General features: G+C 33.8%; 37 protein-coding genes, 4 long non-coding RNA genes and 1 other non-coding gene across 63 annotated transcripts; 17 read left to right on the top strand and 25 right to left on the bottom strand.

The window, feature by feature from the left end:
• Positions 1 to 6,060: 6,060 nt before the first annotated feature.
• LOC103489115 (uncharacterized protein At5g01610-like) lies at positions 6,061 to 7,213 on the bottom strand. Its single transcript, XM_008448165.3, has 3 exons — positions 6,963 to 7,213; positions 6,803 to 6,857; positions 6,061 to 6,607 (listed from the first exon to the last, which is right to left on the bottom strand). Exons 1-3 carry the CDS (start codon positions 7,047 to 7,049, stop codon positions 6,228 to 6,230), a joined length of 522 nt encoding a protein of 173 aa, XP_008446387.1. The 5' UTR covers positions 7,050 to 7,213; the 3' UTR covers positions 6,061 to 6,227.
• A 1,888-nt stretch (positions 7,214 to 9,101) lies between these two features.
• Positions 9,102 to 12,676, top strand: LOC103488795 (uncharacterized). 3 transcript variants are annotated; one of them, XM_008447729.3, is made up of 4 exons: positions 9,102 to 9,531; positions 9,682 to 9,792; positions 10,111 to 10,402; positions 10,567 to 12,676. In XM_008447729.3, the coding sequence occupies exons 3-4, from the start codon at positions 10,154 to 10,156 to the stop codon at positions 12,487 to 12,489; spliced, it is 2,172 nt and encodes a 723-aa protein (XP_008445951.1). In that variant the 5' UTR covers positions 9,102 to 9,531; positions 9,682 to 9,792; positions 10,111 to 10,153; the 3' UTR covers positions 12,490 to 12,676. The 3 variants fall into 3 exon arrangements, with proteins under 3 accessions (XP_008445951.1, XP_008446190.1, XP_008446272.1); XM_008447968.3 differs by lacking the exons at positions 9,102 to 9,531; positions 9,682 to 9,792 and adding an exon at positions 9,836 to 10,029; XM_008448050.3 differs by lacking the exons at positions 9,102 to 9,531; positions 9,682 to 9,792 and having other exon boundaries at positions 10,266 to 10,413.
• A 154-nt stretch (positions 12,677 to 12,830) lies between these two features.
• Positions 12,831 to 16,102, bottom strand: LOC103489198 (flavin-containing monooxygenase FMO GS-OX-like 9). Its single transcript, XM_051080257.1, has 7 exons — positions 15,356 to 16,102; positions 15,179 to 15,249; positions 14,657 to 14,818; positions 14,448 to 14,530; positions 14,175 to 14,310; positions 13,499 to 13,672; positions 12,831 to 13,388 (listed from the first exon to the last, which is right to left on the bottom strand). The coding sequence occupies exons 1-7, from the start codon at positions 16,002 to 16,004 to the stop codon at positions 13,182 to 13,184; spliced, it is 1,482 nt and encodes a 493-aa protein (XP_050936214.1). The 5' UTR covers positions 16,005 to 16,102; the 3' UTR covers positions 12,831 to 13,181.
• Positions 16,103 to 19,405: 3,303 nt separating this feature from the next.
• LOC103489380 (uncharacterized) lies at positions 19,406 to 23,030 on the top strand. Of its 4 annotated transcripts, XM_051080255.1 has the most exons (4): positions 19,717 to 20,165; positions 20,258 to 20,347; positions 20,420 to 20,470; positions 21,112 to 23,030. In XM_051080255.1, the coding sequence occupies exon 4, from the start codon at positions 21,139 to 21,141 to the stop codon at positions 22,996 to 22,998; it is 1,860 nt and encodes a 619-aa protein (XP_050936212.1). In that variant the 5' UTR covers positions 19,717 to 20,165; positions 20,258 to 20,347; positions 20,420 to 20,470; positions 21,112 to 21,138; the 3' UTR covers positions 22,999 to 23,030. The 4 variants fall into 4 exon arrangements, with proteins under 4 accessions (XP_008446947.2, XP_008446785.2, XP_050936212.1 ...); XM_051080256.1 differs by lacking the exon at positions 20,420 to 20,470; XM_008448725.2 differs by lacking the exons at positions 19,717 to 20,165; positions 20,258 to 20,347; positions 20,420 to 20,470 and adding an exon at positions 19,406 to 19,615.
• Positions 23,031 to 23,700: 670 nt separating this feature from the next.
• LOC103489611 (F-box/LRR-repeat protein At2g43260-like) lies at positions 23,701 to 26,027 on the top strand. Its single transcript, XM_008448868.3, has 2 exons — positions 23,701 to 24,396; positions 24,639 to 26,027. Exon 2 carries the CDS (start codon positions 24,640 to 24,642, stop codon positions 25,771 to 25,773), a length of 1,134 nt encoding a protein of 377 aa, XP_008447090.2. The 5' UTR covers positions 23,701 to 24,396; position 24,639; the 3' UTR covers positions 25,774 to 26,027.
• A 1,549-nt stretch (positions 26,028 to 27,576) lies between these two features.
• Positions 27,577 to 32,681, bottom strand: LOC103489677 (heparanase-like protein 1). 4 transcript variants are annotated; one of them, XM_008449093.3, is made up of 11 exons: positions 32,382 to 32,681; positions 31,905 to 32,050; positions 31,121 to 31,379; positions 30,992 to 31,028; positions 30,725 to 30,908; positions 29,939 to 30,087; positions 29,626 to 29,859; positions 28,927 to 29,116; positions 28,692 to 28,817; positions 28,472 to 28,571; positions 27,577 to 28,029 (listed from the first exon to the last, which is right to left on the bottom strand). In XM_008449093.3, the coding sequence occupies exons 3-11, from the start codon at positions 31,328 to 31,330 to the stop codon at positions 27,649 to 27,651; spliced, it is 1,611 nt and encodes a 536-aa protein (XP_008447315.2). In that variant the 5' UTR covers positions 31,331 to 31,379; positions 31,905 to 32,050; positions 32,382 to 32,681; the 3' UTR covers positions 27,577 to 27,648. The 4 variants fall into 4 exon arrangements, with proteins under 4 accessions (XP_008447315.2, XP_008447359.2, XP_008447434.2 ...); XM_008449137.3 differs by having other exon boundaries at positions 31,905 to 31,977; XM_008449212.3 differs by lacking the exon at positions 31,905 to 32,050.
• A 1,987-nt stretch (positions 32,682 to 34,668) lies between these two features.
• On the top strand, positions 34,669 to 36,858 carry LOC103490088 (remorin). The gene is made up of 6 exons (XM_008449556.3): positions 34,669 to 35,053; positions 35,286 to 35,380; positions 35,538 to 35,810; positions 35,895 to 36,042; positions 36,218 to 36,299; positions 36,380 to 36,858. The coding sequence occupies exons 1-6, from the start codon at positions 35,028 to 35,030 to the stop codon at positions 36,578 to 36,580; spliced, it is 825 nt and encodes a 274-aa protein (XP_008447778.2). The 5' UTR covers positions 34,669 to 35,027; the 3' UTR covers positions 36,581 to 36,858.
• Positions 35,816 to 39,713, bottom strand: LOC127144359 (uncharacterized). Its single transcript, XR_007816019.1, has 2 exons — positions 39,564 to 39,713; positions 35,816 to 37,896 (listed from the first exon to the last, which is right to left on the bottom strand). It is a non-coding gene; the product is annotated as an uncharacterized LOC127144359 (long non-coding RNA).
• An 18-nt stretch (positions 39,714 to 39,731) lies between these two features.
• Positions 39,732 to 43,521, top strand: LOC103489941 (transcription factor PIF7-like). Of its 3 annotated transcripts, none has more exons than XM_051080253.1 (6): positions 39,732 to 39,937; positions 40,580 to 41,090; positions 41,902 to 42,000; positions 42,169 to 42,234; positions 42,746 to 42,772; positions 43,210 to 43,521. In XM_051080253.1, the coding sequence occupies exons 1-6, from the start codon at positions 39,732 to 39,734 to the stop codon at positions 43,321 to 43,323; spliced, it is 1,023 nt and encodes a 340-aa protein (XP_050936210.1). In that variant the 3' UTR covers positions 43,324 to 43,521. The 3 variants fall into 3 exon arrangements, with proteins under 3 accessions (XP_050936210.1, XP_008447543.2, XP_008447613.2); XM_008449321.3 differs by having other exon boundaries at positions 42,746 to 43,129; XM_008449391.3 differs by lacking the exon at positions 39,732 to 39,937 and adding an exon at positions 40,023 to 40,172 and having other exon boundaries at positions 42,746 to 43,129.
• Positions 43,522 to 46,068: 2,547 nt separating this feature from the next.
• On the bottom strand, positions 46,069 to 48,562 carry LOC103490217 (SNAP25 homologous protein SNAP33). Its single transcript, XM_008449750.3, has 8 exons — positions 48,468 to 48,562; positions 48,311 to 48,373; positions 48,138 to 48,198; positions 47,250 to 47,788; positions 46,991 to 47,084; positions 46,748 to 46,872; positions 46,446 to 46,543; positions 46,069 to 46,334 (listed from the first exon to the last, which is right to left on the bottom strand). Exons 4-8 carry the CDS (start codon positions 47,709 to 47,711, stop codon positions 46,235 to 46,237), a joined length of 879 nt encoding a protein of 292 aa, XP_008447972.1. The 5' UTR covers positions 47,712 to 47,788; positions 48,138 to 48,198; positions 48,311 to 48,373; positions 48,468 to 48,562; the 3' UTR covers positions 46,069 to 46,234.
• Positions 48,563 to 49,175: 613 nt separating this feature from the next.
• Positions 49,176 to 50,251, bottom strand: LOC107990764 (uncharacterized). The gene is made up of 2 exons (XR_001762531.2): positions 50,079 to 50,251; positions 49,176 to 49,672 (listed from the first exon to the last, which is right to left on the bottom strand). It is a non-coding gene; the product is annotated as an uncharacterized LOC107990764 (long non-coding RNA).
• A 98-nt stretch (positions 50,252 to 50,349) lies between these two features.
• On the bottom strand, positions 50,350 to 52,104 carry LOC103490428 (uncharacterized). Its single transcript, XR_001762518.2, has 3 exons — positions 51,131 to 52,104; positions 50,710 to 50,777; positions 50,350 to 50,414 (listed from the first exon to the last, which is right to left on the bottom strand). It is a non-coding gene; the product is annotated as an uncharacterized LOC103490428 (long non-coding RNA).
• A 4,426-nt stretch (positions 52,105 to 56,530) lies between these two features.
• On the bottom strand, positions 56,531 to 61,297 carry LOC103490348 (uncharacterized). The gene is made up of 8 exons (XM_008449870.3): positions 61,077 to 61,297; positions 60,549 to 60,682; positions 60,194 to 60,253; positions 59,860 to 59,962; positions 58,387 to 58,960; positions 57,647 to 57,779; positions 57,288 to 57,455; positions 56,531 to 57,205 (listed from the first exon to the last, which is right to left on the bottom strand). The coding sequence occupies exons 2-8, from the start codon at positions 60,624 to 60,626 to the stop codon at positions 57,149 to 57,151; spliced, it is 1,173 nt and encodes a 390-aa protein (XP_008448092.1). The 5' UTR covers positions 60,627 to 60,682; positions 61,077 to 61,297; the 3' UTR covers positions 56,531 to 57,148.
• A 2,255-nt stretch (positions 61,298 to 63,552) lies between these two features.
• LOC103490559 (zinc finger protein ZAT4-like) lies at positions 63,553 to 66,064 on the bottom strand. Its single transcript, XM_008450147.3, has one exon. The coding sequence runs from the start codon at positions 65,186 to 65,188 to the stop codon at positions 63,671 to 63,673; it is 1,518 nt and encodes a 505-aa protein (XP_008448369.1). The 5' UTR covers positions 65,189 to 66,064; the 3' UTR covers positions 63,553 to 63,670.
• A 5,200-nt stretch (positions 66,065 to 71,264) lies between these two features.
• Positions 71,265 to 77,645, bottom strand: LOC103490623 (diacylglycerol kinase 1). Of its 3 annotated transcripts, none has more exons than XM_051080251.1 (9): positions 77,376 to 77,645; positions 76,752 to 76,859; positions 75,434 to 76,603; positions 74,639 to 75,005; positions 74,357 to 74,433; positions 73,257 to 73,376; positions 72,849 to 73,013; positions 72,089 to 72,229; positions 71,265 to 71,636 (listed from the first exon to the last, which is right to left on the bottom strand). In XM_051080251.1, the coding sequence occupies exons 3-9, from the start codon at positions 76,601 to 76,603 to the stop codon at positions 71,487 to 71,489; spliced, it is 2,190 nt and encodes a 729-aa protein (XP_050936208.1). In that variant the 5' UTR covers positions 76,752 to 76,859; positions 77,376 to 77,645; the 3' UTR covers positions 71,265 to 71,486. The 3 variants fall into 3 exon arrangements, with proteins under 3 accessions (XP_050936208.1, XP_050936209.1, XP_050936207.1); XM_051080252.1 differs by having other exon boundaries at positions 75,434 to 76,233; positions 76,317 to 76,859; positions 77,376 to 77,644; XM_051080250.1 differs by having other exon boundaries at positions 75,434 to 76,859.
• Positions 77,646 to 79,983: 2,338 nt separating this feature from the next.
• LOC103490979 (uncharacterized) lies at positions 79,984 to 90,455 on the bottom strand. 2 transcript variants are annotated; one of them, XM_051080249.1, is made up of 10 exons: positions 90,294 to 90,455; positions 88,111 to 88,171; positions 87,766 to 88,013; positions 85,096 to 87,629; positions 84,852 to 84,976; positions 82,035 to 83,867; positions 81,513 to 81,561; positions 81,146 to 81,390; positions 80,920 to 81,027; positions 79,984 to 80,796 (listed from the first exon to the last, which is right to left on the bottom strand). In XM_051080249.1, the coding sequence occupies exons 3-10, from the start codon at positions 87,956 to 87,958 to the stop codon at positions 80,562 to 80,564; spliced, it is 5,322 nt and encodes a 1,773-aa protein (XP_050936206.1). In that variant the 5' UTR covers positions 87,959 to 88,013; positions 88,111 to 88,171; positions 90,294 to 90,455; the 3' UTR covers positions 79,984 to 80,561. The 2 variants fall into 2 exon arrangements, with proteins under 2 accessions (XP_050936206.1, XP_008449086.1); XM_008450864.3 differs by lacking the exon at positions 88,111 to 88,171 and having other exon boundaries at positions 90,292 to 90,450.
• A 1,898-nt stretch (positions 90,456 to 92,353) lies between these two features.
• LOC103490845 (protein LEO1 homolog) lies at positions 92,354 to 98,120 on the top strand. 2 transcript variants are annotated; one of them, XM_008450674.3, is made up of 12 exons: positions 92,354 to 92,641; positions 92,874 to 93,211; positions 93,777 to 93,894; positions 94,000 to 94,203; positions 94,636 to 94,812; positions 95,119 to 95,250; positions 95,849 to 96,028; positions 96,113 to 96,244; positions 96,374 to 96,478; positions 96,557 to 96,793; positions 97,131 to 97,290; positions 97,852 to 98,120. In XM_008450674.3, the coding sequence occupies exons 1-11, from the start codon at positions 92,528 to 92,530 to the stop codon at positions 97,263 to 97,265; spliced, it is 1,872 nt and encodes a 623-aa protein (XP_008448896.2). In that variant the 5' UTR covers positions 92,354 to 92,527; the 3' UTR covers positions 97,266 to 97,290; positions 97,852 to 98,120. The 2 variants fall into 2 exon arrangements, with proteins under 2 accessions (XP_008448896.2, XP_008448818.2); XM_008450596.3 differs by having other exon boundaries at positions 97,843 to 98,120.
• A 1,303-nt stretch (positions 98,121 to 99,423) lies between these two features.
• Positions 99,424 to 103,056, top strand: LOC103490763 (chaperone protein ClpB1). Its single transcript, XM_008450477.3, has 6 exons — positions 99,424 to 99,661; positions 99,800 to 100,964; positions 101,059 to 101,863; positions 101,955 to 102,234; positions 102,320 to 102,517; positions 102,614 to 103,056. Exons 2-6 carry the CDS (start codon positions 99,815 to 99,817, stop codon positions 102,905 to 102,907), a joined length of 2,727 nt encoding a protein of 908 aa, XP_008448699.1. The 5' UTR covers positions 99,424 to 99,661; positions 99,800 to 99,814; the 3' UTR covers positions 102,908 to 103,056.
• Positions 103,057 to 103,530: 474 nt separating this feature from the next.
• LOC103490687 (protein CANDIDATE G-PROTEIN COUPLED RECEPTOR 2-like) lies at positions 103,531 to 106,770 on the top strand. 2 transcript variants are annotated; one of them, XM_008450355.3, is made up of 6 exons: positions 103,531 to 104,047; positions 105,104 to 105,295; positions 105,759 to 105,918; positions 106,015 to 106,117; positions 106,226 to 106,307; positions 106,586 to 106,770. In XM_008450355.3, the coding sequence occupies exons 1-6, from the start codon at positions 103,751 to 103,753 to the stop codon at positions 106,661 to 106,663; spliced, it is 912 nt and encodes a 303-aa protein (XP_008448577.2). In that variant the 5' UTR covers positions 103,531 to 103,750; the 3' UTR covers positions 106,664 to 106,770. The 2 variants fall into 2 exon arrangements, with proteins under 2 accessions (XP_008448577.2, XP_050936205.1); XM_051080248.1 differs by having other exon boundaries at positions 103,564 to 104,047; positions 106,589 to 106,770.
• Positions 106,771 to 107,535: 765 nt separating this feature from the next.
• On the bottom strand, positions 107,536 to 109,493 carry LOC103491111 (H/ACA ribonucleoprotein complex subunit 4). The gene has a single exon (XM_008450970.3). It carries the CDS (start codon positions 109,390 to 109,392, stop codon positions 107,689 to 107,691), a length of 1,704 nt encoding a protein of 567 aa, XP_008449192.2. The 5' UTR covers positions 109,393 to 109,493; the 3' UTR covers positions 107,536 to 107,688.
• Positions 109,494 to 110,424: 931 nt separating this feature from the next.
• Positions 110,425 to 135,839, bottom strand: LOC103491185 (DExH-box ATP-dependent RNA helicase DExH14). Its single transcript, XM_017043872.2, has 49 exons — positions 135,543 to 135,839; positions 134,985 to 135,046; positions 134,738 to 134,903; positions 133,987 to 134,434; positions 133,827 to 133,892; positions 133,407 to 133,511; positions 133,006 to 133,308; positions 132,208 to 132,324; positions 132,062 to 132,121; positions 131,649 to 131,720; positions 131,445 to 131,561; positions 131,197 to 131,358; positions 130,914 to 130,979; positions 130,649 to 130,801; positions 130,473 to 130,556; positions 128,950 to 129,024; positions 128,724 to 128,855; positions 128,586 to 128,651; positions 126,787 to 126,852; positions 126,581 to 126,703; positions 125,622 to 125,771; positions 124,448 to 124,660; positions 124,059 to 124,214; positions 123,757 to 123,981; positions 123,567 to 123,668; positions 123,393 to 123,473; positions 123,194 to 123,274; positions 122,077 to 122,277; positions 121,865 to 121,981; positions 121,638 to 121,760; positions 121,027 to 121,116; positions 120,799 to 120,924; positions 120,370 to 120,432; positions 119,506 to 119,594; positions 118,849 to 118,939; positions 117,644 to 117,793; positions 117,248 to 117,439; positions 117,062 to 117,127; positions 116,699 to 116,854; positions 116,474 to 116,617; positions 115,592 to 115,659; positions 115,330 to 115,495; positions 115,173 to 115,235; positions 114,577 to 114,672; positions 114,293 to 114,460; positions 112,824 to 112,994; positions 111,710 to 111,859; positions 111,391 to 111,522; positions 110,425 to 110,929 (listed from the first exon to the last, which is right to left on the bottom strand). The coding sequence occupies exons 1-49, from the start codon at positions 135,647 to 135,649 to the stop codon at positions 110,843 to 110,845; spliced, it is 6,267 nt and encodes a 2,088-aa protein (XP_016899361.2). The 5' UTR covers positions 135,650 to 135,839; the 3' UTR covers positions 110,425 to 110,842.
• A 1,903-nt stretch (positions 135,840 to 137,742) lies between these two features.
• LOC103491323 (PLASMODESMATA CALLOSE-BINDING PROTEIN 3-like) lies at positions 137,743 to 141,831 on the top strand. The gene is made up of 4 exons (XM_008451327.3): positions 137,743 to 137,978; positions 138,678 to 138,917; positions 139,014 to 139,047; positions 141,339 to 141,831. The coding sequence occupies exons 1-4, from the start codon at positions 137,924 to 137,926 to the stop codon at positions 141,649 to 141,651; spliced, it is 642 nt and encodes a 213-aa protein (XP_008449549.2). The 5' UTR covers positions 137,743 to 137,923; the 3' UTR covers positions 141,652 to 141,831.
• A 2,494-nt stretch (positions 141,832 to 144,325) lies between these two features.
• LOC103491456 (uncharacterized) lies at positions 144,326 to 152,517 on the top strand. The gene is made up of 10 exons (XM_008451449.3): positions 144,326 to 144,471; positions 144,686 to 144,764; positions 145,748 to 145,833; positions 146,321 to 146,628; positions 148,148 to 148,318; positions 148,484 to 148,991; positions 150,437 to 150,667; positions 150,748 to 150,872; positions 151,319 to 151,668; positions 151,861 to 152,517. The coding sequence occupies exons 2-10, from the start codon at positions 144,759 to 144,761 to the stop codon at positions 152,113 to 152,115; spliced, it is 2,040 nt and encodes a 679-aa protein (XP_008449671.2). The 5' UTR covers positions 144,326 to 144,471; positions 144,686 to 144,758; the 3' UTR covers positions 152,116 to 152,517.
• A 1,627-nt stretch (positions 152,518 to 154,144) lies between these two features.
• On the top strand, positions 154,145 to 157,449 carry LOC103491541 (ATP synthase subunit gamma, mitochondrial). Its single transcript, XM_008451565.3, has 9 exons — positions 154,145 to 154,387; positions 154,798 to 154,841; positions 154,989 to 155,141; positions 155,367 to 155,480; positions 155,552 to 155,679; positions 156,023 to 156,145; positions 156,248 to 156,367; positions 156,972 to 157,093; positions 157,210 to 157,449. The coding sequence occupies exons 1-9, from the start codon at positions 154,293 to 154,295 to the stop codon at positions 157,277 to 157,279; spliced, it is 969 nt and encodes a 322-aa protein (XP_008449787.1). The 5' UTR covers positions 154,145 to 154,292; the 3' UTR covers positions 157,280 to 157,449.
• A 778-nt stretch (positions 157,450 to 158,227) lies between these two features.
• On the top strand, positions 158,228 to 160,572 carry LOC103491621 (uncharacterized). Its single transcript, XM_008451687.3, has 3 exons — positions 158,228 to 159,187; positions 159,421 to 159,851; positions 159,971 to 160,572. The coding sequence occupies exons 1-3, from the start codon at positions 158,497 to 158,499 to the stop codon at positions 160,292 to 160,294; spliced, it is 1,446 nt and encodes a 481-aa protein (XP_008449909.2). The 5' UTR covers positions 158,228 to 158,496; the 3' UTR covers positions 160,295 to 160,572.
• Positions 160,573 to 161,190: 618 nt separating this feature from the next.
• Positions 161,191 to 163,367, bottom strand: LOC103491687 (glycine-rich RNA-binding protein 3, mitochondrial-like). The gene is made up of 5 exons (XM_051080247.1): positions 162,877 to 163,367; positions 162,093 to 162,235; positions 161,934 to 162,004; positions 161,627 to 161,733; positions 161,191 to 161,532 (listed from the first exon to the last, which is right to left on the bottom strand). The coding sequence occupies exons 1-5, from the start codon at positions 162,985 to 162,987 to the stop codon at positions 161,428 to 161,430; spliced, it is 537 nt and encodes a 178-aa protein (XP_050936204.1). The 5' UTR covers positions 162,988 to 163,367; the 3' UTR covers positions 161,191 to 161,427.
• A 212-nt stretch (positions 163,368 to 163,579) lies between these two features.
• Positions 163,580 to 165,516, bottom strand: LOC103491813 (glycine-rich RNA-binding protein 3, mitochondrial-like). 2 transcript variants are annotated; one of them, XM_008451947.3, is made up of 5 exons: positions 165,295 to 165,516; positions 164,520 to 164,655; positions 164,362 to 164,430; positions 164,038 to 164,144; positions 163,580 to 163,929 (listed from the first exon to the last, which is right to left on the bottom strand). In XM_008451947.3, exons 2-5 carry the CDS (start codon positions 164,644 to 164,646, stop codon positions 163,759 to 163,761), a joined length of 474 nt encoding a protein of 157 aa, XP_008450169.2. In that variant the 5' UTR covers positions 164,647 to 164,655; positions 165,295 to 165,516; the 3' UTR covers positions 163,580 to 163,758. The 2 variants fall into 2 exon arrangements, with proteins under 2 accessions (XP_008450169.2, XP_008450224.2); XM_008452002.3 differs by having other exon boundaries at positions 164,520 to 164,724; positions 165,295 to 165,380.
• Positions 165,517 to 168,243: 2,727 nt separating this feature from the next.
• On the top strand, positions 168,244 to 171,043 carry LOC103491934 (exocyst complex component EXO70E2). The gene is given in 3 exon segments (XM_017044059.2): positions 168,244 to 168,473; positions 168,892 to 169,433; positions 169,435 to 171,043. Coding segments are annotated over 2 exon segments (1,917 nt in total). The 5' UTR covers positions 168,244 to 168,473; the 3' UTR covers positions 170,810 to 171,043.
• A 931-nt stretch (positions 171,044 to 171,974) lies between these two features.
• Positions 171,975 to 173,743, bottom strand: LOC103492136 (presenilin-like protein At2g29900). 2 transcript variants are annotated; one of them, XM_051080246.1, is made up of 3 exons: positions 173,637 to 173,743; positions 173,171 to 173,481; positions 171,975 to 172,783 (listed from the first exon to the last, which is right to left on the bottom strand). In XM_051080246.1, exons 2-3 carry the CDS (start codon positions 173,382 to 173,384, stop codon positions 172,071 to 172,073), a joined length of 927 nt encoding a protein of 308 aa, XP_050936203.1. In that variant the 5' UTR covers positions 173,385 to 173,481; positions 173,637 to 173,743; the 3' UTR covers positions 171,975 to 172,070. The 2 variants fall into 2 exon arrangements, with proteins under 2 accessions (XP_050936203.1, XP_050936202.1); XM_051080245.1 differs by having other exon boundaries at positions 171,975 to 173,481; positions 173,637 to 173,742.
• A 576-nt stretch (positions 173,744 to 174,319) lies between these two features.
• Positions 174,320 to 180,262, bottom strand: LOC103492213 (glycerophosphodiester phosphodiesterase GDPD6). The gene is made up of 8 exons (XM_008452533.3): positions 179,974 to 180,262; positions 178,489 to 178,670; positions 177,526 to 177,709; positions 177,315 to 177,389; positions 176,427 to 176,536; positions 175,886 to 176,104; positions 175,288 to 175,443; positions 174,320 to 174,848 (listed from the first exon to the last, which is right to left on the bottom strand). Exons 1-8 carry the CDS (start codon positions 179,999 to 180,001, stop codon positions 174,594 to 174,596), a joined length of 1,209 nt encoding a protein of 402 aa, XP_008450755.2. The 5' UTR covers positions 180,002 to 180,262; the 3' UTR covers positions 174,320 to 174,593.
• A 1,972-nt stretch (positions 180,263 to 182,234) lies between these two features.
• On the bottom strand, positions 182,235 to 184,704 carry LOC103492304 (ninja-family protein 6-like). Its single transcript, XM_008452727.3, has 3 exons — positions 183,547 to 184,704; positions 182,439 to 182,841; positions 182,235 to 182,316 (listed from the first exon to the last, which is right to left on the bottom strand). Exons 1-3 carry the CDS (start codon positions 184,082 to 184,084, stop codon positions 182,307 to 182,309), a joined length of 951 nt encoding a protein of 316 aa, XP_008450949.2. The 5' UTR covers positions 184,085 to 184,704; the 3' UTR covers positions 182,235 to 182,306.
• Positions 184,705 to 191,006: 6,302 nt separating this feature from the next.
• Positions 191,007 to 193,293, bottom strand: LOC103492520 (mitochondrial import receptor subunit TOM5 homolog). The gene is made up of 2 exons (XM_008452949.3): positions 193,020 to 193,293; positions 191,007 to 191,324 (listed from the first exon to the last, which is right to left on the bottom strand). Exons 1-2 carry the CDS (start codon positions 193,149 to 193,151, stop codon positions 191,247 to 191,249), a joined length of 210 nt encoding a protein of 69 aa, XP_008451171.1. The 5' UTR covers positions 193,152 to 193,293; the 3' UTR covers positions 191,007 to 191,246.
• A 411-nt stretch (positions 193,294 to 193,704) lies between these two features.
• LOC103492437 (uncharacterized) lies at positions 193,705 to 194,777 on the top strand. The gene is made up of 2 exons (XM_008452852.3): positions 193,705 to 194,071; positions 194,152 to 194,777. The coding sequence occupies exons 1-2, from the start codon at positions 193,910 to 193,912 to the stop codon at positions 194,581 to 194,583; spliced, it is 594 nt and encodes a 197-aa protein (XP_008451074.1). The 5' UTR covers positions 193,705 to 193,909; the 3' UTR covers positions 194,584 to 194,777.
• Positions 194,778 to 195,337: 560 nt separating this feature from the next.
• Positions 195,338 to 197,557, top strand: LOC103492624 (uncharacterized; the record flags this gene model as incomplete). The annotated part of the gene is made up of 2 exons (XM_051080244.1): positions 195,338 to 195,740; positions 197,280 to 197,557. A coding segment is annotated over one exon (399 nt), but the record flags the coding sequence as incomplete, so codon positions are not given.
• Positions 197,558 to 198,768: 1,211 nt separating this feature from the next.
• Positions 198,769 to 199,311, top strand: LOC103488791 (transcription factor TCP5). The gene has a single exon (XM_008447690.1). It carries the CDS (start codon positions 198,769 to 198,771, stop codon positions 199,309 to 199,311), a length of 543 nt encoding a protein of 180 aa, XP_008445912.1.
• A 335-nt stretch (positions 199,312 to 199,646) lies between these two features.
• Positions 199,647 to 199,718, bottom strand: TRNAT-CGU (transfer RNA threonine (anticodon CGU)). Its single transcript has one exon. It is a non-coding gene; the product is annotated as a tRNA-Thr (tRNA).
• A 686-nt stretch (positions 199,719 to 200,404) lies between these two features.
• Positions 200,405 to 206,061, bottom strand: LOC103492749 (protein LONGIFOLIA 1-like). The gene is made up of 5 exons (XM_008453291.3): positions 204,815 to 206,061; positions 203,992 to 204,050; positions 201,781 to 203,856; positions 201,557 to 201,677; positions 200,405 to 201,417 (listed from the first exon to the last, which is right to left on the bottom strand). Exons 1-5 carry the CDS (start codon positions 204,957 to 204,959, stop codon positions 200,615 to 200,617), a joined length of 3,204 nt encoding a protein of 1,067 aa, XP_008451513.1. The 5' UTR covers positions 204,960 to 206,061; the 3' UTR covers positions 200,405 to 200,614.
• Positions 206,062 to 211,641: 5,580 nt separating this feature from the next.
• LOC103492827 (uncharacterized) lies at positions 211,642 to 216,387 on the bottom strand. Of its 2 annotated transcripts, none has more exons than XM_008453538.3 (7): positions 215,818 to 216,387; positions 214,324 to 215,486; positions 214,161 to 214,242; positions 213,930 to 213,996; positions 212,458 to 212,625; positions 212,293 to 212,353; positions 211,642 to 212,052 (listed from the first exon to the last, which is right to left on the bottom strand). In XM_008453538.3, the coding sequence occupies exons 2-7, from the start codon at positions 215,372 to 215,374 to the stop codon at positions 211,856 to 211,858; spliced, it is 1,626 nt and encodes a 541-aa protein (XP_008451760.1). In that variant the 5' UTR covers positions 215,375 to 215,486; positions 215,818 to 216,387; the 3' UTR covers positions 211,642 to 211,855. The 2 variants fall into 2 exon arrangements, with proteins under 2 accessions (XP_008451760.1, XP_050936200.1); XM_051080243.1 differs by having other exon boundaries at positions 216,164 to 216,387.
• A 1,091-nt stretch (positions 216,388 to 217,478) lies between these two features.
• LOC103493003 (uncharacterized) lies at positions 217,479 to 219,343 on the bottom strand. 3 transcript variants are annotated; one of them, XR_538381.3, is made up of 3 exons: positions 218,937 to 219,343; positions 217,936 to 218,058; positions 217,479 to 217,821 (listed from the first exon to the last, which is right to left on the bottom strand). It is a non-coding gene; the product is annotated as an uncharacterized LOC103493003 (long non-coding RNA). The 3 variants fall into 3 exon arrangements; XR_538385.3 differs by having other exon boundaries at positions 217,936 to 218,039; XR_007816014.1 differs by having other exon boundaries at positions 217,936 to 217,973; positions 218,937 to 219,341.
• A 418-nt stretch (positions 219,344 to 219,761) lies between these two features.
• LOC103493123 (RHOMBOID-like protein 12, mitochondrial) lies at positions 219,762 to 224,747 on the bottom strand. Of its 2 annotated transcripts, XM_008453795.3 has the most exons (8): positions 224,043 to 224,742; positions 223,025 to 223,145; positions 222,130 to 222,249; positions 221,142 to 221,252; positions 220,628 to 220,672; positions 220,245 to 220,349; positions 220,125 to 220,166; positions 219,762 to 219,995 (listed from the first exon to the last, which is right to left on the bottom strand). In XM_008453795.3, exons 1-8 carry the CDS (start codon positions 224,417 to 224,419, stop codon positions 219,906 to 219,908), a joined length of 1,011 nt encoding a protein of 336 aa, XP_008452017.2. In that variant the 5' UTR covers positions 224,420 to 224,742; the 3' UTR covers positions 219,762 to 219,905. The 2 variants fall into 2 exon arrangements, with proteins under 2 accessions (XP_008452017.2, XP_050936199.1); XM_051080242.1 differs by lacking the exon at positions 222,130 to 222,249 and having other exon boundaries at positions 224,043 to 224,747.
• Positions 224,748 to 226,086: 1,339 nt separating this feature from the next.
• Positions 226,087 to 230,926, bottom strand: LOC103493207 (ABC transporter B family member 25). The gene is made up of 17 exons (XM_008453913.3): positions 230,540 to 230,926; positions 229,909 to 229,980; positions 229,757 to 229,792; positions 229,598 to 229,672; positions 229,352 to 229,476; positions 229,007 to 229,106; positions 228,730 to 228,901; positions 228,520 to 228,638; positions 228,312 to 228,422; positions 228,065 to 228,209; positions 227,852 to 227,984; positions 227,535 to 227,610; positions 227,389 to 227,454; positions 227,161 to 227,268; positions 226,931 to 227,038; positions 226,653 to 226,850; positions 226,087 to 226,564 (listed from the first exon to the last, which is right to left on the bottom strand). Exons 1-17 carry the CDS (start codon positions 230,582 to 230,584, stop codon positions 226,364 to 226,366), a joined length of 1,890 nt encoding a protein of 629 aa, XP_008452135.2. The 5' UTR covers positions 230,585 to 230,926; the 3' UTR covers positions 226,087 to 226,363.
• Positions 230,927 to 237,969: 7,043 nt separating this feature from the next.
• LOC103493286 (cytochrome P450 78A5-like) lies at positions 237,970 to 240,406 on the top strand. The gene is made up of 2 exons (XM_008454007.3): positions 237,970 to 239,004; positions 239,470 to 240,406. Exons 1-2 carry the CDS (start codon positions 238,039 to 238,041, stop codon positions 240,100 to 240,102), a joined length of 1,599 nt encoding a protein of 532 aa, XP_008452229.2. The 5' UTR covers positions 237,970 to 238,038; the 3' UTR covers positions 240,103 to 240,406.
• Positions 240,407 to 244,739: the final 4,333 nt, after the last annotated feature.

Below are 244,739 nucleotides of genomic sequence, written 5' to 3'. Positions count from 1 at the left end.
TTTTTTAACCTATAAATAAAACACGGGTCTTCTTTTCTTTAACTAAAATTGGTCTACTTTTTCAAATAATTGGGTGAAATTGGTCTATATTTCTATTTTTGTACCATTGCGTACATTTCATATCATTTTTCATTCTTTGATTAATCCTATGATGGTTTTTATTAAAGAAACAACCACTATGGGATTGAAATTGAGATGAACCCATCCATTGCATCTATACATATATAATATCCATTTCATACGCCTCAATATATTTTTCGTATTGACATATAATTAGTTAATATTTAATCTTTTAAATTCGACTGCTTATTAATTATATTTAAAAGTTTAAATATCAAATAAACATAAAAAAAACCTATGGTTGAGCAAATAGATCGAAAAACTAAGCCAATTTATCAAATCGAAGTCGGTTGGAGAATGAGAGGTGTTTGTTTGGTAAAGTTTTAAATTGAAAAATTTTTAAAAATATTTCATAAATTTAAATCAATCGATCTACCGACCGACATTTATTCTTTAATGGTAGAGATCGATTTAAAAATTTATTAAATTAAATATAATCGACTAAATGACGAAAGAAAAAGAACCACATAAAATATAAAAATGAAATTTGTAAATTTGGAAGTTATGAAATATGAAGCAATAATTGAAAGTTAATTTTGGTGGGATGTATGGAAGCCGAAAGGTGTCGCGATTTCCAATTAGAGTCTCGAAAGTCGTTTTTTATCATTAAATCCAAATATTATAATGCGTTTCATAAATTAAATTCACCATAAATCTTTCTAACCACAACATCTTTTCTTTCTATTTTTTATTTTTATTTTTTCGAAAAATTTATGAAACTCAAAATGTTGGAGAAGTTAATAATAATAGCAACAATGGAAAATATACAAATTAGAGTATGAGAAACCAAAATTCAAATAACCATTATTATTTTGTGAAATAAAAAAGTGACTGTATTTAAATATAACTAAATAAATTAAAATATTTACATTAATTTTTTAATAGGAAAAAAAAAAGGAAAGTAAACTTGCAAATAAAAGAAAAAGGAAAGGAAGAGAGTGTGTGTGTGTGTGTGTGTTGGTACTTTTGAGAAGGAAGAGAGAGGGGGTTTGTGTAGTGTTAAGCTTTGCCAGCTTTTCCCACTGCCTCCCTATGACATTTTCTAATCTCTCCTTTCACCTTCTGAGTTGGGCCCCACACTCACCATTTCTTCTTCTTTTTTATCTTTTTTTTTTTGGCTTTATTGGGTCCCACTTAAAATTAAATAAATAAAAGAAAAGAAAAGGAAAGGAAAGGAAAGGAGAGATCTCTCTCTCTCTCTCTCTCTCTCCATCTCACCCCATGCCCATGCATTCCCTTTCCCAGCAATCAATATTAATTCTTACCTTTTATCATTCCTCCAATATCCATCCTTCAATCATATGCTTTTTTTATTTTTAATTCTTTTTTAGTTATATGGTAACAATTCCAAAAATTATAACATGTATATCTAAATTACATCCACAAATCAAACCAATTCAAATTCACACATAAAATTATAGAGTTTTTATTAAATTATACTAGAATCAAAATGGGGTTAGGGATTTTTATTTAAAAATTATTTGGGGTATTATATGGTTAATATATATATATAGAGAGAGTTTAAATTTAACTTTTACCATTTATTTTTTAAGAAAGTATATTTTAAATTAATGAAAAATGATAGAAAAGTAATTACCCCTTTAGAGAGAGAGTTGGATTTAACTAAGAAATCAAGTAGGTGATGTAATGATCTTTTTAGATTAAATATACAAAATGAAACTATAACATTTAAAGTTCACGGGACTAAATATTTTTATATTTATAAAAACAGAAGACTTATAATTATAAGGAACATTTTCAAAAATATAGAAATAACAGTAAAATTCATTAAACTATTTATAGTTTTTTTTATATTTTATAAATAATTTTTTTACTATTTATAATTATTATTATTTTATGATTATTAAATGTATTAAGAATGGGTCGAAAATCAAACTTTCGATATATATACTATTCTTTAGAAAGAGTGTTTCTTTTGGAAGTCAAAATTAGAATATGTCAACATAATTCCTAGTATTTATTTTTTTTCTTTTAAATGAATGAAAATGGTGGTCAACAAATTTAGGTTAATCCAATAAATAGAAGGTTCTATGAAATCGAAAGATGATGACATTAAATCTATCAATAAATTGAAATTCAAAGTTATAGTAATACCAAATACTTTTCCCATTTCTTAAAAGTGTCCAATATATACTTTGTTTGGTTACTTCCAAACATACTAAATTTGAATAATATCAATATATATATATATATATATATATATATATATATATATATCACAATCTACTAAACAAATTGTATTTTTACTCTCTTTTAAAATTCATAAATGATTTTATTTTTACTCTTTTTTAAAAACAAAAAAAAAATTATTAAAAGAAAAAATTCATTACATTTGATTTTTTTTTTCATGAACGTAAATATTGTGTTAAAATTTATAATTTTTACATTTTTTTCTTGACTAAATTGCAATATTGACTTTTTTTAAAAAAAAGAGAGAGAGGAGAAATAGAATACAATACCAATACGATAGTAGATAAAAATGTATTTATAAAAATATAGGCTCCGGTCTATTCATTTTGATTAAGAAATGCATATTGCAACAACAGATGAGAAATCGAACATCTAACATCGAGGTTAATAGTGCAGTGATAAATATTTTAACAAATTGAGATAAAAAAATTCAAAATTCTCAATTTCTTGATTAAAAATATATGAGTTATAGCTTAATAATAATAATAAAAAAATGATCGTTGTTAAATAGAGATTAACCTAAAAATAAAATGTTAATTATATGGTTGTTACAACCACAATCACAAGGGATACCAACAAACCCTAGATTCATTATTTCACATGCCATGGATGGCCTATAATTTTGACTTTAAGTCAAATTATAAGCTTTGACTTTGCTCTAAAAAAAAGAAGAAGTCCTATTTGCAATTATATATTTATTTCTGCTATTACATTTTCTAAGATCATTAAATCAATTAATTGATTGGGAATAACTTAATAAAGTATGACACAAAGTATAGCCTTTTGATTATTAAACCAATGCATGCAATTTAGCCCATAATGTTCATCAATTTCCTTTGCCTTTCTTTTAATTTACATACAATAATCAATAAAATCTTCACATAGTTGACTTTATTCACCCCCCCCCCCCCACTTTATAATCATCAAAATCTAGTAAAACTATTTTACCCAAAATTTACCCATATGGATTTGTTTTGGTAATAATTGATTTCTGATCCAATTACTTTATTAGAAAGCATTATTTCTCAACAATATCATGAATTCCCTTTTTGTAGCAAAAAGAAGAATAGAGGAAAAAGAGACCCAAAAAGAAATAGATACATTGAAAATATTCTCTTCTTCCCCCCCTTGAAATATTAATCATAACTATATATAATGAAGCATACATATATGCTTCTTTTTTAAATCTTAATTAATGAAATTGGACAGTTCAATATTATTCTCTAAAGTATTAGTTTTTTTTTTCGCTCTATTAATAATATGCTTACGAGATTGTTCAATTTTAGTCTATATTTTTAATAAATTTTAAATTTAGTCTCCAATGTCAATTTTTGTGTGTTAATTTTAACTATTTACTATAAGTTTAGAAAATACATTCACATATTGTATTTCCTCGAAGGAAAATTATTAGGATTTTAAACTAATTTTGGAAAAAATTAACTGCAATAGTGATAAAAATTAAAATTGGGCTAAAATAGGACGAACATTTAATTATTATGTGAAGACTCTAACGGTTCAAATCGCAATTCCATATAATGTTGAATTGAAAAAATAATAATTTATTAATCATGTCAATGATAACGTAACTAATTCTATAGTAAAAATAAATTTAACGCAACGATAACCTATTTCTATCCATTACGTAAACTACCTTGAACATTTTTTTGAAATATATTTTTTAAACAATGGCTAATTATTCTTTGGTTAAAACCAAAAAAAAAGTAAAGAAAAATATAGATGATAAAATAAAAAAGGAAAAGAAAATGGAAGTGGTGGGTTTTTGATTAAGTGTTTCACTTTAGGGTGTTGGTGTGTTTATGAAATTTGCATGTGATGTCTGTTCTTGAAAAAGGGTTATGATTGCTGAAGCTGCTGCTGCTGCTGCTTCCCATTCTACTTCTTCTTCACCCAATCAATCAATCCCTATTTTCCCACATCATTACAAGCCCTAACTCCTCATTTAACCTTTCAAAAAGCTTTCATTTTTCAGAAGCAACTCATTTAACCCTAACTCGAGTTTATTAAAAATGATTCGGAAACACTAAAAAAGTATTATAGACCGCTTAAATTATAAAAAGTTTATAATTTTACATTTAAACTCCTCACCTTAATTAGAATTTTCGAGTTTTATTCTATAAAGAAATATCAAACCTTCTTAATTCACGTAAATTCACGATCGAGATTATATTAAATTAATTAATAAAAGATAGTAGAAATTAAAGTTAGGAAAAAAAAAGAAGTACTCTTCAGAGCTCAAAGCATATTTATCATCTTTAAAACACACACTCACATGACTTAAAAAGAAAGAATATAATTTGTAACTTTTGTTTAAAAGAAATTAAAGATTAGATCATTGGTTTTTTTTTTTTTTTTTTTAAAATTTTGGAGATTTGTGATCTAATTAGTATTATTATATAATAAGAGACAGAAGTCAAGTGATACGTAGTTGGATTAGTCTAATCACTTTCCAACGACTTTACTAATCACTTTGTTTACATTAGAGTTTCCATTAATTTAATTGATTTCATTAGTCAAGATTCTTCATTTATACACTTTGTAAATCCATGTGAGCCTTTGTAGTCACATTTATTTATTTTAGTTCTTCTAAAAAAAATTAAGCTTTACTTAAACCATTGTCATAGAAAATCAAAACTAAGATCAACTTACAATTATTAAATATATTTACTTAAAATCTTAATTGTACTTCGTAAACAAAATTACAAATTGTGCTATTTTAATATTGAGAGATGTTCAACGATAGTCATTAGTGGATTTAGTATAGATTAAGGAGCTCGCCTTTCTCAACTTTATTGTCTTTATATAATATATATAAATAAAACTATTTAATTTTTAATGTACCTGACTCTTTATGTCAGCTTTCCTTCCAACTTAAGATCGAATGTAATTTAATTTCCAATTTTTTTTTTTGGATCTATCATTGGCAATGATATTAGTTAATTTAGTTACCGTTGAACTAAGTGCCCATTGGCTAAATAAATATTTATATAATCAAGAAATTGCTTAAGATTTTTATCTTAGGTAAAATGAAACTTTTTAACAATATAGATAAAAACTTTAGAGTGTTTTCAATTTTGGTCTCTATACTTTCAAATGTCAAATTTTAGTCTTTGAACTTTCAATAAATCTTAAATTTTGTTCCTAATGCTAATTTATTCTAAATTTTTTCATCACTATCATTTTCCCTAACATATTTACATTTATGTTTCTTTGTATGTAAATTATTGTGATTATTTAATAAATTTTAATAAAAATTAACTTCGAAAGACTAAATTTAAGATTTACTAAAAGTACGACAACTACAATCAAACATTGGAAGGTATAAGAACTAAAATCGAACAAATTCAAGTAACCTAACTTTATTTGTGAATTAAAAACATATTAGGTAGGGCTTCAACCTCTCCATGCATGATGGTGAGGTAGTCAATAGATGAACCTTCAACATCCACCATATGCTAAAGATATATATATATATATATATAAACAATAATAAAGAGAGAGAAATCCTAATTAATGTCATGTGAAAAAGAGGAAAAGGAATTGAGTAAAGAATGGGCTTTTAAAGTTAGGTGGTTTCATGACTTAATGGATTAGTTATTGCATATAGGGCCATATTTTCCAATCAATTTTACCCACAAATATTCAATCTTCTAAGTGCCCCCCCCTCCTACTTATATATTTCCATTGTATTCATATCAAAGTTTACATTAATTTCCAAATGAAGAGTTCTTCAATATAAATAAATTTGTTTGTTTGTTTTTTTTTTTTTGTAAATTAATTGCATAATTTATAGTGATGGTGAGTATGTGATACAAAATCATTCATGGGCCTTTGTGGAGGACCGAGGCCCACAATCGTAAGCCCAAAAAATGATTACCTTAGAAATCGTCAACTCTAAGAGCTTGACGAGGCATTTCATATGCGTCTTTGAGTCGCGATTTCTTGATTCCGGCCACAAACCAAACCTTCTCCGACTTATAACTCTCGACGGAGACGGTGGTGACTTTGGTCCACACCATGATTTTGGTCTTCATTCCTTCAATGGAACTCAATTTCCCTTTCGACAGCTTCGCCTTTACGCGAGTAGCGTATCTTACGATTGACGAGTCCTTGAAGCTTACCTCGCACGCCGACGCCAAATGCACCACCAGTTTCCCTTTCGACTCATCCAATTCGTAGCAGATTATGTTCTTTGGGAATAATCCCGCCGGAAGATTGTGCTCTCGGAGTAGCTCTGGCAGTGATTTCTGCGGCTTCCCTTCTCGTCGGTATCGCCATTGGAAGCAAAAAGGTTCGGAATGTGTTTTTTCCATTTCGTTAGTAATTTACAAATCACTAGATAAGTAGCAGATTTAACATTCAATCATCAATTATTTTCAAAATCTTAAACTGATCAATTAAATCAAATTTAATATCATATTTCATCTATCCACTCTATCAAAACTTCAAGTACCTTTGATCTTGTCAAGTACCATTTTTGCCTTGTCCTCTATAGTATTGGAGAATGACTGAAATCAAATCATAATAATGTAACAATTTAAGCTATAAAATATAGAAACAGATTAACTACAACAACTTCTATGTTTTGAAGGAAATAAATAGATATTACATACTGAGAGTTGAGCAGTGATGGTGGTGATCTCTTGCTTTGCTTTCTTTGATATCCAAAAACTCCCAACTTTTGCCATTGTCATCTCCATTATTGTTATTTTTCTCTGTAAGCTTTAATTAATTCCCCAATGAAAAAGAACTCCCTTCCTTCCCATATATGTTATTGGAGCCTTGTCACTCTCTTCCAACTAATAAAGTATCCATCTATGCTTCTAAATCCTATGTTAATAATTGTATCAGTATTGATGTTTTGTCCATGATCTGTTCTTGATCTTTATATATGAAGTGGAGAGTGATGGAGGTGGTTTGATGCTTCAAGAACAAATATTCAAATGGGAATGAATTATAATGCAAGAAACGATAAATGAGTCTGATGTCTCCACTTCATCTAATATAACACTGTGCCCTACTTTTCATCATTTCTCACCAATGATTTCATAAACATTGTCATTAATATAAATATATATAGTCTTTAATTAATAATCACATCTAAACCAGTCTTCACCATCTCTATTTTCACTTGAAATACTCACAAAAGAAGAACACCAATTCTTCTCCCTTATCTTTTTCAACTATATTGATTCTAAAAGTTTCTCAAACAAAGGATAATTTAACCATTTTAACCGTGATTACCGATCTAGACACAAGGTGAATAGGAGAGGTCCACAATTCTCAAAAGGAAGAAATTGGGAGAAAGTGTTCGAAGTTCACATGATGATGATGAAGTTTCTTAGTATCAGAAATGGAGGGACCAATAATTATTGTCCTTTCTTATTTCAATAACTATATCTTTGGGACCTTAGTCGGGGGTTGCATTGTCGTTTTTGTAGCCTCAATATGAAGTTTTTAAATAACCATCTTCAATTGTCTTCTTTCATATTTAACACCTTTTCTTTTATTAAACTTTTGATTTGATAAACAAAATATTAACTTCGAAAGCATTCTATATTGTTAGCGCCCCCAAATAATCAAGAAATTCAAGAAACTTACAACTTCCAGAGGTGCTTTGTGTTTCAAAAAGTTGGTATTTATGGCTTAGCATTCACAAATTCATAAAAATCTACGAAAATATTTATTTACATCATATAAAATTCAAATAACTTCTATAATGTATTTAATTTTGCATTATCTTAAAATAATTCAAAAGCATCTGAATAAGGAGTGAAGTTGTTTGATCGTGTAGAGTCTATTGTAGATTTCACGATGTTTGAACCGATTAAAACAAAAAGTTACAATGTTTTATTCTTTTTAACTTTTTATACGTTTCAACATTACAATTATATATAAAAAAAAAAAATTGGGGAATTGAGAATACAAATATGAAATTTAAAAAAAAAAAAAAAAAAAAACAAAAGGAATCCAGGATCTCAATTCCAAAATGATTGCTGTAAGCCCAATACAACCAAACCTTAACAGGCCGAGTATTTTTGGGCTTCACCAACTTGGGCTTAACTTTGTTGTGGAGTTTCAATTTTCATTTTTTCTGAATTTTAACCTTTACTTAAATACTTTTAATTTATTTACTTGAGATATACTATATAATATATTTGTATTGAGAATTGATGATCATTTTATTTTTTGGCCTTTGAAAATGAAGTCTATTTTCTCCCTATTTCTGTACAAAACACTAATGACCAAAAATAAAAAGGGAGTATATCGGTAATTTATAAGATTACAAAAGAAAACAATCCACTAGAACCATTCTTGTTTTGAAATTAAAAGAAAAGTACCAACAAAAGACCAGCAATAAAATTAAATTAACATAATTAATTGTTGTATATCTGTTTAAAGATTGTTTTTAATGCCAAATGATGACATTTTATTACTATTATTAATTTTAATTTTAATATTTTAATGATGTAATAAAAATATTGGTTTAATTTTTAATTTTTAATCTTTTGTTTTTTAGACGATGGATGTATTATGTCAATAATCGTCGAGCCAAACTCGATTTTAAATATATAGATAGAGAATTGGGAGTGTTTGCAATGAGTTATGATATTGAATAGAGAAATAAAGAAAAGATGATAAAGGGTTTAGTTTATAGGTAGAAGCTTTGTTTGAAGTAATAAAAAAATCCAAAAAAGTGGACATTAAATCGGAGAGAAGGAAAGAAAAAGACAATATAAATGGTAACAAACACTCTCCGTGTCCCTTCCAATGGAAGTTTTGTTCGTCTTTTTTCAATTCCTTTGTACTCTCTCTCTAAATCTTCCTAGAAAAAATGGCCCATTTACCCATCACCCTTCTTCTCTATCACTACCAGATCCAATTTTCTTATTCTTTTTTTCCCTTTTTTATCTGATTTCCTTTTCCATCTAATTCTTCTTCACCCATTCCCCACCACTTTCCCCTGATTTCTCCTTCATGGGTCGTCTCTTTTTCTTCGTTTACCAGGCGATTCTTTCAGCTTTCTCTCTCAGATTGCTTTGTTTTCTATATTTCCTTGAATTTCCTAGGTGGGTTCTCTCGATTGAGCTCTGAGAGCTCTTCCCCTTTTCTCTAGAGTGGATTTCAATTCTGGAAATCTTCTTCTCCGGCTGTGGCTCTGAGTGCCCAGATTTTGACATGGTTGACCTCCTTTCTTCCCATTTCTTATGAAATATCTTAGCAACTTTGTGTGTTGAACTTGTTCTACTGTAGTCTTTGTCGTGTTCTGTATTTAAGTGCAAGTTGTTTAGGGAGGAGTTTTCATTTGTTCTTTGGTCTTTTTGTATTCAGGTTCTTCAAGTTTTTAAGGTCATCGAGATGAATTTCATGCTATTAAATGGAGTTAACAGTGTCACTTCAATGTGAAATCTTGTTACCATTTTTGGGAGAAACTCTGCCAAGGTAGATTTTAAACTGATTAACTGTACTAGTCCCTTTTGTGGATTCGATCCTTATGCAGACTCTTTAACTTTTGTATATGATTCTTCTCGATAATATTATGCCTTAGAAAATGTTATCATTGACTGTATATGCCAAAAGTATATTGTTGGAATTTGAAATTATAAATGGTTTTGGTTGATACTTAGAAAGTTTTAGCTGGAGTTGATCAAACTTAAGTATGCAGTTGAGATGTACTCAGTAAGTTAATCACGTAATTCTGTTAAATTTTATCATGACTCTACTTGTACCAATCAATTCTTGCTGTCCTTTTGTCCTCAGGTCCTAATCTGTCAGAATATCCGGTAAAGCTTTTGTGTTATTTATGGAACTTCTTGGTATTGGAGCAAATATGCAGGGTTCTGGCAACTATCCAAATTTTTACTTCAGTAGGGATCTAAAAGGAGTTGTTGGTGGATGTATATGGCCTCAAATTAGTGAGGATAAAATGCTGAACGGTGGACGTAACACCAAAAGTTTCTTATCACCATTGTCAGCTGGTCTGTATGTTGAATGTGGCCGAGAAGCACTAAAGCAGATAATGCTTAAGCAAGAAGCGATTTTTAGGGATCAGGTATATCCTTGGTATGCAATTTATCTTTTGGCCTGGGATCATGTACTATTATTAGCGAATCCTACTATGTATTTGCAATTGTTTGCTTCTTTAGAAATCTGATATTCTTAATATTCGTAGTTCTGAGCTTATAAATTTATCTGAAATATTAACAATCTGTTCAGATTTATGAACTCCATCGCCTTTACAAAAGACAGAGGGAGTTTATAGCTGAGATGAAGAGGGAATCACGTAAGCATGATATGTGCATCACGACAACTCAGTCTGATTTTTATAAGTCTCGGGTCTCTGCATTGTGTGCTCAGGATGCACGTAACTTCTCTGTATACAGTCAATTATTTATTTCGGGTGAAAAAACGACCTCATTACTTTCAAGTTTAGGGAAGAACACTCAAACAGGTTCTGACTCCCCTCTGAATGGAATCAGTTCAAAGAATCCTTATTATTCAGAATCTAAGAGTAAGATTTTGAGCAAAGGGATGTTTGATCTTGAACTTCCAACTGACAGCAATTACTTGAATAGCCAAGATGAATTGACAAATGTGCCTGAGATGTCAAGCTGTCATCTCAAGAGAATGCCTGAGGTCGTTCATATTAGTGATAGACAATCCAAGTATGATTCATTATTAGAGAAAACCAAGGTTTCGGTTGATTTAAATGATCCTCCTAACTCTGTGGAAGAATCGGCCTGTAGATCCATTGATTCAGTGAATGCTTCTGGCCACAGGGAGATCCTTTTCCATGATTTATATGGCAAAGCCAATTCAAAGTTGTTTGGTTTCTCACAGCAAGATAGCAATGGAAGAAAGAATGGACTCTCTACCAAGGGCTATTCTGAACCAATTAGCTTTTATGACAGAAGCCAAAGATATCAACCCGACAAAGAAATTGCAAATTCAAGTCTGTCATCATCCACTACATCTTTGACAAAATCTGCACAAGGCCCCATAGGACACCATATTTTAGATTCTGAGAGTTCCAAAACGTTGATAGAAAATGCAATGCTTGCTAAAGTTGATCTCTGTTGTGTTAAGAACTTGAGGCCTAGCTTTGGGTCTGATAGTGTCAGCCCCGTTGAAGGAAGTTTCTGTAACAGCTCCAAGTCCGAGATTGTGAAAGAAGAAACTCGCCCATTCTTCAAGGCTTCTGCAAATTGGATGGAAGGTCAAATTGATCTCAACGTATGCATAAATGAAGAGTTTTTGGCAACACCTTGTTGCTCCACTGAAATGAAACTGGAGGTACCCGTGAGTCCAGGAAAGGAAAAACACTCTTCAACTGCAGGAGAGTTTGGTGATAACCAATTGGAGTCACATTTTCTAGAGTCGGTTGAAATCGAAGATGACGGAAAATCGTTGGAGGACCTCAGTACGATTGCAGCTGAAGCTTTGGTTTCTATTTCATCATCTGTGGCTCAAAATTGTCATAAAATCACCAGTTGTTCGTCTGTTCAACCTTCATTTGAATCTTTATGCTGGCTTGCTGAAATAGTTTCTTCAATGGGAGCTGATCCAAAGAAGGCTGAATTAGCCTTGAAATGCAAGGATACTGACTCAGTGGAGCTTTTGGCAGATTTCATGGATGAATTTGAGGTCATGACATTGAAGTTGAAAGAAATAGAAGAGAAAGGGTGTTCCTTGACAGCAAGTAACCATCAAGAGGAAGCAGTAAAAAACGTTTCTTCACCTTCATGTCAACCAGGGAAGGTGCGTGCAAGGCGGGGACAGCGCAAAAATTTCCAGACAGAAATTCTTCCAAGTCTTGCAACTTTGTCGAGGTATGAGGTTACAGAAGATATTCAGACGATTGGAGGCCTGATGGAAGTTGCAAGTTCTCATTCGATCGCTGATGTAACGAAACCTACAAGTAGAGGTAGAATGACAGGGACGAGAGGGAAGAGACGGTTGTGTGATTCATCTTCAAAAACTACAGAGACTGTTATAAGGTCAAGCATGGATCGAGTAAGCAGTGACAATGAACGAGATAACAAAGAAAGAAAGGTAATAGTTTGGGGAAATATTACTCGGCGACGGAGAGGGCAGAGATATCCAGCTCGTAATAGAAAAATTATCTTAGCACAAGTATAGTATAGTTGGACTTGTCTTGAGAAATAATTATATGTTCTGTAAATTTTGCCGAGTTCTGTTCTACCCTCCATTTTGAGTCGATTGTTTGTTCCATTTAATACAAAATTAAAGAAGGAAGCCACCATTCACCATGTACATTTAGACCATACTTTTGTTAAATAAAGTCATCTCATGCTGGTTTAGTTAATGAGTCATGGATTACAGCCAACTTATCTGGTCTCTTACAAATTAATTTCCTTTGCCTTTGAAGAAAACATACACCATGGAAACTGATCTGAGTTTATGTCATAGGCTTCATGGTTTGTTTAGACCGGAAAAAACACTTTCTTACACTTAAACACTTAAAAAAGTCAATTCAAGCACATTTTTTCAATTTGTTAAATGCGTGGATAAGTTCAAATATTACAAAACTGAATTCTTCATGGTCTAATAAATTGGAAAAAAATTCTTAAAGTAGCTTGAACATCAAAATTTATAACTAGACAAAAACCTTGATGGTATAACAAATACTAACAACAATGAACGAATAATTTTGGAACACTACAAATTGAACAAGAAAAAATGGAATACATAAACTTGGTGAAATGATGTTTGATGCCTCTTTCTTTTAATATTGTTTCTGTACTCTACATGTGGAATTTTACTTGGCCACCCAAAAAGGCTGAGAAAGAAGGAACTGATTCTTGAAGCTTTTACATGTGGTCCAAAGGAAAAACTTGAGCTCCAAGTTGAGTGAAATGAGGGCTTTGATAGGCTTCTTGAAGATCCTCATCATCATCCATCAAATCTCGAAACGTTTCGAGATTGTTTGAGGAATTTATAATAGCTGTTACACACAGTTTTTTCCTCCATTCCTCCAAATGTGGAAATCCGACGTTATCACCATATCTGTCACAATACTACAACATAAAGAAATTGGGTCAGGTTGAAGAATCTTTGACAAAATATAATTCGAAGTTAAATGATTAGTACTTTCAATCGATCGCGATTGTTGCAAAAACACGAGTACCTCAAATTCAGCTAAATCATGGGTGTTATGCTTTGGGATGCCAGCAATATCTTTTGAGTGATAAAACTGTTTGATGGATTGCATCATATCATCATATGATGGCAATGTCCTTTTCCCAGACAGCAGTTGAGCTATCCATATTGCTTGTGATTCAAAGAAAGGGAAACCTATGAGCTGCACACAACAATCCTATATAATTACTTCAACTTTCTTTTTTATTTTATTAAGGGTTCTACATCTCAATATTCCATTCTTCTACCCTACCAAACATTACATAATTGTATAGAAAGAAACATATGCAATAATACTTGCTAACAATCATTGCATATGTTGGAATATTTATACCTAACAAAGTCTATCAATAATGCTCAACTACTTTAAACTGTTTTGAGTAATTAATTATCCAATAAAAATAACAACAAAAAAACTATATTCACATCATATGGAAACTAAAATATTTTATAAGGTATCATTAAGGGTATATTAATCTTTTGCCTTTATATTATGCATAGATTTCATCTCTAAATTGAGAAGTAATCTACTGTTTCTTTTGGGTAAAAAATGTCCCTAGCTCATTTCTTAAAATGAACGCGTAGTATTTGTATTATCAATCTCGAATTCATAGATTTGATTCCTTCACCTTTACATATTGTTCAAGAAAATATGTGATGCTTACCTTCCGTGGAATGCCTATAAATGAAAGTGAGGGAGCCAAGGAAGGGGGAAATGTATGCTCGTACAAAGGCCCCACTCGATCATCATCCACAACAACTATTCCTTTCGTGTCAAGAAATGGAAACGCGTATGAATACCTACAAAACGAAATGACAATAATCTATATACCTCTTATCTACTGAGCTACATAAATTAATATATAACATTTTCTTTTCCCTTAAAAGTAATGTAAAATGATATTAAAAATAGGAAGGTTAATTAAATAATTACCCACCCAGTGCAATATAAAATAGTATCAGCAACTATAGAAGATCCATCAACAAACACCACTCTCCCATCTTCTTCAAGAGATTCAATCTGCAAGCAAACTCAAAAATCAGAGAGTAACTTAATTTAAGTTAATTAATTATGCATTAACTAAGTTTATAAACAATAAAAGCAACAAAAGAATGAAATCAATTATATAGTAATACATATAACCACCTGTGGTTGAAGGTGCAAGTTTTGATACTTTTGAATGACTTTGGATAAACCTTGAGTAACAGTGTCTAAGGATTTTGTGCTCAAATGTATTTCCTTTGCCACTTCTATTAGATCTAGCGATATGTCTTGCCCACTTTGAGAGTTTCCCACCACCACCACTACCTGTTTGTTTAATCACAACACAAAACATCAGTAAGACTTCGAGGCAATCAGTAAGACGTTCGAACACCCACAGTATGTTGTTTAACTCGGGGTCGATTAAGCTTCAAACAATCAAGAGAGAAGTTTTCAAGAAGTATTTTTTTCAACATAATGTTAGAAAATCAATACAAACTGACCCTATAATTAATTTAAGTTTAAAATACTAATATAAGTTTTAGTTTTGGTCTCTATACTTTCCAATATTCATTTTAGTATCTAGAAAAGTTACTAAATCGAACATTTTTAGAGTAAATGAATGAATTAAACCAAAAGTATACGACGATGAAATAGAAAACCATAATATAATAGACTTAATTTTACCTCATTGCAAAATGGATCGGGAACCCTATAAACATGACTGTGAATTTGCTTTCTCTTCCATTTGTCCATTCCTTTAAAATTCCAAACAACAACAAAACAAATTAATAAGTTAGATAAATTATATATATGAAAAGAAAATGAACTAATTAATACATATATATAGAAAAATATATATACCTTTAATGGTAGGCAATCTAGGATGAGAATAATGTCCATTAGCAACAACAACAGCATCAAAAACTTCTTCAATCAGATCTTCATCATCATCATCCCCATTAATCTTCTTATGCTTACACTTACAATCTCTACTTCTAACAACCCATTGAATATCACCAACAACAATATTATTTTTATTCTTATGATCGATAATACCCACATATTCAACTCTAGTATTAAACCTTATAAGTTGATTCAAATCAAAACAACGACAAAAATCCTTCAAATACAAAAACAACTCATAATGGCCAGGAAATCTCCTAGAATCATGCGCAAATTTCTTAGCAACAAAGGGAAAATCAGAGAAACCCATGATTTCTCTTGGAGAAGCAATCCTTAAAGAAGAATAAATGCTGCTATGAACATTGAGGAATTTGGATCTTCCTAAAGGATGTTCATTTTGTACATTTGGATCGTATAACCATTGGCCACCCACGTCGTCGTTTTGCTCGAAAACGATTACTTTGTGGCCTTCTTTTCTTAGCTCTCTGGCTGCTACCAAGCCTGAAGCTCCAGCTCCAATTACACAAACCTTCTTTATGTTTGTACTGTTCACGAATAGTTGATGATCATCAACTTTTACACCATTCTTTACTCTCTCTGAAACCATTGCTTATGGTAATAGGGAGAGAGAGAGAGAGAGAGAGAGAGAGAGAGAGAGAGAGAGAGAGAGAGATATAGTGTAATAATATTATATGTGAGAGTTTTTCTTGGTAGGGAGAGATTGTGAGAGAGATAGTTGGGGTTTTATAGTGGAAATTTGGCCATGTGGGCAACCTCTTTTTTCTTTTGTAACAAAAATATTAATTAAGAGATGTAATATCTAATTATTTAAATATGTTGTTTTGAAAGTTGTAATAATAATTCGAGGATTTTTTATATGTTAGATAACAAATCAAGATTAAATTACATACTAAATTGTTAAAAAAAATTTAATTATACGAAAAGATTAAATTAGCATATGTATAACGAGAATAAAGTTATGATATATCGATACTATATTATATTGTGGTCGAAGAGAGTTGAATCCAAAGAAAAAGGCAATAATGGTTGGGAATGGGGATGGTTTGCTAGGAAGGAGACACACACATGACCCTTCAACAATCATGAAATTTTTAGTTTAATTTCGTTTTCGTCAAGTGCTTCCCTACACTTTTCAAAACTCCCATATATAACTTTAAAGACTCACCATAGCTTTAAGTTATATTAATGAACCGAACATTCGATAACAACCAATATATATCACCCTATATAAAATAATGAAAAACTATAAAAGTAGATCGTTAGATCGATTTAATTAGTATCTGTTTAACATTGAAACAACACTTGATTAATTACAAAAGAACCCTAGATTTTGGTGCAAATGTTGGAGGTGAAATTAGAAAGGAAGAAGAAGAAGAAGGGTGGGGATTACGTAGAGATTGGGTAGCAATCAATGAGCAGCAGCAATGCATGGGAACATATATAATGCATAAACCCATCATTATTTCTTTTACCGATCAAACCCTATTTCTAGATTTCCTCATTTTGCTTTGTTTTTTCCTGCTTTTTATATGATGTGTGTATAGATATAGACTCTGTGGTGGGAGGTATAAACTAATTATAAGGACGACGGGATGAAATATCCAACCTTCGATATTTGGTATTTAGTTGAAATATAGGTTTTTTTTTTAACCGCAACAACCACCGGTTTTTATATGAAATATTATACCTTCTCAAAAAGAAATATATTCTATGAAACACTTTAACAATTAGGTGAAAAAAAATACATGCATAATAAATATAATAATAAACGTAAATATCAACCATTCGAACATTAAGTAAAAAAATATAAGATAATTAAAGGTAAATGATTCGAACACTACCCTAATGCAACCAAATCCATCTTCTCATTTTTGATTCTATATATTTATAATTTACTATATGTTTGTATTATAATTTGATTGAAATAAATAATGAATCCATTAATTGTATTTGATAAGATAAAACAGAAGTTAAAAATTTTATGAATATGATTATTACTTTTTGGTAATTATAGATATAAAAAAGTGTAGTAGTAATTAAAGAAATATAGAATAAGTAAGAGTAAGGAGTGAATTATGAATTACGTACCCAAAAGAGTTATTTCCCATTTCAAAGGAAAGCTATGTATTATTTATGCAAAATTAACTTACAAGACAGCTCATTGTAATTCTAAAGTATCATAATAAACCCTAATCCCACCTTTTCTTTTTTCTTTTTTACACATGAAGTTCTTCCATTACTTTGAAACCCTAGTTTAGGTTTTTATTTTATATATACCTAAAAGGTTAGAAGTTAACTCATTCTAACTCTAAATATATATATATATATATACAAAAGAATAAAATCCTTTACTTTACTGTATATTAATATGTAAAGAAAGAAATAATCAAAAGAAAAGTTATATATAAAATAAATAAATTAAAAGGCAGCTAGTTGTGGTTAATGGTGGGTGAAAAAGAAAAAAAAAAAAAAAAGAATTTGGTTGTAATTTGGTTGTTGGGAAAAGAAAAACGAACATATTTGATCCCTTCAAAGCAAAAGACAAATTTGGATTCAATTTTCTTCTCTTTACGTTTAATTCACATAACATATCTATATATATATATATATATATATATATAGAAATTCAGAGAAATTAATGATGATGATAATAATAATATTTGATATAATTGAACAAGAAATTAAAAAGCCAATTAAAATGAAGAAGGAAGGATTTATTAAATATATATATATACATATGTATATATGTATATATATATATACATATATATATACATATGTACATATATATATACATATATACATATATATATACATATGTACATATATATATACATATATATATATATATATTGCCAATCATTCTGATCACTTTGGCTTCAAATCACTTCTTTACAAATTTTCCTTCACAACTTTTATGATTCTTGCTTTTGACCTTCCAGATTGTGTCTCAACTAAAAAGTACTTTTTCTTTAGACATAAATTCTAAATATTAGTATAGTACTAATATAAATGAAGAATATTAATTCATTTCAATGTTTTTACACATAATTTTTATACAAAATCTAAGTTTACGTTGACCTTATGATGGATGGTGAGTTCAATGTTTGGTATTATTTTTAATGAAAAGTTGGAAATAAGTTAGGTACATTTATATAGATTTATGTGAAAATTCCCTTCCGAAAAGAAAAAAAAAAATGGACAATTTATAATTTACGATGTCTAGGGTTTGATAGTAGGGGGACTTACGAGTCGTAGGTTCGACTATACAATTTACCATTAATGGTAGAGTCGAACATGACATATTGACACTATACAAAAGACATAGAAAGACATTCTGCTTATGTGATATAATTAGGGATTTAGTTTCGTCATATTCGACGATCTCAAAATATGGTAACTAATTGTAAAACTTTGTAAGACAACAAATGAGATTGATTCTCGTTGTTTATAGAATTACTTCTGATTAAATTTGTTGGATTTACGCTTATTATTAACTAAATAACTTTGGCATAAATATTAGGGATAGTTGCAAATATAGCAATTATATTCAAAATAATTAAATATATAACAACATTCTAAAATAATTGCAAATATAACAAAATTTGTCAAAATCTATCAATGATAGGAGTCTATCATTGATAGACCATGTAGCAAATGTTGGTCTATCACTGATAAACCATAAGAGTCAATCATCGATAGACTTTACTATATTTACAATTTTTTTAAAAAACATGGCTACATACGTAATAATTATTCTAAAAATCCGTGCATATTCTAATTACCCTAAATATTATTTGAATTCCCAATTAGGCTTTTGGTGAAATTTTGTTGTATCAAATTTGGGCCCATTAAGGGATATGGGTTTGGATCATTGTTGGCCTCACTCGACTCAATAAACTCCATCAATGGTGTTTGTTAAGAGGTTCCCACATATTTATATTTTTTTACTTTATTCACACGTGGGTTAGATATATTCGAATTTATGACTTTAACCTTTCTTTTCTACAAAAAGATAAAACTCTATATATTAATCTCTATCGACGTGCTTCAAGATGATGATATCAAAATACATCAAATTTCACTTTCTTTTATATCATCAATCCCTCCCATTTATTTTTCATTGATAGAATATTTTTGATTATGTGTATACCATTGTAGTTCATTGATTAAGAGATCATAATCTATACTGAAAAGGTAAATATTCGATATACTTTTCGAATACTCGAACAATCTTTTTATAAAAAAAACATTATTAATCTTTTGTAGGTAGTATCGTATAATTCCCCTGCTCCCCAAAGTTTCAAGTCTATGAATATGAAACTTAGATGATTAGTATACAATTATCATACTCATTTGGTTAGTTAATTAAATCCATCATCTTGATTAATCTCACCCCATTTTCCCACCAAAAACTCGTTTTTTTTCTTTTCTTGCAAACGAACTGTTTGCGGAAATGACTGGGGAGTTTATGAAACCAAAAAATAAGTTGAAAAGAAAAATGGTGGTTTAATTTCAATGGGGTTCTCGTTTGTCAAGCCCGATTGGTTGTAACATATGCTCTAAATTGGAAGAGGGAGATTGTTTTGCTGCAACAAACGCGGCTTCTTATAACTTTTCAGCTCTTTTCGTCAGAACCCCAAATCTTTTCCCTCATCTCTCTGCAGCAAGAAAATTAGAAGGACCCTTTTTTGGGTCTTCTCTTTTTTCTTTGCTTTTTCCCTTCTTGATCACCGCCTAAAATTAGGTAACTTCCTCTTTTTCTGATTGTTTTGCTTTTGTTTTTGCATTATATGAATTGGGTCCGCTCCCTTTTATTTAGCTTTTGGTATAATGCAGGATTGTGATCGGAAAAGAAATGAAAGTTTTCTAGACAAGTTTATTGGGTTTTCTGTGTTTTGAACATAAGTAGTATCAAGTTACAGATGGGTATTTCTCTGTTCTGTTTGGTATATTGATTTTTAAGGAGAAATCAATAGTTTGATGAGTTCTTTTTTTCAGGTTATTGTGTTCTTTTTTTTCTTCCCTAAATGTGCCTTTCTGGAGTAAGAGGTATTAGCAAAATGACATTGATTTCATTGGATATTCTAGCGGTGTCTATGTAGATGGAGAAATCGTTGAGCAGAGAGCTCCCTTTTGTGCGATGAGAAGCAAGTTTTATATTCTCAAAAATATAATAATAATGCTATGATCATGGTTGTCATTGTCTGTGTGAATTGTTTTCTTTGGCTCTTTCTCGTAGTTAAGATAAGAACGTCATTTATAACATATGATCATAGTTGCGATTGTTTGTTTTTGTCATTTTTTTTTGCTCTTTCTTGCAGATGAGAATAATTGGTCTTTGCTCTCCCCCGTGGATAATTAAAGACCAATTCATATAATACTACAGGAATTATATGATCATGCCTGTGAATTTTCTTCTCGTTCAAAACTGATACATATTTTCAAAAATGTATATTTTAATGAATGTGTTCTTGTCATATCCTTGTCCTAGATTTTTAAGAAATGGCGTGTCGTTGTGGCTGTCTCGTGTTGTACTTGTGCTTCTTAGATTATGATTGTGATTTTTTCTTGGATTTTTATTCACTCTCTTGTTGTTCAGAAATACAAATCGAAATGCTTAAACTTTCTTCTATCTTTTAATCCAACAATTATCATATTCTCTTTATCTGAGTAATTCTAATCTCCCGCAGGGTTCTGTTCAATAATTTTTCCGTTTAATGGCCGACGAGAATAGTGACATACCACTTGCTATGGAGGAGGTTAGTGAGGCTGAAGTTAGCCAAGAGGAGAGCTTTGATATCCCTGTCGTTGCAGTTGCCAATATAAGTGAGCCTGAAGATATCACTGAGGAAAGCATTGATATAATTGACATCATTGATATCCCTGCCACTATAGAGGTAAATGAGCCCGAAAGTTGCAAGGTAGAAGTTATTGTGGACACTGATAGTAATACCCCAAAGATCAGACCAAAGGTTCTCTCTCGCTATCTTCGACCCCACACTGGTTCCTGCCACGATTTTTGCAAATATGGTTCAGAACACGCTCTTGAAGGGAAGCCTGCAAGTCCAGTCTCGAGAAAAGCTAAGTTAGTTGGAGGCAATAGCCAGGATTTGAGGAGGACTATAGTTTCTTTGGCGAAACAAAACAAAGAATCAAACAGTCCGAAGTCCTCCCAAGAGTATAACCCCATCAATATTACCGACTTGAAGGAAGATATAATATCTTCCCCTGAGATTGTTACTCCTCCAAAGAGGCTTTTACCTTCCACCAAGGAAGTACAGGCTGCAGCAGTGCATTATAGTCGGACGAAACTTAATTTGTCTTCATCAAAGGTGTCTTCTTTTGCAGGACAAGGCAGTTCACGAACCAAAAGAAATAAAGAAATTCGAAAAGGAAAGAGAAAAGATGGAGATGGAAGTTTAAGCAGTTCAAATAGTACAAGTAGAAGCCTAGAGATGAATATCTCCGCAGAGGAGGATATAACAGCCTTGGTGCCAGAAGTAGGTTCTAGGACTCCAAAAACTCGTGTCAAGCGAGTTGCAATTGCAGATAAGAAAAGCATTGGGAGGAATGGCTTAAAGAGCCAAATCCATCATATAAAATGTAAACCCGATCCATCTAACAATGAAGATGTGGAGGAGAAAACTTTATACATGATTGAACCGTCTTCCAAGAATGAAACAGAGGGAATGTCTCAGAGTAGTGTTCATACAACCGAGTCATCTCAACCACAATCTTCATCAACAACAGACAACAACTTGAAGCATGAACAAGAGGCAGTTGCGAACTCCATAGTGCCACCAATGTCAGAGAAAAAGAATGTCGTGAAACGTGCTAGAAATGGTACCAGTCCTAAAATTTTATCTACATCTCCAACAGTTTTCAAAGGTATTAGACCTAAGAGATTTGGTATGGTGCAAAGGTCTGAGACTCGATCAGCTCCTTCATCACCATTGTCATCTAGGTCCCAATCTGAACCCATCCATGTTGAGCACCGTGGCTCTACCTCAGGAAATGGCGTGAAAAAAATTGAGAATTCAAAGGTGGACCACAGGCTTAAGACCAGAAGGATGACTCTAACCGATTCAGAAAATGGAGATTGCCAGTCTAGAAAGCTTAAGTTTAGGAAGGGCAGGATGGTTGAACTTCAACCTGAAACCAGTACGCCAAGGAGGCTCAAATTTCGGCGTGTACGTTTACTTGGTGAGGCTGAAAGTCCTAAAGGTGATTCAAGGAAGAGAAACATCAAGGGTAAAGAGGGGAACCAGAATGGGAAGGAAGTGAAGGAAGGTGAGAATAGTTCTTTAAGACAGCAAGATAAGGATTTAAAGAAAAAGAGAAGCTTTAGGGATGGTAAATTGGTTTCTAGTAGATTCAAATCTGAGAGAGTTGTCCTTAGGCATCAGGATTCAAAAGGAAAGAAAGAAGTCCTAAATCTGTTTAATAATGTCATTGAAGAGACAGCAAGCAAGCTTGCAAAAACCAGAAAAAGTAAGGTGAAGGCTTTGGTTGGTGCCTTTGAAACTGTAATATCTCTTCAAGATACCAAACCTACTGCAACAACAAGTGTTGCATGATATAAGTTTGTGTGTGACATACTTGTAATATATACCTTGTATGTAGATAACAATCTGAAAAAGGAAATATAAAAAAAAAAAAAAAATATATATATATATATATATATATATATATATAAAAAGCTTCAAATATGACATTTGAGTTAAGTAAAAAAAAAAAAAAGCTTTGATCGAAATGCTATGGCCTATGTGGAGAATGGTTGGGTTATTTCAATAAAAGCTTTTGGGAAGATTGGTTTTTCTTTTTCTTGTGTGATGAGGTTCTTTGTTTATTGGGTCTGTTTTGTAGGATCCCTTTATGTATCATTTAGTGTATTTGTAATTCAAGGAATTCCAGTCTTGTGCTGTTTTTCTTCCCTAATAATGTGTTCTCATGCTAATGATTTAAAAAAATCGAATGCTAACCAACTGATCATCGGTCAATCACAAGTAATCTTTTCAAAATCAATTTTATTTCATGCCCAATTTTATCCTTATAAAATATAGTGATTTTGACAAAAGAAAACATGTTTTTACTCCGATTCTAAGAAGTCCTAATTATGAAAACACTTTCTTCAATATTTCGTAGCGAAGAAAAGGAATGTACAAAAATATTTACGTCAATGTAAATCGGTATATAACTATAACAAATAAATCATAAAAGTAAATGAATTTTCCGTCGTATACTTTATCGGTGAATGAGAAAAGTAATAATAAGTTTAATTCTTCTTTCCAAGTTCATATTTTGGTTGATTTAGATTTGTCTATTTGTTTTCCAATGACGAAGAAGATGGAGAAGAAGCGAAAAAGCAATAACATAATGAATTCAAAGTTTCCACTTCCACCCGATAACATAATCTTCTCCCAAATAGTGTGTAAAGCTTGGAAAACTTGCTTTCCAAGTTTTAAGTTGGAGTCCAACCCTTTTGATTGCTCAAAGTTCCTGTAATCTTCTTCAATGTGTGGACTTGGATCCTAAACATTTTATGAGTAAGCATATGAGAGGAGAAGTACGGTATCAGAGATACGTTTATGGATTTTGATTTAGTCCTAAGACAAAACAGTTCAAAGTTATAGCAAGGCACTCGTTCAGAAATGGTGAGGTATATTAGTAGAGATTTTAGCCTTTGGAACAAGTCAAGAGGATCAGAATCATGATCAGATTTTTGAGGTTTCTCAAAAAATATATAAATGGTTGAGAAGTCAGCAAATTTTTAGGAAGCTAAATCGAGAAGCTAAGTATGTATTAGCTTTTACGCTTCACTTTTCAAAGTGATTTTTGGTAGATTAATAATAATTTTGTTTGTATGATTTTCCATAATCACTTTTTACTATTGCAACCGCAATCCCGAACGAGCCTGACGCCGACGCCGTAGACTGCATTGATTTATCTACCTTCGCTCTTGTTGTTAACTATTGGTATGCTTCTAATCTCCATTTCAATCAAAATCATTCCTTACGGCAAATTGGGATTGGGGCGTGATATTTGTTTGGTTTTTCCGATTCCTTTTTGATTTGTTGTTTCTGTTTGAGCCTTTGATCTCTCTTTTATCCTTAGCTGTAAATTTATATGAATTTATCAGAGAATGAGACAACAAGTAATCCAGTTTCATTCTCTTTCCATTGATTATATTTGTATATTTGTATATTTGTTTTCCAAGGATGAAGAAGATGGGGAATAACATAATAGATTCAGAGCTTCCATCCGATATTCTTCTCCAAATATTGTTGTTGCTTCAACCATTTTCCAAATTATTCACTTGCAGGCTAGTGAGTAAAAATTGGAACAAATGCATTTCAAGTTTTAAGTTTGATTCCAACCTTTTCATTACCCAAATTTCTCGTTGTCGTAGACGTAGTCGTAATCGCCTTCACTGTGTGGATTTGAATCCTAACCGTTCGGAAGGGGTAAATCTTGTTGGGTCATTTAAGTTGCATCCTTCATGGTCCCCCTCCTCTACTGGAATTGTCAATATTTGTAATGGACTTCTTTGTATCTTGAATGGCAAACGTGTTGCAATACTAAATCCTATGACAAATGAGTACATGGAGCTTCCGAGTAGGACCGAATATCAGTCGTCCGTCTATGGACTTGGTTATAGTCCTAAGACAAAGCAGTACAAAGTAGCAAGACATTCGTTCAAAAATGATGAGTTGTTTGTAGAGATTTTAGCATTTGGCACAAGTTTGGCGGATCAAGATGGGAATCAGAATGAGGTTCAAAGTCAGTGGAGACACGTAGTTAGCATAAGTACAACCTATAAAATGCATCGCCATGGTACTTACTTTAATGGAGCCATCTATTGGGTTGGAGAAGGAGAGAGGTCTGATTCATCGGCCAAAAATGTGTATGTGTTGCGGCGTTTGAATGTAACAAATGAGAAATTTGAAGAACTTTGGCTTCCTGAAATTGGATCTATTTGGAAACATACTTCTTATTGTGGAGTGTTTAATGGAAAATTGTATCTAAGTCATTACGTGACGGCGGATTCTATGTACCATGTGTTGATGATGAATGGAAAAGGCTTGTGGGAGACACCATTTTTTATTAGCATACCAAGGTTTTACAAAGGTTCGACACGTCTTGAGTCCAATCACTTTCAACTAATCAAACCTTGGAAGAAGGGAAAGATTTTGTGTCTTTTCTACTCGTTTCTTTTAGTCTTGTTTGATACCAAGAGTGGGAAGTTGGAGAAACTGGATTATGTCGAGGAGGAAGTTAAGAAATCTTTTCGCATTTGTCATATGGACTCCATCCATTTTGGTTCTCTCCCCAACATTTTGGCAGGGAAGTAGGATGTTGCTGCTGCTGCTGCTGCTCCATGCACTCTTGCATCCATCCCCACTTCTTTCTTTCTTGATTTTTTCATCTTTCAATTAATTTTGTTCTTCCTATTGATGCACATGATTACTTTTGTTAATTATATGTTGGTTTGGACAGTCTTTTATCTCCAAATGGTCCATCCAGGAAGGAATGGGATGTGGTGTATGAATGGTGATGGTGAGAAATTTGTTGCTCTCTGATCTGAAGAAGTTTCTTTGTGTGATTAGATATTTAATCACAAACAATACATGTCAATTTTTCGTCCATAATTTAAACTGAAAAAAAATGGTTTCGCATTTAATATTCTGCTTAACCATTTTTGGGACTCGTTCTCATTCAATCACCTACCAACTAAATCTTCTAAAGTCAATTTTATTAAAATGCATTGATTTTATTTCATGCTGAAGCCATTTCTGCTTATGAAGGAATCCATTGATAACATAATGGTCTGATTCAAATTTTGTAAGGGTTGTTAGATACTCTCTCGGGAAGTAGTTAAGCAGGTGATCGACATCAAAAAAAATCTCATACTTTAGTTTTGATCGGTGACTTCACCGTGGAGGAAGGTTTTATTTTTTTCCTCCTAATCTAGAGTCTCCATACTCGAATGGTTTATCTTTTCATCTAGGTCGGTTGTTCGATTAGTGTTTTATTTATGTCTCTTTGTATTCATTTTGTTAAAACAAAGGTTTTTTGAAGAATAATAAAAAAGATATTTTCCTACAAACAATTTTATTATAAATATTTTGTCGATTTTACCGTATGGATCTTAAAAGATATGTTAGTAATTTTGGCAAAAGAAAAAGTAATTTTGACCCCATAAAATTTAATTCAAACACATAGTTAAAATGTTTGACTTTATCTTCGACTTTCGTCTTATTCTGTCTTCACCTGCCGTTGCAATCATTTGAGCCGCCATCGTAGACTCCAGTTCGAAAATCAAAAGATTTGAGATTTGCTGCATATGTTTGAGTTTTTTAAACTCTCAGGGGGCGTTTGGGGGAAGGGTTGGATTACGGGGGTTAGGGTTATGTAACCCTAGTTTTAACTCCTTAACCCTTCCTCAACCCTTCTTCAAATTTTCCTCAATCCTTCTTCAACTTTTCCTCAATCCTTCTTCAACACTTCTTAACCCTTCTTCAACTTTTCCTTAACTCTTCTTCAACTCTTCCTTAATCCTACCCACATAACCCTTCTCCCAAACACATCTTATCACAACATTATCATAACACTTCTTTCATAACCCTTCCCCCAAACACATCTTATCATAACACTTCCTCCATAACCCTTCCCCCAAACACATCTTATTATAATCCTAGGTTTATCTTAACACTAGATTTATCATAATCCTAACCCCCCATAACCCTACCCTTCCCCCAAACGGCCCCTCAATTTTTAGCTTTATAGAAGTTATTTTGATGGATTATATGTATATATTTTGTTTTTCAAAGATTGAGAAGTAGTGGGAGAGCAAGAACATAATAAATTCAAATTTTCCACCCAGTTGAAACGCCCTTTTTCCAATTAATCCACTTGGACTACGTATGTTTACAATAACCAAGAGCGGACAGGCTAAAATAACGTACATACAGTATTATTGAGTTAAGTTCATTTTAGTTACTAAAACATATATATCACTAAACTGTTACTAAGACATGTACATTAAAATAGACTTTGCTATATTTGGATCTTTTCAAAATGTTACCATGCTTTATCAAATTAAAGTGTTATGGATTACTATACCCTTACGAATAATTTTTGCTCAACAACAAAAGTTTTCCAAAAGGACGTATCCCCTCCCTCGTTGAGGAGAGGTGAGACCTTTATTACTACTGTTTGTAAACAGATCATTTGCAAGTTGGAGCTTCAAAATTTGGGAACACTATAAAAGCAATGGACAAAGGAGCTATAACTATAGGAGATTTCACATCATTAAGAACAGGGTTTAGTGGAGGAATGTTTCCATCTTCAGTCAGTTCTAATGGGATATCATTTAGAACCATGGTTTGGCTTTGAAGGAAACCATCTTTTGGAGTCAGGTGGTATTCTTCTCTTGATATGGACAAATCTGATGCCTTGTTTCCAACCCAACTTACTGTTTTCTTAATACCTTGCATGAAAGAGCTCCCTTTGTGAATCCTCATCGGCTTTATAGTTAAGCTGTTCCGAGCACTGACTTCAAAACGTGTTTGATTACTTAAATTAATAAACAATGCAGTCACACCAGCCTGCAACAAGTTCACTTCAACTGTCACAACAACTTATATTGAAAGTGAAGGTAAACAAAAAAGAATTTTAACCATAGAGATACAAGAACAAGAAAGGAAAACAACAATGAATTCAATTGTATCCATCCTAAGATGTAATGTATTTTGCTAGAACATATAAACTCAATGATGACCATTGGGACAGGCATTTGAACCATGTTTCATAAGGATTATAGAAATTTGGAGTAAAAAGGGATGCTATAGGGATTAGGAAAATTAGCCATTACATAATTTAGGCATGTCTTTACATGTATGAGCTCACAATATAAACGAGTGGCAAATTTCAAAGATAAGATAAGCAGCATGCATGTATGATATATCATACATTGCAAAAATTTCCATAGCTTGTCTCTAGTTATGATTCATAATAACTTGGTAGATAGAAAAAGTATTGAAGTCTTACCCTTTCTTTTGAGCAATGAGCATAATAGCGTAAAAAGGGAGAAGCATCACTATTGACATCAAGAACACCTGTTCCCATAAGCCGGTGCCATAGAAGTGCACTATTCATAAAAGAAAAAGATTTCAGGATCTGATGGAGCTGAAAATGAAAGTAAAAGAACCGACAGAATCCTTCCATCACTTTCCAAGACAAGAAAGAATTTTAATTTCTATATTCTTGCCTGTAGAAATCTGGATTTGGCACAAATGTGCCGGTGTTTAGAAGACCATAATTTCCACCAATTAGTGTTTGTCTGCAGTAGACCTTTGTTCTGTACTTGGCTGCCATACCCAGCTGATCTAGGTACCTAAGTGATGCATCAAACACAAGAAACAAAGAAAACATAGCTTTGAGACACTTCATTTTCCAGGAACATGAAACCACAAATTGGAAAAACTAGTTACACCAAAAATTACCAAAAACTGTTGACAAATGTGTTAGATACATTACGGCCACCACTGTTGTATGCCCCACCAGATTCCCCAATCCATGCAGAAGCCCACGGACCATATGTTTGGATGGTTTGATCAACTTTGCTGAATGTTTCTGATACTCTGCTAAGGTATTGGGGATCAAGTATCTTTTTCACTAGATTGGGATCAATGCCTAGATTCCAGAGAATAAGATATAAAATAAAGAAATTTAGAAGACAAGGAAAGTCAGTGGCAAGTGTTTATGATCCCCTTGTGAAAAGGTTGAAGGATTACGTAAACATGAAAATGAAGCCTACATATACTTAGCAAGAATGTTCAATATATTGTTGTTCTCCAATTGTCCATTTATTGATTGAAAATCAGGCCAACAGTAACTAGAGTAATCTACAAGGACATGCTCATCCTCGCACTGGGAATTGCTAAGTTTTATGAGTTCAGAAGGTATGCCGTGCACAGGTTTCAGGTTTTGAAAAAGCTTTAGCAAAGATCTGTACCTTTCCAACCGACAACACGGAGATCAATATTATAAAATATTATTACTATCCTTTCAAATCCTCTTTCAAAGGAGCCGGCCGTCCTTTACCATAAGATGTATTAGGGGAAAAAAGAAAAAGAAAAAGAAAAAGAAAAAGAAAAAAGGAAGTAAAACCAGAACTAGAAGTTGGTTCTATATTAGCACACCTGGACCCAAGTTATATATATGATGGGTGATGACATCAACCACATTTGATCCTGTAACCTGGAGAAGTTTTGCATACCAATCCTGCTCATAAAATCCTCCAGGTGCTATAAGTGACGGTTTTGAGTTGGAATCTTGGTACAGCTCATTGATGATGCTTTTGAGTCGGATCAGGTCTTTTCCATACTGTACAGCACCAACACTAGCAGCAACACCACTTCCACTCAATTCATTACCTGCAACGGCAAAAAGTCGTGGACTTAGTTCTGGGTAACAAGCTTGATGAAAACAGTGCACACAGTTTATGGTACATACCAAATTCCCACGACTCGATCACATATCCCTTAGTAATGGTGTACTTCATAAAATCACGAGCATTACTGGAGTCCCAATCTCCTCCCCACTGAGTTCTACCAATCTTGTGCCTCCCATAAAGGGCATTCAAGCCAAATGTCACAATGGCTCTGAAATCATAAGAAATTAGAGAAGAACGAGATGCAAAAGCACATAATCAAACGTTCAACTGTTTGCTGAAATATGAAGGTTATTCTACTTTCTTGTCTAGAGAAAGTTCTATGAAGTGTGTACCAGACTGCAAGAATACAATGCTTGCGGGGATGTGCCATGTTAGCGTATTAGTTGAAGAGAGAAAACAGTTGAAATGATTATATATCAATCAAACAACACCAAGTGCATCCATAACCAGCATGCTCGTGACAGGAAAAAAATTGAGATTTTTAAATGAAACTTTAGGAAAACTGAATCAACTAAAATTTCCCTACTATGCAGTATTAGAAAAGTATCAATTTTCTAATTAATAAGAATGCCATTTTACCTTCTTCAAAAAATGAATCCAATTTACTTATATAAGCCTTAAGAAAATAAGTCCTTTATGCATAAGATTCCTCATTTCCTTGTGAATAACACCATCTGAATCAATTATAATACTATATATGTATTCTTTAAACATATGCATAAGTTTCCCTCGAGTAGATACACATTGTGAAGGACATTTAACTTTTGATCAAATCAAGGACAAGGACATTTAAGTTTTAAGAGAGCTGGTAAAGATTATAGGGATGCAAAATGAACAAACCTTACCCTGTCCTGGAGAATAAATGGTTTAGCTCATCCCACCGATTCATGTGTAAACATCCCTTTGAGAAACCAAATAACCCCGAGCTTATCTTCTGAAATGGACGGCAGGGGGTTTTCAAGTTTCCGACATCATACAATACTTGGTCTTGTAAAGAGCCACCAATTCTGATCCTTAAATTATGGAAAGCTATTTCCAAAAGGACAAGAACATCAATATTATTTGGAGCAAGAAATGATCAATAGCGTCCACATGAAAAGATCAGAACAAACCTTGAATTGCCTTGGAAAGAAGAGGATGAGATAGGTTCTGCATAAGAAAATTGATATGCCATTTATATAAAATTGAGATCTAACAAATAAACCAATTAAACTAAGGCAATTCGCATCGACAAGCAATACCAAATTAATGACGGATGAGTACCCCCATGGACATTGGTTGTAATCACACTTATCATGAGGCCACCAATCCAAGGTAGCACAGATGAAATTATAGTCTGTTTCTGCAACTTTCTCATTAGCATTGATTATAATTCTGGCATGTTCTATGTCTTGAGCCCAGATAGCAGGTAGAGAAACTACTAAGAGAAGCAAGAAGAATCTGACATCCATCGCTTGGGCAATCGATACGGTCTCTCACCAGCTCAACAAAACATACCGACTGACAAGAATCAAGAACAGATGTAATCATTTAAACTTTGAAAGATTAGCACAACAAAAGGACTTAAACCACAGAACAATCCTGTGGCGTTGCAGATCTGGAAATGAGTAAAAACTTTGGGAAAAAAGAAACGCTATCAAGAAATTGAGAGAACCATTTTGACCAAACGGGAACACTGATTGAAGATTACTTTCAGCTAAGATATAAGGAGGATTAACAAAACAACAATTGAAAAGCATAAAACAGACTCAAAAGGCTTGATCCGGGTACAACTTGAAACTCAAGAAATTATATGTTTATCCACAATGTCGATGCTTTTAACAATACAGTATTCTAATACCCTTCCTCTTTTCCACAACACCAGAAATTTCCAACACGATAAGTAAACCAGCAATGCTCTTCGTATTTGCTACAGGATACATACAAGAATCAAAAGTGATTTCATGCTCACATTTTTAGATCTTTTTTAACAAAAACCATTGTGAAAAAAAAGGAAAAAAAAAAAAAAAAAAAAGCTAACCCAACCTCAAATTCGAGAAATTTCGTCAATGAAACACGAAAATGAAGTGGAGATGGCCTCTGAAGCAATTGCCACAACCTGAAGTCAAGAATTTTTAGCTAAACCACCAGACTTTCCAATTCCTATCTTGGACTTTAGGCCACTCCAACAACTAGGAAAACCAAGTTGCACGTCATGGGTAAGCCTTTGATACACCCACCCGGGTTAATATTTCAACATAAATAAGCAGAAGCATCAAACTAATCATGAATTCAGAAGGGTATGTGTGCTAAATGCCAAAAACTAAAAAAATGGGCATCTTTTAGTCAAAAACAAGTCACAGTTTACAACTAATGATAAAATACAAAGAAGATATAGTGATAAAATAGTAAATATAATATAAGTATATAACATCAGGGTAGTTGAGATATCAGAATGTTTGATGAAATGGGTTAGAAGAAAAGTTTGCATTCAAAAGTATATGTAAAGGGAAAGGCCTTCACCAAAATCCCTGTGCTCTGAGAAGAATAGTTTCTGATTCTTATGGAAAAATACCCATTTGGGATCTTCTTCACATGATCTTCAAAAGTGTTGACGATGGCTTTTCTCTTCAGTTTTAGCAATGAAGAAGCTTCATAGCTTACTGATATGGATAAAATGAGATTTTGGTAAGAGAATACAATCGGTGGGTGGTGGGTGTTTTGTCATTTCATCCCAATCCGTGAATATCCTTCAAAAAGAAATACCCACCGAAAGAAAAATAAAGTTTCATCATTCATATAACTACAAATAAAACAAGAGATTTCCATTTCCTACCATATTTTTTTTTTCACTTTCCACTGCTCCATAACTGAATCCCAATATAACATATAGTTAAGGAATATTGTTATCATTATCCCTACCCTTTTTGAACATATAATACTCGATAGCGACTAACAAATCTGTAATTATGTCACTCATTATACTGTATTGAAAGAAAAAAAACATCTTTTTTATCGTTACAAAATTCGTTATCCATGCTCTGCAATTCTTTAACTTTCATTTTTATTTTTAGTTAAATAGAATTGGGTTGTTCTTCAAACTCTTAAAAATTATCGCTTTTGTTGATTTGATCTTCAACACAAAAATTTCAGGGTATAAAGATATGAACTTTAAACATATTTAATCAATAGTGCATCTCAATCAAATCATGTTCACATTATCTATAAATTATCCTTTTCTTTTTCTTATAAACTATTCATAAAAAAAATAATAATAAGAGATGCAATTATCAAAGGTTGATTGTCTCCAAAAAAACATTTTTCTTGATTAGTTGTAATTCTAAAAGAGGGTAGTGACAAAGGAAGGACAGTGAAGTTGGGGTTTTTCCATTTTTGAGAAAAAGAATGTGAAGAAGTGTATTAAATAGTTAGAAGAAGCTCTTAAAATGAGTATTGGATTTATCCCCAAAAAAAGAAATGAAAGAGTTGAGTGTTAGATAGATATAGAATATTACTTTTAATTTTCTATTTCCCCTTTTGGTTGTGTCAAATGTAGTTTTAAAAAGCTTAATTAATTCTCAAACTTTATAATATATTCATAAGTATACATCAAAGGTTGGTTTTAAATTATTTAAATTAGAAAAAAAAATAGCAATCATACTCCAATTATTATCTTACCACAACCAATGCACCAATCACTAGCTAATTCAAATGTTACCTTTACTATTACAACATGTGCATGAATCATATTAACAAATCTACTCCATCGTAGTATTCATCTGCCAAACATCATTTTTTTCAACTCCGTCGTCATACTCATTTAAAGATAACGTTTGAAATTAAAAGAAAAAGAAATTCGAAATCTCTTTTTGGAAATTCATTCTACGCATGACCTTGAGACATTGCTAGATGTCTATTGTTCATGTAATAAGAAGTTATTGCAACCTTATATGTACATATCATGGAATCTTAAAAGTGTAACGTGTCAAGAGTAGTATTTTATCACATTATTGTCTTTATCCAATGAAATTTTGCTCATCAAAGTTTAGTCTATGTTAATGGGATTTGACTTTAATTTTTATAGTTAAGACTTCAAGTTGTCTGTTTTTTAATTTCATAAGAATTATTTGAGAACTACTTAATTTTTTAATGATTTTCATCTTATAATCATTATTCATTTCTATTTTAATTTATAGTCTATGCAAAAAAAAAAAAAGTTTTTAAAAACATTCCCTATTTGGTTCTCAAAACTTTGATCGAAAACATATATCAAGTAATAGTTATTTCCATTGCCTCGTGGGTATGAGACAACATAGAATATAACTATTCAAGTGCGTCCTATTATCAACAGTAATCATGAATTGATCTAATGATAAATAAAGAGTGTGAGCCCGATAAAGGGCTAAAAGATTGTGAGTTTAATTTATGGTGACCGCGTAGTGAAGATTTAATATTCCACGGACATCCAAATATTTAAAGGATCAAGTGAGTTGTCTTGTGAGATTAGCCGAAGCACGCGTTAGTTAACTCGAACACTTGCTAACCAAAGAAAAAAGACTTCGACATTTTTTTCTTAACTGAACTTTCATCGAGAAACATAAAAGAATAAACAAAAGCTAAAAGAATATAGAAGAGGATACCTCAACTATCAGGAGTCTCAAATCCAAAAGAATGAAAATTACTTTTCTTGAAAATCCTCGACACCATTCCCTCTATGAGGAACAAGGAATAATTACAAGTTTAGCTTTAGAAAGAGGATATTCTTTCAATCTCTAATGTCTTCTTTCCCAAACTTGGCTGACTGCTTTTGAGGTTATGAAACAAAGAACTTCAAAAAGATGGCTTTTAGCCTTTTTGTTTTTGCCCAGATGGGTTTTCAAGGGAGAATGATTGGCATGTTCAAAACAGCCACTTACTTCTCAATTAAGGCTCATTATCAAATTACTAGTTGTGTTTGTGTATGGGGAAGATGAAGAAGAAGACAATCCCTTGCTTCATAATGGAGTTGTGTGCAAACAAGGCATTTCCTTTGCTTCACAACTTCCCTGTGTAAAGATAGAGATACATATAAACTTCAGAAACTGTTTCAGAAATTTGAAAGATATCAAAATCAAACACTGTTCATTGTGAAATCCTGTTCAGAAAATTATAAGCTAGAGATTTAAGCATATGGAAACTTTGACTAGTCAAAGAAGGTATAGTTTCTCTCTCTATCCCTATAGCGCACTTTGAACATTTGATGTTTCTTCATCAGTTTTTCATCTAGTTCATCATTTACAGCTCAAAAAGTTTTAAAAGGTAAAAGTGACATGACGACTATCATTGAAACAGAAAAAGTAATCAAATCAGATCAAGAGTCATGAAGCTTAGGTTCTGTCATCTTTTATTTGAATATTGAAAGTAATATGATCATTGACTGCTTTGTAGAGTGAGTTTTTCTGATTCAGGACAACAAAAAAGGGATCCCACCATCAAACCTAGAGACGGAATTCCACAGAAAAAAACAAGATCTTTCAAAGAGGGTACTGATATGATATTTTCCCTGCACCAAATTTAATCATTTGACCAACATAATTAAAAGCTTCCTCATAAAACTACTGCTATAACTATCAAGCATTTTCAGTTTTCATCCATGTGGTTGTAGTGCAAAAAAACTTATTACTCCCCTCAATTTTCCAGATAAAAAAGAGTCTAAGAAGTTACAATGGTATTTTTCAAACCAAATGAATGAGGATTATGATTCAAAGAATATAGAGTTTGCAACTGCAGTTGCATCAGCTGCATTTGCAATTCGCTCTAAAGAAGAAACAGATTTACAATATCAGAAAAAGAAGAGAGAAAGCATGGAAGCCTCAATAACAAAGGTTAAAAGTAGAAAAGATGACACAGCTGCATTTGCTCCCAGAATAACAAGACCATTATCTAAAAAGGAAACACAAACAACCAATCCTGGTAAATTTAAATAAAGCTTAGAAATTTCTTATAACAACTTCTCACAAAAAAATTTCATGTTCATGTTCATGTTCATTACACTAGGTCAATCTTCAATAAAGAGGCCAATGGAGCAGGAAAAGAGGGAATCAGTGACTGGAATTCCTAAACCTCCGGCACCGCCGAGACGAAGCCTCATACCAAGTAGAGCAGATGTGTGGGAGAGAAATAAGATGGAGAGGATTAGTAAAAGGTATATACTAAATACCAAGTGCTTTATCAGTTTAATATTCTGTTTGCTGCTGCATCCATCAATCTTCATAAGTTGACCTCAGTTGCAAGTTCTCAAGTTCATGACGCTCTTGCACTAGATTTCTCACCTAAAATTTTCTTATCTAGCTCTTATCTATGAGAATCTCATATTTCAGGTATCTGAAGATAAAAGCTTCAATTCTTGCCTGGGAAAATGAGAAAAAAATGCATGCGAAACTTCATATGGAAAAGAAAAAGGTATGGCCACACTTTCCCACACCTTTTCCTCTGTATTATAAACATTTTAAGGTCTATTGAAAAAAATTATGTTAATGAAGGATGAATTGGAGCGCAAAAAGGCGCTGTTCCAGCAATATTACCATGAAAACATTGCACGAATTGACCAGATTGCGGGGGGAGCAAGGGCACACCTGGAAGAGAAGAGAAAAAGGGAAGAGAAAAAAGCAAGAGAAACAGCCAACAGAATCAGATCAACTGGACGACTTCCTGTGACGTGTTTCTGCTTCCAGTATCACTAAGAAAGATTTGGTCTTGCGAACACAGAAACATGAAATCATGCAACTTCTATTTACTTACATTTCATCTAACCAGTTCTAATCCAAAATCACTCTCAAGTCATTGTGCTGTGGTGTAAACTGTATCGTATGCTTCTTTCTTTGTGGCCACAAACACTCGAAGAATGATATATCTCATTGCATGTACATAGATAAGCACAGCTTTAATCTTAAACACTTCAGACAATAATCATGCATAAAATAATTGAAGAAAAAATATACAAGTACAAGGTTTTTACATATTTGTTATTTCTGCCTTTCTCCATTTATATCCTCTCTGTGTTACAGATCCTAACACAATTCACCCTTTCTAAGATGGGTCTAGCTTCAACAGCGGTAGATGAAAATCTATCTCATTTTGATTACAACTTGCACTTTTTCCTTCATTTGAACTACTGTATTGAAAGAATGGGGAGTCTCATTTTATTAAATTTTCTTCCCCATGCTTCCAAATGTTCGTACTTCACTCAAGTTTACAAAAATCTTAATGGCCTTTAACAAAGTTCATTGGCGTTGATAATTCTAATTTGAGCCAAAGGAAAGATGCATGGATCATGATATGAGATCCTGGTTTGAATTTTCCCACCAGTTACATATAAGTCTAAATTCTATTCATCCACAAGTGCAAACAATTATGCTCTAGGATTTATAATGCATTTAACTGTTGATCCAACAGTACTAAAGAAGTCGAATATGAAAAATCCTAGGAGAACGGAAATTAATACAGGATTTTTAGAATTCACTTGTTTGTTTTTAAAAGTTACAGCAAGTTTATGATTTCTAGTTGTAAGTTATATGTGATGAATCATGGAAAGAATAATTGAAACAACAAAACTTGTGAAATTCCAGCTAAAAATCATAAAAGATAGCTATGAGCAGTCAAATTTTAGAAAGGAAAGCAGCAGATGATCAGGCAGAGTAGAATGATATCACAAAATATTTCAAAAATTTAAAAGAAAAATGCTTCTTAGGACATGTTACTTTCCTTTCCCCAAGTAATTCTAAATATTTACAACCAAATTCCAAGATTCTTCCATGGTGAAAATAAATCAGAATCTGAGAAGAATAACACATGGTGAGGCTTTGTAATGGGTGGACAAACCTGTCTGTTAGGACAAAGAAACCATACTGTAAATTGCAACAGAGGGACCCCAACTACAAGGCCAGCTTCAGTGAAATAGACATTAAACTATGTTTGTCTAACCCGTCATTGTTTCAGTAACAAATTTCACAATCTGCCACCTTTTTTACCAACTGAAGGGTAATCCATGACGTCACATCTGATTTTTCCATGAATTGATCAGCAAAAGTGAATCTCCATACTTAGAAGTTAGAGAAAATCTAGTGGTTATATCTTAAATTATCATTTTTTAAATTTCTAACTAAAACAAATAAGCATGAAACTACTCCACATAAACTCTTAAAAATGTTTTGAAGCCAAAACTGAGTATCACACAAGATAAATGGGTATATTTCATTTTTGGTGAATATGCAAATATGTGTATAGGATACACCGAATTTGATTGGGGTTTGTTATATTAACTCAAAGCTCCCATCTAATCTATCATTTATGCTTCAAGGAATATTTCACTTATAAATATAGAATACATGTTCTATGGTTTTGAAAATTCTTCAACAACTCTAAACGCATAAATGCTAATACCTTAATGCATTCAGTGATATCACATGTTTGTATCCATATAATTTCCGCTGTTGGAAGATTTAACAATCTCCTATTGATGGCTGTTTAGGCATTATATGTTTCACAGGAGTGCAGCTCCAGCCGTTAAAGAAAGACTCGATAGAGAAAAAATGATGACAATGACAACTTCTAAACTAAATTGGAAGAGAATAGAACATGTGGTGTCAAGTTATAGCCTTTAGTCTATTTATTCACCTAACTCAATTAAGTGTTCCCACCCTGCTTTGCATTAGAATATGTAGATTCATTTCACATACAAAAATTCATCAAAGGATTGCCTACATTGCGACGCTAGGAGAGAACCAAAGAAACCATTCTCCAATAAGTACGAAAGAATGGGGAATAACAAGGAACTTAAAATGATTGTTCTTAATCATTCCTTTTAAAGGGTACCATGCAGAATAAATCATAAAGAAAGTTTATTGCCAAAATTCAAGTGATCCAAAATGATGTTAGAAAAATGATTAAATGAATCGTGTTTTTTTTTTTTTTGTTATTTGTTTTCAACTTCTCCTTTTTGAACAGAGGAATAAAAAGATTATCCTATATTCCTATGTATCTACACAATATAAACAGAGAACATAATGATTGTTCAATGACTTAGAAAAGGACAAGTTTTGGTTGAAGCCTTTCATTTCACTGGAGTCTAGATGAATGGGATGCAATTGATTATTTCTACAAAGAAAAATGAAAGCTTCAATTTTGACATAAACATGGTCCCTTTATCAATCAGGTTTATGGTTCCATTGAACTTGAGGGGTTGATAAATCAAATAGCCTTTGGACCCTCATGAAAGACTTGCATGGCTACCATTGGATAAGTACAAAACTGACAATTGTATTATTAAATATATAATGTGGACATGATTTGAAGGAGTTTGTACGACTCCTACTATTGTGATAATGATTTGAAGTAAATTCCTATGCTATCCAATTAATTCCACTTCCTATACTCACACCCACCATAAATGAAAACTTCTCTTTCCACCATTCTATTCATCTACCCACTTTATGAATCATAAACTACCTTATTACAGATTGCAATATGTTTGTTTCAAGTTAAAAATTAGAAACAGATGCATAGATTTACTTAAATTCATCTCCTCCATGTAATGGTATTCTTTTGAAGAGGCTCCTTCACTTTTTTTTTTTTTTTTTTTTTTTGAACACAGGTAGTGAGTTTGACTAGTGGGTAATGAAGGAAAAAGAGAAAAGCTTAACAAAATAAAAAAGAAAGAAATATTACCACAACTCAGCAATGAGGTGTCTCAGGTTTCTGGCTGCTGCCACAAATAAAAGAGTTGTTGTAAAATCTCCAGTTCAGTGGCTAATATTAACACAAGAAAGGGACCAGGTGACAAGGGTATAACAGACTGTCCAAAATTGAACCCTAAATCTCCTGTTCCATTTGTTTATGTGTTGCTTGAGAGGGGAGAGAGAGACAGACAGAGAGAGAGAGAGAGCCTATATGAGTCATTGTGTAGTTCCAAAATGGAATCTGAGCCACGAAAGACAAGAGCAAGTCGAAGAAGAGGAAGAAAAGAGATCTTTTCACGTGCCTGCTGAGAAGAATCAACACAGTACCACCACTAAACCTCTTGTCCCATTCTACCAGCAAATGTAAAATATCACTTTTGTTTCTACAAATTTCAATTCCTTCATGGAAAGCTTTGAATAATTTCTGACGCAAAATATGGAGGAACAAAAATAATGCTCTGGCTGGCTTTATCAAATTTCCTTTTGTTGATTGTTACTTCTTCATGACAGCTTCTTCTGCTTTGCCTTAATATTCATCCTTTTGCAAACAAAAAGTTGTTTTTTTCCTCTCCCCCTCTGAAGTTCTTTTCCTTTTTATGTACGGTTCTTATCCATTTCAACCCCTATTCTCTGATGCCAAGGACATTCTTGTTCTTTTTGTCAGTTTTTCCTTTTTAAATTCAGGCTCAAAATACTGCCTTTCTAATAATTTCTTTTCCCTTTACTTATTACTGAATAATTTTGCTGAACAAAACCCAATTCCCTTTTCCTTTTCCTTTTTTTGTTGAAAGGTTAGAAAATCCTTTCCCATATTAAAAATCCATGACAGTCGTATTATTTTAACTTAAAAACATATCTTAAGCACACCCATTTGGTATTTCTTACTTACTCTCTTCTTGAACGTTCATACAAGTTATTGTCTTTTTTCTTCATTTAAATCACTATCTACACAAACCCAAGTTACAAAGCTGGATTTTTTTTTTATATTATTTGTGTCTTATTCAGGGCAAAGCAAGGAATTACAGAACTAACATGGCAAAATGGGCAACTCGCTCTGCATGGGATTGATGGGCTACAGCCGACAATCCCACCAAAGCCCACATGGAACCGAGCCAATGACACGTTGGAGTCCGTAGTCAATCAAGCTAAACTCCAAACTCAAGGCCCAGACTTGATCCAGCAAGGCGAGCCAGTGGTCCATACTGGCCGCACCCTCGCACCCTCTGGCGCGAATGGGAAATGGGTTGAGAGGGGGAACCAAGAACCGTCGGCGAGAAAAAGAACACGATCAACTTCCGATTATGGTGGGAAAAATGTCAGCACAAGCAACAACAATAACAACAACAACAGCAACACTATGCAAGTTGACCACGGTGATCACAGTGTGTGTGGAAGTGCGAGTGCAGCGTTTTGTAGGGACAATGAGACTACTTTGATGACATGGGCTTCCTTTGATTCTCCTCGAAGCTTGAAAACTAAATCCATTGATGAAGATTCTGCTTGTCATGTTGAATCGGTAATCTTTAATTTTGTTGTAATAGTTTTTCTTCATTCGAAGAGTTTTCAATGATCGATTTTAATATTTATGTTCAGTACAATCTTCATTAGTTTGATGAACTGGGGAGCAAAAAGATGTCTAGAAATATTCTATTTTTAATTTGTTTATTACAATTGAGAGCAAGTGATTTAAACCATAAGTTTGTAGTTATTAATTGAGTTATGCTAAACAATATTTATTTATGACAATATTTACTCTGCCGAGATTTCCAAAAGTACAATATTTTTAATATTTACAATGAATTAAAGTTTATAAAAGATTATATGATTTGGAAACGATTATCTACAATCTCATTCTTTTTCCTGGAGAAGATCCTTCCGAGAAACCCCAAAAAATTAAAAATTAAAATAAAAATCGATAGGTTGAATGTACGATGTAAAATAAAAGTTAAGTTTGTATTTGAATCTTGGGTTGATCTCAGCCGGAAAGGACCCAAGAAAATTATTCAAGAAATTCTGTTAAGAGGCTAGTTTTGAAAGATGAAAACTTTACTGCACAGTCAAGCTACCAACTGGAATGTTCTTTGTTTCCGAAAAAAATGATGATTTGTATCTTTGAGGATGTACATAAGCCTTGCCACTGGATTGGTTATACTTTTACAATTACTTTTTTTTCTGTTTCTAGCCTTAAGATTTTCAGAAGTCATGGTAACTTATAAGAATAGTCATTGAGTTGTGGTGTTTTTAACTCTACTGTTATCCTTAATAAGTGGCAAGCTAGAAAAAGAGTGTAAAATGGCATGTACTGGTACTATATTTACATGGTTCAGGAAAATCAAGAGGAAGAACAAGATACAAAGCGTGTAGCAAATCGTTCTCATTCAGCTAGACGAAGTCGAGCTGCTGCTGTACATAATCAATCAGAACGGGTAACAATCTGGTCTCTAAGACATGGTTGTTATTTGGAAGTCTGCAGTATTCTTGAAAAGTTTTATTGTGGAAGTGGTAGTATTTAAGAGCTAACTAAATTACAAAAAGAACTGATACAACACCATTGATTATGCTGACAAAATCCATGCTGTATATTATTTGCATAGAGGAGGAGAGACAGAATTAATGAGAAGATGAAAGCCCTGCAGAAGTTGGTGCCAAATGCAAGCAAGGTATGCATGAATATCTTCTTTTTGACATTCATCAATATAAAAACTCAAGATTCTCCGTGTAGATGCCGTTTAAATACTACTTGATATGAGATTGACTAGCTTAACCTAAGAAGCATGGCCACTTTAGTCCAATACACATACATGACACTCTAACCATTGGTTAGTCCAACACCCATACATGACAATAATAATAAATTTTGTGGGTAAAATACATCAAAATAATTTTTTAAACATACAAGTGCATCAACTCATTTACTTTGAACTTTCTTTGGGTTAAAAATGATATATAAATAATAGTGTGTAGTTGTGTTCGTGTAGTGTCTCATATTTGTATTTGTGCTTCTTAAATCTTAACCATTTACCTGTTCTAAATTTTCAAATATGGATATCTTAAGACTCTTTGTATTGTATGCAAGTTTCGAGTCTTTGCACCATAGAGGTTTTGTAGTGTTGAAGTGTCCAACTGTGGATTTAAGCTAATGTTGAACTCTATAACAATTGCTCAAGGCAGACTGATAAAGCTTCGATGTTGGATGAGGTAATTGAATACTTAAAGCAGCTTCAAGCACAAGTTCAGTTCATGAGTGTGAGGAGTATGCAACAAATGATAATGCCTATAGGAATGCAGCAACAACTTCAAATGTCGCTCCTAGCTCGTATGGGCATGGGGGTCGGTCTAGGCATGGGAATGGGGATGCTCGACATGAGCGGTATGCCACGTTCAGCCCCGCAAGCACTTCCTCCACTCATCCATCCTACATCCGTGCCCTCTACACCTCCTGCATTTGTTCCGCCCCACTTCTTGTTACCTCCTGCAATTCCAAGGCAGGATCCAACACAAGCCAAGCCTGCCACCAATGGCTCTGTTGATCCATTTTGTGCCTTTCTAGCCCAAGTATCGGACATTGGATTTTTATACCCTTCTTTGGTTCTTGTATTCTTCTTCATATGTGATAATTTGATTTTTTTGTGCAGACAATGAATATGGATATTTACAACAAAATGGCAGCTTTCTATCGCCAACAAGTTAATCAGACAACAAATGCAATGAGCAGCCCAACACAATCAAACAATATGCAAGGAAATTAATGTTTTCGCTAAAGCAACTCAAAGATTGGATAAGAACAGGAGCACTCGCACTCAACTTTATTCGTTGATAAGTTCTATGTTTAGTTGACAAGGACTGAACTTTGAAAATATCTGTATTTCATGATTATGAGGAATTATCGGTATTGGATTATGTAAAAACATGATTTTGCATTAATAAATATTAAATTTCTCATGGAATATTCTTGTTTGAAATGAAAAGAAGAGTAATGCCAAGACTTTTCTGTTGTTTTTTCTTTCTCTTGATCGCTATTTATGGAACAATAATCCATTCCCTACCATTAGATCACTTCTCTACTTAATTTAGGAAATTGAAAGAATCTTCAGACCGATCTAAAGAGTATCTTAGTTGGTTGCCTAACATAAAAATCATCATAGAACATAGAGATGTCTTGAGCTACACACATAGTGACTTCTATCACAGAAATTATTAGATAATATGAGAGTGTTTTCCATTATTGTAATGTTGTTTTCATCCTGTTGTTTTTTAGAGAGTAAATGAGTATATTGTACTTGCATATAAATAACGAACGGCAGTACGTAAACTAATTAAATAACAAAACTATCCAACCTGTTTATCCTAAAGAAAGAATTGTCCTTGGTTTGTTTGTTTATCAACATCAGAGGCATACACCATGTTATGCACATGGTCCATTCCATTCAATGACAAACCCATCTGACTTCTCCAAATTAGAATTTTCATTTACTTCTCGCATCCCTGTCCTTTTCAACTAGTTATACCAATCTCTATCCAAATGAATATGATTGGTTTTGACTTTGTCCCCTCTATTAAATACAGTAAATAGTTATGAGAGTAAATAAAACTATATTACAACAGTTCGAAAATGTATTAATTTGTTGTCCAACAAATTCACTCGACTTTGACCCATACCTGCTAGAGATAGTGATTATGGTAATGTAAAAGTAAAACTATGATGGTCAAAATGAAAAAAGCTTGATTGAATTTATTGTATAGGAACAAGTTTATGGAAAATGATATCCCATTATGTGGACTGTGGACAAGCTTTTCTTCTGTGGAGATTAAGGATGGGATATTGTGTAATTGTCGATAGGCTAATGAGATATCAGGGAAGGAAATGAAGGTTGGGGTGTTAGATTGAAATCGGGAACTTCCCTACACATTTAAAGCAGCAACGATCAAAAATTTTGAAAATATCATTATTTTAAAATTTAGTTTGTCTCCCATCGCTAAGAAAGCATTACGGAAGTCTCTTCAAATATCTACACATTCATTTGTGAATTTGTGCCTAAATGGACACTCAAGTTTTGGAAGAGAAGAGGCGGTCAACAAAAGTAGGTTTGCCAACATTTCTAGGCGATGTGAAATGTAATAATGGTATTACATTTTATACCAACAAAGTATTTTCAAATGTTTTAATTTTGTTTTTAAATAATTCAATTACTTTGACTAAACAAGCTGAGAGTCTTAAAAAAAACGAGATCTGACTAGGCGATTTGATCATTAGAAGAGTCGTTCTGTATGCGATTAGACCAGGCAAGCTGAACGGTACACAATCTAATTAGTAAGGGAGATAGCATAGGCTTTGTTTAGGCGAGATAGCACGCGACTTTTTGTCTAAGCAAAACATAAAGCGAGATAACACTCATTGCTTCTAAGTGTTACAACACAAAAGGTTGGGAAAAGAGTGGAAATGGATGGAGTAATGTGATAAATGAGAACAGATTTGCCCAATGAATTTGTTTAAATTTTGGTAACAAAGGATGGATAAAATAAATAGTGATTTTTGTACATAGCTAATGTATGTACTATACATGTACATTCTCATATATTAGAATGGATATACATTAATATACATACATCCATATATATAATATATATGTACATTATAATCTCTATCCCTAGGCTCTTCCTCCTTCACCGATGGCAACTCCGTCGAGCTCTGAGATCCTCTCGCTCTTTCGTTCTCTCCTGCGAACGGCCCGTCAATTTCCTGATTACAACATCAGAGAATACATCAAACGCCGTACCATTGATTCTTTCCGAGAAAATCAGAGTCTCTCCGACGCTTCATCCATCTCCTCCGCCTACGCTGGCGGCAGAGCTCAGCTCGAGGTTGCCAAGCGCCAGGCCCTTGTTTACTCTCTTTACGCGCCTAAGGTCAAGAGCATCATGGATGTCAACCATTGATTTCAATTTCTTTTTGTTTTTTTTTTTTTTTTGGTTCGATGAATTTGTAGTATTTGAGAATTTTTGTGAGAATTGAATTGTAAACTGACATTCTGTTGTTATTAATTATGAGCAAATTTTTTTCCATCCCATCCTGAAATTCTCTTGCGAGCTTAATTTCGAAAGTAAAATTAGGGATTTTTTCCCTTTGAGTCTGATGCATTCCTGAATTTTCTCTTCTGGGTTTTAAACACTATCTTTGACTTGGATGGCAACCTGTTACTTCGATACTTTGTCTTTTAGGCATTTCAACATCTTAACCTCTTGCAACTCTCGCAAGACTAATGATTTAGCGGATACCATAATGGTTTCGTATGTATCTGGGCTAGAATTGATTGGCCCCATCTCCAGGAACTTATTTGACCTTGTTTGAGCTCATAACAGCTTGAAAGTATGAAGAATACTTGTTTGCTTAAATTAGTTCTTTATAAAGATGGCATTGTTGCATCTTTGTTCATATCACTTTAGACCCATCAGAACTTGGATCGTTAAAAATTCCCGTATTCGAAAATGGACGATTCTAGTACTAATGAAGTATTTATTGATCTCAAATAAAAAAAATGTCATCAAGAACAGGGGGCACACAATATCTATTTCTCAAAGGAAAAAGAATACAAAGCCAAGAAAATGGAAGATGCAAATAAGCATCAGTCGGCCAATCTGCAACTGTGAGGACCTTGAACTCTATTTTCCAAGCAAACGACGACCGCGTCGGTTGGCATCTTTAACTCGGTCACCAAGCACCTCAACATCAACAGAAGCACGATCCAGAGCAACGTTCTGCCTGTAATAAGCACAACAGGTCATCTCAATTTCCAATGTACACCTAGTCTTTTTGTTTTTCACTTGCAAGAAAGATCCAAGTTTTTCTGGAAGATACAAGATGGAAACAAACCTGTCCATTTCACTACCCATGTCAACAGCCATTTCCTTCAGCTGTACCAAGATATCGCTCATGTCAGATAGTGCATCATCTTGCTTCATCTTTTCTACCTGTTTCATGCATAATTTTGAAACACACAGCTTATGTGAGATGAATGATACAGCGCTTTGGGAATGATAAATATGGTTTTTGGGCAACATGGTACAGGATTGTGCAAAGACTATACTTAAGCAAAAAGCAAATACAATAATTCATGCCTGTTTAAATGTCAACGACTGCTTTTAAGTAATTGTTCATAGATAGCAAATACAAACCTCAACTTTTTGAATTGCATTGGTAGGTTCAGCAAATGCAGCTTTTGTACTGGTCCGCTCCTTATGATGAGTCAATCCTAACCTTTCCTTCTGCTCTAAGTGGTTGCCCTTTCTTCTTACTTCATCTACAGATTATGCATAAGCAGATAAACAGATCAGTTGCACAGAATTCACCAAGTGCTAATCTAACTCGGATTCTCATGAGCGAGACAATCATGGTGAACCCAAAGAAAAGAAACCAACCTGAGCTTATAATAGGTCCCGAGATTGGTCGAGTTTTCTTTGGCTTCCAAGTCTTAGAGAACATTCCTCCTAGATTTCCCAGCAGCTTCTCTCCCTGATATTGCATTCATGAAAGGAAAAAGGTTCAGGAAAGTAATTCACCAAATTAAAAAATAAATGATAGAGCTTATAATTATACATGTAAAATAAATGCTAGTAATTTCCTAAACCATGGAACACCAAGATTTTCAAAAGTGAACAAACCGTAGTTCGAACATACCCGACTGAGATCGTAATCAATGTCAGCAGCAACCATATGAGTCCTGGTAATTTGCTCACCCTGGTGATGTAATGCAACCAAAGTTTGAGTAGCATCTTCCCTTATCTCTTCAGCAATCTTTAAACAGCCATTCACTGCTTTTGTTGTCTCCTCAGCTTTATAAACAGCATAATTCTCCAGTTCCTGTACCGATTGGTTTTCTATTCCTCCTGAGTCACGAAAATCATTCTTGTACTTGTTCCTTTCTGACCAAGTTATTGAACTTGAAGATGAGGGGGCATGTCCATGATCATCATCAAAAGGATTGGAACTAAACTTCTCCGTCAGTAATGAAGGGTCTGAGGAAGTTCTTTGTGAAGAAACCAGGTTTTGCTTAGCTTTAACATCATCATCAGACTCAAAAGGGTTTGGGGTAGAACTATGTTTTCCTATCCTAAAATGAACCTTCTTTGAACCAAACATTTTTCCCGAGAGCTAGAATGTCAAAATTGGCTTTAATGTAAATGAAACAAAGTAATCCAATAACTTAATGGTTTTTCCTGGAAAAGCAAGGCACCACAATCATGTCAGCAGAAGAAACAAAATACAACAAGGGACAAATTTATCAAAACAATCAATTTCATTAAAGTTAAAACGACCAATGAGATGTTATAGGATTTAGATTTTTGTTTAAGTAAAACATCAAACAGGTTAGATACAAATTGATCTAATTAAGAAGAAACAGATGGATGTAAGATCAGAACAGTTAATGGCACGATCAAAAACTAAAAGGGTACAACAAGTTAACTAAGAAAATCATGTAAAAGTCGAAGGAGGAAGATGGTGATCAAAACCCAGATACAAAAATCCAATAAACAAAAGAAAAAGTGAAAAGAAAAACTCGAGTACCTTGAGAGAGTTCAGAAAACGAAGAGAATGGAACTATTTCACGAACCCAAAATCAAATAAACTGCAAAAATCAGAACCCAATTGTAGAATTTAAAGTGGCAATAGAAGACTAGGGCAATGAGAAGAAAAATCAATTAAGAAAACGCGTATCAGGAAATTGTTGAAAGGGGCACCTGCGAAGAAAGAAGTTGAACAATGAAGAAGACAACCTTGACCTCATGAACCGCTAAATTGACCTTTTGGATTAAAAAAAAAAAAATCAAATAATGTCGATGGATTTGGTCAAAAATTAAAGAGCGATAGATAATAAAACTCAGTGTGAAATTCAACTTTTGATTGCTTTTCAATTGCTTCACTTCAAACGCTCGGAAGGTTCCATCAGTTGCAATTTTCTAACCCAACAGGGGTGAGAATTTTTTAAAGGTTCGAAAAGTTAGAACTAAATTTGTAATTTTTTAAAAACTTTTAACAACCAAAAAATTTACAAACTTCAAAGGTTATATAATTTCATAGCTACTCATGTTCGGATCATAAGTCTTCCCTTTCATGTGCATTAATGCCATTAGACTTAAACATCAATGTTTTGTCAATTTTAATTTTTTTATTGAAAAAGTATGGTTATTATGGGTTAGCGAAACATTTTTAGTTCCGAAAGTTTCCAATAGCCATCGAGTTTTTGACATTTAGTAAATAATAGTTCAATTTTTATAAATTCAAAATTGTAATAATTTAGTCTTTAAATTTTAATGATTAACAACTTAATTTTCATACCGAGACAAATAAGAGAGATTATGTAGTTGGTTTTATGTTAAAGTTGGATATAGAACTAAATTTTAACTTAATGCAGTTGGTTTTGTTTGATGAATCTCGATAATTTTATCATCTTGAGCTCGTGTAGATGAAGAATCTTGGCTGAAATTGTTGAAATTGTTGTGAGATTTGTTGAATGAGTCCCGAGATGACCTAGAGATTTTATGTTATATGAGTTTTCCGTATGTATTGTCACCAAAATCAATTATATTTATTAAAATTAAGAAGAAAAAAAGATAAATTGTTACAATCATTATTTATGTACCGAATAAAAAGGTCACCAGACTCACCGCCACTTAATTTGGCAAAACAGAAATGAGTGTCAAAGAAGTGAGTGAATTCAAAAACAAATACATATATATCTATAACAGTGAGGAAATTATGACAAACCAACACTGCTAATAGACACTGATCAAAGATTCAGAATCAGAGCTATCAGAAAGAACCGTGGCAAAGCAAATCTACTTCATATTCCTCATTGCAGCAACAATGAGCTAAATCTTATACCATAACTCCATTCATGGAACGGAACGTAACATATTTCCTCATCATCACCTAAAAGTATGTGTGTGTTTCCTCAGTAAAGACGCCCTGTTCGATGCAAGTCCCGCGCTTGGACTCTTTTTCAAGCAAATCAGTAATTTGGTACCTTAGCTCAGCCATTTCTTAAGCAAGGTCCTCTGCTTCTTCTTTTTTGCTTTCAACTTCTCTTCTCTTAACTCCTGCTGTCAAGTGTCAATCGCTAGAAAGTTAAAACCTGGAGGTTTCAAATAAAGCAGGAACCATGTTGCCTAGAAGAACCGATGGACTAAACCAATTGGATTCTAAAGGCAGCTCAAATTTTGGAAAAAGCAAATGGGGTCTCCATGAAAATCTTGCATTAGGACCAGATATGTCATAAGATAGTAATCCAGCTTAGGACAGGGAAGGGTGGTTATTTAAAACTTAGAAGGAAAGTAGGTACGAAGTAAACAAAAAACAACTCCATCAGGATCATAACTCAGAATAACCGGCAGCCAACAAATAAAATCTATTATAACTATGCCAAGGCCAACTTTTTAAAAGAAAACTTCACCATAACCAACTTAGAAGTGGTCTCCAACTGATTACCATACACAGAATTTCCTGTACCTATTTCCTCGGTGCAATTTGTCAACTCCTTCTCCAAGCTTTCAATGCGTAGCTTGTCTTCCTTGTGTGCTTCTGATAAGGAGTTCACATGGCTGCGTCAGACAAAGTCAAAGGTCACGATGTTCATCTGGATGATAATGGAAATGTCTATAAATGTAGATGAACTGAGTAAGCCTGCAAAAGGAAGACAAAGTTATGAAAAAACATCGAGCAGATTAAAGACAACTCATCGCATTCTGCACAGTAAAAGAGGAAAAAATTCAGCGTAAAACTTGCCCTTATCAGTGGAAAGCTTTTAGGCCGAGAATCTATTGCTATGTCCTTCTCTTTCTTTAGCTGCATAATTAAAAATGATACCAAATAAAGAAAAAGATTAAAGGAGACCAAAAAGGCAGAAATCTATAACATTTGCCCAAATGTACAGGGCACAATACTTGGGAACATTAATGCCTTTTCTTATTCTAACATTAAGGGACTTTATGTCCAAACCTGAGCCAATGAATGTGCGATTATGAGAGTCAACAAGAAGGATACTTCCTACTTCCTACAACTTGAAGCAACCACTTCCAATAATTTTAATTCCATACTCGTATCACGAGAGAAACTCTAAGCAAGTAGACAGAAAATATACCTGTCGACATCTTCTCTCAATCGCTAGAACGTTGAATGCACAGGGGACAAGGCCAAGTAGCTGAACATCTAAAACCATCAGAAAACAGTAAAACACAAAATTATTTGCAGCAATAGCTTAAGCATGACCGTGAACAAATTCCCACAAGGAAGCTAAAAGGATAAAAGGGAGAACCCAACTATCGTTTTCATTCATAAATGGGAATTTTTTAAAAAAAAGTCAATTTCAATTTTGAAAAAGAGGTACACAGCTGGGCCAAAAGTAAAGGACCTCCATCCCTTTCCTGCTGACAAAGAATTACAGGTCCAATCAAAGAAGGATAATAATACAAGTCAACAAATTCATCGCAACAAGCCAAAAGAAATGAACAAAACTTTAATTTTGTCTACGGGAAGCGGAAAAAGATTAGACTGGAAAGTACCTTAGCGGAAGCGAAGTTTATCCTCCGGTGAGTGAGTACCAGAGAATATCATCGCAAGAAAACGTACAGAAGAGAATTCGAATCCTGGAAAGCAAAAAATACATCAAAATTGATTTGGTTTCCGATAATTGGTTCCCATCCCACCGTCAGCCAATCAGATATTTTATTTTTGGAAAAGATTTTGGTATTTGACCATGATTGGTTCAGTTATGGCTTCCTGAATCCGGGGCCTTTTTGAAGATTGGACCTGAAACAATTCGGACTCCAAGCTGAAATTTCTTTTCCGAATCCAGTCTGATTTATCGGTGAATCCAAGACCCCCAATGGTTGCGGCGCAGTAGCAAAATGTTACATTCATTTGACCCGTGGAGCAGCCGCCTCTTTGCAGACCTCTCTTTCACAATGCTAGCACTGAATTCCTCAGCCGTCCAATCCTCTCGATCACCTGCTGCAAATTTTCCATCGAGCACCCCGATGAAATCAATAACCGCGGCGACTATCCGAATGTTGAAAGTCAACCGCCGCGTATGGCCGTCGAGGTTGGCGGGAAAGATCCGTCGTTGAAATCATGGTGTTCGACGGCGAATTTGCAGCAAATGATCGAGAGAATTGGACAGCTGAGGAATTCCTGGTGGTCGACGACGAATTTGCAGCAAATGATGGAGAGGATTGGACGGGTGAGGAATTTATTGGTAGGATTGTTGTGAAAGAGAGTTCTGGGAAGAAACCGCTGCTTCACGGCGAAATGAATGTCAGTCTCCGCCACGGATCTTGAATTCACCGATAACTCAAGCTTGTTTCGGCATCGGAAATTTCGGCTTGGAGCTCGTTTCCTGGTCGGATTATTAAAAAAAAAAGAAAAGGCTTCGGATTCGAGAAACGATATTCGAACCGTTCATGTTCAAGATCAAGCCTTTAAAATTGTGTGTGTATATATATATATAGACGTAATACGTGTCCTCACTTTTTTTCTTTTTTTGTTCACAAATTGTGAAAATTTCTAAAGACTTTCCTAAAAGCTTCAACTACAAATTACAATTTTAATTCTTTTTTTCTTAAACAAACAATATTATTCAATTTGGAACTTTCTCATTTCCCACCATTTGGTTTTAACATTTGGACACTTTGGTTACAAAATTAGCCTTTTTAACTCCCTTTGCTTTGATTGTATTTTGAAATTTATAACCATTTTGAATCTTTAAAAGTAAAATAATCGATAATATATTATCAGGTTTCGAATTAGCGTTATCTTTTTTTTTTACTTATGGAAGACATCTCAAACACAAGCTTCTACGATAAAGACCGTGATTAAAATAGTTTAGATCAAATTTTGTATATAAACTGATAAATTAAAGCGTAGTTCTGACGAATACTATAATATAATATATACAAAGTTGTACCCTTAGTACAAAATTTGAAATAAACACATAATTAAACTTGGAAATTTAAGTAACCATTGACTTAGTGTAAAAAAAACATACCTATTGAATTTAAAGAACAAGAGGTATACTATAATATAATAAATTTTGCATAAATGTTCTTTTGGACATCATAGGCAATTTTTTATTTAATATTAGTACAATTTATGTAATAATTGTGTTATCCAAATGTATTAAACTATGAAAATAAATAGCTAAGAATGTAGTTAAATATTAATTTATAACTATATGGTTCCACTTAATTGTCTTAATATACTACGCCTAACAATTTTGAATAGATTATATAAACAATAGAAACTCAATTATTATGTAAGGTATTTAAAAATATAAAAGTCAAATCAAATGAATATGAAAGTGGTAGGATTATGGTACATTTAACTTTTAAGCCAATAATTTAATTGGGTGGTGTTTATTAATGAAAAATATTAGTTATAATCAAATAGTAATTAAGTAATTTTCCAATCTTTAGGGATCTAAGGTATCTAACTAATTTTATTATTATTATTTTTGGCTGAATATACGTAGTCTACTTACAATAGCCTTAAGCTTTACATGTAATTAAGGAACTAAAACATGATCAAAATGGAGTTTATTTTACCAATTAACTTGTTAAAAATTTTCTCTATGATTTTGGTGAAATGTGAATTGGGCTGATTTAATTTTAATTTTCTTTTTTTTTTTTTTTTTTTTTTTGTTGACTAAATAAAATAAGTTTCTTTTTCTAATTAAAAAGATTAAATTACAAAAATATCATAAGCTTATTATTTTCTTCACGAACAATGTGATAAACTATTACACATAAAAATCTTGTGTCCAAATTTATATATCACCCTTCATGACAATGAACAAATTCCCATAAGAAAAGCTAAAAGGATAAAAAAGCATTCATAAATTGGGTGAAGAAAAAAAGAAAAGAGCAATTCTTTGCTTTTGTTTACCGGAAGCGGAAAAATATTACACTGGAATTGAAAGTACCTTAACGGAAGAATCCTCGAAAGCAATGCAAAAGATACATCAAAATTGATTTGGTTTTCCGATATAATTGGTCCATCGGGTCCCATATCCCCTTCGTCAGCCAATCAGATAATTTACTTTGGGAAAAGATTTGTAAACAACTCGGAACTCCAAGCTGAAATTTTCTTCACCGAATCCAGCCTTGACTTATCGATGAATCCAAGATTACTCCCAATGGGTGCAGCGCCATGCAGTAGCGAAGAGTTACATTCATTTGGCCCCTGGAGCAGCGCCTCTTTTCCAGATATCTCCTTCACAATGCTACCACTGAATTCCTCAGCCCCGTACGTACGTCCCAACAATTCCTCTCGACCACCCCGATGAAATCGGCAACGGCGGCGACTATCCGAATGTTGAAAGTCATCCATCCGCCGTATATGGCCGGCCGTCGAGGTTACGTTGAAGGGGAAAGATCCGTCGTTGCCAATTTCCGTAGAAATCGTGGTGTTCGACGGGGGAATTTGCAGGAAATGATGGAGAGGGATTGGAGGGGTGAGAAATTCATTGGTAGGATTGTTGTGGGAAGAAACCGTTGCTTGAGGGCGAAATGAATGTGACTCTCCGCAAAGGATCTTGAATTCACCGATAACTCAAGCTTGTTTTGGGTGTGGTTGAATTATGAAGAAAAAAGTATGGTATTGAAGAGATATATATAGGGACATGTCCGGGTCGGGTCGGTTTTTGAAGAAAACCCGACCCGACCCAATTACACCCCTAGTCGCCGCCGTTGCCGCGCAATATGTCTCCACCTTTTTTGTTTCTTTTCAGAAATTTCCAAGGAATTTCCTAAATTCCTAATTTCCAAACAATATTCTCTCACGATACAATAACTAATCGTGATACGTTATACAACATATCTATATGTACGTTGACGTAAATTTTAGACCAAGTTTTATTTTAGTCCTTTAATTTTAGTTTAATTCTTTTTTTTTTCTTTTTTTCTTTTTTTTTTTTTTTGCAAATTTGCCCTTTTATTTTGCATAATTATGGTCGGCCATTTTTTTATATTTAATATTAGTACAATTTATGTAAAATGTAATTTCTTTTTATCCAAATGTATTAAACTATGAAAACAAATAGCTTAAAATGAAGTTTAATAATAATATGTAATTACATCGTCCAACTTAAATGCTTTAATATACATAGGCGTAATCGAAAGGTATAGATTCTTTTTTCTTTTTTTTACAACAATTTTGAATAGATTCTAGAACTTTTTAAATAATAATAAAAGATATTTAAAAGATTATTAGGTCAATTGTAGGATTATGGTACATTTAAGCCAATAATTTAATTGGGTGATGCAATAATAATGATAAAGCACTTTGGCAATCTTTAGGGATCTAAAATAACTAAATAATTTTTATCTTTTTTTAGGTGAATTTATGTACTTACAATAGCCTTAAGCTTTACATGTAATTAAGGCACTAAAACATGATTAAAATGGAGTTTGTTTTACATGTGAATTGGGCAAAGGATATGCTCAAGTTTATTAATTTATATTGGCTACATTGTTTGGATATGGGAGATAATTTTTCACCTTAAAGTCAAATAACTACTCTTAATGGGAATCTAAATAATAGAAATCGTAACAAATTCACATATATTTCACAAATGTCAAATTATATATATACATATATATATATATATATATATATATATATATATATATATATATATATTATATTTAACTTGGCTCCAAAAGCCAACAAATTTGTGTTCCTCATTAACCTTTCATTTGGATTGTCTTAATACAATTTTTTATATTTTGTTAGTAGAGATATTTTCAAATATAGTAAAATAAATTGAAATAAGAATAATTGTAAATATAGTAATTAGATTTAAAGTATTATCGTACGTAGAAATTTTTTTAAAAAATTACAAAAATAGCAAAATTTATCGGTCTTTCTATCATCGTTTTATCATATTGTAAATATTGATATATCACTAATAAATCGCAACAGTTTATTGCTGATAAAAACTTTGTTATATTTACGAGTTGTTTTACAACGTTGCAATACATTTAATTATTATCCATAGAATTGGCATCATTTTACAAAATATAGTAAATTTTTAATATGTATCACATATAGAAATCTATCAATTTCTACAAGTACTGTATTTTATAAATATTTCCACCCATTTTTACATTTACGTTAATTCACCATTTTAAATAAAGTTTTATTATGTGAGAAAATGTGTGGTGTGAATGAAAATGTGTGGTGTGAATGAAAATGTGTGGACCTTTGTTGTTAGTAGCTGGAAGATGGGAAAGAAGTCTTCCAATTGGCCACTATGATTTCTTCATCAACATGGAAGAATGTTTTCGCTCATTATGGTACATATTTTTTTGGTCGTTTTCGTATTTTAATTTTATTATAGTTCATCTTATCACGTGATTCGTGAAGAAAAAAAAAAGGTAAGCTTGTGATATTTTTGTAATTTAATTTTTTGAATTAGAAAAATAACTTTACTTAGTCAACAAGAAAGGCCGTTTAATGACCCACAAAAAGACCAAGAAATTGTGCTTCCCAAATCAAACCCAATTCCCAAACAATTACAAAAGCTGGCTTGTGTACAATCATTTAGCCCTTCAACTTCATATTGTACTATGTAACCAACAATATAGTCACCACCAGAGAAAGGGTTAAGATGAACTGATTTGTTTCTTTTTTACACAATCTTTAGGCGCCTGTTTCTTCCAACACCGGCAAACGGCATGGCCATCTACTTGCTGGGGGGGGGGGGGGGGGGGGGGGGGGGGGGGTTCTGATTGTGTCCCTTTTTGGTTTTTTTTTCGTCTCCTCTGAGTGAGGAGCTTTGACTCAAAGCATTACAAAACTGTCACCAACCTAACATCACTGTCAACAGACTCGGCACCAATTTTCCAATATTATTCATTTCAGGCACCGAGATAATTTGGCAAAACAAGATGAATAGAAGCAATGAGTTGATCAAAAGAAAACATGGAATGGGTGAATTCAAAACTTCCCATATTACAAAATGCACAAATCCAGCATTCATGTTTCAAATACAAATACACATATATCTACAACAGTGAGGAAATTGTGGCAAACCAACACTCTGAGAAAAGCCACTCTGATAAAAGAAATAATAATATAAAAAAATTCAAAATCAGAGCGGCCAGAAAAAACTGTGACAAAGCAAATCTACTTCACATTCCTCAGTAACAATGGGCAAAACCTTGTAGCACAACTCCATTTATGGAACCTACTCTATCATTCTTTATCATCATCTACAAGTGCATGTCTTTGCTCTGTAAGAAGCTGAATTGGCTGAATATTAGGTACAAAAGTTGGGTTGCAAAGTTTTTCTACTCAAGACGAACACATTTGGGAAAACCAAGAGGAGGATATAGGTGTCATTGTTTTATTTTGCAGTGAAATTCACCAGTTCTGAAAGTATGCTACTCCATTGCAAAGCATGAGTTGGAGCAAACGAATGAGAAAGAGGTGGGTTGCAGGAATGATGACATTAGTAAAGCAAGGCAATGCAAACCTCTTATTTACATTCGTTCTCAAGCAGCTTTTAATGGACACGCCGGCTACTATATTTCCCGCATGCACCTTGCAACAGGAAATGATCTTTTTTGTCCTTTTAGAACCTATAAAAAAGAAGCCGTTAGTTAATAAATATACTTGGTGCTTGAAGTGGGATATAATCAACTTCAAACCCAGGCATAATACCTGTGCCTCTAACTGGGCAATTCTCTGTAAAGACGCCTGCTCAATGCAAGCCCGGCGTTTGCACTCTTCTTCAAGCAAACCAGTAATTTGGTACCTTAGCTCAGCCATTTCTTGAGCAAGGTCCTCTGCTTCTTCTTTTGCTCTCAACTTCTCCTCTCTTAACTCCTCCTGTCAAGTGTCAACCAATAGACGTTAAAACTTGGAGGCTTCAAATAAACAGAATTATATTGCCTAGAAGAACCAATTGACTAAACAATTAGATTCTAGAGGCAGCTCAAAATTTGGACAAAGCAAATGGGGTCTCCATGAGAAACTTGCATCTTTCTGTTAGAAATCCGAGACGATCACATGCATCATACCTTGAGTTGCTCCACAAGAAGTTCATAATCTAGTATCTGCTTTGTCATCACATCTATTTTGACTCCTGAATTGGTATCTGCAAATAGTGAAACTGCTAATTTTGGAAGAAGATGGCCGAAGACATCGCCACAACTGTCATATAAAATAATAATATGTAAAGGGTGAGCCAAGAATTTCCATCCACTTCTAAATAAGCATTTCCAAAGTGTACTAATGGATTCTCTAGGACCAGATATGTCATAAGATAGTAATCAGCTTTCACTCTTCACGGAGGAAAGCAGGTACGGAGTAAATAAAAATATGATGGCACCAACGAAAAGTAACTTCATCAGGATCATAACTCAGAATAACTAGCAGCCAATGCAACAAAGAAAATCTGTGGACCTTATAATCTATTAAAACTCTGTGCAGTCTGGGTTGTACCCAGCTTTGTGTATCCATTGGTTTGTTCAGCCCAAACAGCACCCATTAGAAATTTGTCATGTATTAATTTTTTCAAAAAAATGATTCTTTTTTCTTTTACTATGTATGAAAAAAGGGATGCATGGATGAGGTTCAGCCTATTAATTGCCCTTTTCTAACAAGAAAACTTCCAAATAACCATAAAAAGCTGTGATGAAAAGACCCTTACAAAGTACGAACCAACACGTATGGTCAACAATGAAGTTCTGGCACACGTCCGAAAGTAATGAAAATCCAGAGGCATAGACCGTGGATTTTAAAGTTATATCATAAGTACCTATTCTCAAGTAATGTTAACTTGCTATCTCGGTCATTCCTCATAGTATTTTGTGATCTCTCCTTGTTTTCAATCAATTCCTCAACACTTCGGCAAAATGTGGAGGCATTTCTTGTTGACACATCCAGCTCTCTTCTAAGTTCCTCATTTTCTCTCTCCAGAGACTTGACATTTTTCTGTGCATTCTGAAGCTCCTCAATCAATCTATCCATTTTATCATTTTGACTAAAAGCTTCTTCCTGGAATTTCTTAGTTTCTAAGTAACGTTGCCCCATGGCCAACATATCTAATCTCATACTCTCAATTTCGCATTGGGACTCCAATGTCAAAGCTGAGATGGACTCCTCAAGTTTTTCTACACTGGAATTTGATTCTCGTAGCTCCCGCTCCTTGTCATCTAGTTTCTGCATCAAGAAAAGACACTCTGAGTTTGAACGTTTCACCTCTTCCTCTAACTTGCTAGCCTTTTCTTGCAAATGCTCCATATGCACTAATTTAAATTCGAGGTTTTCCACGTGATCTACAAGGTAGGTTAATTCTGTGTTCCTTGTACATAGTTGATCCTGCAGGTAATCTGTGATGAATGTTGTTGTTGGACTAAGTTAAAAAAGGACTCATAAGAATGAATATGACGTCAAGAAAGAAGGGTAGCATGCTGACACAGACATTGAGCATGCCAGAAATTCAACAATCATCATTTTCTTAGAATCATTAACGACTAAAAAATGCAATAATATTCTACATGTCAGCCCTTAAAGCAAACAATCACTTGGCAGAAAAATTATCCACGTAAAAAAATGCCTCCAAACATAAACATTAAATAAAAGAACACATAATTTGATAACTCAATATTGCTACAATTTTAGGAATATAAGAAGAAGTGTTTAAAAGGGGAAGAAAATGACTTCCTAAACTATAATCCTAGGAGTTGACAATTAATAAATTTTTTTTTTTTTTTTTCAAAAAACACATAGGTTCATATGCACAGGCATACCTACGCACATCTATAAACCCCAATACCAAACAAGGAAAGTTTTTCAGTATTCTCTCTTCACAATGTCCAGAGTGTAGTCAAAACAAAATCACATAAAGAATCTTTCTGCACAGTATAATCATAACAACAACAAATCATACCCTTTATTTTTCAGAGACAAAGTTAATGGGATAGAAAAGAAGATTTCACTGGTGAAAAGGATCGAGATTTTCATGGTGACCAGCAACCAGAGTTCCAAAATTACGAAAACGTAATCGTTTGTATAAGTACCATTGAAAGAATTTTCATATCATTCCAATATCTATTCAAACACAACCTCTATAATAAATTATATTATTGTCTTTAACTATTATTATTAAATGTCTATTTCAATAAGAAAAGTTAACTGATAAGATAGACTTTTCAATTTGGTCTATAACTGATTTTAAAAGGTTCCTCAAATGTTCAATTACAAGAGTTCAACTTAGAAGTGATTGTACCTATTTCCTGAGTGCAGTTTGTTAACTCCTTCTCCAAGCTTTCAATGCGTAGCTTGTCTTCCTTGCGTGCTTCTGATAAGGAGTTCACATGTAGTTCCAGCCGCTGCATTGGATAAAGTCAAAACACAAAGTTTATCAGGATGATAAAAGAAATGTCTACATTATGTTTCAAGTGCACATTTTAGATGAACTGCGTAGGCATGTAAAACGAAAATAAAGTTACAATATAAAACAATCTTGATTCGCTAAATTCATCCAAAATACAAATAGCTACTGCAAAGATACAAAAACATCGAGCATATTAAAAGGAAAAAAAAATTAGCGTGAAACTTACCCTTATCAGTTCAAAGCTTTGAGGCCGTGAATCTATTAGTGTGTCCTTTTCTTTCTTTAGCTGCATAATTAGAAATGATACAATTAAGGAAAAAGCTTAAAGAAGATGGAAAGGCACAAATATAATAAATTTTCCCCGATTTACAGGACACATATAATACTTAAGCACATTGCTGTCTAATCTTATTTTAAGAAAAAGGAACTTTATGTCCAAACTTGAGCCAATATTACAGACATTATACGAGTCACAAGAAGGATATTTTCCACAACTCGAAGCAACACAACCACTTCTAGTAATTTTAATTTCCAAACTCGTGTCACGAGAGAAACTTGCTGCAAGTAGACAGAAAATATACCTGCCGACATCTTGTCTCAATCTCTAGAAGTTCCTCTAAATCAGATGAACTATAGCTATTGCTCCTACGACGGAACATTGGTGAAATAGAATCCTTAGACTTACGAGGAATGCAGAGGGGACAAAGCCAATTACCTGGACATGTAAAACCATCAGAAAAAACGTAAAACGAGAAATTATTTATAATAATGGCTAAAGCATGATCATGAACAAACTCCCACAATGAATCTAAAGGAATAAAAAGGAAAACCCAACTACAGTTTTCATTTACAAAATGGGAATTAAAAAAAAAAAAAAAAAAAGTCACTTTCAATTTTCAAAAAAAGGTCCACAGTTGGGCACATAGAAAAGGAATTATACCTCCATCCCTTTTACAATTACAGGTTCAGTTAATGAAAAAGGAGAATACGGTTTAACAAATTTCAGGAAACTCTAACCAAGTAATCCATACGCAAAGCATATTGAACAATGAACAATACTTCGCTTTTATTTACCAGAAGCTGAAAAAAAAAATTACACGGGAAAGTACCTAAGCGAAAGCGAACTCTATCCTCCGAATATCGATGATTTCGTAATTCCGAATCGATTTCGAAAAAGAAATGGCTCGCAGAAAACGTACAAGGAAGCGAATTTGAATCCTTCGAAAGCAAATTCAGTAACAGTGAAGAAAATGCATCAAAATTGATTTGGTTTCCAAATTCCAATAATGGTCGGGTCCCATCCCTTCGCCAGCCAAGAAAAATGGCGGAGATTTTAAGCTGTCATCAATCATTACGGTGGAAATGAATTCAACTGATTTGGGCCGCTTTGACAGTCCAAATACTTATAAAGTTGGGCCTCAACGGCCCAAATAAATATAAATTTAAAAATCAAAGATTTAATAAAAATGAATATTCGTTTATTTCAAAGTAAAAAAAATTAGGGTAATTAGAATGGATAGCAATCATTACATTATTAACTATGTACCAACATTTTAAAAAAATTACAAATATAGCAAAATCTATCGGTGATAGACTTCTATAATTTATCAATGATAAACCAACATTTGCTATATTGATAGACTTCTATCATTGATAGATTTTGACAAATTTTGCTATATTTGTAATTTTTTTAAAATGTTGCTATATATTTAATTATTTTAAATATAATTGCTACGTTTGCAACTATCCCAAAAAATTATTTACACTTCATAAAAAAAATTAAATATAATTTTTATAGAAATTATAACATAATATAACAAAAATAAAATAAACCTATAACATGAAATATTACAATCGGTAAATTTTAAATTTTCAACTATAATAATTCGTTAATGCAAAAACAATCTCTAGTGAATCTATATCATAATTTCTATATAAAAAAATGGTTTTGAAACAATTTTAAAAAATGAAAAGTAACATTTTTGTTTATATATAGAAGTTCATAAAACTTAAAAATGAGTGATGAATAAATGGAAAGCTTAGAATTTTGTCTTTACATCTAACGTGCATGTATTTATAAGAGAAGATTTTATTAAGTAGACCGAACAATGAGATATGAATTCTAATCTTAAGTCTCTTAATATATATCTTAACTAATTGAGTTAGGTTTAAATCGACATTCATATAAGTAATACCAAAAGTTCGAGTTGCTTTTTATAACTATGCACTATAAAATAGAAAGCAACGGATTTGTGTCAAAAAATAATGTTATAGATTATATAACATCACGTGTAGTACAATCTCATAAGTCGAAGCTACAATTACAAGTGATATTTAAATGCTCATCAAATCAATATTGATTCAACTACTCTCATAAAGTTTACATAAACAGAAGATATTTATAGTTAGTTTCAATCAAATTAAATGAGTTTTTGTTATTTCTAGAGTATTACATAAAAATAAAAATGAGAAGATCAAAACCTATATGTCTAATCATTTGAATCGAACTAAAAATATCGATAAAAATATCTAACATGTCTTATTGGTATTTTATCAAAAAATTTACGATTTTTCCAAACACTTAGATAACTCAATTTTAAAATTGAAGATAAAAAATAGTAATAAATAATATATATAAATAAATGTAAGCAATCCATGCCACTTTGCTTAATCCCAACACAATAGTGGGGTAGTCCCATTTGTCCAACCTATAATACAATACTTTATTTCAATTTGAATTCATAATTACCCATTAAGATTACTTAATTTGATTAAGGTGAAAATTTATCTCCCCACCCAAAACATAAATATAGAATTATTCCTTTTTTTTTTTTTTTTTTTTCATTTCCCAACTTAACATTTCACCCAAATCATATAGAAAAGTTCAACAAACTAATATTGAAATCAATAAAACTCCCTTTTTGATAATGTTTAGTGCTTAATTACATGTAAAGAAAAAGCTTAGTTAAATCAAAAAGAACATCCAACATCATCTAATGAAGCAAACTTAAGCCCCTATTGGAAGTGTACTTAAATGTAGCAAAAAAAGTTAGTTAGATTTCTTCTTAATTAGATCCCTAAAGATTTGAAAAGTCACTTTACCATTATTATTATTATTATTATTATTATTGCTTAATTAATATCTTATTATATCATTAAATAGTTCTTATTAAAAAAATTTGTGTTTCATTCTATCATCATACTAAACTTTCTTATTTATTTTATTTCACTTTTATACTTTCAAATTTGTATTTATTTTTAGTTTGTAAAAATCGGTTTTTTTAGTCTAATGTCTATAGTTTAAGATTCAAATATTTAACTTTTTAATTAATGATAGGATAATTGTTGGAAATTCATCATCTTTTTTGATTTGACAATATGTTAGATGTAGGAATCGACCTTTGAAGGATAGTGCATTGTGTGAATGGAATGGAACTATGGTTTACATGTAAAAATCAATGCCAAAAGGAGGAATTGAGAGAGGGTGTGTTTCCAAATCAAACCCAAACAATAAGCGAAAAAAAAAACTCATCTTTCGATTGCTAAATTTTTGCAATCTGACGAATTATAACAAAAGCCATCATATTGATTCAGAAAAATTATAACTTGGATTTCCAAATCTGTTTAAAGAATCAATGAATCATAGCGAAAAAGGGTAAAGGCTATACTGTACAATGCCCGAATCAGCAAGCAAACCAAGCACTCAAATCAAACCCACTAATGCTTGCTCGTGGGAATGGCTTCCACCGACCCACCATGGCTCCATAGACCCCAAATGGCTGCTGCCCTCTTCATCGATTGGGGCTGGAAGATTCAGATCCAGGTAGTCTCTTATTTCTGCATCTGGTTTCTGATTCGATGTGGTTTCTGGAAATTTGTTTCTGGATTCTGACCCACTTATCAAATGGGACCTTTTATGGCCGCCCAAAGCTTGGCCTGAACTAAAAATCTTTAAGCAAATTGAGCATTGATGATGCTTTCTGTTCTTTTTCTCATAACCCATGTGAATTTCTGATTCCTGTTGATTTTCCACCTCTAATGCTGTGGCTGTGGACTTGCTTTCAAATGTTGGGTCGTTTGAAATCTCTGTTTCGATGCTATTTTCACTGTTTTCTGTCTTTGAAGCTAAGCATCCTTTGGCTTTCTTGTGACTGGCTCTATGCCCACCAAGTGCTTGATATGAGTGAAAGATCTTGTTGCAAGAATTACACTGGAATTTGCTTCTCTTTCCTTTGCTTTTGTATGATTCTGAGTTTAGTTCATTGGGTGTTGATCTTCTGAAGGAATTTGACCTCAATTCCCCATTTGAAAGCTCATGGAACTTTCTCTGATCTGAATTGAATTTACTGGAATCGAATTGAAGTTGGTTAATGTCAGTTTGGTTGTTGGAACTTGATCCAAATATGTCATCTTGCTGAAACTTCTCTTCGTTCTTGTTCATCTTGACAGCAGAAGCACTGAATTCTGAATTTGACTCTTCAAATTTGAGACACCCAGAATCCATCTCACTGAGCTTTAACTTTCTGCTGTGGAACTCTTTCAATTGCCCCATGTATACAGAAGGAATAGCTTCAACAACTTTGGAGAAATGATTTTTTGCGACTGGAGATGGAACTTGTTTAGGCATAAAGTTGTCGGAAGACTCGGTGGTTGAATAGAACCCACCAACATCTCTAGAAAGCATCATTAAACACAAAGCAACCTCTTCTTGTTCTTGATCATTCTGATCAGAAACAGATGAAGAAGCAGCAGCAGCAGCAGCAGCAAATGAAAAAGAAGATGAAATTTCAGCAGTCATGTACCTTGTTTGTTTCCTGGATCTCTTCCCACGATTTGCACCCGCAGTTTCATTATCTGATTGGCTATCAAACTCCAAATTACTAGAAACTCTCTCAGTTTCTGTTGAGTGACATTTCATATGGCCAAACAGGGCCTTCCAAGACTGAAAGCTTTTACCACATTCTCTACAAAACCTGTCCTCAGCTCTGAATTCAGCAAGCTTGCAAGTTTTTCTGGGGTTCTTTCTAAGACTATAACCATCAGAAGTCCCATCTCCCAGAAACTTTCCAGCTTTTTTCAAATTCATCTTCTTCAGATTTTCCCCAGTTTCAGCTTGACTGTTGATCAAATGAGACCTCATGTGACCTCCCAAAGATCTCCCACAAGGGAAGCTCCTATTGCACAACTTGCAGAAGTGTTTGAACTCTCGATCAGCCTCCATCAACAAAAACTAGGATTCAACAACGAAGAAGCAGTAGAGATCCAAAATCCAGCCAAAGCCAGCTGTAACAATGCTAAAGCCAAAGCTCAGAGATAGAAAGAAAGAGAGAGGAGAGGAAGAAAAAACAAGACAACCCAGATCAGAAAATTAAAGTAGAGAGCTCAAATTTAGTGAGTAAAGTAGTAAACTCCATAAGAGCAGAGGACAGAAAACCCATCTCTCAGATTTGATGAATTCTAGTGATGGAGAGAAAGAAGAGGATCTGATGCACAAAAGGTGGAAAAAGGGAAAGCTTGGTTAATGTAAGTTCCAAATAGCTTTTTTCTCTCACCACTAGCTTCTGTTGGGCAGTTGAAAGTTTTAAGGGAAGGAAGGGAAAAAAAGAAAAAAGCAAAGAAAGAAAAATAATGTTAGAAGTTTTGGGGAGGTGCTACTTTTATTGCTAATGATGGATATGAACAAAGCATGGAAGAAAAATAAAAAGGGGAAGCTAAGTTAAGCTTAGGTTAGGCAGGTAGTGAGTGATTGTTTCTTTTATTTGTGACTATGTTGGGAGGAGAAATCCATGCATGAAAGCAAAGATAAAGAGAAAGAGAGAGAAAGAGAGAAAGAGAGAGGTAAATAAGAAGAAAGCAAGGAGCACGTGCAGGAAGTGAAGTGACCCACAAATCCAATGGCTCAAGATTTGTCTTTGCTTACTGGTGACTATCCCTATGGTTGAGGAACCTCCTAAACTAACTGTCTTCCTAACAATTCCTTCCTTTGTCTTCATATAAAGGAATTGCATCTCTCTCTCTCTCTCTCTCTCTCTTTTTTTCCTCTTTCTGTGGGCCTCTTATTCTATCATTTGGACTTATATATATAAATATATCTCATTTTGTCTCTTTTCTTTCTTTGTTATTACTATCAAAATGACTGAGTTCTAATGGAGCAGTTCAATACTGTTTCACAGTACAGTATTCAATCAATGTTCATTTGATGGAACCAAATACTATGGTTTTCTTAAAAAGAAGAAAAATCAAACTTGGTGGGCCCGTTACGTAACTGTTACGTTTTCTTTCTAATGTTTTTCATCGTTCAAAATTAAGTTTATTTTCTCTTGATTTCTTACCTCATATGCATTTTTCTCATGTATGATAATTGAATTTTTAACGAGGTTTCAAAAATAAAAACTTACCCTTTTTAATTTTCAAATTTTCACTTTGTTTTTACAATATTGATTAAAGTAAATAACGAAAAACGGAAAATCAAATGATTATCAAACTAGGTGTATAACTCAAGTTTAGAATCAACCAACTAATTTCATTGATAATATATGCACTTAAGTTACATATACTATAACGTAGAGTTAAACAATCAATAAATTTTGAATAAGTAAAAATGTGTTTCAAAGTGATTTTAAACATTTCAAGACCACTCCGTTTATGCACGAGATTGAATCTTGTTTTCCACATGCGATTTTGTTCTTGGATCGTGGGTCCTAATTTAGTACTGTTTTTTTAGTTACTTGGTCCTTGTTTTATTCTCGTTGTATATAAATTTAGATTCTAAAACACAAAGCTATTTTTGTTTTTAAATTCGTTTCGAAAGTGTGGGTGAGATAATTTTTGCAAATGATGTATTAGGTGAAATACATTCATTTAAGGTAATACATACACAAATATAATGGGAGGAAACAGTGGTAATTAACTGTGGAATGACAGAAATGTGAAGGTGGTGTTATACATTAATGATATATTTGTTGTGAACCACTTTTTTGTATTTCTGTGGGCAGAATAATCAATGTTTGCTTAGATAACTTGAAAATACAATATATCACAAGATTGAACATGGAATGGAAAGCACTTTGCCTTTTGAAGGTGCCAAGTGGTCCATCTTTTAACTCTCTCCCCCTTCTAGATATCTAAGTACTTTTCTTTTCTATTAACCTTCATTTTTATTTGCTATTATTAATCGCAAGAACGGTGGATTAAACCTTGACCTTAAAAGGTCGAGAAATAGTATATATATAGCTAATCTCACTTTGGCTCCATCTAAATTTTTGAGTATTAGTAAGAACAATAAAAACAAAATGTTTTTGGCCAATATTGTATGTCAATGTAAACACCGTAAAACAATCTAGAGAATGAGTCTATAATAGGGCAAAAGAAAAACAAAATGAGTATATGGTAAGAACATTTGTGAATGTGATTCCATGTGCTCTATTTCATTTTTTAGTAAGTTAATTAACTACTTGGAAATAAGCATTAATTTAGTTCTTAAAGAAAATCAAAGTTATCTAAAAGCAAAAGGAACGTAGCAAGAAGTGTACCTCAATTAGCGTAGTGTTTATATTGTTGATTTAAAAGTTAACAGTATGATTCCAATGCAAATAACTCGACATGTTATAAACATTGAAATGAAAATGAAAATGAAACCTCGTATCTAAAGAAGACAATGAACATGTTATAAACATTGGAATGAAAATGTATTTGCTACAATTGCTCTAAAGTAGATGTTTTTTTTTATTATTATCTGTGAGCGTCCATACCAACTTACACAAACCTTGACTTAACTTATCTTAATGGACAATCTATCTGATCGTCATCACTTGAGTGTCAAGAAAACTCGAACAAAATGTTATGCATTTACTATAAAAGCACACTCATGAAAAAAAAAAGTTGGCTCTACATGGCCGGCTTTTCATTGAATAATAAACATAGTGAGGAATCAATAAATGTCATTGTCAAATTAGCTCAAAAAATGAAAAGTTCATTTGCTTCCACTTGACTTCAATGGCAGGCTGCTGCTTGTCTGTTTATATTGAGTGTTCTGAACTTTTCCTTGTTTTTTTCTTCAACCTCTTAAACAAGAGCAAACCAAATCAATCCAAATAGAACAAAGTGAAGAATAGTTACAAACTTACAAGGCTTGGCTTTGAAATAAACAGAGTATAAGTATTTTTGCTGTCCTGAAGGAATTATCCCCATCTCCTTTTAAGATGTCTTCTCCCAACCACATAATATAGTTATAATTTTATGCGCAAATTATGAACAAAGATGAATGAACATTTGAGTTTTGTTTTGTGGGTCACCACATAGGGACAAAGTCAAGCTACTGCTTTCTTTTCTTTTTCCCTTGGAGAGTTGGCTTTGGAGTAAAGGAAGTTTGGATTTCAAAAGTGATACTCATCAAGATGACATTTATTCTATCATACTATACTATGTGGTATACTCTTGAAATGAAAGATTGAAACTCCACCTTTTTTACATCTGTTAATATATAACTGAAACAAGATGCTCACTCTTTTGGCTTTATGCTTTCACCTCTTGTTCTTCATCACAATTCGATGATGTTTTAAAATCTGTCCAATGATATTTTTTGTTCCTTTTGCTTTATATTGGGTTATGTTTTTGATTGAAAAATTGAAAAGTAACACGTCTATTTGAAATGACTTTTTAAGTGCTTAAAAACACTTTTAAAAGTACTTAAAAAAATTATGAATGAGATTCAACTCATGTAACGTGTGAGTTATTAAATGAATTATGCTTAAGATGAAGCTTGTAACTTTCTAAATGGAGGATAAATTAGAGGACAAGAATGTACCAACCACTTTATTAAAGATATGGTTGGCAACCAAACTTTCAACAGAAAAATGAAGAGATGGGTAAAAGAATACTTGAAAGTTGAAAGTGGCAATTTTTACAGTTTTCACTACCAAAAACCATGTCATAAGTACCAAAAACCATCTCATAAGCACCAATTACATACCTTATGACATGGTTTTATCATCTTAAATGTTTTTAAATTAAGGTGCCTCTTCATGGCTGGCTACAAATGGGTTGCTTGAAATTCATTAAAATCAACTGCACAGAGACCAATGCTAACTAAAATTGAATTTCTCAGAGAGAAAAAGGAGAAAATAGCAATATCCAAAGATCATAATCTAATCATAATGGAAAAAGAAAAAGAAAAACTTGAATGTACTCTATTTATGGTTGGACCCTTTTGATTTACTAAGCAGTACTAAGAAAATGTGCTGCCATTTGTGGTATACTTGATTGAAAGACAAGGAATATCAAACCAAAGTTAATAAAATCCACATATTGCCGCAGACCTAAATTTTACATTTAATGTAAGATAGTATAAGATAACCCCAAGGTAGATAACTAAAGCTGATAAATATATTCTAAGATTTAGAATCTTCCACATTCCTGCAATATCATCTGCAGTTGATCATAATTTGAAAAGTAAAATTAACATACAAAATGTTTAAGCTTGCACAAAAATTGACAGCTTGAGGGTGACATGTCATATCAGATAAACTAGGCCACTATTCATTTCATAAAGTGATCAAACTAGTACTAGCTTACTATAACAAGCATAATCCATTGTAAAATTGTCTTCGGTAAACCATGTTGTATAGCTAAATTATTAGGCCAAAGGGCACTGTATAAAAGAAGATACTCATCCAAAGGAATATGGATCTATATATGCAAAAGTTTGATTAATCCAGCATAACATAATACCTAGCTGCCTAACCCAACAAAAGAAAATTAATTGAATGAAAGATGCATATTATATACCAAGACAATAGAAAATGGATAAGAGAAACTAAAAGCTAGTTTCCGAAGTGAAAGATTATTCTTTCACTAAAGAATTAAAAAACGAACTCCACTGCTGAACATAACAATATTGCAAACAACAGCAAAGAATGTTCTTGCAAATAGTGAAATTTTAGAAGCACTTTTCTACACTAATTGGATTCACTACTTGACCAATGATTTGAAAAATAGCATGTCTTTAGCATATACTAGTGAAAGAACCATAAGAATAAAGAACAGATATAGAATATAACCTAAGGATATGAATATCAAATCAACATAGCCACATATTTGAATGATGGTTTATCTATATTTCAAGTTTTTGCTTCACGAAAAAGACCTAAACATTCGATTCACACGTATAATTTACAAACTTATCTAAAGTGCATGAGTTCAATGTACACATACCACAAATGCATGGAATCTAACATGCTTCCAAAATTATTGCCATGTGGAGTCTTCCAATGGAATTGGTAAGCCAAGTGAGTTAGGCAAAAAGAAGGATTCCAAAAGATTTAAAAAATGTCATGTGGAAGGTGACATGACACAAAGATGGGCAAGGAACCAAAGCCAAAGCTATAATGTAAATGTATTGGTTTGAGAATATTCTAAGGATAAAAAACATAGTTATCCACAACTCATATTAAAACAGAATAGAAATGAGCTTTTCATCAGAATCTTAAAAGTAAATTTGTAATTGAAGTGATTCTCTTTCCATAGTTTCTGTGGTCACAGACAAATCAAAGCCTAACAGTAAAAAGCAGTTAGCCATTAAAGGACAAATCTTCTGTTTATAAGTATTTGTGTCCCTACCTTGAACCATGATTGTGGGATCTCAAGTAGCTTCCAATGAACTGAAATAACATTTCAACAATGCGATTAACGAATGAATACTTAGCACAGTGTTAGTAGAACATGAATCCCCCTTTCCACTTGGAAAGTGAATCAAACACTAACTTTAGTGGCTACTTAAGCAGACAAAACATAATCAGCCAGGTGGTGGAACATCATTGTAATTTTACTGCTATCACCACTATCAAAAAGAAAACTCATTGGCTTTACTTCTCCACATTTGATTGGACAGACCAGATTTGTTTGGAGAAAAGCAGCCATAGACTGTTATATACATTTAGAGGCACTAATCCAAACTTCCAAGTTAAATACAAATGAGAGACTTGAATCTCTCTCGAAAAGTGCAAAGTCTCAAAAATGAGCAAAGGGTGACAGTTTTCAAGAGTGCCTTTTGAAAGTTACATTTTAAACCAAACTTGATTTAAATTAATTTGAGAAGAGAAAGTTCATCAAGTTTAAACTCTGAAGATTACATAATGGTAGACGTTCCATCAGGAATGTGAAAAAAATTTACACTTTTGGTTTCCTAACTGCCTATGTGGTTGAAAATAAACAAGATCATAAACGCTATGAATCTGTTTAATCCCAACCACACACCAAAAACTATTTGGAAAGGACAAAGAAAACTTGGTAATGATCCGTGTTGAGAAACTCTATGTATATGTATATATTTATATAACAGATATCGTTGATATACAATCATGCCTCAGCTATAACCCATCAAGGGTAAAGAAACAAAATAACAAAAACAAAATAGAAACCACTAGATCTTACCTCTATGGAGAGATGTGAAGGGTGGCATAAAAAACTGAAATGATTCATACTCAAAACCCTGACCATTACAGGAAGGACTAAAAGAAAATTTAAGTTAACCTCTTTGCCATTTCTTGGAGGAGTACTCGCTTTTGTGAAGCATTGATTACATTATTAGATTCAGCACTCTCCAGAACATCAGTGATAATTGCAGCTGCGTGACCAAGAGGTTCCTCAACTGCCCTCTTCAACATGAAGGCCTATAAAGAAAAATTTAAATCCGCATAAAATTCTCACAAACCTATCGGGAGACAGATCAAACACATCTCAAGCCGTACCACAGAAAATAGGAAGCTCTTAAATGAAACCTAATCATGCCAGAGAATTGTCTCGTTTCCTACGCTACAAGAAGGGAGAAAATTTCATACCCATTTAAGTATTACCTCTAATCTTTTCTTTGAAAACTAGTTGAGATATTTTTACTGAATAGTGAATAATTATGAATCTTGAAGACAGTGTTTGGTTACTTGCAAGTCACACCAACAATAGAGAAATATCGTGCATATTTTGTGTGTGTGTGTGAGAGAGAGAGAGAGAGAGAGATCCCAGAGAGATGTCCCACGAGTAACTAAATCCACAAGATCATGGGCTACGTAACAGTCTTCTTCAATGAAAATTTAAAGAGAAACCAAAGGAGAGCAGGAGCAATTACCTGTCCATGGTGGGATATGACTAGTGTACACGGGACTTCCTGAAACCAAGGCTCTCCATCAATTTGAACAGGCAATGCAGCACATAATTGTATCCTAATCGACTTTCCCTGTGCAAGTCTTCTAGCTCGAGAAAGCCCCACCTGTTTTAAAAAGAAAGCAGCAGCTATCAAACATCTAAGCAAGGAGGTTACAAAACAACTCTAAGTATGAACCTTGTCCTTTACCCAAGATTCAAACCACTTCATGTTTCAGGACTCCAAAGTATATACTACAAGTCAGAATCGTCACTGGAATGAGTAAATTTGAGATCCCTAACATTTGAACTAGTATAGTCACGACCTAGCACTAAAAAGGATTTTACGATCTCACTGTCCATTTCCTGGGTAATAATATCTTTAGCTTTAATAAACCTTATAGACAATTTTTGAAAAGCTCATGTAAACCACAATTTGGTGTGGATTGAGGAATCTCTGAGGAAGAGCTCTAACTGAGCACTAATGCGTGCCATAGTGCCAGTGTGCATGCCTTATTGTCCTTGAACCCTTCTAATATTTCTTTTAGAGAATCTCTTAAATATTATTGGGGAATCCCTTTCTCCAACACACGCATGGTGCACATGTGCACACACAGACACTTAATCAAGACATCTAACAACAAAAAATTAGACAAGGCATCACTACACGTGAAATTAACATAGATCCATCAAATTTGATTTGATAGCATGTGGAGACAGAATCCTTTGTTTGGATTATTATCTACCTGTAGCTTCCCAAGGTGCCAGGTCCCAGATATGCTGACAACTTCGAGTACTTTATCATGCATGGACTGCGAATCAAAATTATCAAAAGTCTCGTCCTCGTTATGCCAAAGATCTACACCACCCATGTAGCTTCCAATGTTCGCAACAAGCACACCTTCTGCATCCTGTAAATAATCAAATTAAAGTTTCAAATAATCAACCTCAAGTAAACGAAAATTCAGGAAAATATCATCCCAGATGAATAGCACAAATACTATGCTTTAACAAAAGAAAAAATCTTCAAGAATTCACACCCAAAAACTAAAATGTTTCCCAGTACTATTGAACATTTGACTAGAATTTCCAAAAAAAGAAAATATAGGGACAATTTGGTAATGTTTCAGAACCAAAGACTTCAAAGTTCTTACCTCAGGAACCTCTACCTCAACACCATCCACTTCCACCCGAACTTGCCATGGAATATCTGCAAACGTCCTATCCATTATGCTCTTGGCTCCTTCTCTTGCATAAAGAACTTTGTTCATAAACTGCAGTAATGTTAATTTTTTCAGCTAAGTGATCTAACTACTCAAATAACCTAGGATCAGAGACAACAGACACGCAAGAACTAGCAAGAACTCTGCAAATATCGACATTCACTTTTATAATGTATATGCAACTAATAAGTTAACCTTTTTAAGAAAGAAAAAATCAAGTTAAGAAGGAGGATGAGGAGAAGAAAAAGGGGAAGAAAAAGAACTTATTAATTGAAAAAAATGAACACTTCTATCATAGATATAGTTATTGATCAATTTTCTAGACATCAGGGCACCTGCAATCAGAAAGCAAAATGTCTGAACTAATATCAATAGGCATTCAGCATTGTACTAGGGACAAGTATTGTATTAAGATTTTAGCTTGCAGTACGAAATGCTCTCAGGTTTCATAATATGACCACCCTTCTTTGTAACTTCGTTTTCGTGGCAACAAAGAGTTTAGCCATTCAACGATCAACATAAAAATAAGTGCCATAAAATTATCCACATTTTGGGAATAAAAGAAATAAGGCACAACCCTGATAAAAAATTTAATGTCTAATGGCGCAAGATACCAGGCTATAATATAACTAAACTATTTTCAAATAATAAACCAAACAGTTTGAAAACTTATAATGGGGTCATGCATGGTTGCAGTTAAGGGTGATCATCAGTCGGTCGGAGATGGTTTTTTTGTAAAACAAACCCCAAACCGACTGTTGTCGGTTTAGTAAATGTTCAAACCGACCTCGACATCGATAAGAGTCGGTCGGCCAGTTTAACACTTAAAAATGCGCTTTGGAAATTTTTGATTTGAAACTTTCTGAAACCAACCCTAACCGACCCCCCTCATTTTCCGAGGGACTGACTACTTTAGTTGGTCAGCTCGGTTTTTGGTCTATCATGCTCACCCCTATTGCAGTTATGGCCAGCAATGTGATGGATTATCTTCGAGAAAGCTAAAGTTATCTTTTGTCTACAACTTTTATCACCTGGTTATAAAATTTTTCTGGATTTTCCTCCCGTAAATTATGAATGTCCAGGGCAACCTTAGCATCACATCCAATTCCTGCATTTTGAGGGGTAAACTGGTAATGATGCAGTAAAATATAAACAAAACAAAAGAAATTAGAGAGATGCAACGAGGGTTCAATAGAAGAACCCAGAAGATGAGATATATGGTTCAGATGTGCCCTGAAGTTTGGTTGTATTTAACATCTAATACCTTAAATACGCAAAATACATGCACATTTGCATATATCAATGAAGCTTACCTAGATAATTATTCATAAATTGTGGAGATTTGAGTTGCTTTCCCTGTTGATCCACCATGGCCACCTTCCAACGGTCAAGAAGGGTCACCGCAGCATTTTCTACATGGTGCAAGACTGTACAAAGACCCCCCTGTCTCTCCACTGAACCCAAACCACCTCCCCAGTTTAATACTCTAGCGAGATCATTTCCTGTTCCAGCAGGAAGAATAGCAACTGGGGGAGGTGAAACAAAATTTTGCTTGTCTATACAGTTTAAGACCCAACCAACGGTTCCGTCGCCCCCACATACAAGAACCTTGAAGTGCGGCACTTTTCTGAATAAATAAAGACCAGATTCAGGGCCTTGTGTAGAACTCAACTCAAAAACCTGAAATATTAGCAGAGTAGACGATGATTACCTCATTAAAATCATTAACACTTACGGTCAAGAAAGAGTGCAAAGAAAATGAGATTTAGCCCTATCCTACTCATATAAAGCATTTTTATTATTTTTCGTTAACAAAAATCTACAACTTCTAGATTAGAAATAAATAAAATCAGTTACTTTTAGAGGGTTTCATTGACCTTAATATTGTATTTCCGATAGACCCAGACATATATGCTCCAAGTTCCCACCAAATTCCATAAAGAAAGGGAAGTTGTGCAAAAGCTGTACAAAAAACATTGATGTCTGCCTCGGTGGGTATCAAACAAAAAGTACTGAGTAGGTTGAACAAATTATTCTAAGCTGCAGTATACAGCAGTCTACTTATAAAGTTGAGCCTGTTTTGAATAGAGTGGATAAAAAACACATACCTGCACAGGATTCAAAAGCATGTTTAACCGTTGTTTTAGAGAATCTCCACGGCGGGCTCCACTTTTCTTGTTGATGAATACTAACAGGGGTCGTGAATCTGATGGCATTTCAATCACCTCATATCTCAGGTTCATTCCTAATATATGAGTTTCATCCTTGTGATTGAGTGAAGAACTTTTCTTTAAGCTAGTATTTGAAATACTTTTATCAGCTATATCACCATTTTGATGCCGACCCTCTGAAGTTCTGCTACCATTACAGTTTCTTTCAGTTCCATGATAACCATTAACTGTGAGATGCGAATCAGCAGTGCTTTCTGTAGACATATCACGAAGATTGCCACTTGAACCTGTATGATGAACAGATGGTTTTCGACTATGTTTACTCTTCTTACTCTGACTCCTTATACTTGCACGCACTGAGGATGCAATCTCATTTGCTCCATGGGTGATGGAGCTCAAAAATCCACCGGACATCCTGTTTGACTCCTTGACATAAAGTGGAGACAGAATCAACCTTCTAAATGAACCTAAGTCACAAATATCACCAGTTTCATTACACATACTACTATGGCAATCTACATGCACTAGACGTTGACACCATAAGCAACACCATATTGGAGAACCACCAAGAAAAGATCCACTACATGGTTCTTCACAGTAACTGCAGAAAGAGGTTTCATCAGGTTGATCAGTAATCTCAGTCCACCGAACAGCCCATTGGTGCATCACATGGTCAAAGCCGATCATAGATATACACTTGCAATCCTTTTGAGCATTAGAAGAACAGCTTAGGTGAGCTGCCACACCACAAATGTTGCAACGGTGAATAAAACTATCCGAAGCGACCATAGGACCAAGAGTCTGTGAAGGGGACACATACTTTAAGCACACACAACAACTCAAATTCTTTCCACGAGATACTGATTCTAGAATCCAATCGTGTGCAGCTACAGGAACTCTTTGAGTTTTTTTCGGGTTTCTCTTCGACCTGGCTATAGCTTTCATCCAACTCAAATTAATATTTCTCCGCCATTGGAAGGCCGTGAAGGCTATAGTCAAAATTCCAATGACGGCAGCACTAAAACAAGAAATAACAAAAAGGCGATCAGTTGGGTTCTTGCTGTTCCAACTGGGGAACAACAATCCAATCTCCCAATCTTCATCCATCTGTTTAATCACGGATATGAGAAGAGAACCATCTAATGCTGAAATAAGAAATTTGGCTCAAGACAATTGACGGCCAGTTGCCGCCCAAACTCCAACGTAATCCAAATAAAAAAAAAAATTATTGACTCCAACTTAATGATGACATTACCAATTTATAGGTGGTAACTCACTATTTCACATCTCAATATCACGGATGTGAACTCTACCACATTTCCAATGGATCAAGTAAAACACGGACAGATAATCCACATCATTCCTGAAAATGTGAAACAGTAATCATTAATAATGAAACTTCAAAGTTTGAACGCTATCATTAAAAAAGACAATAAAAAACATAAATCTTCAAAGCTACCCTCTAACGTTGAAATTCCAATGTATTCCTAAAAATACCACGAATACCAGAGTCATATTAACTTCTAGAAGATAGATTTAACGAACTTTACAACGACTAATTCAATAAAATAATATATGTATATATAAACAATAATAAAAGAAGACCTCAATAGAGATTGCAACATCTGAACAGATATAAAAAAATTCTAATTCAGAATTGACTAGACCAGCAATCCCAATAAGACGCTTATCAGCTAAAAACAAAGACCAGCAGCACAAAATATTCAAGTTCATACCACACTAAACATGTTCAAACCTTCCTCTCAATACCAAAGCCAAAGTACAGAGCAAATTCATTTTAAAAACAATAAACATAACCACGAAGAACGATGGAAATGGGTCACAACACAACAGAACCTGACGAATGAATTAAACTTACTTGAAAAAAAACAAAAAAACAAAAAACCAATGAGTGAAGAACAGGATCAAATGCACCGATCACAGAAAACCCTAAGTCGATCTTGGAATAGTAAAATCGCGGGTATTGGTTGAATCGAAGGAATCGTGGCAAGACCCAAATCCGAAGCTTTCGATGTCGGAAGAAAGGTACGGATTTGAGAATTTTCAGATGGAAGTCACGTTGCGCTCTCTCTCTGTTTCTTTTTCCCTCAATTTTCCTAAATCAAATATAAATCTCTTTTAGAATCTTTTTTTGAAAATTCGGTTTCCAGATTTATAAAAATTAAGATTCCATCAAAGAATCTCATATTCGCCACTGGGTCCCATACATACTTTGTACGTGGCATACTCACATTCGGCCAACTGGCCCCTTTGATAGTGCCACGTGGGTCTCACCTTCCCTCGTGTTCATTCCGCGGTGACTCAGCGTCTTCGGATTAATTCCACTCTACGCCGTTCCGAAAAAGGTATAATTCTTTTAATACATTTTTAATTTGATTTAATTAAAAATAATCATTGAATAACATTTCATAATATTTATTTAATTTACGATTTTTCTCGTTAATTATTTATCTATTATTCCTCACCCAATTTTTATTTTATTTTTAGATGAAAGTTCTGTTAGTCACAAACAAAATTAAATTTTCATCTGTTTTTGTGAGCATTGATTGTACTGTCTTATCATCATTATTATTATTATTATTTCTAAATCACTATTCTGTTAATGAAATTCAAAATAGGTGGTTAATTCAAGACATCAAAAGTCTTAATCTTAATTATATATGTTAGAAAAATAGAGAGAAGATGCAACAAAGAGAGTGGCATTCATGTTTATTTACTATTTGCTTAATTTTCGTTTATATTATAATGTTTTTAACAAATTGCAAAAAGAAATACCTAGTTCAACTACCCTCTAATACTTCTATAATTTGAATTCGTCCCTTCATATTGCTGAATTGTATTAAAAAAAATGATTATGTTAAACCCACGAAGTTTTGTATATTTTAAAAGTGGTTTTAAACATAAAAGAAATTAGATCAAAAGTACATTTATAATTAGTTTTGGATAAAAAAAATCACTAAATTTTTTTGTCATCTTTTTCTTAACTAAGAAATTATACCGAAAGCAAATAAAGAAAACCGTGTTTAAAAATGTGGAAATAAAATGCAATGGAGGAAGAAAGCATTTCACTTTCATTCTCTATCAATTAGTTTTCAATTCACATCCATTTTTGTCGGCATTAATTCTTCCTTCTTCTTCTTCTTCTTCTTTTTTTTTTCTTCTTATTTTATTTATTTGTATAAGGACGTTTCCTTTAATTAAGTGTAAAGATAATTCGATTTGACTTTTATGGGGACGACAAAACAATTCCCTTTTCCTTAGATCTCACTTTGTACTTTTCTAGTAAAGAAAAATAATAGTTTTCCTTTTCAAATTAATTTGAAAATCAAAAGTAGTTTCTCGGTCATTTAAAATTGGAATAAGGAAAAGGGTGTGTTCATACTTTTAAATAAATATGTGAATTCTTAATCAAACAAAGTCTACACTGCACTTATAAAATGATGAATTCATACAAGATAATAAGAATCTCAACATAGTTAAAATTTGTTTTGAAAAAAAATATCATCTCTAAAGGAGAGAACTATGTTTATCCAAAACAGTAAATTATAGAAAAAAAATGGAATATTAAGTAAGAGCCACAAAATCACAGCACAGCTAAATGGTTCTTATTACAAAGTCAACCCAGATCTTTCTTTTTCCTTTAAATATTCTCCATTATGGTTATTAATCAAAGATGATTATAAAACGAATAAAAGAAAAAAGTAATATAACTTAAATTACTTGGGATAAAATAAAACATATATAAACAAAATAATCAACCAGCTTTTTGACTATAGAAAATCCCAACGAACCGAAAACCTTGATTACCAATTGGCTAAAACTCAATTTATTACGCGAAAAGGGCAAATTGCTAAATCCACCAAAACGGAAGTGGTACCTACAAACTTGCCCTTGCCATTATACTGATTTTTCAATTATAAAAATTGAGCCATCAACTTATATGAATGTTAAAACTGGATCTTCAAAATTCAAACTTGTATCATTGCACAAATTGCAACAATCGTATAAATTTAACGGTCCATTTCTTATCATCTAGATGGTATACTTTCTATTACTATTTGTGAGTTTGACGGCTCAATTTTGACATTTTGTGTCTGCCAATATAAACTCCACTCAACTCAGGTCCTTGGTTAAAATTTATCACCCCCAAGTTGTACTCAACCAAAAAAAAAACATTGGTATAAGGTAGTAGACAAAGTTTTGGAACATAATTGTAACTACCATAGGTTTTGCAACAAGTCAAGAGAAGAAAAGAAAAACTTCTTAAAAAGAAAAGCCAAAGAGAAATAAATTCTCTGAACCACAATTAAAACAGATATGGGCAATAGTACCTTCGAGACCTCCGGGTGGGATGATCAAAATAACCACGCTGCCCCTGAGGGAGATAGACTGGGATACTTGAACCAAATTGGAAAACGGATCATGACAACGAATATGATGACTGGTATATGATTAAAAATAAACACTTGATAAAAAAAATTTTATTACTTCAGCTAAAATACTGATAAAGATTTACAATTTTTACATGTAACGGCCAAATAATCTGTAAATTGAAATATCAGCACACTAACTTCGAGCCCAACTCTGTGCCTCCACATCTAACACTCATTTTCTTTTTTCCTAAATGAGAAAGGCTAAAGCTTAAATCATTGAATATAAAAACCCATACAAGTACAATTAATACCTGGGTTTAGCGAAGCATGGAGACTTCTGGAAAACAACCGCACTTCTTCTGCCCTCCCGTTTGCAGGAAAGAAAAAAGGAAAAAAGGAGAAAGACAGAGCATTGCAATTTCTTTTGTACATTTAAGTGTGAAGGGACCTATTTATATTACTCAAAATGACATTGATGACCTAACTTGAACATATCTAACATCCTCAATCGATTTCAAGGAGATAACTTAGAAATCATTTCTCTCTGACATTCCCATTTGTATGGTTCTATTTGTGAAGCATATTGACTTAAGTTGAAAGAAAATCGACCAGAGAAGCATTAGGGATGTAGAGATAATTGGCCGACGTGAACAAAATCAATCAATTAATAATTAAAGTGAAAGACATTGTACCCTGTCAGGAAGATTTCTAGGAAGGGGAAGTGCAGTAACATATCTCTGGGGGCAAGATTTCTGAGAACTTGCGGTTAAATCAGAGGATGATGAGGCCTCACCTCCATCAACTTGTCCTCGGCTATGGAACTTGGCAAACCGATTGATAACAGAGAACTTTTCGAGATCCTGGCATTCCACTCTCAAATCTAAGATTGAAGCTCTTTTCTCCACCCTGGCATAGCAAAAACAGCTTAGTACTAATATAAAGTAAATCACATCAAATAGACAACCACATGAGATCAGTAAACAAAGTAATGGCAGCAACAGCAGACACCAAATTAACAGAAGAAGCTACCTCAGTAAATCATCTTCCATCTTCTGTCCCCGTTTCGTGAACTCCTCCACAACTTCAATAATTTTGTGAACATCAGATTTCCCCGGTACCTTAGGTCTGTCAGGAAGGCTAAAACGAACATACGAATAAACCATTATATTAGTATAAACAAATAATGGAAAAATGTACAACCTGTCCTCCTTGCATGGACATTCAAAATTCTAGAATTGTGGAGGAAAATTCTTACGGATCTCTGCTTTCTGGATGGACCGCATTGTCAGTTCCTGTGAAAGAAACTATATTACAAGCATCCCCTAATGCTAGCCTCGCAACAAGATAAGCCACACTCTCATAATGTAAACTGGCATCTGAAGAGAGAGTTGCAGAAGGAGGAGGACGAAGGAGTTGTTGTACAAGCTGTGTGGTCAAGTTAAGCCTCCTCTTCAATTTCATCATTATTCCATCGTCGATCATTTCAACTTCATCTTCTCTCTGTCAAAGGGTTGAACGGAATAAGAGCCATTTTTTAATAGAATAAGAATTCTGACTAAATCAAAGATCTGGAAAAACAAACATCAGACACAAGAAGAAAATAGTTTTAACATATAGCATACCTTCTCAATCAGCCGATTGGTTGCCTGAGCCCAGTCAACATCTGCCATGCTGCAGACAGAAATCAGCAGTTGGCGTACATAAGAACAAGCATTTAAAAAATGATAAATAAATAAATGAATCAAGCAATATACCAAACCGATAAAATCCACCTTTCACGAGAAAATTTTTCGTCATGGATAGAGAATGTATATAACAAGAACCAAATTTTGTAAGACAAGAATGGATCGCCTTTTTGAGAATACAGACACAGTGTCAGCAAAAGAAACAAATTTGAAAATGAACACCAGAAAACATTATTTTAAATTCTCAAAGTAATCCAATCCTTCACATTTTTTTAAAGCATTTCAATCCATTACTCTATTTAACCAGAGACACTGATAAAATTTTGAGTGACGGTGCAAGAATCCGTTTTTGTATATTGAGCAGTCAGTTTGCAGTTGCATTTCAAGTCCAACCTTTCTAGCAGTTCGTTTCCTTTAAATTAAACTACTTTGGTTTAAATATTCTGAGGGAAATAGAACCTTATATCATGCAGCCGTCTAAAGCTCTGTGTCATTTCTGCATTCCATGATAACAGTTCAGGTGCAGAGCTTTTGCGCTTTTTTGGTCTTGCAGCAGCCAAACTTTGATTAATGAAATCAAGGGGCAAAGGTTGACCTGCTGAGAAATTTCTGTGTTCTATCGACATGAGAGTTGAAATTTCCCGTGCATTATTGTGCTCACTACCATCAGCGGAAGAATTTGCTGGCTTCACAGAATTTTGAGCATTGAAATCAGGGCCCCTTTCAACAATCAAAGGTTGATCCAAAGGTGGCTTTATGGTTGCATTTTTAGATCCAGGAAATACTGTTAAAGTTTGTCCATTTTTGAAGGTTCCGTATTGATCAAACCAAGATGGTGCCATCTGAGGACTGATTTGAGAATGCTCGCTTCTCACAGAAGATGCAATGTCACTACTAGATGATATGTAGGCATCCCCCTTCTTTGATGAAAAATTAACCGCTGCTGCATCTACATGAGAAATGGAAGCATGGTTAAGCAAGGACTCTCTGACAGCATTACTGTGTCCACGCGGTAAAAGTTGGCCCCCATCCATTGCAACTTGCTGAGAATCTAAACCACAATCCGAACCCTTAAATCTCTTACCACTCCTGTTAGTCGGGTCATTATCTGCATTTTTCACAGCCTGCATTTGATGCAGTAATGTGTGATGCTGCTGCGAATTAATATTTGGATGCATAGAATGACCAACAGTCTCAATATTTCCTCGAGTACCCATGGAATTTGATGGAGATGCACCTAATGAGTGATGTCCAGCAGATTCCAGACCACCTGATGCAGTTGTGGCCTGCGGGGAAATTTCACTCTTCCCACCTGAAATTTGCTTGCCAGGGCTTTCTTGCATTTGCTTTTCTCTCCCAATAATGTTTTGCAGATTGACGGAATTTTCACCATGGGCCATAGCCTCTAGTTCCAATTTCTCTCGACTGTCCATCTCCTTTTGTCCTGAAAAGCTCTTATCCGCGTTGTCCATGTGCATACGAGATTTGAACAAATCTGAGGCAGCTTTTGATGAATCTGCATGTAGTGAATGTTTCTGGTTTGTGACATTTGCCCACTCATTAGATGAGACTTTTGAGAAAGCGGCATGTTGAGATGTAGACACAGAACCCAATTCCTGCGCAAGCTGGGGGAGATTTTGGGCATTAGATATATCGCCACTACTTTGCTGAGATGTGTCAGCAGAAGAAACTAGGTTCATTTGGAGGCCGCTTCTGGAAATATCTGTCGACGCCATATGACTATTTTCAACTCGCTCAGAAGAGTTATCAAAATATTTTGAATGCATACCAACTCTATCAGAAAACACATTAGCAGAGTGATTGGCAACAAGGTGCTGATTTTGAAGATGACTTCTAGGATAAGGAAAGGCAGATTGAGAAGCTGCAGCCAAGTTTCCTGGAGCATTCATATGAGGGATTTTATTGACATTATGTCCGGAAGGCCCAGTTATATTATTTCTCAAATCCCTCTGTTTAGAGGCTACAGGAGGCAACAACAGATGGCCACGTTCTCCTGATTCAGAAGTAGAATGTGTTGAATTCATAACCATGGGCAAGGAGGAATGAGAAGATAAAGCAGCATCTTGCATGGACAATCGTTGTGGGGGACCCAGTTGCAAACCAAAAACTTGAGAATCAGACGACTGATTTCGTGGTGTTTGACCAACTGATCCCTCAGAAGTTTCTGCTTCACCCATTTCTGAAGAATGATTTCGGTAAGAGGGACTACGTGTTGCATTGTTATGTTCTCTTGGTTGATCCACTTTGTGAAGAAGCTCGAGCATATTTTGGCTAGCAAATTAATAAAGAATAAGAAGGATGTTACTTAAAATCATCATTTGATCTGAAATACATAATCCAGAAACACATAAATGCACGCATTAATGCGACAATTCAGAAAACACATGGAAGGTGGGAAAGGAATTTACCAATTGCTAAACTTATACACAAAATTAAGAGGAACCACCTTTGAAAAGAAAATTTGGTAATTTATGGCTAACCTTGATTGTCAGAATCCAGTTATAAATTAACAGTGGGTAAAACTACGTCTCCATCTGTGGTTTGTTTAAATAAGAAACCAAATTCTCATAAACCAATCACAAGTATATACTGTCTATATACTGTGTCAAGACTATACTTGTGATCCACTGTCTATATACTGTGTCAAGACTATACTTGTGATCCACCCCATAACAAGCCAAGAAGATCACCCAAAGCAAACCATACCATTAGCCTAAACCCTAATCCCTGTTGATTATTATAAACCTTTTTAACAGAAATCAAATCCTAAGCTGATCAAATGTACCATGTGAACAGAACAATATTTGAAGTCATATGTACTGGATCAAATGCAGGTTCCTAAATGGCTTCAAAATTTTGTTATACGATTGATTGAAAAATCAATTGCAAAGACTGAAATAAATATATGATAAAAGATCAAAAGCGGCAGAAGCATCAAGCATGAATTGCATCAATGGTAGTAACATCTATGCCTACTTTTCTAATAAAAAGTCCAGTTAGTTCTGGGACTCATGTTTTACTAGGTTTGTTTGTGCCCTTGTGGGTTCTATGCCTACTTTTCTAATAAAAAGTCCAGTTAGTTCTGGGACTCATGTTTTACTAGGTTTGTTTGTGCCCTTGTGGGTTCTTGTATTTTCGTCTGAAATCTCAATTTCTTGCCCAAAAGAGATAATCAAAACTTTCATAAATGGTACTAACATCAATGATCAATAAATTGCATGAATGATATAAAACATTGTTCAAGTGTCAGACTACCTTGGTGGGAATGCCACATTTCGTGGATCGTGACCAGCAAGTTTGTCCAAAGAAGAAGAAAAACGAGATCCAAAAGGTGGAAGCATTCTTTTAGAAGGTAAATCTCCAAAGGCTCTCATTTCACTCTGAAAACAAGCTTAAGCCTCCATTAATCACAGAAATTTTGAATGTATACTCAAAGTTAGAAATATAAAAAGAAAAAGATTAAAAGAATTGACATTACTGAAAAATAAAGTCTCATTACCTTTTCAACTTCAATAGCATTCCCCTCTGTTCCAGATTTGGATTGCCTAAGATTACTCGGCTCACCGCCTTTAAATCCATGAGAGTTCTGCTGCACATGAGCCTGTGCTTGTGTAACATGACTTGTTCCAAAAGAAGGTTCCACATCCATTTCTAAATTCCCCATTGGATGGTACTGGAATCTTCGAGACGTTACAGATGGCTTCCGAATGGTATTACCTCCTTTTTGTTTGCTTCCAGAAGAAGTGTGTGTATCACTAGCATTTGAATTTTCAACCTCATTCATTTCAGTAGCACCCTTTTCTAGACAACTGTTCCCAGATTCCAATATTTGAGACCCCTTATCAATATGATGCTGGTATTTTGCCATAAAACCACTTTCTTTTAGGTCCATTGAAGAATTAGCATCTTTCCAAAAGGAAAGGTTACGATTAACTGGATTTTGTTGCCTGTTTCCTAGGTCATCTCTTAAACTGCTAGCATTGGCTATGGCAGCATTATTCATTAAATTAGAACCTTCATTGTACACCTGTGTGTTCTCAACAGCATGATTTGCATGCTGCAATTCATCATTTGGGTTGGAAATTGAATCGTGGTTTTGCTTGAAGATAGCAGAAGAGCCCATCTCTTCACGTATAGATCGCTTATGATCACCCTGAGAAGATTGTGACATGTTATGGTTCTCATGATTTTTCATATTGTTACCTTCATGGGAGAACATCGGTTCAATATAGCTCCAACCATTAGGCTTACTTGGTTGGCTATTATAAGTGGCCACACTCTGTTGACGGAGCCAAGAACCTGACAAATTATTTGCGTTGATTTCCACACCTGAGGTATTACCTTCATTTTCAGATAAATTCCGACCTTCAGCATGTGACTTCGGTTGCAGATTTCGATCTACCCACTTTCTTTCACCTTCCAATGACGAAGGGGTTGAATTTTGGGCACTACTGTTCTGAAAGCTTTCAGTTTGTTGAAAGAATGATTTCTGTCCAGGTTGTTGAAATGAAGGGACATTGGCTGAGTTTATATAATTGTTGGGCTTACTATTAGCCTCGGCAGAGACAGAAGCATGTCTAGCATTTAAAGTCTGCAAGTTGTTATCAACCCAAACCGGTTGAAGTTTTCCACTGTCATTAGCTTCTGAATGCTGCTGATTTCCATTGGGAGGCCCACTATTATTGAAGTTTACACCACCCCAACCTTCTTGAACGCCCATATCCCCACTTGAAGTTTCTGCTACAGCTGACTGCATCAGAGCACTCCAACTTCCACTCTGTAAAAAGGAATATCCAGAATTAAAATCACTACCATCTGCCATGCTGTAACCACCTGCAGTAATATTATCGCTCCGACCAAAAGCATCCCACAAGTTGTCATCCGAACCATACAAAATCTTCTCCTCAGTGGGATCTAACGTAGCCACATTCTGCGACGGAGCAATCTGTGCCATTGTCTTCTCCTGTGACAGTTCAGATCGACCATCAAACTCTTGTCTGCCACTAAACTCCTGCATAGATGCATGCCTATGTTGGAGATTCACATGCTGAGAATTTTCAGAATTTAATCCACCATTTAGACCTTGACTAGCAGACATCCCAAACATACTTTTCCCCTGGAAATCCTGTCTCACAACCATTCCATCTTGCATGCTAACCTGATCTGGGTATGCAGTATAATGGCTCCCTGAAACAGGGTTGTTACTAACAGATAGCTGCTGCATAGCAGGTTTATCTGTTGGAATGAGAGAATTTGAACCTAGAAAACTACTTGCAGAAGAAATAGGAACACCATACAAAGATTGATCAACTTGTTCCGGAATTAAACCCATCATGCGCAGTGCTTGTTGCTGCTCTGAAGGAAAAACAAATCCACTGGAGGGACCCTGCATTGGTGTAGACAAACTATGCTGCAACGAGTTTGTATTACTCCCCATATGCTCAGGTTGCCAAGGAGAGGTAGATAATTCATTAACAGGAATACCATCAATCAGCGCAGCTGAATGGTTTCCTGCTCCCGGCTTTGAGCTAATCTGATTCATCGAACCATGTTGTCTTGCTTCCTGCTGTTGATATTGGTGTTGCCTCTGAAGTTCTTGTATATGTGAAAACATCGCTTGTTGTTGCAGAAGCTGCATGTCAGGATTCCCAAGCTGCTGCTTAGGCAAAATCTGTGAAACACTGGGATTTCTGCCACTCAATTGCTGTTGACCCCCAAAAAAATCAAAATTTACAGGAGAATCAGTAGTTTCCAACCTAGCTACATTTTTCTTGCTCAGTTCAGGATTATTCACTTGTTGTGCTTCATGAATAGATAGGCCTCTGGATGTTAAATGCCTATCAGATACTGCATCTGCACCTAAAAAGTTTGCTTCAATTTGCCTTGGATGGAAAAGTTGTTGGCCGGCTGCATAACCATTCAGAGCTTGTTGTTGATTTTGAGACTCGCTTCTTCCTATCTCGGAATTTATATATGATTGAGAGAAGTTCAAACCATGAAGCGAATGAGACGGCTGGCCCACTCCTCCAGAATCTGCTAGGAAATATATAAACAAAATACAGTAGATGCTATTAAAAAATGGAACAATGACGATCCATCCATCATGCACACAAACACAAAGTAAGCAAGAAAGAAATAATTAATTCATTGAGAAACTATAAAGTAATACCTGGTTGGTGTGCATTATAATTCTTCAAATTTGCAATAAAAGGAGAATTAATCTCTCTCTGGTTTCTAACCCATAGATTATTATTAAGACCAGCCCAGCTTCCATCAGCAGCCTGTGACTGATGCTGGCCCTGATACAAATTTTCTTGGCCAAAGAAATTGTGGACCCTGTCTCCAACTTCGTTTCCAGGCATAGATGGTCAACCCCACTGCTCTGCTGGTAATGACTTTTGGTGTGAATATAGGTACCTAGAAGAGAAGTAAAAGCTATAAACTGTTGAAAATCCATGCCTCTTACTGCGAACACACATAAATTTCTCAGGTGCAATTGTTTCCAGAAACCTACCCCCTTTTGGTCATTTAAGATTTCTCAGAATTGCCATAAGAGGAAACCGTTCAAAAGTATCCTGCATATAGCCACTCAATTACATCATACTAAATTGAAAATAGATTTTAAGGACAGAGAAACTAGCAAGGAGTTGCAGCACAAAGATGGATAACTACTCATCATTGCCTATGGGGATAGAATTAGTAATTATCAAACCTTCCCAAAATAACTCACCCCTAACTTAGAAAAAGAAATCACTTTTTCAAATATATAATTCTTCCAACACAATGAATCTTATCAAAACAACTAAATGCGAGTGTGTAGTTAAGGTCTAAAAACTGCAAAATTAGAAAATAGATATGTAGTAGATTTCAGTTATATCACTTGAAACCATTTATTAAATTGAGGGAACATCATACTAGAATAATGAAGAGATAAGAAATGACCACAAAACAAAGCCCATGCCAACAAGTGGGCTATAAAAAAAAAGTAGGAACTACCCAGATAGTATAAAGAGGGCTCAATCATTTGTAATCAACAGAAGTTTGATCTCATTGATTTAGGAATTTTCATACGTCTTCATGAAATGTAACACTACAAACCGTAAAGTATGCTACTTATTCAATCTAACAACAGTGAGTACTGCCCATATTAGCATATCATTTACAATCAGAATGTGATCTTTAAGCCTCAGGTCTCAACAAACAGCAAACCAACCGAAGGCAAACAACAGAACCCCCATTATTTTTCTGTTGACCCTTTCCTAACCTGGAGTATAATAGATATCCTCTTTGGTCCTCATAAGGCTTCAGACCTGAGGAAGAGAGGCTTTAAAGCTCCAAAGAATAAGAACCTAAGGTTCTCCTGAAAAAGACACATTTTAACCATTCAAACTGACCTAAATTGTGAGTTTAATGTTCTTATATTTTTCCAGTTTCTGACGTATATCCTTTTCAGCTCTGTTCCTAGCTAACATGGATTTAGATTTAACTTTGATTCAGAGGTTATGAACCACCACAGTCTTTCCAAGCATTTCGACATTTTACATATCATAAATGATCTATTTAATGTGGTAGAGAGAACATCCTTCTTCTTGCTGGCCACTGGAGCATAGAGTTTCTAGAAAATGAAATTTTGTTGTTCAACGACAACAATAGTTTGTGAGGTGTAAATTGGCTATTTTTACTTGTTTAAAACAGAACAAGAACAAATGGTGATACCATAATTCGTGATAAAAAAAACACCAAACCCAACCTGAAGGTACCATAGCCAATACAGAAGGGAAAGAAAATGGAAAGAAACCTAGCCACCCAATCAACAACTGAACAGATCGGAGGTACAACTTCTAACATAGTTATAATTGCAGTCCATAAAGTGCGTGGTCACTGAACGTATCCTGATAAACCATGTGATGAGCCACGTGAAGTGAAAGTTATAACACTACGCAGAGTGGGATCCTTATGAAAATTGACCTGTTAATTCAAGTCATTTTCTTAACGGGCAAAAACAAAGAAACAACGTCCATAAAATCAACAATGTCCTGCCAGAATACAAGAATATGAGTAGCCATTTCCATGAATACTAGTATTTCCACAGGGCATAACATGAAGACGACTGCGTATATTCTCAATAGACATCAAGTGGACTCCATGTATCACCACATAAGCAGGACGTCTCTATAAAAGAACCATTGAACGAACATGAGAGTAAAAAAGGGCTGCAAATACCCATTTTCGCAGTGATTATGGCCCGCAAAGAAAAGATTACAACGTTGCATTGTAAAAAAAAAAAATCCTTCCCCAGATCCTAGAAGAGCTTACCAAACACGTAATAAGCAACAAATACGAAAATGGGGATGGGGATCGAGAAACGCCATGTTAGGCTGACACAGGCAGCTACAGTATACTCGTCTGAAGACTCCATTGTCAACAAATAGAAGTAAAAGACATCCTAAACAAAACTAATCCCATCCTACCTCCTCTATTTCTCAAACAACCAAACATGGACAGAACCCACAAATTTTTCTCCAGATTAACCAAAGGAGAAGGTGCAAAACAACAGTAACAAGCTGTAACAAGCTGCCCGACCAGAAGACGCCACCAGTAAATCATCTATTAACTATTTCCTAAAAAAAATGAGCCGCAGAAAAGGGGGAAAATTAGGGTTTTTGAAGATAAAAGAAGGAGGCAACGAACTCACACTGATTTGATGAGCTTGCGTATGAAACTTGAAGGCGATCCTCTGATAATGCTGGATTGTGAAGTGTTAGGGTTTGAATCAGAGAGAGAGAGAGAGAGAGATACGACTATATGAGCCTCCCCGAGCTCAGAGAGAGAGAGAGAGAGATAAAGTGATCGAAAGAGTGCGAAAATTTCAACGAACTGGGGCACAGAACTGAGGCTCGGACCAAAGCTGAGGCTCGGGATGAATATGGGTGATTTGGGTCCGAATGTGAGCCCCGATTGCCATCGCCATCGCCATTGCTATTGCCCAATGAGGTTCTCAGAATTCATGTTTTTCTTCCTCCCAATAATGAGTTTAGGCACGTGACTTTAATGTTCTACCGATATCATTATTGGGCCTGGGTCTGGGCCTGGAGCCCAATTGAAATTAACTTGGTAGATCAGAGCCCAAATCTTAGGATTTTGTCATAAGCCCATATTTGATATTTTGGAAACACTGCAAACACTTTAAATACGTTCTTTTCTTGATTTCATGTGTGTCCTTAAGGATCAATTGACATGGAGAGAAGGAGAAGAAGATTGAGTGACAATTGACTGAGGTTAGCGATAGGGAGGCGCGACGATTGGAGCAGTAGGTGGCAACGGATGGTGTGGAGGAACGTTGAATGATGAAAGAAAAATTTTGATCGTTCTAAAGTATATCAACCTACTCAAGTGTGTTGTTGTCAAGTTTATCCATATTACGTTAATCAAGTATATTGATTGAGTATATCGGCATCACAAGAATAGTTGATCGTTGTTGAGTTGATCGACGATATATCAATCAAACATAATAATTCAATCAACAATATACATGAGAAAATATGATTCATAATCTTATCATTCGTCTATTAGTCAAGCACGTCGTTGTTAAATACATCAATTGAGCATATCAAGCGTATATCTCACATGTATATCGACATCGAGGACATTTGTGACATTTTACCTATTTTACACGTAGGACAAAACTTCATGCTACCATATTTTGCAAACAGGACGTGAGCATGATTAGTAGACTTGTTTTGCCATTTTTGTATGCGCCCCCATTTTAACTCGAAGAAAACTACAATACAATTTTCGGTGTTAACATAAATAATTTATCTAAAATGGAAAAACATCAACAAATGTTTGTAAGGAATGCTATACCAAATCGAAACAATTGTTCATTTCTTTACTCTTGAAAAATTGCAAAAGTCACCCTTAAAGTATGGTGGTAATTACAACTATATCACAAGGCTTTTAAAATTTAAAGCTAGATCGTCAAACTAAGCATATCCTCAAACTTGCATAACTATATAATTTTCATATTCACCGTAAGTCTAAGGGACAAATTCTAACATCTTTAAAGGCTTAGGAACTCGATTGTTATTATTGAATGTTTAAATATGCAATTGCAACACGCTATATTTTCAAGGTGATTTTTATAATTTGATAAATAATTTTTGCAACTTGTCATTTTCAAGATATAGTTAATAGCAATACAAGAGTTTAAATTAATTTAACTTTATAGTTTGATATCTGTCCCATTTTCTCTCCTACACTTTCCCAAATGAAGATTCTCTATCCGTATCCGACAAGTGTTTACACCAATAAGTGGGAAGTGGAGGAAATTGTTGCTACAGTAGTCGTGTAAAAAGAATTGAAGTTTGAAAGTTATCAAATGAAAGAAAACAACATATTTGCCAAATAAATATTAAACAACCATAAATCACTTAAAACAGTTATAAAATTGATTTTGGATTATACATGTTTAAAATTTTACTAAAAAAACATTTAAGAGAATTATCTATAATAATAACAATAGAACATAAACACTTTCTAAAATAATGTGAAGTTGTTAATGGATGACTAAAAATTACAAAATAGTGGTAGGAGAGCTCGAGCAGTAAAAAATTAGAGAGAAAAGATAGTAAAAAAAGAAAAAAGCTTTGTTATGTTTCGTTTGGTGCGAAAAAGAATAATAAAGAAAAATTTCACGTAAGAATATTTTTTATTTTTCATATCCGTTTTTCCTTAAACTCAACTTTTTTTTTAAAAAAAAGAAAAAAAGAAAAAACCTACAACCCTTTGTTTTTTTGGTAATTCCCGAAGAAAATCCAGATCCGAGTGGGCAACCCTCGTAACATCGGAGCCCTTGGACCTAGTCGGACTTCCACTTCTTTCGTTTTCCGGCGAACTTACAGAATCACGGTACACGACGATCACACGGTCACATGGGGGAGGAGAAGAGGCACCAGATGATGCAGAATCTCTTCGGAGATCAATCCGAGGAGGAAGAAGAGATTGATTCAGAGCACGAGTCCAATCCTCAACCCAATTATGCTTCTGTACTTTCCTCTACCTATGCTCCTGTTGATTTTCGCCTTTACTAGAACTTTCATTAGCTAGATATCGTTGAGTTGAATTCTGGGTTGAAGTTGTTTTGTGTCTTTGTAGTTGTTTTATTACTATTTGTACATACAAACAGTCATTATCTGGAAATGACGTTTATGGTGTGTTGGGAACTGGTTTTACTGGAATAAGCTGGTTTAATGTTGTTGTTCTTGTTTGTTTTTATAGGATGAAGGAGAAGGAGGGGCGGAGCCTGAAGGTGAAGGTGAAGTGGAGGGACATGGGGAGGTGGAAATTGAGAGTGAAGGCGAGTTGCAGGATGCCGATCCGGATCCTGGGGAAAGTGAGGGTGAAAGGGATCAAAGTTCTCAAGAAGTAGACGTGGGTCACCATAGAGAAGAAGAAAGTGAAGGGAAAGAGGTGGATAGCGACGATAGGGAAGAATATGATCAAAGAGTGGTAACAAGCAGGAGGCATGATTTAGTTGAAAGTGAATCCGAGAGGTCCGAAGAAAACCATTATATTGACAATGAGGACGAAGAGGTGGATCAAACTAGGAGTCCAAGGTAATAGAAGTTCTTTATTCCCTCCCATATTCTCCTTTTAACTCCAATGGCTCCCAACCTTTTCATTTATTTTCAAGAATTAAAGCAGCATGGCCTTGTAACTTCCCATTGGAACTGTCTGCATACAGCAGTCCTCTCCTTCATATTCTTGCATTCTTGACATTTCTATTATATTATTATTTCATCTTATTTGCTCTCTGATAAGAAAGCAAATTGAAAAGTTGGGAGGAACTTGCACCAGAGAAGTTCATAAACAATCACTTGAAGCTATGATTGGTGAAAATTTGAAATTACAGAACGAGGAGCTCATCCCATGTTTCCTTCTGGCGTCCAATCCTGCTTTCTTTAGTTTGGTGTCTTTTTCTTTACCACCAGATCCTTCAAAATTAGCCTCCAATGTACAGGACCATAGCATTTTTAGTTTTCATTTTAAAGGGACACTGTAAAGGAGCTGCTTCATAGATACGGTAGATCACAACTAGAAGTTGTGTTATTAAATGTGTCCAAGACTTCTTCCCTAACTATATCTGCCAGCATCTTGAATTTGAATTTTGAACTGTGACAGGGAGGAGGAGGATCACAATTCGCATCCAGTTGCTGAAATTCGTGATGTATTTGGTGACTCTGATGAGGAAGAGGAAGCAGAATATGCAGTTGGAAATGAAATTAAACAAGATTCAGCTGTGAGTAATAAGTGTCCATTTACAAAGTTGAACAGTCTCTAATTGCTGAAGCTGAATGACACCAGTGTTATAAAGGTCTTTAAAATTATTGTATCTTTTTTCCAGAGGTCACCTATGGAAGAGGAGGGGAGCTTTGAGAAGAGTCCAAGACCAGATGATATAATTCCTGATGAAGATGCTCGGTACGAGTCAGATGCTCGTTATGAGTCAGAAGAGGAAAATTTTGAGGTAAAACATAAAGAGAAGCCTGTTGGGCCTCCATTGGAGCTAGAGATTCCATTACGTCCTCCTCCTGCTCGCCCAGAAAAGGTTCTCCTTTAAACTCTACTGCATTGAACTATCATGTGACAAATGATGCAATTTTTATTTTGCACCACAAAACTACCAAAAGTCTTGCTTATTTGATGTTAAGAGTGAAATGTTATGTTGCATAAAATCTGATTCCAGGTTGATCGTTGATGCATTTCCTGGTTGTGTATCAACAATTGTTCTTTTTCATGCTTTTGTTGTTGATGTTATATAGCTATTTTTCAGACTGCTTATAGGAGCAAAATTATGAGACCATGCTTTAATATGTACCAAATTTTATAGTCAGTGACAGTGAAGTATATGTCCATTTTTTAATCTACAGACATAAATTCCCCCCTTTTTCCCTCGTGCATCATTCACTCAGAAGAAGTGCAAAAGATTACAAATATTTTGATGTTATGTGAATGTGACAGATTTTCGATCTGATTGCAGATGAACATGATAAAAGTTTCCAATATTATGGGCATCGACCCAAAGCCATTTGATCCCAAAACATATGTGGAAGAGGATATATTTGTGACAGACGAATCTGGAGCCAACAAACGCATACGCTTGGAAAATAACATTGTGCGCTGGAGGACAGTTAGGAAACCTGATGGCACAACAAAGGTACGCTTCTTGCATTCACAATGATTTTGCATGATGGGTTGGCATTTTAATTATTGCTTGCAGTGAATAAAGAATGATTTTATAGATGATTTTGTAGTATTGTGTTTTATTATTCTTTTACTCCAAATGAGTGTCACCCAACCGTGGTGGTTGGAGGGTGAAAGGAAAGAAACAAGATGCTCATCTAGATCCTGTAAATTGTTAAGCTTTCCTAAGTTTATTCTGCTTAAGTTTCAACTAAATTGTTTCTTCATTTTTTTGTACACTACTTTGAGTTTAACACACACATATATATTCAATTTGTAGTATGAAAGCAATGCACGTTTTGTGAGGTGGTCAGATGGCAGTTTGCAACTGTTAATTGGGAATGAAGTGCTTGATATAAATGTGCAAGATGCAAAGCATGATCAAGCACACTTGTTTCTTCGGCATGGGAAGGTGATGTCTCAAAACTAATTAAAATTTAAATTTAGATTATGGTCCTATTACATTTTTTTTTGGTTGAACTGCTTGATGTCAAGGCTCTATATCTACTCATGCCAATTTATGGATTTGAGACCGAAAGTTGTCCTCAAGTATATAGAATATTGCTGAAATCTGCATCTTCTTGTTGCTTCAGTGTAGCTGTTTACTTAGGTAGTTTATGTTCGAACTGCTTTGTACTTTTACATATTTGGGCATCATTGGAGGAGCCAATTTTCTTTGTTCTTTGTAGAGATGTTCTGATAATTTTTATATTTGGAGCATAGTGTTTTTTATATTTATGTTTTTGGACTTGGGATGTGGAGATGAATTATGATAATCCATCCTTATTGTCCTTCCACAATTAAAAAAAAGGAAAGAAAAAAAGGCAATCCATCATTTTTGCAAAAAATGACTTAAGAAATTTACTTGCATTGTTTAGCCTTGCAACTCTTGTTTTCCCTTTCTGGGTGGCTGCACATTTGTCAAGGAACAAATAACAAGTCTCTTTTTCTTCTCTATCGGTGGAAATATACCTAATGCAAGGAATGGATCATCTGTTTTGTACGTGCAGGGAATTTTGCAATCTCAAGGTAGGCTTATGAGGAAAATGAGGTTCATTCCGTCATCCTTGACATCAAATTCTCACCGCTTGTTAACTGCTTTGGTTGATTCACGACATAAGAAGGTGTATAAGGTTAAGAATTGCATAACGGACATTGATCCTGAAAGGGAAAAGGAGGAAAAAGAAAGGGTAAATAATCTAATGATGTTTGTAGCTCTGAAACGATACATAAACCACAGTATTCACTTGCTATACTGTACTTTGCTCGTGTAGGCTGAAAGTCAAACAATCCGAGCAAATGTGCTTCTTAATCGGAAAAAGGAAAAGGTTAACAAGAAATATACTCCCGTCATTGATAGAAGGCGCCAACTATCACCTGGATTCTTGGAAGATGCCCTTGAGGAGGTATGCTGTTGTAATTTCATTGTTCCTTTGCAAATTACTTTATATTTAAGGGGCACGGGGGGTTGGGTTTATGTGTGAGGGAGTGTTGTAGTTTGTATCAAGATAACTTAACTTATCATATCTGTTCAGGAAGATGAAACAGATTATATTGATTCACGTCGCTCCCGTCGCCGCTTTGAGGAAGATTTGGAAGCGGAAGCTCGAGCAGAAAAACGTATTATGAATGCAAAGAAGGTCTGTTACCTTGTAAATTAAATTGTGCTCATTGATTTTAGAAGAGTTCTGAAAAAGCAAATGAAAATTTCATCACAGGGAACTAGGGACATCCCTCGGAAGCCATCCTTTCACGCTTCTAAATCATCTGGGCGTCCTGTGGATTTCTCAGACAGTGATAGGGAAGAGTCTGAGTACGAAACTGACGGGGAAGATGCTGCTCCTGGGAGAGTTGAAGAACCAGAGCAGGAGTATGAGGAAGAGGGGGAAGAAGACGATGAACGCGATGAAGAGGCAGAAGTTAATGAAGTTTCAGACGTGGATGAAGAGGCTGAGGTATGGCTTGGTATTTCTATTCTTGAGGTTTCACTAATAATGAAATATAAAGGAAAGGGGAGGAAAGCCCCAATCCTCGGAAGTTACAAAAAAGACTTCCGACTGGCCCAAACATTACAGGCTGAATAATTACAATAGGATTTCAATTTTTTGATCTCCGAAGGTTATGGTCTTTTGGATTTGTCGCCTTGGATAAATTGGGAAACCAATAGTCCACTGCATACGACTCCAACCAATGTTTATATCCTTTATTTTGGTGCAAATTTAAAAACACTCTAAACCTCCTACTCTATTTGTCATCCTTCCATTCTTTATGATAAAAGTTCCCCCTTTACAGGAGCCCAAACATAAGGTTAGAGATTATGGGAGCAGTCACAAACGCAAGGGGATTGAGTCTGATGAGGAGTCTCCTCCAAGAAAGGTTGCAACCCACCGTAGGATGGCAGTTGTTTATGACAGCGACGATGAGTGAAAACTTGCTTCATATGAGATACATAGTAAGTATTTTCACCTCATTTCTATTTGAATGCTAGTTACGGTGGAAACTGGAAACTATGCTTTTGATTTTACATGCAGATGGTACATAACCATTTATCACTTTGCTTTTGATTTGTACATTGTAGTGTGCTTTATTTTTATTTTAGAGTATATTTTGGTCGTTCATCTCTTTTGTATAAAGTTACAAACACATTTATTGTGGTCAGAGTCATCGGTTCAAATCTTTTGGAATCACTTATCTCAAGTCTAGCGTCCCAACTTCTAAAGTTGGAAACGTTTTAGCCTCCGAAGCATGAAAAGGGGTCACTGTGAGGCCAAATTCTATGTTAATGGATAGTTATAATTGTTGATTCGGAGCTCTGCTAATTGGAGCTATGCCTTTTTTACTCCTGAATTTGTCTTTTGTGCTTCACTTTCGTAAATTGGCTTTCTTATTAATCCCACGTCTGCATAGAGCTGCTTGCTTGGGTTGGTTTATTTGTTCTAGAAACTTCAGTATTACAAGAAAAAGTAAGCGTGAAAGACATTAACTCATTTTCATTTCTAATTAGCGGTAGCAGTGACACGATTGAATCATATAATGCAATGTAGCATTCTACTCAGAGCAACATGAACTGCAAAACAAAGTGGGGGCTAAAGAATTCATCAACAGAACTGCAGCAGATCCAAAAGGTTATGTTAACGGGGCTCTAGTTTATTAATCCCACATCTGTAAATTGGTAACATGAGATTATGCTATGAAAGTGGCGTTTTCTTGGAATAATTTTCCCTGTACCAAATCGACCCATTACTTAATTTCCGTTACAATGAAAAATCATTGATTTGCATATTCTCTTGGGCTGAATTTTCCTTGTTCTTTGAATTCTATTTCTCCTTTCTATTATTTATAACACTGGTAGTTTAAGGATTTCAATCTTAATGCCATGTCTGGTTTATTGGTGAGAGAATAGAACGATAAATTGACGTTAATCACTAAAAGTGAGTTTTGTGTTGGAAATGGTAGAAATTTTTGCAAAAACATGTTTAATTGGTGTTCTCAAATACAAAATGTTAAATTGCATTTTAAAAGTAAAAGAAGTATATCGTTTCCTAGTATGAACTCAACTTTATTTTTATTAAAATCAGAATATTTATAGTATAATATTTTGTATGTTATATAAATTAGAAAATAAAAACGATTAATGTTGTCTATGACATAATTTTTTGGATCCTATTGAAACATTCGTTCAATACTCCCTACAGTAATAAAAAAGAAAATCGAACTTTCCATCGAATTTTTCTTATGAGTTCAATACTTCCTAAAATACCGAAGTACATATATTTCTTCTAATAGAACTTTCTAGAATCTTCTCCAGACATCAAATATCTTACTTATGACATATACTTGAATTATAACTAAATATTCATACATAATCTTTATTTACAAAAAGAACACTCAAAATTCTAGAATTTTCAAAGAGAATGAAAAGAAACCAACAAAAGTTATCTAAATCGATTAAATCATTTTTCTTAATGATTTAAAAGAATAAATTTACCATTGTCTTTATCCAAACCAACCAAAACCCACTCCATTTTGCAATAATTTTTCTACCGTTTTATAAATTTAAAAGTTCAAATTTAATATTTAAAATAAAATTTAATTTTCATAAATATAAAAAAATACTAAAATATTTACTCACAAAATAAAAAAAACCTATTTAATGGATCGTTTTTTTTAATTTTATTTTATAGGTTTGTTATTTTTTTAATTTTTTTTTTCTTTTCATTTCCATCATCTTTTTTCTCTTCTTTATACAAAGTTATTTAGTTCAAGATTATATACTAATATAAAATATTTTGGTATACGAACCTTCTTTTCTGTTATCATAAATGTTCTCTATGTTGTAAATATTTGATGGATTGGTTATATTTTTGGAAGAAAACCTAAGCTTCAATTATTAGTAGCATTATATTGTACTGATTTTTTTTTGTTCGCCATTTATTGATAAATAATCGAAAAATAAAATTTTCTTAACACAAAATAATAATAATAATAAAAATAACGAAATAACAAAAATTGGGGGACGTGGGGCCGGGGTAAAGCCTTGGGAACAATTTGGTAAAATCTGGTGATGTCTAGTTCCTTCCAGAGCTCTCCATTTTCACTGCATAAGAACACCATGCCTCCGCCAATGCTCTTCAGTTTCATTCTGTTTCTCTGCATTAACATTCCAACGCTTCAATTCGATAATCGTAATCGGATTTCACTTTCATACCAAAGGGTTTCTTTCAAAATCAAATCTTGATTGCTGCTACTATTGCAAGAGCTTTGTACAAGAGCATCTCTGTTCTTTTTGATCGAAGCATAGTTTCTTGTCCTTTGAATATAAGGTATGTTAATCTCTTTACCTTTCTTTCTAATTCAATGTGTTTGTTCTTAGTCTTGTTGTTTCTTTGATGGGTTTCGTTGTTTCTTGCTTGTTCTGGTGTTGATTGTTCGTATTTTTTTTTTCCTTTTTTTGTTCAAAGGTTTTGTTAGCGGATATGAATCCTGATAAATTCACCCACAAGACAAATGAGGCTCTAGCTGGAGCTCATGAATTGGCATTGAATTCTGGCCATGCTCAATTGACACCGCTTCATTTGGCGGTTGCTTTGATTTCTGATCCGAGTGGGATATTGAGCCAAGCGATTGCTAGTTCCGGCGGTGAAAATGCTCATAAAGAAGTGGAGACGGTTTTCAAGCGGGCATTGAAGAAGCTACCATCTCAATCCCCTGCACCCGATGAAGTGCCGGCGAGTACAACTCTGATTAAGGCGATTCGAAGAGCACAAGCTGCGCAGAAATCGCGAGGAGACACGCATTTAGCCGTTGATCAATTGGTTCTTGGCCTTCTCGAGGATTCTCAGATTGGAGATTTGCTCAAGGAAGCTGGTGTCACCACCGCGAAAGTTAAATCTGAGGTCGAGAAACTCCGTGGAAAAGAAGGGAAGAAAGTGGAGAGTGCATCTGGAGACACAACCTTCCAGGCACTCAAAACTTACGGGCGAGACCTGGTAGAACAAGCGGGGAAACTCGACCCAGTTATTGGCCGTGATGAGGAAATTCGTCGAGTGGTGAGGATTTTATCAAGAAGAACTAAGAATAACCCAGTTCTTATTGGGGAGCCTGGTGTTGGCAAAACTGCAGTGGTTGAAGGATTAGCCCAGCGAATTGTGAGAGGAGATGTCCCAAGTAATCTTGCTGATGTGAGGCTCATAGCTTTGGATATGGGTGCTCTGGTGGCGGGGGCTAAGTACAGAGGAGAATTTGAAGAGAGATTGAAGGCAGTATTAAAGGAAGTGGAAGATGCAGAAGGGAAAGTCATATTGTTTATTGACGAGATTCATCTTGTTCTTGGTGCTGGAAGAACTGAAGGGTCTATGGATGCTGCCAATCTTTTCAAGCCAATGCTGGCTAGAGGGCAGTTACGTTGCATTGGGGCAACTACTCTGGAAGAGTACAGGAAGTATGTTGAGAAGGATGCGGCATTTGAGAGAAGGTTCCAACAAGTTTATGTGGCTGAACCGAGTGTACCTGACACTATCAGCATCCTTCGAGGATTGAAAGAGAGATATGAAGGCCACCATGGTGTTAGGATACAGGACCGAGCTCTCGTCGTTGCAGCGCAGCTTTCGAGTCGATATATTACTGGTATGTGTCTGTTTTCTCTCAGCTCTTTTAATCTTTTGGAGCTATTTATAATGATCGTAAGAACTTAATGTTGATTTGGTTTAATATTGTTCAGGGCGACACCTTCCTGATAAGGCAATTGATTTAGTTGATGAAGCTTGTGCAAATGTGAGAGTCCAGCTCGATAGCCAGCCTGAAGAAATTGATAACTTGGAGAGGAAGCGAATGCAGCTTGAAGTTGAACTTCATGCTCTTGAAAAGGAAAAGGATAAGGCTAGTAAAGCTCGTCTTGTTGAAGTGCGGAGAGAGCTTGATGATTTGAGAGATAAGCTTCAACCTTTGTTGATGAAATATCGCAAGGAGAAAGAAAGGGTTGATGAGATTAGAAGACTTAAACAAAGGAGGGAGGAACTACAAATAGCTTTGCAAGAGGCTGAAAGGAGATATGATTTGGCAAGGGCTGCTGATTTGCGATATGGAGCAATCCAAGAAGTAGAAGCTGCAATAGCACGGATTGAAGGGAACACTGATGAGAACCTGATGTTAACCGAAACTGTTGGACCGGAACAAGTAGCCGAAGTGGTGAGCCGCTGGACTGGAATACCTGTCACAAGGCTCGGCCAGAATGATAAAGAGAGACTGGTTGGGCTTGCTGACAGACTGCACAAGAGAGTTGTGGGCCAGAATCAAGCTGTGGATGCTGTCGCTGAGGCTGTTTTACGATCAAGAGCCGGATTGGGGCGGCCACAACAGCCAACCGGATCTTTCTTGTTCCTGGGTCCAACTGGTGTTGGCAAAACCGAGCTTGCAAAGGCGCTAGCCGAGCAACTTTTTGATGATGAAAACCTCCTGGTGAGGATTGACATGTCTGAATATATGGAACAACACTCAGTTTCTCGCCTCATTGGTGCTCCTCCTGGGTAAGTATTCTTCTTCATTGTATAGCAAAAAAAGTGTTCTAATTTATTGGCATTAATGAACAATATCTCACTGGTGTTTGTGATTTTTCAGGTATGTTGGACATGAGGAAGGAGGGCAACTCACAGAGGCAGTAAGGCGGAGGCCTTACAGTGTTATTCTCTTTGATGAAGTGGAGAAAGCTCACATCTCTGTCTTCAACACTCTTCTCCAAGTTTTAGACGACGGAAGACTGACGGATGGTCAAGGCCGTACTGTAGATTTTAGAAACACGGTCATTATCATGACTTCAAATCTTGGAGCTGAACATCTCCTTGCTGGATTAATGGGCAAGTGCACGATGCAAGTTGCTCGTGATCGAGTCATGCAAGAGGTACGGAAAATATAATCAAGTTCTTTCTTCTTTCCAATCTTCATCTGTTCGTTACAATATAGCTAATGCTCGTCTTTTCTTTCAGGTGCGGAAACATTTCAGGCCAGAGTTACTCAATCGTCTTGACGAAATAGTTGTATTTGATCCACTTTCACACGAGCAGCTGAGGAAAGTTGCTAGGCTGCAAATGAAAGATGTTGCTGCTCGCCTAGCCGAGAGAGGCGTTGCCTTGGCTGTAACCGATGCGGCTCTCGACTATGTCTTAGCAGAGAGCTATGATCCAGTAAGTATAGATGAAGAAAATGAACATACGATACAACCTTGTTTTGTCCCATAAAAAAATCCTAACTTTATGCCCTATTTGTGTCAATTTTTTCAGGTGTATGGTGCTAGACCAATAAGAAGATGGCTGGAGAAAAGGGTGGTGACGGAACTGTCCAGAATGTTGATCAAAGAAGAAATCGATGAGAATTCAACTGTGTACATAGATGCAGCGGCTGATGGGAATAGCTTGACGTACAGAGTGGAGAAGAACGGTGGTTTTGTTGATGCAGCGACTGGCAAAAAATCTGATGTTTTGATTCAAATCAACAATGTTCCAAGAAGTGATGCTGCTCAGACTGTGAAGAAGATGAAGATCGAAGAAATTGATGAAGATGAAATGGAAGAGTGATTTGATGGGGGTTCTTTGTGAAAGAGTTTGCCATCATAATCTGTTTTTTTTCTTCTTTTCTTTTTTGTGTTTAGATAAACCAACAAATGTACTTAATGCCTGTGGAAAGTTGTTCAAGTAAATAAAAAAGGTTCTTTTTTTCTTCCTTCTATTGAGCTGTTTGATTTGTTTTTCTTTTAAAGACATATAACAAAGCATAAAAAATACCAAAAAGTCCTCGATCTATCCAATATATTTGGTAAACAATATTTTTACACGAGAATACAAAAAGAAGAAAGACAAAAAAAAAAAAAAAACAAGTCTGATGAATTAGTTATTATTAGAAATTATTATTCTTTAAATAAATTACAAGACAAATCTCAAATGAAATAGTTATGAGATGGTAATAATGGTTCTATACAACAATAGAGAATTCTTTTTTAAAATTAAGTATCAAAATTTTCTCTTTCGAAGAAAGAAAAAGAAATTGACAATTCAATCGAGTCAAGTGTAGGGACATTTTCGACTTTCTACTTGGAATGTGTCCTAAAAACAAAATTTTGTTAAAATGGACCGAAATCGGACATGTTTCAGAATATTTATGAGGTCTACAAAGCTAAAACTTTTGTTTTCTCTTTCCATCGAATAATTAGTTATTGGTGTCATTTTCCATCGACTAAATTCGTACGAATCTTCTTCTTCTTCTTCTTCTTCTTCTTCTTCTTCTTTGCATTTCAGATGATTTGCTTCAAAAAATTTCCCTCTTTCCTTCTCTCCAAATCCATCCATGCTTTCATTCTTTAATGGGTCGCATGATCTGTGTTCGGTAGATCGCGAACTTACCTAATTTCGCTGTTTCCAGAAATGGGGACGATTCTCGTACCAGTTTACAGTTCCTCTGACGCTTTGTCGCCTATTGGGAGTTTTTCGTCTCAGCTCAGTGGGGATGTCCGGGGACTCACTGCCGCCTCCTCCGGTTGTCATGTAATGTGGTATAGTGCTCTTTTGGTTGCGCCCTCGGTTTTGTTCGCCATCTATTTGGCGATTAGTGCCATCAAGAACATCAAGAAGTATTTTCTTGGTCGGTCGTTTATAATGATTTCGTATTATGTCCTTCTTTGGATTACTACGCTCCTAAATCTTGCTTGGTGCTCTCTTCAGGTGAGTTTCTATGGATTATTTTCTTCAAGTAAGGAGGACTTTAATGAATTGTAGTTTTCTTTGAATTAATGAGCTCTCCTTTATAAGGGCAATTATTTGTGTCAACAGACTTTAGGCAGATTGGCTTTTTAAATTGTTCTCTTGGTTTCTTTTCTTTTTAGATGATGTGATTTCCTATAGTATTTTTTAGTTCTTCTCTCGGATATGGACAGTGATTAGACAAAAAATCTTGCCTCTACAGACATACAGTGATAGATTTTGAGTGGACTTTAGAAAGGAAAAAGAAGGAAAGCCTGCTCGTAGCTCCCAAACAGCCTTACGAGTTTTATTGAACGGACTAAATAACGTAGAGGAAACGACTTTCTGTAAGGTACTAGAGTTATAGAAGTAAGAAGGAGAAGGAAAAAAAAAAAGACTATCTCCAATTGGCTAGTAGCTCCAAAGCCTCTTCAACCTTCTTTTCATTTTTAGTCTATTTATAACAGAGAGCCTAGTTGCATCCAACCCCAACAACTTGGTTTTCTTCTTAAAACTTTGTTGATCCCATGGAAACAAGTTTAGGGCTGCTGACACCTGAAGACAAAGCCATAGTTTAATATTAGCCTTCGTTTAATATTAGGATATATGGGCACCTTAGTCTATTTTGCATCAATTTTACCAAAGTTTGACACAGGTATTATTTCATCGTCATGGAAGTATTTAGTAGAGAACAAAAAACTCTAGAATCTAGACTTGCACGGCATTCCTATTGGTTTCTATAGTCGTATTTTAAGCAGTTTTGAATCTAAACCAACCCATGTTTTCAGACTTGGGACTACTTTTTGATTCATTCTGAAGTTCATGAGATTGAAGGTGCTGCTAGCGCGTTGAAGTGCCTATAATCTGCATTGGATTTGACATATTAGTTATCTGAGCCATAGTACAACTTATATTTAATTGTGATGTATTATCCCGGCAGTTTTAATTTTATTTTTACATGTCTTTTCCATTGGTTATTTGATTCCAGAGATGGATACTTTTCGTTAATTCGTGCCATTTTAATTCGTTGTAAAGCAGGAATGGGAATGCTCTCCTGGGAAGAAGTTTCTTTGGAATCTTTTGTCTTTGTTCACATCGTCTGGAATGTTGTTTCTGGAAATTAGTCTGGTAGCCTTCTTACTCAAAGCAAATTATTCAGGTGGGATGGAAGCACTGTTGCACAATTTTATCGTCTCGGGAACTTTAGTTGGTGTGGATGTGCTTCTTAAGGTAATATATGAATGTACTTTGAGGTATTGTGTGGTTGATTCTTCTATTATTTGATAGCACAATCTTTGCAACTTTAGAACCAAGATCTCCATTAGTGGATGCTTCAAGTCATTGGTTGCCGTTAGATCTAGTTGTTTGACATTTTGGTTGTAATTTCTTGATTATGACTTTGTGTGGTAAGGGTTATTATTTGTACGATTTATAGAAAGGAAATCAAAAGATCTTTTAGGGTTTTAGCCATATTGGGACGAATATATGGCTTGCTGATGGTGTACTCTTTTCCTTGTTTTGCAAACTGTGACTACTGATTCTTTGGTTTTGCATTAACTTCTTTCATACCATTCGTATTCTCAATTAAAAGTTCAGTTCAGTTTTTGTTTTCTTGTTTTGTTTGTTTGTAATTTTCACTCTTCCTGCAATAGTAATTGAACACCCTCATATTTACCTAATGAATTTTGCTCAGGTCATATACGTGTTTGGGTTTGGCATTCCACTGTTCATCGGGGTTGGTAGTTCACACTGGTCAAAGTGGGGTGTATGGACCATCCACAAGTTATTGTTAACTGCAGCTTATGGCTTCATATTGTTTGTTCATTTCTCAAAATGGAGAGATAAGCTACCACGTTAGCACATATTCATTTCTCATTCGTTATTTTATTTATATACCAATTTTCATCAAATTAACTGGGAATTCTCTTGTTGTTTTGTCGTGTCTACAGCCAGACCATCATTCTACAATTACATCGCTGTGATGTTTGTTGTTAGCACTTTAGCATTTTTTGCCAGTGGGCTTGCCGCGTTTGGAGTTAGGTTTGGCATCTGGTAATTATACCTTCTTTTATTTATACTATACAACGAGTTACTGTTCAAATTCTCAGTAATTTTGATCTTTGTGGAAGTTTACATAGATAATGGTGCTTTACGCTGTAGGTTGTACAATTTCACGGTTATCAGCTACCATTCTATGTATCTCCCATTCCTGTATGTGACGTTTCTGGCAGATTTTTTCCAGGTGAAATCCTTTGTGCAATATAGTTGATTCTTCATCTATCATTCATTTCTTGTTTTTTTTCCTGTACAAACAAAGACGGGGTGACTTTAAAAGGACTCTATGCCAATTAGTGCTTTACTATGATGCTCATGTTAACTCTAGTTCTTATTTCAAAATGTAGAAGTAATCATTCTTAACTCTAGTTTTTGGATTATGCTCCTGTTAATTAGAATTCATATTTCTAAATGTACAAGTATTCATTCTTCTAGTGCATAGGATTAAGAGTTTTCAGTTTTCAGGAGGAAGATTTCATTTTGGAGAATGCATACTATTCAGAAATGAGAGATGCAGGATTCTTTGATTCAGAGTGGGATTAGCTGTCTTTGTATGATTTGTATTGGTAATGTTTACATACGATGTAAATAAACATAAACAGAAAATTCTCATTAGCAATAAAAGCCTAATTCGATATTCTGTTCACTCATTTTGTTGGGAATCACTGATCACTCCATATTCTCTCCAATCTTTAAAAGAGCATTTGAGTTTTTTCTGTTATGCAATTTAGATTATAAAAGTTAGATTATATTTTATGTTTTTTGATTCACCGAAGCATATAGATTTAGATAACATATGTTAGTGAATATATTCATTCTGAATTGTCCGGTAAAAATTGTAAAACAAAATTTCTATGCAATTATATTATGAAAGGCTATACAAAGAATTTCATGTTTATTCTTTTGGAAAAAAAGTATCGAACACATTCTCAAAAACTTCTAAAAATGGATATCCAGTCTTCAAATCTACTAGGAAAGACATAGAAAACAATGCTTCAATTTTTATAGTCATTTGTTTTTGGTGATCGAATCGATCACCAACTTAACAGTGGAGACCTTTAGGATAATCCAACTTTCCAAGAGTATGTCCTCGTTGAAGTCAAGGCCATTGGATTTATATTTGGATACTCAACAGATCGTTAATTGGATATCAACTGCTTCCACTTATCAGTTCTTTAATGGAGTATTGTTGCACATAACAAACATTACAGTCTTAATAGAGCCTAGAGGTGTTACCAAGTACGCTCACCATGCATCAACTTTCATCTGCAAAAGAATGTGTAATTTAAATTTACATCAACTTGCAAGTCAAAAATGGAGCTGGGAATTTTACCTTGGGAAACTATGGTTCATATCATCACTAACATTATCATCAGCTTGCAAAAGTTGAAATAAATAAGGTATAGGAAGGAAGATTTGGAGAATCGAAAAGCCTACATTTTTTAGTCGAAATGTTGAAACAAAAATTCTACAGGAAGCACATAATAAAAGAACTCGCAAAATCTAGAAACTGAAATAGATGGCCATACAATCAGAGTTACCCAAATATAAAGTAGAATGTGATCATCTTATTCTTCAGCATCTTCTTTATTCTTCTTCTTTTTCTTCTTCTTTTTCTTCTCACTTCCATCATCGTGATCATGTGCTTCACCATTTTGAACATCAGCAGCAGGTAATTGAGAATCATCATTTCCAGACTCCTTATCTTTCTTTTTCTTTTTCTTCTCGGACTTCGGTGTCTCAGGCGTACCTGCTTCTTTAGCTTCTTTGTCCTTCTTCTTTTTCTTCTTCTCTGAATACTCAACAATCTCCTCATTAGAAGGTTCTTCTGCTGTACCCTTCTCCTTGTCTTTCTTCTTTTTCTTCTTTTCTTTCTTCCCGACTTCTTCAACTTCCTCAGTCTTCAGTTTCTTAGCTGGAGCAGCTTCAGTATCTTCATCTAGTTTTCGCTTCCGCCCTCCGTCATCTTTTCCTGACTCTTCTGCAGCAGTAGGCTTAGCAGTTGCGGATTCGGTAGCGAAAGCACTTGCAACCAAAAAGTCCCCACCAGTGGGTAAAACCAAATTCCTCAGCCATTCCTGAGGAGTGTTCTCATTTGGTTTTCCATGCTTGTCCAACTTCCCTTCCCCAATAAGTTTTTTCTTCATTGATGCCCTCGGACCTAATCCCCACTTTCTTGGGTAAGTATCTCGATCCATCACAACCCTTTTGATCTTCGCTACAACACCATGGTCACAAGTTGCCATCACTGCAGTAGTCATCTCTGCAATACCAAGAGCAATAGCTTCACCTTTGGTAGTCATAAGTACAACTTCTTCCCCAACACCAATATCGTTTTCAAATCTCAACAGCCCTGGAATCATCAACTTCGCACCATAACAAATAGCATTAACAGCAGAATCCTTGACAACCAATCTTTTATAGCTCGTCAAAACAACCTCAAGAGGCATAATTACCCTCCTCAGATAGCTTTCATCCTTGAAATTATCATAAACCCATTGAGCATCCATCACATCATGCATTGTAACCATGTTATCCTTCTCACCCAAAATCCCAGATCTCACCCTTCTAAGCTCCTGCATATGCCCTCCAACGCCAAGAATCAAACCCAAGTGTACGCATAACGTCCTAACGTAAGTTCCCGCTTCACAAGAAATCCAAAACACAACCAAATGTTTCTCAGCATCATACTCAAGAAGCTTGCTTTCATATATAGTTCTAATCCTAAGCTGTCTTTTCACAGCAGATATCAACGGTGGCCTCTGAAACACAGCCCCAGTGAGCGTCTCCAGAGCCCGAGCAACCTTAGAAACATCGGGCACAGCAGAATGCAACCGAGCAACACACACGTACTCTTTACCTGCACCCTGTTGCGATTTCACTAGCCGCGTGGCTCGATCAATGCACACAATCAGGTTCCCAGTAACCTTCGGATCGAGAGTACCACTATGACCGGTTTTATCAACCCGAAGAATCCGCTTAATCCAAGCCACAACTTCATGCGAAGAAGGATTCGCTGGTTTATCAAGATTGAGAATGCCATACCTGATATACTCAGCAAGAGGCCGTTTGAGAGGCAAATAACCAGACGGCAATGGAGTGTAATGACCAGTACGTACATTAAGACGGTCGTAGTTTTTCAGAAGAATAGGCCATTGAGAGGTGTCGACCGGAGGAGTAAAACTTTGAGGCTTGATCATAAAGTCAGCAACTTCCTTTGGCGGCTGTTCGTCGGAACTAACAGCCGATGACTTGCTGCTGTGCTTCGACATGGCTGAACTGCCAGATGGTTTTCTCCAAAAAGAGCCGAAATCTTGAGAGACGAAGTTTTAGAGGAAATGGCTGAACTTCGACATGGGGGGTTCAGTTTTAGGGTTTTAGGGTTTTAAACTAAACACTTCTTATATGGTGGCCCACAATTGTAATTCTTTCATTTTGTGGGCTCTTTTGCAAATTCCAAATTTTTCTTTTTCTCTCTCTTTTTTCCTTTTTCTAATATTTTCAAAAACTAAAAAAAAAAAAAAACTAAAAAAGATTAATTATGAATATACGAAAATCACATGAGTCTATTCTCTCCTAAGCTCGTAGAAACTAAAAATGTATAATTTTAAAATTCGTAAACTATATGCCTACATTCGTAAACTATATGCCTACATTCTTCATAACTTAATGATTAAAAATATAATGTAACTAAGTAGGAAATTCATTTTTCTCCGTAAAACGATAATATACATTATATGTCTATATTATATTAAATAGGATATATAAGATAATTTTCATATTTATCATTTGCTCTTAAATATTTTCATAATCCATCCTCGATAAAAGAAATATGTAATGTATTAGACGCATCCTTTACCTATAAAACATCTTTTTCGTATGAAAACTTACCATTTTTCATGTAATACATACAAACATTCATGTTTTTTTTAGCTTCGTTTTTTACGGCAATTAAATTTTCCATTCTTCTTAAACAAAAGATATCAAACGACTATTGGAGTCCATCAGAAATTTTTTTAAATTTGCTACTTTTACAATTTAGAAAATACAATCCAATTATCATAAATTCTTTTGTTATTTTGACAAACGCCTCTTGAATTAATATATAATAAAGTATATAATATTGTAATATAAGTTATATGAAGCTTATAAAATATAACACGTTCCTAAATGAAATGACAAAGTTGGGATTGTCTTGTTAGTGACTGAAGCATAAGTTTGAGATTCATTTTCTAAATTTACTGGTAAACATATTCCAAAATACTAAACGGATAACTATTTTAATGATAAAATCACTTAAAATATTTTTAAATATAACATTTGTCCTTGATAGACTATTTATTAGAAACATTTTTGAGCTTATTTTGCTACATTTGAGAACAATCCAAATATGAAATACAATCCTATTTTTTTCTTAAGCAAAAAGAAGGTTAAAATAAAACTTCGAAGAAATGTGCAAGGCATAAGCCTAATGGTTAGATTTACAAAATCTAGCACCTGTACATAAAATCTAAACCTGAGTTGATTTCCATATATGACCGAACTAAGATCAATTTCTAGACACCTAGAAATGAATGTATGGTATGGTAATTCGTCTTAATCCGTATTGCAAGCCACAGTCTTTTCCATCTCCAAGAGTCCAGTGGTGACATCTAATGCCTTCTCTCTAGTCCATGACATTGGACTTACTTAGATTTGACTACTCAACAGATTGTAATTGGATCAACTGCTTCCATTTATCAGTTCTTTAATGGAGTATTCTTGCTCATAGCCAAGATAACAATCTGAGACCAAAATCAATTGCATTTCCTGGAAAAACATACCATCTTAAGTATTAGAAGCATGTCAGAATGTTAAAAGTCAATTCAACGAACAGATTTATCGTCCACGGGATGAAAAACTATCATGTAAAATTTTAATCAATCAAGAACCCATAAAAGTCTATTTGTGGACAATTATACAAATCTAAAGCAAGTCAGTTCGTTTGTTTGGATTTAAAATGCTTAGTTTCAAAATTACTCTTAAACTTGTTTCAATTTAAAATGTATAGTTCCAAAATTACTCTTAAACATGTTTTTAATCATTCATAACCAATTTAAACGATTAAAGAAAGTGTTTTGAATATTACAAAAGTGGTTTTAATCATTTCAAAATTACTTCTTAACATACATTAAGATATAACAAACGATCAGCGTGGCACAAAAGAAATCAAAAACGGAAAACATTGAGTCAAGCATGCAGGAATTTTAATTTCTGAAGAGCAATTTCACCTGGAAATCATTTCTTTCTGGCGGTAACTGCATGGTTGTGACCAAGCGATCAGAGAAAGAAACTCTTTTTAAAGCATACAGTTCCGACGTAGAGGTGTTACCAAGTACAAGCCACCATGCTTCATCTTTTATCTGCAAAAGAACATGTAATTTAGTGTCCATTTCGATTAACTTTCTATGTGTTTATCAACACTACTTTTGCATTTATAAACACATTTTTTCACTTATAAATACTTATTTAGACACTTAGAAAGTTTAATCTAATGACACCTTTAATTTACATCAACTTGCTAGTCGCCAATGAAGCCCAAAATTTTACCTTGGGAAACCGTGGTGCATATGCCCTGGTTTTGTTTTTCCTCGAACTTATCTTCTCCAATCTAATGCTAAGTGAGGGAGCCTTTTCAACGTCATCGTCCTTCCTTTGAAGTTTTATCTTCATTTGGACACGAGGAAAAATCTGCAAGTCCTGTAGAAACAGTAAACAAACATCCAAATCAGATATATACTACCATGTAGTCACTCGTTGCCAGCTAACCAATTGGAACAGGTAAATTAGCCGGAATTTAGTTATTTCCAACTATTCTCTACTGTTAAACATTACAGCTACCTTTTCTGGATGTAATTACCATCGGACATTTTTTCCTTTCATGCTTATTTGATGCAATGCAAGGCAACCATGCAACAAGGAGAAAATATTTCTCTATGTGATTGAAAAGGATACATAGGAATGGGTGCAGGCAAATATTACTCCTCGAAAAATGTTTCTAAGTGGTCATTGGATCAAAACCATTACATGTTACTCAACCCGCAGAAAATGACATGACATGGTGAGGTGTCTATTTTAAGTGTCTATCTTGTTGGTTTGATATTATCACTCCCCCTCCCCTTCCTTTTCGATTGAGATTGTTTTTTTTTTTGAAAAAGAGATTAGCTTTTTTATTAATATAAAAACTCAAAATACAAAAGAATTATACAACGAGGATAATAGAGAATCCCAAAATAAAAGGAGAGGGAGAGAGAGAGGATCTGGAGGGAGATTGTGTTGCCAACTACCCTTATTTTTCTCCTCTTTCAAGCCTTTGTTATTTCCGTTAGAATTAGTGGGCTTCGCCCAAGGAAAGATTTACCCCAATTTCCTTTCCTTTTTATCATAAGCATGTTGTCTATTTATCTTCCCTCTTGTATCTTTTGTTAATATAAAAAATTAATAAGAAAGTCGATCCTGGTTTTTCTCCTAGTACTCGGGTTTCCACCTAACTCGGTGTCTACTTTACTCTATCGCTTTTAACCATTTCCATTAAATTTTAGTCATATTTTTATGTGTGGTAGAAAATGTAGAACTCATGGACACGTAATTCTTAAAATGTCAATGAAAATTTAATACCTTGAATATAAAATCATGCAAAAATATCACACAAAACATTCCTAACCTGAGTTAATTTTGAAGCAGGAAAATTTCCAATCAAATTTTGCAAAGCTGTCTTGGGAAGATCCAACAGTTGCTGCAGAGTTAGATATCCCGATTTTTTAAGTGAACTTGCGAGGTCATCATTCATGCATGGTAACATCCACAATGCCGAATCCACATCGAACCACAAGCCCTGAAAGTTTCATAAATATCATGTACGTCGGAAAATTTTAACTGTTCATTTCCAACATTGCAAGTAAGGGCAATGCCTATCTGACATCCTTGAATATCTCAAACATGGAAAATTGAGTAAAAATGTCGCATGGAATACTTTCTCAATTCCACTATATACCCAACACTTGAAACGTGAAGAATATTATGTGAAGTTTAGGCAATGGATTCTTGAGAACAACAAGCTCGGAGAATAAAAACACATAATAATAGTAAATGGGTGCGGTCATCTAGAAGTTTCACTTCTTTTGCCAATTGTATTACATTTGTATTCCCAATCCCAAACATATTGAATAAAGAAGTGTCAGTCGTATGTTACTTAAAAGTTCCTACCACGAAGAGAAACAAATCAGATAGCAGCAATTCCGATGCGTAGGAAAAGCATGCAGAAACGAACGAATAGTTGATCATCTAAGCTCCAAATCATTGTGTTGAAACGTGGACTCGCACATGCAAGCACGCTTTTCCTTTTGTTTTCTTCCGTTTCTTTTTTTAAATCTCTCCTCGCGTTTGTTATTAGTCTGTATTTCTTCAATTCAAGTATGAAAGTTTTCAAAATGGATGCCCGGTTGGTTGGACAATCGAGGCAGTGATTCACCCAATTCACTGTCTTAATTACCAATAATCTTCTTTTTTTTATGATAAGAAAAAAACTTTAATTAGGTATGAATGATAGTCAAAGTGAATTGGTAACTTTAGATGGTTATTTTTTTATGATCTAGATTTTACTTTTATGTTGTTTAACTAATTTATTTATTATTCTCTCCTTACACTACCTTCTCTCTAGATGCTAAGAAAATAACTCTCCACACATTTAAAAAAAAACTCACTTTTCTTTCTAATTAATTAATTCACCCCAACTTTAATCCTTTAATCCATGGTGGTCACCTACCTAGAAATTAATTTCCTACGAGTTTCCTTGACACCCAAATGTTGTAGGATCAAACAAGTTATCCCGTTAAATTAGTCAAGGTGCGCGTAAGCTGCCAAACACTCGCGGATATAATAAAAATGATAGTCAACGTGAGTTTGACTAAATGGTATTGGCATGATTTTTGTCCTAAAAGGTCGAAGGTTCAATTTTCCACCCTGTCGTTGTACCCAATTTCTTATAACACACATAAGCAAAATAGATAAAAGAAGAACCCATGTAGCAGGAAACAAAAAAGCCGACAAAAAACAAACAAACCTGATAATAATTTATTTTAAACCGTACCAATTTATTTAATTAATTAGAAAATAAACTATAAAGAGAATAACCTGCATGACCATTTGTAATAGACGCATGCATGTAATCGAGCTTGATAACCATCCACTGTTGGCACATATATCAATCATGGCCTGAATAATGCGAATACTTTGATCCAACACCGACTTTAAGTCGGTAACGTAGTCACTGATTGGTAATTCCAACTGAGAAAAATGTGCCTGAATTCCATCGAGAGATGGAGAAATCCATGACCAAATTTAAGATGAGCACAATGGAAAAAAGTTGATTCGACAACGGTTACATTTGAAAAGGGTATATTTAAAGAGAGAAAAACCTGAAAAAGTAAATTTGCCTTCACATGTGGATCATCAAGACGATCTTTGTCCACCTTATATCGAACCCTCTCGGATAGAGCACCATTGTAATTTTCCTTAATAATTTTAATAGTAAAGAGAAAAAATGAGAGTTGAACTGAATGATATTTATACGTTATCATCAATCAATTGAAATTAAATGATTTGAAAGAAAACATAACATATAAAATTTCAACTTATCCACCAAGACTCCAGAAAGCTGGCGGTCCTTCTAGAGATTTAAATAGTAAGAAATGTTACATTAGAATAAGAGAGATCTGTGCAGTGGATCTTGCCAATAATGGAGACGAGGGAAGAAAGAAGAAAAGGAACCTCATGAACTGATGATAACTTAAAAAGAGGGTTTTGCTAATATGTCCGAGTGACAAATATAGAAGGAATTAAAGTGATTTAACTAAAGATTAATTTGTCCTAAAAATTCTTCTATGACAGCTTAAAAAATGTACACTTTAGGTAGTTCTTTACCTAGAAGTCATTGATTATTTGGCTATTGGCTCGTCTGAATGTAATTAAGGACTGCAAGTTAGTAATAATAAACTTGTAAGAAGAGCACTACCTCATTATGCCGCACAGGAAGTTCATCATATTCAGAAGCAGCAGAAAGGATGTGCAAAAATACCTACAGGCAACAAACATGGTGAGAAACTATGCAAAGAGGTTAAACTGCAAACTAAACATCCTCATTGGACTCATAACCCACTGTAATGACTCACTTCAAGTGACGTATCTGGACCTATATTTGAGCCGAACATTGATAAAGTAATGTAGCTGAGGTAATACTGAGATGCTATTGAGCCCAACATCATTGGCTCCACACTGTCTTCCTCCATCTTTATGCATCCACTATCCTCAAGATCCTCAAATGTGCTTTGTACTAACCTGTTAGAAGAAAATGCTCGCCAAATATACCATCTTCCTAAGACAATTGGAATGCCATATGAAAGAAATTCCACTAAAACTAACAAGTGTTTTTACCTAGACAAGTACGAACTTAGAATTTCAGGTTCCATACTATCCAACCCATAGTAAGCAGGATTTACCATCTGTAAAAGAATGATGTTAGAATTTCAGCAGACAACATCCTCGACAGTTTAAAAGATTTTATCCTTTATGATCATTTGCATTTTTCTTGAAAACCTAATGCTTAAAATTAATTCTCACAGCTCTTTATGTTTAATGGGATCGTGAAATGTAATCCCATGAACCGGCTCCAATAATCCAAACATTACCGATCTTTAATGAAGTGGGCAACATTAAAGGGAGTGTTTGGGGTAAAGAGTAAGTTATTATAGTCCTAGGTTATTATAGTTTGATTAGAATAATTTGTGCTTAGGGTGTAGATTATTTTAGTCTGGGTTATAATAGTATGTGTTTGGTATGTAGACTATTTTAATTTAATAAAGAAATAGTAAACACTGTAGCAAAGAATAAAAAAATGATGAATGTCAAATAGTAAAGATGGTCGCAAATAGTAAATATTTGTTTTAAGTTGGAGTTTTGAAATAGTATTTACCGTAGATAATTAGAGACTTTTAAATAGTGTTTACTGTAACAAGAGGTGGCTATTATAGTTCTAGATAATCTTTGACCCAAACGCTCCCAAAGACTTCAATTACCTCTACAAATCTTTCATCCCAAAGAGCTAAAAAACGACTAGCTGCATCAATGGAAGAAACCCCAACCAGCAGTTCATACTCCGATACTCTTACAAACCAAGCGTAGTAAAAAAGAACCAAAGTTTTGTACCATTACTGGATCAGTTCATTTCCCCAGTAAACATTTCAATTAAAATTGCATTCAACAACCAAACACCAGCATTTACTGCTCAAAATGCACCATGCTTGCAAGAAAATTTACCAGCCTACGAAACAAATAGGTCCAGCTAAGATAGTGCACTGCATCTTCTTTATGACAAATGGTGCCCGAAACTATCTCAGCATTGATATGGTCATGCAACTGCTCCTTCAGACTACTCTCAACAGGGAATGGTTCGTACAAAAACTGAAAGTAATTATAAGAACCAAGACTGTCAGAGTGAAGGATTATTGGATAAAAATATATGAAATAATCAGAAAGGCTGACCTTCTTATAAAAGCTCTTTTTGGGTTCATGAACAAGAATAACTGCTTTTCCATGTTGATCATACTGTGGTCGACCTGCACGACCCATCATTTGCAGAATATCTGTGATTGGAAAGTCAACGTATCTCTTTGATTTTCCATCATAATATTCTGTTCCCTGTTAAAATATAGTTACTCAATAGTTATCAACAAGGTTAAAATAAAAATTACAGAGTAAAAAGGAAACTTAAGATGAACTAAACCATGGAGGGTGAGAGAGAACTCTACCTTTTACACCATGTCATTAAAAAAGTTACGAAATTCATTGTAAAATAAAGAATATATATCAAAGCTAAATTAAACAAATTGCAGAAAAAGACATCACCTTGATAATAACTAGATGTGCAGGAAGGTTCACACCCCAAGCTAATGTACTAGTACAAACCAATACCTACCATTAGATAGTTAGAAAAGCTAAATTAGTAAAACAAAAATAGAATAGTTTACTTTATTTTATTAAAGCTGGACTTTTTCTAGAAGAATAGTTAGATCAGTTGGGTAACAGAAATACCTGAATTTTGTTGTTTGCAAACAGTTCCTCAACCATAGACCTATCCCCATCATTTAGACCTGCATGGTGTAGCCCGATACCAAACTGCAAGGTGTGCCTGAGATTTTGATCAGTAACTTGACAAAGGATCATCTGAAGCTCTTCTTCGGGCATATTAAGAAATTGCCTTGGATGTTCGTCTGAAGCTGCAAACTTAAACCATACAAAACAAATTCAGATAAAAGGCTTTCATTCACGAACTCAAAAGGACAGCAACAATTTTAGACCAGAGTATGAAGTATGTATCAGGAAACTTGTATAGGAAGCAACGCTGAAGCTGCTGTGGTTTTTAAAGTCTAAAAACCCTATTTACCAAGCAAAGAGTGATGATTTTACTCTTGGTAATCAAGATCTCACCTGAATAAGGTCCAATGCGGTGAGTCGTGTCTGACGACGAGATGAGACAAATATAAGAACTGGCTTGGTTGGTGAATGGGTGCAGATGGCTGCATACGTTGGTTTATTCATACTGTTCATTCTAGGACAGTAGAACTTTCCAGGATATCCCTGGATAAAAATGTCAAAACGTTAATCATCAGGGGTAGCAACTAGCAAGCATAACCAAAATAAAATTAGGATAAATGTTTGTTGTTGATGTTTTTGAGGAAAAGCCAGAAAATTGTCGATCGGTGCTGTTCAAGCTTTTCTGTGGAATTGAGTGGAGGTGGTAGAAATAGAATACCCTACGAGCTAATTGTTTCTTATGTGTTTCATTAGACATTAATGAGTATTCAAGTTCTGTATATAATTCTAGCTGGGGAAGTGTCCTTTTATGCTCTTTGGATATTTAGTTCATCAATGGATTTATTTTTTATAATTTTTTTCTTTTTTCTTTTGAAAAGGAGACAACCTTCTTAAATTATTATTAATAAAAGAACCTTAGAGTATTACACTAAGAGCAAGAGAAAAAAGAAAATTCAGACTACCCCTACAAAAAAGCTACAAAACAAATTCAAGCTAAACATAGAAGAGATCAAGCTAAACAAAACCATATCCAAATAAATCTAATTACAAAGCATAATGCAAAATCCTCCCGTAAAGAACTAAATCGAAACTAAAAACTCTCATGAAGATGCAACCCCTTGCCTCAAAACTGCCTAACCAAAATAATCCATAATCCAGAGGAAGCTCGAAGAACTCTTCCACTATTCAGCATCGTTTAGACCAAACACTAAAAATATGTGAATGAAATACGTAGTTTAAATTAAATAGTTTTATGTTTCTTCTGACAATGGATTATCAGAGCAGATGGGAAAACAATCAATAAATATTTGCTCCCTTGATTAACGTCTAATTGATTGAAACCAAGTTTACCAGGTAGCTTCCTAAGCGCAGAGCTGTAGAAGCAATGGTATAGCATATAGATGAAATAAAATTAATCAAGAACTCATTTTCCCAGTCTTGCAAGAATTCAGGTTTACTGTCTCTTAAATTCACCCAAGATTAAACCATAGAGGGTGAATATAAAAATGAACACCATCACATATTTTTTTTCTGAAGTAACTTTGTTCTTGGACAAAAAGAAATAAGGCAACCCCTTTCAAGACACCATATTTACTTGCCTGGATATGAACTTCAAGAGGTACCGGTCTTACACTTGGTTTGAAATTGAAAAGTCCATTTTCTCCCACACCTAACCAGTCACCCAAATCGCTAATAAAAGAAAAAATATGAGAGTATTATAGGCCATCATGAAATCCCAAATTTCCAAATAAACACTATATTTGAGAATTTAAGATCAACAAAACCATGAAAAGTTTGACCATATTTTTGAGTCATGGTAAGTATTGAGCAAGAAAATTTATTGCAGATTGTGTCTTGGTAAGTATTAACACTAAAGATACTAGGAATAATTCAATGGTTAACATCCCTAAGCTACTGGATATTTTTAACAAAGAACTACGTTTCTTTTCTAAAAAAAACAAATGCAATTCTGTCTTGATTCCGGTGCTGTCCTAAGGGGAAATGGCATATAAGAAAACAACTAAACCAGCAGTGAAATGGCTGTGAAGAGACATTCCTTCTAACAGCTCAGCTAACTTACTGCATCCATCATCTGAGTTTTTGTGTGTTCTTCATTATGGCCAGACGTTTTTGCCAACAACAAAAAATTTGGAACAGATAACAAAATCAAGAAGTACAAAAATTTGAAAATAGAAGAACAAGATAGTAACTTCTATTGTGTAGCAATGCTAAATCCTTCAGTCGTGCTTGCATACCTTGCATTCGCTAAAGCAGTTGAAAGGCCTACAAATCTAACTTTTCGCTCAGTCTGTGATGATATATACCTCATCCTTGAAACAATAACCTGTGAACACAAAAGTTAATGACTTTAAAAAGCGAGTAATGTAGATAAATGGGAATCCTATACAAGATCAAGCCCTAAATCCTTTAAAAGAAAAAGTGAACATTTATAAGTTCAATTGAAATCGAACTTCAGGATCTGGTGAGTAAATTTAATTGATAAGTCATCCAATTAGTGAGAATGTGGGTTGCATTAAGCATTGAAGTTTCTCCATGATGAGAAGCGTGCTGTGTATTCAATCCAATGAAACTGACATTAAGGTGACCCTCACACCAAAAGAAGGCAAGGCACAACATAAATTAAGAGCTCAAGCAGCAACTTCTTAAAATCATTTAACAAATGTTATATTCAATCGGGAAATAAATATTTGAAGCAATAATTTCTTAAGATCACGTGCAACAAATTTTATTAAGTTAGTTTTGTCTACTGCCTTTTTTTTCTTGCGCAAAAATAAGCACATCTTCATTCATTGTAGTTTATCTTTCTTAGTCAATAATCAGCGCTTTTTATTGTAATCAACTACAGGTGTTTGAGGTTTCTCTGTGAATTCATTTATCAATGAAAATGTTTCTTTTTTCACAAAAAAAATTGGGAGCCATTCATTGTAATTTTTTTTGGGATAAGAAACCAGAATCATTCATAATGTTTAATATATATCTTCTAATATGTTTGATGAGATATCATTATAGATAAGTTTTTAAAAATAGAACGTGAATAAGTCAGATAAAATTCCATCAATATATCCTGTTTTAAATTGCTAGGCTTAATAATTAAATACCTCAAGAATGGGACCTCGATCTGCTCCCAGTAAGTGAATCTCATCCAGAATCATTAGTCCAACCTGTCATAAATGTCATTTGTTAATAACGTGCTACCAACATTGAAAAGTGGGAATAAGAATCTGCTATATTTAGTACTTGCGCAACTAGGAAAATTCGAGGAAAGCCATTTTCATTAACTAATGCCTCAAGGTAATGGGTAATAAAAACTGAGAGTAGGAGAAACAATGGGTTCTCTCTCTTTGTGCCCAGCTGTGGGGTTTAAGGGATTGAACTTCCATGGAAAGAACTAGCTGTAGCCTGTAGTTTTAAACAAAAGTGTCCAACAGACGTCCAAAGAAATTTCAGTGGTACATGAGTTGAGAAAGAAAATGTGAAAAATCAAACTTTTTTTTTTCCAAAGAGAGGTGCCCATTATGTCAATTCACCTTTGTAACATAGCTTCGACTGTGCCAATTTCTACTAATACCATCCCACTTTTCCGGGGTTGATATAATAATATCTGCTGATAAAAGTGCCATCAGATCAGGGGTATAATCTCCGGTCATTTCAACCTGAAACCAAAATCATTGAGAAACTCAGGTGGCCCTCGACACTCGCACAACAACTCACCAAACAAAAGAAAAGAACAAAAAATGAAGTATGCAAGATGTAACCATTTTTTTGCCGAGCCGAGAAACAAGACAATTTTTCCAGTCATTCATTCTTTCACGGACAATGGCCTTCAGAGGTGCTATGTAGACAACCTGCATTACAATGGCAAAGTTATGATATAAGTTCGACAAGAGATCCTACCAAATAAATCGTCATAAACTGAAGGAACCAATGGAAACCCATACCCAAAAGAAAGGGAACCAAAAATTGCTGAAAGCCCCAAAATGAAAAACAAACGAAGAATAGAGAACTCAAAGTCACAGTTATACCTCCCACTTGTCGTTGTTAGAAATAACAAAGAAAATATTGTGACAACAAATGCAACAAAATGCTTCGGTCTCTTTCCAGCTTTTTCATGTTGTTTTTTCTACTTATCTAAAGGAGAGTAGTTCTAATATCAAAGAAAATATTGATACATAGTGAGCATCTTTCATTTTATGCAAACATTTCAGGAAATTGATCTAGCAACATCAACATGCAATCATTCTCAACTTGGTAAATTTTAACACTCGAGAAAAGTCAACATCCATCACATCTTCTACTTTGGGTTTTCTGTGCACAATAATTGATTTTTAATGGAGAGTTTTTTTTTCCTTTTTTTTTTTCCCTTTACCTTCATTTCAGGCTGAGTATTGAAGAGACGAAGCATAGCAAGTTCAGCAGATATGGTTTTTCCACTGCCAGTGGGAGCTCCCAACAGAATGTTATCATCGGAATGATACAACACATGAAAAATCTGCCCAAACCAATCAGAAGCATCAAACAATAAGTCAAGATATGGCAACGCCGATAAGAATGTGTGTATTTCAATGGATTTAAGAGTTGATGGTTGTTACAAACCTGTGTTTGTATTGGATTAAAATGTGAAAATTTATACAGGGATTCGTAACTTCTGTTACCAAGAGCAGTTATTGGAAGAGGCTTTAAGTCTAGGAGCTCAGTGTGTGATGTACGGGCCTGAAAAAACAAAACTTCAACATCTGTACCAAAACTTTGGAATGCATTAAATTATCATGTAAAAAAAAGTTGCTATCTATAAAACATGTAATTACCTCCGGTAGTGCTAAGTTTTGGAAAGATATGGTGTAAAATGCTTCTGCTTGCAGCCAAGAGTCAGAAACGGCATGAATATAATATTGAGGTGGATGTGGCTCAAATATTGGGACTGTGAAGGAAAGCCTTTGAGGCTCTCTAGCCTTCTTCTTTGCCAGAGTGAAAAGCTCAGAGTGATAGATATGGTCATTCTCGTTGTCCTATTCAAACAATTGTGCATATTGTTAATTCACACACTAAAGGACGATTTGATTATAGACATGAATTGGTTCCATAATATTTAAACATGTAAATAAACTGTTACTAAGAGTGATATGGCCGAAGAGAAAAAGGGAGAAGAAGATACTTTCACCCTTGTTTCTCTTCTAACGAAAAACGGAACTTTTTGTTGAGTAAATGAAAAGAGGTGATTAACCAAAGTATTCAAACTCCACAAGGGAGAGAACAAGTAAAATAAGTAAAGTTACAACGGGGAGGGTAATCAACATAAGATTTAAAAAATGAGGAAGAATGAGACCATTTCAATTCAAACCGATCTGTTTCTTCAGAATTTCTTCTAATCCTCTTCATCCTCGTTTCAATAATACAATTGCACGACTAGGAACAAATTGGATAAATTTTATTTCAATTGCAAATGCAAGAGGTTAATATGTGAATGAATAGCTATTTTATTTTTTCTTTTTTAATCAAAAACCAACTTTTATTAAGAGAATGAAAGAATATACTATCGTACAAAAAACAACAAACAAACAGAAGCCCCTAAAGGAAGGGGCTCCAATCTAACCAAGTAGGACCAGGTGAAAAATTAAAAAGAGTACAAGTCACCGTCGCCTAGAGAGAAACATTAAAATTCAATAGGGACTACACATCAACAGGGTCCCTCTTGATCCCTTTAAAAATTATATTGGTTCTCTAGAGACCACATATGTGAACAAATAAGTTTTGGAGATAATGGAAAAATGGAAAAAAAGTTCAAAAATTCTTAGTGATTGCATTTCCTTAATTTTATTGGAAGCACATCGAATATCCTTTTATAGGAAAATACAGGTCATGTGAGTGAGAATTCTACAAGGAAACTTAATTGGACACTATTACAAATGAATTGCTAATTATCACCTCAACTAGTATCCACCAGCGTTGAGAACCACCATGAAAACGATCTTTCCATATGAAGTCGGCTGTTATGAGCACCTCAACCTAAAATCAAAATTTTAGATGTCTGATTGTAGCCAATAGTTTGATCACTTACGGTCACCACAGAGTGACATCTCAAGACAACTTATGGTAACGTACAAGAACCGCAACAAAAGGTTACCTTTAGGACGGTTCTTGTTATTGGACTGACAGTTGCTGATAACTGAATTAGTGGAAAATATCCCAAGTACTGCTTAACCAACTTTAATGAGCAAAGAGAAAAAATAGTCAGTTATTTGACCAAAAAAAATGAAAATATATACAAAGGGTAGAACATCCGTATAATTAAACCTACTCTTCCACCAGGTGCATAACGAATCAATGCTCCTATATCTTTTTCCTCCATCTCCTGTAGACGATCCAAGTCAGCCTCTCTCTCCTCAAGCTTGCGCAATATCTGGTAGGAAAAAATGAAAATAGAATGAGAACTTTCAACAGAGGAAAGCAACATGTCTGAAGGAATAATAAAATAGAGTTGGACAAACATCTGAAGAAAGATCCTTGTCAAATTGTCTTAGAGGATGCTGGTGTGGCCATATTCGACGATCAACAGCTTTGCAGTATTCCAACATGAACAAAGTCATTTCGCACCAACCCCTTCTCAAACATATTTCAAATAGAGCTCGCATAATACGAGCCAAGCTAGCACTTATATAAGCAGCATCGGAGACTAGAGAGAAGGTGTCAATGGAACCTCTGGAAATGTACAACTGCAAAATAACCACTATATTAGAAATTTGTTATTATCCTCCTTGTTGAAGCTAGAAACAACTTCTAGAAAAACAACCTGAATTAGGATGGAAATTTTTCCATGTTTATTTGATGGGCCACCTTTAACTTCCAAGGGGCATGATGTTCGTACCGACATCTCCAGCTCACTCTGCTCCTCATCTCGAACAACAATATTTTCAAACTCAGAAGAATGAGCAACCATGTCAATAATCTGTAAATGCAACAGACCAGTTAGCCCAAAAGAAATTTACATTAAGGAGCATATAAAAGAAAGATGAAGAATGCAATTTTATTTTTGGAGAACAAGTCATCAATGCCGTGATTAATAGAGATAAGGGAAAGATAACAGAGAAAAATCAACAGAAACCAGTAAATAATAAAATATGGATGAACAAGTGAATGGAAAAATCAAGTAAAAAAATGTAGTAGGCCACAATCAACAACCTCACTGTCATTCATATGACGTCTCAACATCTCATTATATGTTTCAACACTGGAATACTGAATATAGAAGTGGCTGGCAATGCGGCCGAGCTCTGTACAATAAAAGTTGCCGCTTTTTTCATCAAAGCGCATCATCTTTGATTTGTCAAGTGCACGTGCAGCATCAGTTATGAGAGCTCTTTGCTTTGAACTTAAAGATGGATCAGCCATGACCTACCAAATACAAATCAAAAGGAACCCGGCGCTAAGAAATATGATGAAGCAAATCGGCAAATTAAATAAGACAACTGAGATGTATTGATCAAGAGTTGCCTCAAGTACAGTTGACAAGATACTGAAGAATTATATCGTAACTAATTCTTTTTTTCTTTTCTTTTAAACAACTTTAAATCAATTTATTATATGACCTACTCGAAACTCTTCTGCTACCACATCTCAATGAGCACTAATTGCCTAGAGTGTATTGGAATTGATGGATTGAAAAAAATAAAAACAAGATGTCAAATAGCAAAAATGTTTTTAAAAATAACTGTATGTTCACATTAATGGTTTCCTCGTATCACGATAATGCATCTCAAGTTACATCAGTAACAAAGAGTGTATAATAAGAAACTTTGTTAAATAAAGAACACCGGAAGAAGAAATGAAATTTAGCCAAATCATATACTTTGTCCCACTATTTTCTGATATAAAATTTGGTATTTTCTCCCTAACAAAACTTGCCAGAACAAAGCCTTCCCTGCATATATTCGTAAATTTTTGCATTCCCTAGGAATTTCCTACCACAAAATAATTGAACTATAATGTGGTTTGCCTTTCTATCAAAACTCCACAAAATCCAAAATTGTTGCATCATCAGATTCCATTGGTTCAAGGGAGAATTTATCTTTTGAAGAATAACTGAAAATCCCATGATCGTTGAAAAATAAAATAATTATAAATAAATAAATAAATGAGTTGTTTTCCTTGAAGAGAAGACATTGTTCCCATTTCTTAGTCTAAACGTCAATCAAATTTTCTACTGTAAACAAACATATATTACAATTTACAAGCAAATAATAGTATGTACAGAGATTCCAAATATACAAATACATTTACATGTAAGGTTCAAACAAGACTAAATAATAGAAAATTATTCACCTCTTAGTTTGCACCAACAAACTTAAAAGCATACCTCATCCCATCCAATGCCATATGCCAGAGGATTTAGTCTCATCCTTATAAATAGATATGTATATCCAAGCCAAGCACAAGCTTCTTTCACATTTGTTACAGTACCCAGTGCAACCTCCGCATTCAAATTATCTTTCAAAGAACCAATAAACTGCGGAATAAAAAAAATTAATTTTCATAAGCGTAGGTATTATAAGTTCAAGAAACCATGGATAAAAACAGTGACTTATAAGTTCAAGAAAATTTTAATGAGGGGATGAAGTTATAATTTAAATTGGGCAAAGATAACAAAGCACTCTCATATTCCGCTCCAGACTCCACTTCCCTCCCTTATAGTTCATTTCTTTTGGTCCAGGTTTCAGCCTAAGCAGATGGAGAATGAATACAAACTTTCTCTGAACAAAAGTTCGTTCTCAGAAGTTGTTCTAATGAAGTACAGGTCTTATAGTGAAAGCATGAAAAATGACAAAGGAGTTCAAAAATCAAGTTTCCATTTTTTAATCCATTGGATAGGTCTCCCTTATGTAATTTCATTTTATCAAGTAAATTGTTTGATTTCTCTTATATATATAGATATATACAGCGTACTAGCACAGTATGAGAGTGCTATATATATATATACAGTCCTAATGTTGGTTGGACAGAATTTTTTGTTACTCTTCCCTACTTTTCTTTTAATTATATAGAAACAACTACTTTCATCGAGAAAAAATAAAAGAATACAAGAACATATAAAAAATAATAAATAAATAAACCCAAAACCAAACCAAACCCCACAAAAACCCTATAGAAAAGGCGTACCAGGCAAAATATTGACTCTAGAATAATTACAACAAGTCTTTGAAATTGAAACCCCAAGAGAAACAAAACTAAATCAAGTAAAAATAAGTACATGTTAACTTATTTGCTAAAAAAACATACGTCAGAATCTCCAATACTGAAAGTATCAAACATACGGACCTGACTCTCTATGGGGAGCTGACTTGTAAGCAATCGCAGATAATGGGCAAGCTTATCATGAGACGTAATTATGATGCCTTCACCACTTTTGTCGAACTGAGGTCTCCCAGCTCGTCCAAAAATCTGAGGGGTAAAAAGAAAAGTATGAGATGAAAAAATAAGATCACTTAGGACATCTAAACATGAATCGCATAAGTGACTCTCACCTGCATGACATCAAGCATACCCAAATCTCGCCATCCACCAGCTTTTGGATCATACAATTGAGTGCCCTATACGTTGGCAGAAAATTAATTATGAACTAAAAAATTTGCACTGAAGCTTGCCGACAGCATTATTGCAACAAATAACAATACCATGGCAAGCAACAAAAACAAATCATAGACCACCAACTTATTAAATAATTGGTATACTGAGGCAGGGTTTTTAAATTGTAGAACGCATATCAAAATTTAATTTTAGTGTATCATGTATCATAAGTTTTAATTTGGTAGATAACATATAACTATAAGTATAAATATGAAACCTTAAAATAGAGAACTCAATAGTCATGCATTAAATTAATTCAAAATAAAAACATAAATCAACTTCAAAGTTCAAAAAAAGAATCAAAATGAAAAGGCTCGTGGACAGAAAAAAATTAATGGTCTGTCCTCAGTCCATCTTAAAAAAGTAATGAAATCAATTCTTTTTATATTTTAAAAGGTGAATTTAAGAGTTTATAATTACATATTAAAACAAAGGAAAATGAAAAAACCCAATCAGTCCTGCACATCATCCCATCCCTGTTTATCTCTTCATTTTCACATCTTTCTTCAATCAAGTCCAAGAATCAGACGTATTCTCCACTATCCAGTTTGGTGCACAACTTGAAGAGATGGAGATTAGGAGAACTCCAGTCCAGCGTGCAGGATTCCATCTTCTTCTCCTGTCCAGTTCGCTAAAAACTCGAAGAGAAGGAGAGCACAGAACTTCCAGCAAGAAAACACATCTTCTCCAGCGTGGTGCAACTTGAAAATGGTTTTTAGAAATTAAAATAAAAATAAACAATTAAAGTAAAAAACGGAATGTTCCGATGTGGCACAATTAGAAACTTGAATCGTGCAATACATGAAATATGTCATTCATAACTATGAGTTAAATCGTTTTGCCTAAGTTTTGATGCCTATCGTGAATCGCACGTTTTTAACAACCTGCTAACAGGTATACTTTATTTTTGGAATAGATAACACTGTTGGAATTTCAACGTATCCGCTCGAAAGAAATTCAAGAGTTATACTCTCTCCACAGTCAACACTTACAAACTAACACAACACATGACAACATAACCCTCGGAAGACAGAAAACAAAGCACAAAGAGAAACACATAACCAACTAGAAAGTAGTAACTTTCTTGTAACAGGGAAACTGCTTGACTATATTATATTTGGTTAATATATGTAAGTGTTTGAACCAACTTACATGCACCTCAACTATTTTCATGGAACAACATTTTGGAGCCAAGAAAACTCAATAGGATATTAAATCGTAATTGGCCACCATGGCTTGAACCCATTCCTTATGCCCTCTTCTGTTCCTTCCAATTCCCTATTCACACTTTCAAAGACAAAGAAAGCTAAAACTACACTTCTTTCAAATACCGATAACCAACTGGAACTTAACCTCCGGTTTAGAACTAAATTCCCCTTTTTACCATTCTTGAAATAAAGCCTCATGATTAAAGGTCTAAATACTTCATCACTTATTTTAAAAGGAAACAAAGGTTTTTATTGATACGATGAAAAGAGAATCATGTTCGAAGCTACAATACAATAACCCATGGAAGGTGGAATAATAAAATAAGGAGAAAAAAAGACAACGAAGTTGAATTACAATGAAAAGATAAAAGCATTCCAATTGAGATAAAGTTCCAAGTATCATGCTAAGACCTAAAACTCACGCACAAGCACCCAAATTGTTAGGAATCAGAAACAGTACTCTATCAAAATTTGAACAACACTTTTACCTTTATAACAACCGTATGAGCAGGCAGATTTACACCCCATGCTAAGGTGGCTGTACAAACAAGAACCTAAAGCAAATAATCATTCAATCAGTCTATAATACGAGGTACTAGCATTAACCAGAAGTGTATGAGCTCAACCTTCAACAATCCATCTGAGAAAAGCCTTTCAGTTAAACCTCTATCAGAGCGTAGCATTCCAGCATGATGCACACCAATTCCAAAATTAAAAAGTTCTACTAGATCTTTATTCCTGGATTTGATGACTTCTTTCTGAAATGCATTTTAAATAAGAGGCCAAAAGAAATATTGGAAAAACAATAGGCCAGGACCATAAGAAAAAAATGGGCATGTTGCACATAGTTACCTTGATAATACCAAATTGTGGGTGCGCATCATTCTTAAATAGCTCAAGATCATCGTACTTTCGACCAATTTCGACCTATATAATGCAAAAATAATATACTAAATGAATAAGAAAGAGAAGGAAGCATGAAAGCGATAAGTTCATAGGAGCATACTAATTATTCAATTATATAACATGAAATTTGATGAGATTAAACTTTTATCTGTTGGAACCCAACTATGAAACAAAATAAACAAAAACAACAGAAAAATGGCAAAATATCATTCAAGAAATAGGAAAATCTAATTACTACATAACTGATCGTCAATTTGGAAAAGAAAATTGAAAATCCTTAATATACTTAGGCAAGAAGACAACTGATAATTATATCTGATTGGACTTAAGCACAACTACAAATTACAAAACGTACTTCAACAATAATCACAGAATTAAAAAATGCCGGCCTTTTTCTCTTTGTTTCTTTGAGTCCACTAAAATATTAACATCTTATTCCTCCAACCATGTGGTGGTTTATTTGTTATCTAGATGGTGGTTTAAGGACAAGGCTAGGATTTTGTGAATCAATGCGGGCAGAGCCCTCATTTATCACTTTGGAAAGAAAGGAAGAGGAATTTGTTTTCAGATAAGTCCTACTCTACTGATTTTTTTTAATGAAATTGTACAATTTACCGCTTCTTCGTGGAGAATACACAATTCTTTTTGTAATACACAGCTTAATATGCTCGTTTAGATTGTTGGTCTTTTGTTGGTAACCCTTCGATTTAGGCTTAGAGACCTCATCCCTAAGACCTTCGGGCTGTGTTCTTCTCTTCTTCTTTTTTCTCTAAATGAATATATGGTGTTCTGTTTCGTATCAAGTATCAAGAAAACAAAGGATGTTAAAGGCCCAATAGAATATTCTCATCCATAAAGGAAGATACATCACCGAGCAGCTCAAATAATTATCTCATCCCAAGATGTCTCCTCAAAATAATCAATGGTAGTTCTGTTGATCTTGAGACTGGAAATTTCCTTGCATGCAAATAACTATTGTTAAGAGTGATAACAGAATCTTCCTTATAGAATAGAAGACGATCAACTCTGCACATTGTAAATGAGTAAGATTAACTCTACCCATTCCCAACTTTAACTCCATTAATCAGGATCTGAGGATCTCCTTGCCTGTCAAACTGACAACTAAAAATATCGCCACAATTATAACTTTCTAAGAAGTATTCTGAATAATTTCTTGCATCCACGACTTCAGAAATATTTCATTAGACAAATACTCACTAGCTCCCCCTTGGAAATTAAGCCAATTTACGTTTGTTTCTATAGAGTGGAACCTAAATTTATTATTCTATAAGAGCATAATAATTTAAGAATGATTCAAATCAACTTAAATCCATTATTCTATAATGCATAATAAATTGAATAAAGCAAGTAGATTAAAGAAACAAGTTGCAGGTTAATTCCAATGCATCAGCAATCACAGGAAGCCAAATTGATTCATACAATAAATGAACAGAATGGAAACAGTATACCAGTTTCTCTGCTGTCTTTGCTGTGTCCTTTCGAGAATGAACAAACACCATTGCTTGATGCCCATGCTTTAATGCATCAACAACCTTTACACCAAATGTGTTGAACTGAAATGTTAAATCAATGGAATTCTTTTCCAAAGAAGAATCTGATATAGATCTCAAATATAAGTAAATACCTTCTTGTAGCATATTTCATTTAACAATTCATTGCGAGCTGCAAAGTTATGCTCACTGATGCCAATATATTGTTGTGCAAGAGGCACAGGACGGTAGCTAGAATCAAAGAAGAAAAGTCCTGTTCCTGAATTCACTCTAAGAAACTGTGCAACCTAGATTTAGATAGAGTAACTATAATCAGCTAAGCAAAAATAATGAGGTTCAAGATGGCCGAGTAAAAGATAATCACAAAAAATAATCTTTCAGAACATAGGGAAGGAAAACCTCTAAGTAATTAGGGAGGGTGGCTGAAAGGCCAACAATACGTATCATTGTTTGTGTTGACTCCACCTGTCAACATACAGAAAATCAACAGTCAGGAACACACCATATCTTACTTGAATTTTCAGAAACATTGAAATCAATGGAAACGTGCCACGACAGCTAGTAGTAAAAGATGGTATCGTAACTTGTGTTCATTTCAATGATTCAGGGGAATAAAAAAAAGCATGTCCACTAACACTCGAGCAAATAAAACACAATATAAACTTGTATTACAATAAATTACCTGACGAAGAGTTCGTGCAACTAGTGCCTCAATTACCGGCCCTCGGTCATCATTTAGAAGATGTACCTCATCAATGATTAAGAGTTTGACTAACATCGACAGTGACATGTCACTGCTTTTGCGAGTAATGACATCCCATTTCTCAGGTGTTGTCACTATCATCTGGTGTCAATTGAAAAGCAGAAACAACCTTAGTCACTTCTAACAACTGAGAAGAAAATTAAAGATGACTAATGTAGTAAAGCAACCTGAGTTTCTTCAAGTTCATTCTTCGAAAGTTGCATGTCTCCAGTTAGTTCTCTTACAGTAACATTCAAAGGTGATAAACGATGGCTAAAAGTAGATGTGACCTCTGCAGCCAACGCCTAGGATGTACAACACCAGCCAAAAAAAGAAGCTGTCATGCCAACACCCTCACCAGAAAATTTAAAACCGAATTGAAAGCTATTTACCTTCATAGGAGCAACATAAACTATCTTAAATTCATCTTTATGCAAATATCCATCCTTAAAGTGCTGTGAAATCTGGAACTCAAAACAAAACCATAATTCATTCGATGCACATGAGTTTAAGAAATATCTTCCTGTCCATAGCAGGACCACAATTAGCTATATACCAGTTCAATTAGCTATATGAGTAAGTAACAATAATAATAATTTATAAGCATACATCATATAACACAAAGATGAGAATATCACGGTAGATGCAACTCTCCAACTCCTATCACCTCAATAAAGGCATCCATGTCGGAGAGGCCTGTGCTACAGGCCTACTGGAGTTGCTCCTCATAACTCAATTAATGATCAAAATATTATATCCAAACAAAGGAGCAAAGCATTTTTGGTACAACCATCAACGTACAAACCTCGTGGAGAATGGAGATCATGGCTATATTGGTTTTCCCAGCCCCTGTTGGAGCGCAGACCTACAAAACAAATAATCATACAACCACAACAAGAAAGATAATACGTATAGTTTATGTTTTCCAAAAATAGAAAGGAAATAACTCACTAGTATATTCTCATTGGTGTTATAAACAGTATCAAAAATGCGACTCTGTATACGATTTAAGTATTTGAATCCGCGAAAGGCAGCTTGAGCAAAATCATCCAATTCCTTTATTTCAATCTGATAGCAAATGAAAAGAAAATATATATGCACTATAAGATGTGAAAAAATTTTAGAATAAATGCAGAATCAAAAACTTAAAATGAGGTAGAATAAGTAAAACTAAAAGAAACATGAGTGTATAAAGAATAGTCTAGTGGTCCATATTCTATGGCTGCAAAACAATCTTATTTTTTAAATGCCTTTGGTATATACATATCTCAACAGATCATAATATAGAATAATCTCTAAAGAACTGCAAACTAGAATATAAAAACTTCAATTTCCCAGTTCTTAAAAAGTTTGATAAATCTTGTCTAGAATTACTGAGTACCTTTTCTTTAAGAAAAATATCTGGAAAGTTAATCTTGGAAAAAATGGTATTGCGATGTAATAAATGAGAGAAATCACTGCACCCTGAGAACATTATATCTAGAATTCAAGAAGACAGAAACATGAAAGGTTCTAAAAAGTAGTGATTATAGAACTCAATTCCTAAGGTATTCATAGAAAGATTACAATTAAATTTGTAAGCTGAACTCTGAAAATCTGAGAATTGCATTTTAGCCATAATATGCTTGGTATGGCTTCTAAGCCCATAACTACATAAAAATGACCCTATACATATGTCTTGTAATTCTTGACTAAACAAAGACACCCAGAGATGAAGAAAACAAATAAAATAATTATAAAAAGACTTACCAGCTTTTCTCCAGGTTTCATTTGCGCTGCTGGGATTGCAGGGATAATTACCTCCTCGTATCCCTTAAAATGCTTCCTTTGTGTTCCTTGAGGAAGGGCACTAACCGTAAGGGAGTTAGTGCCCTCACCAGATCCAATAAGATCGTCAAATGGACTTTTCCTTTGACTTGCTTGAACTAGAGAAGAAAAGCTTATAGCAGAGAAATCACTTTCAGAACCATATTCAATTCCTCGTTTATTTTTCTTTTCCTCCTTACGTCGAAGCTTATCAATTTGTCTCTCTGATTCTGTTTGAACAGTAACCTTAAATTTCATAATAAAGTGCTTGATGAGAGATTTATCCACCTGTCAGTCCATGTTCTGATTAAAACCATTTTAACTCACCATGATTCAGATCATACCTGAGTTCCATAGCTAGGCATTCGTGATTGTGAGCTTGAATTTGTTTTCTCGGATTTTATTATTGTTAATCCATGATTAATATCATCAACAAGTTCCCTTCGGTGCTACAAGAGGAAGGGAAAAGGGAAAGAAAAGGTAAAAACATCAACCTTGTCACTTTGATAAAGATTTTTGTTCTCTTATTTAGAAATTTATTTTAAGAAAAGATTTGTTGTAAGCAATTAAAAATTGAAATTGTTAATAATTATTGCACATTCAACCTTCAATTAGAAAATCTATCACGTCACCCTCCACCCTCCTCCTACCCACACCCAAAAGAAAGAAAGAAAGAAAGAAGAGCAAGTGAAGATTGGGGGAAGCAAATCTGAACGTTGTAAACATAGCAAGGGTTTTCAAAAAGTTTAAGTGCATGTTCTTACTGAAATAAGATCTTGAACAAACTCAAATGCTCCATCACCAACAAGATCCAATAGATCTCCAGCTATCTTCAGAATGAAAGAGAGACAGGGAGTTATTATGTTACAAAATAAGCAAGCTTTGAGGTAAAGATATTCAATACATATACATATATTTGGCTACCTCCTCGCCAGGTTTTTCTGAATGAAGAACTCGGCAAATGGCCATTGCAAGTTCATCAAGAGAAAGTTGTGAGGTACTTTTTTTTGTTATCTCGCCACATGCATCCCTCAACCAACTCAAATTTAACTTTCCTTTTTCATTAGAGAGATCAAAGTTTATGGAATCATCATGCACATGTTGTCTGTCATAAAATGTAGGTGCAGTACTATCCATGCCCAGTAAATCTGAATTTTCCAGAGACATGTCCACCAGAAACCTAGTAGGTTCTCTAAAAGCAAGATCAGCACCAAACTCAACATTGGAGTCACCCTTGTTAACATGCTTCTCTGCCAGCAATGCAGTTGCATGGTCCCTTGGCTGCAAAATAAATAGCTTCTGAGCTAGAGAAATAACTTTCTGCAGCCTAGCACCTGAAACTGTATTGCCAATAAGCTTTTGCAATTCTTCCCTGCGTCTCAAAATCATAGTAGAAGTCAATATCTGAAAAACATGCTCCATTCACAGTTACACTCTTTAGCTTTTACATCTAATGGTTATGTTGGGCTGTGGTACTTTCACTCTTTGATGGTAATTGCAACTCCTCGACGTGAAAAGGTACTATACCAAGTTCTAATCCAAGAAACAATAATTCTTTTATGCATAATTTTGAAATGAAAACGATAAAAAATCTAATAAACCATAAAGTAGCACTTCTACTTTCAGATTTTCTCCTCAAGAAACAAAAATTAGATATTGGCATCCATAATCTTACATGTTTTTAGCAGCACAGTCGAGATCATTTTCTTCATTTTTCTCGCCAAAAAGGCGATAAATAGTCAGAGCTACCTCACCAAGTTCCTCGGATGGTACTTCTCTGTCCACCAACCCAACAACTCCCGCAATGAACTGCTTATAGGCTTGTCGAATTTCAAAGGATGCTGCTCCACCAATTTCCATCAGATTGAGAACGTCATGAGAAGACAAACTTACACAAATATGCTAATAACAATAATCTGTACCTTCGTCCCATTGATAAACTATCTTCCGCGCTAGCTCTGACTCGCCTGATGAAGCTACGGAGCTAAATTGAGATAAGAAAGAATAAACAGTTTCATTAAGTTTAGCATGAATAACTAGCTCAATTGAGCACACAGATTGGCAGAGTGAAAAAACAAAAACATATCAGAATTTAAGCAGTTATGTATTCACAAATCATTCATTCATTAGCTCAATCCGCTACAGGGACCAGGACCATTTTCCTTGCAATACTCATAGTTTCACTCAATGCAAGAAAACAGCTCAAACTCTGACACTCCCGAAGCTGAATTCACAGAGAGAAACAAATAGAAGCAGAGAAAACGAATTGGGAAGTTCCCAGATCGATGGAGTGAACAGGGTATATTAGAATTTAAGCAGCTATGTATTCATTAGCTCAACCCACTTTAGTGTTCGTTTCCCCATACAACAAAAATTAATTCAATCCTAATATAGCTAAGACTCTGACACTCCTAACGACGAATTCCTACAAACAGAGGAAATACGATAAACATGAACATTTGAATTGGGAGAGATTGTACTGGGTCGGTTTGTGATTCTGAAGAAGGAGCTTGCGATGGAGATACGCCTGATCGACATCGAATGGCTCCCTGAGAGAGCTGGTCAATCGGGGAATCTGAAACAACATTTCTCAATACTTCATATCCAAAGAATGAATCGAAGATAGAGATGCAAGTAGAGGAGGAAGACAGTGCGACGGCACTAGCTTTGTGCCTTCTGTAAGGAACCTCTCTCCAATGGCGGGTAGACGTAAGATCACTTCAATGGTTCGGCCGACTTGTCGACTTCCACTGTACTACGCGTCGGAAACTTTCTAACCAATATTTTGAAGGAGTCTTTGCAAAAGCTGGAAATAAAAATTATGATAATAACATTAATGTCACTGTATTTTTTAAATTGTATAAATAATAAATCTACAGACGAATAGTCTTCTGATATATATATTTAATTATTTGTCATATTTGTAACATGCAAAAGAAAATTGTTATGAACTCATTTTTTCTAATTTATTTTATCATCTTATGCAATTTTTCATATTTTTTTGGGTGCTAATATTTAATAAAGCAAACGACATGTCGACTTGTGATAGCCGCCTTGATGGCTTGACTTGACCCATTGCACAACACAAGAATGAGGAACGTAACTCTTTACTCGGAGGAAGAAATTTGGCTTTTTAATTCTTCAAAATTTTTGCGATATTGTATAAGTTTATAACATGTGTTTTCAAATTTTATTAGTTTAAAATTTTTGTGATATTGTGTGTTTCAAAATAACTATTTCGTGTATACTTTCGCGGGTGTTTCTTCTTAATAATATGTTTTTTGTGAACTTATTGTGTTTGAGAATCTTGTTATGAATTGGGCTGGATTTTGTTGTTTTTTATATCTATGTAAAGAGAAATTTTGGTTCGCTTCGGTGTTGTTTTTCACTTGATGGCTGTTTGGCCCAAGGGTTATCACTGTTACATTAGGACATGTAAAGAGAAATATTGGTTTGCTCTGTTTGGCCGTTTGTGACATTTATTTTTTGTCGTGAAAATACTTATTGCGACAATTTTTCCAATTGTCATAAATGGTCATATCCTTATAGGCGATACAATTAATAACTGAAAAAAATAAATACGACAAAATTTAATTGTCGTGGTAGGTCATTTTTTTTGTAGTGTTCGATGTATATTATCATCTTCCAAAAAACAATCTTAATTTTAAAATATTGATCGTTCATTTATGAGTTAGACTCGATTGATATTAAGTTTTTCATTTTAACTTATAATTTGAGTTATTATATTTATGTTAAGTAAAAGATAAATTCATTTAACCATATTTCCCCCCTTTTTTCTTCTCACCCCTCGAGAGATAACACATAAATATTATCATCATTAGATATATTGAATGCATACATCGGTTGGTGCTAGATAGTGTGGATCAATTCTTTAGAAAAAGCGCACACACACACAAAATCATGTGCATGTCATTCCTAATTCTAACATGTACTACTTTTGTTTTCTAAAAGCATACGTAGATTCTTGTATTTGTTTATTAGGTTGTCATGCATCCCACTTAACTAAGCAACCCATTCCATTGTATTCAAACTAACATATATCTTAATTAACATACAAATGTATCTGTGATTAATTACAACTTTAATATCTATTGGTACCATACTAAAAAAGAAAAAAAATAAAAGTATAAACTAATATAAATTAGCGCCAATTAACTTAACGACCAATCAACGAATGTTCACAAATGATCCAAACACTACTAAAAGAACCGAAATGAACACGATAGAACATGAAAAACAAATTACAAAACCAAACTTTTTTAAGTAAAAAAAGATAAAGGAAAAAGATGAGGCAAATGAAGATAGGGATTCATGAATGACATTTAGAATATATATATATATATATATAAGATTCATAATCATGGCCATAACTTTAAACACAAAATAAAGGAAAGAAACAAAAGGGATTATAAAAGCAAAAGGACGTGGCGGTGAACAAAGTAGTGGATGAATTGAAGGAGTATTGCTTTAAAGCAAAAAAAACAACAAAAGAAAACTAAAGAGGAAAAAGAAAGTTCACAGTTCATTGTCATTATTAACAAACACCATTACTGTACATGCACTAATTTTAATTTAATCAAGCTTTTGTATCTCAACATTAACAATAAAATTTTTGTTATATCTTATAAATAATTTCAAAAGATTTGTAGTTTACAATGATTATCATTTTATTTTTCTCTTTCACACACACATATATATATTTTTATTTATTTTCTGCCGCTTTGTGGTATGCCATTCTCAAATCTGTTCCCTATTTTAGTCCCTTTTCTCTCTTCGTCATATTAAGTTCTCCACCCTTTCTTCACTAACCTTCTTGTTCGGCTTCAATTTTCTTTTGGCTATGGCTTTTCTGCATCTCTCATTGCTGCTTCTGGCCGCCATGGCTGGCCATTCAAGTAAGCTCTACGAGTACTCTAGCTTCCCTTCATCTTCTCTCTTGGTTCGTGTGTGCATTTATAAGGTTAAACTTATCATAAGACATCAGTATATGATGCGAAGTTCATCAGATTTCGTGTTATAACATGGTATGATTGTGAAGAATTGCTCGTTGGGTCGAGTTAATTCAACCGACGATCTAACATTTTTTATATATTTTTCTTTCAGAGTAGTGTTGGAATTTTTAAAATTTTCACCATTTCTCTAAGTTAAAAATTACAGTTTGGATGAAATAAGAGTAAAATCTACGTATGCAAATGCTTTTGAAATTTTTAGGATCACTATTTTAAGCTCAAAATTTGTTTTGAAACACATGTCTTTGATTTTTATATTTTTAAATGTAAGTGTTATATTATCAAATTGAGTTACTCGAGCTAATAAAAATAAATTCAAAATGACAAAAGTGATTCTATATATGTTTAGAATAATTTCCATTATCAGTAATTGGTTTTGTGAAATTGATTTGTTTTTTTTTTTCTTTTAAGGTGAAGAATGTGTATTTGTACAAGTTGTGTATTTTTACTGTTCTACAATTCGATAAAAAAAACCGATTCGAGCAATACTTAGTACAATCTAGACTACACATAATTGAAGTTTTTTTTTAAGTTCTACCCTGGGACTAAATGTTGGTGAGTATATATGTGTCCCGTTCTGCGTAGGTGCAACATGGTGTGTCTGCAAGAACGGGGTGAGCGATGCGACGCTGCAGAAGGCGCTGGACTACGCGTGCGGGGCGGGGGCTGACTGCAGCCCCATTCGACAAAATGCAGCCTGTTTCCTTCCAAATACAGTAAGGGCTCACTGTTCTTATGCTGTCAATAGCTATTTCCAAAAGAAAGGCCAAACTCAAGGCTCTTGTGATTTTGCTGGTGTTGCTACTATCTCCACTACTGACCCTAGTAAGCAAACCCAAACCCAAACCCAAACCCCATGTTTTTATTAATCACTTTATTTGTTTGTCTGTTTGTTTCTCATTTCACTTGCTTTTTGGGCAGGTGCTGCTGGCTGTTCCTACCCTTCAAGCGCCGGGTATGTTGCTTTTCTAAGATCTGTATACCTATTTTATATTTTAACTCACAAACTTTACTCTAACTCATGACACATTATATTTTAATTTTTCTTTAAAAAAACAAAATATTTAACTACATATAGATTCGTCGTTCTATAAAATATCATTTCACGTTTGATGATTATGAGTTTATTTGATTTCTAACCGTCTCTATACCTTGTTTTCATTGTTAAAACTTAAAACAATAATAATTGTTTGTAATCTCTTCAAATTTTGACTTTGATTAAATTGATAAACAAGACAACAATAAAAGATATATATAAAGGTAAGCTTGAGTTTAAAACTTATTAATTGTGTTCATACTAATTAATTCTTTTATTCATAAGTTATGGAGCAAGAATTTGAACTTACAATTTTCAAAGAACTATATTCAAGTTTTCGTTTGCTTTTTGTCCAGAAGGAATCTTCTTTATTCTCAGCAACTGTAAAATTCAACATTCCAATTTTAAAATTTTCAAACTCATCAACCTCCTCTAAGATTCCACATTATCCTAGGGTTGTTGTAACATTAGGGTTTGGTTTTTCAATAACTCTCTCAAGTTTCTAAAAAAAACCCCTAAATTCATTTTTAGAACTAACACAATTGACATAAAATATGATCATATATCAATCGAGTGGTATGAAACTCAAAAAATAAAACCCCTGAATCCAATGAAGAGCTTTGTGTAGCTCTGTACATTAAAAATTGTTAGGGTTTTGAATTAAGTGGCCACATACTATTTGACAAAGACGAGCCAAAAAGAAGATGCAATTATTGGGATTCCATTTCTTCCTCTTTAAGATTTGCATTGCCATTTGGCAATTCAATAAATCAAAGGTTCGACTTCAACCTCGTCCAAAAGCACTATCTTCTTGCTTTTTTATTTAATCTTTGACGTAGCCCTAGCTTTTCTTTTCTCTTTTTATTCTTGAATAATAATAAATTTAACTATTAGAAAATATTTATAAAATATAACAAAAACTTTAATTTGATACGAATAAATTCCTATCAACATCTATTCAATATTACAATAATAGACTTTGAATATCAATAATAGTTATAAAACTTTGTTATGTTTTGGAAATATTTGAGTCATGTTGAAATTTTTGTTATTATTATTGGCTTTTAGAGTAAATTAGTTCGAAGTCTTAGGGTACTTGATGGTAACGTTCTTCTTTGTCAAAAGTTGCGACCAACCTTGGGATTTTGTCCCAAAAATATTTATTATTTTGCAAGTTTTGTTTCGTTTTGGTTTTTAAACATGTAACTTTTCACGTTAGTATTTTAAGCTCTTAAAATATCTAGTTCATATCTTATTAATTGTCATTGTTTACTACACATGATTGATGATGTATAATTCAAAAAAATGACACATTTGACACGTGATATTAATTACATAGAAAAATTATATAGCAAAGACAAACTACTAATAAAATATGTCTGTTTAAGGACTAATACAAACAGTATAGAGATCCTTTTGGAGATTTAACACAACCCATTTTAATTTCATTGGATGCTTGTGTTCTTTCAAAAGTAAGATATTTTAGGCTTAGCACTTTGTTTAATAACACCATCAATCGCTATTAAGGAGAGGTTTTCAAGATTTTTGGTGTGAAAAGTTGTCGTAATGACCTAGAAATATTTGCTAGTGCTAGGATTAATTTTATACCCTCTTAAGTTTCAACTTTTCCTTCAAATTTCAAATAATTCACAATTCTAATAATAAACGGTGAAAACGTTAATGAAAGAACAATGGTAATACATACATACATAAGTAGATAGATATCGTTTTGATGCCCTTAAAAAGTATCTTATTTATTTTTAATTATAACTTAAAAACTAAAGATGTTATTCAACCAAAATTTAAACAACGTTAAAATTGGAAATTAGAATGGTTACCTTTGTTCTCCTTTCGCGTGTGTGGGGTAGTTGGGTTGATCCCAGCGTGATTTTTGGGTGAGCCATTTTCACTCGATGCTTTTTAGGGTTGCGAGCCAACTTTAATTTTCTTTAGGGTTCTCGAGGATCGTGCCGTGCCCTTCCTTTTGACTCCATACGTCCTTTTGTTACTCCTTTCTTCCCTTTCACAAAAAACAATCTAACCTAAAAATCCTAAAAGGTAGCATCCAATAACTCACATATTTCTAAATTTTCTCCATAAATCATTGTTTTTTTATGAACATGGCTAACTCAACTAGTGAATTGAAGGGTGTGACTGTGTGTTGAACATGATACAAACTAATTAATGCTAACTACTAGATGTTATTTCAGGGGCAATGGTGGCGGAGTAACTCCAGTGACGACAACTCCAACACCACCTGGAGCGACAACAGTCCCCGGAATGACCTCACCTGTCACGAGACCACCACCATCGTCAATGACACCCGCAGCTACAAACAATCCCCTTCCTAACACTGCATCTCCCACCGGAGTTTTGGGCGGCGCTGGCACGGGTGGTGTCAACCCCACTGGAACCGGCACCACCACCGACGAGAGCCATGGCGGAATCCGCCTCCAACGTCGTATATTCTTCTCCATGTCAATCGTCGTTTTATTTAGCTTCGTGCTAATCTGTTGGGACTGAGTTGATTATAACTACTTAATTAGCTAGCTTGTAAACGAGAGTTATAAGATTTATGGTTCCTCTATATGTTCTATTGTGGTTAGTAGTTTGATTAATTATCATTGAAATTGGCTTCTTGTAAGGTTTTGGATTTTCGTTACTATATCAAGATTAAGGATTGCACTGGAGTCTTGTAATATATATGATGTTTCGAGTGTTGATCTTGAAATATATATTAGAGTACTCATAGTAATTAATTACTATCTATGATTGGATTGTTAATTAATTACTAAAGTTGGAAGAAGCTTTCTAATATATGCTTGAAAGAGTTTTTATTAGAGTATTTTATCCGATTTAAATGCTTACAAAATATAAAAATACAATTGTAATGTTCATTTTTGCATAATTTCATAGTTATAGGTACATGGCATTAATGTGGCATTAAATAATTAGTTAACATGAGAAGTTCACTCCTCTAAGTTATGATGTCTCGATTGATTGCACTTCTATTTATACTTTCATGCATTTTAGTTTTCCGCTCAACAAAACGACTCCTTCCCCCCTCTCCCATGTTCATTTCAATAATAAGCTTTTCTGTCGACGGCCAAAAGCGTCAGCTTAGACTCGAAAACACGCTGGCAATGCTCTGTGTTATGGTTTTTTTTTTAAGAGTATGCAATGGGATGACCTTAATATGAGTTATGAAATTTCTTTATATAGGAAGTGTTTTTTGAACTATCAGATTATCAATATTTATAATTCCAACGTTATAGGTTATGGAATGACGAGCACACAGTGAATCATTCAAATAATGTAGAAATATTAATTATTTTCGGGTTTTTGCTTGATGGATATACTAGGTTATACTAAAAAAAATAAAACTAAACAACTTCTAACGTCCTATAACCGTTGGGATATATCGTCGATAGATATGCTATATTTCGACAGTGTTGTTTTGGATATCTTATTTACGCTATTTTACTGGTTTTGACCATCTGCCAAGGAGTAAAAGATATCTTCGGCGAATAGAATCTTTATTGACGCCCCTAATACACTGACGGTGTATCAGTAACTATCAACAAAGGGTTTATACGCCGACAACGCATGTATTATACGCTAGGAGATAGGAGATCCTCTCCCAACACTGTCTGCAATTTTGTCTGTGTTGACATATAAACTATCTCGACGCGTTTTCGGGTCTATGTGGATGCTTTTGGTCATCAACATAGAGATTCGTTTTAGATATTCACGTATTTAAGTTTTAGCTCAAAGTCATCACACATTTTAATCAACACACTTCCATTTAAGTTTTGTTTTAGATCTTCACACATTTTAACACTCGTTTAATTCTCATAAATACTGATTGTATTATAGCTCTCCAAACAACAACGTCGTATTAATATTCATTTTACGTAAATAAGTTATAGAAATGGTTGTTTGATTTTAAACGCCGGTTAACGTAAAATACAAAAGAACAATAGCATATAAACCATATGTAATTACTTCATCATTTTTAGTTTTGGCCAAACAGTTAGAACATCAAAATTATTATTTTGAAACAAATCTAAAATTAAAACTTAAAAATCAAATAAGTTTTTTAGACGAAAAAGAAAAAAAATTCAAAGTGTTCATAAATATTTTATATAATCTACCCTTTTACTTAACTTAAAAATAAAAAGAAAAACTAATTTGACTGACAACCTTCTGATTTCTTTCCATTAACAGAAACCCCCACATCGAAGACGCTTAAATAGAAATAAATTACTTTTTACGTACAACGCAATAAAACAATATCATCTAATCACAATATATATATATGTTCACCAAAACACTTTCTTTCACGTAAAAATATGATACTTAGATTTTACTTTTACTATTACTTGAAATACCATCTCATTCTCATATCTCTTATATCAGCTTAATTTACATCGTGAAAACTTTTATTAATTCTAGGTTTGTTTGTGTTGGTTTTGAATTTTTCACGACAAGTACTAAATTTATGCACATATTCTTCACATTATTACTTATACTTCTCATTTTTCATATTTTCACTTATTATTGTTCGTGATTCATTCATCTCCTATTCTAAAATTTACTCTCTCTTCGTCATCTTTAATTTCATCTTCCTTTATTCTTCTTTTTTTTTTTTTACTACACAATCACTTATCAAAATTTAGACAATCAATCGTTTATCATAAATAAGTAGAGATATCTATCTCTAATAGATAAGCGATAAATTTAAATGATTGTTTACTAAACGATTTTTGGTATAAGATCGCTTAGATATTGAAGTACTATCAAACATACATGGATTTATCACTACCATTACCACTATCTATCTCGAATAGACAAGTGATAAATTTAATTAATCATTTTTCATCTCATATAGATAAACGATAGATTCAAACAAATCTTATTCCTTTCAAGATAGGAACGACTTGTCCTGTGTAGTCAATTAATGGAGTATTTTTGAAAAAACCAATTATATCTTTAATTTATATTTAGTATTTTTATTAATTTTAGATTCCTATAATTAAAGGGATTAATTAAGTGAATTTGAAAGCATAGAGACTGAAATGATATTTTGACGGTGGACCCAAATGAAGGGCACGTCACGACCACGACAGGGCCCTTCACGAAAAAATTGCGCCCGACGGATCGCAGTATTTTATATTTTATATTTGATTTGTTTCCCCTTCCTTAAGTATTCATTTTCTCCGACAGTTGTTTTTCAAAGCGTTTCTTCTTCTTCCTCCCACTGCTCATTCTCCAACAAACCATTATTGCCGCCGGCGGGCCAGCCATTAATGCTGCAACTCTGCTCATCTATCTCAAAACACAGTAATGCATTTCTTTGTTTTCCTTTTTCTGTTCTTGTTTTTTTCCCTCTCATCTCTCTGTTTCTCTTCACTACGACGCTTTTAACTATTAATTTGTATGATCGTTTGGTTTTCCTACGTAAGAATGCCATTTTCAATGGCTTTTTAGGTTCATTCAGTTAGTTCTTTACTTTGTTCTTTCTCATCTTCGTGTTTTGTTCTCTGGTCCTTTGCAGACAAGCATTGTATGTGCAGTTACGGCAGGTGATAACTTATTGCGGTGCTGAATTTAGATTTCTGTATCGGTTAATGGCGGTAAGTTCTTTTGCATTGTTGTGTATTTGTTCTTCGCATTCTTTCTTTCTTTCTTTCTTTCTTTCTTTCTTTCTTTTTTTTTTTTTGCTAAACCGGGCATAGACGGCATGTTTGTATGCTATATTTGGCAAGACGAAACTTAATTGGATTAAAATAATTTTCTTAGACCCGGTGTTTGTCTGCTTGTTCCTGTTATCGGAATCTGCGTTTGCGCGAATATTATAATGTTTAGCTTGCGCTGCTCTTTGGACTCTTGTATGTTCAGTCCAATGTGTTTTGGGTGGAATACATCACTTTAGGTTTTGACTTTCTTCCTTGCGGTTTGCATGAGTAACAAACTACGTGGAGATTGAACGATGCTTCAGATATGTTTGTATATTTTAATGCAGTATTACTAATTTCAAATTTAGGGCATGTTTGAAAGCGAAATGCTAGATAAAATCATGTTTGTCTCGTTCAAAATCTCGTTTTAAAGTAAAATGTGATTTCTGAAAGTCGTGTTTAAAAGTGTAAAATTCCAAACACTAAATAAATTTTTAACGACCAAGGCTTGTTTCAAAATAATTTTGAGCTTGACAAAAATAATTTTAACCATTTTAGAATGACTCCCAGAATATGTTATTAGTTGCTTGTAACAATCCTTAATCCAAGAATCCTAATTTTAGTTTCCATTTTGTCATATGTCAACACGGTAGATAATTTAGAAAACACAAGATCTTTGTTTCCATATTTTTAATTTTCCGCATGCCACATGCGTATTTATTATTTTGCGTTAAATTCATCTTCCCATTTTATGAGAATGGCAGGTTACTTGGCTGCTCGGCAGTTATCTTTTAGTAAGGAATCATTTTCATATTGAGAAAAAATTTGAAAACGTGTTTAGTGCTTCTACTTCTCTAGGAATACTCTCTACCCCTATTCTTGAGTCTAAACTTGCTTTCAATCATTTATGTTGATCCTTGGGTTTCTACTTTGATTTTCAGGATCAGTTGTGTTACATTTGTGGGGATGTTGGTTATGCAGAGCTGATAGTAACCTGTACCAAGTGCAAAGTAGTCCGTGAACATCTGTATGGTTAACTCTTCAGTTCTTTTTCTTTGATACTGTTCAAGTTCATTTTCCTTGTTTGATTTTGGTCTTGTAGGCTGTCGTCAGTTGAACCATGAATGGTCTTTCATGTTCTTCAGTTTGTGAATACTACGATCCAACACTTTGTTGAGTTTCAATTTGGGGATATTCCAGAGGAGAAACATACTCGTAGTATATCTACTTAAGGGAGATTATGTGCATTGTCTTCTGGTCGTGTAGGTTTAAACCTCAGCTAGTTGGACTTAAAAAGGTTGATGAAAAATTGACTGATTTGACTTCAGGCTCGAGATTAGAAAATAAGTAATTGTAATGTTGGTGATGTTAATCCCTTTAATTCCATTAGTACTTTTGATCATGGGATTTCATATGATTAGTTTGATCGTTCCTTAAAGTTCTGTCCATTCAATGTCCTATCAGCATTCTCCATTTGTGACCCTTCTCATACGCTGCCATCTCTCTGTTTCTAGTTATTGCATGCCCAACAGGAATGATGATGAAGTCCCCAATTCCTGGCTTTGTGGTAATTGTACATTGGATGGGGCCAAAAGTCCCGATGGTTCAGGGTTGCAGGTTCAACCCAAAATGCCACGACATGCTAAAATTGGTAAAGTGAAGTTTTTACCTACTGAAGAAGTAATGAAGCTGTCATCGGGAGGGATTAATGCGCCTTCAAAGTTGAACACAACTTTTGCACCGCAAAAAAAATCCAATTTCAGAAAAGTCTTCGAAAGCTCTATGCCCCGGCCACTTTTCCAAGCATCAAAAGAATCTCAAGGTAGGTTCTTCAGCATGTTCTTATCCTTTCTTGCATTTGTTACGGTGGGAGTTCATCTATGAACCGTGTATCACAAGATATGGATACAAGATGACATCACATCTTTTTAAAAATCTAGACATAAACATGATTGTGACATATTTATTAAGATATAAAATTTAAAATACATCAATCGTTTTTAAACAAGAAGGAAATTGAAGGTCAATTAGTTTATACATTTACATGGTTAAATGCAATCGATTTATTTCGCTTCCAAAAATTTATTATTTTTCTAGTTGTTATCCGTGTCTATTTTGTTATGCTTAAACAAGAGTTTGTATAGTGCTTAACAAATGTTGGATACTTGGATCCATGTTTATTTTGTTCAACTAGTGTTTAAGACGCCTTTATTGTGTTGATTGATATGTGCGGTTGCAAGAGATCAAAGATATCGAGATTCTCATATATAAACAAGAAAAGAGATAGATTTCGATTTTCTCGTAAGAAAAAGAGAGAAAAGAGATTAAGAAAGATAAAGAAGAAAAGAGATCCAGATGTGGGATGAAATCGAGAAAGAAAAGAGATGAAGAGGGATGAAAGAAAGAAATCGATAAAGAAAAGAGATAGATTTTCTCGTAAGAAAGATCAAGAAAAGAGATTAAGATAATTCTCTTAAGAAAGAAAGAGAAAAGAGATAGATTTTCGTAAGAAAGATAGAGAAAATCGATTAAGACAGATCGATTAAGAGAGAGAACAAATCGATTAAGACATGCATATGTATACTATGAGAAACGACCTTTCATTGAGAAAAGAAAGAAAGAATGAACTTGCATCCAAAAAAGCAAGCTCACACAAGGCAAGGCAGCCAAGGGAGACCATGTAACCTACTAGTAATGATGAAACCGCCGTAACCGTAGCCAAAAAGAAACATGGAAACTAACAAGGGACCATGCATCTTGTGGATCCATTTCTAGACCTCTAGGCACTCATTTGTTTCTTTTTCCTCAAAGATCCCTCAATAAGCAAACACATCAAAAAGCCACAAGAAACAACCTTAATCTTAAGGCAGATGAAGAAACTCCTTGATAATCTCTTTCACATCTCAGCAGTGGGCTAACTAAAAACCAAATTTGTCCAATAAATAATTCCATACAAAGTGGTTGAAGCCGCATTCTCAGAGATATGCCCATCAAGTGTCAAAGTGTGACATGTGTCAGCGCCATTACCTGAACGAATTGTCAGTACTTCTCTAGTGTATACTTTTTTCTCAAATTGATCTCTGTTTTTTGTTTTATTGGAAGAAATTGCGGTGTTAGGTTTTCTATTTTATGTTATGCAAGGTCCAATAATTTATGTTATGTGTGTGAAGCTATTTTTGTGAACCAAAGAGAGCAACCTTTAAGGGGGGAAAATGAATTTATAGTGCTAAAAATTCATCGGTCCATCATATCCTTTTAGACAAAAGCATTCTACTTTTTATTCAATTTCCGACTTATGTTTAGTTGAATGTTTGATTTAAATTTTGTCTTTTTTCTTTCAGAACGAAGTCCTTTGATGCCTTCAAAGACATGTGGCTTGAAGAAACAAGCATTAGCTACTTGTTTACCTCCAATGCCAGTAGGCCCTGTACAAACTTTAAAAAAGGTGAAGGCGGATACACTTGCTTGCACTTCTTCTGTGTCAAGGCATGGTTGTCCTGTCACAAAAACAGGTAAGAGAAAAGAGGTTTGCAATCTTTATGAAACTCCTAAATTTGGTTATCATTGGTGGGATCCAATCCCAAGTTAAACATATAGCCCCTTGCATAGTTTTAAATTCCATTTCTAGTGGTATGTTACCATTTGTTTGTTTTATAGCCAATATTATGACAACACAGGAAAAGAAGTTCCTTCACCTTCCAATAAGTTGCAAGATACACAAAAACAAAGGAAGGATGCTTTGTTTACTCATGAAGTATATGCATATCGTGACAACAAAGGAAAACAAGTTCCTTCACCTTCCATTAAGTTGCAGGATACACAAAAACAAAGGAAGGATGCTATGTTTACACATGAAGATTATGCGTATCGTGACAACACTGGAAAAAATGTTCCTTCACCTTCCAAACAGAAGAAGGATGGCTCGTGTAAGTATCAAATACATCCATCTCATGACAACAAAGCGAAAGAAGTTCTTTCACCTTTCACTAAGTTGGAGGATACACAAAAAGAGAAGGATACTTTGTTTACACATCAAATACATGCATATCATGACAAGAAAGGAAAAGAAGCTCCTTCACCCTCTACTAAGTTAGAGGATGTGCAAAAAAATTTGAAGGATGCATTGATGATACAAGAAATCCATGCATACCGTGACTATTTCCCATCATTACATGCCTCTTGGAAGTGAGTCCTATCCTTTATTGTTTGCTTCTTCGTTTCCATCATTATAATGGAGATATCTAAATGTAGCCATTTTGTTTAATGGGTTTCTATGATATATTTATCGAACCAAATTTAACTTTTCTAAAGTGGTTTTCTATGATCTAACAATTTAGGGAGCACTGAGTTGGTTATTATAGTATGTAGGTTGTAATAGTTTGTATTTGGGGTCCAAACTATTTTAGTTTGTGTTGAAATTAGTCAACACTGTAACAAAGAGGGAGAGATGGTACATTGTAACAAAGAGGGATTCCAAATAGCATTACTGATGCAACGGAAGAGATATCAGACTGACTCCTATGACCAAGAAAGAAAAATTCATCCCTTGGAGACGATAGAATGCTCTCCAAGAAAAATGTTCTATATTCAAAGGAATAATAATAAAAGCTCCCATTACAAACCTTTGGCTTTTTATGGCGTTACAAGGAAATATGAAAATAACCAGTTAAACGCTAGTTAATCTAAATTATCAACTAAACTAGATACCGACTAAAATATTCTAATTATCTTATAATTATCTTCATCCATTGGTATTAGTTAATTGTAGGTTATAAATAGTTGTAAATACCCATTGTTATAGTTGAAGCTCTAAATCTTACCAACCTCAAGTTTGGTTGCCAACAATTTGTATGTTTACTTTTTTCTACTCATTTGTCTTATTGTTATAGTGTTTACTATTTCTACCTAGACTAAAATAGTTTGTGCTCCAAGCACATACTATTATAACTAGTAAACTAGAACAACCACTAACTATAATAACCAACTCAACGCTCCAAATGCGCTCTTAGTGTTTGATGAGTGAAACTTTGCCCAATTCTCTTTTTTCTATTTAATCGATGCATCCTTTTCTTTCATGTGCATTTAATGGATTACGAATCCCCATCCCATTTTTGCAAACTTGTTCTTTCTTATGGCGTTCTAAAATTTTATGACTTTGTTCTTCTGTAGTGATTGTTGATGGATCAGTACTTCATATTCGTCGTTCCAACCTTATGTGAGAGCTAGTTATAGATATGGTAGGATTACTTTTAGAATATTGGTATGGTTATTAGTCGGAGCATATTAGTAAATAGGTAGTAAGTTTCTTAGGGATTTTAGTTATAAATATAGGAAGTGGGTCCGGGAGGTGTGTGAAAAGAATTTTGTGGGATTTCTTTTCGGGAATTTTGGGAGAGAGCTTGAAAGTTATAGTATATTGTAATTTCTTCCTTGATATTGCAACATATATTTCTATTTTTTTAGTGTTCTTTATGATCCTTGAGTTTTCTTGTTTGGTGGCATCCCAACACATTACTGATATTATATATATATATACAACAGTTTCATTGGTAAAGGAAATACAGGTATTATCTATATGATTCACTGAAAATTAAAATTATTTACTACTTTCAGAAATTTCTATTCTTTAGGGGAGGCTTCCACTTTGTTGGTACACGTATGGCTGGTGAATTTTATGATGGTTTCCTGGCAAAGCCTCCATGTGTAGTATATGGTAGAGTTTATGAATTGTCGCGGAAGATTCCTCCCATTCTTCAAGTGAAGCTAGTTAGTCGCTCTGATATTTGGAATGATCTATTTCATGATGAATGTCCGGATCTTGCCGATGTTGCCTTGTACTTCTTTCCGTGCAATATTGAAAGGTTTGTTATGAGTTTGGATTTAGTGGATCCAATTCCAGTTATTGTTTAGCCATGTAAAACAATTGTGGATTTAAGTGTAGGTCCAGAAAGAACAACTCTTTCCTATTTGAACTTATGGAGAGAGAAGATTTATTGATAAGAAGTCTTGTTGACGGTGCAGAGATGGTTCTATTTACATGTAGACAGCTGGATCGCCTCTCACAGTGTAAATGCTTTTACATTCATTATTTTTCAAGCTATAAAAACTTAAATTGATGTCTGTTCTGTTGACTATTGATGAACTCCAAATTAAGCTCCTGAGCATGTATCGGATTCCTTACTGCCTGTAGTAGTTAGACATGAACTTTAACCATAGTTATTTTAATCTTGAAATGAACTGAAGAATAGGAATCAAACTTGTTCGTTCTTAATAAATCAGAAGAATGGAACATCTTTTAGTAAATGCTGATCTCCAACTTTTCACCATGTTACATTACTAAACACCAACACTTTTGAATACTTGAGCTTGTAACCATTGACATCCAGAAGGGATGCAATTGGAGTCGTACAGTTCGCTTGAATTTGATATTCTAAAGTTGGTTAATTGATTTTTAATTAATAACATTGGTTTTACTTGTGATAGCTTTATGACATGTGCAACTCTTGATGCAGATGTTATCAACATGTTTAATCCCGAATACCTCATTTTCGGAGTCTTCCGTGAAATTAAAGACGACAAGTCTCCTTTTCCTGTGTTACATTATGGTCCTGCAGTTTCTTCAGTAGAATCTAATTCCAAAGTTCCTCTACTGGAGTTCATGCCAAAGAAAACTGGAAAGCACGATGAAGACAATGTCGTTAAAAGGGAAATTGACATCGAGGGTGGAAAGACTGCCGGAAAGTCTCCAGCTGCAAACGATGTAGACTCTACCATTCAACGATTACTGTTAGAATTTGGGTCGCAAAAACCCAAGGAGTCCGATGACAATACATCAAATATGAATGCTCAGAAAAGAGATGAGGTAGAAAAATCTCACACTCGCTGCCGAACTTAGCCTTTTCCTCTTGATTTGTTTACATTTGCTCGTCGCCGTTCAATTAAAGAAAAAAGGATGAGCTAACCGAATGTTTCTTTAGTTTGTGTACGATGATGATACGAGAATCATTCGACATCTAGTCCCTCTCTTTACATTATTTTGCAAACCATATGACAGGAACGTACTCCAATCGCATCGACTGACTCCTGTTCTCTGTCCGCGTCAAAAGTAAAGACCGAACATTCATCAGATACGAAGGCAGAAGGAAGTGAAGGAATAAAACGCTTGGAAACGGAGCGTTGCTTGAAAACGGCAGCGCCAACATTTAGTATCAGCGGGTCTCAAAGCACGAGTGAACAAGATGTTCCCAAGAGGGTTGCAGAAAAGTATCTCCAAATCTTTAATGCAGGGATTAAAAAGGAACGTCGGTAGTCGTGATGCGATGCGATGCGATGCGATGATTCAAGGTTTGATTTTCAAATACATAGGTAGATATCTAACTTGTTTGATTTAGCTTGTCAATAGTAGTATAGTGCAGGGGTATATCATAGGCCTTTTCTTTTTGGTATGTACAAGCAGTTGACCTAGCTTGTTAATTCTTGTGTTGAAGACGTGTTTCGACAAATCTGATGGGGTACTCATCTTAAGTGTCTACTGAAGAATGGGGGTTCTGTGGCAGATCTGTATGTTGTGTAGTGAAAACAAATCTGTAAAGTTTTTCTTTTTTACTTCGAATTTAACGTTGCTTAAGCTTCTGTGTACAGTTTTATCACTGCCTCGAGGTTATGATTATTATTGGATTAAATTACAATTTAGTTTACGTCTACCTTGGAACTGTGTATTTCTTTTGATTGCTCAACTTTTCTCGGGGATTTTTCAAGAATTGTATTTTTAAAATTTTAATTTATTTGGAACATTAAGAAGTTGGTTATTTACAGATGAGATATAACACTGTGATTGGGGTGGAAAATAAACACAGCTTCAAACACGGAGTGAGATATAGTTAATTACATAACATAGTACTAGAGACTATATAAATCACTCCACTCACTTGAGATGTCATGAGTTTTCATCTTAAAAGATTGGAATTTACATCTTAACAGATGCAATCTTTTAATGTAGAGTTCTTAACGTGTTCTCTTAAGGTTGTATCTTTTCGTTTTCATTATTCTTTGGTCAAATCAAAATTAGACTTTATAGTTTTTAATGAAATATTGGACACACTACGATTCATCAAAAAATCACCGTCAATGAATATAGTAACCCATGATCTTATAAAGTTGTGAAATGTATGTATATTGTCTTTGATCAAACTTTACGTTTAATTATATCTTGAATTTATAATTTTGTATTTAAGAGATGAATGAATTTTAGAAAATTCTAAAGTTCCCAGGCCAAAGTTGTTATAGAAGGGTAAAGAATGCTTTAAATCATTTATTCCATAATCATTAGTTTTATAATTTTTATTTTTCGTAACTATTTTTTAACAAAAAAAAAAAGTTATGCATCTCTTAAATACTATCTTTTAAAAGGAAATTTTCATAAATAAATAAAAAAAGACGATAGTATACACATAAAAAAACTCAAATGATTTACAGAAAGTTTGATGAATTTTGCTGGATTTTATAAATAGTTTAGAAAAATAAGTATTAACCTAAAATTTTGCCTATATCTCAATGGCCTTCTATGTCTATGTTATTGTAATTAAAATCGAAAGGATATAGGCGTATGGATTGGCTCAAGCTAAAAAATATCGGTCCAAATAGTTGAGATGTCAAACCTTAAAAGTACTACGATTTTGTGATTTTCACATGACATAGTGTTCTATGGTCAAATTTTATAGCGTACTTATTCCAATCCATCACTTTTTATAGAACTAAAATTCATAGTTCCTATTTTAATATATATATGTTAAAAAACACACATTAAATGATGATTTTCTCTTCTAGGTTGACTGAAAATTACTAACTAAAAAACACGGTGCCTCAAACCTCTAACGTAAATACGATTTCTAAGTACTGTGTTTTTTGTAAACGCCAAGTGACTGATTAAATCTCTCCATTCTCTGTTTACTTCTATTTGGGGTTATTTATGCTAAATGATATTATTCATTCAATAGAATAAATGTGAGATAGTCGAGTTATATTCATAGATGTTACAATGTGGTGATTCATTCCTTCGTCAAACAATGCTTTCTCGGCTCGTATTTTACTGTATTGGATTGAAATCCTTCTTACTCGCATGGTTTGCCTTCGTTGATTAGTTTTGGTATGAATTGATGCTTTGTTTAAGGGGGAAAATGAAAATGGTTCAATTGGAGGACAATTGTCCAAAATTCGGGACATTATGGGTTAAATACAAAGAAGAAGTCCAACAGTGTAATTTTGTTAAAGATTGCGTTACATTTCCGAAATATAAATGAGGGTATTTTGGGGAAAGGAAATCAATATAGGCCTTGGCCGGGTGAGATGCGAAAAAGTCTCAAAACTGAGTGAGAAGCGTTTGAGCTGGGCTCGCAGCTATTGAAAAAGAGAGAACAAACCCTTTCGTCGCTCTTATTTTCTTCCTTTGATCTGAAATTTCCTGTTCCGATCTCGCTTTAGGACGCAATGGCCATGGCAGCTCTCAGACGTGAAGGGAGGCGGCTCACTACTGTGATCTCCCCTCAACCAATCACCGCTCTTCGGTCTTCCCTCCTTTACGAGTATTTATTCTATCTTTGCCTTAATGCGTTTTATCTGGATTCCCAGCGATTAGGATGTTTTTGTTAGACACCCAAAAGTTCTCTCATTTGGTTGATGAAAGTCTGGAGTATTGCTTGTTAATTTTTATTTTTCGTACGTATTTGTCTGAACCCTTTTTGTTAAAGATTGGTTTGGGTCTACTGCTTGACTAATTGTTATGAAATGTGCTGTGGGTTCTTTTTTGTTCTTTGAAAAAATACAATGATCTTCCGGTTATGAGATATGTGAAAGTATTACATTTTTTGAAAAATTATTGACTTGAAAAACGTACGGTAATTTTTTGATTTTAGGGAGCCATACTCCATTAGGTTTTCCGCCTAAGTTCTCTTTGCAAATAATCACTAATACTAAATGTGGGATTTTTGTACAGGGAACAAGCTCCTCTTGGTGTACGCTCCATCTCCACTCAAGTGGGTAGGTGCTATTTACATTGGATGGATGCTGCTATTTCTTTCAGTGCTATTTTCTGTTAATTAACTAGCATTTCTTTGATAATGTTTGGGTTGTTTTGTTCTTCTTACTTACTGATTATTGCTATCATTTCTCAATATGTGGATGCAGTTAGAACTCGAATGAAGAGTGTGAAGAATATCCAGAAAATTACAAAGGCCATGAAGATGGTTGCAGCCTCTAAGCTGCGAGCAATTCAAGTGCGTGCTGAAAATTCTCGTGGCCTTTGGCAACCATTTACTGCGCTTCTTGGGGATAATCCAAGTATGTTTATATTATATACTTTTTACTTTCCATTGACACATAAGTTGCTTTTTTGGACTCATGGGTTATTTACCGGTTAATGTATTGTATGTTTATTTTATTTTATATTTGAAAAAATTGAAACTGTTCTGTACATAACACACACCATACAAATACACACATGTACTTTTCCCCTTCTATCCTAGACTTAGAAATTTGACTGTGTTATTTTTGTTGGAAATGTAGGTGTTGATGTAAAGAAGAATGTCATTGTTACCGTTTCTTCTGACAAGGGTCTTTGTGGTGGAATCAATTCTACCTCAGTCAAGATAAGCAGGGCTCTGCACAAATTAAGTTCTGGTATTACTTGAAAAAATTTGTTTATCTACCTCAGTAAGTAATATATTAATTTTGTAATCGCTCTATCATAGGTCCTGAAAAGGAAACAAAATATGTTGTGTTGGGAGAGAAGGCAAAGGCTCAGTTGGTTCGTGACTCCAAAAAGGACATATCAATCATCTTCACTGAGCTGCAGAAGAATCCTTTGAATTATACCCAGGTTAGTTATCCACATAACATTACTTATCACAGAGAATGTCTTCATTGTTTGTCCATGAGTTTACATTTCTGTCGATTTCCCTATTCTTCCATATGTAGGGGTTCAACTGTTGGATTTGAAGTCTTTGCAATGGAGTAGGATTATTTCCCCAATTAAATAATGGCACAAATCTGATCCATTGTGGCAGAAAATAATATTGTTTTGAATGAATTTCCTCATTGTTTTTATCGGTGCATTTCTTTTGGTTTACTGACTTAGCATAATCTTCGAATTTTGTGTGACAGGATGCCTTCCTTGACTTTTTGAAATGCCCATTTCTTACTGTCTTTTTTTGCACTTTTAGGTCTCTGTCTTAGCTGATGATATTCTAAAGAACGTAGAATATGATGCTCTGAGGGTTGTTTTCAACAAGTTCCAGTCGGTTGTCTCATTTCTTCCTACAACATCTACCATCCTATCTCCCGAGGTAATAAGATTACTTGATTTTCTTTGCTATACTGACTTTTTCTTCTCCCTTTCTTAAATTATTACATTTCCTATTGTGAATATTGTTCATCCTGTATTTTAGGTTGTTGAAAGAGAGGCAGAATCTGGGGGAAAGCTTGGTGACCTGGACTCTTATGAGATTGAAGGCGGTGAGACAAAGGCTGAGATTCTCCAAAATCTAGCAGAGTTCCAGTTTTCTTGTGTAAGTTCATTCTTACAGTCTCTCATACTTTTGTAATGAGGCATTAGTTTACTGCTGAAACTGTCAATGGTTATGTACCAAATCAAATGAGCAGGTTAGAGATTGAGGTTTTTAATTAATTCATTGGAAGTTTCATGGAGTTTAAATTCTGGCCTAATTTATACATCAGACACCCCGTGTAATTTTTGATGATACATATCAGTTAACACTTTTTTCTCATATATTTTTCTCTCTATCGAGCTGTAACTGAAATTTACAGGTCTTGATAATTTTATTTTGGTGAGCCAATTCTCAGGAAAAAGTTTTCCTTCTAGATATTGGGACTTGGTATTTAACCGGATCACCATGGGTTACTAGTGGTTTTTGAGGATGAATAAGTGATGAAGTAACTTCAGTCAGTCGTATTTTGTTGGTTAAGGATGCTGCAGAATTGCATGTGAACCAACTCAAAGAAGAGAACTGCGACATATTATATGCAATAGCGTTGATTACATGATTACCTTCCTTATTCTAAGTATTCTAATATTAACTTGTAGCAGGAATATGTTGTCCCATTTCTTTGACCATTTATGTGATTACTGAAAGCTATATTCATGCTTACCAGGTACTGTTCAACGCCGTTTTGGAAAATGCTTGCAGTGAACAAGGTGCAAGGATGTCTGCAATGGACAGCTCAAGCAGAAACGCCGGGGATATGCTTGATCGCCTCACATTAACCTATAACAGGTCTCTGAACTTATATGACGTGCTTTTTTCCCTCTCAAATCAAATTTTGGAACCTACTCGTTTTCTTCTTATTTATTTATTTTCTGTGAAACTGAACTTGTTAATTTTTGTGATAGAACCCGGCAAGCGTCTATCACCACCGAGTTGATTGAAATTATATCTGGAGCTTCGGCATTGGAGGGCTAGTTGCCAGATCTTCTGCCGGTTCACACAATGGTTTGTGAACTAAGATCACGAGGCTATATTTGATAATGACGATGTTGCCTTCTGAGCTTTTTTGTAATAATACACCCAGTTTCAATTCTATCCTGGGAACTATGTTTGTTTAGATATCAATTGATTTTCAGATTGCTTCATCCTTTTTCCAACCAAAAGCCCCAATTGCTTGAATTGACTTTGTTTTTCTTTTTTTCTTTTTGAGAAACGCTCTTGCTTTTCAATATGATATTGAGATGAATAACTCGCTTAGAGGAACAGAAATTGAGTCGTGATGTTCTTCTACACTATGGGACATTTTTTATAGCATTTTTAGCGTTTCTCTATAATCACCATCTAAATTATAAAATTCAAATATTGGGCTTGGAATTTAATTTATGTGACAGGAATTCTTTGAATTTGAAAGCATAAAATTAAATTTGATAGGGATGCTGGATCAACATTAAATCCACTACGGCCTTTGACATTTATATCATTGTTCATTGGCCATAAGGCTTCGAAATTGTTTCCGGGTTGACCAACACTGCCCACAAAATTAGGGTGGCAACGTCTCCAAGTAATTAAGAACTTGCATGGATATTTTGACTGTATAATATATCAAATTTATAGTTCATGGCAAACGAGATATCAGAAATCTCAAAGAACGCTCAAAGTCAAAAGTTTGGTTTTGCATTTCGACTGAAAAATGACCAAAAGAACAAATATGTTGCTGCAGCAAATTGCTAAAATACTGACACGTGTGATATGTTAGCGCCGTAGCATGTTCAAACAAACTTCATAACGCCTCAAAAAAGTTTGGACTTTGATAGAAAAGACAAATGAAGAAAAATAGTGGACGGCAAAAAGGAAAACATCAAACTCTTGACATCTTTTGATGGAACTGCTAATAAACTCAACCAGAATAATTACAACCAGATATGATAATAGTGGATTTTATACGGCTATTGTGTTGTTCTTGCTTATTTTAGCCGACTATCTTTGCTGTTTGAGCATGATTCTTAGAGGAAGTGATTTTCCATTAGATTGCCAAGTTATTTTCTCTAAAGAAAAAAGGAGATTCTCCCTAAATTGCTTTTTGGGTCATTTTGGCTATGAGTTTAATTACCATCTGGGGTTGGAGAAAAAAAGTGTGAAAACTTCTACTGAAAAATTTTCCTAGCATTTGTCTCAGCAAAGGGAAAGCAGAAATGGATTTGTGGATTGTTGCAGCAGCTACTGGTGCTGGATATGTAGCTAAGTACTGGAAGAATCAATCAAAAGATGGGGATAATTCTTTATCACAGTTATCCTTTGGGGAATCCAATTTGGTAAGTCCTCAATATTCGAATCATTTTCTCAACAAATTTTCACTAAGGAAGAAACCATATGAAGATGTTTTTGGCCATGGAAGTATGGAAGAAACATCTTCAGTTGCAGAGTTGGGACTTTTTGGAAGCCACCAAGATTCCAATGGCAATGAACTGTCTACAACAAATATGACTTTGAAATCCTGGATCAGTGAGAACTCTAAAGAACATATTGGAGAAAGCAGCAAAAGCAATAACATTGGAACCTTAGTTTGTAGTTCTTCAAGAAACAGAAGCACAACTAAAGCTAAATTCTCAGATGGGGTTCTTGTTAAACCTCTGAATTTTGTAGAAGATTGTCTTCTAGCTCATGAGAGTTCCTTAAATCCATGTATTGCTGTGGAACTGGAGGAAAATAAGCTGTTCAAGGGATCCCACTTAGATGCTAATGAAAGTTTATGTGGGGTTTCTCAACTGCCATTTGAGTCTTTGAAGATCTCTGATATAGTTATTAATAAGACAGGAAAGGAATGGGAAAGAAAGTCAAGAAGTTTCAGCAAAATGGCTAATGGGGAACACTTTTCTTCCAAAGGTATAGTAGTGTTTTTTTTCTATATATAGCCTTTCGTTTTTAGCTTATTTTCTTAATCATTCTTCATAATTTGAAAAAAAGGAAATAATCAATTGAGGAAGGATATAAATTTATTTCAATACAAAAATTTCGTGAAAGTGGAGAAGCTTTTGAGAATCATTCTTCTTTCTGCAGATTTATGATCGATCTATACCTTAGATTGCTAACTTATGCTTATTGCTTATACTTTTCAGGTGTCGCGGATGAATCGTTTTTATTATATTTTGGAGTCTTCATTGGTGTGATCTTTTCTTTCATGTCTAATAAAAGGGAAGTTCACAATTTGAAAGAATTGCTAAAGCAGACCGAGTACTTGGTTCATGATCTTCAAGAGGAACTTGAAATGAAGGATTCATTGAAGCTGAAGGAGCTCAGTAATGATAATTGTGAATCGTACACTTATAGTAATAATGTCTTCTCTGAGAAAACAGGAGATGGATCTTCTCCACAACATGTCATGGATTACACAATAAACTTCAATGCTGAAGAACTATATGAACATAAGGCAGAGGAGAGTTCAGAATCAATGAGCAGAATCGAAGCCGAACTGGAAGCAGAACTCGAGAGGTTAGGATTAAATGTAAGCATCGACTGCACGGCGAGATATTACGAGGAAGAGGAGGAGGTAAGTAGAGTCATATTGAAAACACAAGTTAATTCATACTAGGAACTAAACAAAGTATAATGTCTACTCATTGTCTCATTATGGATGGTTTAAGTTAAAATGCAAATTCTTATGTGCAGCTTGATCCGGAATTTGAAGAAGATTTTGCTGAAGGTGAATTGAGGAATGAGATGATTATTGAAGAAAGTTGTGGTTGGACTAAGCCAAATGAAGAGGAAAGCAACTCAACAGTTCATTCTGGAAACTATACAGTGTCACCAAGGGAACTGAGCTTGCGTTTACACGATGTTATTCAGTCAAGGCTTGAAGCACGTATCAAAGAACTTGAGAATGCTCTTCAAAATAACCACAAGAAGCTGCAGAAAATTGATACACAATATAGGAGTTCTTGGCTTGAAGTAGACGACGACGACTTGGAGTTTACTTCTAATACACGAATATAAAAGCAAAAAATGGTACCATTGATAAGTTCTGTTGAGTTTGGAAGAAGGGTGGTTTTTACCAACTGCTGAATTCTAGTGATGCTTTTACAATGGAACTCTCACATCTTGTTATGATGTTTTTTGAAGAGTTTCGTTAAGTCAATAAACTAAATACTAACAAAGTCTTCATCAAGAATAGAGAACACCATTCTAAAATGGAGATTAACGGAAACGAAAACAATCATATGTACTATTTGAGAGATGAATGAACAACAAAATTGCACCAGTGATTAGTAAAAGCTCTACTATTGCATATTGAACCGTTCATCTACAATTTTCCCCAACACGAATTATTTTCCCCAACACGAATTATGTACACCCCTTAATTTAAAGATGAAGATAAATTATAACAAACCAAATATTAAAAAACAATATATAAATCTTCAAAATAAATGCCAAATGTTGCAAGTCAAAATCACTTACGTAAGAGTTCTCGAAAAAAGGAAGGGCAGTTAGTTCATTCAATTCTCGTATCCTATCCAAGGGCACTAAATTCATCTAATAAAATTTGGGATTTAAATTCATCAAACAAAATTCGAGATTTAAATTGAAGAGATGATTTTGAATCAAAATGAGTTATCATCAAAATTGAAAAACATGTCTAAAGATACAAACCAATACAAAACTTAGGAAGTGGTTGGATAAATAGTGAGATTATAGTTTAATTAAAATCATATGTGTTTTTAGTGTAAGTTAATTTAATTTGATTAGAATTGTATGACTTTTAACGAAGAATAGTAAACACTTTAACAAAGAATAAAAAAATGATAAACGTTAAATAATAAAAACGATACCAAATAGTAACAAGAGAATAGTAAACACTTTAACAAAGAATAAAAAAAATGATAAACGCTAAATAATAAAAACGATACCAAATAGTAAATACCATACCAAATTGAGAGTTATGAAATATTGTTTCCAAAGTAGTTATGAAATAGTGTTTACAAGATGGTACGACTATTTTAGTTTACCAAGAAAATAGTCAAAATCATCAGGGTTCGGCGGTGCAAGGAGGCATAAGACATTACACTCAAAAAGCCATTTGTTGAAAAATCGGATAAGGCAATTCCTTTCAAGACCTATTTGCAAATTCATCAGTTTTTGTCCCCACCACCATAACCGCCGCCGCCGCCATAGCCGCCACGGCGGCCAGCCCTTTCAGTTGCGAAGTCGCATCTAATGCGACGACCATTGAGATCCTGATTACAAAAAAAAAAAAAAGTAAGTATAATCCACAACAGAACCACTAATATCACCAAACCAACTCATAGCAGTGTCATGCTGATGATTTACCTTTCCATTCAAAGCTTGAATAGCACTAGAAGCTTCTGCATTGGCACTGAAAGTGACAAACCCGTAACCTTTGCATCTACCAGACTCACGATCCATTATCGCTTTCGCTAAGACAAAGATAAACCAATAAAAGAAATTCAATTCTTTCACTCAACACAACCTAAGAGAAGACGACATCCGCCAAGAATATTGCTGTCCTTACAGGAACAATATCTCCAAAACTAATGATAAGCTAAGTGGTAATACTAAAATATAAAATTTAGCTTTCATATTCAATAATGCTTAATTAGATAAGTTGTCTGCACACCTTCAACTACTTCCCCATACTGGCTGAACGCTACCCTCAGAGTTAGATCATCGGAGTTGTATGAGAGGCCTGCAGTACAAAGCAACGGATCTCAGGGAACATTCTAAAGCTTAAACAATGTGTAAGAGAGAACAGGAGAACCGATTTTCCAGCTAATCTCCAACAAAAACTTTAGAACCCGACATGAATCTAAGAGTTCGAAAGATAGACAGCTTGGAAGGTTGCAAACGTGAACCGATTCCTGATGCAGAACACTGACTAAATATTTTTCCAACTTTACTGAGAAAAGCCATATTAACGACCTGAAAGAATTACCCAAAAAATAAAATAAACTCTGTAGGGAACAAAAGTAGTCCCCCAGGATAATACAGCACCTACAAATATTTTGAGCTTCCAATGTAACATTAACTCCAATATCAAAAAGAAAGTTTTAGTACTACTTTATAATCCATAATAAGCAGATGAACAAAACATGCTAGCAAACTAGCTAATACCAAAATAGCAAATCTCTACACACAAATTAATCTGTGTTCACATGCACGCTTTGATTAGACATTCTAGAGAGAGTATCAAACTAAGAAACGTCCCAACCGGAGCAAGGGAACACTGGAGAACGAACGTAAACATACTTAAGCAGAGCATGTATACCCAAAACGTTACAGTGGAAGTCTTAAAACACAATCAGAACATTTATAAGTACTGTCAGGAGAAAATAAGCTTTATATATCTTCCAAACAGACAAACAAAATATCTCTACACAGAACGACAAAAGATCAAAACACAAAACAGAAGCAATCAAAATCAAGAACGAAGAACAAGAAGATACAGAAACATAAGGAGAATAAAAATTAGAATCATGACAAGAAAAGAGAATGAATGGAAAAGGAAATGGAAATGAGAAAACATTTATTTCGTTCTCTTCTTCCTTTCTTTCACAGTCGACCTTAAACCCTATGGCTTCGATTCGGATGGGGAATAATTGCGTAGACGCCTCTTTGAAGGCAAAATTAAGAAAATAAAGTTTGGAATGTGTCTCCTCGAGAGACGCGTTCATGAAAAACCGACTGACCGAGTTACATTTTAAAAATCAGATTACATTGTGCATTGTTACTTTGTTAACGTTTTTCATCTCCTTGTACTTTCTTTTTCTTTTAATAGATGACATTATTGTTTTCCTATTTACATTTTTAAATAATCAGACCGACTTTGTTTAAGAGCTTTTTTTAACTAATATTTTAGATTATTTTACTATATTTAAAAATTAAAAGGAATAATGAGGACCCAAACAAACTTCTTCTCTTTTGTAAGAGAGGGATTTTACTTTAATTTATTTAAGAAGGCATCATTTTTTTCAATTAGACTTCAATCATTCAAAACCGATTGAAGTGTTTTTCCAACCTCGCCATCAAGAGCGGTTTAGAAGTAAAATGTTTTCGAGACATTTCTCAACATGAAGAAAAATGGATTCTAACAATTTCAAATATACTCCACAGTAGGCCAAAAAGGCAGTGGAATGGAAAGAATTCTAAGAACATGTAAAAATTTCAGGGCAATCGAAATATGGGGATTTTGTGTCAATTGAAAAGGAATTAATAGATCATCAAGCCAAAGGCCAATTGGAGTTAAGAATCATTTACGCTAAGAGAAATAGGAAGGGGTAGTCCATTTAATTCTCAAATCCTACGCAACGGCACTAACAATTCTGAATCGTAACGAATTATCTTCAAAATTGAAGAACATAGACAAAATATATAATCCGGCGGTACAACGAAGCATAGACATTACACTTAAAAAGCCCATTTGTTGAAATATTAGATAAGTTCCTTCAAGCCTTGTCACCAAAGCCATTGCTACCGCCGCCATAGCCACCGCCGCCATAACCGCCACCGCCATAACCGCCACCGCCTCCACTGTAGCCACCACCACCTCCATAACCACCTCCACCACTAGATCTTTCAGTAGCATAGCTGCATCTAATGCGACGACCATCGAGATCCTGATTACAGAAAATGAACAATTAAAGAAGGAAAACAGTCGATATAATCCACAACAGAACTACCAAGGTCACCCAACCACTCATAGCTATGCCGTGCTAATGTTATACCTGTCCATCCAAAGCTTGAATAGCACTAGAAGCGTCTTCACTGGCACCGAAAGTGACAAACCCAAAACCTCTTGATCTACCAGAGTCACGATCCGTAATCACTCTCGCTGAGACAACATAGATATATATTAGAAAAAATCAACATAGATAATCACTCAACACCAACTAAGAGAGGACACCCCCCACGAATGTTCCTGTTCTTACAGAAAGTTTAAATGTCAATCAATTTCCCCGAAACGAATAAAGAGCAATAGTGGTAATACTAAAATATAAAATTTTGCTTTCAAATTCAATAATGCTTAGTTAGATAAGTTGCATGCACACCTTCAACTACTTCCCCATACTTGTTGAACGTTTCCGTCAGCCTTTGGTCATCAGTACTGTATGAAAGGCCTGCAGTACACAAAGCAATGAATGTCAGGGAAAGTTCTAAAGGATTACCAAGGTGTAATAAAGAATAGAAGAACTGGATTTAACCTAACCTCCAACAAAAACTTTCGAACTCGACATGAGTCTAATAGTTTGAAAGACAGAAGGCTGCAAATGGGATCGGATCCCTGATGCAGAACTGTTACTAAATACTTTTCCAACCTTACTTAGGAAAGCCATGTTAACGACCTGAAAGAATTACCCAGAAAGAAAAATTAAACTCTGTCCGGGAACTTGTTGCACAAGATAATACAGCACCTGCGAATATTTTGAACTTCGACTTAAAAGATCCACAATCAAAAAGAAAGTTTTAGGTACTATTGAATGATCCATAACAAACAGATGAACAAACAAAATCTGTGGACACATGCCAACAAGAGAATACTGGAAGACTAACGGAACCATTCTTAAGCTAGTCTTTACACTCGTAAATTAATTTGTATTCTCATGCCACGCTTTGATTAGACATTCTAGAAAGACATATCAGATTAAAAACGTCCCAACCGGAAGCAAGAGAATACTGGAAAACTAACGGAATCATTCTTAACTTTCGAAATCCAAAAAGACGCATAAAACAAAAAAGAAGAATGAAATAAAACCTCCAAATCAGAACATATGTAAGTTCAGTCAGGATAATAAGCTTTATATTTCTCAAATAGACAAACAGAACATCTCTACACAGAACGACAAAACGATCAAAACATAAAACGGAAGCAATCAAAATCCGCAACTAAGAACAAAGAGATACAGAAACATAAGAATACAAACTAAAATCATTACAAGAAAAGGAAATGAAAGGAAAGGAAATGGAATTGGAAATGAGGAAACCTTTGTTCGTTCTCCTCTTCTTTCCTTTCACTGTCGGTCTTAAACCCTAAGCCCCCAATTCAAGTAGGGTTTTGTGATGGTGGAGAATTGCAGAGTGATTTAAATAGACACTGAAACTTTTATGTAAACCGTTGGATTAAAAGTGGGAGAATTTTGACCGTAGGATGAGAAAGATATTTGTTGGGGGTTCACGTGTAATGATTCGATTGGACAGTAACTTTTTGATTGACGGGCATGTTAGTTTAGTTTTCCCCATAAACCCTAAAACCCCTCACAATATAACAGAAATATTTACAATTACTAATGTACCCTTGCCAACTCTATATTTGCCCCTTCCCCTATGCCTTCAATCAAGTTTCAAACTAACTTGAAGGCATAGGGGAAGGGGCAAATATAGAGTTGATCGGTTGAAGAAGAAGAGGAGGGTCCATTCGTGTAGCTTCAGGAAAATTCAAATAGAAAATTAACTAAAAGATATATTTTAAAGAGTTAAACTGATAAATCGACTTTTATTCTTTTAGATCGAGATTGGTTTTGACATTTACTAAACTTGTTGGAAGGTTTGGTCGGAAAATCTATTGTACTAATGTACTAACTCTATCGAAGTTGATTGGTCGAAGAAGAAGAAGAAGAAGAGGGTCCATTCGTGTAGGTTTGGGAAAATTCAAATGGAAAATTAACTAAAAGAAATATTTTAAAGAGTTAAACCCATAAATCGACTTTTATTCTTTAAAGATCGAGAAGGTTTGGTCGGAAAATCAATTATGACTAATCTTGTACACTTCTAGCTATTAGAGGGAAAATAATGTTTATTCCACTCAACAAATTTCTACTACTCCTATTTAGATTAAATATTTTAAATACTTTACTATTGAGTATCAAACCCTGGATTTTTAAGATCATTTTGACCCAATGATCACCTATAAATGAAGTGGACTATTATAGTCGCCCACTCCATGTTTGACCCATAGAGTTGCTTAATACAAGGATTAGGGTTGTTATAATCTCTAACACACTTGTTTCACTCCACCCTAACACACTGTTTCATTCCTCCTCCTTCCCAACTCCACTTTTCTCGTTCATCTCCTCCCGATTTTCCCTAAAAGTGCTGGTCATTAGACTTCACTTTGACAAGTATTTTTTTTAACTTGCTTAATATATGTTTGGTTATTGATGTAAAACTAATTAGTATTTGATTAACAATTTCCATTTAATTAGTAATCATCTTATTTTCTTGATAGGACTAATAATCAATTTTAAGACTGTATTTTATGAACTAATTGTACGATACAAATTAAATGAAACGCGATGTTGATTTTTAGATAACTATCTCTCAGTTTCAATGATAAGTTTCTCCTTGTTTGACGATGAACTTAGCTTAATACCAAAATTTGATGATTGGTATTAAAACCCTCATATAAGTCCTTCTATCCAATGTAAGAACAAAAACCGTTTATTTTGATCTTCGTTGGTTCTCTTCTCACCTATATACCTTGTATGAAACTTTAATTATATCTTCATCATTAACCGTATATTACCATGTTTGAGACTCGTCCTTGTTCATTTAAAAGAACATAAATTCTACGTCCTTCTCTTTATCCGACCAATATTTGACTTTGCTCCAACTCTCTTTGTCTCTCTTTTTAACAACAATGTTAAGGTGAGATTAATTCGATAACAAATTCACTAAAGAATAAGAATATTGATGTAAAATCTTACCAAAAAAAAAAAAAAGAGTAAAGTTGCATAAATGGATAGTTTATAAAGAGGAATCCAGCTGCAAGGCAATAGTAATCGAAAGTGAGTTTTAGTCAACTCTTGACTTTACTTCGATTTGTCCAAAACTTTCTTTCCAAGAAAATTCTTAATTACAAAATCATTTTGCCGGATTTTTTAGACATATTAAATTCAGTTAAATCATAATAATTGTAATTTTAGCAGTTTGAGTAAAAAATAAAATAAAAAAGCTTTCCAATCTTAAATCTTGAAACAAAAATTATTTCCATTTTTTCATCATACACTTTCAAATTATTTAGAATATTACCATCACGACATAAAATTAAAGCCATAACTAACCATTAAAACTATAAACACGATAAAAAGTAAACATGATAAACGTGTTGATGTCTAAGATGTTTGAAATTTTGACTGATTTTTCAATTTAACGAAAAAATAGATAATGGGTTGCTAAAACAAATCATTATACCCAATTTTATATTAAAATTATCGAATCAAACTAACGACCAACTTGGTTAGGATTTTCCAATTGTTTGATTTTGGAAAACCGAATTAAGTTTTCGAAAATCAAAATCCTATCATATGATGCTTTGTTGTTAGTTTTCAAAAATTATGCACAAATTCCACTTCAACTTCTGAATTTGGTACTTAAATTATATATTTTTTTTACGTGATGTTTTCAAAAACTAACTAAAATTTTGAAAGTTATTAGTATTTTTGAAAATTTAACTATACTAAAAAAATGAAAACTAAGAGAACTAATAATCAAATGGTTATGGGAAGAAAGAAAAAAGGTGAAGAAGAATAAAATTGATAGCTAAAAGATTGTTGTCTCGAAGATATTGAAAATGGACACTTGTCGTGTGAATACAAAAGCAGAGCGGTCAACAAGTCAAAGCGACGAGACATAAAGAAAGGAGAAAAAGATGATCATTTCATAATTCATAGAATCAAACTACAAAGAAATCTTGTTACGAAATTTCAAACTCAATTTCTATCAATGTTTCTTCATAATAGTCTTTCACTTTTCCTCACCATTCTTCATGTAACAATGCTTCCGACCTTCCTTTTCTGATGCTGATCGGCTGTTTTCCGTCGCTTCTTCTCAACTTTCCCATCATTTTTTCTTCTTTTTCTGAAGAACAGCGGGATCAACCGCCAATTACTTTAGATTTTGCTTTCTGCGCCACAAAATCAGGTCATTCTTTCTTTTAATATTTTTGCAAATTCTTCTTTTCGGTTTCTTCTGTTTTTGATTGTATTCGTTTTTTTTTTTTTTAGCTTGAGGAATTTGAAGTGTCTTTGGTCCTTAGTCTTTCACTGTCTTGTTTAGATTTCAATTCTAGAGGAAGCATGCCGTAGACTGTACGGTAGTGTTATGAACTTTGATTCTTTGTACTCTTTTAGAACACCTCTGTCAAGCTCAAGAAGCCAAAATACCGGTGAGCCAAATCTAGTTAATTTTCATGAAATTTGTTCTGTTTGTACTTTGTAGTACCGATTTGTTATACTTGGGACGGGAACGAGGTAAAGTGAATTATTAGATGATATAATTGGCTACGAGATGAGTAAGCTATATATCATATAATAAATAGAGGTATATCTTCAATTCATCATTTTTTTATTAGATTACAATTTTTGATAGCACGAGATTCTATCTCAAAACTAATTTGTATGTGAGAAGAGTAGCCCCTGAATTCCATTTATATACATTGCTTAATCTTTTTAATGTAGATGCTCAACATGGGGAAGAGTCGGGGACAATTAGAAACGAATAGGAAATCAAGAGAGTAAACTTTTGGTTGGAAAGTGCTTTCTGATTTCACATGGCTGTTGATTTATGTCTTTCTTCCTAGTCAGATGGGGGATTGTGAATCAATTATGCCAACCTCTGAAGGGGAGCAACACGCTCTAGCTGCATTTCAGCATCTAGTCAAGTTCTTAAGAAAAAGTCAGAACGTGAATAATGAGTTGAAAAAGCTCCTTGCCGATCTCGATTCTCATTTGACTTCCTTGCCGTTGTATACTCATTTAGAGGTTGGGAAGTTGAGCGAGTTAGAGACAAGGTTCATATCTGCGGAGGAGAAGATTATGAGATGGGAATCTAACAAATCCATGATATGGGATTCTGGTCCCAAAGAGGCTTGTGAATATATGAAGGCTGTTGATGAAATTCATAAAGTTCAGGAAGGTCTAAGAAGTTTATCTGCAAATGACAGTCAAAAGCAAAATGAACTTCTTTTCCAGGCCGACTCTGTCGTACAGATTGCAATGGCAAGGCTAGAGCAGGAGCTAATCCACATTCTTGTTCAGCACAAACTATATTTTGAGCCTGACTATGTTCCCTTCCAGTCTGGTGGCTATGATGTTGTCTATAACGAGTCCTTTGTTTCAGCTGAGGACAGTTTTGGAGGTGGAAACTTCCCACGGAGAGAGTATTCCTGCTATATATGCTGTGAACTTGGTCCATCCACACGTGATCCCTCATATTAAATCCATTGGAAATCTTATGTTTACTTCAAATTATATTCAGGAATTCTGCCTGGCTTTTGTTAAAATGCGGAAAGATGCGTTGAACGAGTATCTGTTCATTCTCGAAATGGAAAAGTATAGCATTGGAGATTTGCTGAGCATGGAATGGGGCGACTTAAACGTGAAGATCAAGAAATGGGTTTGGCTTATTAAAATTGTTATTAGAGTCTACCTTACTAGTGAGCAAAGACTCTGTAACAATATATTTGAAGGCATTGGATCTTATAGTGCAGTCTGCTTTACTGAGATTTCAGCAACTGCTATGCTTCGCCTGTTGAATTTTGGAGAGGCCATAGCTATGGAACCCCATCGACCGGAAAAGCTGTTTCACTTGCTAGACATGTATGAGGTCCTAAAGAATCTTCTTGGATACATAGATGAATTGTTTTCCGAAGAAACAGAAAAGGGTTGTTTTCTCAAAGTTGAGTTCCATAATCTTTTCAAGAAATTGGGTGATTCTGCTAGGGCTACGTTTGTAGATTTTGGAAATTTCATTGCATGTTCCATATCAACAAACCCTTTTCCTGGCGGTGGTGTTCATCATCTAACAAGGTATGTAATGAACTACATTAAGACCCTTACTGTTTTCAGAGACTCGCTTGTTTTCCTTCTCCAAGATCAAGCAACAGATGGCTTAAGTCCAACTTCTGAGCTGCAGAGTGAAATCAATAGCATACCTTGCCCAATGGCTTACCACCTTCAGTCAATCACTTCACATTTGATATCCAATCTTAATAACAAATCCAAGTTGTACAAGGACGATGCTCTACGACATATTTTCTTAATGAATAACATCCATTATATCGTTCAAAAGGTTGAAAACTCTGAACTCGTAGCCTTTCTTGGAAGTGGGTGGATGCGAGAACATATAAGAATGTTTCAAAGTCACGCAATTATCTATATGAGAGTCACCTGGCAGTCTGTTCTTTCTCTGCTAAGGCTTGATGGTGATGGAATGAAAACTCCAAAGGCAGTCTTTAAAGAAAAGTACAGGGCCTTCAATGCAGCCTTTGAGGAGATATATAAGAACCAAACCGGTTGGAATGTCCCAGATCCTCAACTACGTGATGACTTGCTTATTCAAACCTCAAATTGTGTAATTCAAGCATATCGAATCCTCTACGAGTCAAGGTCTCAATCTAACCGTGAAAAGTATATCAAATATACGACCGATGATCTGAGCAAGCATATGCTGGATCTCTTACAAGGCTCATCGTGCTCGTTGCAAAGTTCACGCCGGAGATGATAACTGTTGCTGGTAATGGTTTTAGAATTCAGCAGCCCCTTTCGGCATTCATGTCTTCCTTTTCTCGTTATCTTTATAGGCACTTGTTAATTATATTGTTCAATACCCATTCTTGCTTAAGACTCTAGCATGTATCCCAATACCTACAGAACCTATTCATTTATACTGACTACCAAGTCAACTTGTAATACTCACAGCTTCTCATTGTATAAAGTTCGCAAATATTGATTACTATCAATAGTCTTATCATTTTTAAAATGATCCAAGGGGTGGATATTTGGATTAAAAATGTTTTCAAGCACTTAAAGAGTTAATTGAAATGGACCGTCAATAAGGTTAGTACACGATTGACTGACAATAATAGTCAACAAGGTGTTTCTTATCATTGAATATGTTTTATGTGTATAAATTGAATTGCAGGCCAACATCCATCTAAGTCAAATATTTGATTTCTAACAAGAAATGGCTGGGAATAATTACTGTGATGTGCTATTGCTTGACTTCCAAATTGTAGTAGATAGATAGATTTCAATATTTCTATACTGTATTGGTAATGTTCAAATTCAAAGCATTAATTCAAAGCATCAATTTTCCAATTTTAATCCTTAATATTCAATTTCATCAAGTTGGATCCTAAATTGATGTGTTATGTTTCATAATACATTGAGCATACGTGAGAATACTTTTTGACAATATTCCAAACAGAAACTTACCAAGAGTGTTAAAATTGAAAAACGTTATAATGCTTACCAAGAGTATTACTACAGCAAACATGTTACTCAGTTTAAATACTTAAATTGACAAGATTCATAGAAATATCATCAAACCTGCAGGAGCTGATCTAAGGTCAAGTTCTAAGGTCTTCTCTTTGAAAAATTTTATAAGTCTTCAGGTCAATACTCCTACTGCCCTTTTCACAAACCGTATGCCATAGGGCTCATTGACACAATTTCCAACCTCCTATGGTTTTCCTTTGCCCTTCAAAGTTTTAGTACTGTTCTATAACAATTTCAATTTATGGTTTGAAGAAAGTTATGATTTAATCTTTATAAATTTGATAAAATATTCATGAGAATTTTCCCAAATCATAGGGATGGATTTTTATTTATTTCAACAAACAATAACCGCATCTTTCATTTGATTTGTAGATAATCAACACAATCAATTTCCAAATTTCCAGGCATTGAAACTTCTCAAGATCCAATCCTCAACCATCTAACAATCAACAGTTCATACATATATACTGTTGGAGAAATCTAGTCTAAAACATCAAAAGGTTCAAAGAACATTGTACAACAAAGACCTCAAGGAAGAGACGTGTTAGGAAGTAAAACACGATACCTAGCGCTATTGATACTGGGAGAGCAGGCAAAGCTTTCTGATATATTGCCAATAGCATCAAAGTGATTCCAAGACCAGCTACAATTGCAAGATAACAAGCATAAACCGTCATGTAATCATACATTGCTGCTCTACCAACCAATACACTATAGAAAATGAAGTCTCCTAGCCCCAACTTGATAGCACCAGAGGATCCCAATCCTATTCCCTCTAACATCAAATTTTCATTTGATCCAGAAGCTTCTGCTACTCCATGTGGCTGAACATTCCCTCCATTATCAATTAATGGAACAAGAAGCTCAGCGTTCCTTATGGGGTGAACCTCCCCCTCTTCAGCTCTAACAGCAGTTGATATGATTGGAATTGGATAGGAATTGGATGTTTCAATTTCATCTACATTAGATTCAGAAACCACATTCCCATCGGAAACAGAATCAGGAACAGCAACGGGGCGATTATCGGAAGTTTCATTTCTTTCCCTCCACACCCTCATCCTTCTTTGCACTAAATCCCTAGGATTTGAATCATGATTAACCACTGGCCGAGCCTCATAAACTAAAGCTGGAATATCTTCATCCCTAGATATTGCAAGCTCAACTAACAGCCTCAATGGTCCAACAGGCAGTAAAACAGCTGCAAGATCATAGACAGCCAATGCAACTAAAAGTGCCCAAGTAGTCCATTCAGGTAACAAAGTAAACCAATAAGCCACCAACATCCCAATTAAAACCAAGTACCCTTGTGTTACAAGGATAGCCATTTTTGACATGAACACAGCTAAAACACCCACAGCAGCAAAATTGAATAGAGCAACCAAAAAAGTGAAACAATCAATTGGAATACTGAAATCCTCAATCAAGAACAATGCAATTTCACCTCCAAGAAAACCCAACACAACAAAAGCAGAGAAACCCATGTAATACTTCAAGAACTTGACACATCTAAGGTAGAAAAGCAATACCATGAGAAATGTAGCCAGAGTTATAACAGCCACAAACACAAGTGAGTTTAAAAGAGCACCTATAAATTTGTCCCATGAGGTATCAGAGCTGCTCTCATTATATGCAATGGTAGCGATGGAGCCAACTGTTGCATAAGAAGACGAAGAGTTGGAGTTGAGGATAGAGACTAGAATAACTACCATGAACATGCAGATTGAAACAGGGGCAACAATTCTAACGATCTCTTCCCCTAGAGATTCAAGAATGCTGGTGGGTTTTTTATTTTCGGCCATCTGGGTCTTTTTAGTTATAGATCAAACTTCAATTCTCAAGGCTATGGCTGTCGCAACAATCTGAAGGGGAAGATTATTGAAGATTTCGACTCAGCGCCTAAATGGGTGGTGTTTCATCAAAGCGGGAACGCCGCCATAAGAAAAAAGAAAGCTTTCATCTTAGCACAAAGAAAGTTTGAGCTGACAAAAATAAAATAGCTTCGTTGATTAACAATTTGAACCCTCCATAGATTCAATTAAAGCGAAGCTCACCAATATTCTGCGTCCGCTTGCCCTTCTTCAATTACTCTGCTGACCTAACTCTAGGGGGCATATTTGCCCCGAATATTATTGGTTAAAAAGTTCCATTTTTCATCCTTGAATTGATTCGTTTTGTTCTCAAGACTCTATTTTGATTCGTTTTGTGAAAAATTAAATAATACCAATTAACATTTAAATTTGATAACCGTACAAATTAAATTGTTACAAAATGTAAAATTAATAAACTAAATAGTTACATGGAGATTGATACTTAGAATCTCGTTTTCATTATTGATCTCTTGAGAACTTGACCTATTATCCACTTCTATTAATAGTTTTAATTTTAATGTATATTAGTTTATCCTTCCAACTAATAAGATCATCAATTAATTGATAAGATAATATCAAAATTTTTCCTTTATGAAATTGACTCAATTGTAAACATTTATAAGAAAAGAAGTGAAAATTTTATGATCTATATTTTTAATAATCCAAATACATATGAACTTGAGCCTTTCACAATTTCATAAATCAAAACTTTTTAAAACAGATAGCTAAATATTAGGAAGGTTGGGACAAAGTATAATTGACACGTCCTTCTTAAGATAAGATAGGAAGTTTGTTTCTCCATCATGGTAACTATTGTAGTAATATATATAAATATATATTGAGAAAATTAGATTGGTTCATGAAGATTGAAGCAGAATAGAAGAATTCCCAAACTTTCCATTTACATAATAATAACAGCAAACCAATCATCATTTTCAGAATAAAGAAAGTATCATCAAGCAACATAAAAGAGCTGAGAATAGAGAGGCATCAGTTGTTCTTTTTTCTTTTATTCATTGACTATTCTATCCCATCCAGGTTTAAATGCCATGCCCCAGTTTGCCTTATCTATAAACAGATTTCAACAATGTTGTTGCCCAAATGAAGCAGCATAAGCCAACCCCGAATACATTGTCTGTCCTAAGGACTTCTATATGAATTTATCATCAAGTAAATTTTATGTAATAAATCAGAGGCCTTCTGTTCATCCGCATCATCATCCTTGGGAGGGAGATTAGAGGTCCATTTCTTAAAATGATGTAGACTACCCGTAAAGTCGGTGAAGAGGCCGTCGACGCCTATTGTGTTGATCCAGTAATCAAATTCCTCATATGGATCTTGATGAAAGTTGAAGTGAACAAAATTATACTCGTTTCGGAAAGTGTATGGATGTACCTACAATGAATATACCATGTCATTTGGATAACCATTTGGTATTTGAAATTGGGCTTATAAATACTACTTCTACCTCCTAGGAGTTTGTTTGCTTTCTAATCTACGTTCTAAATATGTTGTAAAAAAATCCAAGTCAAGTTTTGAATTGAAAAAAATAGTTTTTAAAATTTTGCTTTTTATTTTTGGAACTTGTGTTTCTTTTAGAAAAATAAAAACCATAACCATAAATTTCAAAAAAAACAAAAAAACAGAAAACCAAAAAATCAAGTCGTAAGTAAGTGAACAATATGAAGCTCTAATCAGTTTATAAGATTCAACGAGTATTGAAATCCAAAATGAGATCCCTATTAAACAGACATGTGGTTTCACACTTCCGACATAACAATATTCCATGCATCAGTTATCAGGTGTAAGAGATTTGACAGGAAAGTATGTTTACCTGTAGGTTATGGGCGTGTGCTCGGGTAACAAGATCTGTAGGTGTTAGAATATAGTTGTTAACTGCAGGAACCACAGTATCCTTCCAAGGTCCAATTCCCACCACATACTTTTTTATGTAATTGAAGTAGCTATCCGAAATAATTTCCCAATATGACTGCACATGATCCAAAACTGTTTTTAAGAAGAAGCTTATTCAGATTATAAACAAGAAAAAGCCAAGAAAAAACGAGAAACTAATATGAAATTAGCAGAGAATATTTGCCAAGAAGCAGATTCAGATTATGAACGATATGTGGCCAGGTACATAATTTGTCTCCAAAAGAGAAAAGGGTAGTGAATTAACACGAAGCTAACAAATCATCATGAGAGAGTGCTTAATGAGCATATCGTATATCCTTATCTACGACATTTACATGAGTTGATAAATGCAATCCTAACCCTAATTCGTCTCTGTCGTTATTATCAAATGAGAAGTTAGCTGTCTACAGCAAAACTCTCACTTGATATTTTGCCAAGACAACATAACATTTGTAGCACCAAAATCCAGATACATTCACAAACTTGAGAAAAATGCTCTTAGGGAAGGTTTCAAGTACCTGATTTGTGTCCTGTGTTGGAATTGTAGTATCATCGATCAGTAAGATCTTGGGCAGGTCAGTTAGATTTGATATGTGTATGATGGAAGTTGGAGCAAATGACTGAATGAATACAGGTTGATTCATCCAGTTTTTTGACAGATATGAACCTTGGTATCCATATTTTTTAAGAATCTCAACAAACTTGTCCTCAAATATCTTACCATCTGGCCATTTGACCTGTGTGCATTGCCACTCAAGTATTAGGGTTTGAAGTTTTGGTAAAAAGAAATCATTGAGCAACTAATTATAAACACATTGCAGCTTAGGGGTTTATCTCGAGAATATATAAGAAGTAAACCCATAAGCGATATACTGCCATTCTAACGAACAAATTCCATATTTGACTATAACATCACTATCAATAAGAAAAGGTCACAATCTTGAGAATGTCAAAGCCATATCAGGAAACCAAATTGCAGAAGCAGAAGAACCGTGATCAGATGATAGATAGGCTTTGTAAACTGTTTAGAAGTGTTCGCTTTTGTATAAGAAAACTTACGTGCTGGTTAATAAATACTGGATTTTTAATCTCGGGGTATATTCCAACAACTCTGGGTGCATCTAGTGCAACTGCAATGAAGTCCTCAAAAGTAATAATAGAAAACTTTCCTGATTCCATCATTTAGAGAAAAAAAATTGGTTAGTATCATGCAAAAAAAGGAGGCACCAGAAAAGAAATGAAGTAAAATATTTCCTCGTTAGTCATGAGGCCTCACATAGAAAGGGGAATTGGAATTAGTATGTCAAACTAAATAATTTTCAAAGTAGTTAAAATCACTTTTTTTTTACTTAAAAATACTTTCTTGAGCACTTAGAAAGCCATTCCAAATATACTATAAGTCAACTTCAGTTCAAGAGACTACTTAAGCTCAACAAACAATTTCAAGTGTTAACAAAGCATTTTTTTATTATGCTGTAAGGGCCAAGGGGCACATGGGTTATATCATAGAAGTTCGATTTTAGATTAAATATAATATTATGACAGAAGATAATCAGTTAATCACTTAGAATGAGCTAGAAGAAATCCAAGACAAATACACACTAAACAAAAACAAGTGGCCACAAAACACTGTTCAAACTAAAACTGGTAAAGTACGGGAGTAAATATTGATTATGGCCAATTCTAACCCCTGCTCGCTCAACTCCACTAAGAGTTTTTTTTATATTGCATACACTAGTGATGATCATCAATCAAATATAGGAATGTGCTACATGAAAACCAATTTATATTTTGATCTAGTAGAGTTGGTGTGTCATCAAGTGCAAGTCTAACTGGAATATTATTCAGCTACATTGAGGAAGTAATAACATTCAGATAAAAATTGATGGAGCTTGGACCCGATAAACTCAAATAAAGAAAGGGCTGCTTAAAAAATAAATATCATACCATTATATTGTTGATCTCTGTAAGGAAATCTTTGCTTCACCCTCAATGACTGTAATTCTTTTAATGTGAAATCAACTGCATGTAGTCAATTAGAACCCTTAGAAACACCATGAAATGAGGTTAAAGTATAAGGATCCAATACGAGATTTAAGCAATATAAGAAATAGATAAGCTGTAAAAACACATGCATAAAATTTTATAGACACTATACCGGTAAAAAAACCAGTGATATTAACTCCTTGGACTTCATATGTTCTTTTACGATTGGCGAACTTTTTATATTTTCCAACATCAGTAATCTCATCAAGGGTTACATCATGGAAGCATATAAGAGCCCCATCTTTGGAAGATAAGATGTCCGTCTCAATGAAGTCTGCGCCCTCTTCTATAGCTCTCTTAAAGATAAGCCATTGGTCAAAAGCAAATTATTAGAGCAAAGAAGAAAATTGAGTATAGTAGGCACATATTTCAATTACTCTACACAAGATCATAAAGTAAAACATGCAAAAGAACATAGGATGCCAGTGCCTAAAATCCTAAGTATTCAGTTTTTTATGAAGAGAAGACACAAACAGCTCTAATCCTATATTTTTATACAGCTTTATTTATGATTTTGACAATGAGCTTCGGGGTGTAATATCATATGATAAAACAGGACGCCAAACGTAGGAGGCCAGTGTCTAAAATCTCAAGTATTTAGTTTTTACTAAAGAGAAGCACAAAGAGTTCCAATCCTATATTTTGATACATCTTTATTTATGATCGTGACCATGAGCTTCAGGGTGTTAGAGGGAATGACATGAATTATCAATAATATCAAATTATTATTTATATTTTATTTAATAAATTTGATGTCATTTTATTATTTTCCAATTTTCTCGTTTCGATTAAGCAGGGGTGTTTTTGTAACTTTAATATGAAATGTGTAATGTTATGTTCTTTAAATCCAACAAGCTGCTCATTTGGTCTTCAGTTCCATGCAAATGCAAACGTCTGCTTGACCTGCTTCCCACTAATTGCACTATCTTCCAATAAATGAAGGATTCGTTATTGAACTTTGAGATGTCTATTATGAGCGGGTAATGTTTTGGTACCCTCATCAAGTACAAAACAATTTCAAAAATCAAGTGAACAAGATATTAGAAGGACTAGAGATAAAAGTAGATATGCCTACCTTATATGCAGGAAGAGTTTCTTCTGGAAATTCTCCATTTGAACCTCGATGAGCAATATTATATGGGCGATTGGTTTGAAGAGGTTGTCTAATTTCTCCCGGGAATCTACTAGGAAGTGGATAGAAAGGTCTTGCAGCACACCCAACAAAAAGAAATGAAGACAACACCGGAGTAACGAAGCCTGTCCCATCAAAGAAACAGAAATTCAACAATCAATTGTTGCCCAAAAGTTTACCACACTGTTAGGATACCTCCCTACAAGAACAGTCAAGAAATGCAAAGAACACCAAAGATAGATTTATATAGCAATATCGATAACGAGATTTTAATATACCATAATTTTTCAAGAGAGTTACTCTCTCCCACACTTCCCCAAAGAAAATTACCACAAAATTCTTCACACTTCCTCTCAACTGCGATCCCTCTATTTACAACTAAACACTAACAAACTTATTACATATTGACTAATAATTCTCTTCTATTAAACATACTGATAATTTACTGAAAATCCTATTATATCTCTACCTAGGTCTCTCGCACTAATGAATATTAATATACTACTGATAAAAGTAGTACATCTCTAACTAGGTTTCTCACTCATGCATTATAAAGCAGTGAACACTTGACCATCCTAGTGTTGGCAGACATAAGTCCTAGGTGTTACGGTGTTCCATGGGGTCGAATTTCCAGCACACTAATTGTTCATTAATAGGCATTTGAAGTACCTTTTATGAAGCAATATTCCAATTTAATTACTATTTTTCCCCATAGGCACATTATTTGGGAACTGAATTGCTCTAGATTATGTCTGGCAACAAGTCAAAAAATTAAACTGATAATACATACAAAGAGGTCGGTTAGGGAATTTCAATGTTTATCTCATCAAATTAGGATTATCCTTTCCATAGATGGAGCTGAAACCAAGACTTGCATCAGCCGCGCTGTAAATGCAGCAGTACCACCACCTAAGAAACCTCAATGCCGAGGTACTTAGGAAATATTTGCAAAAACAAAGAAGTCTGGCTTCTCCAAAGGGCAATAATATCACAAGAGAAAATGCCTTGGGAAATTGCCATTTTTACATTTCCAACCATGCAGAGGTTAGTCCCGATTACGAGAATGCCATGTTAGCATATAAAAACAAGGAGCCTCATGATACAGATGCATGAACGAGTAAGCAGATTATATTACAGCTAATCAGTGAGCAAACCCATGAGCCAAAAGATACAAAAAGACAAACCAACTTCACCATAAACGATTCAAATTTCCAGTGACGAAATTTGAGTTCCAAATCAAACAAGAAGACGAAACTGAGATGGGTAAAGTAAATGGAAAACAAGAAAACAAACCCACAAATCAAAAACAAAAAAAAAAACATTCAATTCCTAAAAATCCCAGCTCCAAATGAAATGAAAATTCCAAGGCATGGTGTGAATGGTGGATCATGACAGAAAAACGAAAAACAGAAAGAAATTGGAGTTTACAGAGTGCGGCGGCCATGGCTTTGGCCATTTCTCTGCTTCTCCGTCGTCCTCAGTTATTTTAACCAATTTTTTAGACGGAATCTTCTCACCGGATATGCCTTTTCGAGGGTCTTTTGAATTGCAACTTACGGCCCTTTGATACACCGTGGATCTAACCTACATGACAATATTCTTATCTTCACAATCATGAAGATAATTATTAGTTTAATTCATTTCCAACCTTAATTAAACAATATTCTATATTGACACATTTGTATGACATAATAAGGGTACATATTAAATTCATTTACTAAAAGTGATCTTTAGGGGTTTGTGATGATTCTTTTTTCGTATATATGGTTCGATTTGATTGACGTTAATGTATAATTATTTAGTTTTACAAATTCGGGGAAAATATTAACTTTTTGCTTACGTCAAGAATTTCTTTGCCTAGGGATATCTCACGTGTCGGAAAATAGTCCAAGCCCTAATGCATTGTTCCTTTAAATCGTGATTTGATGACATATATTTATGTTATTTTCATACTTAGCAAATAATCCAATTTTTCCAAACCCCACCAAGACTCCACTATAATATTGTAACAAAAGGGCACATGTGACTTCGATTAGACTATAACCAATAGAAAGGAATATCACGTTAGGAGTTCGATTATTTCATTATATTGTGAGTAAGTTTAAATTCATTATTAGGGTAAAATAGCGGAAGTTTTACATTCACTTATAAAAATGCAGTCGAGAAAACTGAATCCGAGGCAATCTCGCTCGAGTTTTCTTGGAACGAACATCGGAAATCTTCGAGCTCAGCCCGTTTCCCTCGCTGCAAGTGCATTTCCAGTAGTTTCTCACACCGGACGCTCGTTGGAAGCATTGATCATCTTTTGGACCGTTTTGGATTGCACCTTGGTTCTCCCTCAAACGAGTTCGCTTGAGATATTTAAAGTACATGTCATAGAAGTATTGACATGTTAACAGCAAAAAAGGAAAATCCACGTGTACATCTACGTGGCAGAAGTTTAATGGATGAGGCCAGAGGGTAGTGAGAAGAATGCATTGGATTTTTTGTATTTCCTTTTATGGGTTTAGTTCAGAAATTAGCCACTTGAGAAAGTGGGGTCCGTTACTTGTGGATATATTGATGACGCGTCAAACAATTATTGGAAGAGAATAAGTCAATCACTGGGCTCAAGAGAGATATTTATAGGATGCGGACACTCACATTTAACGCTTTCTCATACAAGTCCACGTTTCGTCACAACCTTAGCCTACATACGTCACTTTTTCTTTTTCTTTTTCTTTATTTCAATAATACATTTAAAAAAACAATTTAGAAAATATGAAAATTTGTTATAATTATTTATTAAATACATCTATATTTTTTTGCTTTTTTTTTTTTTAATTTCCATTTATAAACAATTTAATTCATGTTACTCTTCTAGAAGGTGTGAATTAATGAAAATATAAAAAGTAGGTTTTGTATGATTATATTTGGTATTGTTTATTTATATTTTGCATCCGAATATCTACCTCTCATTCTGCAGACAAAAACAAAAATTATTGATAGACGAGAGGTGATCAATGTTATTATATTAAAAATTAGGTTAGATCGATGAAAAATCATAGAATTTGACAAATTTATTATTAGTGATATAGTTTGACTTACCAGTAACAATAGACAATAATAATAAATTTAATAAAATCTCGTTACAACTATATCAATTTTTGCTTGATTTACTTTTAATTCTTTTTTTAAACTTCACTCATATTTCTTTTTTTAATCCATAAATATGTATATTATTTATAAAATAAGAAATTTTGCTATATTTTATAAATAGTTTATCAAATCGATTATTAGTTCTTTTCCGCATAGAAGATTACCAACGATACAATCTAATAGACTCCAAAAGTTAGAATCAAAATTTTGCATCATACTAAATCTACCGATACATTAGATATATCTACAATCGCTACTTCACATTTCATGCAATCATTTTGAACTTGTTTACCCACATTTATTTATTTACGTTCCATTTGAAAAAACAATTTAAGTTTTTGGTAGAACATTTTTTTCTTTTTTAAGAATGGTCACAATTAGTGACTTATCAATTGAGTTATATAAAAATAAATATATAGATAGATTAAGGTATGTACAAAATGGTAAGTAACTAATCATTAAAATGCATTGTTAATATTCTTGGTTTGGCTGTGATTTGAACCTGCATCAAGAATTCTAGATGAAATCATGAAAGTAATGAAACAGGAAAATGATGGTAACAATTAACAACAATATTCTCATTAAGTTGATGCTGTGATCCTCATTGTTCTTGGTGTTTTCTTTCATTTTTCCCTAAAAACCAAACAGCCAGAGAGAAATCAGAAGAGAAAAACATTTCAGTTTCTTTTTTCCATTGTAATTTCCTAAATAAAAAGGGCGAGTACAAGTAATTTAAGCAACTAACTGGAACTTACAATGAAAATGAAGTGCAGCATACATGGATGTGTTTCAGGGGGTTAGCCACTTCCTTCCCACCAGCATGTTTCACAAACTCAGTTGGAGTAAGAAAGCTTCCATGGCATACACACACTATGCAAACTTGCCCTTTCATATACTTGTACAAAAACCCTTCTACCTTCCTCCCGTTCGGCCCGTCCCCGATCGTTGACACGCTTGGCATCGTTCTCATCACGTCCATCCCCTTATCCCCTTCCATCAATGCCTTGGAAATTCTCGCTCTTTTTGCTGCATTTGTTGGTGGTTTTTCCGTTTTTCTTGATGCCATTGTTTGTGAGTTCACTACTGACTCTCTGTCATTTGACTCCAGTGATGATTGAGAAGTGGATGAGCCTTTTGCTGATCCCACACTTCCATGTCCTGACAATGAAAATCAAACCCAAACTGTTTAGAAGCTGTTGATCAAACTTATAAATCTGACATCTAGCTCAATCGAAATCCTAAACAACAATCAGTGTGTTTGATAATCCAACAACATAGTAAAACTTCAAGGAATTTGGACCAATCTTTCCATACTCCAATGAACCAAAGAGCCCTGCGGCTACAGTGAGGTAATAGTTTTGAAACTAGGCAAAACCCCATTTGCCAACTGATTGGATGGCCAATTTGAAAGCCAACAACTCAATGACAATGAAAGAATCAACAGAATCACAAGCTTCCATGGGAACATGCAAGAGGTTTATTAGCAAGATCAGTTGCCTGAAACATCACAAGAAATAACAAAGCTAAGTAATGCGACAGTGATCTCAGCTATGAACGTTTACTTCAAGATGAATTTCGCATCATTCTTTTCACCCTCAAAGTGAAATATGACTTTTCAGCTCCTTCCTAAGAGATCATCGCTAAGAAAATAAAGTGCTTATAATTCCCTTCTCCATTCCTTTCAGCTTATGAATCACCCAGCAAATTTAACTCAAAACCCAAAACAAAGAGAGAAGATTTTGATTAAACAAAGCTGGTGAAGATTAATCAATTTAAACAACATAGAATTACATCTGAGCTGAAAAGCAGCTGATTAAATAAGTCTTTGAAAAAGAAATTAAAAAACAAAAGAAGAGGGAGTACCTTCAGTTGTATAACTCTGCGAAAGGCTTCCTTGCGTGGATTTGATCTTATCAATCGCACGACATAGTGCAGGACTTTTCGCTGCAGAAGCGGCGGCCCAAGCCGCCACTTCAGACGGCGACGGCGGTATTGCGGCCGACTTCTCATCCTCCGGCGCAGGTGCTCTGCTACTCCTCTGCTCCACCAGTCTCTTTTTAGCCTCCATCCTTCTCATCAATTGAAACTCCTTTAGTTTAATCCGACCGAGTTGGTCTGTCTCAGCCGGAAGAGAGCAAGATCTTGACAACGAAAGAAACGACCCCGTTTGCCTCTGCATATTCCATTTCGACGCCTCTGCGTTCTGAGAAATCACTCCAATAACAGAAGACGATCGGGTTAACGAATTGTCCTTCGACTTTCCGCAATAAATTCCTCCAAGAGAGAGCCTAAGAGTAAGGTCCGGCGGTTCAGAAATAGAAACCTCCGTTGTTTCTCTACTCATCTCCGGTGAAAGTCTCAACATCAGATCATCCCCACATACACCGATGGCTTCCCCCATTGAACAAAAACAGACAACAACCAAAACCCCTTCTCAAATCAACCCACAAAAACACCTGATTTCAAGTTCAAACACAAAACCCAGATAGAATTAAAGCTAAAACCCCCAAAATCAAACGACCCAGTTGGGGAAAAAGGTGAGAGAAGAAGAGAGAGTTGAAATAAGCGATTGAAATGGAGGGAAAGAGAAACCCAGAAAGGGGAAATAAGTAAAGAAGAAGGAGAAGGAGAAGAGAGGGGAGGTTTCATGAAGGAGGGAAATGGGAAGAATCCACGTGGTGATCAGTGGTGAGGGGTTCACATCGTGTACGGTTAGAGAGAAACGGAGGTTCTGGGTGAGTGTGGGTTTCAAGTTGCAGGTGGAGGCTCCAATCAGCCACTCCCACCACCTGCAAGTAGCCGTAATACTCGCCCCCCTTCTCCAATTTCTGGCAGATGTTGCTGTTGTTATTGTTGTTAGTGTTAGTGTTTCTCTTTGTAATTTTCTTCTAAATTTCGTCTCATTTTCTTATTCTTCCTTTCCTTTCCCCAACTTCTTTGCTTTGCTTTTTGTTATTACCCACAGAACACTCCCTTCCCCCACGCCCACCTAAATTCTATTTCCATCAAACTTTAGCAACATTTTAATTTTAAAGCAATGTCTAAAATCTTGATGTTTACAAGAATAATATTGATGTTGCTAAAAATTTAAAGAGTTATTCCATACTTTTATCATGTTATTATGTTTCTAACTTTTGTTGATATGCTAATTTTTCTATGATATAATAAAAATATCGATTTTTTGAATCTATAAAAACAAACATATAGAAGTATCAATATGTCAATAGTATTGAAATGTTAATAGTCCCGCATTAGAAAAACCAAGGGAATTCATATTCCTTATAACGAACTATTTCTGTTATTATCAATTATTTTTTAGATCGAATCTCATAGTATCAAACATGGTATTACACATCCATTAAGCTTAAATAGGTATGCATGTTAATAGTCCCACGTTAGTTTCAAATAGAATTTTAATACTAATAAGTAACTAATTTACAAAATATCTAACATTAGTCTACAAAACTACATACGTGGGTGAGTGAGAGTATACTATTAATTTCTAAATGTCACATCAAATGAACTAGATTCAAACTTGCACTTCATGATTGAGGGAAGAAATATCTTAACAACCCATACAACTACGACTTGAGCTATGTCTAAAGGTTCAAATTGTAAAGTTTGAGATGATGTTTAGTCCATTGTGTAATAATTTATATAATATAATCTCTATTTACGAGAGGAGTGAGGAGTGAGTGGCAAATGTGGAAACGAGGGTGGCAATATCAAAACGGTAGCGTTTTGTTCTTTAATAAATAAAGAAAGGGTGGGGCCCAAATTTAAAATAAAGAAAAAAGCCAAAAGGATACCTTTTGGGGTTACGAAGAGAGAGAGAGAGAGAGAGAGAGAGAGAAAGGGGTAATTTAGGGATGTGGAATCTGACACGGTGTACGCTTTTGAGATCGACACGCGTCAAATTATGGGGATCTTTGTAACAGTCCCTCCCTCGAGGAGCTGTTTTGTTCTCACGTCGTCGGCGCCTCTTCCTTTCATTCAAATTATATTTTAACTATTTCCATAAATTCCTTTATTTTGTTTTAATTTTTTGCATTATAAGATTTTCTGAAAATTATTTATATGAAATAAATTATTTACGATTTTCTATTCAAATGAATATAGTTAAATTGATAGAATAATATTATCTCTAAAGTCAGCTCAACTGTACAATTTTGAATTTTCTACATTTCATCGTATTATACTGCATTAAAAGGAGGAAAGAAATATAAAATAAAAATAATATTCTGGATAATTAAAAAAATATATATTTTTCTTATAAATTACCTTAACTTTATCATTCAAATTAACAAATTAAATGTAAACTTTTCTCACTTAATCTTCATTACACGTAGAAACAAAGAAAATTTTCAAACATACAAAAATTGAACCGTTTATGAACTATAACAAAATCATAAAAAAAAATAAAAAATTATTATCGTATTTTTTAAATAATTTCAATTTATATTTACTATTTTTTTTTTACAATAAACATAATCTTAAAAAATCAAATAAAGAACCTTATCTTCTCATGTTAGCTCAAACTCAAAGAAATGTCTATGAAATTTCATATACTATAATTTGTGTGTATATATATATATATATAAATATTATGTGATTTTGATAGGGAAAAAGCAAATCCATGAAAATAGACCGTATCAAGAGTTGACGAAGACATGCCATCCCCATTCATCAATCTATCCACATGGCCCCTATTACAATTTCATCATTTTCTTTTTCCACTTTATCAATTTAATTCCCTAAAACGCATTACATATATCTTTCTTCTTTATCTTATTTTTTTCATCATTTTTTTCTATTAAAGAACAAAATAATAATAATAAGATTTTCGAATTTTACTCAATAATTCCGAAACCTATCGCTTTCACAAACTAACCCCAAAAAAACGAAGGGACGTAAAAGCCGAGTGATTAATATAAATAAATAAATAAATAAATAAATATATATATATATATATATATATATATATATATATATATATATAAAACGAGAATTGCGAGGGACAACAAAAATCCATTTTAACGTTCACCGTTTAGTTTCGTAACGCCTGCTTTTCGCTTGGCCCTTCGAGCAACCTGGGCGCCGTTTAGGTTTATAATTTTAACGGACGGTTGCGAAAAATCGGGGAGAAAAATTATCGCGGCGCCACGTGGGGGGTATTATTGATATTGACGTGGGTGTGGGTGGGGACGAGGGGAGGGGTGGGACCCAGGGAGGGAGGGGAAGGAAAGGAAGCAAGTTGAGGTGAAGAGCACACGTGGCAGAAAATAGAAGGGATTAGAATGGGAACCACATGTCGCCACTTGGCAAGTTGCATGCTACGTGTCAGAAAAAGGGAAGTACGGAATGACGAAGCATCAACTTGATTTGTCCCCCCTATAGGACATGATTGTCCACGACATAACAGGCTGGTGTCGCACACGCGCCCCCAACTATGCACCTCTGGACCACTTCCTATATATATTTTTCTTTCTTTCTTTCTTTCTATTATTGAAAGTGACCGTTTTAGCCCTACGTACAATACATACACAATAGGGTCACTTCCAAGTTCCATTAACTAAGGAATTGTTTGGATTAACTTCAAAATTAAAACTTTGTTTTTCTTTTAATTAATAAATTAAAAATATATTTTCTCTTTGAAATTTTATTTCTCCATTCTATTATTATAACCAAGTTTCTTTCTTAAATCAAACTGCTATACAATTGGAGTTGGTTCTTAGCGTTAGAAGTTAAAGGTGAACAACTTAGCTTGTTGGTGGTGGCTAGAGGGTGTGGTAGCTATGACAACCAGATATAAAGGGAAGTGAGGTGGAAGACTTTTAGAACGTTTTCATACTTCAAGAATTACGTAATTTAGGTTAGCTTAACCATTAAACATCCAGAAGTCGTCTTTTTTTTTTTTAAAAAAAATTGTTGATTTCGTGAATTGATAGCCAACATTTTCATCCTTTTATTTGTTGTCAACGACAAAATCGATGTAGATAGTCATTGTTGTGAAGGCGTTTATATGCTTCTGGCTTGAAACCGGAGAGTTTGTTCGATTGCTTCTTTGAAATTCATCAATTCTCGAAGATCTTCGCAATGGATGAAGGTAAACATTACCAAACTACTATAACAAAGTCTATTCTTCTTTCTCAGATTTTCTTCTTGAATTTGAGCTCAACGGATGAATTTGTTACCTCATTCGATTGAGAAAGAACGTGATAAACACAATGATTATACTTTAAACTTTTTAGTTTCAATTTCTCTTTAAAATTGGGTTAGACGTCCAATTCTGCTATTTTTACAAAAATAAAACAAACTTTTGGATCACAAGTCTAGTTTTTCTAAGTATTTTTGACAATTGGACAATTGTTCATAAAATATAATAAGTTCGGTTTAAAGCATAAGAGAACAATGCCATATTTCAATATTTTGTTTCCATTTAGAACAAACTATGTCATTAACTAATAAGGTCGGTTGCAAATGGTCATTCCACCATATTGTCATTGGTCACTTGGTCAAAATTATGCTAATTAATATCATTATTCAAATGCATTATTTAATTATCTTTACAAACACAAAACAAAAAAACCCCATAATTAATTGAGTGAATAGTGAAACAAATAATTAGATAATCAACATGTGATAAAGGCTAGGAGCTATAAACTATATATCTTTCACATTATAGCTCCATTCTTACTTATGTTTCATATATCATTATTTTAATTCAAAAACCAACCCTAAAACACAAATATTTTATTCAAATTCACATCGTAAACGTACTGTGTATTGTATGTTACAAGACGTCTGGTAATTAATTAGTTAAACACGATGGATGGATCGTTCAAGAATTTAATCACGTGTTTAATTTTATTCGATATTAAATATGAATTTGTGTAAAGACATAATTGTTCGACTGGATTTTCTAAAACGTAACTATCATTTGGCTTTATACAACGAATATATATGTACAAGAAAAGATAGTCTAGTCACATAATGAATATTAAATCATAAAAGCGTCTAGTTTGACCAACCGATTTAATATACGTTAAATATTAAGACAAGTTGTAGCGAAAGAGAAAAAAAGAATATCATTTTATTAAAGGATTTTACGTACACAACACAACAATGTTTCGAGATAAATAAAGATTTGATAAGATATCTTTTAAATAAAAACTTATTAAAGTGGTCACATAGGATGGAATCATGAAGACTTGATAAATAGTATTAAAATATAAACACATACACTATATGATATGATTGATTCCCACAATAAACTATGCAACAAGTTGATATATAAATTAATGGTTTTTTTTTCTTTTCTTTTCCTCTCCCAAAAGTTGATTTAATTAAATTAAAATATGATGGGGGCCATTCATGAATTAGCATCAAATCAAGTGACCAAGTTGATAACAAGTTGGACTTAGTGCAATTTAATTAAAATTATTTGATTAAGCAAAGAGATAACAATTATGCAATTTGATTAATTTGCATTAATTAAAGCATATCTTGGACACAATCTATTTAAAAGAGGGAATAATAATAATGTTTATTGGTTGGTTATGACTTTTTTTTTTATTTATTTAAAAAAAGCTTTTTTAAACTTTCATTAAAATTAATGATTGATGATGGACAAAAGGGAATATATTATAAGAAAAACATATGATTATTTCATTCTGATCTTGTTCTTCCACTTTCTTTCAATATAACACAAGTGGGAGTTACAAAATTATTAAATTTGTTATTTATTATTAGAGACTAAATTATAATGCTATTTGACACTATTTATAAACTATATATACTAGATTTTGTGTTCTAATATTTGGAAAACGCTTTTTTTGTCCATATACTATAAAAAAAATTAAAATTTTGATCTCCACCATTACAATAGAAGATCGAAATGTCAAGTGGTCTATCTTAAGGAATTAGCATAGATATAGGGAGATTTGAGTCCCTCTCTAATGTATATGCTCTTTATATTATATATATAACTGAAACAATACAAACGTCATTAGTTAGTTCATTAGTAAAACTGCCATTCAGGTTTCTCGAGATTCAGGTTTAAACTCTATGGAATTATAAAGCCTCAATCAACAAAAAATTTTTTTAATCTGCCAATGCGCCGTAATTTTCCTCAACCAAAACTAGTTGGAGACCCAAATGACTCTAAATTCTTTTCTTTTATATATATGTATATATAATGTATTGACAAAGACTTAAACAAAAGAGAAAGGTTTTTAATTTTTATATTGAAAAAGAAAAGAAAAGAAAAAGGAAGATGAGAGGTGAATTAGCTGTCAAGGGATAGTTCTTAGTTAAATGGCAAAAGATAGAAACAAAAATAAAGAGAGCAATCCCCACTTGCTTTGCTTCCAAACACCAATTTTCATTTTCTTTTGTCTCCTCTCTCTCTTAACTAAACCACCCCCCCATGTTTCACTGCTTCCTCTAACAAACAAAAGATCCAATAACAGTCATCACTGCCTTTTAAGGAAAATTTTGTTCACAAATCTTTTATTTTGTTTCATTTAATCTTATTAACTTCACCCAATTTTGTTTCAATTTAACATCTTAAGAACTAAACTCTAACTCTATTCCCACAGCAGAAAATGAATTTGGTCGAGTGAAGGTTAAAAATTTTCTATTTTTGTTGGATTGGATTGTGACATATTGAATTCTTAATATTTTTCCTTCAATTCTTTGAACATGCATAGTCTAGATAATTTCTTTACATACGTAGTTATCTTTTGATTACTTCACTTCCACTTGAATACGCATTCTCTCATCAAATTCAATATCCATAAACTTACAAAATATCTAATGAATTTCCACAACAATGTTGACTATTTTATCTCATCATATTTTCAATTCTTTTTCTACCATCTAAATCAAAAACTGGTTTGAGTCCCTCTCTGTTACTTTTTTGAGTCTTCCAATTCTCCACGTTTCTCTCTTCCAATGGATTAAGCATCTCGAAGAAGTCAGGCTTTCGTAGCCTTTTTCCTCTCCTTTTTATGTGTTTTCTTTTGAGAATTTGGGCTTCGTTCTTTTGTCCCAAAACTATGAATTGCTATGTCCAACAATGGCACATTTCAAACTCATCAAGCCTTTGAAACAAAAGAAACTAATGTTACTTGCAAAGATTTCGAATATTCATATAATCTTCAAACGTAAGAAGAATCCATGAAGGTTAGGGAGAAAGTTAGATATTAATTTATCGATATGGTTGAGAAGAAAAAGCAATGCATCAAAATTAGCAGTAATTCCACTGGACATTCTTGAACTGAGAAACCAAAGAATTGCTTTCTTTGAGGAAGGAAAGGTACTTTCAAGGTCTAATCAAGTGTTTTGGATTTCATTTTTTTTCATTTTGTAGTCTGTTTTAGGTGAAAAAGAGTGCATTTAAAAGATTGGTCTACTACAAAGGGAAAAGAGAACACATTCTCATCAGTTTGACCAAGAGGACAAAAAATCGAAACTTCCTATTTCGAAATTGAATAAAGCTGTAACAAACTAAGAAGTAGAGAAACGTAATGCGCTAAGAATTGCTGCCCTCTCGCAAACTCTCATATTGTCATCAGATCTCCGTAATTCCGCATGAGAAGAATGGATCCTGCAAACATCCCAGCGGCACGAAGCAATTTCTGCAACAACGAAGAGAGTTGAAATTCAGTTCTACTTATAAAATACAGCCATACCATGATACCAAGGAAATGTTGTGTTTAGGAGCCTGATATTTCATTTATAGAAAAAAAACAAAGAAATATACTTTTCTTTAGGAGTGTTTATGGCAAACAGAATTCACATAAGCACGACCTTACAAAATCTAACAATATTTGCCCAAGTTCCAAATAATGAATTAAGGAAGTAAGGTAGCTATATTACAACTACAACCTAATTGGATGGCATTCATCCCTCTTCTTAATGCCAAAGCCTAATCATTCTTTTCATGCACGTGGGCATCTGCCGATCTCACTTACTCTGGATGTCCTTGAGAATAGTACTTCTTATGCTGCCTGCCTTCGAAGTTCAAATTTACTTGCAGAGACAGCAATGATGCTTACTCGTTTTTTTTCTTAAATGGAAAACTGCATATCATGTTCAGTTTTATGTTTCAGATTCAATAGGAATAAATGACGCATATGACACAGGCATGTGAGGAGATAGTTATGCATTTGCAACTCTAACCAAATACTCAGAAAAACAGAACAAATCAATGTAATTTTCTGCAAATATTATAATTGAATCAATATTCTAAAAAGCTAAAGGAAGTCCCACTTCCTCTTGAAGAAGCCATGCATAGGCATCGAGGTGGTAATAGATGCAAGCTTCAAATTTAATAACAAACAAATCCTCATATTGTATGATCCATCAAGTGTTGCAACATACATAATTAAAAGTTATAAAATGTCATCCTTACCATCACGACTATAATCAGGATCGACTTATTCTAAAAAAATTATCTTCGATGTAATTAAATCTTTTGTCACAACAACTCAAGTATTGACATTCCGTGCAGAAGGGAAGTTTTACATTTTTTCAGACTTGAGCAAATTAGTTTCATTCTTTTAATCATCACGCAAGACATGCTAAAGAGCCTTGGCTTGAGTTGAAACATAGATTTAAATGAGATGGAAAAATATAGAGAACCAACCCAAATCATTACATCCAATTCTCCCCTTAATCTTCCCAGTTCCAACAACCCGATAGAAGTGCTAAATAGAGACAAACTTACTGCTTGTTTGTAATTACCCAAAACCAAAAATTACAATTTTTCTTCCTTTTCACTCTAATACGCAATTTCAAAAGTGAGAAAAAAAATAAAAAATAAATAACGATCACAGTCTGAGACAACAAAAAGCAAGGTACCGAACCGGAAGGAAACGTAACAAATTGATATAAAAGTGAGGAGACTGCTAACTACACATACAACTTCACAAATAGCCCATCCACAAGTTCTTGAATTCAATATAATCAAATGTTTTCTAGCAAGAACTGTTTACGAGGAACTTACATTTCCTCCTGAAATATCTTTAATTTCAAAACAATGACAGCTTCGAGTATGACTTAAATCCACAAGTGTCAGACTATAAATTGCGCATTTCCATTAAAAGATCGACACTTTTTGCGGTAAATGAAAAAAAAAAAAATTCACACGATTTCTCAAACTTTCTCAGCTACCAAACATATTGCAAGGCCTTAATAATGCAATATAAAAGACAAAACCGATGTTGCCCAATCCTCGAAATCCCATTTAGCAGATTTTGGGAGATCGAAAAATCAAGGTTATGAAAAAAGACATAGATATTGGAATGAAATTTATGGGATCGGAAGCGTACCATGTTCAAGGCCCACTTTTCTTCGTCATAAACCTGAGAATTGAAAAAGGATTTCACAGTCTCGACGGAATTCGCCGTACCGGAAAAGAGAAGATTCTTCACCTTCTTCACCGAGCTGGAATCGTCGGCCATTTTCGCGCGGAGTACAGAGAGCGAAGGCGTATTGCGAGCGTTAGGGTTTTAGGTTCTGGGGGTTTGGTTTGAAGACGCGAGAAATCGACTTGTAGACTTTGTGCAAAAGCAACATTACGAATCTACCCTTGAATGTAAAAATTGAAATTCCATCCATTTAATTTCAATACTTTTAATAAATCTTAAATTTAGTAATTCATATATTTTAATTTGAGTATGTTAAAAAAAATAGTAAAGTACTAAATATTTACATTAATAGATACAGCTTCAATAAAATTTATAAATATCTAAAATTCGAAATTTTATTATATATTTATAAATACTTTATTTAATTTTACTATATAAAAATGTTCCTTGTATTTTCTTATCTCAAAATTATAATAGTTATTTAATTAATTTCGATAAAAAAGTAATCTAAAAAATTATTTATTGAAAATATATGTACGAGAAGAATCTGTTGCGTGGTTGAATATGGAAGAAAAATGATCTAATAATATTGTTAATTGAACTAATTTGATGTTGGTATTGCTGCTTAATATATATATATATATCAATCCAAATAATTTTTTGTTAATGGAAGCATTCCAACCACGTGGCACGAAAGAGAAGATTACACGTGGAAAATCGATATCCAACAACCTTCCCTCTCCATCATACATTTCCATGGTGCGGGCCTCTGCAATTCTCTCCTTCATCGGATTCATCCCTAACCATCGCCATTCTTCACTCTCCACACCCTCACTAACTCTCTTCTAGCTATGGAGGTCACTTCTTTCTGTAGCAGCAGCACCAGAGCAGCTTCCTTCATCTACTCATATCCTTCCACAACCACTTCAAGAAGAAAACGCCCTCTTCATCTTCATTCCATGGCTGCCGAGAAACCTCCCCCTTCCGCCTCTAAAACCGTCGGCTCCAAGAAGGTCAGTTCTTCTATTTCCCTTTTTCTCTTCCCTATCAATTTCTCCAATTCAAACTCTGAACACCCGGCATTGTACTGTAGATCAACACAACGGTGTTCCCTCTCGGCGAGAAAGGCCCGAGGAGTAGCATCTCGCTATCGACTTCACCGCCGATTAAGCTACTGACGAGGGTGGAGCAATTGAAGTTACTAAGCAAGGCGGAGAAGGCTGGGTTGCTATCTGCGGCGGAGAAGGCCGGGTTGTCTTTGTCTTCGATTGAGAAATTAGGGCTTCTCTCGAAGGCTGAGGAATTGGGGGTTTTATCGGCAGCGACAGATCCAGGAACTCCCGGTGCGTTGCTGAGTTTAAGCTTAGGGCTGTTGTTATTAGGGCCGTCGTGTGTGTATTTGGTGCCGGAAGATAGTGTTTGGGAAATCGTGTTGCAGGTGGCGGTGGCTCTGGTCTCCATCGTCGGCGGTTCCGCGGCTTTTGCCGCGTCGAATTTGGTCTCAAATTTGCAAAGATCGAATTGAAATTCAGTGTTGGAATTTGTTAATGGCAGCCATGGTAGTTGTAGTTATCACTATCAGCTTTCCTTCTCCTTCCATGTCGTCGTTTTGTATGCTGTAACTATTGAATTTCATCATTTCCCGGCGAGTTAAAATGGCGATATGTGAACGGCAAATTTTATGCTCTCAATACTATACCAATGCAGATTCAAATTTAATTGTTGAAGCATTGCATTATATATAATAACAACGTTATATATTATATTCAATCTTAATACTACCCAATAATTACACATTTATTTTTTAGAAAAAAAACAAATTTTATTCTATTTTCATAGAATATACAGTCGAGTTTATGTCACAAGACAAGATCAAATACTCCAAAATATACATTTTTTTCATCATCAACAATAATCAATACGACATTTCACCATATAGATAAAAAGTTTAATTTTCGTGTTCGTAATTGTTATATTAAAAGAAACAATAAGACTTCAAAAGCTTTGGAATTTTATACATTTTTTTTCTCTTTTTTAAAAAGTTATGTAATTTATCTTTAATCTTATGTAATTTGTTTTTTAAAAAATAAGAATTTTATACATATTTTGTTGTATAATATTGGTTATGTTGAAACTCAATAAAAAATAATTATAAACTCTTCTAACAAAAATTATAAAATTACTCGATAAAAAATTAGAAATTCATTTCACAAATTTGTTGGATAACTTTAAGCATTTCGTTGTTGTTTCGTCGGAAGAAATTTGGGTTTGTCCGCTGAACTTCGCTGTCGATCACCATGGCCAAAGCTGCTTCTTCTTTATTGCAAACCCTAAGGCGCTACATTAAGAAACCTTGGGAGATCACTGGGCCGTGTGCAGATCCAGAGTACAGATCAGCGGTTCCGAGCGCCTTGGAGTACAGGGTCGTTTGCCCCGCCACCATTAAGGAGAAAGCTATTATCCCTACATCCAATCCCGAAACCGTATTTGACATTAAGTATTATACTCGCGACCAGCGTCGCAATCGCCCTCCAATTCGACGCACCATCCTCAAGAAACCCGACGTCGAGAAGATGATGAAGGAGACCAAATTCGACCCTGCTGATTTCCCTAAAGTTTATCTCACTGCCGCGATTGAGGAGGATATGAATGCCCGTGGAGGTGGTTATCAGAAGTAGAAAGGTGAGTCCTTTTTTGTTTTTATTTTTGGGCTCCTTCAACTTTGGATTTAGGTTTTTTGTTAGAGAACCACTGGTTATGAATCGGATACTAAAGGCATTGTAGGATACGAAGTTGAATCTATCAATACCACATTCATTATATTGCTGTTCTGTTTTTGGCCATAGTCTGCCTCATCTTCTTTGCACAATTCAGTAACTCGTCAGTTGTGTAAGCTATGAGTTTCTCAATTATGTTTCAGATGGCATTTGTCATTTACAGATGGTAGGATAGCTGAATACCTTGCCCCTTTATGGATGGTGGGTGCGAGGGCTAGACCAATTTCTGGTTCTTAATACAAGTAGAACCTTAACGAGCTAGGAAGTGCTTTTAGCCTCGAGGGTTTTTTTTCCACTAAATCTTTCAGGATTTGGCTTCCATTCCGTGGATAATATTTGAAGATGTCATATGATTTAGACAAATTGGATTTGATTTAACTACTACTAGAGTTGTATGTTATGCATTTCTTGAAGTGCTCCGTATAGGTGAAATTCACCATCTTGGCTGCTCAAATCAAATGTGTTTATCCAGTTTCATCCCTATCCCTAGTTATGGTTACTGACCCTTTGGCAATTTCTTTGTATCATTTTTGCTCTTAGATATTTAACCATACCTAAAGTATACGCCATAAGACTACGTGCTACTAATATAGGGTATAAGGTACATGGGAAGAAATACTATGTTTTTTGGTTCTCTACCGGAAAAGTAGTAATAATCATTCCTTTTTGAAAAGAAGAAAGAGATGTTGATGGAAGAAAAAGTGAAAAATTCAGGTTGAAGAAGTAGTAGCCTTTCTTAAGTAATTGGGATGTTCACAGTAATAGAAATTCTGTGTGGACGCACTGTTTCCTGTTCTGTATAGACATTTATCTATTTATTCTCAGGCAGGCTGCGTTGTTTATTGATGGCTGCGTATTAGTTTCAGCTTCAATCCCCATGCATTTTATTGGACAGCATTCAACTTCAATCGTTCTTGTTGAGCCAAATATTAATTTTGGGGGTGGGAGGATGGGGGGAAGAGAACAACTAGCTCTCATAAGATACAGTGGCTGTTCTGGGTCACCCAGTTCCATATGAAGTTTAGAACATTAGTCTGCTGGTGATGGTTGTGTTCATTTTCGGAAAATGGCACTTCTTGTTTATGAAGGACAACCTGATATCAATATAATATTTCATTAAGAACATAATTGCGACCTTGTGAATTAATTTTATGATGTAGAATGAATTCTATTTAGTAATAATATTTCTTGCAACGATGGTATATGCAGGCTTTCTGATACAATTAAGTTTTCCTTCTTTCATCAGGTTTGGTGGGTTCTTAAAATTTTTTCATGATCTGCTTGCTGCATTCTGGATTATTTCCTTTTGTTACTCTTGTCTTCTGCTCGATTTTCATTGCTGCTATTCTATAACATTGTAATCCTAAGAATTTTCCTAGTTAATCATTGTCAACATTGGTAGCAAATTCCTGTAAATGACCATTAACTTTGGAATGTTTATCAGGTTCTTTGCGCCCTGGGCGATGTTCTCTTCAGCTTGTATTCTTCAACTCTGCTTCTCTTTCAATGTTAACCTGAGATTGGGTTATTTAGGTATAGAAGTTTGTATGCCTAGCCTATACATTAATACAAGACATGGGATTTGGCATCAATAAAGTACATCTCCTTCTGAACTCCTCAATTTTTTGTTTCTTTTGTAATGTTATGTGCTTGTATTACAACCATTTGCAACAGTACTCTTGCTTTTCCATTGCTCCTGAATTTTACGACATTTTGCTTGCATATCGTTATTGCTATCCTCAGCTTTGTGTTATCTGTCTTTGACTTCAGCTGGGATCTTAATGCCATTGACATATGAATAAAGAAGTGGGAATGTACCTTGTCTTCAAATTTTCTTTCCCTTTGTCCAAGTTTAAACGATGATCTTTATTTGCAATCTTGGGGTCACTTGTACAGTCCCTTCTGGTTGCAATTTTTCTCGACCTAAGCAAAATTTTATCTGGTAATCTGTACTCTATACGGATGGAGCAGCTCGTTCATTTGGAACAAAAGATTAGTTGCTATCCATTTTTTACAAAGGTTTGATATCCCTCTTGGTAACCATTTTGTTTTTTTTAGCTTTGAAAATCATGCTCGTATCCTCAAACTTTGTTTCTTATTATGGTTTTCATCTTTGCTAAACCAAATATTTAAAACTTTAGCAAACTTTCAGAAACATAAACATGTTTTTTAAACAACTTATTGAATGCCACTACATGGAAGTAGTGTTTATACATTTAATTTTTAAAAATAAAAATAGGTAGGTGACTAATCATTTAAATGTTTCATTCACTAAAAATAGAGCATAATTTTTGAATTAGGAAAGTAAAACAAGCAGTTCACACTATTTTCATGGATTATTTGACACGTCGTAAAATGATTTATTAAATATTTATTATGTGGACTTTACCTTATTAAAGGTAGTATAAATTTTTGTCTATATTATCGTAGTACCAGACATTTTCATGGAAAAACAAATCACCTCAATAAGCCTATGCCAAAGTAATTGGTCTTCGTCTAACCACAAAGCATGTCTATTGCCACACAATTCACCTTTGAAACAAAGCCATTTCACTCTACAGTCTCTCTTCTCAAATTACTCTAAATTTTCCTACCCTATATTTTTTTCCATATTTTAGGCTCCTACTCTACACTCCTTTAGGGAACCCTAATTAACAAAGCTTTTAATACTCTTTCTGACTTTTAACCATCAAATCAATGCAACAAAATAAATACCCATTATCAATAGTTCTTAATATTAAACAATCTTCTCTATCAATTCTTCCTTTTCCATTTGGCATTACAAAATCCTTCACTTTGCTACAAAAAATATATTCTCTCTCTTCTCTGAAATGGGATTGTTGAAATCTTGAAACCCATTTGATTGAAAGAAAAAAGATCATATTTTTGGATCATTCTATAAGCTCTGTTTTGAAGTTAAAAAAAACAATAATATGATCTCAAAGTTAAAGGAAGACGGTGCTCATGATGAAGCAAAGCAAATGGAGGGGAAAAGGAAGAAAGCAAGAACATGTTCAAGACAAGGGCAATTCCTAAGAGGCAATCCAAGAATTTTTAGGGTTTCACCATTTTTTGGAGGTAAAGATAGGCACAGCAAAGTTTGTACAATAAAAGGGTTAAGAGATAGAAGGATTAGGCTTTCAATTCCAACAGCAATTCAACTCTATGATTTGCAAAACAAACTTGGTTTAAGCCAACCCAGCAAAGTCATCGATTGGCTTATTGATGTCACAAGGTTTGAAATTGATAAGCTCCCACCTCTCCATTTTCCAAAAGATTTTGACCCAAATGCTTCAATTCTTCATCATTCTGATATTGGAGGAGATGCTGCTTTGATGAAGGCCAAAAATGAAGAAACTGATCAGACACTTTTGGTTCAAACCAATGACATTAATGGAGACTCTTCCCATTTTGAACCTCCAAGCTTTCCATTCCCATTCATGTATCAGACTAATTCATCTCCATTTTCCTTCTGACCGTCGACGACTCCATCAGAATTTTCTTCTCACCTTCCCCAACGGCAGAAAATAAAGGTGTGTTTTGATACGACTTTTAGAAAGATGAAAATTTTGTTTGAATTATAAATTACTATCCGATTGTGTCTTTCTAATTTTCGAACTTTTATAAATTTGTAACTAATTGGTACTTTAACTAACGTTTAACAATTGAAAAGTTGAAGAACTAGTTGATATTTTTAAAAATTGAAGGGACAAAAAATATAACGGATAACGTAGTGTATGATTGTCATAAGGTGTTCACAATCCTACTTATTAATCTAGCAAGTTGTAACTTTAAAAATACTATATAATTTAGCCCCCGGCGAGGATCGAACTCGCGACCTTTCGCTTACGAAGCGAACGCACTACCACTATGCTACGGAGGCAGTTTTTGATAAAGCAAATATTTTTTTTTATTATGTTAATTTTCTATGATAATAAGCACTTTCATGTATGAGAATATTCTTCTGAAATGTAAATGAGCATTGTTTTTTAAAAACAAATAAAGCTAACATAGAAGGGTTATTTTAACCTATATGACCTAATATGATATACTTCATATTCTTAACGTCATTGAATGTTGATCTTGTTAGAATTGATTCAGTGTTACCTAATGAATGGATGAAAATTTAGAGAAGAAACAAAGTCGTATAAAAGGGAAAAAAAATGTCAAAGGCAGTTGAAGCTTTTCCCTCTTTGATAGACACTTTTCCTCCCCTAAATTTCTTTTGATTTTCCAGATGTTATCATACAATGGAAGACAAAATTCAACATTATTAAACAATAGAGACTAAAGTTAGAAAACGCCCAAATAATTTGGATTCTGGGAATAAGACATAAACAGTCTTTGATTGGTAAAATATGGAACTTTCTCACTTCAAATAGATAAGCAGAAACAAGTTGTTTGATTGGTACAATCAAGTGCTGCAATTATCACATGAATTTTGTGGCTATGAGCAGAACCAATTTTTTGAATCATTCACTGTTTTCAAATATTCATCTTAGTGTTTATGGCCGTAGAAAGTATGAGATGCTTTATACAATTATTTAGTTGGGTAAGAAACGAAGGAAGTGAAAAAAGAATATCAGATGCATACATATTTTGATTCATAACAAGAATATGTTCATGGTTTGAAAAACTTGTAAACCATCTTTACAACACTTAACGATTAGTCACAATGCTTCAGAGCGTTATATATATTATAGGAAAAAAATATGAGAGTTTCATCACTATGAAAGGGTAAAATCAGATAGAGGTAGAGAATGTTAAAAGAAGAAACTATCAAGTAAACAACTGTCTTCGTCTGCCTGACTTGGCGCGTAAATGAGCAGCCTCGACATATACGATTTCATCGACTAAGTCTTTGAAGACCAATCTTTCAATATCTAAGACAACGTTGGAGACATCACCATAGAAATCAGTCCAACTTCCAGATCTTTGCATCATGTCTTCCTTTAAGATACTATCCAAACTATCATCCTCGTCGGGTTTCTTTGTTTGAAGCTGTTGTATTTCGGAACATAGCTCCTTCAGAAGCTTTTGAGCACTAAGAGTTTTAGTTGCTAGTTTTTTGGATGTTGTCCAAGGCTCAGGTATTGCAGCAACAACAGACAATTCTCTAGCAAGAATCTCGTTGACGGCATCAAAAATGAGTTTGCGATGAGATTTCTCTTGGTTTAGTTTTGAATCTGCAACTTTCAAAGAGCTGCAGTCGTCCTTTCTTAGCAAACTGCTTGTCTTGGTTTGCTCCAAAACGAAGAACAACTCGGGGTTGATTGGATGACCAGATGGATGGAGTTGAAACGTCGCTAGACCTGAGCCAAGGTCCCGGAGTAAGAGGCCAGAAGCTAACAATATTTCGGATATGTATCTGTTATCTGGATCAGTATTCTCACATAATGATGCAATGTAATCTGTTTTTGCTTCATCATAGTGAGAGTTCAGACGCCTGAGCTTCTGAACCAAGTTGTCAATGTTTTGCAGTTTCTTGCGGTTAATTTCCGTGCTAAGACCAGGCTCCACACTGTTTTCTGTGGCACTCCATTGGTATTCACCACAATCTCCAGAGCCTAAAGTCCTATTGCCTGAAATGTAAACATCAAACAGTATAAGAATCAATCAAATTGATAAAGAAGAGGGATAGTTGTACTACAATGATTAAATTATGAAATATTCCAATTGAATCAGAAAAGGTTTTTTGCTTTAGGGGACAGATTTGATCACCTTTAAGGGCCTTTGCTATCTGCTTAACAGGAGATGGAGAAGTTTCGTCATCCCTATATATAGAAGCATCAAGAATGGAGACCGGACTAGGGTGTTCAGGAGCAGGAGTAGCAAGTTCTGCCTGCAAGCCACAAAATGAAAACCTCATATTTGAGTTCTGAAGCAATCTAATAGATGTGTAGATTAGTTGCTGTAAATGCGGAGGAAAAAGAAAGGTCATTTACATTTTCCAGTGAACGAGAATCTGAGTACTTTGAAGTCTTCATTTGTAAACCATGGCTGCCATTAATGTCAGTAGGAAGTTCGCTGCTGGTGACTTCAATATCTGTCTTTGAGTCCAAGGATAAATTACTGTCAGACATTTGAGATATGTCATCCCCCTGGTTGCTCAAAGTTCTTGACTCATTGCTTACTTCACTCAATTGGTCATCCATTTGGGAGACATGGGATGGTTTCACTCTCGATTTCCCAACAGAAGGACCAGATTCAGTTCCTTGTCTGTTAGATTTCCATCTGGTTTTGTTTGTGTCAGATGGAGGAGTTGGTGGTCGAGATCGTTTGTCTTGCTCAGTCTTCTTCTGTTGCACTCTTGGGCTCACAGACCCTGTGGTTTTTATTGAGCTTACTGCGTTTTCCTTAGGTAAATGTTGAGGCTTAGAAGAAGTATGGGTTTGTCTAACATTTCTAGCATTATCTTTCTTTTTGGTGGAATTTGCACCAGAGTCCCTGTGACTATTTTCCGGAGATGTATCTTTAACTACTCGGCTACCACTGGGACTCTTTTTACCCTGTGAGGGTTTCTGAAGCTTTGGGAGACCAGGAAGGCCGTCGATTTGAATAACCGATGAAGCTGGGATTCCAGATTTTTCTACAAGTTTTGCTGGTTTCATGATCACAATTGGAGATTCCCCACACCTGGAAGAATCGGGCCTGCTAGTTGTTGCAGCCTTTTGGGTTTTCTTCCGACTTTGTTCACTGGTCAGCCTAGAATTAACACTAGCGCTCTCCCGTTTCGGTTCATAGTCTCTTTGAGTTGCAGTGTTGGAAGGTTCCTCCTCCTTCCTAGTATCCAAGAGCCCCTTTGATTGCATGGCGTCAAGGATCTGTTTTAGTGCTCTAAGATCTTTCCCTGATTGTTTAAACTCCAAGTCTTCCAATCTTTTCTCAATTTCACTATAAACAGAAGGCAAGGGGTTAGATGATCCAGCTAACCCTTTTGAATGCTTCAGAGCAGATTTATCAAAGCCTCGAGTTCCATCTGGCTGCCTCCATGGTGCAACTTCCACAGGAAATTTCGAATTTGGTATAGGTTTCATAACAAAATCAGGATTCTTCCATCTTGGTGAAGTTGGGCCTTTCAACGTGTTCCGAGGAGAGTCAGTTCTAATTGGCCTGATAAAGTTTGCACCATCCAGTGAGCTAACAAAGGGGTCACCTTTAGCCTGAGCGTCACTAGCCAAGGGGGAACCTGGAAGTGCTTCCAATCCCATTAACTTTGCCACAACACTAGGAGGATGCTTTCGAGATCCTGATGGCCGCGGTGGATCAGAAGAATTTTCACTAGAGCAATCGCTACTGTGCAAGTTCTTTAAATTCCTAGTTGTATTTGACACAGATTTGGAACCCTGAATTGAACTTTCCCGGCTGTCCAATGAGAGCCTTGGAAAGTCTTTAAATTTTGGAGCTGACCGAATGGTATCTCGCGATTCAAAGGATAATCGATTAACCTCTCTCCCATCATAAGAAAATCGAGGAGCATCTCTAGAGAATGATTGCAAATATCCATCTTTTACTTCGTGAGACGGTCGATCGTGTTCTACAACTTCATTATAATACCATGGTGCATCTCGAAGTTTAGCAAGAACCAGAAGAGACTCCTTTAAATCAACAGGCATCTTCTGTTTCCAATCCGTATCAACCTTTGAAGCCCCATCTGCGGATTGGGATAGCTGTACAGGCCTTGGAGAGTCTCTATGCTTCATAGAACGACTCAGTGGTTCCTCACTAGTAGATGTCTTAACTGATAACGTTCTGGCTTCCCTATACATAGAATCCTTCACAACATCTCGAAGATCAAGATGTTGTCTCCCAACACGAGGAGAGGTATTTGACTGGTTCACTATAGAATCCCTTGAGGGCGTTCTTGATAAAAGTATCTGATCGAACGAGGACGCTTGCGACGGAGCTGTTTTGTTGTAATCACTGGAGGATAAGGAAGACGAGCAAGAAGAGAAGGAAGCTCTCGATGATTCTTTATTAAACCTTTGTTTCTCATTGAAACTCTCATTTAGGGACATGTCCTGCAAGAACAAGATTTATAGTTTAAGATCCAGGAAGAACTCAAAATTGCCGTACACAACTTAAATGCTTAACGTAATTACAATGTTGTAAACTACTCGGCTTAAAAAATGGCAAAGGGTAATTAGAAGACTTACAGTTGCCTGAAAGACATTGTACTCTTTTCCGGCGCTGCCAATATTTAGATGAGAAGTGCCTGTAGAAGACGAGATTGAAAATAAATTGGCACGTTATCAATTTGCATACTCCTGGATTTTAATATATATAAGAAACCAAGCTTTCATTGAGAAAGATAAAAAGATACCTAAGAGGATAAAAAAAACTAGTCCAACAACAAAAAGATCTAAATGAAATTCTATCCAGAAGAATGATGCCGAGCTCATAATTATATAAAGTCCGATTGACAAACACACACAAAAAGGAGCTAAATTTAATGCCTCGCAAAACTTCTCACTAAAACTTTCCACCCCTCTAAAGATTTTACTATTTCTCCCAAGCCGGATGCCCCACAAATGACAAAAAACAAGACTGCCAAGGGATTTATAAACAATAACCAATTAAAGATTGTGAAACTCGTTTGAAGTGGATCGAAACAGAAGCAATCTATCCGAAGTTCAATAAAACATGCTCAAAGGATTGTCATTCGATTCGCCACACAATTATGAAGAGCATGACATGTTTCCTTTTTGCTCCACAGAACACCAATTACAGAGGTATTCATAAGACAGTGCAGTTAACAATTTAGGCAACAGAAGAGAGAGCCATAAAGAAACACAAATTTCAATTCTGTTTCTCTATCCCCAAAGGAAAATGAAAACGAACATTTCAAGATAAGGAATAAAGTGGCGTCTTCAATTCTTAGAAGAAGTATTAAAGTGATCAAAACATCAAAAACTATTAGGAAGCTTACAATTTTGTGGCAGAAAGACAATAAGCCAAAGAAAAGTCAGATAGCAATACCAGGAGGAAGCCGCTTGTGCCTCATATGTCTTCCACTGAGTACATGCTGACGATCAAACAACTGCAAGATCCCAGTCATGCATCCTATTTGCTTCTGTAGATCTGGATTTTCATCAGCTAAAGAATGCAGAAGCTTTGCAGCCATCTTCAGGGTCTTCTCTTTCACAAGAAACTATGTAGCTTTCCTCAGCTCAGTCATAGAAAGAACCACATACCAAAACAAAAACCCCAAATCTTAGGCTATTTCAACAATCACTAATGCAATGGATATTTTAACCAGTTATCTTCCAGCCCCACCTCAAAGACCCTTTTTATCAGAAGAAAGACAAACACCTTTCTTCAAAAGGAATTAATTCTTATTCCTCATATTCCGCTGAGTGCTATATGGTCCAAAAGCCAAAAGATAAGGATAAAGAACTTCCAAAGCCCATGCCCTTTGAATTACAGCATCTCCTAAGAGATTCTCCACTCCAATGAAATTGCTTCTTGGGTTATATGTACAAAACCCAATTACGGATTCAGAAAACAGTGCAATTAACAGCTTGAGATCACAAACATCAGCTCACAATGTAAAATCGCAAACACACAAAAAAAAAAAAAAAAAAAAATCACCGCCAAATTCCAAAATGCCCTTCTGGGTTCCTTAAAATTTTTCCAAATCTTGATTCCTTGCAGCAACAAAGAAAAATCCACAACAAGAAGGAGCTAAAGGGTCAGGGTCAACCACGAATGGCAAAGGAAGAAACAGAAACACAAAGCTGAAAACTTTCTGCAGATTTAGTAACAGATGTGAAAAAACTATGTTCCAAGAACAAATGTAAGTACTTGGTTGCCACTAGTAACTTAGAAAATGGAGCTAAACAAACCCAATTGGGGGTAGCAAGAAAAGAGCTGCCCCTTTTTTTCTTGGGATTTTTTAGAGGAGCAAAATGAAAGAGGAGGAAAAGAGAGAGAGAATGTGGGTCAGATGTTCTTTCAGCTCCCTATCTCACAAATCCATGTGAGATGGGTATGTGAGTGGGTCAAGAGCTGTCTACATGTGCATGTGAACTTGTCAGTACTCTCTTCTCTACGGAGAGAAACAGGGAAGGATTTTTACTTACCAAAGAGAGATGGGGAAAATTGAAGAACTCCATTAGATAGAAATGGAGGAAAATTACCCACAAACTCCACTGAATTGAATCCTCTTACCTTAGTCAAACTCTCGCTTTCATGTTTCAAGCAGCTTCTTCCCCGAAATGGCCGCAGCTGATAATTAAAACAACATGACTTCCAATCTCAACTTTAGTCCTTATAATAAATTTGAGAACTTGGGGTAGGGCTAGCTTTTAATTTCCTAGTTGATTTCTTATCAAGATTCAACCTTTTTGAAATTTTGGAGTGTTCAGTGAATTTATATTCTATGGGTTTATTTCTAAAATTAACATTCCGATTATATTTTAAATTCGATTAATAATACGTGCACGAATTCTAACCTTCTTTCATTAAATTTTTTGTTTTCACAAATTTGTCTTTTTCTCTTTCAAATCAGTGATTTTTGACGGCTTACAAAATTAGTTCAATGTCGAAACATATGAAATCGTGATGAGAAACAAAAAACTATAAACATGTAATTAAAAAAATATATGAATTTAAAATAATTGATTATTTATATAGATTAAGAATATGGCAATATGTGAAAAGTAAATTAGTCTATGGTTTTGATTTCTATACCTTTCTTTATAGCAAGTTGCATAATTTTTAGTATTATAATGATAGGAGATCAATTAGGTAGTAATTGAGAATCAAAAGAGTAGTTCAATGATTGTAAAATTGATTTATTCCAACCAAACCAATGCATAATATATATTCAATTTAGATGTTAAAAGCTTCCTTTGTATTATTATATACACCCATTTTATATTTATAAATTAATTAATTAATTAATTAAAATGTATAGTTCAATTTAGCATAACTTTTAATTACCAACGTTTGGATACTCACTTCATTCACATATTTTTAGAAAAAAACTAAATAGATTACATTTAAAACATTTTTAAGATCGGATTGAATATTGATTTCTACGAAAGTATGACTTTGTAGGCTCTTTGTTATATAAATAAAGAAAAAATGTCTAACATCCTAAAAACGCTAACCAATGAAAACATTCCTCAATATTAATAATTTAATTACTTCTTAAAAAATTCAAAAAGGAATAATTAGAGAGGTTTTGTAGTTATGATTAGAAAAGAAATGTAAATTGTTAGGGGACACATCATGACATGGGTGCCATAATCTCACCACAACATGAAAAAGTCTTTGGTCATTTTCAATTTGCTTTCATTTCACATTATTCAATTCTAATTTAATTTAATTTAATTTAATTTAATTTAAACCATGACATCTTTATTTTTTTAAAAAAGAAAAAAGACTATATATATATACACACACACACACATTCATTAAAATATATAATTCATCAATCATTACCAAACCTTAGGGTTATTTTCCAATTAGATTTAAAATAAAAAAGAGAAAGGAAATTACCTTCCAAAGTATTTTAAAAAAAAACAATAATAGTAAAAAACTATATATTTATAATAAATCGATTTGTCCTTGAATGCAATATTATTGTCCAATTAAGTAATAACAAAAACAATTTATATAGTATTCATGTAAATTAAAAGTCAACTTGACACCAAAATGTCCCGTAGTCGTAATTTGATGATGTAAATATGAATGTAAACTAAGAAAGTTCTTGTAAGCTCGTTTATTTTTTTGTTGGGTGTCTAGAATATTCGTGTGAAATGACAATATTGTTAGTGAAAACAAAATTAGGTTGATATATATTTTAAATAATTAGCGCAAAATGAAGTAATGGCAAAAGGGTTGACATGTATACTTAACAAAAATATATAGTGACCCTACATGACATCCCAAAAGAAAGAGGATGAAAAGAAGGCTTTTTGCATGGCATGTGGTATGCCTTACAAAGATTAGGGCATCACCAACTAACCAATCAATATCAATTCTAAACCATGTTCCATGGAGCAAACAAATACTACTAATTGATGCATTAATATTATTCTTTTTAAACTATGATAGTAGTTGCAATTATACGCTCTCAAACTTTTTATTATAAAAATTGAGTCATCATACTTATACAAACGTGTTCAAATAACGATCGTAGAAATTGTAACAATTGTATTTGTTTGAGGGTTCAATATTTATCATTTAGAGATCCAATTTCTACGAATTATTATAAGTTCGAATATTCAATTTTTTTATAATTAAAGTTTGATGATGTAATTACAGCTACCACGATGAGGGTTGATTTTTGCGATTTTATTTATTTATTTATATATGATGACTTTTTCAAAGCTCTCTCTCTTTCAATCCTCAACCAATAATATAGTTTATCGTCTTCAAACATCATTTGGTTCATGCCCCTCAATGAGTGGAAGAATTATATAGCCCAACAATGGTGGGGTTTTCAACCCTACAAACTCTAATATATATTTGTATATACAACTTAAAGAAAACATATACAAATCAATAATGATTTCATCTTCATGATATGAGAGAGAGAGAGAGAGAGAGAGAATTTTTTTTTTAAAATTCTATATAAGATGGGTATTGTATGCAATTGAGTGAACATGGACCAAACCATTTGGGTGGCTTAAGGTGCATGGTACCACCATAAAGTATACCCTAATAATTTGAATATCATAATTTTTCCAATGAAAAATTCCACTCTTTTAAGTATATATATTGTTAAGAGGAAAAAAATAAAAAGTTTTAATCATTGTTCATGTGTATCGAATAATGTTAATTAAAGTACAACATTCTTGTATATATTAGGTATGACGATCAATGATTTAAAAATTGTGTTGTTAATTTTGAAAACGAACAAAAAAAAATTCAAATAGTTACAATTTCACTTTTGAAATTTGAATTTTGTTTTAATTTTGGTCTTTTTGTTTCACGAGTAAAAATGTAACACTTTGTAATTAACGAATCAATGCAATCGAAAACTAAACCCTAAAACCTAACGATATCATAACGACATGTTTCCTTTAAAATTACGATATATATCCGTTGGTATCTAGAAAAATTAAGTTAACGAGAAAGCATTTGACCCCCCTCCTTAATTTCTTCCATAAAATTTATTATTTGAGACAAAAAGTTTAATAGAGAATAGTGTCTAAATTAGAAGAAAAAGAAAAACCCTCTCTTTGTTGTCTTCTGACTATAAAGAGAAGTTCATATCCACTTTGTTGCATTAAGGGAAGTTCAACATTAATTTAGGTCACACTATAAAGGCAATATTTAGAGGGTGGAGGTTGCACCATTATTCTAGGCTATCCCTAATGCTAAATGCCATCAAAAACTTTATGTCCTTTTCCATTTTTTTAAGTTGACTTTTATGAAGTTCTTACAGCTAGTTTTTTTAGTTTCACTTAATTCAACGTAACACGATAACCATGTACGATTGAGAATTCAAATATCTAACATCATGTTAGTCGAACTTGGTTAACCGTGGCGAAAATTAGTATTATATAAGTGAAAGTTAACATTAAATAAAAAAAATGGAAATCGAGGAAGAGGGTTGAGTTGGCAAGGAGAGGATGTTGGGAGTTGGTTTTGCCAGGGCATAAGAATCCAACAGCATCTTTTGTTGCACATGATATGAATCAAACATATATACTTTGTTACCATAGTATGCTTGCAAGTTTCTTTGAGAAAATAATTGAGAAATAGAGAAATATCATATAATATCTTCTCTATATCGATTGAGTTAATTAACTTGATCGATGTGAAGATAATTCAACTGGAGTGATCGATTATATACAAACCTAGCCAATAGAAACGTAAATTTAATGACCCATTTTGAATGATTTTGAAGGGATTGGTTGGTGCATGTCCCTATTAAACTTGTGAGGGGTTTGCTCAAAGTTTAAGTGTTTGGATGTGTGGTTGGCTTAGAAAAGGGAAAAGCTGCTCATAACTCTAAACATAATGTCAACTACCTCAACATTATTATTACTTTGAAGGGTTGAGAGCGGCACTTTTGGGATCTCAAACTTCACTTTTCTTAATCTCAACCACTGCTACATTTTCTTTTATAAATTTCGAGGGTGATCTTTGTAGTTTGTTTGACGATACTTTCTTTTTTATATATATTATATTGTTGGCGTGTGAATTTTGTACTCATTTGTTATCTCTAGCCACTTCTCATGACATGATCTCACTTTTCGAGTTGACTTGGATGAAAGGATCCTCACACTAATGTGATGGTCGAGCCTATTACATTCTAATGCTTAAATTAGTATAGGGAACCGTACTGTCAAAGCTTTTCTTTGGAGATTACTTACTCTTTGGTGCTATTTCTAATGTTCTTTTCTCTAACCTACATGTAGTAATGCATGTGCAATTGCTTTATAGTCACACGCTCAACCGGCTAGTCCAAAACCTGAGGTTAGGTTTCTTAGGCTTGGGCCCGCTAGTAGATAAGACGAGCTTTGAACCTTGTTTTAGACGATCCTATATATATTTTGAAGTTGTTTTTAAAGAAAAAAACAAATAAATTTGGATTTTGACAGGGGGGAGGAGATTAAATGTAGTGACATATTTTTCAAACTATTCATAAATGATGTTCATGAAGGTTGTCATAGAGATATAGGGTATTAAAGGAAACACAACATTGGAGCATTAAAAGAGGTTGGTGGGATTGAAAAGTTAAAAAAGAAAGAAGAAAAAAAGAAGAAAGAAAACTCCCATAACTAAATTCCTGTCTTATTGGACTTTCTTTCCCAAACACTTTCTCACTCTTTTATTTTCTTTATAATTGGATGAAAAATATGAATTCACCTTTAATTATAAGAAAAAAGCTATTTTATTTATATGGCTACTAATTAATAAGTAGGCTATAAAAATTTCAACCATATGGGATATTATAAAATTCTTATGAATAGTCCCTATTAGAATTATTTGCTTTTATTGTTGGTTGAAAGTGGCTTTCAAAACTTTAAAGAAGAACTTAATAGAGACTAGATTGATTTAATCATATGTTAATAGTTGAGTAAATGTAAACACTATGGTTTTTTTAGATAAGATAAAGATGGTATTTTCACCAAAATATGTGTGATGATATCCATTGTTCTTCATGATAGATCATGTTTATACTTTAAATATTCAAAAACTAAATAATAGAACCACCAATTTTATTATGGACATATTAATTATTATACAACAAATTATTATTATTATTTGCCTCATTGGTTGATATCGAATCAGTACATAATTGTCTATTATTGAAACAATACATTATTCTTAAAAAAAAAAAAAAAAAAAAAAAACTACCACATGACACTATCCATTTATTATAAAAAATCCCTCAGTGTTCTTTAACCTATCATAGTAATAAATTGCAAATTTAGTACCAAAAATTTAGAAAAATTCAGAATTTAATTGCAACTAAATTCAAATTATAAATCATAGATATCAAATTCTAATGTTCTTCAAATTGCAGAAAATAGACAAAATGTTAGATAAAAAGTTGACCATCTAAATAACGTTTTTTCAACCTTGATACAAGAAAGCGATCTAGCCATATTATCACAACATTCTAGATCATCAATATGTTTATTTTTTCATCCAACATTCTAAAGAATATCCACTACAAGATTAGTTTCAAAATGTTTACAAAAGATCAAAGGGTGATATTGTAACTTCGGTTAGATAAAAATTTCTAAAACAAAGCTTTATTGTAATTTAGCCTTAGCAATAATCCATCATGAGAGAGACAACCCAAGAGAGATTATTGGAAGAGACAAGGATTGTAGAAGTGAAAAAAACAGAGCATATAACATTTTTCATTCATTCATGTTTGCTTAACCAAAGAAGATTTATAGATCAAGAAAAACTAAGGTTAGAAATTGATCCCTTAATGCATCAAAAACCTTTCAACATCAGGAGAGGAACTAACATGTAAAACTTTTTTCATTCATACAAGAAGATATACCAAAAAGATGCATGAAAATGCCTCTCAAGTTTACCTTTTCAGTTCCATTGGAAATAATTGCTATTCTCCTGATCGTTTTTTCGCTCAACAAAATATATGATCCGTCTATAAAATTTCCAAGACGCGTTCTTTTCTGTAATGGGACGTTGGCCAAACCGATTCTGCTCAACATATTTTTGAACATTTTCTGCCATCGATAAACCTTCCAGAAAAACCCGAAGATCGCCTCCCGGTCCTAACATGAATCATTAATCGTAAGAGATGACTGGCAGTAGTATAGTTTAACAAAAATATGCCAGGAATCGTGCAGCAGCAGTAAGATAGAATACGAAATGGGAATATATTTGAAATTTTGGAAGTATCAGAATGAAAGTTTGTGTAGAAGATGGCTTGCTAGAAAGTCAGGGTCTAAGATGTGAACTATGGATAAAAGAGCATTGTATCACTATTTTATAGCTTAGGAGCAGTTAGTTACCTAACGACGTATCGTCAGTATCCCTAAACCGATATGTTACAGGAAATATTGCAGTGTTTGCCTACACAATAACAAGCACCCGAAAACGAAGAATGCCTTGTTAGCATTAGATTGGAGTGCAGAGAAGTACACATCCTTATTCAGAAAACGAAACAAGGAACTAACCGGATTGCATAATGCCTTGTGTGGGGAATCATCCAACAGTAGGGTGTTTGATGCATTGAACTCTCGTGGCTTGAGGTATTTCCACAGTTTTTTTATTTCCTTTAAGACTAAAGGCTTGTGCTTGTTCTCTACAGTAGAGAACGTGGTATCGGTACAGTGTGATTGATCCTGTATAGAGCAGTGTTAGAGAACCAAAAAGAAAAGGCCTGATATCAATGATTTAGCAGAAGACATTACTTTTGGATGATTGCACACTCATATGAAATGGATTAGGGAACTGAATGATCAATGTTTTCCCAAAACCTGCATGACCCTCTTTAATCAATATTTATGATAGATAGATTCAGAGAAATAGTTTTAATAAATTGTCTCGTGCCAAATATAAATGAACTAATATGAGTTAAAGACTTGTAGAAAAATTGCTGGCCACTAAACTACAGAGTTGAATGTACTGATGCCAGCCGACAAGAAAATATCGTGCATGACATTGGCAAGAGCTAAATGGTGTCAGACTGAGATATAACCAAATCAGAAACTATGCAGTATCAAATGACATTATTTGGTTCAATTTGTTTCAAATACTCCCAAGTCCAAAATATTGAAGCATAATGGCAAAGGCATCAACAGTCTTTTGAAACTTAAGCATCAGATGTAAAAAATGTCTGAACGTAATATAAAAACTATGAAATTATGACACACGAAATGAAAAAAAAAAAAAAAGGAACAAAGTGATATATGACCTTCATAGTAGTCAAAAAGTGTCATGAATGTAATATCCTATAAGTTTCTTTATGACCCAAATATTATAAAATTAGACGAGTTTTCCCATGAGATTAGTTGAGGTGCATGTAAGCTGGATTAGACACTCACAAAAATCAGAGTAAAGAAAAGGGAGGAAGGGCTTTATCTAAGAAATTGTATAAATATTTAGATATCTCCTTCTCTTTATATTGAAAAAAGACTCCTCTCCGTATGTTCGAGACAGGCTTAGAGGTTGCTCGCGTCACTTGATATCGGATGCCTAAGCACACGTTTTAAACCCATGAACATACTTGAGGGAATCATTCTATCAATGGATATTCTAGCCAACTAGATAGAAAAGAGGCCTAGAAAATTTTACAAAAGAAGAAATGCCTATTAACCTTTTAGAAGCACCACAGGTTCCATACCTTTCAGCATTAGCCCAGAGTCAGAAGCTTCATGTGAAATAATTTTGAATCAATGTACAATAATAAGCACATTATTTTTTTGGAATGGAGACAAGCACATCATTTACATTTCATATTTCAAGAAAGAACGAAAACTATGATATGATTGATTCAAAATCCACACCACCCCCAGGTTCATATATGCATACATTCATATATAATTATATAAATATACTTTTAAAAGAAACTGCCAAACATTATTTGGATGTTCTGATATATGATACTAGGGGTAGAAAAGAAATAGAAAGAGGACCATAGGCTTACCCAGCAAAATAGTAATTTTTCTCTATAGTCTCCCATTAGAAAATCTATCACCATGTCCACATTTCTCCTGAAAAATTGTTAGACACACTCAGAAAAAAATCATATGAAAAAGTAGGCTATCTTAGTAAAATGACGAAGTGACACAATAAACAAAATGATTTGCAATTCACAAACAGACAAAGAAGGAAAAGTAAAGTGTAAAAATAGATTAAGTTTTCAATTGAACATTACCGAGTTCTTGACGACCAAACACCCACCTCGAATCTTTCAAAACAAAACTTAATAAAATCATCACAAAATGGCCTCTTGAACACTGCAGAGAGAAACGAGGCAATTCACTATTGAAGTTTTAAAGGAAAATGAAAAGTAAAGGAATGTAATTGTCAATCATTACCTGCTTTTTGTCTTATTATAATGTCTGGCTTATATCCAGGAGGAACATAACAAATAAAATCTGCAAGCAATCCATTTACATCGAGAACAAGAAGCTTTTTCCTTGTAGATCCAATTGAATCTCCTTTCTCTGAAGTATCCAAAACCAGCGATGGAATTTTCTCTTCAGCCATAGCATTAACACCACTGCTTGTCTCACCAGAGGCTGTGAAACATACAACTTCCTCCTTGGCAGTTTCAGCATTTTCCAGTGCAGGAGGCACGCAGGAAGGAGTTGACATAATCAGTTCCTTGCTCGTTGAAGCTTCATCATCATGCTCACCAACTGAACAGAAAACAGAAGCTTCCTCCACAGGGCCTTCCACAATCTTTTCCGAAGCATTATTACCAAATGTGTCACTTATTTGCTCTACATCTAAACTTTTCAAAGAACCATCCCCCTCGTATTCCTGCTCATTACATGGCAAAGGATAAACAGGGTCAGAGAGTTTTTCTCTAGAATGAACATCCTTCCTCACATCTATCATCTCCTTGCTCAGTTCTTGGGCGACAGAGTCGATGTTTCCTTGATCAGATACCTCATGATCTCTCAAACCACCTGGATCTTCAGAGACCCCCCCAGAGTCTTCTTTGTAAGCATTCATAGAATTTGGCTCTTGCATTTCAACACTACACCCAGCAACATTCTGTTTTACAACTGCTGCATTCAGGATAAGATTATCAGAACCATCAATATTTTCATGCTCTGTATCCGTATCCCTTGACAATTTTTGGTCATCATTATGCTCGTTTTCATGAACATTCCCTTCTGAATTACATATCTCTGGAAGAGTTTTTCCTGTTTCAGATTCCAACTTCGAGCACATAATTAATGTGGCATCTGGAGAAGGATCGTTTTCAAACAGAATTTTATCCAATGAAGATGCAAATTCAAAACCAGAACAAACACTACCCGTATTGTTTCCTTCAGAAGCATCATCAAACTGTTCTTGCTTTCTCTTTTTCATTTTATGCTCCAACCCTTCGGTTGTATCACATTCTGAAATATCCATGACCAATATTTCCAGATATTTTGCAGAAATCCCACTCTATATCCTCATAAATTCAAAAGGCCAAGTTCTCTGAGAACTCTTCAAGTATTTCCTTGAAGGAATTTTCTCCTACCTGATGTATATATAAAATAATACGGTCATCAAAATCAAAATATCTATCTCATTTCTATGCCTAATCATAGATATCTATCACTGAGAAGCCCTATAGCCTAACTTCTCTGGATCTTTGTTCCTTTAAAACCCAGCACAGGGTCATTAAAAATAAAAAGTTTCAAAGCACAGCAGCTTACAAAGACATTATTTGTTACTTCAGAACTACAACAAAGCCATTAATACATGTAATCGGCATATACCAGAAAAAGAAAGACAATAAAAGATCAAGGAGCTGATTCTAAACTATTTCGGCAAATAGCAAGATAAAGGTTAATCTAGAAGTTACTTACAAACCCAATTGCAAAATTCCCTTTCTAAAACTTAGAATGTCCCATTTCAGATAGATTCACCCTCTTATTGTCCTCAAAACATCACAAACCAAGTGCCAACGAGCTCAGACGCAGTCAAATCGAAGTCAAAATCAACAACAGTGACAATTAAACGAGCAAAACTCAGATAAGTCTGACCAGTCATGGGCAAAGATAGTCTTCCAAATGAGCATCAACAAGCAGGGCAAGTCAAACCCATCTCAAAACAAAGAAAACCCATTTGAACTCCCATCAGCACTTGACCCAATAATGAAAGAAATTAGCATCGGAATTAGGTAAAAGCAAGAGAGAGACAAAGAGACTTAACAGATCGAACATGGGATCAGAGGAACGAGCAATGAACTGTAACTGTTGGCAGGACAAAATAGAAGAGTGTGGCATTGAATGTCGTTGGATGGCAGCTCAAAATTTCTCTCCTTTTGTTGGATGTAGCGCCGTCGTTCTTCTCGGGGGCAGCCCATTTGCGAATCGGCGGCTCACTGACCATCAATCTTCTCCTCTGATTTTTTTTCTTTTTTCCTTTTTCTTCCTTTTTTTTCATTATCAAATATATAATATGCTTCTCATAACCTTTGTATCTCCGATAGAGTGACGATTTAACCGATAAAGTTTATATTTTTATATTATTATCTACATATACATTTTACTTGTATTCAACATTAAAATTTATTATCTACATATCTCAGTAAGAGAAGATAAGAACAAATTGGTCAAAATGAATATAGTTTATATTGTTATTTAGATATGTCAGTGAAGAAAATATATGTGATTCGAATCTTCCAAACCATTGTACTAAAACGAATCGAAAAGAATGCAAAAGGAATAGTCGTTGAATATATGAGTAAACAATGGATAAAACAGTTATATTGCATATATTGAAAGTGAAAATGTCTACAATAAATTTTAAACATTTGTTTTAGGATTTTTCAAGAATATTACATTATACATATGGACATTTCACAAAGAATGATATCCATAAATAGTAAGTAACACAGTTTCTATAGTATCTAAAATCAAAAGAGTAGCCGATAAACAACTTTTCAACGTTTTTTTATACAAAACTTGTATACTCTATAAGTGAGTTATGAACTTTTACAAATATATTAATTTATAATTCTCATTATGTGTCGTTCGGAAAAACTCTATACGAAACTTATAATTATATCAATTAGACTCAAGTTCGCTTTGATACTTGTCTAAGTATTTATTCTAATCGTCCATTTCATAAAAATTAAAATTTAAAGAAGCCTACTTAATCATAATAAAAAGTCTAATTTAATTTGTTCATCCAAAAAATTTAGTATTTAAACTAGAAATTTAATTATAAAAATCACTGATTACCCCTATAACTATAGATCTAGGAAATATCAAACACCATCTCATCAAATTATGTAATTAAATACTTAAAAGATTAGTAATTCATCTCATGAATAAAGAAAATAAGATGTCAAATCAACTGTTGTCCACTCTCGGCTTATCCAGTCTAAAATTTAATCCCAGTAGTGAATGAGCTTCTCTGTGTTTCCAAACAGGTTCTAATAATGGTCCCTTATTTACATTTGCTTTTGTCACATTTTGCATCTAATACAAATTTGAATACAAAAAGGTGAACACACATGGAATAGAAATTTCAAGGAAATAGTATGCTGTATTAATGTGATTCATGTGGATATAGAGATCTGCCAAATTGTCCCTCAATGGATTGCCATTAGGCAGTGTGACATATGGTAACTAACTATCATAGTGTCAAATCAACAAATCATGTATGTAATGAAATGTAAATGTATTAAACCGATTGAAAGATCTTTCGTAGAGTGAGAGGGTTAAGAAAGAAGTTGGTGAGTATTATTGCATCAAACACAGTTTCGAGTACGAAAGTTCTTCCGATATTCAGAGAAGGGCACGGATGGAGGTTGGAAATGCAATACCCCACAAGTGGATAGATCTTGAAATTTGGTTGTCATTCTGCAGAGAACATACAAATTTTATGAATTTACCTAACAGGAGGAGGTCAGCTATATGTGACAGAGAAGAGAATTCAACATGGAGTTGGATAGAAAAGTTTAGTAAACATCGTACCTCTAGTAGGCCTCAACATGTCCATTCCAATGATAAAACTGCTATGTAATGAAACCAACAAGGACTCTTTCAGGATTTTTCATAGTGAACTGTGAATCTTTGTGCTGTTTAGAGTTGTGCATACTAGTAAGATGGCAAGAACAGGTCTAAAGAATTACATACTGAGAGTCAAATTTGGGAAGAAGAATATATGAAGCAATATGACAGAATTTACGGCTCCACTCGTGCCCTAAGTGATCACCAATGATGATTCAAGTTCTAATAAGTGTGTTGATGTTCGAAAGTGAAGGTGATCAGTAAAATGTATGTAAGGTTAAAGGAACAAAGTCCCGTATCCAATCAAATAAGAACTTTCCCCAATAATCAACTCTGTTTATCAGATGCCAAGCATCCTCCCCGGTGTTAAAAGGATTGTAACCAGTTTTATTGTATTCAATACTAAAAGATTCACCAAGCCGATTCAAATGTAGAAGGTTATGAAACTATTTTGATATGTTATATGATATAACTTAAAGTAACCCATGATAACAGCAAGCAGTAAGAGTCTATATGCCATGGAGACACCTAAAATATAATGCTAGTGTCCTATGAAACATCATGATGTTATCCCTACAATTCTAAAAATCAGGCTCCAAAAATTTCAAGAACTCCCAATATCAAATAATAACCGTCTGTGTTCTAATATTTACACAAAACCCATATAATATTTAGTGAAACTGCGCTGATTGGGTACAAAGAAATTGAAGTGGCTGAACTGATTTAACCAAGTTAGAATTTTCACAATTTCCTCATGCCATTTCCAGTATCAGCATAACAATTATTCTTCGTTTGCAAACTTCAACAGGATAATACAATTGGGAAAATCCGAATGCACCATGGAGAAATGAAATTCTGGCCACAAAAGGACTTCACGTTCTTCAGGTATGAATTCGTTTATACATGCAAGGAGTTAAATTGTTCTGATAAAACAGCCAAAGTTGGAAAAAGAATAAACACATTACCTGCCTCCCCATTGATGATCAAAAGCTAGTTTCAACTCAGACCCAATTTGTTTTAGACCCTTCCTGAAAAGGGTATTTGAAGTATTGAAGATGAATCGCTTTCCGGCCGCCGGAACTGAGAAAAACCCATAAATTTTCTCGGCAAAACTTGGTGAACGGGAGTGATCCTGAAGAGGGCGAGTGAGGAATGAGGGAAAGAGGTGACTTTATGGGTTCTCACTGGTGTGGCAAAAGAAGCGTAATTCTTACAATGTCGAGAGTTGGAGTAGGAAAGGAATTCGAAAGCCTTGATGCAAGGTTGCGAGAAAGAGAAAAGAGCTTGTTCATGTTTTCCTTGATTATGCGTTTAGTCTCCAAAATTTGCTGTCTTCTTGTAGTTTTTTCTTTTCTTGAAGAAAATTATAGGCTTAAATAATGTGTAACAAATCCTCAAAAAAATTTTCATATACTTTTCCATCAAAATTATCCTCTTATTTTTAAAAGTTTCAAAAATAACTTTAAACTTTAAAAAAAAAATTGAAAATTTTCTTTATCATTAATTTTGAATAAAAATCATTGATGTTTTGTGTAAAAAACATCCATGAACTTGAAAAAAAAAACTTAAACATATCCTTATTATTAGCATATGGCCATTAACAGACTTTACCCACTGATGTACAACCTTGTCAAAACATGCAAGTCTTTTAAGGTCTTTGAAATTTCAACAAAGTGGCAGTATACATGTGATTTCATATGAACAAAGATTAGCAAATTGGCTCCAACGGATTGCCATTAGGCAGTGTGACATATGTTAACTATCGTTAAGTTAAATTAAAAAAAACCATGTAATGAAATGTAAATGTATTAAACCAAATTGAAAAATCTTCCAGGTTCTATACAATAAAAAGAAGATTATGTAGAATGAGAGGATTGGGAAAGAAGTTGATGATGGGCATTGCAGCATCAAACATGGATTTTCAAGTACGATGTTCAGAAACGTCCCCGGCGAACTCGAGCCCACGCTAAAGCTGCAACTGCAGCACCCCCAAGGTGGGCAGATCCTGAAATTTGGCTGTCATTCTGCAGAGAACACATAAATTTTATGAATTTGTCTAACAAGAGGAGGCCAGGTACATGTTTGTTAAACAGAGAAAAGAACTGAAGGTGGAGTTGGATGGAGAAGTTTAGGCATTCAATTAAACATCATACCTCTAGTATCCTTAACATGTCTTTTCCAATGAGAAAAATGCCCTGTAATGAAACAACAAGGACTCTTAAGGATTTTTCATAGTGAACTGCGAATCATTGAGCTATTAGAGTAGAGCGTACCAGTAAGATGGCAGGAACAGGTATAAAGAATTGGAGATAGAGGGTAGCCTTTGGGAAGAGGAATATATCGAGTAACATAATAGCGTTTACTGCTCCACTTGCGCCCTAAGTGATCAAGCAAAACAAATATCAATGATGATTCAAGTTCTAACAAGTATGTTGGTGTTTGAAAGTCGAAGGTGATCGGTAAAATGCAAGGTTAAAGGAGCGAAGTCTCATATCCAACACTAACAGAAGAAACAATGCGTTCAGAGCATACGATGTATATTTTGAAAAAACAAATTTTGCGTTGGAAGTAGGTTTATTTGAGGAGATAGCTAAGGTCTTCAGTTGGCATTTTCAGTTGAAAAAGTAATGAAGTATAGGGATTTCCAAAGGCATACCAATCCTTGTGCTCGCACTGGGTCCTTGCCCCAAAACGACCGACTCTGTAGAAAGCAGAAAACCAGCAAACAATGTTTAAGATTCAGTTTCTAAAACAATCGACAATCGGCAAATACTCGCATCGATATATTTTCTTTTGAAGGAAAAGAAATGGATATGGTATATTCGTCAAAAGAGCCAAAAGGAAAACAGCCCAAGAGCAGAGCTAAGAATCATGAATATATCAAGAGAAGTCCCATCAAAGATGGTTTATTCCATTGGCAGATGAACTTATCTTCTACCATTGTGAATTCACAATTGGTATCAAAGTGCTCTCAACTACATGAAAGACAACAAATGAAGCTCGAGTTATAGTTTAGTGCATTGCATCAGCAGAACATACATCTAAATCAATTTTTTATGCTGCCTTTGCATCATATCAAAAGCAGTTACATCTCTACGACCCAGAAATTTTGCATGATGACTGTCACAGAAATTTGAATGAAAGAACTGAGCCATACACACTTTGCATACCTTTGAGGACGATGCTTGAAATAGATGATGCGCCAAGTAAAATGCTGACCCACCAATTGCTCCAGCCAGATACAATTTCAACAAAAACTCAGAACCAAATACACTTCCGATCTGTTAAAGGCAAGACATATAAGATCAAGTATCAATGCTAAAAAGGCTGGGGAAAAGGTCAGTTTTAACACTAATGGGGTATTATCATATTCTGGAAAGACCGAGGCTAAACAGTAAAGCTAACTTTATAAGTAACATATAAACTCATGAGACAAACAGTATAGATTGGATCATAGTTCACAAGTAGACTAAGTATGAGCTTGGGATGAGCAATTCCTTGGTGAAGAATGAGAGTTTTTTTAAAATACTTTTGACTATTTAACCACTTAGCACACTATATCCACAACATATCGAGATTTTGAGGAATAAAAATCTTTTAACAGGTTTGAGCACATTTCACACATCCAAAAGCCATCTCAAGCTCACCTTATCAAAACCAGAATCAAAGTGTATTACTCCAAATCCAGTATGAACTCTAAATTAGCATACAAGAAACTCTAATGTTCGTTTACCAATATTTATTGAAGCAAAGCAAGTTCTTTCAAAAGTCTTTTTATTCACAACTCACAAGGCAAGACTTTAAGATAGACTGTCGTGTTAAAATCTATTATATTACCATAGCTACCTCAAAATGAGATAATACCAAAGGAAAAAAAAGCAGAAAATAAATAACTAAAAGATCATACTAAATAAAGAAGAAGAAGAAAAAGAAGAAGAAGAAGAAGAAGAAGAAGAAGAAGAAGACTACAAGACTATGAGTAAAAAGAAAAAGCAACTACAAGATTACAATATAAGCCAAAGAGAGGAAAGTGGTAAAGATCGGATCATAACATAAAATGATATTATATAAACCACACACATACAAACAGAAGAGAAAATAAAACAAAATAAATTAAAAATCATGACCTAGTAGAAGTTCGAAAAAAGATAGCCATACGTTCATCCCAAAGAAGTACAGTCCAATCATGTTGGATACTAAATGGCCAGTATCTATGTGACTGAAGGCTGATGTAATCAATGTATGTACGCGGCCACTTCTAACATTTTCTACTGAAATCTGTGTAGAGAACATTGAAACACAGAAAATATAACGTTACCAATAGAGAACAGTTGAATTGTACTTCTAAGTTTTGAAGCTTAGAACTTCAAAACTGCATTAATATCTTAACTTTTCCACAAATATTTCTCAAACCATGGCAATCAATTTGAAATGATAATGATTATAATTTATACATGATGATGATGTTAAGTTGGCAACTATTAGGGCCATTCATCTTGAGAAGTCTCAAACGTCCACATGGTGGATATCTCAAATTCAATGTTTCTCCCCCAAGGAATGTGGTTTACTAAGTATTGTGGCCTGGGTGTTTGAGATGCCAAGGGATGAAATGAAATGGGTTTAAAAGATATATATCCTATCCATAATCCAAATCCTCTTGTTGCAAACTACAGAGGCATTGGTGGAACAAATGGATGTTTTGTCACAATTATCTGGACAAATCTGACGTACTTTCTATTTTAGTTCAGCATTGCAGAGGTGGAAAATTGAACGGTCATCTTTGTGAATGGTAATTGGTGCCTTAATCAAACAAAACCAACATGAGTATATCTTGATTCCTAGTTATACAAAATACCCATATATCTAGATTTCTAGACATTCTTGACTCCCATGATCCCGATTTCCTCAAGAATGGTTGGTTTCCTGTAAACTTTGATTCCCTCATGAATGGCCCCTTAAGAGAAATAGATCCTAAGAAAAATGAGAGGTGAGCAGAAACAATGTCTATATGTGCCTACAATTCTGAGGCATGTAATTGCAATCGAGGACTTACAGTAAAATTTTTTGACATAAAGATAGGATCAGCAATCCGCCAGAGAAGGAAAACAGCAACATTAGCTATAATCAAGCCCAAAACCACATCTTTAGGCGTCAGCCTTTGGAACCATGATCGCCTGTGAACAGGAGAAACAAAAATAATGATTTTCCCCGATAATCAACAATGTTTATCAGATATCAAGCATCCTCCCCTTTGTTAAAAAGATTATAACCTATTTTATTGTTTTCAATACTAACGATTCACCTACCTAGGAATTAATTTCCTATGAATTTTCTTGACACCCAAATGTTGTAGGGTCAGCAGGTTGTAACGCGAAGTGAAATTAGTCGAGGTGCGCTAATCTGGCCCGAACACTCACGGATATAAAAACTAAAAGGTTCACCAAACCAATCCAAATGTATATGAAGTTATTTTGATATGGTTATACAATAACTTAAAGTAACACGTGATAATAACAATGCTGATCCTAAGATAGCAAAGAAGGAAGTTTCATAACAGCAAGCAGTAAGAGTCTACATGCCATGATGTCATCCCTATAGTTGTAAAGATCAGGTTAGAAAATTTCTAACTTCAGGAACTCCCAAGATCAAAGAATAACCGTTTGTGTTCTAATACTTACACAAAACCCAGATAATATTTAGTGAAACCGCACTAATTGGGTACAAAGAAATTGGTGAAGTTGAACTTATTGGACCAAGCAGAGGTTTCCCAATTTCTTGAACTACTTAGACTTTCCAATAGCTCATACAATCAGTCAATTTAATTGAAATGCATAATGTTAGGCGAAGTTAGGCACGCCGTTTGCGAACTTCAACAGGACAGTGCAATTGAGGAAAATCAAATTCACCGTTGAAAGTTGAAATTATGGACACTATGATATTCAGCGCTGAACGAGTTGATTTAAACAAAGACTTCACATTATTCAGCGATGAATTCAATTGTACATGTAAGAAGTTAATTTTCAGATAAAACAGCCAAAGTTGCAAACTTGTAAAAAGAACAAACACATTACCTGCCTCCCCATTGATGAACAAAACCAGGTTTCAACTGAAATTTCAATTTCGAAAACGGGGTTCCCGTAAATAGAGACCTGCTTTCTACTACACTCTTCATTGACCCCTTGAAATGGGTATTTGAAGGATTCACCATGAGTCGCTTTCCAACCACCGGAACTGAGAAAAACCCATGAATTTTCTGCACAAAACTTCGATGTGAACTCCATGAACGCGAGTGATCCTGAAGGGGGCGAGTGACGAAAGAGCCAAAGAGATGGTTTTGGTTATGGGTTCTCCCTAGTGTGGAAAAAGAAGCGCAATCCTTACAATATATAGAGTTGGCGTAGGAATTCGAAAGCCTTGATGCAAGTTTGCGAGAAAAAAGCTTGTTCATTTTGTTCTTGATTATGAGCTCCGTTTGGGAGCCAGTAAAATTCCTTTCTTCAGGAATTGATGTTTGATGAAACAGGTTTATATACTTGGAGTGGCTATGGCTACGGTGGTTCTATAAAGAGGAAAATTATACTACACCCAACTTTGAACTCTCCCTCTCCCCTCCTTCGAACGTTAATTTTTTTTTGGAAATCTGCGTCGGAAATGAAAAAATGGATACTCTTTTTAAAACCAATGATAAACAGTCTTTTGCTTGTATAATCATCCTCTACAATTTCCACTGCTTTCTTCTTCTCTTTTCTTTGGTTTTGCAATTTTTTTTTTCTTTCCTCTTCTTCGGTTCTTCTTCTTTTTTAACGATTATTTTCTGTGTGTTTTTCTTTTTTTCTTTTTTGCATTTCTAATCTTTCTCTTCCTCTTTTTTCGTTTGTTTTCTAATCAACCATCTAGTGACAAAACAAAAATAAAATAAAGAAAACGTAAAGCATCAAGTACCGAGGATCGAGTATCTAGTATATAACATATAACACGTAATATAAAGCATAGAACATCAAGTATCGAACATGAGTATCAAGGATTGAATGCACAAATGATTTTCAATGATAAATTAATAAATTCACGAGGTGTTGACGGAAGCAAAAAACAGCTTTTCATTCCTTTAAAAAAAACTTGGTCATTTTTCATTTGGACATCCAAATTAAATTTAATCGTACGAATAGCATGAAACGATAAGGAGCATGTGTTGAGATCTCATAAATTCTTTGTAACATAATGGATTGTTCATCTTATTATCGGTTTAGTTTATAGATAAAATCTCAAGCTATCAAATGTCATGTACTAAATTTAATATTTTAACTATTTTAAAATATGACAAAATGAATCAAAATATTTACAAATTACAGTAAAATATCATAATTCATCTATGATATAAGCTAAGATAGATGGTCTATTTTGGTATCACACTTGGATAAACGGTGATATTTTGAAATATTTGTAAATTTTTTTAGAACTCTTGTCATTTAAAATATTTTTTCTTTAATATTCATCATTGAATGACAAGTTTGGTTTTCATAGTTTGGAAAACGTCTCTAACGTCTCTATAATTTATAATTAAAATTTAGTCAGATTGATAAATTTTTTTTCTTTTACAATCATAAAGATCGAGATCAAACTTTTTAACCTCTAAAGAGAAACGTCATATTAAACTCTAATAACTAAATTTGGTCTATATAACTTTTAAAACCGTAAAAACTAAATTTTATCTTTTTCCTAATCACAAGAACTATTTGTAATTAGCCTTATTTTTATTAATGATATATATACATATAAGTTTGGTCCGCCTAGATAGAACTTTCATGATAAGGACACATAGACTTAAATAATGGGAAGCAAAGTCTTAAACTTTCAATTTTATACCATATACAAAGTTAAATAATTTAATACATGTATGCTTTCGTTTTGAAATTTTTAGATATGTTTTAATCATCACCTTAGCTTTGAAAACTGTTTGTCCTATTTCAGTTAATTGGTTAACTTTAAAAAACAAGTTTATTACTTAATCAGTAACATCTTATACAACAGCCCATAAAAATAATCTAAACTTACTTCATTCAAATATACCACACCCATCCTTCCTACAGAAGCATGTTCTAAAATTCAACACCAAACTTTAAACAGAAGTTGCCATTTATTATTGATCTTCCTTTTATACTTTCTGTTTGAATTTTCTCAGAAAGTTTTAGACAAGTTTCTGTCAACTGAAGAACATTTGGTGCGAATTACATAATCCTAAAGTCTACTTTCAGTCTTTCTCATCCTACTCACCAGTGTTGTTGACAGTAAACACAAAACAAATGTAAAACACAAGCATCTTTCTCGTAGAAGAACTCGTAACTAAATAAAACAAGAGCTTTCTATCAATCATTGAAGCAAAGTAATTTTTGCCTTATGTTGTTTTTGTATCTTGCAGTTGCCTTTTCACTAGAGCATTGTAGACACCATCCTTGCTAAGAAGTTCTTCATGTGTTCCACTTTCAACGATTTGACCATCAGAAATGACGGCCACGGTATCTGCAGTCTTGACGGTAGATAGCCTATGAGCAATGACTAGGACGGTCCTGCCTTTCATCAGAGAATCCATTGCATCCTGAAGCGCGTCCACCGATGAGAACTTAAAATGATAGTGGGGTAAGTTTTTAAGTTTCTAAAACCAAATAAAAGTATTCACAACAAACCTGTACTAGGTGTTCACTTTCAGCATCTAGAGCACTCGTGGCTTCATCCAAAAGGAGGATTCTTGGGTTCATAAGTAAAGCTCTTGCTATAGCTACTCTTTGTTTCTGACCACCTGACAGCCTCACCCCGCGTTCTCCGACGTGGGTTTTATACTTCTCAGGGAAGTTTGATATGAAGTCATGTGCATTGGCCATTTTCTGTCATTTCAGTAGTTTAAGTTAAACAATAGGTGTTAGCCCTAAAGGTTTCCAAGAGGCAAAAGGACATAAGATCTTACAGCTGCATTTTCTACATCAATGCTATCAACTTTGCCATCTAAACCATAGGCTATATTCTCCTCTATGGAGCAGTTGAAAAGAACAGGCTCTTGGCTGACAATACTGATCTGCAATCGACAAGTAGATCATCAAAATTCATAACAAGATCATAAAGACTAGATCCGCAACACGATCTTGGACTTCCAATCGAGTTAGAAAAGTAATTGTTATATAAACTTCTCATTCTTACCCTTTTGTGTAAATGGTCATGTGATATCTCTACAAGAGGAACCCCATTTATCAGAATCCGTCCTTTAGTGGGATCATAAAATCTTTCGATCAGGTTTGCTATGGTGGTCTGTGGCAAACAAAGAAACATGCACTATGTTGAGCGTGCTTTTAGCATGTAATAACTTTCATATTTCTTGTCATAACCAGAAAAGAAGAAACCAGCATTCAGCAAAAGAAAGTAAATTACTTTTCCACCGCCACTCGGACCAACTAGAGCTACTTTAGAGCCAGGCTGCAATCTCAATGATATTCCCTGTATCATGGAAGTTGTTATAATTCAATAACACTACATAACCTGTCCTCACAGACTTACAATTTTAACGTAGTAGGTACCTTCAGCACAGTGTGATTAGGGCGGGACGGATATGCAAACCAGACATCGTCCAACTCAACTTCTCCATCTAGGTCACTGCATTAAATGACAAGTGTTATCGTTCTGCTCCTGTTCATGTGTCACATTTGCTCTTTTAATTGAATTAGTCATCTCAATAGGTAATAAAATAAAGCAAGATGAAGGAACCCCGAATAGTAAATACTAACCCAATGCCCAAGAAACAAAAAAGCCTAAACGTAAAAATGATCCAAACACTCCCCCTCAAAATAGAGTAGGAAATTTCATTTTCAATTTGTAAAAACAGAAAAAAGCATACCCAATGGGGCACTTGTTTCCTGAATTTTTCATTGTTGATACACGATCAAGGAGTTGAAAAACTCGTCTACTAGCTCCAGCAGCTTTCATGGCTACAGTGTACAATCCTGACAACCCCGATACAGAAGTTCCAACTACAAACAGAGAGTTGATTGCAGTTACTTTTATCGTTCCCTATGGAAAAGTAGAGCACCATTAAACAAAGAAATTTTACCAGTTAAACTATAAAGGATGAAAGATGTTAGAGATCCCGGACTCATGAACCCTTTGATTGTCAGGTTAGCTCCATATATCACAACGATAATAACAGATAAAGTCGATGCTGCATAGAGACCTCCAGAGAATAGTCCAACCACTTTCTGTTAAATGATAAGATTGGGAGAAAGAGCTATTAGCCTCCAAGAAAGATAGAGACGTGCACATGCTCAAAAAGATACTTTTCACTTCCAAAATAAACTCACAGCTTGTTTAAGTCCAAGTTGCAATGTCTCCTCGACTTTCTTAGAGTACCGTGATATCTCATAGGATTCTTGAGCAAAAGATCTGACAGTGCGCACGGCACCAAAAGATTCCTAAAAGAAAAGCATAACAATGACAATTTCTGTTTTTTACTCTGGATTTCATCATGTAAGATAATAACCAACTTGTTCACACAATGTGGATTTATACCTCAGCAATTGAAGCACAGACAGCAGCTGCTGCTTGAGTCTTGTGAGAAAGCTCACGAAGGAAGCGACCAAACTTACGAACAGCAACAGAAACAACAGGAACAACAACCAAAGCCAATACTAGAAATGATAGACCAGATAAAACAATGAGTGTATTGAAACCCTAAAAGTTGTATGTTAACTATTTCTGCTTCAATGTTCAAATTCTTACATGTTAACTTCCAAGAAGTTGAAAACATGAAGGTCAACCCAATTATTGCAGTTGATAGATTTCTTAGGGCCTCGGAAAGATTGGTGGTTGCTGCATTCTTAATGATTTGGGTATCCTCAGATAGCCTACTGAGAAGTTCCCCTGTGCGAGTAACATCAAAGAAGGCTATTTCCTACAAAATTCAACAACCGTTACAGAAATCTTTCAGATGCTAAAGGTAATGAACATAAATTAGATTTTTTAGCTTTTTGTTCCCCTTTTTCCGTTGGGGGGGTACCTGATTAAGAAGATGAGTAAATAAATTCTTCCTTAAGCGTGCAACAACTCTCTCACTAGCAGAAGAAAATAACCAAGCTCGAATAGCTGCACACACCGAACTGGAAATCACAATTTTCATCAGTGAGTGGCATAGTACTGGATCTAATATAGTTTGAATTGCCCAGGAATATGTTTTAAATAGACGTCTAAATCATAAAGCAGAATGCCAATTAACAACCAAAGCTATTACTCTCCCCTTCTATCTGGTTTGGGTTTTGTCAAGCAGAACACCATGGCAGTTTTATATACAAGACAATGACTCCACATAATATGCCTCAAGTTTAAAAGGTGTAAACAATCATACCCAACTAAGACAATTGATGTGATGTATACAATGGTGTTAGTGACTTCCTTTAGTGCTTTACTCTTCTGTTCGGGCGTGTCTATATCTCCTGATACAATATCAATAATCTTTCCACCAAATTTTGGCTGCAGGATCAGCAATCCAAAGTATATTATACAATAGTAAAATCATAACTAAGTTCGTGGCCATGATTTTAATTTCATGACCATGGAATAGATATATAAGAACACCCAAAAAAATGCATACGATCAATATACTTGTCGTGGAAGCAATCAGAAGAGCAATGGTAGCAATTATCAACTTCCCCGCTTCAGGCTTGGCCTGCAATACAATTCAGATGTTGAGCACTTGAAAGATTTTGACAGCAAAATCGGGCTTCTGCCAACAAAACACCTACGCACTTACAAGTGAAAGTACTCTGCCAAATCCAACATTTGCGGGCTGAAATTTGCAAGCATATTAGTCAGCATCGGAAAACAAAAAAGAAACAACTAGTTGAGTGAATAATCCCCTTCAATGAAAAAACACACTTCACTGAAATCTAACAGGAACATTACCGGCACAGCATCCCCAAGTTCCAGGTCTGTTAATTGACGATCATCCGATGAGCCATTGCTCTTTCCCCCTCCCTACAAAAAACAAGGAAACAAAAACAAAAACCAATGAACACCCAAGTAAACATATACATAACATCAGCATTATGAGCACGATTAACAATTTATTCATCCATTTCAAGCTACAAAAAGTAACCGCGGAACTTCGAAAGTGATGCTAGGTTCAAAATCAATTCCAAATAAGCAAGCACAATAAATTGAAATTCAAAAGAAGCATAAAGCAAAATAGTAAAAACAAGGAAAATAAAAAATAAAAACCAAAAAAACACGCGTAAACATATACATGAACATCAGCAATCAGCATTATGAGCACCATTAACAATTTATTCATCCATTTCAAGCTACAAAAAGCAACTCACGATACTTTGGAACTGGTGCTATGTTCAAAAGCACTTCCAAATAACCAGCCACAAGAAGTTGAAATTCAAACGAAGCATAAAGAAAACTATAAAATCCCACAACAGAAACCAAATAAAGTAAGTAATAGAAACCATTCCATCGATTCATTCAAAAGGGACCAAATAATTTTTCTCAAATACCATGGAAATGGGAAAAAAAAATTAAAATAGCTTACCCCACGATCAAGCAGCGGAACTCTTTGGCTTCCCATGCCTCTCATCGTTGCAAAACTGTTGAATAAGCGACTAAAATTTCAGAAAAATTAGAGCCGGCCGAGGAGGGGTCCTGCTAAAGTCAAGTCACCGTTGAGCTTTATGCTCCATAGACGAAGATTAAATGACCCAAAATGACAGATTTTGAATTTTATATGAAGTCTATGCTGACGCTGACAAAAGTTGTGAAGAAGTTTGCGAGGCCACTTTCGAAGAATCGTTCTCCGCCCCTCCTTGAGACGATTGCGGGAAAGAGACAAATCTCCACTTCCTTTTTTTAGAATTTCATCAATCGATTTTAGCAACAAAAAAAAAAAAAAAAAACTTTTCTTAAATCACATTGTTTGAATTTTCCGGTGAAGGGTGCAAGTGTTTTATAATTTATACTAAGTTTAGGCATATTCGTTAGACTAGAAATCGACAAAAAATCAGACAAAATACTGAAAATCTCTACTTTTTCCTCATTAACAAAACCATATTTTTGTTTGTTCTTTGAGTTTCAGTCTTTTAAATATGTTATCTATCCAACAAAAAGGAAACGTATTGTGAAGATATATTATGATCTTATTATTCAACATCAACATGGATTGTATTGATTATTTTTTCCTCGTTTCAAAGTTTTAACTTTTTTGAACAGCAACAAAAGAACAACTTTGTTGAACATACGTGTAATTTGGACTAAGGTTCTTTCTAACGTTTATGTATCAAACAAGGATTAATGTTTATTTAAAACAAGATTAAGAAAATTGCTCTTGATTTTTTGTTTTAGAAATCTGTAGGAAAATAATTTTGTGTTTCAATTTTTACCCTCGATTTAATTTTTACTAATTTTTCCATTAATTTTAACGAAAGAAACAACAGTCTAATAACCTTCTTAAATTATTTATTTCAATAAAAATAATTGATTAGAAGTAAGTTCAAATCGAATAAATTTGACTTTATTTGAAAGTGCTTTTGAACTTACCATTTTCTTTAGGGATAATAAGAGAGGAAAATGGGCCAGAGGAGTTTGGGCCTTTCTCGACCATATTGGGCCGGAAACCACGTGTGGATTGGACTGAATTCTACTTGAAATAATGGGCCTTTATCAGCCCAAATCGAAATTTGAATTTCCATGTTCATGGGCTAACCAGAGAAAATAGAATTTCAATTTTTCATTTTAAAATTAATGCGATACGTAATAAATCTAAAGATAATAATTAAATTAAGCGTATAATAATTATATTTATAATTTTACTATATTTACAACAAAATTTTAAAATATTTTGATTCTATTTATTATATTTGCAACCGTCTTACTTTTTTCAGTCTTATACAATTATATTATAAATTCATTTGTCAAAGTCGATCAGTGTCAATATAACATATAATGTATTGTGTGAATGCACCCAATTCGATAAAAAAGTTCAAATACATATATTAGTTCTTTGGTCTAAATTACATAATTAACGATCTTTTTGCCTTGAAATGTGTAAAACATGTCTCCAACACACCAACCATTTTGAGCCTTTGAAACCTAAAAACCCAACACAACCTTTGCCTTTTCAATATACTGTTCATTTCATGTCTCCTAACCCCTATATTTTATTTCTTTTACAATTTACATAGATATTGGTATCTTTTCATTAGTATTAGTGCTATAGCTAGCTGATTTTGTTTGATTTTGTTTGTTTGTAAAGGATCCAATCTTTTTATTAGGGTTGTCGAACACTCGTATATAGAAAATTAGAAAAATTATACTATTTATTCTTTCGGTTTAATTAACTATTTAGGTTTGTGAGATTTCAAACACAATAATTTTTACTTTCGAGATTTGCTTTTGATAGTGTTATTGATCACTCACCGTCTATTCACTCATCACTACTTAAAAGTTGATGTAACACGTTAAACGTGTGTTTGTTTCATCTTATATTGCTTATCTTAATTTTTCTTATTCCATATTTTTTTTCTCTTTCATTCTATAACTCACTCGTTGGAACGATGAAATAAAGAACCGTCGTGTTCTTCTTCTTTTTAGAAATGGAGATAATAAAAAAGAAAAGAGAAAAATAACAATTACAAATATTATATTTTCCAATAAAATTTACTTGATGGTAACTGAGAATTTTCCTCCCAACCCCACATAAATATAATATTTATCCACATTAATTATTATAAGCCTCAAGAAAGTAAACACACTACCTTAATGGACCATTATGCAAACAATTATAGTAAAGATAAATTTGTAAATGCTTATACACAAGACATTAATTATCACAAAAAGCAAATAATAATAATAATAATAATAATAATAATAATAATAATAATAATAATAATAATGGGCCAAACTTTTAGTTGATTTTTTTTTTGTTTATTTTAATTTAGAACCATACACATTGACCAAGTCAAAGGTAAAATGTTTTTGGATTTGTTTTATTTTTTTACTTAAAACCCGGTTGAGATGTCTCCAAGATTCCAACATGTTGACTTGGTCAAAGATATTTTGCCTTCGCCAAATTAATATATCATAAGTTATTGCTTCATTCAATGTCGTCCACTAGTTCTTTGTTGCCTACACATTACAACCTTTCTCATCATTCAATTTCCTATATAATTAACAAAACCCTAAACCCTAAACCCTACTCATCTTAGTTCTAAATTCTCATTCAATTATAATAATTAATAATATAGTTGATTTTTTAAACTTTGATATCACACTCTTGAAAGTAGAGAGATATGAATGTATGAACCATTATTGTCTTATATATTCATCTAGCTATGCAATTTTGCTACCTATACACCTATTTTTTTCACAATTCATTACGTTGGTTATAATTAATTTAACCTATATTGTAAGTTCTTGACTAAATTAGGCTTAAATACTAGTTTTTGTACCATTAAGAACCACTATGATCCATTCTTTTATTTAACTTTTAATGGATGATAAAGTGTTAATTTAAAAGTTCATGGACCAAAATTAACTAAATAAAAAGAAAGAAAAGAAGATTAAAACCATTAAATGAATTGCAAGTTTTATATTGGGAATAAATATCTATGAATCAGTGTATAAAGAAAAACATAATATATATATATATATATATATATATATATATATATATATATATATATATATATATATATATGATAGCATTATAAAAAAGGGTATCCCATAGAAGTTAGGATCCAATTTTATAATGTAAAGAATAATTTAAATTGAGGACTTTTTGAAGTTAGAATTTATAAATGTGTCCATAAGCTGTCGATAATTCTCAGACATTGCCCAAAGGTTTGTCTTTGCTCACCAATTAGTTGACGTAGAGCCATTGTAATCCAAGTATTGAATGTCTAAATAATTCAAATTTCCAAGCACATAAACTAAGGTTTAACCGACACTCCACTTCTTAATTAAGCTAATTAAATTAATGATTAATGTAATTAATTAACCAAAGAATGATATCATATCCCTTTAATTACCCTGTTGCCTAATAGACCCAACATTTGTTAATTCCCACAAAGAAACCTATGTGGGATTCTCATGTTTAAAACCAAGACAATAACAGCTTTTATGGTCGAGATTAATTATTCGTAAACAAAAAGGACATTTTTTTTTTGTTTCTTTCAATGTACCTTTTTGAAAATTCTCGAAATTATCATATACTTTTTGACAATAATATGATAGTTTTGTAGGAGAAATTAATATGATTTTTTTCAAAGAACAATAATTTTAGATGTCAAGAAAGGTAACTAGAATAATAAAAAGGAGTTTTTTTCTTTTAGAATTAAACTTCACCTAATATTAGAAAAATTGTGTAAATAAAAAGTAGACAAATGTTAATATATATACTTATAAACTTTAGGGATTATATAACTTAATTAAAACCATAAAATTATATATTGATTTAAACCAACTTACATAAGTGAATTAATTTAAACTTATGCTAATTTTCATAAGTCAATCATTAATATCTTACAAATTCACTACGATTATCTTTGATATTTGATGATGGATGATTTTGAAAGAGAATTTTGGCAAAAAAAACAAAATAAAATAAAATAAATTAATTTATGAAATTTTAAGAATTTAGTTGATATGTACTTATTACTTATTTTATACATAAATTAAATATAATAAATGGTGTATTAAAAAACTACCATATAATTAACTTTTTTTTTTCTAAATTTTTGTTTTGTATTATCTACCTTTTTAATTTATTAAAATAAAATTTAAAAAGCTTAGTCAAAATTTGAAAACCACCTTTCTAACCTAAACTTTGACTAGGTTTTTGAACACTTTTTCAGGTAGTAGTTGAGAATGGAAAATTTGTGTTTGGATTTAAACATGGAATAAATTTTATATATTTTTGAAGATAAAAGAGTTAATTTTTTAAATTTTCTATTTGGTCTTTTAAGTTTTTAAATGTTATTTGTTTAATTTGTAAGTTATGAATTTGATTTCAATTTAATTTATAGGTTTTAAAATGTTACAATTTAATTTTTAAAATTTGTGTTTTTGTTTCCGTTTGGTCTCTAGGTTTCAAAATATCTTCGATCTTTCATTGAACATTTATGTTTATAGTATCAATGTTAATTAATTAATCAAACTTTCACTATATTTTTCATCACTATTAGAATTAATATACAAAAATTTCCTTCCTAAAACTCAAAATTCAAAACTTAAAGTACCTTTCTCCTATTTTTATGTAAACATTTGAATTTTTAATCGATTTTAAAAAAAAAAATCAAAACATGTGTTTTTTCTAATGTTTACTTTAATTTCTTTTAGTTTTCAAACTCGTGATTTTGATTTTGAAAACACGTCTAAAATGGAGTCAATAAACTAATACGAGAAAAATGTTGTTTGCATGCTTAATTTTTAAAAATAAAATGTTTTTTTCAAGCCGAGGTTAAGAACTAAATTTTGGGTAGAAAATTTATTTACTTTTTTTTGATATAAAATTCAATACTTTATAATGATTAAATTCAACCAATAATGAGGCAATAATATTCCAGCTCAGAAGATGATAAATAATTCTTACTTGGAAATTCCTTGATTCGATTTATGATTGTTTCCATATCTTTTTACCTTTTGTTTAACTTTAGTAAACGTGATTTCGCAGATTTTAGATCATTTAATTCATATTATTATGATCATAATTAAGTTTTTATATGAAATGCACTCAATATATATATATATATATATATATATATATATATATATATATACACATACATATATATCCTCTACTTTCAGACATGTTTATTGTTGATATTCTTTAAAAAATGGTTATGAAAATATTATTATTATTTAACTAATTTTGATTTAAAACTTTTAAATGCCTAAACTTTGGATTTATTAAAAATATGTAGAATAAAATCAAAAGATTTCAAACTATATATATATATATAGTGACTAATACAATAGTTTTTTTTTAGAAGAAAAAGTAGAGAAGTGCTTTTGGATATATAGTTGAGAGAAAGGAAAAATTATTATATATATGTATGTATGTATAGGAGATGGAGAAAATGATTGAAGGGGTGTGTGAGAAAAAGGGTATTAGCTTTTTGTGAGGAAAAACAAATCCTTTTTTCTACATTTGAGAGAGTTAAACAATATGTCTTTTAATAAATAATATTGGAATATGATATAAAAGACATTTACATAATTTTTCAAGTGAGAGCCACATGCCATGTGATACACAAAAGAAGTCAGATGATAATAATTAAAGTGATAATTAGTTGTCTAAGTAAGAAAATTATAAACCCTTAGCATATTTTTGTAGACTTATGTAAGTTTCTTTTTCCTCCACATGATTAAAAATAATTCAAACATTTTTTTTAATTAATTACGATATAAATTAAAACTAAGCTAATCGTTAGATACTATTAATTATACTAACAAATTAGTTAGTAAGATGTAACATAATTTTATCACGAGAAAATAATAAAGTGAATCATTCAAATCGAACATGACTCAAATCATACATCCAATTCAAATCGCGTATAATTGTTTGACGAAAATTCTAGATTGCTGCAAACTTTATACTAATAAATTCTTAATTTGACCTTAAAACATTAATGTAATATCTCAATACATGAGTAAAAGGAGATGAAGAAATATATCTTAAGAAGGAATATTATAGATATTAATTTGGTCCAAATTCCCAAATTAATTAATTGGTATATCTTATCTACCCCATGATATTCTTTCATAAAGAATATATATTCTATAATAGATTAATCAACTCAAGGCTTTAACTTCCACTACGTCATAGTGAAAACGTAAATTTTAATAATGTCATATACAGTATACACCCAATTATATTTGCATGGTGTCTTGTTTGATTTAATCCTCTAATCGTAGTTATGGTTGGTATACTAAAAAAATTAAAATTAAACCTCAATTTAATTTGGGATTTCTTTCAAATAAGTAGGTTATTATAATAGATTAGACATTACCAAGCATGAGTTTAGTTGAGAAGAAATACTAATAAGTCATGTTCACTCTTAACCCGCTTTCAATTAATTAAGAAAAAATGTTATGAAACTTCTTCATGTTTTCCAATATGACATAAATAATTGCAACTTGCTTTTGATTTCATTCAAAACAATCATATATACATTAAAATTATAATAATAAAAGTTAGACGGAACCATAAACAACAAAAATGTTACTGATGTAAATATAATATAAATAGTCAACAATTCAAATAGAATAAACTCGTCGATGCATCTAAACCTAAGTGATTAATCACAAAGTTAATTAACATGGGAATATTTATAAGATACTTTTGAAAATTAAATAACAATTATTAAGTGAGAACAAATATTATGCATCCAATTTTTTCTCTTGGATAGTAAAAAGAATAATCTTAAAAGAAAAATCAGTCATATATTGTATATTTTTATTAGGGTGTAATTTGGGCTGCACCCAATGGGATATGAACAACCTAATTCCTCATTTAAATTAAAAAAATAATATTCATATTTAATTTGGTTATTTTTTTTAATATTTTAAGAGTTATTTTAATGAAAATATGAATAAAAATATTTATAATAAATCGTAATAGACTGTTATTTATGTATCTATTTGTGTCATGATAAACACGATAGTAAACTATTACGGTTTGTAATAATTTTATTATACTTTTAAATATTTTTAATAATTTTTTATTTAAAACAATTCTTTACATCCCAATTCACATCGATATTTTAAACTTTCATTCACATTTATTATATTTTTAGAGATTAAGAAAGAAAATTAAAAGGAATAAAAAAAAAGTACTAAAAAGGCTAAAGCATGGGACCAAATGATATTTTAATAACATAATAATTTTTTAAAGTGGGATTTGATCGATGTTCTTTCCCTCCAACTGCCCTCCCAAATTTCTCTATATATACTATTAACCCACACATTTCTTCTTCACCAACTTAGTTCTCCATCACTCTTTCTTCTCATCTTCTTCAATTATAACAACCATTAACCATGTCTTTAGAACAAGAATTTCTCTTCCTAATTCCTTCAACAATGGGCAATAATCTCAATCTCTTCCTTTGTTTCCTTCTCTTTATTTGTTTCTTCACTCTCTGCCTTAGCCCTGGTGGTCTAGCTTGGGCTCTAATTTCAAAGCCAAAAAACCAATCCATCATTCCTGGCCCTTGTGGCACTCCATTTCTTGGCCAAGTTTCAACCTTTACCAATTCCTTAACTCATAGACTCCTTGCTAATCTTGCTCATACCTTAAAGGCCAAGTCTCTAATGTCATTCTCAATTGGGTTCACTCGTTTTGTGATTTCAAGCAACCCCATCACAGCCAAAGAGCTTTTGAATAGCTCAGCTTTTGCTGATCGTCCAATTAAAGAATCAGCTTATGAGCTTTTGTTTCATAGAGCAATGGGGTTTGCTCCATATGGTGAATATTGGAGGAACCTAAGGAGAATTTCATCTACTTTTTTGTTTAGTCCTAAAAGGATTTGTGGATTTGGGGTTTTGAGGGAGAGAATCGGGGTTAAAATGATGGAGGAAATTGAGGGTTTGATGGTGAAAAATGGGGAAGTTGAAGTTAGGAAAGTTTTGCATTTTGGGTCATTGAGTAATGTTATGGAGAGTGTGTTTGGGAAAAGTGTGGAGTTTGGTGATTGGGAGATTGATGAATTAGTGACTGAAGGGTATGATTTGCTTGGGAGTTTTAATTGGAGTGATCATTTTCCTGTTTTGGGTTGGTTGGATTTACAAGGTGTGAGAAAAAGGTGTAGAGTTTTGGTGGGTAAAGTTAATGTTTTTGTTGGGAAAATTATTGAAGAACATAGAATGAAGAGGAGGGTTATTGTTGGTGATGAAGAAAATAAGAACAACCCTAATGATAATGAAGATGGAGATTTTGTTGATGTGTTGCTTGATTTGGAAAAGGAAAACAAACTCACCGACTCTGATATGATTGCTGTGTTATGGGTACGTATGTGTATTATAATTTCTTGTTTCATTACTATTTTGATATTTTTCTACTGCACTTCAATTTTAATCGGTTTGAAATGATTTTTTAATATGCTCTTACAAGATTATGACTTGGGTCTATTTTAGGCCATTAGATATGCATGAAAGAAAAGATTCGCCATTAGTTTGATGTGCATGAAAGAAAAGATTCTTACATTTTTCTTTAAATATTTCAATTTTTTGTGTGATAGATGACGGGAATGAGATGTGTAAAGATAAACGTACATCTACACGTGTAGTAACATGAAATGCATGACTGATTTTTACTTGTTTATCCTCGATAAATTACCACTAGATCCAAAACTTGGATTATCTCACTTATAAAGCATAAAATCCCCGATGAATAGTTACATGTTGAAATTTTCTTTACTTTGATATTCTATGTTTTTTTAACAAATTTTCTCTTAAATAAATGACATGTAGGAAATGATCTTTAGAGGAACGGATACGGTGGCAATTCTCCTAGAATGGATTTTAGCAAGAATGGTTCTTCATCCTGACATCCAAGCTAAGCTTCAATATGAAATCGATCAAGTTGTGATGAAAACTGGTCGAAACATCTCGAATTTAGACCTCCCAAATCTTCCTTATCTCCATGCAGTCGTCAAAGAGACTCTTAGAATGCACCCTCCCGGCCCACTTCTCTCTTGGGCACGCCTTGCCATCCATGACACCCATGTCGCAGGCCACTACATTCCTGCTGGCACCACTGCGATGGTCAACATGTGGGCCATAACCCACGACGACCAAATTTGGCCCGACCCAACAATATATAACCCAAACCGATTCATTAAAGATGACGTAGCTATAATGGGGTCAGATCTACGACTTGCACCATTTGGATCTGGTAGAAGGGTTTGTCCTGGTAAAGCAATGGGGCTAGCCACCGTTGAACTGTGGCTCGCTCAGTTAGTTCATAAGTTCGAATGGGTTCAAGCTGATGAATCGAAAATCAAAGTGGATTTGTCTGAGTGTTTGAAGCTATCTCTGGAAATGAAACACCCTTTGATTTGTAGGGCTATCCCGAGGAATGTAGGGTTCGAGTCTCACCCATGATCATGCATGACAGATTAAAAAAAAAAAAAAAAAAAAAGGCACATCTAGGGGAGCTTATTATGATATTATCATATGTTGAAAATTAAATGTGTTTGTTGCTTTCTTTTCTTTTTTTCTTTTTCCTTTCTTCTTTCTCTTAATCAAGGAGAAGCAGTACTCTAAATGTAAGAAGACAAGTACTTTTATGTTGATGTGTTTGATATTATATCTTGTGTGGAACACATAGTATCGGATTCGAGATTTAATGTTGGGATAATCCTTAAATGTAATTCCGTTATTAAGTGTGAAGTAAAGTTTTTATAAAGTTATGTGTTTTGTGTATTAACATTTGTTTATTTTTATTCTTATTTTTAATCTTTGATCATCAAATTTGCTAACTTGCTCAACAGGTTATTGCATATATATCTTTAAACCACAAAAAAAAAAAAAAAAAAAAAAAAAAAAAAATCTACCTTTTTAAACGTTTAATTATAAAATAATTATTTTAACCTTTTTATTTTATACTCAAATTAATTATACTTAACATACACTTTAAATACATAAATATTTTTTAAGAAAGAAAAAAAAAAACCAATATACGTTGTTTATTTGAAATGTGTATATAATTTTCAAATGAAAAATTATAACGAAAAGTCAGTCAAATTAGTTGACCGACTATAAGTCTATAAATAGCTTAAACTAATATAAACCCTAAATCTTCGCTAGATTTAATTTAATACTATATAACAAATTATATTTATGCCACATTAATTGGGTACAAAATTAATTAATTATTAATCCCTTTTCCAAAAATCTCGTCTCTTTTTCTTAGCAAATGACTCGTGTAACTTTAACCCCTCTGAATAGGCTTTTTAGAAGGGTTAAAATTAAAATTAATCACTTTGGTTTAAAGCTGAACTAAATATATTCTTTAATTAAAATTAACAATATGATTTTGTGGGTAATATTGACGTCAAGATCATCATATAATTATATTTAATTATTGAGAGACATATGAAATCATTTGAGGAATGAGAACCCCCACCCAAAAAATTAAAAAAAATAAAAATCATATATTTGTTTCCCTTTTTCTATGATCCAAAGCACTTCCTTCAATATATATAGTACAATCAATGTCTATTATATGTAATATAATAACGTATAATTTAACCATAAACTTTGCTGGTGAAAAGCTCCTATGCTTTTTCCCAAATTATTAAAGAATTATTCTGGGAATTTCTTTGATATATATATATATATATATATATATATATATATCCAATAATAATTCAAAAGCATTTTAATTAATGAGTGCAAGCTGCATTGCACTACAAAAAAATAATGGGTTATTTTTAATTAGGCGATTCTTTATTTTATTTTATGTTTCTTCTTCTTCTCTTTATAGGACACATGCATGCAACATTTAGAGGTCAGTCATTTCAGAGAATCCTTTTCAGCCAAGCCATGGAGGTGAGATATCGATATATATCCATATTAAGAAGAAGAAAAAAAAAAAGCATTATTCAATATAAATATATGAACACTTTTTGGAATTCTTCTGGATTTGTGATCTAAAAACAAATATTCAATTAAAAATTGTGTTATCTATCTCCATATTTGAGTGTTTAGAGTTGGGATTCCTTGAAGTTGTGAAGTAGAACAAATTTAGAGTTAGAATCGTTCACGACGTGATTGATTAAATAAAACATAAAATTGATAGTTTTTAATCGTGGGATTCATGAATTTCTTTATTCGATTTTAATTCTTAATAAAAGAAAAACATTTAGATTTTTATTTTTTTTCCCATTTTTTTATTTGAATATTAAAAGCCATCCCTAGAAAATGAGATTAAAAATATATTTTTAAAACCCTTACGAGCTTAAATTTATTTAAAAATCAACCAATAATTATCAAATATTTTCAATTGTTTAATAAAACAATAATAATAAGAAAAAGAAGGTACGCAAGATTTTGATGTCAAAAAGAGAGGAATTGAAATAAATATTTTGTATATGTTTTTGGATGGAAAAATTTTGAATCTCTTGAGATATATATACCAAACAAATATGGGCATATATGAATATCATATATGTTTTAAGTTTCCAATGGCAAAAAAATCTACTTTTCTTTTAAGAGGTATTCACTTAATTAGTTGAAGAGAATATAAATGTAGGGTAGTTTTAATTAATTCTTTAATATATTGTGTGTAATTAAAGCTACTTATAAAAATATTTGTGTACATAAAAAAAAAAAAAAAAAAAAAAAACCCTTTTGACAAACAAATATAGGATTTTAGCCAAACACACCTTAAAAGCAAAAATAAAATAATTAAAAAGCCAAACACCACCTTTAAATACAACTATTTATTGCCTTATGTTTAATGGTATATATGTTGAATATTATATGCAAAGCATTTTATTCCCATGTGTAATTTGCACTAGACTAAAAAATTATATTAAAGATGTTGATATAATATACTAACTCGTTTGTTTATTTTTGTTTTTGAGAATCGGTGATTTAATGTATATACAGTATTAGGTTGATATATTCAAACTTTTGCAACGTCATTTTTTATTCAATTGATATTAATTTATTTTCATATATGAAATTCTTTATCTTTTGAGTCGATTAGTGATTTAATTAGGGTTGTTTTTTTTAATTCCTTCGTAAAGATCTTGGTAGCATATCACTCGCAAGAATTTTAGGTATTTTTAAAGAACACCAATAAGAATAAATATATTGAGTACAAAACTAAAACCTACCTAATTTATCATTAAATTTTTAGGTGAAGTATGATCGAGAGATTTCATGTAATATAGAAGTAGGGTTTAAATTCAAACCTCGATCATGTCTTTTTAAAATCAATTTTATTTAAATATAATATTGGTGAGACATTTAGAATAAATATTTTCAATTATAAATATAGCTTAATATATATAACATTATTAATACAAAAAAAAAAAGTAAGGAGCTTTAATTCTCTCACTCGGATTATATATTGATGCCAAATTAAAATAGTACAACAATAGTAGTACAATGCATGTCGAGATATACGGTTTGGAGAATGACCAACTTAAACGTATTATATAGTCTAAAGTTATTAATAACTTGATTATTGACTAATGAGTCAAGCACCCAAATGGGTCTTGTTTATTTCAACTTTGGAAGCAAAAGTATTATATATGTGTTTCATTGATATGTTTATATGATTAGGATTGGAACATTCTGATTTAGCTTTGGCTTTTCAATACTATTTTTTTCAAAAAAGAAACTTTGAACCCAAGCATTAAGGATAGAATAATATATAAGAGGATTTAGCCCCACAAACCAAGTTTAAATTTTTTAATTTATTTTTTCATTTCACTTTTCATATGATTAATTTCTTTCAAGTATACAATCAATTGGAAAGCATTATAAACCCTATACCTTAGCTATGGCCTGGAAGCCACACACAGCTACAAAAGGAAATCATCATATGATCCAATGATCCATCTCATCCCACCACTCTTAATTACACACAACCCCCCCCCCCCCCCCATTAATTTGGATTAAATTAATGTTCAAATGTGTCTCTTATTTATTTATTTATTTATTTTACTTTTTTCCCAAGCAAAAAAAAAAATAAAAAATAAAAACTAAACATTTACATGAAAAAAATTAAAGGTATTCTTCATTTGATATTGCATGCGCAATAAAGTAAGGTATGTGGCTTAGTCATGGTGTTTAAGTTGCTTAGTCATAATTTGGTGGCCACTATACAATCCCTCTCGGGATCGCAAATGTAGAGCGGTCGACGTCTTTTTTAATTAAACAATTTTAAAATCACTATCAATCATATCGAAGGTGGGCGGGGTTGGTCACCGAATTAAATGAAAAATATATGCGTCAATCGATTTACGTAAATTTAGGTTAAGTTCGAGAATATATCATTTGTGTGTAAGGAAAGTACATTAGACTAAGAACCTACGACAAATGAATAATTCGAACTTTAAAAATGAATTTATGTAGATCAATACATGTGTATTTTCTAATGTGGTAGCATATATATGTTTCGTAAGGCTTGAACTTTGAACTTTACATAATTTGTCTTATAATATGACATTATTTTATGTATTAACTTGTAAGTAGAATTTTATATTACTAATCTACGATCAAATAGGACATGTTATTGTCCATTAGAGTACAACTCAAATAGTTAGTAAACTTAGGTATAAGTTTAAATCTTCACATTCACATATTGTTGAACAAAATAAAATGAAAAAAAAAAACTATTTATGTGAAATCCATACAATCTAATCCTATAGTACAATGTTAATAATGTAGAAGATGAACGAAAAAGCTTCTTTTGAAAATGGATAGAATGATGATTTAAAATAAATATAATATTTATTCGATAAATATTTAATTTAAGTTATATTATTTATAAAGTGAGGATCGAGATTAGTGGGATTCTAAATCAAGTTGGACAATACACTTCTAATGATCTGTGTCGCCATCCTCAAAATTAAAATAAAACAAAACAGAGATTTTTCGATCTTTCGTATCTTTCCACGTTTTTAAAGTGAAAGTTAATTCTTTAACCCTAACTTGCCATAGGTCCTTTTTAGGACATCACATAAAAAGTTACCAACACTCTTAATCATATTCTCATAAATCGA

The sequence above is a fragment of the Cucumis melo genome, chromosome 12 (genome assembly GCF_025177605.1).
Source record: "Cucumis melo cultivar AY chromosome 12, USDA_Cmelo_AY_1.0, whole genome shotgun sequence".
NCBI lineage: Eukaryota > Viridiplantae > Streptophyta > Magnoliopsida > Cucurbitales > Cucurbitaceae > Cucumis > Cucumis melo.
The sequence above is the reverse complement of the archived record's forward strand: the minus strand, read 5'-3'. Positions and strand labels throughout refer to the sequence as shown.

Excerpts from the sequence above, each read along its gene's own strand:
- LOC103489115 (XM_008448165.3), bottom strand. The coding sequence starts at position 7,049 with ATGGAGATGACAATGGCAAAAGTTGGGAGTTTTTGGATATCAAAGAAA. Across the intron at positions 6,858-6,962 it reads CCATCACTGCTCAACTCTCA|TCATTCTCCAATACTATAGA; the intron begins GTATGTAATATC and ends ATTTGATTTCAG. Across the intron at positions 6,608-6,802 it reads GGTACTTGACAAGATCAAAG|GGAAGCCGCAGAAATCACTG; the intron begins GTACTTGAAGTT and ends ACCGACGAGAAG.
- LOC103488795 (XM_008447729.3), top strand. The coding sequence starts at position 10,154 with ATGGAACTTCTTGGTATTGGAGCAAATATGCAGGGTTCTGGCAACTAT. Across the intron at positions 10,403-10,566 it reads AAGCGATTTTTAGGGATCAG|ATTTATGAACTCCATCGCCT; the intron begins GTATATCCTTGG and ends CAATCTGTTCAG.
- LOC103489198 (XM_051080257.1), bottom strand. The coding sequence starts at position 16,004 with ATGGTTTCAGAGAGAGTAAAGAATGGTGTAAAAGTTGATGATCATCAA. Across the intron at positions 14,531-14,656 it reads ACTTGCACCTTCAACCACAG|ATTGAATCTCTTGAAGAAGA; the intron begins GTGGTTATATGT and ends GTTTGCTTGCAG. Across the intron at positions 13,389-13,498 it reads ATGATTTAGCTGAATTTGAG|TATTGTGACAGATATGGTGA; the intron begins GTACTCGTGTTT and ends TTTATGTTGTAG.
- LOC103489380 (XM_008448725.2), top strand. The coding sequence starts at position 21,139 with ATGGCCGACGAGAATAGTGACATACCACTTGCTATGGAGGAGGTTAGT.
- LOC103489611 (XM_008448868.3), top strand. The coding sequence starts at position 24,640 with ATGAAGAAGATGGGGAATAACATAATAGATTCAGAGCTTCCATCCGAT.
- LOC103489677 (XM_008449093.3), bottom strand. The coding sequence starts at position 31,330 with ATGGATGTCAGATTCTTCTTGCTTCTCTTAGTAGTTTCTCTACCTGCT. Across the intron at positions 28,818-28,926 it reads ACATTTGTCAACAGTTTTTG|GTACCTAGATCAGCTGGGTA; the intron begins GTAATTTTTGGT and ends TGCATCACTTAG. Across the intron at positions 28,030-28,471 it reads CTCATTGCTCAAAAGAAAGG|GCTGGTGTGACTGCATTGTT; the intron begins GTAAGACTTCAA and ends AACTTGTTGCAG.
- LOC103490088 (XM_008449556.3), top strand. The coding sequence starts at position 35,028 with ATGGAAACTTTGACTAGTCAAAGAAG. Across the intron at positions 35,811-35,894 it reads AACACAAACAACCAATCCTG|GTCAATCTTCAATAAAGAGG; the intron begins GTAAATTTAAAT and ends TCATTACACTAG. Across the intron at positions 36,300-36,379 it reads TTCATATGGAAAAGAAAAAG|GATGAATTGGAGCGCAAAAA; the intron begins GTATGGCCACAC and ends ATGTTAATGAAG.
- LOC103489941 (XM_008449321.3), top strand. The coding sequence starts at position 39,732 with ATGTGTTGCTTGAGAGGGGAGAGAGAGACAGACAGAGAGAGAGAGAGA. Across the intron at positions 39,938-40,579 it reads GTCCCATTCTACCAGCAAAT|GGCAAAGCAAGGAATTACAG; the intron begins GTAAAATATCAC and ends TGTCTTATTCAG. Across the intron at positions 43,130-43,209 it reads TTTGTGCCTTTCTAGCCCAA|ACAATGAATATGGATATTTA; the intron begins GTATCGGACATT and ends TTTTTTGTGCAG.
- LOC103490217 (XM_008449750.3), bottom strand. The coding sequence starts at position 47,711 with ATGTTTGGTTCAAAGAAGGTTCATTTTAGGATAGGAAAACATAGTTCT. Across the intron at positions 46,873-46,990 it reads GGGACCTATTATAAGCTCAG|ATGAAGTAAGAAGAAAGGGC; the intron begins GTTGGTTTCTTT and ends CATAATCTGTAG. Across the intron at positions 46,335-46,445 it reads ATGGGTAGTGAAATGGACAG|GCAGAACGTTGCTCTGGATC; the intron begins GTTTGTTTCCAT and ends TGCTTATTACAG.
- LOC103490348 (XM_008449870.3), bottom strand. The coding sequence starts at position 60,626 with ATGTTCCGTCGTAGGAGCAATAGCTATAGTTCATCTGATTTAGAGGAA. Across the intron at positions 59,963-60,193 it reads AAAGCTTTGAACTGATAAGG|CGGCTGGAACTACATGTGAA; the intron begins GTAAGTTTCACG and ends TATCCAATGCAG. Across the intron at positions 57,206-57,287 it reads TTGCCCAGTTAGAGGCACAG|GTTCTAAAAGGACAAAAAAG; the intron begins GTATTATGCCTG and ends TCTTTTTTATAG.
- LOC103490559 (XM_008450147.3), bottom strand. The coding sequence starts at position 65,188 with ATGGAGGCTGATCGAGAGTTCAAACACTTCTGCAAGTTGTGCAATAGG.
- LOC103490623 (XM_051080250.1), bottom strand. The coding sequence starts at position 76,603 with ATGGATGAAGATTGGGAGATTGGATTGTTGTTCCCCAGTTGGAACAGC. Across the intron at positions 72,230-72,848 it reads GGCACCTTGGGAAGCTACAG|GTGGGGCTTTCTCGAGCTAG; the intron begins GTAGATAATAAT and ends TTTTTAAAACAG. Across the intron at positions 71,637-72,088 it reads TCATATCCCACCATGGACAG|GCCTTCATGTTGAAGAGGGC; the intron begins GTAATTGCTCCT and ends TTTTCTTTATAG.
- LOC103490979 (XM_051080249.1), bottom strand. The coding sequence starts at position 87,958 with ATGCCTGGAAACGAAGTTGGAGACAGGGTCCACAATTTCTTTGGCCAA. Across the intron at positions 83,868-84,851 it reads AATGTGGCATTCCCACCAAG|CCAAAATATGCTCGAGCTTC; the intron begins GTAGTCTGACAC and ends TTAATTTGCTAG. Across the intron at positions 81,028-81,145 it reads CATCCAGAAAGCAGAGATCC|CCTTCCTGACAGACCTAAGG; the intron begins GTAAGAATTTTC and ends TGTTCGTTTTAG.
- LOC103490845 (XM_008450674.3), top strand. The coding sequence starts at position 92,528 with ATGGGGGAGGAGAAGAGGCACCAGATGATGCAGAATCTCTTCGGAGAT. Across the intron at positions 92,642-92,873 it reads CTCAACCCAATTATGCTTCT|GATGAAGGAGAAGGAGGGGC; the intron begins GTACTTTCCTCT and ends TTGTTTTTATAG. Across the intron at positions 93,895-93,999 it reads AAATTAAACAAGATTCAGCT|AGGTCACCTATGGAAGAGGA; the intron begins GTGAGTAATAAG and ends TCTTTTTTCCAG.
- LOC103490763 (XM_008450477.3), top strand. The coding sequence starts at position 99,815 with ATGAATCCTGATAAATTCACCCACAAGACAAATGAGGCTCTAGCTGGA. Across the intron at positions 100,965-101,058 it reads TTCGAGTCGATATATTACTG|GGCGACACCTTCCTGATAAG; the intron begins GTATGTGTCTGT and ends AATATTGTTCAG. Across the intron at positions 102,518-102,613 it reads TAGCAGAGAGCTATGATCCA|GTGTATGGTGCTAGACCAAT; the intron begins GTAAGTATAGAT and ends CAATTTTTTCAG.
- LOC103490687 (XM_008450355.3), top strand. The coding sequence starts at position 103,751 with ATGGGGACGATTCTCGTACCAGTTTACAGTTCCTCTGACGCTTTGTCG. Across the intron at positions 104,048-105,103 it reads TTGCTTGGTGCTCTCTTCAG|GAATGGGAATGCTCTCCTGG; the intron begins GTGAGTTTCTAT and ends GTTGTAAAGCAG. Across the intron at positions 105,296-105,758 it reads GTGTGGATGTGCTTCTTAAG|GTCATATACGTGTTTGGGTT; the intron begins GTAATATATGAA and ends AATTTTGCTCAG.
- LOC103491111 (XM_008450970.3), bottom strand. The coding sequence starts at position 109,392 with ATGTCGAAGCACAGCAGCAAGTCATCGGCTGTTAGTTCCGACGAACAG.
- LOC103491185 (XM_017043872.2), bottom strand. The coding sequence starts at position 135,649 with ATGTTGTTTCAGATTCCCCGATTGACCAGCTCTCTCAGGGAGCCATTC. Across the intron at positions 114,673-115,172 it reads TTCCTGTGCGGCATAATGAG|GAAAATTACAATGGTGCTCT; the intron begins GTAGTGCTCTTC and ends AAAATTATTAAG. Across the intron at positions 110,930-111,390 it reads CAGAAAGAAATGATTTCCAG|GAAATGCAATTGATTTTGGT; the intron begins GTGAAATTGCTC and ends ATGTTTTTCCAG.
- LOC103491323 (XM_008451327.3), top strand. The coding sequence starts at position 137,924 with ATGGCTTTTCTGCATCTCTCATTGCTGCTTCTGGCCGCCATGGCTGGC. Across the intron at positions 137,979-138,677 it reads CGCCATGGCTGGCCATTCAA|GTGCAACATGGTGTGTCTGC; the intron begins GTAAGCTCTACG and ends CGTTCTGCGTAG. Across the intron at positions 138,918-139,013 it reads TATCTCCACTACTGACCCTA|GTGCTGCTGGCTGTTCCTAC; the intron begins GTAAGCAAACCC and ends CTTTTTGGGCAG.
- LOC103491456 (XM_008451449.3), top strand. Across the intron at positions 145,834-146,320 it reads AAAGTAGTCCGTGAACATCT|TTATTGCATGCCCAACAGGA; the intron begins GTATGGTTAACT and ends CTCTGTTTCTAG. Across the intron at positions 148,319-148,483 it reads TTGTCCTGTCACAAAAACAG|GAAAAGAAGTTCCTTCACCT; the intron begins GTAAGAGAAAAG and ends ATGACAACACAG.
- LOC103491541 (XM_008451565.3), top strand. The coding sequence starts at position 154,293 with ATGGCCATGGCAGCTCTCAGACGTGAAGGGAGGCGGCTCACTACTGTG. Across the intron at positions 154,842-154,988 it reads CTCCATCTCCACTCAAGTGG|TTAGAACTCGAATGAAGAGT; the intron begins GTAGGTGCTATT and ends ATGTGGATGCAG. Across the intron at positions 157,094-157,209 it reads CTCACATTAACCTATAACAG|AACCCGGCAAGCGTCTATCA; the intron begins GTCTCTGAACTT and ends TTTTTGTGATAG.
- LOC103491621 (XM_008451687.3), top strand. The coding sequence starts at position 158,497 with ATGGATTTGTGGATTGTTGCAGCAGCTACTGGTGCTGGATATGTAGCT. Across the intron at positions 159,188-159,420 it reads GGAACACTTTTCTTCCAAAG|GTGTCGCGGATGAATCGTTT; the intron begins GTATAGTAGTGT and ends TATACTTTTCAG. Across the intron at positions 159,852-159,970 it reads ATTACGAGGAAGAGGAGGAG|CTTGATCCGGAATTTGAAGA; the intron begins GTAAGTAGAGTC and ends TCTTATGTGCAG.
- LOC103491687 (XM_051080247.1), bottom strand. The coding sequence starts at position 162,987 with ATGAACGCGTCTCTCGAGGAGACACATTCCAAACTTTATTTTCTTAAT. Across the intron at positions 162,005-162,092 it reads GGTTCTAAAGTTTTTGTTGG|AGGCCTCTCATACAACTCCG; the intron begins AGATTAGCTGGA and ends GCTTTGTACTGC. Across the intron at positions 161,734-161,933 it reads GTATGGGGAAGTAGTTGAAG|CGAAAGCGATAATGGATCGT; the intron begins GTGTGCAGACAA and ends TCTTTGTCTTAG.
- LOC103491813 (XM_008451947.3), bottom strand. The coding sequence starts at position 164,646 with ATGGCTTTCCTAAGTAAGGTTGGAAAAGTATTTAGTAACAGTTCTGCA. Across the intron at positions 164,145-164,361 it reads GTATGGGGAAGTAGTTGAAG|CGAGAGTGATTACGGATCGT; the intron begins GTGTGCATGCAA and ends ATGTTGTCTCAG. Across the intron at positions 163,930-164,037 it reads TTCAAGCTTTGGATGGACAG|GATCTCGATGGTCGTCGCAT; the intron begins GTATAACATTAG and ends TTCTGTAATCAG.
- LOC103492136 (XM_051080245.1), bottom strand. The coding sequence starts at position 173,384 with ATGGCCGAAAATAAAAAACCCACCAGCATTCTTGAATCTCTAGGGGAA.
- LOC103492213 (XM_008452533.3), bottom strand. The coding sequence starts at position 180,001 with ATGGCCAAAGCCATGGCCGCCGCACTCT. Across the intron at positions 177,390-177,525 it reads TATCACTGGTTTTTTTACCG|TTGATTTCACATTAAAAGAA; the intron begins GTATAGTGTCTA and ends GACTACATGCAG. Across the intron at positions 175,444-175,885 it reads CAACACAGGACACAAATCAG|TCATATTGGGAAATTATTTC; the intron begins GTACTTGAAACC and ends GATCATGTGCAG.
- LOC103492304 (XM_008452727.3), bottom strand. The coding sequence starts at position 184,084 with ATGGGGGAAGCCATCGGTGTATGTGGGGATGATCTGATGTTGAGACTT. Across the intron at positions 182,842-183,546 it reads GCAGAGTTATACAACTGAAG|GACATGGAAGTGTGGGATCA; the intron begins GTACTCCCTCTT and ends TTTCATTGTCAG.
- LOC103492520 (XM_008452949.3), bottom strand. The coding sequence starts at position 193,151 with ATGGCCGACGATTCCAGCTCGGTGAAGAAGGTGAAGAATCTTCTCTTT. Across the intron at positions 191,325-193,019 it reads AAAAGTGGGCCTTGAACATG|AAATTGCTTCGTGCCGCTGG; the intron begins GTACGCTTCCGA and ends TCGTTGTTGCAG.
- LOC103492437 (XM_008452852.3), top strand. The coding sequence starts at position 193,910 with ATGGAGGTCACTTCTTTCTGTAGCAGCAGCACCAGAGCAGCTTCCTTC. Across the intron at positions 194,072-194,151 it reads AAACCGTCGGCTCCAAGAAG|ATCAACACAACGGTGTTCCC; the intron begins GTCAGTTCTTCT and ends ATTGTACTGTAG.
- LOC103488791 (XM_008447690.1), top strand. The coding sequence starts at position 198,769 with ATGATCTCAAAGTTAAAGGAAGACGGTGCTCATGATGAAGCAAAGCAA.
- LOC103492749 (XM_008453291.3), bottom strand. The coding sequence starts at position 204,959 with ATGGCTGCAAAGCTTCTGCATTCTTTAGCTGATGAAAATCCAGATCTA. Across the intron at positions 203,857-203,991 it reads ACAATGTCTTTCAGGCAACT|GACATGTCCCTAAATGAGAG; the intron begins GTAAGTCTTCTA and ends TTGTTCTTGCAG. Across the intron at positions 201,678-201,780 it reads ATTCTCGTTCACTGGAAAAT|GCAGAACTTGCTACTCCTGC; the intron begins GTAAATGACCTT and ends TGTGGCTTGCAG.
- LOC103492827 (XM_008453538.3), bottom strand. The coding sequence starts at position 215,374 with ATGGATATTTCAGAATGTGATACAACCGAAGGGTTGGAGCATAAAATG. Across the intron at positions 212,354-212,457 it reads ACAAGGCATTATGCAATCCG|GCAAACACTGCAATATTTCC; the intron begins GTTAGTTCCTTG and ends GTTATTGTGTAG. Across the intron at positions 212,053-212,292 it reads TACTGACGATACGTCGTTAG|GACCGGGAGGCGATCTTCGG; the intron begins GTAACTAACTGC and ends GATTCATGTTAG.
- LOC103493123 (XM_008453795.3), bottom strand. The coding sequence starts at position 224,419 with ATGAACAAGCTTTTTTCTCGCAAACTTGCATCAAGGCTTTCGAATTCC. Across the intron at positions 220,673-221,141 it reads TTCAAGCATCGTCCTCAAAG|AGTCGGTCGTTTTGGGGCAA; the intron begins GTATGCAAAGTG and ends TGCTTTCTACAG. Across the intron at positions 220,350-220,627 it reads CAGTGCGAGCACAAGGATTG|GGCGCAAGTGGAGCAGTAAA; the intron begins GTATGCCTTTGG and ends TTGATCACTTAG.
- LOC103493207 (XM_008453913.3), bottom strand. The coding sequence starts at position 230,584 with ATGAGAGGCATGGGAAGCCAAAGAGTTCCGCTGCTTGATCGTGGG. Across the intron at positions 228,423-228,519 it reads TCTGTGCTTCAATTGCTGAG|GAATCTTTTGGTGCCGTGCG; the intron begins GTATAAATCCAC and ends CTTTTCTTTTAG. Across the intron at positions 227,039-227,160 it reads ATGACCATTTACACAAAAGG|ATCAGTATTGTCAGCCAAGA; the intron begins GTAAGAATGAGA and ends TGTCGATTGCAG.
- LOC103493286 (XM_008454007.3), top strand. The coding sequence starts at position 238,039 with ATGTCTTTAGAACAAGAATTTCTCTTCCTAATTCCTTCAACAATGGGC. Across the intron at positions 239,005-239,469 it reads ATATGATTGCTGTGTTATGG|GAAATGATCTTTAGAGGAAC; the intron begins GTACGTATGTGT and ends AATGACATGTAG.